This window comes from Calonectris borealis, chromosome Z (genome assembly GCF_964195595.1).
Source record: "Calonectris borealis chromosome Z, bCalBor7.hap1.2, whole genome shotgun sequence".
Classification (NCBI taxonomy): domain Eukaryota; kingdom Metazoa; phylum Chordata; class Aves; order Procellariiformes; family Procellariidae; genus Calonectris; species Calonectris borealis.
This window is the reverse complement of record NC_134352.1, coordinates 72,811,904-73,062,231: the sequence shown is the minus strand read 5'-3', so window position 1 is coordinate 73,062,231 and position 250,328 is coordinate 72,811,904. Positions and strand designations below refer to the sequence as shown.

Genomic DNA, 250,328 nt, shown 5'->3' with positions numbered 1-250,328 from the left:
AAAGCAAGTGCTATGAAAACCAAAGGGAATGCCTACACTGAAATTACCTGCAATCATCTGAAAAATACCAAAGATAACTCTTGATACACTTCGAAATACTCTTACTCTGAAAAACTTGCAATATTGGCAGAGGCTTTTTTATTCTATTAACTGGAAAAAAAAAAAGAAGAGCTGAAACTCAAGTCTTGTGCCTGTTCCCAACTTCTCGGTTGTTTTCCAGATCTGAAAATAGAAATCTACTTACCTAGACTACAGAGTATGGCTCAACAAAACATACTTTTGTGCAAATACCAAAATTCAGAAATAAAAGTGAAATACATCAGGCAAGAACAGAACTGCAATAACAAAACCAAGGTAAATGTACATCACATCCTTGGTGTGAAATATAGCTATCAGCAGAAATTAACTCGTAATATGGAAAAACGCAAATCTTTTTCCCAGGGCATACAGTAATTCCTCTATTTAAATACTTAGTGAGGAAATTTCAACACTGAAAAAAGAGAAAAGTCAGTATTAAGATTTCAGATCTATTTTGATCTAACAAGAGGTAAAAAAGACATGTATTTTAATTTACATTATTACTTCACTGGGTGCATTCTCAGGCTGAAAATCATCAGAATGTACCTGGCAGTTCACAGGGAAAGAAATTTAATGGCTGTACTTTAAACAAAACTTTAGAGCATAGTAATCGGATCTGGTCGTAAAGGGTCTAAGTAGATAATTTGCATGTAGATAAATGTCTTAATCCATACTTCTTTTTTTCTGTTTTTTAAACACCTATGATATGTGTATCAATTACTTATCCTCCTGGAAAAAAATACATTAATCTACTCTGTAGATAGGCATAAAGATATTTGCTTCTTTCTCCCATTAAAAATCTCTCCAAACTTTTTGATTATTTACTTACATGAAGAAGTTGAAAAAGACTAGAGACCAGCATGAACTGGTAATTTCTTGTGCATGTTATATAGAGTTTATGTTGTTGAATATGTACACAATGCATAGCAGTAAATCAGAGACAAAACAAATTTCCTTGTAGGATGAGATTTTAAAATCTTAAGAAGCATGTATACAAGATTATGGTAGGCTTTGCTCCTTTTAAGGAATATACACAATTTGGTACTTGTGTGCATGTAATGAAAGTAGACAGAAGTCACTTCTTGACTTCTTTATTTGATTTTAACAGATACAACATATTTATTAAAATGGAATAGGGAAAATAATTTGATGGGGTTTTAATACTCTTCTTTCACTTGCAATACAAATTAGATTGCTAGTTTCTGCAATTTCATCCCAAACATTCTATTTACAGAGGCAGCCTGTGTTTAAAGTGACAGTTATGAAATAATCATTATCTTTGTTATTGAAACACCTGCCAATAAACTCATGCAGAGAGTTATGATTGCATCACTGTTCCAGTGATCTGGTATGACCAGATTTACAACCTGACTCATCTACATGTGCTTTTATCATCGTCTTGCCTTCTGCAGTTGTCATTTCTTGATTTGATACTTGTAAAACAGCTATCCAGTAGATTTTACGTCCTACTTTTCTCCATTACTTTATGTTAAGTAAAGAAAAAGAAAAATATTTTCCAAATATTTTTAATCCTCCATGGAAAGGTCACACAATGTATTTTATTTCAACAGTATAAAAAAAGTTTTCTATTGTTAAAAAATTTGGTAGTAGTAAAAGAAACTCCATTTGTCACATTTACACTCTACAATTTGTAGATACCTTTAGCATAGCACGAATACAGGCCACACAATTGATAACTGCAGCAGGAGATACAACTTTCTCAGAATTTCTTTCTGAGGATTTGTTCTTCCAGAGATTCAGTGCAGACATCTGAACTTATATTCATAGTTCATTTTATCTGAGCTAATGATTCTGTTATTATATTAGTCAATCAGTGAAGCCGTTCTAATTTAGCCTGTAGTGATTTAAAATTCCCAACAGTAGTCTGCACCATTAGCGTCGGGCTCATAGACTGAAGTTCAACCAGGTAGCAACTAACAGCATCCAAGCAAACATTTGTGAATCGTCGCCTGTAAAGAAAACATAGAATAATGAGGTCCTTTTTGTTTCTGTATATTAGAATTCATTTGAAAGAGAAAGTGAGCATTCTTTGAGTTTTAATGGAGTAACGTATCAGCAAGACATGTCAGCTATTTTTCTAATAACTATTTATTAGAAAAATTGATTTTTTTGAAATCTAATCTTGTGACTGAGGCATAATGGGAAAACAAATGAATCATTATTATTTATCTGATATTAAATATAAACAATAAAACATGATACAGTTAATGGCAATGTGAAATATTTAATATTTAGATATTACTTTAGATATGAATACAATCAATGTATAAGTTATTAATTTAGATAGTAATTTAAATATCTAAAATTAGTATCAAATCACAACAATTCAGGTATTAATATCTAAGTAGGTATTGGAATTAGACAACATTCACTATAGTTCTAATAAGTTAGAGTATTTAAATCAGCTGACCATAGAAGACCAAAAATGTGAGAAAAAATAGATGTAAACTCTGTATGTGAACCGGGGATATTTACATGTATATTTTCAAGAGAATCAGAAAAAATTATGGTTAGAAGAGTTACCAAGACTTTGCCTAGTTCTGCTCATTGTTTCTGAGACAAGATAGTTCTGACTGAAGTTTGTATAGTCTATTCACAAAAGTTGCCAAAGCTAGAGACTCCATAATATGCAGGCAACTTGTTCCAGTATATAGCTATTCTTTTAACTAGAAACTTTTTCTAATATAAAACCTAAATTCTTTCCTGTTGCAGACTAAGCTGAATTTTAGTTTGGGAGAGTGATTCATTGCCAACCTCTTAAAAACAATTTGGGAAGATCTATCCCCGTTTTAGTCTTCTCTTTTCCAGAATACAAAGACTCAGTGCTTCCAGCCCTTCTTCATTAAACAGTTCACCGCTTCATTCACAAAACACCCGATTCTCATTTTTCTCCACTTTTCCCAGATTCCCTCAAATTTGTCTGTACTACTCCTTAAATTATGTTGCCAAAATTTACAAAATAATCCTCTCGGTTCCTCATGAATCTTCAGTGAAGTGGAGAAAATTATCTTTACTGAAGTAGTTTATACGGAGGACCCTACAAGTTTCTACCAACTGGTTTTGAATGAAGAGTCTCAGTAATCACTGCTAGGAAAGAAATACTAAATTCACCCACAAGAGAAGAAAAGCTTTGGGGATTGCTGAAGTGCAGTCCTGTAGGATATTTTACATCTTTTACTATTTATTAGGATACAGTTGCCTTTCTTACCTCAGAAGTACTCTGCTTGGATCATGTACATATCCTGATAATAACACATGAATACACTCTAAAAGGTGTAAAGGCTTTTTCATTCTATTCCAATATGGGTCCTAAAAAAAGATTCCAAAATATTAAGGAGACAAATATTAAGGAGACAAGAAGAAAAAAAAAAGAGAGTGTGTGTGTGTACATGCAGATTGCCAGCTGTGGTAATTATTTATTCATTGTAACAAAAATGTAAGAGAAATGGGAATTCTGTCTTAATCTATATTAAGTCTATATTTAAGTACTACTTTGACTTTTGAGTACTAAAACATACATAACGCCTGATAGGCTGTAAAGTAACTGATTTTAGGAAGTTCTGAATTCCTTACACTGTAAGCAATCTGGGTAAAAATAAGCAAGTCAATTCTCTTTGTTTTAATTCTGTTTAAGCCTGTTGTACAACCCAAAAGTTAAAAATACGAATTCTTATTTTTTATGTTTATCGCATCAACAGATTAGACAAGAAACGGTAATATAGCGAATTTTAATCATTAAAAGGAAATAAATAAAATTAATATATTCAAGATATGCTACTCCTTCTGCAGCATAACAATTCTAATCCTATTTAATCCTGAATCAGCTTTAGGTGAAGTAAAAGGATTAACAATTTTCCTCATTCTTTAGGACTGAAGTGAACAAAATCAACAGGGGAAAAACGAGCAGCATTAAGAGCCTCTGAGTAATAAAAAAGAACAAAAGCTATGAAGTTGATATTTTGATATATCACACCTTACATTATTTTATGTTTCCCGCTAAAGACAGACCTTGATGGTAATTGAAAACAAAATTTTTATTTTGTGGCTATTTTGCTTACCCGTGCTTTAAACAACTGGTCATATACTTCAAGCAGCCTTGGCAATGGCACTCCAATTTCTTGCATGGTATATGTTACAAAACCTACATCCCAGTTCAAAGTGCAGACTTGTTGCTCTAGAAACTGCACTAAAAAATCTGGAGAACAAAAATAATGCAATGTTTAGATTCCAACTTGTTAATGGGAGTCTAGCAAAGAAAGTCATTTGAAAGTGATTTAGTCCAAGTTTAATATTCTGTCTTCCACACAGTTGGTACCTTTCTCCTCTGAAACAATGAAAGTTTCCCCCATTCTGCACTGAGGGAAGGATATAAAATGTAACTACCTCCAAAGATAGTAGTAAGCTATCAGCAATGCATGACAGGGATTACTTATACTGAGCACTTTATTACAGTTCTACCATGGAACTATGCTATTAGAAAAGTTCATTAACTTTTTGTTTCAGCACAAAAGAACATACTATCATTTCATTTGCTAGAACAGCCAGCAACACTACTGCATCTTTTATCATGTTTTAAGTGTCAGTAACAATTAACAATATATTGTTCAGCACTAACTGTTCTTTTTACAATATTTTAGTATTAGGTTTTTATATAATACCAAGTTGTCAAAATGTGAGCATCTCAAAAGCAGAAAGAAGCTCCAAAAAGGATCCAGAAATCTCCTGAATTCTGTTTTTAGAATCTGCCCCTGCAGTAGCAGTAGATACTTCAAAAGACAGCAGATAAATGTGGTTGCCTAAAATCAAATTATATGTATAAATACACATTTTTACTTTGTACTTTGATACAAATAAACTTTATTACTTTCTAAAATGGGATCTGCACAGCCATCCAAAAATAACTGTTGCTGCCTTCTATGCTTCATTTACTTCCCATCCAGGGTGAAAAACTGTAAATTCTGGTTAAATCCCTAGATAAATTCTAGGAAAAACTGCACTGTAAAAACTGTAATTGTTTTGTAAACATACAATTATACTGTGTTTACAAAATTAGAGGCCAACAGGAATTCTATTTCTACTTTTTGTCTAACTTCCCTCTCCTCAATCCCTTGTCAAAGTCACTGTAATAATGAGCAAGTATCACAGTGCTTTTGTTCTTACTTTCCTGGACAAAACTGAAAAGTACTACCCAGCGACTATAAAGATCAACACCATCACTACTGACAATTGAAATAATTTGTTGCTTCAGCTACAGCGAAAAAGTTAACAAATAACTACAGTAATTATGTATCACAAAATTATCAATATTATTTCCTTTTAGATATTAAAAAAAGAGACATTTCTTAGGTTAAAACTTTTTTAAGAGGCTAAAAAGAAAGCTGAGACCCATTCATGTAATGTGTATGTTTATTTACTATGCAGGCTAAACAACTTGCCTAAAGGAAAGTAACGAGGTGTGCCAGCATATATCTTTCCAAGCAATACCATCTTCAGACTAAGTGCTTGCATTCTGTCAGCGGGGCTCAGAGACACACTATCGCTCAACTCTGGAAGTGAAAAGAAATCACTTAGAGAGAACTTCAGAAAAAAAGTTCCACATTTATACACAACTACACTGAGGTACTTAAATTCACTGCTAACACATCGAAATCTTATGCTATTGTCAGTGCAAAATCAGCACGTGGAAGTGAAAATACAACTTCTTCTGATGTGTATGCATATATATTCCCAGATTTTGTTTCCTTGAAGTTCCATGCAAATCTACTTAAAAAAACCCAAACAAACCAAAAAAAGCCCAAAACCCCACCACCAAAGCAACAATAAAAAACCCACAAGAAAAACACTACCACATAGCTTTTCCCTCAAATCACTGTCAATGTTGTTCACATAAAGGCAACCTCAAGCACAAAATCCAACGGAAAAAAAAAAAAACAGGAAGAGAGAGTGAATTACCAACTCATGGTAAAGGGTGAGGCAGATTATCACAGCTGAGTGGCTAGGCGTGCAGAGCTGTGCCCACTACGCTGCTTCTCTATAAATGGACAAAACCCTTACACTTACACTCCTGTCAACATTATAAAAATGCTGAACTCCCTGAAGATTCTTTAATCTTCATCACGATAAATTTTAACATTTTAATTATAATTTCCTAATAGTGAAACCTTCAGACAAAATTTCACATGTATTCTGAAGTCCATATATAATGGCATCTAAGAACAAGAAGGGATGAAATGACTTCTTAAACGTTATCTGGAATGTGATTATTCAAGCCATACGTGCAATATGCTCCAACAGGTATGTAAAAATACTACTTTTCTGTCCTTTAGGCACACAAGCCAAAGATAATAACATTAACGAATTACTAGTTAACTACGCTTACCAACTACATTACAGAATAGTCCAGAAAAGATGCATCTCACTTGAACAGCGTATCAGTAGCAGCACATGGTCTTAAAAGCTTTGATTGTACCATTTTCCTATAGTTCTGGCTTGTACCACTTCTAGTCCATTAAGACCTACCTTTCTCAATGATTTCTTGCCAGAGAGTTTGCACCAAGATAGGATCAGAATGACCCGCACAGTGTATAATTGCAAGCTTGCACTCTGAGAGTTTAAAAGGGTCAGCAAATTCTCCATACAGCTGAAAGAAAAATTACCAGGCTTTACATTTCAAGCAGGATAAAAAGGAAATTCTTTATTTTGTATGGTAGACATCAGACTAGTAAAGGTGCGACTCAAGTAACTGTTGTCAAACACCAAGGATTTTTTTTTTTTTACTACATTTAGTTTCACTTCTTAACTACAATCCCCAATTTTTTATGAAGTTACAATTAATACTGTTAATTTTCTAACAATTTTCCCAGTAAATGAAGAAATGTAAGAGACTTAATAAAGAAGATAAACACATGGAAGAAATTAAGTTACTAAAGACTGAAGGAATATCAAAGTACAGAAGAAGATAGTCAAGGGTAACAGACATTCAGAGACCAAACTGTCTCTCTATTACTTTTCCTAGTCAGCATAGGATCAGTCTTTGCAAAGCATTTCTTCCCCCCAAATGTGATAAACTGACTTTTAATACAGAGAAATTTTTATCACCTTGGTTATATCCATCAGCTCAGCATCAAGCTGGGAGATTGCGTCTTGCACTGAAGAATGATGGGAATATTGCCGTTGTAATGTTTCTTGTATTTGAAGCTGGATCCTCGCAACCTTGTTTAAAAAGAAAAAATAAAATATTTCAAGATTGGAGAAATTTAATCAAAGCTTAAGAGTACACCCAGAATTAACTTTAACCTATTTAAATGTAGAAGTGTTACTGTCTTACATCTCAGAGTCTCCTATCAACTGCATAATTTTGCCATGTTGGGAAGAAAGCACAGAAAACTCTTTCTACAGAATTGGTAATAAAAATGTGCAACGAGACAAAGTGAAATAATGCCTTTACAGTATAGCTTAGATTAGTGTTTTTTCTTACTTCCATTTTCTCTTCTAGTTCATGTAGGAATTCACCATCTGCAGCTATGGAGGATATGGCAGTGGAACTTTTGGCACTCAAAATGGCACGTGCAATGTATTCAAGACGCTGCTGAAGAGAAATTTCTGTGCTGCAAAACAAATATGCAAAATAAAATTGGTACATAATATAATTATTTGAGGGTTAGTTATATTCTCTTTAGACTCTGGGAATTAGCATGTGTCTTCTCCCGATTTCACTAAATCGTGCAGGATGTTATCCAACCATGTAACCCCATCTTTGTTTCAGGCTCAGTTCTAGTGTACTTCTCAATCCACTGCTCCACAGTTATACTATCACATTATAAAATTCTGTGTAAGAAACGACTACTTAATACACAGTACTTACAACAGGAAATACATTGCAAGCTAATGTATGATACATAAAATAAACATATAATTTCTTTCCAATAATGGCCTGGATTAAAAGCTAATATATTCCATTCATTTGAAAATTTTTTAGCAAACATCCTTGGGCATTGGTCTTTTCTTGTCCTTGTCCTTTCCTTAAAATACCTACACAAAAGGTTTTGATTTTAGTTTGTTTGGTTTTTCCCTGATTACCTCAATATGTGCAATAGATCACACACAATCCATACCTATGCAGGTCAGCCAACTTAGCCAAGACTCTGGCTGCATTACTAAAATTTCTGTTCTTTTCAAAGTATCTCCACAGTAAATCCATATAACGGACTTTGTTTTGGTCAATCTTGGTCATCCGCACAAGGTAGGGTTCCAAAAAGGGGGCAGTAACCTGCAAAAGTCATAAAGATAACTTTTATATTCTTGCTCTCTCCCCTTTTTTAAAGCATCAGCTTTATTACAGTTAACTCTTCCAGTTCAGTGGAACCCTCCAACAAATTATTTCGTTGTATAGAGATGAGCTCACCTGTAACAGTTTGTCTGCCAAATCAACTTGTATCAACCAGTTGTAAAGTGCAATACTGAAGAGTTCATCTGTTGAACGCTGAGCCAGCTTTAGCATTTGTTCAAACTAAGGGAAGAAAAGGCCAAAGCTGTTATTCCAGAAGTGGTTACATTACATCAAGCACTGAATACGTATGCGACAATACTTCAGTTCATGTTATTTGCATGTCATCATTTATATGAACACTCTGTACATAAAAAAGCCAATTCATGACAAATCTTGACTTTTATCTATTTTGCTAAACTATTCTGTAATTTTAAAAAAATAATAAATTCTACACCCCTTCATATCACACTACTTTCTGGGCTGCAGTCATGATTTTTTGTGAGTTTCTTACATGGTGCCCTGCTTCTTCATTGCTTAGCATGTTGGGGTCAGATGACAGTACTGGAGGACCTGGCTTTTTGGGTACACTGGGAGACTGAGGAGCAGCTTTACTTTGATTCACTAACTCTTGAAGGGTGTCAGTGATACACTTGTAGCTGTTCAATCTGTAAATAGAGCAAAAGAAAATAAAAGCCTCACAATTTTCATTGCAACTATCTATGAAATACTGTTCTCAAATGTTGTTATTGTATGCCTTTGTAAACACAATTACTAAAATTTAGAAGAGGTCACAGATTATTGTCAGGTAGTTGCCACAATCTAGTTTGTTTTCAATCATCTTTCTAACAAGTACTTCTGTAATGTTCAGATCACAATGTTTTCTGCATCTATCAGTTTACCCTCTGCTCCAGATTAAGCTGGTGCCATATTAATGGTAATCAAGTACAGCATACTGGGCAAAAACATCTAAATTGTGTCTCTTACTACAAAATGCTTGTTTGTCATTACCCTGCATATCGTCCCCGAGAGTTACTTTTCCAGTCACTTGAAATAAAGCACCCCAGGTAATGGTAATAAGGTATTCTGAAAACTTGCCTCTCTTGAAAAGCTTGGAGTCCAACAACATCCTCTTCTGGTTCTCCATTTTTATAGAAATGAAGACCAAGACCTTGGGGATCTTTTTTCTCAGCAGCTGTAAGAGAGAGTTCTACTACTCCCTCATAGAAACGCACTAGGAAAAAACCAAAAGATATCACCGTTCATTATTGTATTAAATCTATGACAAAATGGTAAGTGACATCAAACACTTTCCATTTTAGCAAGCAAGAAAAAATAAACCTTAGTCACTCTGGTGTGTATTGTATAAAGGTTTATGCCCGTACCTAACCTGTGGGATTATAAACAAGTCTGAAGTTACATATTTGTACAAAGGTTGAAATCTTCACTATTACAACAGTTATATCTACATTTAAATTATGTACTAGCTTCTACTGCACGAAACAGGATTCATAACCATCTTTCAGACAGCATATTTGGTACAAAACCTTACCTGCAAAAGTACAGTCATTTACCCTCTGCTTACATACAGCCCAACAATTTTCCTAAAAACATTTTTACCACATAAATGAAACAAGTGGACATTGCAATGTGAAATAAGTGGATGGGAATATTTTTATACAGAAGTGGGTTTTTTGATTGGTTGGTGAAATCTAGAAAGGCTTTAAACAAGAACAGGTTGATGGTTGGTGAAATTTAGAAAGGCTTTCAAAAAGAACAGGTTGACCTATATTAATTGTAAGAGCTATTAAACTGTTTATGGTAAAACGCTGTAAAACGAGTTGAAAGTTAGTAAACAAAACAAACAAAAAAGAAGATGGCACAAAAGGATACCAGAGATATTTACCAGAACATGATCAGTGATTGCCTCTTACCTTGCCTATATTGCGCACAGACATTAGCAAGATCTACTTGATTGCTGATCTTCTGGTACTCTTTCAGTGACTCTCTTAGCATCTTTTCTTTTTCCAGTTTGCTTTGAGCCTGTCGAGACCGCTGAAGCAGTTCATTTGCCTGAAGACAAATGATGGGAAAATGGAAATTATTCACACAAACACATCATGAACAGATCATGGATATTGTTGTAAGTTAATGTGTCATTATTCCAAACTTCAAAGCTGAAACAGTAGAAACATCATCCTCTCAAAAGCACTCTCTCGTCACTTGGTAACACTAAGTTTCTAGCAGAAAGACCGTACAACAGCAATAGAGAGAAGGGCTTAAGACTTAACCAACTGATTCCCTGTTCTCCCCTCACTAGTTACTTTTTTCACATTTATTTGAAGAGCTTCGAAGAGTGAAGTTCTTAAACATAATTACCTTTCCACAAATTCCATGAACGTAGGCAACAGACAGAAAACAAGAAACTATGCTGAGGAAAGACTGGAGTAAGAACACCTTTTATCAACATCAAGAAGACAATTTTATTAGACATCACATTGGAGGTAGAGACCCTATGAACACTACAAATAACTGCAAATGCTTCAAATCAGAGCTCGCATAATTTTCAGCGTTAACCAACTACAAGACACAAATATGCACATGACCTACCTTCATTAGTTGTTGTGCTCCTGAAACTAAATGAGCATAAAGTTGGGCAGCCTGTAAATCATTATCTCATTTGAACACGTTCTAAAGTTGTGCTGTAAAATCTGGAAGCGCGCTTACCTTGGAACACACAGCATCATCAGTGCTATAAAGAAGAGGACAGATATCTTGCAAATGGGCAATGATGCCATCCACAGCAGCATTATCTCTGATATAACAGTTTATGAGAGAAGCAATGAGTGCTCCAGTCAACTCTCTGTCTCTAATTACCAAGTCTTTGAAAGCAGTAATCTTCAGATGTTCTTGAAGTTCCTGAAGATAGACAAAATTTCATTAGTTTACCAAAGTTTTTACTTTATTCTGTTTAGAAACTTTACAATATTACAGCAACAAAATTAACTGTTTCCAGTAAATAAAAACATACAAAACTCCAATGACTGAAGTGCACAGCATAGAAATACATTATTTAAAATATACATTATATAGCAAAATGGAAATAATAAAAGAAGCCCTATCAATGAAGGCACTAGACTCTTGGATGCCAAAGAACAGTGAGAACTCCTCTGAGCAGACTTCCTCTGCCATCTTCACCATGCGTCACTTTTGTTTCACATCTCTGTGAGTACGAATGGAATTAGCAGTTCCCCTTACTTCACACGGCACTGTCAGAATGCACACTCTGTGAGTATGTCACAGTTTTTAATAATGGGCACCATCTGTGTACTGTCATAGATGAAAAAAATGACATGCATAAAAAGGAGGAATTTTAAAAGTTTGAGGTCTATACTCTTTATGCTTTTTTGTATTGAACTACATTGAAGTTATTAATTTTTTTTAATTACTAGGAATATTTGCTCACATAGAGTTGCCAGTAGTGTCAATGTAGTGTCTATGGATGATCACTAACAGCATGAAAATACTATTACAAAAACTTTAAAACTACTGAAGACAGAGCTAAAGGTTCTATTTGTTAATAATTAGATAACTCCTTGTCCAACACAAGAGAAAAGCTGCCTGTTAGAAATTGTGCTAACTCCCCAAAGCAGCTGTGTGAAGAGCTCTAGCTTCTGTGCATTTGTAAGGTTTAAAAATTGTTCCTTTTATCGATAAAGAATACAACTTCCCAAATAATCTGTTTTCCTATCAAGTGCTAGGACAGAATGCCTAGTATTCAAATTAATAGCATCTTCAAGGGCTGCATGCAAATTCAACATTAGCAAAGGGTACACAGCAGCAGCACTCATAGTTCTGTAAGTTTCCTTCTTTACAAACGAGAGGCTGAAAGAACTGGGGTTGCTTAGCCTGGAGAAGAGAAGGCTCAGGGAGCAGTGTGTGGGATCTTACTAAATATTTATGAGAAGGTGTAAAGAAGGCAGAGCCAGACTTTTCTCTGTGGTTCCCAGTGACAGGACACAATGCAATAGCCAAAAGGAAGCAAAGGAAATTACATCTGAACGTAAGAAAAAACTTTTTTACTCTAAAGGTGGTTGAACACTGGAACGGATTTGCCCAGAGAGGCTGTGGAGTCTCCATCTTTGGAAGTATTAAAAACCTTACTGGACACAGTCCTGGGCAACCTGCTCTAGTTGACCCCACTTTGAGCAAAGGGGGCACATAATCTCCAGAGGTCCCTTCCAACCTCAGCTGTTCAGTGATACATTCTGGACCCCTACTGACACAAAAGTGCAAGGGTTTGAGACTCTACAACCCTATTGCTCTCCACTAAGGCAAAGAATGAATTCCTCTCGGCTGGACAACATCGGTCTATTCTTTTCAGCACATTTTGCAGAATATGCTTAAGGTGAAAACACAGTAATTTATATGATTCGGATCATACCTTCTGAAGCTCCCCTACAACAACACTGAATTGGTGCTCACACAGCAACTTCCATAAAGCCAATGCCTGACAGGTTTTGCGAACAAGCTGCTGGATACCTTGAAGCGAGGTCTTCTCAGTTAGTTGTGCCTCAGCTGAAAAGGCAAAGAGATAATTAACTGTTCTACATGTTTCAAATTAGCATGTAAATTTTTGAGGTTTTACATAACAATCCCCTTAAATTTCTATTTTTTTTTCCTCTTCCATTCTTGATTAATGCTGTCTAGCTCTCTGTGGAGGAAAATGCCATGTTAACATTTCCCCAAAACAAATACCATCTGTTAACATTTATTTCAAACTATGCAACACAGGAGTACTTTCTAAAAAAGAAGTATGCCTTCGTGTGAGTGCACTGGATTTAGACATCAGTCTTAATTTTTTGCTTGTTTTTTTCATAAATAGTTATTATAAATATATTTATGATTAACATAAAAGAAATAAAAATAAATACATATTCCCTTTTTGTTTGATTACCCGTATTTGCTTTTAGAAAGAACAATTACAATTACAACTTTGGTCAACGCTGTCTACACTACCTTTAAAGGAACAATACCTACTCTGAAAAATAGTAACATTTAAATCTGGTAAGATGTATTATATTCACTGAAAGAATAATATGGACATGCTTATTACATGCGTGGAACATAATCACAACAATTTATGTCTTTACTTTTGAGTGCTTACAGTTCAGAAATGAAGCAGCAATAATTATATTGTGTCATTTAGCAATCCAAAAGAGTTTATGGGCTTTGGAATGCATAAAAAAGAAAAATAGAATTACTAAATGTCTACCGAATTCTACACAATGACTTTTAAAAAAAAATGTACATTCACACTATTGAAAGTGAGCAGTACAGAAAAGAAGTAGAAATTAAACCCCAGGATTATACCCACGTGGACCACAAGCATCTTCAATTCTGTATACACATCAGCAACACCTCCCAACTTGCCTGCAAGTGCTGAGCAAAAGCTACACCATAGGAGGACATGAGTTCAAATGGGCTGTGACAGGCCTCTTATTTCTAAACAAAGTTTTGTAGACATTTCAGTGACTGTAACTTTGGCAACTTGCATTACAGTATTCCTTTTTAATAGGACAACATAGTCACTTGTCTCACAAACGAATTGCTTAACAATTGCTATCCTGAAAATATAAATGGGTATTGTAATGAGGAGATGAAACAATCTTATGAAATATGGAGAACATTAGGAAGGAAAAAAAAAAGGAGACAGGCGAGTGTGCAAAGAAGCCTCTAGTTTTGTATTTCAAGATTGTCTGAATTGAAATTTAATTCTTTGCATGAGAGAGAGTTTAAAAGTGCTTTAAAGTTCATGCACTTTTATTTTAGCATAATAAATTGAGAGGTACAACTTGTGTTTTGCAGTGGCTCAAGACCACTAGATATTCTCCTTTGTGGACTGCTTTAATTAGTTACAATATTAAAGCTTTCAATATCAAACTGAAAGGTAACATCCGCAGCGTGTGACACACGAATTCTCTTGCCAGTCAGCCTAAAGGCTGGAATGTTTCTCTATCTAGATTTGAGTTGTCATTCTGGGTATATATTTCATCTCTACTACAGTTGTATGTAAATGATTTTCTCACATCAACGTCACTGCAGAAGCACTGCTCCTGATGGAACAATATGATACGGTATGGAAGCAAAAGCAAGGTGCTAGCAAAGTTAGTTTCCAAACTACAGTGCTTTTTCTGAAGAACTTATTACCGAGTATGGCATAATGATTAATGTCAAATTTGTATGGAAAAAAGTCATTTTTATTCAGAGGTTTTAACAAACAAGAAAAGTGAGAAAGATAACATCCAAAAGCACCATTCCCTGATACTTCCTATTCAAAAGTAATTACATACCATGATATTTCCTCTGGAGCTCTTGCTGGACTTGCTGAGAACTTCCACCATCAGGCCGCATGAAACCCAGGAGCCTCTGTTGCAGATTGGCTGGTGTGCTGAAACTGCAATTCCAAAATAAAAAGAAATGCTAATATGATTACAAATACTGAATCTTTTAAAGATGAAATCTAACAACTCATTTTTAGCACCTGAATAGTTGAAGCTGGAGACCATACATACACTTCAACTCAACACAGATACATATAGTATAGTTTTTCAAGTGCTGGACATTAAATATCACTAGTAAGTTTAACACAATGAATACCACCTTGGGTTTCCAAGGGCTCCTACTGTAGCAAACTGTGAATTTCTATCCAGAAATTCTTGTAAACCTTTTAGTTCTTGTAGTACACATTCCAGCACATGGGATGGAACACTGCTTTCTACCTGCAAAAGAAGGGAAGACTTCTTTACAGAAAGCTTAGTTTCCAAACTTTTTTCCAAAAATTTACAATTTTAAGCTAAAGTCACGAAAAAGACAAACACAAAGAAGGTAGCAAATAAAATAAATTAAAAAAACAGCAAATAAATAGCATAATAGTAATGCTATCGCTAGAACACAACATTATTATACCACAGTCGTTGAGGAGGGGGCACGCATGTGAAGAGGCAGTAGTCCTCTGAAGATATACAGTATTCAAGATGCTACTTTGCCCCTCTGATAACCCAATCAGCTGTGTTTTACTATTTCCAACTCTGAACTAAAACAATGATTGAGCATTGCTAAGACAGAGTATAACTGCAAAGGTCTTACAGCATCTCCCAGGTACCTTGTAACTTGAGGAAGAAAGCTCATGTAGCAGTTAATTTGCATTGCTGAAATTACTCAGTTCAGGATTCTATTAACATCCACAGTCAGAAAAGATTTTGTTATTTTGATCATGCACAAAAAGTGAGACACCAAGATGTTAGTCAGAAGGATGCTGGAAATTTTTTTATGTCCTTACATAAATGCAACATTTATCCTAACAGACTAAAGCATTTTATTTTTAGGCTTTGTCTGGAGGGGCTATGCAGAAATGAAGGAAGTGCAATCACTAAACACGGAGAAAACTGGCCATTGCCATTTAACAACAGAGATCAAATTACAGTTAGGTTTCTTAAAAAGTAACACTCAAAATAGTAGCTCAAAAAGATTTAAAACCTATAATTACTCCTCAGTTAAGAGTGCATCACTTAAGAAAACATTCAAATGACAAAGATGGTTTTTTTCCTTATCAGTTTATAATTGGGAACAGAAGTATAACAGGGCTTAAGGTATATACTATAAGAAACTTTTAAAAATACAAAATAATCTTTTACATACTGCAACAACTTCTCGATTGCCGCTTTTGAAAACTCTCTCCACAACTATACTGCCATCCCAAATATTTCTGCAACAAGAGTACCGTGTTAAAAGCCAAGTAATTTAAGCAAGTATTTTTGCAAGTCGTCTATATATAATTTCATAACAAAGAAATGGTAATGCTTTTTACTTCAAGATCCAAAATAAGGATTTAATTTGAATGAAAATTAAACATTCAAAAAAAGTTACCATTATACATTTCTGAATGGTACAGATATAGATAATTAACAAAATTTCAAATTTCAAAACTTTAATCAAATGAAGTTTGACGCTCTCAAATACTTTAAATATAGGCCAATATTATTCTCTGGAAATACAGTGTAAGCAAACAAGTGTCATAACAAAAATTTCTTTCCCAGCCAGCATGCAGAGAGGTGACCAACATATGAAGAGCTCTGTTCTTGCCTAGGGTCTTTAATAATACAGGACTCAACATCCATGTAACAGAATCCTCTTTAGTCTTGCGTCATTGCTCCGATTTGAGCATTCTGTTTAAAGCTCCTTAAGAGAAAAGACTTCAAGCCAGGACTTTGATCCTGTGAGTCCTTCTGCATTTCTGTTTCATCCTTTAGTACGAGTTTGAAACATACAGCTCATAGGTTTGAAAAATAAAACCGCATTTTTCAGAGTTGTGCATATACACTTGATTGCAGGATCAATGTCCAAGCAACTTTCTTGTGCTAGTCATTCACTGAATGTATGTTGTAGTTTAACCTCAGCCAGCAACTAAGCACTACACAGCTGCTCACTCATTCCCCCCCCGGTGGGAGAGACTCGGAAGGGTAAAAGTGAGAAAACTCGTGGGTGGAGATAAAGACAGTTCAATAGGTAAAGCAAAAGCCACACACACAAGCAAAGGAAAACAAGGAATTCATTCCCTACTTCCCATCGGCAGGCAGGTGTTCAGCCATCCCCAGGAAAGCAGGGCTCCATCACGCGTAATGGTTACTTGGGAAGACAAACGCCATCACTCCGAACGTCCCCCCCTTCCTTTTTCTTCCCCCAGCTTTATAAGCTGAGCACGACGTCATATGGTATGGAATATCCCTTTGGTCAGTTGGGGTCACCTGTCCTGGCTATGCTCCCTCCCAGCTTCTTGTGCACCCCCAGCCTACTCGCTGGTGGGGTGGGGTTGAGGAGCAGAAAAGGCCTTGACTCTGTGTAAGCACTGCTCAGCAGTAACGAAAACATCCCTGTGTTATCAACACTGTTTCCAGCACAAATCCAAAACATAGCCCCATGCTGGCTTCTGTGAAGAAAGTTAACTCTATCCCAGCCAAAACCAGCACAATGGATTATTATTAATAGAGCTGTAAAAAGAACGTATTATATCAACGGGTACTTCATAAACACAACATAGAAATGCACTTTACTAATTTCAAATTTAAATGCTATTAAGATGGAATTCACCACCTACAAGCATTAGGGAAAAAAAAACTATGAAACAAATTGAGTGACAGAATCTCTTTTTACACAAACACCTCACCCTATAATCCGAGCAAAGTATATGCAGATGCCATTGTGCCTTCCAGAAAATACTATCTCGGGACCCATCATTCCACTAATGGATGTACCGGGGTGAGAGATGGAATTCCCAGGAGGAAACATGGGCGTTGACATACTAGGAGGTTGTAAACCTAGGTTAAAAGTAGGTAAATATTACTCATTTGAATGCAAATAAAAAAGCCTAGTTGAAAAAAAATTTCTCCGGGAAAAGGAGGCATTACCTTGCCCAGGTGGTGTCAAAAAGCTAAGATTAGGATATGGACTATCAACAGCCAAAGGGGAACCTAAAAGGGAAAAGAAATAAAGGTAAGTTTGTTAAAAACAAACAAAACCCAAACCAAAATATAACCCATAAAATCCCTGTGCAAAAGCAGCAAAGTTGTTAAATGAAGTACTTTAAAGTTAGAACTATTCCAACAGCTTTTATTTCTAGTTGAATACCAAATTGCACTCATTTCTTATCAACTCAACACTCCACAAGTGAATCAAATGGATACGCTTCTTTCAAGAGCAGTTATTAAGCAATTTTTTCCAGCATTCACGTGTTATTTATTGTACACCATCTGTTCCCTGCATTGCATATAATACTGTCCACATACTTTTTCTTGTTCTTTACCTTCTGACTGCTCCCATTTTTATACGGGCACCTATTTTCAAAGCACTCACTTTCAGTCATTTAAATCTTTTCAAAAAACATCAATTTTACCTTCAAAGCATTCAAATCAAAGAAACTGGTATTATTACTATTCATTTTTACATAGGGCAGTTGGGCAAACACTACAGCAACACTGTTAACTTGGAACACTCACTTTGAGACTGTCCATGGCCTCAGATTCAGCTGTGAATATTCAACCCTTCTGCAAATTAAGTCTGAATACCCAAAACATGAGGAACATGTGTGGTCATCTACAAAAACGTCCATGTACCATCAGCATGTAGGATGATATATCACAGAAAGGGCAAGAAAACTGGCACTCTGAAAATTTGGCTTTTAGCAGAGAATCAGTCCTTCTTGCCTTACTCACTACAGTTCTCTCAACTTGGCAACACACAACAGCGCAAAGGATAACAAAGTCCTTCACTAAACAGTGCCAATGCATTCTCAGAGCACATTCTCCTGTACGCCAAGCAAAGCACACACTTGCAGAAGAGCAGCATGTGAATGCATGACTAGACTTTCAACAGTGAGAAGGAGAGGGAACTAAGTCAAAGGTGCCTGGCCTTTTAATGCTAACATTATTGTAATGTAGTTTCACATGCAAAATTTCACGGTGTTTTAATCAACTTCTGTCAGCACTGTCTGACCCACCACATGGGACATCCACAACACCAGAATCTTAATTTCACATGACAGTTCTCTACCCTTTGAGCAAACGGAGTACGTAGTGGCAGAAGAATGGTGCCATATTCCACCTGGATCTGTCACTGAAGCAAAATGGAAAGACATGCTTTGATACAAGGTTTCAAAGAGGCATATATGACAGCAAATGATAAACATAGCCAAACATTTAGACTTTCGAAAAATACATTTACTTCAAAAAGGAGTCACCTTATTGATTACAGAGCTTCCTGTCATTTCGCCCACACCTTACTTTCATTCTCAGTCTGCTGCTAGCACCTGTTCTCCCCATAGCTGCTGTCCTCCCTAACTCAGATTTAATTTTACACTCTTATGCCTTGCCTCAGCTCCTGCCCACATTGCTATTGTTCCACACCATCAGTCTTGGAAAGTGATGCCATCGATGCATTAAAAATAGCCATTCTTCTTAGTGTTTTAATACTAGTTAAGAATGCTGAAAAAGAGGGTCAACTGTTTTTCCAGAACTTCATCCCAGTTCAGCACATCTTTCTCCAATACTTATGAATTTGGATATATGTCAAAACCAGTACTGAAATGGAATTTCTTTGCATTCCAGGCAATCAAGTTTTTTCCCAAGTCTGACATGTAAAATTGAATGCCAAATGTCAGATAAGGGTAAAGGATCTTGGAAATTAACGAGTGCCTGATAAAAAAATAATGAATTTAATTCAGTAATTCAAATCAGAGTTCCAAATTCATCATTATGAATTTCTTTTTTAAAAACCCTTAAGATCTGGAATTGAATAAGACATGTTAAGGGACAACTTCCTGAAACAACTGAAATTTAAGTGAATCTGAGCAATACAGAAAGGCCTCCACTCCAACAAGCATCAAATTCTGAGGAGAAGGAATAGGCACTATTCTCATTTGTAAGTGGCACTGACGACCTAAGCAGAAACCAAACATTGAAGCTAGAGCTTTAACAGGGAGAAATCACTCCAAACGACCAACCCATTTCTTGATCAAAAGTTTTCTTCTCATAAGCAATATCTGCAGAGGTATGAAAATGACACTGTAAGAAGATACTCTGCTATAGCCACACAACAACCAACTAATCTTTGTAAAGTTCAAACTATCGTATTGATAGATTGTTCTCTGGCTGCTGAATTGCCTCTGGCAGCAACAAACGTGTATCTTCTTCATGTAATCTTAATAGATTATATGCAAATCCAGACATAGTTTAAGACCACATCACCCTCTCACTAAATCCAAAAATCACTCAAGAGAAATGGAAAAAACTCTGTAATTAATTAGCCAGTGAATGGAAAATCAAGGACTATTTCAGACAAAAAGAAGACAGGTACTTGTGAGAAGACAAAATACAACCAATTTAAGGAGAAGAAAAAAAAACTGTCCAAAACCATTAAATGCTTGCTACTTACCAGCAGGAACAGGAGAACCCAAAATAGGTCCAACATTGCTTGGAGGAGGCAGAGCTGACGGAAATCTCATTTGTGCTTCTCCACCATACCTAAAGTTCACATGCAAAGACAAAAATTCCTCACACTTCATACACAGTCCATTTAATTTTCACGTCTTTGAGAATTAACAGCAATTTTGGGGTTCTTTTAAAATGGGCAATAAAAAAACCAGCATAACTTTTCAGAAATATTTGTGACTGTATGATACTTTTGGGAGAGAAAAAGAAAACTAACTGAATACATGTTATATGAAAAACATTAACACATGCAATTGTAAAGGTAAGTTAGATGAACAACTAAGTATTTTTTTGTGGATGTTTTAAGTTCTGTGATGATATGATCAGGCTTTAAAGAGAAATTTACCAATTCTCAAAATCAAAGTTTATGCTTTAGTATCTTTTTAAGGTTTGCCTCTACAGGAGTGGAAAGAAGGACACAGTTGAGATGACCCATGCTTATCTTTCTATTGTCCACAAATAATTTCTATCTCTCTCTCCCCTATATTGCTACATGAGCACTTTGTTACTTCTTCCTTTGCTTACACTCATCTCTCCAAAGTTATCATCCACATTTCCTCTCAGATCTTGTAATGTAATTGTGTTTAACAAAGAGCAACTATTCACAGCCTGCTGAGAATAGCTGACTTGATCTAACACTTGCACAAGTTTTCGAAAAGAACAACCAAGCTTTTGGGAACATAACACTCGAACTCTAGCACAAACATACAGTCAAAGCTGCACGTTTTATCATCACTCTCAACAGCTGTATCTTACCAAAACCCTTTTCTCCTCCAGGCTACATGCCCTGTGAGGACAGCCAAGAGACCCACAATATACCAACTTGTTTAAGGCAGCTAATTAAAATATACAAATCTGCACCATACCAAGGATATGCAGTACTTAAGATACATAGATGACAAATTAATCCTCCAGAGTGGAAGCCCATACTTCCTCACTCAAGTTGTAGTGGAGAAAACCAACCCAACCAACCAAAAAAAACCAAAAAACAAACAAAAAAACCCCCAACATCTGTGACCAAGAGCCATCAGGCCCTGAACAGGTTTAAGTCCATTTGAATATAAATTTTCTTGGTGCAGTGGTGAACAGCATAAATAACTAAAATATGTTAAGAATAAAACCTAAAAACAAAACAAAAAACCCAAACCGAAAAACCTCACAAAAATTAAAAAATTTGTCTGTTCTTTTTGCAGCTGTCCGAGTTGGTCTCATTAAAGTTATTACTACACACTGCACTTCAATAAACCGGGATACTGTGAAGTATAGGTAAGTGCATTTCAAGCAGATTAAATTACATTTTCAATAGCCGCCTCTACATGTGGAATGCAAGGGGAGCTAACCAGAAATCACCATTAAGGAAGCTTCCTTTGTTGATGAGCCCTAAATTAGTGCAAAAGCATATTCCACCAGGTTTAATGGTCTATGCTCATTTTAAAAGAATGCTTGCCCAATGCAGCAGGTTAAAGAGCCTGTACAATTATTTAGTGGCTCTAGTGATCCTGAGCATAATATTCTGAATAAGCTACAGAATTGAAACTTACCTGAAAAAAGCTCGAGTAGCCCAGGCAGATACTTCTCTATCACATGCAGCATTAGAACAGGCCAAGATAAGGCAAGTGGCACAGGCCTGATCCTCCTAGGGCATATACTATTAGTGTGGCAGCTTATATCAAGTTGATAAGAAATGTATAGAAATTATATTGCACAATAACTAGACAGTAAATACTTTTTGCATCATTTTATTTAGAACACAGGGAAATCAGCTCTTCCTAATTATAGACAAGAAGTGAACCATAGTGAGGCATCCCACTGTAGCAGGTAAGTTTTTGTTACACACAGTTTTTGCAAACTCAGTACAATTACTGGTAGGAAACAATCTCCATGTCTGTCACCTAATTTTGACTAAGATTCATGCAATTTTTACAGAAACATAAATTAAAATTGTGTTTTAAGAAAAAGATCTATACAAATAATGGTTTGCATATTCTAATGACATGTTAAAATATCACTTAATATGTCATATCAAAGCACAAGAGAATAGATTACAGTGAACATTCACTATAGATACTAGTACTAGTATCAGTACTAGTCAAATTAAAAATGTAATCCATGACAGTTTCCTTCCTGCTTGTTTGTTATTTACCTTAAACAAAAAAATAGACCAATTATACACATTTCTACTGGCCTTCAAAACGTAAAAACCTCTTGTAGTGGTAGGAATTTAACTTTTTTAGAAAATCTTCCTCCCCTGCTCTTAGATGAATTCGTTTCCAAAACTAAGAACTGCATTATACTCCTGCATACAGACATATAAGAATTTCAGGGAAAGTGAACTACATTTACATTTTTAGATATCATAAAACGAGAAGTTATTTCTCATTATACAATTTTATGTAGACAACAGAGGAGGAAAAGCTAATACTTTAATCTATAAATGAAACGTTAACTAGAAGTTTAGAGCAACAACAAAAAGATGCTAAAGAAACTGATTAGATTTACATAAATACTGTAAATCTTCCATTTTTCATAACAGGTTAAAAGATCTTACCTGATGCAACTTGAAAAATCTTTCAATCTCTTCTCCATCTCCACCTATATTGCTAACAAGCAGATGCCGCAGCTGATCAACAGGTCTGAGTTTATGAAACATAAAGCTTCCCTGAAAGTAACCCAAAATAAGTTAGAATAAAGTTGTCTTTACTCTGGCCATTCCCCCTCCCCACAACACTTATCTTTAGCATTCTGAATTTTGCTTTGTTGCACTATTGGATCGAACTATAAAGTGAATGGTGCCTAAAGCCCAGTTCCCGTTCACATGCAGAAAATTCTCTAGTAAGTCTAGGAAAGGCAGGAAAAATACTGCAATGGCTATAAACTCTCCATAAACTGAGTTAATTTTGCTGTTCTTAGCCTAAAATGAAGCATACAATACAAACATATAGCAAGTATATACAGAAAAGAAAGGCTTTACGTATCTTGCAAATCCTCAAAACTGCCTGGAAAAAAAATGCTTGAAGAATTCAGGATCAAGGGCATGGTAAGACTCTACACTCCATCATCTTGCCTGCATCCATACTAACTACTGGAGAGGTCCAATTAGTGCCTTTAACAAAACAGCTGCCATTAAACAAATGCAGGTTGAGTTTACAGGTTGCAAGACATTAATGATTAAACTTCGTTTTTTAAATTGCCTATTGGTTAAGATATGAAGTGCCCTAAAATATTGCTAAATTTAATCAGAAAAGAGAAGTAGCAAAGTTAATTTCTTTTTTCTTTTTGTGGGTTTTGTTTTTTAAAACCCTTTCAAAAAATCCTTTTGGAACTTCTATGACAAAGAAGAAGTTATTTATTCAAATTTCAATTGCCAACAATATTTACTCAAACTATATTTTCTGGGCAGCCAGTGTCTTTGTTTCAATTTCATATAATCATGAGTATAACCAAGGTTAAAAGAACTTCTCCGATGATCTTTACCTACAAAGGTCTCTGGAGACCAACAAAAACTATTAATGCACTGTACAAGAGAATCTGACCCAATAGCTTCGGGTAAATTTAAAATAGGTACAGATGGTTTCAGCAATCTTCTTCCTTATTCCTTTTTATGTTCAGTATATAATCCTTAAAACATATCCAACGTGAAACATTTACAGGTTAGATCAGTCTTCCAACTTTATACTTACTCTTCTGATTTCCTGTATCAAGAAAAGTAATACTCACCTGGGCTGAAAGCAGAACAAACTTCTTAGGTGGCAGCATGTGTTGCTGCACAACAACAGGTGAATCAGTTATTGGAATAATGTCTTTATTTAGCGGTGTTACAATCTTCTGAACTTTAAATTCATCGATAGCAGAAAGAGCCCAGGAATGTCCATCAACACGGGTGGTCATCTGAACAACAGATAGATATTATCCAGAGTTTGGTAGCAGACATGGATTTTGTACGTCCACGGTGATATTTTACTATTTACCATTTAAAATTACACAGAATAGAATCTACTCTTGAAACAAGAAAACAAGCAAGTTCTTGTATTGTCTAACAGAAGGTTACCACCAAATTTATAGCTATATATATCGCTGCTTTTGGGAGACAGGGAATAATATATTGCTTCTTTTGGGGTAAAGGGATAGTGTTTTGTATTTAAATGAAAAAGAACTTGCAAAGTGCGATCCCTTAATGCTGCTACAATATAAATAGCAACAAGCTGCTAACCATATCAGAACTAAGTACCAAAGATATGATGAATTTAAATTATTTCTTAAAGAATCAAAAAATGCTGCAACTGAATCATAAAGGTTACAAGAGCTTCACAGTTCGTAGCACTACTTCAAATATAACTCAAGAAGAGACATATGGTAGTGAAGACATTCCAGAAAACTATGTATGCTAACAAGGAAGAAGTGCTGCTCAAAAACTGCAGTTTTGTTTGGGAAACCTAGCTGTCAGTTACTGTCAAATGCCTTGGAAAAAAGAGAGAGGTCAGCACTTGGGATATTTATGTGTAAGTTTTTGCAGGGAAGGGATCTGGAGTAATTATAAAGATTATAATTCATTAATTCTGCCTTTGTAAGTTATTAAAACAGCAGACAAATCAAAAGCTGGCTTCGAAACTTTTAACTTATACAGTCTCTCTATTCATTCCAACTCTGCCACTGCTCCTCCAATAATACTATTTTTGACATGTCACTCCTCTACTTCAGAAGACTTCAGACTTCCTTTAGAGCTGGAATACATGAAATGTTCTCCCTGAACTGACGCAACTAATGCCCTCCAAACCCCTCTTACAAACCCACTTATGTAACTATTAGGAAAAAGAAAATCAAAAAAAAGGTGAAATAATGAAGAGATTAATCATGTCTGAAATTTAATGAAGACGTTGCATATCAGTTTAAATAAACAAACTCTAGCATCTACATTTTAAACAATCTTAGCCAAATTTTATCCTGATCAACAAACACCACTATGGACCGTGCGTGGACAATGTCTTCCTGTGCTTGTCCACAATACGCAGCATGCTATAGACAACAATATTTTCAAATATGTTAATCAGAATTCAACTCTTAGAAGTCAAGGCAATTGCTTTTGATACAGAGCTTGCATCAAGCTAGAAAGTATGGCTGAACTAGGAATCCCTACTAAGAGATCAGTTCCCATTCACCGACAAAACTGCCTATTTTTTTTTTCTTTGAAGCATTTTGGTAAGTAGCTTTGTAAGTGTTTCCAAACTCCTCGTGGAAGTTTTCTGTGAACTACCCATCTCTTGCAGATAGTATTATTCAAGTATCTGTTACCAGAAAGGAAAAAATAATATCTAGATTCCATCAAAATTGTATAAAAGTTTGCTTTCGTACCTGTGTTTCCATCATTGGCTTTTGAAAAGGGAAAGAATCATGATTGATACACCACAGGATGTCATTATCCTCATTTTCTGAAGCTGCCATCAGCAGGACCCCTAGCAAGAACAGCGATATTAAGTTTGTATTAGAAGCAATAATCATGCATTAGACGCAAATTCATTAATTCGTTCCTTATTTAGCAAAAATCAATATTTAAGCCCTAATCATATAATTTGAACAGCAAATAATATCTCCTGAGTTTCTATGTCATAGGGTTCTTCAGAAGGTCACTTTTAACACTATTTGCCATCTACTCTAAAAGGTACAAACAAAAAATGAGCCTAAAATAGGTAGAACATGCCTCAAAAATTACATGTTTAAACTGATCACGGATGAAAAAACATCCGGAAGTGACTTCAAGGATAAAAATCAGTATGTATCACTAAAAGTGTCAGCAACATAGAGACATTTCCCCCGCCACATTTCTGCAGCACTTTTAAAAATTCAGCCTACAATCAGAAGTGACATAAAGCTGAACCATCTGGCAGTTTTTTGGTATCTTACATGGTATCAGTAGCTAAATGAGTTAAAAAATAAACCACAGTCAGCACACACTAAACTCGGCATAAGAGGCACTAAACAGGTAAGAAGCCTATTCTATCTCCTGCTTCCAAGAACTAATCACATGTGGCTAGAGACATGTAGGCGAATTTGAGCACGTTAAATCTATTTTATGGGGAGATTAGAAGAAAGAAAAGGTTGATCAACACATGAACAGAGTTCTCTACTCAAACACTGCACTCTGCAGAAAGAACTAAATTCTGAAAAATATGACTTCCAAAAACTCTCCCATTAACACACAGAAGCAATGCTTAGTTCTCAGTTATTCCCACTATTCAAACTCCCCAATGATAAAACAGCATGATAGTGACCATCACTTTAAAAAAAAAAAAAAAAAATCAGTCTCATCTGAGCTGTGTTCCACTGCTTACCTTTGCTATAAAGAGCTCTGTGAACCTTTGCAGGCTTCTCCACATTAGAAGAAGCTGAAAATCCAGGCGGCAAACGGACATGAACCAAGGTTAACATGGAGGGACGAGCTGTTGGATGCTTAAATTGTGAAGTACTAAAATACAGTCGGACACCTGAACAAAAGATAAAAAAAGGTCACAATTTTGCTAAACTGTGCAGATGACACTTACCAGTTTAAAATGGGGGAATTAGCATTGCTTTCTTACCTGCATGTGTAATTGCTAGTAGTTGGCAGTCTATGGATTCAGAATTTTCAATCACTGCTATTTGAACAATAGGCTTAAATACAGAACGATCTATTGTTCTAAAAAACAAAACAAAAAACCCCCATACACTCTCAATCCAAAGAAATAACCAAACAACATTCTTCAAAACTACAGCGTGAAACTATTGGCCTTAAAGGAAGCCTCTTACATTATAATTGTCATAAATATATACCTGGCAATGCTCCCAGCAGCAGAAACTATAGCATTTTGTGAAAGAGAAGTAATCCTGGTCATTCCTTGACCATCTTGTCCCAAATCGTAAACCTGCAATTCAATAATACAGCTTAGTGATTTATACAGTTGAATTAATTAATACAGCCTCACCTATCAAGCAGCAACTCAAACTCTATTTTCATCCTCATGTTTCCATATAATTGAGGGGAAGATCAAAAGGCTACTCTTTCCTCAGAAGAAAGTATTTTAGGTCTTCAGAACAAACTCTGTTACAAAAAGATAAACTGGAATAATATCCTGACATACCTAGAGAATTCCCAGATAATGAGGAAAACTTAAAAAGTTATATACACATTAGGAACGTAGGCAACAGTCATTAGAAGTCACATACTTGCAGCACTCCTTTTTCTGAGCGGGTGTGTAAGATGTTTCGAGAGTTGTCAATGGCGATTTGAACTACAGGATCTGGCAAGGGGGGGGGGGAAGGGAGAACCAGCAAATCAACACTGGATTAGGTGCAAACAAGTTTAAGGCATAATATCTATAAAATAATTAATCGTAAGTTAACAAAAACTGCAGGAGTCCCACACAGAACTCCTACCGGAAGTGATTTAAAACAGCGATCAATTTCACACAATTATTAGTAAACTAAAAAAAGAGCAAGAAATTGTACAATAAGTTCAAATTAATTTTCCACTAAACAGTGAAACAGGGTGAAATTATTTACTTAAAGATTTTAGTGTTTGCAGTGATCCCACTAAACACATATTAATTTTGTGCTACACAAGACTAACTTTAGTCATAAATGTCAAACTTTCCAGGCTTTGGTATCTATATCCTGAACTAGACACGCAAACAAGTGACCTGATTTTTATAATCATCAGTCACTGCAAGTTTCATTGACAATACCTAAATGCTCGGAATGAGGAAACTATTCAGTCTGACTTCTTGGTAGTATTATTTAAAAGGCTACATTAAATTATCGGGTTTAACATCAGTACTTACCATCCTCTGAGAATGTGAACTGTAGCAATGAAGGAATAAGGAAAGACAGCGCGCTCTTTGAGTGATTAATTTTTCGACAGCGCTGGCTAAACCAGCCTGCTTCAGCCTACAATTTAAAATAAATACAGCGTCAGAAAAAAAACCCAAACAAAAACCAGAAACTAGCACTTACATTTAAAAAGTCGTTAACAGGACAAGTATGAAAACAAGTAAAAATCTAACTACACACCATTGATTTAATTAAAAAAGTATATACTATTCAATTGAAAGAAATAGGCGATCATTAAAAGGAAAATTTTACATAAAAAAGGGTACAGGATGTCAGAATTTTAATTTTATTTTTGAAGTTGACCAAAGCTGCATTGCTATTCCTCATACAATTACTACTTCTTAGTGCAGCTACACTAAGACATCAGAGCTGTTGCGCAACCAACCCATGCAACATAATTACAGAAGAAAAAAGAATGGCAAACCTGACATGTTTTAGAACTCTTAGTGCCTAGATCCCACAATCATGAAACAATGAAAAATGCCTGCGTGTAAAACCTATAGTCACCTGGTATGCTACTTCATACAGGCAGCCATCTTTTCCAGCCAAAAAGATACGCCCGTTATCAGTGGATGTTATGGCCAGAATGTAAGTATTGTCAGTAGGCAGCGAATAGAGAGGGTCTGGTAGCAGCTGCATTCCACCAGACATACTGTCATTGAGCGATCCAGTACCTTAAATAAACACATAAATCCTCTTTAGTTTTTAAGTTGTTCTAATAAATATTAGAAGTCTGTGATAAGAAGCATTTCGGAAAACAGGAAAAATTACAGCAAGTTTCATAGTTACTAAACACATTCTGGACTAGCTATTCTCCACTCTGCGAACTGCAGAGTAACAAATCTTCTGTTTTTAAAAAAAGGTAAATTAAATTCCTTGTATAAGTTTCCAAGTAAGGAAATGCAATGTTTTCCATTTCTATACATTGTCATCTTCTCTAAACCATGACAAGTCTAAACCACAGATTTATATTTTTTTTCTCTTTCACATCAAGATAGTATAAAAAGAGAACAAAAGATTGTAATCCTCTCACTTTCTCCAAACAATTCTGTATTTTCTCTATTAGTATACATGGCACAAAAAAATGGTATCAGGTTCTCAGTTTCTGTGGCTGGAATACAAATGCCAATGAGGTTAATGAACTGTATTCACCAGTTCCAAGATTCATGCCCATCTCTTCTCTCCCTCTCTAACATGCTGTTTAATTAAAAGGAGCACCTGTTTCAAAAACTCTTTTCGTGTTAAACAGGTGAATAATACCACTTAATGCTCCTGTGGGAGTCCAGGATCCAGCAAGTGCACACCCCATAAAAATTATTTTCCCCTGTCTGTAACATGATTTAAAAATTAGCAACGTGCTTAGCACATGGTCTTGTTTTCCTTTTTTTTTTTTTTTAATTTTTTCAATGGCTACTCATAAAACAGCCATGTATACTTGTTAATGCATAACTGAGAATGAGGGGGGAAGAAATAATTACCTGCTTGTATATTAGCACAACTAAGCCCTAAAATCACAATATCCACGGGGGTAGCCAAAACAAGTAAGTGTCGTACATGAGGCTGGAAGATACCTAAAGATAAGAAAATAAAATTTTAGTTTGCAGCCAACCTGTCAGATCACAATAATGTATCCAATGTATCCATTGGAAAGACACATTGACTGATTAGAGGGAATAGTCATATTTAAGACCTAATGATCTGTGAAAGTTTAGAATTAGAAAGGAGTATCAGTCAGCAGTTCAGCTTCCAGTTCATGAAAGATAGGATCTTTAAAATGACATTTTTCTTATAAACGTGCTTCCTTTAAATTCAATCCTATTGACAATTCAACATTGACTTCAATGTTATCTAAGCAGTAGCTACCAAAAGAACTGGGAGGGCTAGAAACCAGGATCTCATGGAAGTGTAAATTTATAAACAGTACAAATGCTAGAGTACGATGTGGCAAAAAAATGCAAACTTATTAGTGTAAATGATTGTTAAACTATACATTATTTTTGGCTTGTAATTAATTTCATAATGTTTCTAAAAGCAAAACAAACCCATGCATCTTCCGTATACATACATACACGCACAAACCCCACAGATTTTCACATATGCATATATAAAAAAACACGTATAGAAGGTTCAGTAACTGCCTAATTCTAGTCACTGTCATGTATTCCTTACCTCCCTTTGGCTTTACAAGACCCACTGCAAGAATAGTTTCACTAAGACCATCAAAATAAGCCAGATCTCCCCTGTCAACAAATAAGAAAAAAAACCACCGCTGCAGAAAACTTGTCATGTTGTATCACATAATAACCAAGTAAATAAAATCAGACTCTGTATATTTAAAAATTATTAATACTTATTCTAACACTCTGAAGCCACCTACATCTTTTGCTTTGGGTGAAAGCAGGTCGAGCACAATGGAATGACAGAGAAGTTTCACAGCAAAACTATCTAGGCAATCATTTGAGCTGCCTGGAGTCCCTATAGCTGAGTTTCAAACCTAAAACCCAAATGCAGTATTCTATATTTTTGGATTTCATTAATTCATACAGTCTACTCTGAATTACATAATGCAGCATCTGCAATGCTGATTAACATCAAGAGGGAGGAGCTTATATGATTTTTTTGTTCCCCATGAAAACTACCTAAAGCAAGAATTCCCAATCTCCTCCCCAGCACCTTATGCTTAACACCATGCAGTGCTGTTTTATTTGGGGAATGTATTTAATACACTGTGACACAACGTAAATGTATAGATACAAGCTTTGTGAGCCACTATCTGAACTTTAATCTTCTTAGGAAATGCAACAATATATATAAAACAATTCTTACTAAAAGAATTCTTATTATATAGGCAAATAAAGAAGGAAACTTGCAAATTATAAACATATCACTGCCATTTGAAAACATAATGAAATTATCTGCAGTTTTATGCTAGGCAGGAGAGCTTCAATCACAATACTTCAAAGTACTAATGCTGCATTACCTACCCTTGTGGGAATGACTGGCCACTTACATGCATCAGAGTACTTACCAAGTCTACTTAGAAAAGTGAGGCAATTAGTATAATTTTTTTCTACTTTTTTGGCATAAGCAAAGCCTTAGCATAAATACAGCAATAACTTTAGGATATTAACTATGTCTAACCCTAAACAAATGCATTTTCCTTTCTTTCATCTCTACATGATTTGGCAGCAATATTACTAACTCTTAAAAATCCTTAAACACTTATTATTCAAAAGTTTTAGTAAAACCTGAAAGGAATCAAGGTAAGTTAAACTAAATAGCACACCTCTGTGCTACCAGTAAACAATCTCCCACTACTGCAATCGCTTAATTCCCATATAATACCAATAAAATATCATCAGGAACGTGTTCTGTACATACCCGTCTTCATAGTTCCACATAAAAATGTCACTGTCGATGGTGAGCCACGCTCTGCTGATTTCTGGAAATACTCCCATCATACAATTGCACTGCATATCTGAAGCACTGCTGATGTAAGGACTAAATGCATTTTGGCTAGCAAAGGCAAAATCCCCTTTGGGGCATTTAAAAAAAAATAATATTACTTTATATACAGTAGTACACAAACTATGTACCATAAACATTCAAAATTATTCATACAGAAACTAATTCCACCAGCAACTCTACACAAATGGACCTTGTTACCACTTGGAGCCTTATGAAGGGAACGTAAACAATATCAAAGTTCATTACTGGGAGTCTGACAGAAAGATCAAGGAAGAAGATTATGGAAGAAAAAAGTTCGTTTCTATTATGACTTACACAACCTAACACATAATTTTTCATAAGGATACGTCCAAACTGCTCCACTAGCTCTGGGGGAAGTGGGACTCTGCGGACGGAGCTGATCTCTGGAAGATTAGGTATTGACAGCAAACCTGGTCCTTGCAAAGGATAATCCATATCTGACATACCAGAAACAGTAGGGCTACCTGCAATTAAGAACAACAAAAAGATTAGACTTCTTATAAAGGATGAGAAATTTATAAAAAAAGGTTTATATTCTCTTTCTCTATCTTTACCTTGTTTCCTAATCTTTTCCTTTTTTCCTAATCCTTCCTAAAGATTGTTTCCTAATCTGTGAAATCTAAATTAGACTAATCGCATTTCCCATTTTACTTTAGATGAATAACATAGGCCTCCAGGCTATGCAGGAAAAAAATGCCTTGATACTGCAGAGACTTTAAGCATATAAATACCACTACTCACAAGATATGAGTGAACAAAGGTTTCTGGAGGAGCAGGAACATAATAAATCTAAACCTCAAATCATACATGAGCAAACAGATTTGCAAAGAAACTCTTACAATAACTCATTTGGTCCCCAGTCTACTCTTTACCCCATTTTTACTGTGATGCTCTTCAGCCCTTTTTCATCGTATGGCCAGACATTAAATATGGCACATGAACAAGCCAGGAGCGTATTCCTTCACCTAGAAAAGCTCATCTGTACTCCCAGTATCAAGTTAAAATACCCATTATTTTATGTGACGTGTATCCATGATGCTGCTAGGGCAGTTACACTTTGGCCATGCGCATCACATTGTATCGTAACAGAAAACAGATACTCTTTGCTTGTATCCTGACACCTGCTGGATATATATTAATTAGGTCATCTACAGCTCTAGAGTGCCTCTTCACAGCCCACTTTGCCAGACAGCAGGCACCAATGAAGTAGGAAATGCTGTCCTGGTGTTTTAAGGAGGACAAAACAGATGTTTGAGAAGAGGTACATAACTACATGTGACACACAGCTATAGACAAATGAAAGTAATTCAAAGCGGCTTAAGAGAGATTTTCAGGTCGCTTGTAACTTAGGGATGGTGCTGGGCACTTAGTGACTCTAAGACAATTCTGCAAGAGACTTCCCAGTAGACAGAATGGAAAACAAGTGCCATTTTCTTCACCCTCTGGAGCGAGATGGGGCCGAGAAGACAACCCAAGCCCACTCCTCTCTCAGTGCTCCCTCCGTCATGGAGACATCCCACCTCCACAACTTTCACCCACGCACCAAAGCGCCCGCTACACGCCCCCCTGCCCCAAGCCTGAGAAGCCGTCAGACCCAGCCTTGTTGCCGCCCCTGAGAAGGCAGGCCCAGCAGCCGCTGTCCCCGGGGCCTTGCCAGGGCGGTACCCGCCAAGGGGAGGCGGTCGTGCCCGGCTGGCCGCCCGCTGCGGGGCCCCACGCGTGGCCGGGCAGGCGGTGCCGGCCAAGGCCGCCCTGCAGTGGGTCGCGGTGCGCCGGGGGCACCGGGGCGGCTGAGGCGACGAGGGTCGGAGGCAGAGGGCCACCGAGTGCTCCTCACCAGGCGCCGGCACCGCCAGCAGCTCGGACAGGTCCGGGTAGCAGCGATCATCCTGGATCTGCCGGTCGATGATGCGGCCCGCGATCTCCAGCGCCTCCTGCGCGGTGGGCGCCGCGGGGCTCATGGCGGCGGGCATGGCGATGGCGGGGCCGGGGCCCGGGCCGGTAGGCGACTCCGCGCACGGCCAGAAGGCGCGAGCTCGCCACCCGCCTCTCCGCCACCCGCCAAATCCCGGCGGGCCTTGCGCGCGTGACGCAGTTCCGCCGCGCCGATTGCCGCTTCGGCTGGCGGGAAGAGGGGGGAAGGGCAGGGAAGCGGGGGGCGCCTGTGGGGAAGGGGCGCTCCGCGGGGAGGCGATCGGCAACGCCGCTTGGGGCTGGGGGCCCAGCGTTGCTGGAGAGGAGCTGCCGAAGCCGGGCAGGCTGGGACGGCCGCGTGGGGGCCGCGGTGCCTCCCCGAGGGGCCCTGTGGCCCGGCGGGCCGCCGCGCCATCACTGTGGGCCACCCGAGGGCCAGGCCTGGTCTGTTGTGACGGCCCTCGAAGGCACGGGACGGCCGAGGAGAGCAGCAGGAAGCGGTTGCTGTCAGCAGTGCGTGGCCCTGGGCGGTCCCCGCCTGCTTGTCTGCTCGGCGGTCACTGTCGCTCTTGGGGGCCCCCTGGGCAGCCCAACCAAAGATGTTCTGTACTGCGAGCCTGATGTGATACTGTGGCAAGCCTGTATACATCAGAGTTACACAAACATATGCAGGTTTATATGTGGAGTGATGTAAGCCAAAAACAGTGAGGGGACTCTCCTTCAAAGGCATGCACAGCCTCTGCTTGGAGCAAAGGTTTGGAAGCAGAGTAAGTCGCCTTTGCACTGTGCTGACCCGGTGTGGCTGCTGTTCTTCCGGAATTTGGGATGACACATCAACATGACTGTAGCAGATTGTTAACTCTCCAAGGTTGGGCCTCTGTTAAGTGATGTGTGTGCTCTGGACAGCGTAGGCATTCCCAAACTCTCCTAGGAATCATAGAATCATAGAATCATAGAGGTTGGAAAAGACCTCTAAGATCATCGTGTCCAACCGTCAACCCAACACCACCATGCCCACTACACCATGTCCCTAAGGGCCTCATCTACACGTCTTTCAAATACCTCCAGGGATGGTGACTCCACCACTTCCCTGGGCAGCCTGTTCCAAGGCCTGACCACTCTTTCAGGAAAGAAATTTCTCCTAATGTCCAATCTAAACCTCCCTTGGCGCAACTTGAGGCCATTTCCTCTTGTCCTATCGCTAGTTACTTGGGAGAAGAGACCAACACCCACCTCGCTACAACCTCCTTTCAGGTAGTTGTAGAGCGCGATGAGGTCTCCCCTCAGCCTCCTCTTCTCCAGGCTAAACAACCCCAGTTCCCTCAGCCGCTCCTCATAAGACTTGTGCTCCAGGCCCTTCACCAGCTTCGTCGCCCTCCTCTGGACACGCTCCAGCACCTCCACGTCCTTCTTGTAGTGAGGGGCCCAAAACTGAACACAGTATTCGAGGTGCAGCCTCACCAGTGCCGAGTACGGGGGCACGATCACCTCCCTGCTCCTGCTGGCCACACTATTTCTGATACAGGCCAGGATGCCGTTGGCCTTCTTGGCCACCTGAGCACACTGCCTCTTGGGGCAGTCTTGGGGCTGGGTGAAACTTGGATTTCAGGGAATGGGTCTGGTTTGTAAATCATGTTTGCAGCCCTGACTGCACTGACTCTGCTCCTGGATCAGTCCAGCATCCTTTCTGGAAAGCTTTGTGTATGGGAGAGGCACCTGGCACGAGAATGGAAATCTCCCCGGTTCTGCTTTCCAAATGGAGAACCTGAAGTTGAGCCCCAAACCCCAGAGGGTTTACATGGCAAACTGGGAAAATCTCCCTGTATCTTCTCAAGATTGAGAAGCTGGTGGCCAGTCACCAGTGGGGTTCCCCAGGGCTTGATTTTAGGGCCAGTGCTCTTTTTTATAAATGTTTTTATAAATGATCTGGACACAGGAATCGAATGTACATTAAATAGGTTTGCCGATGATACTAAACTAGGAGGAGCTGTGGACTCCCTTGAGGGCAGAGGGGCCACACAGGGAGGTCTGGATAGACTAGAGAGTTGGGCAATCACCAACCGTATGAAATTTAACAAGAGCAAGTGCTGAACTATCGGAGGGTGTCCAGACCAAGATGGTGAAAGGCCTTGAGGGCAAGACTTATGAGGAGCGGCTGAGGTCACTTGGCTTGTTCAGCTTGGAGAAGAGAAGGCGGAGGGGTGCCCTCACGGCAGTCTGCACCTTCCTCACGGGGGGCAGCGGAGGGGGAGCTGCTGATCTCTCTCTGGTGACCAGCGACAGGACACGAGGAAATGGAATGAAGCTGCGTCAGGGGAAGTTCAGGTTGGACGTTAGGAAAAGGTTCTTCACTGAGAGGGCGATCGGTCCCTGGAACAGGCTCCCCAGGAAGCAAGCTGAAGGTGCGTCTGGACGATGCCCTTAGTCATACGGTTTAGTTCTAGGGGTCCTGCGCGGAGCAGGGGCTTGGACTCGATGATCCTGATGGGTCCTTTCCAACTCGAGATGCTCTGTGATTCTATGGGGAGTTAGTCGGGACGCTCCGAGCAGCGACGGGATAACGGCACAAGGCCGGCGGCTGACGCCCGGAGCCGGGAGACGAAAGGTGCCGCGGGCCCGGCCGGGGGGCGGCGCTGACGGACGGGCGTCCCCGGGCGCCTCTGGCCGTGCCCGGCCGCTTCCTGTCGGCGCCTGTTGTGGTTCCGGGGCAGCCGCAGCATGGAGCCGGCGGCGGAGGGCGGTGAGCAGGGGGGCGGTGCGGGCCGCGCCCGGCCGAGCCCACCCCGCGCCCCGGCTGACCCCCGCCGTTTTCTTTCCCCTCTCCTCGCAGACGCTGAGATGCTGGGGGGACCCGACCCGGAGCTGGCGGCCACCATGGGCTTCTCCGGCTTCGGTGCGTTGGGATGCGGACCGGCGGGTGCCGGCCGCCCGGCTGAGGGGTGCCGGGGGCGGTTACTTGGGGCCGGCGGCCCTTGGCGGGGAGTCCCGGGCGAGGCCGGCGGTTGGAAGCGGAAAGGAAGCGGTCCTGCCTGTCGCCCCCCGCGGCCGGGAGCCGCCGGAGCGCCTGTGGCCAGGATGAGTCTGTGTTCCAGTCTTCTTTTTCTTCATTTTCAGGGAAGAAAGCTCGGACTTTCGACCTCGAAGCCATGTTTGAGCAAACGAGGAGAACTGCAGTGGAGAGGAGCAGGAAAGTCTTGGGTAAGAAATGCGAGTGTAGTCAGCTAACGCATTTTAAAACGTGGTTTGTTTTTCTGGCTTGGGATGATGTTTAAAATGTCTGGGACTGGCTGTCTAGAGAACAAAAAACAAATGCAGTTTTGTTCAAGGAAAACAGTCCTAAACAGCTTGGGTTTTGGTAAATGATAAAGTTATTAACTGACATATGTTGTCTGAGTATGTAAGAGCAGTGTGCGTATGCAAGGTTCCTGTTGTGAGGCATAGCTTACAGATACAGGAAAAAGGTGAGTTTGAGCACAAGACTTTTTCCTTTCTTCTTTTACTTAGCTGTGTATTTATTTTGGAAGGGAAGTTCGTACAGACAGCTTTAATCTAGAGAGAACCAAATAACAAAGAAGAAGTACGTGTCTTATACCAAACAGCAGATTATATAGCAGCCCACAAATTTGTCTGTGTCTTCTGCTGTGCTGGGAGTGGATAAGTTTTCAAGGTGGTGGTTTGAGAGTGGGAGATAGAGAAAATTGTATTTTTTGCTGCCCGTGTCTAAGCAAACACCATTCCAAAGAAGATCCTTGGGAGACACTCATGTATGTTCTAGAAATCCCTTCGCCAACCCAAACGTCCATGCTTTCTCCCTCCGCTTGGGCAGTTTGTGCAGAATGTGCAGGTTTTATTTTTGTTTTGTTTTTTCTCATGCGATGCCGTCGTGGTTGAGCAGCTTCTATCCTACTAGGTTACACTTAATCTATTCTCTAAAGTGTTGCAGTTTATGAAGTTAGTAGATTTGAAGCACCTTATCATAACGAAAGCGATTCTGTATGAAAGAATGAGATAATTACGATGTTGGTTGTTTTTATTGTTTTGATTCTATACAGAACCACAAGAACAGACCTGTGTGGAGGCTCACTGACTTTGTAGACTTTAAGACACTGAAATTCAAATGTACAAGGGATTCCAAAACTTGGTTTGGACCATTTTCTTGTGTTGGATGAATCTAAACACAGCGTGTTTCCATGTTGGAAACCTTTTCATGTTTGATACTGGTTCAGGTTGAGCTATCATTCCTTATGACACATAATTTCCTTGCACTGTGTTTTAGTTTAGGAGGGAAATCCAATAAGCGATTACAAAACCAGTGTTTTTAACTAAAGACATCTTGAACTGCATCTTGAATGTGTCTCTTCCCTCGCCGGCCGCCCCTCTCCCCCCCCCGCCCCCAAAACGTTTCTAGGCTCTTACCCTTACAGGAAGCACAACCCATTTTGTTATTTCTAAGATCATGACAAAGCTTTGTATGTAATTCAGCTGTTTAACTTAGAAACAAATTTTGATATTTAGAATATAGTAATCAAAAATGTGTATGTTTTACAGCGTTTCGTCAGATGGGGTAATGCGAGCATTTTATTTTCAGAACACTGTTGACTTTCAGCTTTTTGGAATACCTGTGATAACTTTTGGAAATGTCTCATCTGCTACCCGAACTGTGGATAAAAAGAACTGAGATCAAAATAGGTTTTCTGGTTCTGTATCTTGCAGGTGTTTGTGTTTCCCTTCAGAGGAAAATGTTTCCTAGCTTTGCTGCAAAGCATGTTTTTCTTTTTAGTTTAGTTAACAAATAGTGAGCAAACAAAGAAAGTGATGTTTCTTGTATAGAGAGAAAATAACTTTTCTCTGTTTAATTGAAGTTATTTGAGCACTTCTAGAAATACAGTAGCTATATCTGTTATCCTGTCATAATCCCACAATTCTTATTTATACTTTGAAATGGAAGGTTCTGTTTACTTTGGTTTTGTTGCACTGTTCCACAGGGATTCTTTTTCAGTAAGTGAAGTGGGAATAAACTCTTAATATAAACACCTCTGTATTTATTTTCCATAAATTGTATTTAGAGTTCATTTATTTACACCTGTGTGTACTTATGTACTAATTTAGTTCCCCTCGCTATGAAAACTTCAAGATCTCTCTGAAGTAATCATACTGTTTTAGTATAGTGTTGAAAATATTGAAATATCAGCATCCTTACATGATCAACTTATGTTTGATAGAACAAATGGAAGGTGTTTGCATTTTCCTTGTGACATTTTGTTTTTCAGAGTGATCATTGCAGTAGCAATGGAAATTTAATTTATATGGAAAAATAATCTATTTTCAGGTGAAATCCTTCATTTGCTGTTAACCTTTTCAAATATTTCATATGGGTCTGAAAATGAAGAAAATTGTTTTACTGTCCTCAGCAAGCCTCTAATTTTATTATTTTCTAAAACTCTTTGATTATTTCTCATGTATGTGCTCTCCATATTCAGAGGCTCGTGAAAGAGAGAAGGAAGACCAGGCTGAAAAAGAGTTTAGAAGTCCATGCACTGATTCATCAGCTTCAGCATCCAGTGCAACAGGAGCTGGGTCCACATTAACCCAAAGGTACTTAGATATGGTGGGAGATTCCATGTAACAGCTTTCTTATCTGAACAGGGGTTTTGGTTTGTTTTTTGGTTTGTTTTTTGTTTTTGAGAGCATGAGTGTCATTTAACTTGTGTGAACATGTCTATGTTAGCTGAAGTATTTCAGTGGAAATACTGATTTTTAAATTTTTTTTAATCTATGCTTTCTTAAAGATGTGTCAATATTTGTAAATATTGACATTATGTATATTTAATAGTAAATTTTGCAGTCTCTTCCCGAATCCTGTTTGGTATACTTTTTTAAAAAATAACAACAATGTTGTTACCTGGATTTTTTGAAAATATTAGGGCAGATATAATGACTACATGTGCTGACTTAATGAGCAGCTGTTGTTCCCACTTGTAGATAGAATATACTTGTTCATGCCTGCTGAAGAAGAAAGCAAAGTAGGTGGAGAGCCTTTGTATGCACATTGTATAGTGTAGTGGTGGGGTTGAGAAAGTATTTTGTTTTGACTTCAGTTTGAAGTTTATTCTCAAACTTGCCAATGTTTGTTTGTTATTGACAAACAGTAAGTGCTACTGCTTTGACAGTTTGAATTCTGAAATGCTGGGAGATCAAAAGTATCTGAAGGTGATGGGAGGCACACAACTCCATTGTGTGAAAAAGATTGCGGAGATCAGTGCACTGTAAATTTTTAGGTTTCAGTATCTATGGAAACTTAATAACCCATACAAGACTCTAATAGACCTATATATGTATCTTATGGCTGATAGATACATATGTCTGTATGTAGTAGGTTGTTATAGACAAACTTGTAGTGTTTCAGACTGTGAACAGGTTTCTGTTACAAAATTTACTTTTTGCTTGTTGCTCTATGGAAAACTCAAATAAGCCGTGCACTCTCACTGAAATGACTGGTTGCAGAATATGCTACCCTGTAGATCCTGTGTTATGTCTTGTGCACGAGGGAAAAATATTCTGTGCTCCTGCTTGCCTTTGATAATGTTAGATACCTACCTTAGGTACCTGCTGAAATAATGAAGGATCACGAGAATTTAACTGTAATTACAGTGATTGTGTGCTGTATATGGATGACTTCAATCTAGAGAATCAATTAAAACAAATAGTAAGGTTAGGTTAAATGGTAAGCAGTTAGGTGATACAGAGCCTTTCCCTAATCATTTCATTTTGCTAATGGACTTGGCAGAAGAGAACTCCAGAGACTTTGTGTAAGGAAAGATAACATACCTTTCAGTATTCTGAGTTATTAGGTAGGCTCTGGTAACTCAGCAGTGTTCTGCTAATATTAAATTTTGTTTTTCTTTTTTTGTTTTTACCAAGCATGGTAAAAGGAGGGCATGACATGAAAAGCTCTCCTGGAAATTTTATATTTCCTTGTAAAATATGTTATGTAGCTTAGTACTTAGTGCTAAAACCAGGAAGCTAGTGAAGGAGACATGCCATTGTTATTCAGCCTTGATTCAGAGGAACAATCCTACAACTGACAATTTAAGTCTGAAATGTAGGACTCTCAGTAGTTCTTTTTATAATGCAGATTTTAGTTACTATAAACTGATCTAATATATATAGCTTGTTCTATTCTCTGCAAATGGCAACATTTTCCTGAATATTACTTTTTTAAAAATTCCAAGTACTTTCAGTTATCATAGTAGCCCTCATACTAACTTTTTAATAGTAAAAAGGGGTTGGTCATTCCAAAAAGATGTGAAGAACAGCTACTGATTCTTTTTGTTTTTGAGCTACTTTGCTGCAAAGGAATGTTTACAATAGTTATGGTACTTACGTATTTATGCATAAGTACGATAATAATAATTATGCTTTCTGAAATGAAAGCATCTGCTAGTATATAAAAAGAAAAAAACTGAGAAAACAGTGTGGATGATGTGAGGAGAGTGAACACATGGGGGGGATATGTCCATATACTTGCACAACACTCAGAATGTTTTTTGTTATTTCCCCTGTCTGTGTGCCATCCATGCTCTAATGCAGCTTTCTGTTTTTCCTCTTACAGCTTGTTTCACTTACTGAGGAGGTAATGAGGGAAAGCAAAAAACAATTCCTTACACTCCTCTGAATCCTGGGAAAGGGGCTGGCAAACTGGTTCTTCTTTCTTTACAGCCTCTGGTAGACTAAGACTGTAAGGGTGAAAGTTGCAGGAAACGCCACTTGTTTTGTCCTTTCTGTCAGCACCACTCCGGTCACTGTCAGAAGGGTAGACGGGCTTTTGGTCTGACTGCACTGGGATGTTCTTATGTTTGACTTTCTTCCAGTCAGGACAGAGGATACCAGTAGCTCTAGCTGGAGTACTTGGCTGTCCCTGCCACGCTTGGAGAGTGGTGAAAAATAGCACTGCAATTCTGGCCATTTCAGGTGCAGAGTGATTACACTGTCCCTCAAAATACTGATACGTTTGATTTGATCTATTTGTCCTTCCTAGAAAAAGAGGGAATGATAAGGATAGGTAATTAGGAAGGAAGCTAGGTATTGTTCTTGGATGTCTATAGAAAGATCTGAAAATTTGGGATGCCAGGATTGGAAAGGCCTCCTTGAATCATTATGTTGTATACATTCTTCTCACTGGCAGCTACAGTGTATATTTGGTTCCATTTCAAAACTAACTAAATAGTTCACCTTTTGGGGAAAAGGTATATGGTGTGCTAGTCTGGGAATGCATATTGACTCTTAAAACACAGCTCTTTTGCCCATAGTATTGTAAAGTTGTTAGTTTTGGGCATATCTAACTTGAAGAGCTTTGAAGGTCCCAACCTGTCCCTCACATGCTGGAAAAGCTTCCTTTTGGTAAAAGGATATTGATTGCCCCATTGTTGTAAAGTAAGAGAAGCTCTTTTTATTTGCATTAGATTTATTAGATAATCATATCCTGATCTAGGTCTTTAAATGTCTCTCATCACTATGCAAAACAAAGTTTGTATGTAGAGGTAATATCTTTTATTAGGCTAGTAAATATAGTTGGAAAAATTAGACAAGCTTTCAGGCATGCAAACCCTTCTCATCACTGTAACATCGGAGGACCTAAGTCATGTTGGTTTTAGTTTATTTTGATTTCTTCCTAAAATAGAATTTCAGTGGCTTATCCAAGACAAATATTTGCTGTGTAACTTACTATCTGCTTGGTGCGCAGCTGGTTTGGGGTGCGGAGTGGGGCTGCATTCTCTGTCATAATTACATAGTTTAGAACATGTTTTTCTTGATCCTTTATTATGTTCTTAAACTTGTGTGTTTTTATTATATTTTTAAAGTGATAACTGAAACTTTAAAAAAACTGCAATACCTCTGTAGTTGTCTTTTTAAATTTTCTTTGTTAAACTATCTTTTGCAGTCTACTCGCTTAAAAACTCAAGTACACGCTCTTAAAATATAACCTCCCAAACCAAGTCTTGCAATTTGAGCTTATCTCACTGAATCTGGAATGAACATCTGATTTCCACTGCAAGGTATCGCTGTAATGGTACTCTGTATCTAGCCAAGAGGCAAAGTTTTCTGCTTATCACTTTTAGACCTTCTGCCAGTTAGAATACCACCTACTTGATAACTACCAGCAGAGGGAGCACATTTATTTTGTATAAACCGAATGAACATGGACTAAATAGCCATACTTACTTTTCAGAAATTTTCCAATGCCAAAAATAATGTGTTCACACAACTGATTTGGACAGCAGCAAAATGCTAATTTAATGCAACTTTTAGAATCTAGACTTGTGACAGTATTAAATACTTGGTCGAAAGTGCCTGATCCCGTCTTATTCTTTACCAGCATTGTAAAGTGAGTGCCATGCTTTGTGGTCTCACTCTGGTTGTGAGCCTGGGCGGTTACTGTTTTGAGTTCCACCCAGCCAACAGAGGTGCAGAGCATCTGCACAAGCTGCAACTTGAAGCAGAATCTTGAAAATTATCTGTAACAATATATTCTGTTGGCTTCTAAGCAGTGTTGAAATCTATACTAGTGATGTGATACTGTTTTTACAAGCTGTCTAGCTTTTTCTTCGTTTTATTTTGTCCAGTTTTTTGAACTGTCTGTCACTATAGTATTCCTTTCTTTAAGCTTTGTTTATTCTTTCAAGATGATGGTGGGCCTACACTCTCTTAATAAAAATTAGTTTACATTTTCCTGCTAATTTCAGTGTTTACAATTTTACGACAGTGCTCAACATCTTTTATCTGAAAATTCCTGTGAAAGTGCCGATGTTCTTGAAATAGTAATTTTTTAAATTTTTCCATGCAGAGGGACAGCCTGTAGTGAAAGTGAAGATAGCTCAGATGAAGAGTTAACTGGTCCTTCCATGCAATCCCAGTCTTCTGCTCAAGGTCCAGTTGAGGATACTGATGATGATGATGAAGATGATGAATTCATTGGGCCACCACTTCCGCCTGGGTTCAAGGATAGTGATGACGATAATGACGATGATACAGAGGAGGAAGATAATGTAAGTATTTTGTTCCTCTTTAATGTTTTAAAGCTTTGAGTAGACTCTAATTTGTAAGGGTGCTTTTTCCTTTGTGATTGAATTTGCAGGTGAAGTACGACTGTTGTTTGAAATGCAGTTTTTTTGTGTTTTTTCTGGTGATTATTCAACATGCAAATAATTGTTTTCATTTAAAAATAGCAGGATTTTAAAAAAATATATGCATGTGAATCTCAAGGGAAATTCATCATCAGTTAGTATATATTGTTTACTCTGTTTTCACATTATGAAAGAACTATATAAATAAATACTTTATATAAATATTTTATATAGTTTGTTTGCCAATGCACGTGTAGAATTTTTTACAAGAAAGAGCAGGTAGAGGTGAGCTTGAATTTAGGGAGAGCAATTGTGCCAAAACTGTTCTAAGAAAATGAACTGTGGTAACTGAAGGCTTTTTTTTGTTTGTTTTGTTTGTTTTGATTTGTTTTTTTCTAAATCTAAGTAAGTGCCAGACTGGTTTGTCAGAGTAAATGTAGATTGTCTTTTCTATCTATGTTAAAAGCAAGAAACCCCTTGACAGCATAACTTGGGTATCACAGATACTCAGTTGACAAATCTCGCTCTATTTAGTTAAAAAAAGATTAATGGTTTGATGTTCATTCTCCAAAACTTCCTGTATTGAATATTTTGCGGCAGTGGATTTTGTATGATGGTTTCCATGTTGTTTTGTAGCAACAATGATAAAAGTCCTGTAAAAACAGCCTTACTTACGCGATTTTGAACCATTCGGTAGCAGAAAAAACCTGTATGTCCTGTTACATAAATATAAATCTAATCCTAAAAAAACAAATTCCCAGGTGTCTCAAGGGTTTTTCATCAATTCCTTTTCAGTTTTGACTAGGAGTTTTGTTTGTTTGTTCTTTTCCTATAAAATCTCTTACCTTGCGCCTTGTGAACTTTAAAACGTAAGTTTAGACTACTCACTTAAAATGAGTGAGAGGAACTTCTTAAGCAGTGACATAACTGATTTTTAGAGTGAGCCTAACCTTGTATGATCACAGTTTTTTGGTTTTTTTTTTCTCAGGAGATAAGTGATGGAAAATTCTGATGCCTTATGTTTTTTTATTACTTTTTCTGATCTGCTTGATTCACTGTTCCCTATGGATTTCTTTAATTATCAAACTGTACATTTTAGCGCCGTATCTCCTGTGATCTTATCTGTACCTCACGCATGACTTGTTCTGTCTCAGGGCACCAACTGCGGATAAATCCTAAACTTTCCTTGAAAATGTTGTAAGCCTTAAGTTGACTTATGACTTACTATTGATGTGTATCAGGAATTAACTTTTAGCTGTTATGGCACTGTGGAGTGAGTCCATATTCCTGAGGGCGCCATAGACTTGGCAGATTTCAGTTGCTGCGGATCATGTCATATTGAAGTCACTACTTCTTTTCTGCCAATTTTCATCCTTCTCCTGTCTCAGGTCGGCTTGTTTATATGTTTTCAACTCATAGTAAAATCTTAAAATACAGCACTTTATCAAGCTTTTATCAACCGTGTATCTCTCCAACAGATAATCAGAATAGTAGTTCCTGTCTTGAAAAGTACTTACATTTATTGATGCTGAAGGAAATGTTTGATCTTGTTCAGTTTTGTCTCTAAATACTTTTCAACCTATTTCAGTATCACAGATTGTGGTGAACCCAGATGCTTGTCATTTTGGAAAAAACCCATAATATATTACACAAAGAACAACAACTGCTGAAAGTACCTATTAATATCTGCTAACTTTGTGCATGTATGTACTAGGAAGTGGTAAATTTCAAAAAATGCATGCTTGTTCTGCACAGGTGTTTTGTTCTTTCCTTGGCGTCTCATCAGAATGCCCTTCTAAATCACAGCTCTCCCTCGCTGTCCCCATTTCTCTTCCCAAAAAAAATTAATCTTTTGCTCTGCTGTTAGCTCTTCTGAAGCTTTTAACTGCCTTATAGCACTGAATAATTGAAGCCACACAGAGAGAAACAACCAGGCTTGGGAATCAAGTCCTGCCAGGTATCTTTAATCTCTGTGAGAGTAAAAGTTCTCCAAGATGCTCAAGGGATTTCAGTGTATACGACACTAAAATAAAACAGCGTAAACTTGAAATCATCTGATATCCTGGCAACTAAGCGCAAGGCTAAGCCTCATGTTCGCTAATATTTTGTTGAAGTATTGCACAAAACTTTGCATCAGAAATCTCTTGTAGCTATCCATCCTGAGCTTTTCTACACAGACTTTATTGTTCATTGCTTTGTTTCTATGTTATGTCCTTACTTATTTTCTTAAACAACAGAGATTTGAAAACACCAGAACTACAGGCAGCAATTGTCTGAGGGGGGAAAAAAAAGGAAGTTATATTTCTGTGGAATGCCTTTTTGGAAGGGGCTTAAGGAATTAAGTTGATTTCTAAACTGAATATCTCTGGATTGTTCTTCCTAATGATTAAGAGAATTTTGCATGTGTTGGAAAATCATAGAGAATTTTGCTTGAAAACCACGCTTATCAGATCAGCTAAATAATGGTGGTTCATCTTATACACCTGAATTTTTCTTGTAACTCATGCCAGAAATTACTTGGATTTTCTTTTGCAAATAAGAATTGATACAAGTAGCTTGTGGTTTGACCATAATTTTATTGTAAGACTGGATTAAAATTTGGGCAAACTTTTTCCCTGGTTCCATGGTCTATTAGAGATGTCACTTTCTGCAGTTAACAAAAAGTGTTATGTATTTAGCCTGCTGTAATTCTATTCTGAAGTGACATATATGTGTACACACCTTTCAATTAAATGTGGTGGCAATGGTCTTGCCTACCTATACTGAATTAGCAAAATTATTCAGTTGCGTTGAAGAAAGTTTCACCACATTGGTCAAGTAAGATATAATGGAAATACACTAAATATTCAACATCTGTTTTATTGCATCATCAGTGGAAGGCTGGCATCCTTTGACATCTCTTTTGTTGAGTAATTTTAGTTGAGTAAGTTTACTAGGTTCACATGAATCAAGAGTCCTATACATACTACTGTTCCAGTTTATGGTATAATTATCTCTTTTGTCTCAATAGTGAGTGCTATATGGATTCCTAAATGTAATCATGTTCAAATTATAGATTAGTGCCAGGTTGTAGCAGACTTCTTCATTTATTTGTATTTATGGAATAAATGAGGTCTTGTAGGAGAAAGTAACTGAATGCTGAGCACTCGTTTATGTAGCGTAGCAGTGTGGGAGAACAGTATTATTTAATAATTGAGAAATTGCAGGAAGATGCATAACATCTCTTTAAGTGGTAAAATTGTGTATATTTTTGGAGGCAATACGTATGTTTCACAGAACAGGGTAAGGCTTTTAGTAGCAGAGGTAGTTTATGAAAAGAAGAGGGCATTATCAGCAACATAATAGAAAATACCTATTTCTTTTTAATTCCTCTGCGCTATAGAGTGCTGTGTACCTATTTTCTGTTGTCCTCCATCAAGGATGGCTGCACCTTAGTAGGGATGCACCTTTGTGCATTGAAATCTGTAAAATGTAGTCTATTATACACATAAATAATTTTGGAAAAAACAACTGGATTGTTAATTTAACTTCATGTCTGTCATATGCCGATGACATACAGATTTTTAAAAATTTTTTTATAATTCCTTGCATGCCTGTCAGATTTATGGATTCTGAGCACTGAATATAATTGATTTTCATTATCGCTCTCCAAAGGGCAGGGGGCATCTTGTTTAGCAAAACTCTTGTTTTAGTTCTAAACTTCTCTAGAATGCCAAACGGAAAACAATGTGCGGAAACAGCTGATTTTACTTCAACCTGTCTTTCTCAGTAGTGGCTTTGTTTGCTGGTTGACTGTTTTAATTTCTAGCAAGATTGTGGTATTAATTTTTTATTTATATGTATTTGAATAATGCTACAACTGGCTCGATAAAGTGGAGTTACTGGAAACCAGAGTTAAAAGACCCAAATGAAAAGTTTCAGACAGAAAGGTAACTTGCAGACTGGTGTGATTTAAGTTTGTCTGAACTTAAGACAATAGTTACAAAACAGTCTAGAATAGATTTGGCTGAGAATAAGCAGAGCAGTAGAAATATGAGACTTGTGGGTTTTCAGTCTAAACAGTTAATTTATAACCGGGAAGATTTTATGTCAGCATGGATGCCAGAGGCCTTTGGGGTCTAGAGCCTCCCCTTACTGCTGCTCATGAACTCAGTTATTTTCTTTCCTGTGAAGGGAATCAGGAAGCAGCTGTGCTTTCCTGATTTCCTGTTGATCGATTGGTGATCACAGTATGATCCTGTGAGCCCCGAGGAAGGCAGGTGTTGCTGTTATGAGAACTCGGTGATTCCTTTTTCTTTCTTGTACATCAGGCTGTGGTTGGTATGCATGGGGGCAGAACTGGGAGAGGAGAAATGGAAAGCTCCATTGAATAATTCCTTCATTTTCTTTCCAGATGTGCTGTGAGACTCTCTCTCTTTTGTTATCATATTTTGCTGCTGAAGTAATTTCTTTAAAACACAAATATCTATATTTTTGACCCTGAAGGGAACACATTTTTCTTTAATAGTTATATGAGTTGCAGTTCTGTAATCTGAAGTCATGTGAACTTGCTACAGATAAAATGCATCAAAATACTGGCTTCGCCCTGGTAGCTTGCCGCTGACTCTCAAGCCTGACTTTAGATGTGGTTTTAATTACAGGAACATTGTTTTTCCATAATTGCTTGTTTAGTTGTTTTTGCTTTCTTATGAGAGACTGTCAATAGAAACATTTGTCAAAATTGCTTGCTATGAGGTTAGCATCTTTTGAGTCTATGGTCGGCCCGGGACTACCCATTTCACATTGGATATTTTACTGAATAAGCATCAGGTGGAAGGAGTAGCTGGTGGTTATCATCTTTGATGGGAATTTTTCATACCTTATTGGTGTTTTTATAGGAAAATGAGTAACAGCAGCTTATTGCTGAATGTTTTGAATCAGCCCTGTTAGTTTTTAAGTATTATACATTTCTGTAATTTACGTGTGATACAAACTCAACATAAATTTTTGAGGAGAGCCGAACTGTATTACATATGTGAATTCTGATTTGAGTTACTTTTTCCTCTGAATTTGTGTAAGCTTATTTTATATACGCAAGTCTTTGTGGTAGCTGTTGTAAAGCATTTTTCTGTTTTCGATTAAATTCTGTGTTAATACTGACGGTAGTTACATTTAACAAATACATATTTAGATTTAATGACTTATTCGTTTACTATAATTCACCTCCATTCATTCCAGAAATGATGATTCTTAACAAGGCACAATATGCTTGTAAGTACTCATAGAAATATTTTACAGTGCTTGTTTTGTAGTAGTGTAAGGAATACTGCTGTATCAAGTATATTTTAAGCACAATAGGTACAGTTGGTATCAATTCCCTCTCATATTTTCCTCTCGTTATAGCTTTACTTTTTATATGAAAGACTTGCATTGATTTGGGGAGTGAGGAAAACAAGAAGAAGAGTTGTCTATTTGAATTGTGATCAGTGCTTTTCTGTAGTGCTTTTTCTCCTAATGGTGTAAAAACCTGGTTGGATTGTCAGTGCCAGGTTTTCACATGGTCATAAGCTGAGAGGGGGAGGGAGGAAGCCCAGCATCTCCTGTAGTCTGAAGCTTTTCAGGTTTGGTTTCTATCCCAAAAAGTACACCTTTCTGGAAAACTTTAAGAGAATCTTTTTGTTTCCAAGCAGGGATGTTCTAAAAGAGAAAATGGCTTGTTTTTGCAGAGGGCAGATTCTTAATGAGGGCAATATTTCATGTGGTAAATTTTGAAGTTGGGAGATACAGTAGAGGCTTTGCCAGCTTTGTTGCCCTGGCAAGATGCACTGGGAGTGTATCTGGTGTTTGTGCAATCAAAATAATATCTGGCTGGAGCAGGGACAGGAGACTAGCCAAAGCAGTCATGTCAGGGTTGGTGGGTGGACAGCTTTAAATCTAGGCCATAAGCATTTTTCAAGATAATGGATGACACTTATTAAAAGACATTAGTAAGAGAGTGTGTATTTATTAATGTTCTCTTCTACATGTCATTAGAAAATGTGCTGAGATCTTTAACAGAACTTAATGGAGTGCTAGCATCTTGTGACACCTTTCCTCACTTGAAGCAACAGGTATAGAGGTGGTTGTTGGAAGAATTTGCCAGATGGATTTGCAAGGCTTTATCATCTGTCTGGAGCTTAGTTACAGTTGATTCTTCTTTGGAATAGAGAACTATTTCTCCCTCCAGTACCAAAGGGATACTAATCATGTTGTAATTATGTCCCTGAAACAAGTACAGCCTTGGGCCTCTCCAAGGCTGTACTCTGATTTGGGCGTATTTCCAAAATGATAGCATAGCCGTATTCCAAGTTGTAGAATTGTTTTGAGACACTTTTAAATTTTTGCAGAGGTTTAACAGGACATACCGGTAATACTCATTTGTTCGGAATGGAAGAAAGCCATTTCCTGCTGATTTAGATGGAGAATTTAAGTAGACTGTAATTGCTCCAATTAGAATTTGGCTATGGTACCAGGCTAAAAATCATGGTATTGTAAAAATAAATAAATGTTATGGGAATTTTTAGTCATCCTAAGGAGCTATAACATTTAGGCTGAGGATTGTCTGTCCTGGTAACTGCTGAATCTTATTTACCCAGTCATGTTACATCTTGTCTAAAGAAGAAAAAGCGAAGTAAGCTGAACAAAGCAATTTTTGTGTGTGCAATAGAGACAGAAAAGTGTGGGTTTGAGGATGAGAGACATTATTTTTGAACTACTTCTAGTCATTGATGAAAAATATGTAGCAATTACCATTGCTTTCAATTTCTTCTTGAGTTACCTTCCTATATAATCAGGAGGAAAATACTTTTGTCATATATTTGCATAATATGTTCTTAGGTCTTGACAATATTTCTGCTGTAAAAATCTGGAAAATGTATTTTCTTCAAGTCCTGGAATTTTTGTTAAAGATCATTGATGTGTTTACTGATGTTGCAAAGAATAAGAAAGATTATCTCAAAAATGAGTTTGAAAGGATTTGCAAGCTTCACAAAAATGAAAAGAAAACAAAATCAAACCTCTAAATTTTGTATAACAAAGTTCAGTGTAAGAATGTGAGAGAATCATTTAGAAGCTGGAAGGGAAGGAATGCTTAATGGGAGCATCATATGGACAATATACAAGAGGAAGCTAACAGGGTAATTCCCTTAGGGAATGTTTGTCTTTCATGAAAAGGCAAGGGGTATTTGCTCCTCTCCTCTCCAACCCAATGCCCCAGGGTTTGTGATTACCAGTTGTCCCCAGAGAAAATGAATATACTTACAAGATCTCTGTTTATCAATTCTGCAGAGCATAGTAAGGTCAAGACTTCTCTGCTGTATATCATGCTATGCCTTTTTGGTGGCATGATACTGGTTTTAATGAATTAGTAATATGATTGAATATGAGAAGTTTTAGAATGTTTCCTCTGCAGATCCTCTTCATCTCTGGGCCAGATACACTGTGGCTGTAGAGCTCCCATGCTTGAAACATGGGATCCTCATGCTCATCCTTCCTGGGACGCTTGGTTTCTTTAAAGCCAGGAGATTTTGTGGAAGCTTATATCCTCTACTGTCCTTAGAGGGAGAGTAGAAGTGTGTTTGTTTGGGTTTTTTTCTGCCAGATATATTTGAAGCATGGGTATAACCTTGAGGCTGTACAATTCTGTGACCTACCTCATAAGAAAAAAAATTCTAAGTCTTTCTAAGCACATATTCTACATTCGTATCTCAGTCAGAAGACCATACTTTTGATACAGTGTTATTTAACAAGAATAGGTAGATGGAAATGTTAGGAAATTCCATTCAGGCGATGGTATATGAACATCTTGCCCCCAAGGACGAGGAAAAGGCTGAGGTACTCAACGCCTTCTTTGCCTCAGTCTTTAGTAGTCAGAGTGGTTATCCTCAGGGTACTCAGCCCCCTGAGCTGGAAGACATGGACGACGAGCAGGATAAACCTCCCATAATTCAAGAGGATGAAGTTAATGACCTGCTATGCCACCTGGACGTTCACAAGTCTATGGGGCCGGATGGGATCCACCCGAGGGTACTGAGGGAGCTGGCGGAGGAGCTTGCTGAGCCACTCTCCATCATTTACCAGCAGTCCTGGTTAACTGGGGAGGTCCCGGACGACTGGAGGCTCGCCAATGTGACTCCCATCTACAAGAAGGGCCGGAGGGAGGATCCGGGGAACTACAGACCGGTCAGCCTGACCTCGGTGCTGGGGAAGATCATGGAGCGGTTGGTTTTGAGCGTGCTCACGAGCCATGTCCGGGACAACCAGGGGATCAGGCCCAGCCAGCACGGGTTCATGGAAGGCAGGTCCTGCGTGACCAACCTGATCTCCTTCTATGACCAGGTGACCCGCCTAGTGGATGAGGGAAAGGCAGTGGATGTGGTCTGCCTGGACTTCAGTAAGGCCTTTGACACTGTCTCCCACAGCATTCTCCTAGAGAAGCTGGCGGCTCACGGCTTAGACAGGTGCACTCTTCGCTGGGTAAAAAACTGGCTGGACGGCCGAGCCCAGAGAGTTGTGGTGAACGGAGTTAAATCCAGTTGGCGGCCGGTCACGAGCAGTGTTCCCCAGGGCTCAGTACTGGGGCCGGTCCTGTTCAATATCTTCATCAATGATCTGGATGAGGGGATCGAGTGCTCCCTCAGTCAGTTTGCAGACGACACCAAGTTGGGTGGGAGTGTTGATCTGCTGGAGGGTAGGAAGGCTCTGCAGCGGGACCTGGACAGGCTGGATCGATGGGCCGAGGCCAACTGTATGAGGTTCAACAAGGCCAAGGGCCGGGTCCTGCAACGCTACAGGCTTGGGGAAGAGTGGCTGGAAAGCTGCCCAGAGGAAAAGGACCTGGGGGTGCTGATTGACAGCCAGCTGAACATGAGCCGGCAGTGTGCCCAGGTGGCCAAGAAGGCCAACGGCATCCTGGCCTGTATCAGAAATAGTGTGGCCAGCAGGAGCAGGGAGGTGATCGTGCCCCTGTACTCGGCACTGGTGAGGCCGCACCTTGAATCCTGTGTTCAGTTTTGGGCCCCTCACTACAAGAAGGACACGGAGGTGTTGGAGCGTGTCCAGAGAAGGGCAACGAAGCTGGTGAAGGGCCTGGAGCACAAGTCTTATGAGGAGCGGCTGAGTGAACTGGGGTTGTTTAGCCTGGAGAAGAGGAGGCTGAGGGGAGACCTCATCGCGCTCTACAACTACCTGAAAGGAGGTTGTAGCGAGGTGGGTGTTGGTCTCTTCTCCCAAGTAACTAGCGATAGGACAAGAGGAAATGGTCTCAAGTTGCGCCAAGGGAGGTTTAGATTGAACATTAGGAGAAATTTCTTTACTGAAAGAGTGGTCAGGCCTTGGAACAGGCTGCCCAGGGAAGTGGTGGAGTCACCATCCCTGGAGGTATTTAAAAGACGTGTAGATGAGGCCCTTAGGGACATGGTGTAGTGGGCATGGTGGTGTTGGGTTGATGGTTGGACACGATGATCTTAGAGGTCTTTTCCAACCTGTATGATTCTATGATTCTATGATTCTATGATCTGATCCTAAATATTACTTTCTTTATTTCTAGTAGAAGTTGGAATCTTTGGAGGTGAAAAGACTGAAATGAATTTATTCTTTCAGAACCTGAAATGCTTACACAGTCAAAAGAAAGTGGTAACTACCTTCTTACATGATGCTTTTGTTGGCAATTGCAACAAATTTCCAAACTTTTACAAAGAAGCACAAATAGCATATTGTTTCTATCAATGTTAGAATACATAAAATATTTCTAAATTTGGCAAAGGAGCTAACAGCAATACTAACACTGTATTTGACACTGTTGGTATGACTGTGGAATACATAAACAGAAGATAGCAGGTTTTCTTTGTATCTGGCATGTGAATGTTATGTTTTTGAAAAAGTTATTTATGCTCTAAATAGAATAATGAGAAATACAGGTATAGAGAACTCTTGCTTGAATGAAGAGGAAAATAAAGTGGATGATAAGAAGTATTTGAGATATTTATGGTGGGGATGATTAAATAATTTAGAAAGGCTGTATTTGAAGGAAGAGTGTAAGTGACATGCAGTTACGTTTCCTTTCCAAAACAAGTCTTCACAGGATTTTCGATTAACAAATGATTTATGTTAAACTGTTGGAACTGCAGATCGCTCCAGTGGTATCCTTGGAGAGCAATTTTGTTGACTTTTGGAATGTCTGCTGTTTGTTTAAAAGATGGCTTTGGTTTTTTATGTATTTGAGTCTACCACATGTAATGTTTTACAACTACTTCAATGGCATCTCTTATTTGCAGGTGGGCACTTAGCAGTATACAGGGACTATACATACTTGATGCTAACACTATCCAGATCGCACAACAATCATACTGAACTTCCGTCCTTTATTCTTGCTTATCTTTTTTTGTATTTTAAGACCTAATACAGTTATTTTCAAATTATTAGGATCTTGAATAGTATTTTGCTGAGTTACCTTGTCTACTGTTTATAAATGTTTATTCAATGCATCATTGTAACTGAGGATTGATAAATGTTCATATAACCAAATGTTATGGGATTATGTTACAAAATTTTTCTGATTTCCTTTCATAAACCAAAAGAATTACTTTCTCCAAAGGAACTGAAGAATCATAAAGAATCATTCATATGAATTTTTATTAACCATCCTCGTTCATTGTCCCGTCCTGAGGCTTTTGAAATGTGTTTAAAGCTCTTAGTTGGATTCCAGTGAGTGCACTTGTTGCTTTTTTATAAACTATTTATTCTACTAGAAGTATTTTATTTTAATTTTGAAAATTATCAGTTTTACATGTGTTGTTTTTGTAGAAAAACTTTTTGAAATGTCTCAAAGAATACCTACTTAATGAGAGATAAGGTAGAAGAAAACTGAAAAAGAAGCCTTTAAGATCTTAAATCTATTTATATAAGGACCCTAATATAGTTTAAAAAGTCAGGTGAGTTAGATGTAGCATTTGATTTTCAAGTAAAGCATTACTTTGTAAAGCAAAAGTTATTTTCATATCATAAACATCATGTGCAAGAATAGCAAAAAGGTGTTAAATTCTGTAACCTTTACTTCCCAACATAAAAAAAATAGTTCAGACAGGACCTTTATGCAGTAGGGATAAGGAGCTTTCTGTTCAGTTTTCTAAAATAGGGCTTAATGCAAATAGCTAATAAATAGCTATCTCATGCAGCTCAGGTTCATTATTTAACGTTGGAGGATTAGATCCTTTTCCATGCAAATACTTGTGTTGACTTCAGTGGGACTACAGACAAGGACTTCCAGTTTTGTAAGTGGGACTGAGTATGCATAATCAGTGGAATTACCAGCATTGTACCTTTGCTTTTACGCTATTGATGAGACAGAAGATACAGACAAAACATAGTTTGCTACTAACAGAAAGAAGGTGATTTGTGACTTCCATTTTTATTTCCAGGTTTAATTATTTTACCAGTGTTTAGTAAATAAAAATGTACAGTATTTCGTAGCAAAGTGTGCTCTCAAGGTGCAAATAGGAGCTCATGGAACTGAGCAGTCTTCTGTGTGTCTGTGTGAGAGCAGTGACAGGCTCCCAAAATAACCACTCTGCGTTCTGGGCAGCTTGGGACAGCACTGAGCTCCGCACAAGCTAGCTACAAAGGGAGTACGCTGCAGGAGTGCGGGCAGGTTGTTCATTCTCTGCTGTTGTGTCTGCATTGCAGTTTATACATGAGTTACCTAGCTGATACACAAGTTTGAGTTTGTCTATGTGAGATACAGTCAATGTTTGACTTTAAAAATCTTCCTGTTTCTTTGGTACACCTTAACCCACATATTGCCAGCTAACATCAATATTCTTTTTTTTATTTTTTTCCTTTCCCAAAATTGCACTAGAGGGCAGTGAAAACATCTTAGATGTATACCAGCTTTCCTGGAACTTCTATTTGTCTTGCATAGTTTCTGCAGCCCTCTTTAGCAACTAGCTTGGAACCAGTTTTCAGAGTAAATAATACTATGTAAAAATTTTGATTGGGATAATTTAGATGCATGGAATTCATTGCAGTAAGCACGTGTACATTCTCGTGTGGTGAAACACAAGGTCTTAAATAAGGGTTGGACTCAGTCACGGTGGCCCTTTTACAGTACAGAGGCGTCATAGGTCATCTTTCACATAATAATGAGTATGAATGCAGGAAATAAATCCTGGAAGAGCTATAGAAATTAGGAATAGAACTTACTTTTCTATGTATGACCAAAACTTTTGTCGTGAAAGAAACAGTTTTGAAGAGTTAAAATATTCAATTAATTAATTCAAATCATATCTGGAATGAAAGCAAAAGCTAGAGTTCTCACTAATAGGTGAGTTGTTTGCATGGAAATGCTAGAAAGCTTAGCTTGTTTTTTTAAGTCAAGTATTTCACAAATATCGCAATAGAGGTGATATTTCCCTATTACTTTCTGTATGGTGTGTATTTGTAGATTAATTCAGATGTCAGAAAGAGCTAAGAACCTTTGTTAGAGTTGCAATGTCCCATGAATTAATGACAGTTTTTATATTAATGTCTGCCTCTACTAGCTTACGTGAATTAGCTGTTCTCTTCCTATCATGTAGTACAGGCAAACCATAGGACTTAATCCTTTTTTTTTTTTTTTAAATTTAAAGAGGGAAACAAAAAAATAATTAAAATATTTCTTTATGTTATACATATAGCCTTTTTCTTTTTTTCCTCTTGTTAAAAAGTGGAATTGTCAACTTTGGAAGATTAGTTGGAGGATGGAGAAGCTGCTTAGGATTTATGCAGCAGCTTACATCTTTAAAAGGAGTGGGAAAGTAGAGCTGAGTTTTTAACAGAGACTTCCCATGTCCAATTTCTGTTTCTTTTATTTCAATTTATTAAACAAAGTATGAAAGATCTTTTGATTGAGTTTGACCACATAGCTTTTGCATATTGGAGTACGTCATTCTTTAGACATTTCCTTGCATAGAAGGAAAAATCTGTCCTGTGGCCAGAATGTCGTCAGTCTCTGTGATACCAAGTTTGTATGTGGTGTGTGTAATGTGGTGTGTGTGACTTTGTATTGATCACAGGTAAAGTGGATCAGGCCCACAGGCTGCATCTTATCCACTGCTATATTAGAAAACAAACAGAGGGATGTGGGCCACAACAGGACAGTCTTCTTTTCACCAAGTTTAACCAGGTGACTAGGACCTATTCCCCATGTTCACTGTTTACCTGTTTGGTCTTGTTTCAAAGCAAACAAAATCTTGTGGCAGGACAAATGCAAATACAATAAAAAGGGGTCAGTAAGTAGTGCACTTCTGCTGCTGTGTCCTGTGACCCGACATTTTCTCATTAGTCAAAGTTAGTTAGAGGGACTTAAAGCCTCCTTGACACGTCAGTGTACAACTGTGCTAGTTCATGCCTGTTTTGAAATACCAGAAATGAAAGTAATAAAAGACTTCAGTTTTCTTGGAATGTGCAGAGATTGCCTGCTTATTTTGCTGTTAATCATTATCTCCAAAAGACAACTACCAAAAATGGGTGAGATATTTTCTGCATGTTATTGAGCCTTCATCTCTGGGCCTATTTTGAAGCCGGCCTTTATATTTACTGCAGGTTGAGTAAATGTCTTGCTTGCAAATGCTGCAGTTGTGCTACACGTGTGCAGGCACAAAACAAATTTTGTAAAAATGCTGGTTGACAAGACTGGAAGAGCTGAATTGGGAGTAAAAGATTAGATTTCATTCAAAAAATAAACTAGCCATAAATGTGATGGCTGATACAGGCAGTTCAACTGAAAAGGCAAATCATGTCAGCATTAGATTTCAAGATGAATTTGCAATTTTTTGGAAGAGGTGAACTTTCATTCTTCATATTGGGAATATTCTAAGCAGAAGGGGAAAACAGTGATTAATTCTTAAACTTTTGAACTACATCTGAATGGCAACGATTATGGCACTTGAAACAGTTCTTCAGCCTTTCAGAATTCAGTGCACAATTTTCAAACTATAATCTTTCAATGTTTTGGTTAAGATATAATGTACTTGCTAGGCTTCACTTAAAATATAAATTGGGGTGAGAAGAATCATAGCTCATAGAATAATTACTGCTTCTTTCTCAAATTGGTAATCTTCCAAGATTCATGCATCATCTGGATTTATAGCGATTTATCTGCCTTTTTCTGACCAGCCTGTTACTTAGGGTGTCTTGGAACATGCTGTTCTCTGCAAAGAAAGCAAACTTACGTATCAGGCTATAACCACATCTGTAGGTATCAGCTGGCTTTCAGGGCTACCAGATTTGTAAGCTTTTTCAGTACAAATAGTCAGTGTATGTCTCTTGCAAAGCAAATGTGATGACGTAACTGCTCTTGTTGTCTTAAATATAAGAATAAACATATTTCTCAGTGACATTCCTTCTTTAAGAACATTAATTGTATTACTACCTTTTCTACTGAGTACCAAAAGTATCAGGAATGGAAATTCAAAAGAAAAAATAACTAGCTTAATCATTCTCAGCGTCCACAGATTGCACAGAGCTATTTTAGAAGACCACTGTGACACAGGGTGCTGAATCATTTTAAAGACAACGCCTTCTTGTTCTATGATTTTAAGTCTTGGTCTTTTTGAGCATTCTGTGCCTTAAGACCATCTAAAAAATAAATTGTTTTTTAACTTCTTAATTTTTCCTGTGGAAAATATTAAAATTCTAGAGAAGGTGTAAACTCCCATGTGCTAGTTGCTTTTTTATCTCTCTTGTGTATTCTTTGTATGTTTACTTTTCCTCAGGTTTTCCCTGCCTCATTTAGACAACATATATGGGTGTGCAGGCACACAAGGTGAAATGTTGGGTCACATAGAAGTGTGCGATAATTTTGTGACTTACTTCAGTGGGTAGAAGTATGTGTGTAATCCAAAATTAAATCCTAGAAATAATGATGCCCGAGTAAACCTCACAGTATATCTCGATAGAAAATAGTTTAAAAGTTCTGACATGGGTCTCTCTTCTGCCAGTGATACAGTAACTTGTATTAATGACTTTATTTGTTTTAACTTCAAATTTATTACCTTTCTTTTCACAAACTTCTTCAGAGTTGTTTCTCTGTTCTGTGATTAAATGCTGCCTTATCTAGCAGTTTCTTTGGTGAGGGCAGCCAGTTGTTTTGGGGCTTCTGTTTGTTTTTTCTCTGAGACAGACCTGTACTATGTTGTAATTGATATTTCTTCCTAAGGTGCCTTGTAGGGATCAGGCATCCTGTTAATCCTCTGTGTCCCCTTCCTGCTTGTATCCCTATCTCTGGTGACTCCATGTCATATTTTCCTCCTTTCTGAAAAGGAATCTCTGAAAAATAGGTTTTTAAAATAGCAAATAAATGTTTATCTTTGTATTGTGATAGTGCAAGCCTGTAAGTAATAGAGTAATAAAGGAAGTTTATGCATTTAACAGTTGCAATTTTAAGGGCAGATCCTTTCAATTATCTCTAAATTAATGGTATAAATAGTACCAGGCTTAGTCCAGTTGCTGTCCATAAAATATTTTTCTTGGGGAAGAAAATTACGATACATTGAATAGTATCACTATTCATTGAATAGAAGACAGTGAATTTATGAGAAGGCCCAGTGGTAGTTTTCTGTGATTTCCTGAAGTCTTGTAGGCCAAAAAAGAAACTGCAATCAGTGTTTGAATGCAGAATGAGCAGTAGTCAACTAATTCACTGCATTTTCAGCAAAAATATGAACTCCCCAGAGTAAGATGAATGTCGCTAAATCTAAATTAGTTATAACTACACTATTTATAATGCTATTTTAAATAAGCATCTGCCCAAATCACATGATAGTTATGAAAACTAGTTCTATCCTGTCAAAAAATAATCGTTGTCAGCTGTAGTTTAATTCTATGTAGTTTAATGCAATTTGCATTAGTTTACGTCTTGGGAGTTGTCTCGTAGTGTAGCAACTAATGGAAGCTGCAACCCTGTCTGATACTTTTAGGGAATAACCTTCTGATGGACTCTGCAACCAAGTTTGGGTGGGTGGCACAATATCATAGAAATTACCCAACTTCTCTGGCTGATTAGGAGAAAATTTTGTGTCTAGTTGCATTTTGAAGTACTGAATACAGTCAGATTTATGACAGCAGATCTTTTATAATACCGATCATACACAGCAGTTAAATGATACAGAGGTGAATTAGGCAAATAAGAATCAGTAATATGAGAAAACACTTAACAGTACAGTAAGTCAGTGGGGTAAGAACAGAGTGTGGATCCTCTGCTGTTAGTGAGGGAGGGAAGTGTCGGAAGAAGAGTCAGTATTACTCTTAAGTATTACTCCAAAAAGTATGGAGAAAAAAACCCAATGAAAACATGGGATTGCAAAGATTCATGTTTCCTTCTGGTATGTATCAAACCTACTTGCTTTCTAAGTGTAGTAAGAAGATTTTTTTTTTGGAGCCAACCTTGGCACTTTGTTCACCTCTTTGGAATAGTAGTTAGTGATATAATTGTTCTTTGGAGCATTTTAAGCCTAATTTATGTGTAGGCAAGACAGTATCTTTAAGCTATGTTTTCTCTGATGGTTGCATAACCACTAATGTAATTGGCTCACTTTCAGAACTAAGTTGAGCAGGAGAACTTCCTAATAACTGATTTGGGTTCAAAGCTGTTCGTACATATTGCAGTTTTTGCAGATAAAAAAATTAATTGATTAATCAATCAGGAGTGATTGAGGCACAGATAGTCTAAAAACAAGATTATTAGTGGTTTTAGGATTTCTTTGATAGGAAATAGTCTTGCAGGCCAGGAGCTAATATGAGCATCCACACACTTATATGTGCAGAATGTTTGTATTTGAAGTAAGATGAATAAATAATATTTAATTTATCTTTAATCTGTAACCACTCAGCTGTCATCAAAGAAAACAACCCAACTTTAGATTTCATAGGTTTTTTGAAAACACTGCATGGCAGCCCCTGATAAGACACTGCCTGACTTCGCTGTGTGCCATTGTTTTTGCTGAAAAGGCATGGAGGAGAAGCTCGGAAGCATACTGGCAATAATCTCTCAGCTTGGCAGTTTTACAATGAAAAGGACTTACTGCGTAGATGTTAGGCTTAACATACCATACCTTGTTGTAATTACAAGTTCTAAGGAGGTCATCTCGGGTCTTTTATCCATTGGGGTAGGTAGGTTAAATTGCATGCAGTTCACAATATATCTTATGGGTTATTTGAGTTCTTTAAGTGCAAGTTTGTAAACAAGCCTGTCACTTGAACAGTAATTACCATCTCAGAGCAAATATCTAAGCTTATGAAAAATTCCAGTATCTTAGCCAGAACTCTCCCACTCCCTTTATTGTGCAAAATTTTTACAGTGCAATATGTATCTACCCTGTGCCTGTCAGTATTAATAGATACTTCTAAGCTCTTGATACCCACAACCAACTGCAAAAATCTATTTATACGCATTTGCTCACTCTTGCTAGCTTATTCTCTCACCTATGTTCCACACTACTGGAATTGTTCAGTATCATAGTGACTGTGAGGATTTGAGAATGCATTAATAGCTTATGGTGGGTTTTAATAATTTTTGTACATGATTGTGTCAAACTGATGGTTATGTTTTAAAAGCAGAATTCTTTTGCTTTCTCTGTTCTTTTTATTTCTGTATTACACTGAAATTCCAAGGGCAAGTGGTTCACAGGTAGGAACAGGTTACCATCAGTGTCAGGGTTTTCCCATTTTAATAGATTGCCCTATACAGTGGTTTCTGAAATAATTGGTTTATGAAGGGAGACTTCACCTAAATAAAGTGTCCCAGGAGGAGTTTCTCCCTGTCTGTAGAAGTTTACCAGGATCTTGTGAGAGTAACCTGAAGACAAGAGGATGCCATCATTCTCTACTCAGGGGTCCAGTTTTGCTATCTCAGACTGGATATTACCTGTGATAGCCAGATGAAGTGAGGATCCAGATATCTGAATGTATGATACAGAAGGCAAGGTAAATTTAAAAAGCAAACATGAAAAGAAAAGTGTCTTCAAGTGATCTGTACTTTGCACTTTATCTGTAAACAGAATAATGGCATTGAAAAACTCAAGGCAAAACAATTTGTTTTGTAAGCTTATCTACTGTCCATTTTATATGGCTCCCAAGAGGTGAAATGTAAATTGTTAAAAGGCCTGGGAAACAGTCAAGCCTGGAATGGCAGTAAGTGTTATGTGAGATAGCATTCGTTTCAGAACTAAACCATATCACTCTATGGATCACATGTCCGAGGTGGATGTCAAACACGAGGTTAATGTGAAGAATTCAGGCCTACAGAATGAATTCCAGAAACGGGAGTTAAATTCTGCCCAAGCCCAGCAAACTATGCAAAATTGGGAATCCATGTTTTGGCTTCCTTATTAGCTGTCTGGAAAATGTCCATAGCAGGGAATTTGAACAAATCTGAGCAAAAGCTCTTGGACTGCATTTGATTCAGATTTTATGGGTTATATGTTCCTTCCCACCACTTTAACTTTTCTTGTGGAAAGCCAGTGAGTAAGCTCTCTGCTTCTCTCACGCTCATTTTTGGCTTATTTTATACTTTTGTTTCTCTTTTGATAGAATAGCAAGTTGGACCTATGTTTAATCACTTGCTTGTTATAGGGGAAGAACTGCTGGAGGGTTTTTTAGATTGATATTTATGGAAACAGTAATTATGGAATCGTGCATTCCCTGGTAACTTCACCAATCAGTTAATCAGGAGATATGAAATACCACAGATCTATTTTCTCAACAATTGCAAGATTTCACTTGTAATATGACCATTATACACAGAGCTCTTTTTTTTTTTCCTAATGTGTTTTTTCTGTTCGTTTTTACTTTGTTTTCTAGATGAGCTTGTAAGGGACTTAGGGTACCTCAAAGTATGACAGGCCTGAGGAATGGGATGCCATCCAGAGGGACCTGGACACATTCAAGAAGTGGGCCCGTGTGAACCTCATAAGGTTCAACAAGGCCAAGTGCAGGGTCCTGCACCTGGGTCAGGGCACCCCCGGTATGGGGGTGGAAGGGATTGAGAGCAGCTGGGGCTGCTGGGGGGAGGAAGGGATTGAGAGCAGCGCTGCAGGGAAGGACTTGGGGTTACTGGTGGATGAAAAGCTGGACGTGAGCTGATAATGTGTGCTCGCAGCCCAGAAGGCCAACCGTATCCTGGGCTGCATCAAAAGAAGCGTGGCCAGCAGGTCGAGGGAGGTGATTCTGCCCCTCTACTCTGCTCTGGTGAGACCCCACCTGCAGTGCTGCGTCCAGCTCTGGAGTCCTCAGCACAGGAAAGACATGGACCTGTTGGAGCGGGTCCAGAGGAGGGACACGAAAATGATCAGGGGGATGGAATGCCTCTCCCATGAGGACAGGCTGAGAGAGTTGGGGTTGTTTAGCCTGGAGAAGAGAAAGCTCCGGGGAAACCCTATTGCAGTCTTTCAGCACTTAAAGGGGGCTTATAAGAAAGATGGGGACAGACTTTTTAGCAGTGCCTGTTGCGATAGGACAAGGGGTAATGGTTTTAAACTAAAAGAGAGTAGGTTCAGACTAGATATAAGGAAGACATTTTTTACAAAGAGGGTGGTGAGACACTGGCACAGGTTGCCCAGAGAGGTGGTAGATGCCCCATCCCTGGAAACATTCAAGGTCAGGTTGTACAGGGTAACCTGATCTAGTTGAAGATGTCCCTGCTCATTGCAGGGGGGTTGGACTAGATGACCTGTAAAGGTCCCTTCCAACCCAAACTATTCTGTGATTCTATGAGTCTATATTAATAATAGGCATTAATAATGGCTTCTGGCTTGGTAGAATCTGAGCAGCTCAAATGCATGAACGAACCTACCATAGTTATTGATGTTTCATTGTAGCACACCTGCAAGATGGGACTTTTTATCCCATTTGAGACATGGTACTTAGACAGCAATTGTCTTACTGAAAATCTCACAGCAGATGTGTAGTGGATATGCAGTCTGAAATCTGGAGTTCCTTATATCTATGGACTATGCTTTTCTTTCCTGACTCCAAAAGAAAGTAATTGTCGAGCATCATCGGAACATCCAAAATTGTCATCTTTGTACTATGTAAGTGTGAGTTGAAAATACATTGTTAACTGTCTGTTATGACCAAGTTGAAGATGCATGTTGCCATTAATCCATCTCAGCTAGCTTAACAAGGTTATTACGTACATAATTAATAGTGGCTTAATTTGAATCATATAATCCAAACATTTTAGATTGTAAAAGGAAGAAGACTTTTCTGGTAGCTCAAGTAATCTTTGTGTAGTATGGAGTATCTACAGCAGCTCTTTGTGGAAAGGAACAAGAAGCCTATTGAATAATGTAAGGAAAAATCTCATAAGATGTATCTAATATTCTATATTTTCTAACAGTTATGGAATAAAAAAAATATACTTGGACTTAACATAATGTCAGTAAAAGTCTGTGAAATGAGGCATTTCAGTAAGGTATGATGTTCTTGAATTTTTGCCTTCTTTCTCCATGCACACAGCTCAAATTTCGTGTATTGCCTAGACAATGGATCTTTATCTTAGTCTGGGTTAAAAAGTGGAAGCTTTTTGTGCTTCTGTATGCTTCTGTATGCTTTTATACCTCAGGCTTCTTGAGGAATGACTATAATAAGTGTTGGATTTGATGTGTGGGCATCATTCCACTGGAAAATGTGTTGGGGTCTTCACTCTGTTCCTGTATAATCCACAACTGAGCAATACTGAATAATAGTTGTTTAATTGCTATGTAGAAATCAATGGCTCTCTGTTTAGTTGTGTGTCTTGTCAGGTTTAACTGTAATCATTTGGAATTTTAAGACTACATTATGTGTATAGAAATTCAGTATTCTTGATACAGTGTGCTGGAGGGGTCTCAACATTTACAGGTACTATGGTAAGACATATCATATAAATGCATAGAAGAAGCATGTTTTATAATTCTTGGGCACAACTTTTAAAAATTGTGGGATTTATGATTAAAAATAAAACCAAGATATTCACACTGGCTGATTTTTAACCTAGTGCTTAGCATTTGCCCTGAACATTTTGAAAATTATTTGCAGTGTCGTTGGGTATTACAACAGTTTTAACAATATGAGATACGTCATCTGGCCATAATGTACTACCTTCTTCTGACATAAGCTTTAGTTAAAGGAATATACCCGAGTTAGGCATGGAGAAAGGTGTGTTTCTTCCAAGCATGGACCTCATATGTGTACAATATAAATGTATCTTTTCCTCTTTCCAGATACATAGTTAAAGTCACTTAGGAATTTATTCTCATGTCACATTACATAAAATTGTGCTGCTATAAGACAGCTTAAATGTTAATGTTTTGAAGGTAATTTATGGGTGGCATGGGAGAATTAGTAATCGAAACAGTAATAGAATTTGAACCAGCTGTGGGAGCTAGGTAGGAAATTGTCCTTCCTTCCTGCAGTGACTTAGACATGCTGTAATTTTTAACCCCCATCCCCCTACCTTCACCTTGTGGTTGTAGATCTTCTTTGCATGACACTCCCTCCTCCCCAGTTTTAATTCCGTATACTAATGAATTAGTAAGTTTGTAGATGACTGGAATATTTGTCACTAAGTGGGACAGTGTGTATAAATTTGTGTCTCTCAAGATCCTGGAATGTACATTTGAGTGAACAACTTTTTACAATCACAGTTGGAGAACTGTTGAAAAGTGTAGTCTGCAGACAACTCTCTGCCTAGAGATGTGATTGTTTAGTTTTGCTGACTGTGGTGTGTTTGCTAAGAATAACAGGATCCCTGAGGAATTTTAAGAACTTCACCAATATTGCTGAATAAAACTTTGTAGCAGATTCCATATGATAAATACCATTTATTCAGGTTTTTCAGATGAGGAAACTGGGGTATGCAAGAGTGAAATAATTTGCACAAAGTCAAAGGTCAAGGATTGGTCTACACCAATGGTATATTGTTTTAATTTTGATCATTAAAACATGTATAATCTAAAAGACATGGCTCACTAATGAGGTTGTTATTATACTGGTATAGAGGTTCTTATTCGTATTACCTTGATGCTTATGAAATTTTATGCTAACATGATCACCAGAAGTCTTAAAGTGAACATCAGGCTCTTTTTTGATGAGAGGAAGAATGCATTTTATTTCAATTGTAGTAATTTCCATGTCTGTTTTAGGCAGCAGTGCCAAATATTGAACATCTATTGGTTGCATTGGCTTTTTAAGTTTTGATGAGACCAAAATTAAAATTCAGAGTGTAGTGCTGCTGATGGACTTCTTTCCACTGCTTACAAAACTTGCAAAAGAAACAGTAATATTTATTCTACTGCATATATTATTTTAATGTACTTCTATGGAAGTATGTGTAACTAAAATTGCCTTTTGCTGGATGAATTACAAAGGTAATAGTATCACTGACCTTTAAAATATATTGAAGGGAGGCTTTTTTTTTTTCAAAATATGTTAAATTTTATACATATATGGTTTTTAAATTCTAAAATACTTCATAATTGATTTTATTTTAAGACAGAAGGTAAATCTGGAGAACAGTAAAGCTATTTTAATGACTGAAAAACATCTAAAAGTGTTCTAACTATTAAAAGGCAGGATACTGTTTCTGGAATTCCTAGTGTAGCTTTGGTTTTCATGGTTTCTCTTTGACTCAAGTGAAGGAACTCAGGGGTTTTTTTTCCTAAAGTTTGCCAAAAGGTGATAATGATAAAATGTCTGTATAGTTTAGGTAAAAGATGTTTCAGAGCGAGTTTAATGTAAATAATTAAGTGAACTGGCTAGCAAGCTGAAAAATATTATGCATTAACAAAAATTAGGTTCAGTCTGGTCCTGCATCCCATGTTGTATTCCTGGATTCTTTCATGTGTATCTTTTAGGGCATATTCTTCGTGTTAGAAATCCCACATGGAAACTGTGTGGTACAGAAATTCTTATCAAGCTGGATGTGAAATACATGAATGCGTAAGTGAGGCATCTGAACTAAGCATTTGGCACTTAAACTCCAAAGACTTAAAAGTTCACAATTATTTGTCCTTTCTGATTTCAGAATTAAGCTATTCTTTGGTTATCTGCCAGGCTGAGCAGAGCTTTCAGAGCAAAGATGTTAGTTGCATGTTTGTTTTGTTTCTCCTCGTTGTCAGCTGATCTATGGTTGTGTGCTATTTTACTGTTTCGGCATAAATAGAAGTATTCCTTTATGTCAAAATGAAATACTCTATTTGGCTCTAAAGAATAATCTTAGTAAAGGCTATGTCTGACTGAAAATGCTAGTGATTTTTTTCATTCTTAGTATCATCTTGTAGTAATTTTGTGTATCTTATTGCTGTAGTAAAACTGTGTCAAGACTGAACATGGGTACTTTTTGGTGGTATGTGGCAGTTGTGCATACTGTTTTAGCAAATATGAAATATTTATATTCATACTCATTTGAAACTGAGATGATAAAGATGGAATAGGTAGGTGATTATGTGAGCAGAATGTAACATATCTGAAATATCACCAGAACACTCAGCTTAAGTAAATGGGTCTCCCAGAAACTGCAAATGAATCTTGAGTGAGGAAATTTTAGATTTAAATCAGTTTTATCAATGATTACAACTTTAAGAGAATTTCTCTGGTATACGTTGTGAGAACAATTCACAGGTCATAAATATTAATATAAACTATGACTTCATAACTCAAGGGCTTGTTATAAATCTAGAAATTATCTGATTGAGATTTTATAATCTAGGTGAAAAATAGTAACCTCCTGAAAGCTATCTAAAACTATCTCCTAGGAGACAAATCAGGCAGGCTTTTTACTGTACTTTAGAAGTATGATGTTTAAAAAAGATATTTGCAAACCATGCTGAGACTCTAATTGCAATACCTTTTCTAAATTGCTAAGGCATGGGAATCTTTTCAGAAGGGGAAGTGCCAATAAGTGGCATGAAAGGGAAGAGGAGATCTAATTCATGTTACCTGTTGTGTCTGGGAGCAGTCTCTGAATTACTGTTTGACCTATCATCTAATAAAATATGTTTTATCTGACCTATAATAACATTACAAATGTATTATTTTTAGGCAGTCATGTGTTGGAATGAAGATTTAATCTAAGGTCTTTTCCCTTGCTGGTTAAACCTGACAAAACAGTCTGGTTCAGATCATAAGAAAAAATTTCATGAGGCTGTGAATTAGATGATGTTGAGAGAAGCTAGCCACAGTACTGTTTCCATATTGAATAAATAAATTTACTTCCTGTAGGCATTCGAAAGGAAGTTCTTCTACTTAAGCACCTCCTTAATTCTTGAATGCACCCTGAAGTAATGCATTTTAGCTCACTAAAGAAAAGAATAACCTCTCCTTAGTCTTCCCATACTTAAAATTCAAGACATAAGTTTTTTGCTGTTTTGAGTGTTACCCAAATTAAAGGATAACTGGGAGAGAGAGCATTTTGTAGGGCCCTTCCAATATTTCTGTTAATTTTGAAGGTCTTCTGCATTTGTCATAGAGTTATGAGTTATCTATGTTTTCCCATGAGCAACAGATATTGTGGGTGTTTCATGGGACTATCAGCCCGGATGATTCATACCAGTGTTGGCATGTATCCTCCTGTTTTCCATAATATTTTCCTTTTTCTTTATCTTTTTCGGGCCAAAATTTTAGGTAATACACACGCATAGGCTCTGATTCATCCAACCTAATCAAGGCACCTATGTTAGGAATTTAGTTGCCTTGCACTCCCTGAATAATTCATGAAGAGCAGAGGTCTCCAGATGATTCAGTTTTTTGATACACTGATTCCTCTTCTGGAGTTACCTGTCTCTTTTTGAAGGCTATATAGGAAGTCTGAAGTAAGTGTTTTCCATATTTAGATGCATCACATTCAGAAACTCAGATTATATGAATCTGGGCCAAACTGAGTTTAATAACATGCAAGTTTGCATCAGAATACATCTGTCAACTCTGACACCTAAAAGAGAGGAAATTAAAAGTTGTTGAAATGTCCTTTCAGATCTGGATGGTTCCTTCTGCATGCAAGTTTGCGGATAATGCACTCCTATAAAACCAAAAACGTTTCTATTTTTCTGTTGCTGTAAAACAGCATCTCACATTGCGGTTTTTCATACTCCATCTTTCGCTTCAGTGTACACTTGTGCAACCTTAGTGTATATCTTAGACATTTATTTTCAATTTAAGTTATGGAGGAAAATAATGAAAAATTGTGATTTGGAAAACCTGGCCATTTTACAAGTAATATGGTTTTAATCAGTGCATGGGAAGTGACTTGTGGAATAAAACATGAAGATCAGTGTGTGTTTGTTTGCAAAATGAGTTTAAAAAAGAACAGAAAAAATCAATTTAAACTCTTGTTACAGTCTTCAGCTTTCACTGCTGTCATGGAAAATTCAGATGGGTGCCTAACAGCTTAAAACATTTTTCTAGTCTGAAAAGAGGAATGAGGCATTTTTTCTTCCAGATCTGTGAAATACTCCCCTCCACACCCTTTTATCTTCTAATGGTGTTTCAGACTCAATATTGAAGGATGGAACAAGATTCTATTCTCTCTGTTCATCATCACTAGAATAGTATCTTGATTTCATTCATTTACACAGATGTAGTATCTGTCAAAGTTGGATATGAGGTAGAAAGGAAAAACTGCATGTTTGTGGCTCTGAACTTAACTGCAATACAGGGAGGTTGTGCAAGTGCCCCCCTGTAAAGTTTGATGGACTTCTATAACTTCTTTCCCCTGAAAAGGGAAACATTTGGATTGTATTTTAGGTGATGTTTGAGAGAGAATACTTGGACTTGTAAACCGAACACATTTGATACAGAAATCATCAAGCAACAGCAAGCATGAGCTGCTTTTTTGTTGTAACTTCTAAAATAAAAGTTGTTTAAAGCCTTCTGCTATTCATATTAACATATTGTTGTGCCTAGATACTGTAGCTGTGGACCGGATTTCCGTGATGTTGTTCTGACAGTTTATCTGCACAATTCACTGGTTTTCTGTGGTATTTTATCTGTCTAAACTGAAGAGCTTGTGGTGGTGTATCTCTCTGCTTTGGGAATTACTGTGTCAGAAATCCAGTCCTTTCTGTTGTGATTGTTGATGAATTGTCTGTCCACTTGTTTTATTCTTGAAATCTCTTAAGAACATTTTCTTTCAATATGTTACATAATTTACAGCACAAACATTTTTATTAGGAGACATTACATTTCTCTTTTTAACTACTCCTGTCACTCCTGATTACTCTTTTTTAAACACGCTTATTACTTTGAACTCCTTGCTGGAGAAGAATGGAAGATACAGAAAATTGTTACTGTCTGGTCACAAGGAAGATGATTTCAGCACTGTCGGTTTGTATGCTGGAGTCTAAAATAAAAGCCTTTCAAAGGCTCTCAAACTTTCCTGCTCCCTGCACCTCACCCGCCAGCAGTGTGGCATTTGCTTTTCCATGCAGTACAGTCATTTTGGAGGGGAAGAGAGGAGGCTTTAAAAAAATGTAAAAGAAAACATGAACATGACGTATTTAAACAAAATGCTTGAAAATAGAAAGTTCTTTTTTCTTAATTGACCAAAGGCCTGGGATTTGGATGACTAAAACATGGTTTTCTGCAGGGAGTCCTTCATTTGGGAGTTTGAATTACTGCAGTTTCTTAAGTAGGTGAAGGTAATTCCATCACCATTTGATGATAGGGTTTTTTATCCCCCTCCCACTCCCAAGAGCGATTCCTGCTGTCCATTAGGAACCCAGTTATTCCATCTGTCTTCTAGTGAGGCAGCAATCATCTGTGTCAGACCACTTCTGTTAAATTTATTCTGTGAAACCCGCATTTTCACCAGAAATGGAGAATTCTCTGTAAAGTTGTAGCTTTTGCTTCCTTCTCTTCACTCCTGCCCATGAACAGACAGCATCTTCCATGTGGAGCGTACCAAACCAGAAACCCAAAAGAGCAGGGTGTGAGTGTTTACACTTCCATCAGGAATTTTTTAGTATAGTACTTAAGGTATTTGAAGTAAGTAGTAGCCAAACCAACTTTATTCTCTTCTCCTGCTTAAGACAGTGAAAGTGCTCACCTTTAGTTTAACCAGTTGTAGTTTTGCGTGTTTTTTCTCCATGCTGTACCATAGCTCTGCTCCCACAAATGAGAAGTCTCTTCAAGTCTGCAGCAAGTCAGCTTTTCAGGAAAGCTCTAAGAGCACAGGAGCAATCCAAAAAAGGAAAATCGTATTTTCTTCCAGGGCAATATATGATCTTGAAATTCTCAAGGAAGGCAAGATCCTCTATGCTGGAATCTAAGGACAATTGCAAACACAGAGGAAAAAAATTGTATTGTTTCCTCAGTTAAATTGTAGTCTTGTGGGTGGCCAGAAAAGTTCCCATTTAAGGGCCTGGTGCATGAAAGATTACCTATAGCTTGCAAGTCTCCTTCGCACAGGATATTTTCCATTTAGTGAAATACAGACCTCTGCAAACAGAGCAGTAGGGGTACTTTTAGGCATAAATGCATTATTCTGCCCTTCTCTGGTTGGGCGAGGTGAGTCATTTGAGGACCTATATTCTAACTTGTAGGGGTATTTTTAGGGGGAAGAGAGGTCGGATTCTAGTGGATGAATTTATTTTTCACCAAGTGCAGTTTGCAGTTACTGTGTATGTGAGATCAGCAGAATATATCATTGTGGAATTTACATTTTGTTTTTTATAGTCTTTGCTTTTATCCATTTAAGCCTGGGAACATAATCCAATGGTCATTCTAAAGTCATTCTAAAATGACTTTTGGATGGTCAGTCTATTAGAAAAGCTAAGAGATGGTAAAGGTTGAGGTATTTTTTAATTGTAAATTCCTCTCTCTGATACTGTTTAGTGGATTTTTTATTACTTCTGTAGGACCTTTCTCCCCAAGCCAAATATTTAGTTTATCATAGAGATACCAAGCGATTCTTTTCCCACCTCCTGTATCCCTCTGTCTTCTGCCAAGGCCCAATGATTGTCATTGCCCATATTCACAATCCCGAGGATATTGAAGGGTATTTTGTAGGATGTAGAAATCTGGATTTTAACCAATTTTTCCTTTGTGTCTATTCTCTCACTTGTCTGGTTTGACCTGCATCATTGGTTTATTTGATTTTTTGTTTTTATCTTTCATTTTTCTCAAGAGATCTTGGAGACTCTGACCTAGTTTCAGCCTGTGGTTTCTAGTGGCATATTTTCTGAGTTGCTTGAGGATAAGGAAGCTCCCAAAAGGAATAAGAAAAAAAAATCCACAGTATTTAGGCACAGTGGCGCAGTGAATAGAAGAGTGTTGTCAGGCACAGGAGCTTAACAGTCAGCTAAGGCTGGAATTCCCTGAAAAAATGTAACTGCAAACTGCAGATGTGATGCCTGACTTGCAGTGTCCCTTTGCAGAAATTATTTAAAAGGTAAGACTTTCCATTTTTGAGAAAACCGGTGAACTCCTAGAATACACTGTTTCACAGATTTAATATATATTAATCCTATGTAAGCCAGGGAATTGAGAATTTTTGTAAAAATATTAGCAGATATGTCAACACCAAAACTGTTTTCCTTTGTTTCTGCTGAAAGAGAAATTTAACATACTGTCTTTTCCTGATACGGTTTTAAAAAAAAAAGAAAAAAAGAAAAGAAAACCAACAAATAATCCTGTAAACATTTCATCTCATCTAGTTTTAATTACAATACAAATTTTCCAGAACAGCATTAATGAAATATTAAAATCAATTTGTATAAACTAAACAGCTGAAATCCAAGCAACAACTGGAAGACCTGGAAGTGCAGGTACACTTTGGGCAAACTCTACCTTTTCGTTTTTTCAGACTTAAGTAATATTCCAGTATACATGGGATCCTGATGTTGAAATCCGCATAAAATGTATTAACTATATGTTCCTTTGAGAGTGTGAAAAAAGGATTTGATGGCATTCCTTGTTCTTTGGAATGTAATAACTGGAAAAGTGGTAGTTGCATCCGGTTTTTGTGTGTGTATATAGGCATTTGTTGTAGCAGGTTAGAGATGTTTATAGTATTCTCAGGAATTTAGGAAGTTCATAGTTACTAAAATAGAATAAGCCACCTTGTTTTTTTTTGTAAATGTTTGGCTGATTTGAAGATGTTATGCCAAGATATGTTCCTGGATGTTGTTATCTTAATTTTTTGTTTTGGATAGTCTAAAGAGTTACTTTAACTGTCAGGCATCCCTTGGACACTGCAGAGCGTAGCACCACTAGCACTTGCCAAACATCTGACTTTCAGACTCAGACTGTTTGATTTATCAGGTGGCAGAATGTATTCCTATGTGTTGTTCTCCCTTAAAGATAAGTAGCCAGAACAGTGTTCAACATGAGTGCACTGTAAAGCAAAAATGTTTTTATGTGAGTGGTTAACTCTTCTTATTAAAAGAGGGATTTGATTATTGTCACCTGGAGGAGCTAGCAATTAAAATTAAGTTTGTTCTAGCACATTAATAATTTAATTTTTTTGTTTGAATTATTAAAAAACTCTTAAAGTAGTTAAGATACCCTCTCAAAAAATAATTCAGTGCTGACGTAATATAGACATAAAATACCTACCTTTGTGGTAAGGTATGTGAAATGAGCAACCTTATAATATTTCAGTAAGTGGATTGGAATACAAAATAAGCAACCTTGCAGTGATTAAGATGAGAATGACCAAAATGCTGTTTCTTGTTCCAGTAACGAATGGTTTCTGTGAAAGCCTTTGATTTACAGTAGTATATCTTTTGTTGTGGGTGATGGCAGTGTGAATCTTGGAAGCTGTTTGTTTCTTTTTCACACTTGGTTTTTACGGAATGTGCAGCGACTGTTGAGCAGTTTTTTGCGTCTTGAGAACAGCAAATACCAATTTATACTGCAGGGAATGATGAGGAATGGAAAACTTAACTTGTATTATAATTATACCTTTATCCAGGTGCTTTATAGTGTCAATTGAACAATAAATTCATTTTCATAATCACAGCTTCACTTGGAATTTTGAGTTACGCCTGCTTCTCAACTTGTAAACCACTTAGTGTGTGGAAGTGTCTCTTAATGCCACGTGGGCTATACCTTTCACAATGTTGTCTGTAGCTATTTGTAAACCTTTACTGTTGCCTTTTCAGACTTAGCATGGATCAGAGTCCCATAAATATTTTTTTTCTCAGGTGCATATATGATTTCCATGCTAATACTCAAGTTCCTGTGACTATCGAAGGTGTGCTTATGCTGTGAATGTGAAAACATAGGGCATGAGTCTTCTGCTGGCTTATTTCTGTATATGTGTGAAGAGGGAAAGAAATTATACAGTTGTTTTGGGAATCAGAGCTGTTGTTAGTGGCGAGAAGTAAAGATAGAAGAAGGGTAGGTTTGGCTAAACCAAAGATAATTAAAGTTTCCATTTCATCACAGAAATAAAGCTGATAGAACTGCAGGATAAAAGGAGTATAAAGGAAATCAGCCTGATGCTATAGGGACTTCCGGTGTCGAGCATGAAAAAAGGAAAGGAATTGACAGAGGTGGATAAGGAAAGGGATATAACGTATAATATAAAGCGTGCTTAATAATTATTTTAAAATCAGATTTTGGCAACTGAAAATTGTAACAAAGATGTCGGGCATCAAAATGATAGATTGTATCTGTTTTAGGAAACTTAAGCATTTTGAGAATAATGATTCAAATGACCTTTGTAGAACCTTGCAATCACTTTAATACATTTCTTTCTGTGTAAATTAACTATTTTCATATTTGTGTTACAGATGTTAGTGTGATGTGTTAGATGTTTTAAACTGTAATTGCCTTTGATCTGTATGTTGCTATTAAATGAAATTCCCGGAATTACATTGACTGTGTTATGGCTGCCATCAAAGTGGCTGTTGTGAAGACCCATGAGAGCTGGGGATAATGGCACAAGTGAAAGTGTGAAGCCAGTCCATGATCTTAATAAATCACATAGATAAGTTAGCTCCTGTAATGAATGTTTAGATTTTCTTCATTAATTTTGTTAACTTCATAGAGTCCTTTTATTTGAAAATACATTATGTAATAATGATGGATTGACTAAATCACAATTCAAGATTGTTAGATATTGGTGATAAAGAACCAAAGAGAATTTTTATGTTTTATAAAGAGGATGTTTTTGTTCTTTTTTAAGGTAGTCTTATATTTTTTAACAATTATTCCTCATATTTTTAGGGGTATATCCATGAAAATAAAAATCTGGAATCAGTCTCTTGTTTCTGATTTCTCCCTGCTTTCTCCTCCTCAGGTTATGGTTGGTGTGAGGGAAACCTTTGTTACTTTTACATATATTGTAGTACTGGGTTTTTTGTTTGGTTGGAGTTTTTGTTTGGTTCGGGTTTTTTTTTGTCATAGCACTGTTTTCACAGAGGTGGATTTTCTTTTTTTTCCAGAACCCTGTCAAGAAAATTCCAGATTCTCATGAAATTACACTCCAACATGGGACAAAAACAGTAAGTAATAACGTATCTTCAACACTTCTTGTTTTTGTAGAACTGAGCCAGTCTATGAAATAAGTTAACAAATACTTATTGTCAGCTGAAGTTCAAGAAGCTAATTCTTTTTCTTAATTTGTTATTTTAGTCTAACTCTTTTCTTACTGCAATTGAAAGTGTGTTTTAGGACTGCCTCTTTGTTTTCTTGTAATAACCCAAACGTGGCTCCATTTGACTCCATTGTAGTCTCATTTTCTTCTTCCTTTTTGTCAAATACACTGTCTGCAATTGTTAGAGTTCCTCTTCAAAGCTAGGCCTTCCTCATCTAGACGTAGGTCTAATCTAGACTTTTCTCTGACTGGTCATGCATTTCAAAGAGAATATTACTACTGAAGTTTTTAAGTCGTCTTTGTAGGTGAATACAGGTCTCCTTCATTCTCCTTGAATCTTTAAGTGCCTTTTATACACCATTCTCAATTTCTAGAAACCTTGTTCTTCCTTGTCTTTGACTGCATCTTTTCTAGGTTTCACCTCCAATATTGCTCCTTCACTTTCTTTTAAAGAACTGCTGTCCAACTTAGAACTATCATTTCTTTGTTCTCAATATTTTTATCTCTGGGTAGTCTCATCTTCCAACACAAATTCAACTGCTTTTATGTGCTGATTGATCTGTTTTTATAGAATGGAATTTATTTTCTGGCCATGAATAACCCCGAATCTATTCCCAAATCCTTTCCCCATATTCTTCTTTGGTCATTAAAAAAGATGCTGCTGCTATTGATCCTCTTCAGTTTGGGCCACGACTTAGGCTTCAATGAGAAAATAATACTAGACTTTCTTTTATTGTTATTATATCCTTGTGAAAGCACTGTTAATAGTCAGTTAATAGAATTCTCACTCATGGCAGTCCTGGTAATTTCTTTGGAGAGGGGAAAAAAAAAGGAAAGAAAAATAAAACAAAATTTATTTTAGAAAAGTGCTTTTTCATGAGGTGTTAAACAGTTTAAGGAAATGTATAATTTTCTTTTTTTGGATTTTTCAGAAAACTTATGGATTAATTTTCTCTTTATGTAATTAATATAATAATACACTTAATTTAACGTTCAACAATATTAAATAATTATTTTAAATAATAAACTTATTAAATTAACATGTATAAAATTAAAACATTAAACATCAATAATATATGAGTTTATGGTTTGAATTTTTAATAATTCTTCATATTTATTGGACGTTTTAAAGGAATTTTCTGGGGGTTTAAACTTTAACGGTAAAGATCATAAATGATTTTTTATAAGCTTTCGGAACTAGTTATTTTCCGAAGTGTCTGTTCATTAACGTGGCATCAAACTTTGTGGTCTGTCTTGGAGTGGAGAGGTGACAAGGCTTACCCATTTGTTTTATTATAGTACTAGACATACAGACGTAGAGGGAGGAGAGGAAAGAAGTAAAAAGTGTGTTATAAATGAAAATAGAAAAATATTCTCTTAAGACCTGTAATAGATGCATTGTATTACACTAAACAAAATTAGAGTGGAGTGGATTTTTATGCACGCAGTGCATGTAACTTCTTTGCATACTAATGTCTGTGCATACTAGGATTTGCATCCTAGTGTACTACTGCAAACAGTTTTCCATTTTACATGTGACAGTAATTCCTTCTGCAGTATGTTTCTTGAATGCATATCCTAACAAACTTTATTATGTAAAATTTTTTGAATTATTTTTCTCTATATTAAACCAGTTAATCTTGTGATGACTTCTTAAAGCATAAGCTCATGTTATTTCTAACTAAAAGGCTTTGTAAAGTGGAAGTTACAGTTTTGGAAGACTTCTGAGGTATTTTGCCTGCATGAGAATGCAGCTGTCATCACTTCGAACAGAGGTGAATTATAATATGGGTATATATATTACAGTTGGATTACACTGGATGCAGTGAATGAAATATCTCATTGAAAAAAATCAGCTCTTCTGTAGAAGGACTATCTTTTTGTTTTATTTGTTTGTTTTAGAATAATGATACTACTTATCCATGTCATTACATACATATATGGATGGGAGCAAGTTCATATCTTGGTACCAGTGTTTCACCGCAATGTTTTAAAATACGGTCTTCTCATTATGTTCATACAGTGTACTGTATTTCAGCTAAACTTATGTATCCCATCTGTACCTCTTCAATCTAATGAACGTGGGTTTGATGATGACTCTATTCCTGTGCAGCTGAAAAGTCTCAGAAGAGATTTCCCAAGCTGGAGAGTCTTTCCAGAAACCTGATTAATTTCCCAGTTGCCTTGCTCGTACTGTGTAATAGGAGTTACTGTTCACAATGAAACTTCAGGGATATATATTTTTTTTTTTTCCTGATACTTTTGATACATAGGTGGGTGTGAGAAACAATACATAATCAGAGGTATTCTGAACAGTGCTTTCTAACATCTCATATCACAGCTGCTCCTTCCTATAGTAGTTATTGTAGAATAGAACACTTGAGTCTATTAATTGAATGCATGCTTAATCTGGAGATGCACAGTTTTTCTGCATGTTAGAAATCATGAATGAAATGAATGGGGTTCAAAATTTGCATTTAAATGGTAAAAGCGACATTTTTTTGGAAACACGTAAGAGGTTGCATCTGTTTCATTTGAAAATCAGATATGTCACAGTGACATAATCACTAAGTGGAGTTTAATTCCTTCTTAGGGATAGCACAAAGCGGTATATTTAAACATTTGATTCAGGGAAGTAAAAAGAAAAACGTTGAATCTATTGGTAACTCTGTAAATTAGTTTTTTGGGCGGGGCACTGGATTAAGGACATCTGATGATCCTTTGCATTCTTTATAAGAATGAGGTTTTGGAGCTTCTCTAAAAGATAAGATTTCTGCAAGTGAATGCCTCTAAAATAAAGCAGGACAATTAGATTAAGGAGTCAGTTGCCTGGTGAACATCAGCATCATTTCTGCAACATCTTGGTTTTCTTGAAAGTACTTTTTTCAAACTGTTGGCTATATGATGGCACTGTATGTTTGAAATACAGTGAGGTACCAGCATGAGGAGCAGCGTGAGCCTTAAGGAGGAGATGACTAGAAATGAGTCTTTGATAAAATAAGGAATACCTAAGTGAATCTTTTCTGCATGAAATTGCAAAAAGAAAACTCAAAAGACGCCAATATTCCTTCATATTAGGAAACTTTAATTTTAGCAAAACAAATTGTCCATCTTAAAGAATAAATGCCATTCATAACTGGTGTCTTTATTGAAACATTTATTTTCTGTAGGTTACTTTTTCAGCTGGGCACGGAAAAGGGAGTATCTCATGCTAAATTCCATTTTTTAAACAGTGTTTTGTGTGGGAAATATTCAACAGTTTAAGTTTTAAAAGTCTTCATAATGCAATGTGTATACTAAAGCTTTAAAAAAAGTACAGTAGTAGACTGTTGTATCTTTGAGACAAGGTTTTTTTGGTGGTACTTCGATGTGTCTGCATTAATTCATAGTGACTGTCAGTACTTTTCATGTATACATGTAAAGAAGATAAATAGACATGAGCATCCTTATATGCAAATTATTGTAATTTTTATTCATGAATATCTGGAATTTTTAATACAGGTTTAGACATCTGAAAGTAATTGGCCTGAGTGGTTTTTTTTCCACCTGAAGAAGTTTAGCGTTACTAGCCTATAGCTATTACACTATTCTCAAGTGTTGTCTTTTACTCAGAAATTAAGGCTTTTCCTTCTTTTGTTGTATATACAGTTTTTTTGTTTGGTTGTTTTTTTCCCCCACAATTTTCTATAAGGCTGATTGTTCTTGGTGGAGTATAAGATTTTTTTTTTTCCTTCAGAATCTTCTGGCTCATCTCTTCAAATCCCTTTGCAGGCATTTTCTAGAACTTTTTTTTAATTATTATTATCCCTTTATTGTCTTGTGTTGAAGACTGTCTTCCTTGTTGTAAAAGGGTTTCTGAATCTTTTGATTTTCTATCTTGTGTATGTGGGGTGACCCAGGTTTTTGTCCGATGGTTAAAAGTCATCCTCTGGTTAGACTCTAGGTTTTACCCATGGTCTGCCTAATTTGAAACGCCTAATAGAGGTTAAATGGTATTCTAGGGGTTAAAACTGAGCATGAATTCCATATGAGTTTTATCTTCTCATGAAAACTTCTTCAGTCATTTTAACATTTCAAGTTGGGTGTAATTTTGAGTAATTCTAAAAATACTTTTGTTTTACAGTTTTTGACATCACTTTTCAATACTATCTCACGTAGATGACAATTTTGGAGAGTTAATCTCTTCACTTGACTTAAAAATTAATTGAGCACATTGTCTAGCTAATTTTATATTAATACTTGAAATCATGGTAGTAGATAATATTTTCACAAATAAGACAAGAGAAGAAATAATTTTGAAGGTAAATGAAAGGCTGTTTAATCCATGAGATGCTTTCTGTTACTCTCACTTCTCCATGTGGTGATTTGAACGCTACTATAATAAAGTTCTTCAAATAGAGAATTAAAATAGAATTTTCACTGAAAATCCCATTTTAATCAACCTTTGATTTGAGGATAACAAATGAGAGTAATGAGCATTAAGCATTCTTTCCTCAAAGTTCTGAGTAGCTTTTAAGCAGCTGGTTTTGTATACAAAACAAATGGGTTTTGGTAAGATTTTTTGAGCTTCTTTAGTTAAAATAGTATCTTTTTTAAATTTGTGATTTTTTTTTTTTTAAATCAAGTTTATACTTTTTTTTTCCCCTTCTTTTTTTTGGAAGAGAAATTTAACCAAAAAATGTATGTATGCACATGAATTGTCTTGAATAAACTAGCGCAAAATCTTAAACTGATGGATGTTAAATGCCATTTCTGCATCTTGCTAGAAATGTTATTTGTACTTTTGAGAAAAGTCTACGGTACAATTTTCTTCATAGAAATGAAACATATCCAAATCCTGCAATGAGATAATTAGAAAGCAAACACTGTAAAATAACTTTTCTCAATTGTCTTCAGTGGTTTATTCAGATTATATAATTTCCATTTCCAGTCTCCCTACCCCTTCTAAAATACTCAGACATTATACAAGGTAGTGAAAATTCAAAAGCAAAATATAGCTGATGTATTTTAGGAAGAAACTAGCACACTGAATTTTTTTTTTACTTTAGTAGTATTTTATATTTTGGTGACACCTGAAGAACTGTAGAAGAAAAAATAATAAAAAGCTTGAATAATCTTGATTTTTAATTTGGTTTTTCTTTTGTCTGTATAGGTTTCTGCTTTAGGGTTGGATCCTTCAGGTGCCCGTTTGATAACTGGTGGATATGACTATGATGTTAAATTTTGGGATTTTGCTGGAATGGATGCCTCTCTCCAAGCTTTTCGGTCACTCCAGCCCTGTGAATGGTAGGCATGAAGACTGCCTTTTTTGCCTTAGACTGTGCCTATGTTAAACTCCTAATAGAATGCACAAAAGCCTTGTAAGGTAGCTTGTTTTAAAGGCTTTTGTATCCCATTGTACTTTTTGTGGTAAATGGAATGTGAACCTTAGAACTTGTCTGCTTATGTCTTTTCATGCTTTTTCCAATGACTTGCATATTTTCCCCGTTTAGAAAGCTACAGGTGAATTTGCAGATAGAATTGTTAATAGTGTATCAGCAAATAGATTATGAACCTCTTAAAGAGACAGGTTGACTTTCATAGTTGTAATTGAAATGAATAGAATACACTTCCCATATGTACCCATATGTAGGTCTTTTCCAACCTGTATGATTCTATGATTCTATCTGCAGAGGGACCTGGACAGGCTGGATCGATGGGCCGAGGCCAACTGTATGAGATTCAACAAGGCCAAGTGCCAGGTCCTGCACTTCGGCCACAACAACCCCAGGCAACGCTACAGGCTTGGGGAAGAGTGGCTGGAAAGCTGCCCAGAGGAAAAGGACCTGGGGGTACTGGTTGACAGCCGGCTGAACATGAGCTGGCAGTGTGCTCAGGTGGCCAAGAAGGCCAACGGCATCCTGGCCTGTATCAGAAATAGTGTGGCCAGCAGGAATAGGGAGGTGATTGTGCCCCTGTACTCGGCACTGGTGAGGCCACACCTCGAATACTGTGTTCAGTTTTGGGCCCCTCACTACAAGAAGGACATGGAGGTGCTGGAGCGCGTCCAGAGGAGGGCAACGAAGCTGGTGAAGGGCCTGGAGCACAAGTCTTATGAGGAGCGGCTGAGTGAACTGGGGTTGTTTAGCCTGGAGAAGAGGAGGCTGAGGGGAGACCTCATCGCGCTCTACAACTACCTGAAAGGAGGTTGTAGCGTGGTGGGTGTTGGTCTCTTCTGCCAAGTAACTAGCAGTAGGACGAGAGGAAATGGCCTCAAGTTGCGCCAAGGGAGGTTTAGATTGAACATTAGGAAAAATTTCTTTACTGAAAGAGTGGTCAGGCCTTGGAACAGGCTGCCCAGGGAAGTGGTGGAGTCACCATCCCTGGAGGTATTTAAAAGACGTGTAGATGAGGCCCTTAGGGACATGGTGTAGTGGGCATGGTGGTGTTGGGTTGACGGTTGGACACGATGATCTTAGAGGTCTTTTCCAACCTGTATGATTCTATGATTCTATGATTCTATGATTCTACCCTGCTTATATAAAATTAATGACGAAGAGAAGAAAGTTAAAACAGTTGACCCCTTTGTGGAGAGCCTCTGTAGTTGCTGCCAATATTTCTGAGTGGGGGGGTATCTAATTTACATTAAATCCTCTGTTTCTGGAAGCACTGGTCCTTTGCATTGCACTGATAATTGAAGCTACATAGCATGTATTAAAAAAAGTATAAGTCTATTGTATTTTTTAAGGAACAAAGCTATACATTTATTTACATTTATCTATATATTTTTATATATGTAAATTAAAAAAAAATTACGAAAGCATTTTTTTAGAGAGTGATTTCCATACTATCCATGCTGTTTACTGGTAATTCAGCAAGTAAATGAATTAAGTTCATTTATTTATTCCACAGAATTGGAATATGGAACTCCTTCAAAAGGAGTGCATATCTCATGCATAGCGAACTTTCAGATAAATACATTCATAAATTAGTAACACAGTAGTTGTAGCAAGGTACTTTCTAATGTCTGACTATGTGGTGCACTTTATAAGATACTTCGGTACGCTTAGAAAAGGGATTGAAATTTATTATGTGCAGTAAGTAGTCCTTAGAATGTCTGTTTTTAATCACTATTGTCTTAAAAAGCTACAGTTGAATTTTGTTCAGTTTGGAAGGTTAGAATGTGTATGACTAACTATAGATGTGCCAAGAATCTAGATAACGAAAGATAAGAGAAAGTTGGGGCTGTTAGCCTGAAAAGGAGCAAAACAGAAAGGGGTTCTACTGATGTACTAAACTGTGAAAAATCAGGAAAATAAAAAGTGTCTTTTGACTCGCTATGCAATTCTAATCTCTTTGACAGACCTATCTTGTTATAGTAAACCATGCTGCTTTGAAATTAGTAAATAAATAAATAAAATTCTCCAAACATGAGGTCACATTCAGACTTTTCTGGCATGAGTTTCATTTACATGATTAGTTAGCAGGATACAAATGGTATTTTCCTCTCCTCTGTCATAACTGAGCAGTAAGAAAGAGCTGACAGTCTTTACTCCCACAGTAGATTGTTTTAGCTTGAAGCATTTCCAAATTGAGCAGAAGAGTGCATTCAAATGTAGTAGTACTTGGTAATAATGGTATAACACATAAATATATATAAAAACTACAAGTATAGCGTACGTTAATGTCCCATTTTAAGGAAAACAGCTTGCAAATACATTTGTAACCTCCTTTTGGCAAAAACGGATGGTAAAATATGAGCCTTAAAGTGCTTGTTATCCCTGACACTGCTCGTTTAGTGTGTTGTAAGTATTTTTTTATATGAATATTCTTGGTGAAATGTACATTTTTGTGGTTTGAACATGTTGAAGTATAAATGAAATACATAAAAATATAAATATAAAATAATAGAATTGACTGGTGAAAAGTTTGAGAATTTCACTTATGTTGCAAGTCTCATGTACTAATTTTGGGTTTTTAAAAACAGATTATTTAAGTACCCCTTCTGTATATTTTTGTAAACTTGAAACTGGAACTATAGCTCTGTATGGTAAAAAGATCCAAACTCAAGAAAAAGTTCCTTTTGTGCTGACATTGAGGCATGCTGGTGAGCACTATGTAGAATATTATCTAAATTACGCTCAGGCATATATATATTCTTTTTTTTTTTTTTTTCACTATGGAATTTATTGCAAGGACTATTAGCATTCACAGACCTTAATTTCAAAGAATTCTGAGGAGTTCTGGTATGGAAGCTTTAGGTGTTAGCAGAAATCCAGTTCTGGACCATAAATTTAATTTCATTTTAAGAATAAAATAGTCTGAGAACAATTCTATATTGTCCAGGCTCCATTTTGTAGCATAATATCAGGTTACTCTGTTAATTTCTCCTTGGATTTGGGATGTAAGGGGAAAAAAGAGCCTGACAAAAAACTAGTACCTTCAAACCACACCTCAGTGTTAAAGGCAAAGGCAAGGGTAAGGCAAAGCTGTTAGGTGTGTAGAAATTATTTGTGTGTCACGATTCTACCCATGTATGTAGCTCTGTTCTGCAGGTTCTGGCAGAAAGTACTATGCACATTTGGCAGCTTTAAACCAAAATGACTTGGATTAATGCTGTTAAAGGGAACTGTTTTTGTAAGTTTCCCAAGACTTTTGCTTTAACAATAATAAGAACGAAAAATGTTTTCTTTAAGAACTGCCTCTGCAGAGCCTCACTCTTGGTCATACTCCAATAAACATCTGAAAAGTGGTAACTTCTGGGGCTTTGCAAATATCCTGCTTATAGAACCAATTTTTTGGACTTGATTTTAAAAGTTGTGTTGCACAGTCACAAAGGTGTTTTGATATTTTTTTTTTTGCCTTTAGGTAAAGGTTGTGGAAATCTTTTCTCTCAGACTAATTTTTTCACATGACTGATTTGATGAATTATTAGTTATGTTGCCATTGTGCTAGGCACTGTAAAATCAGGTGCTTTTCCTTGTTAGAAGAAACTTCTAATCTAAGTTAATTGTTCAAACATGCTGATACAGAACTACACAGAAGCAATGAGATGATATTGGTCAAATTACGAACAGTGCCATGTTAGCAGTTTTAATTTCAGTACTTCAGTATCTGAAAAACAGTTTTCTCAGAAGACTCTGTGGGCCTTTACAAATTGTGGATTCTCTCAAATCAGATTTTACTTCTGGGCAAGCTGTCTGATCATAGATAGTGGCCAAATCCTCTTCATGCATGAGGCATGCATCAAGCAGAAATAATCTTTTAGTGTAGTTTTTAAATGCATATTTTTGGTTCTTATGTTTCAACGATAAAAAGTGCAAAACATGAATCTGTGCTTTGGAGATGTGTTGGGTATTTTCTTTTGACAATTTCAGCATTAGAGTATGAGAAATATAACTAGATAAGTGCTTTATTCTACATGCAGTACTCAGGTGGGGCTCAGGAATATTCTGAGCTTTGTACAAATCATGTGATATGACAAGAGCACTCAGAAGTAAAACTGGCGAAAATTTTTTAATTCCTAAGATACACTTGTTGCTCTAAAGCTGAATCTGATGGATTCTTTAGTCTAGGCTTATCAGCTGTCTGCAAAGAATATTCTAGACTTTAGATACTGTTTCTCATGTGGGTTTGTTTTTAATTTTTTCAATGTTTCCACTGAGCTTAATGTGGCTGGCCTTCTTTCCCCTCTTCTGAGGAAGTATCCATTTTTGCTCTTGAGGCTCAGGATGCTTTTTCAGACATCGCCTGTGATCTATTTTGGAAATTCCCAGATTTGAGTGTCTCCTTTCTACTAAAAATCAGAGTTTATAATACTTCGGCCAATTTGGCTGCCAGTTTGTATTACATAATAGGGTGCTTGAAGCAATTTTTGGCTTTTGAATCATAATGTAATCAGTTTTGCCAAACATTTTTTGAATGAGAAACTTATGCTTAGTTTACATTACTATGATCAATGCAGAACTTCTAAAAAACATATTACGATGTTTTATGTGTTTTATGTAGTAACTCACAGTTTGAGGACAGATGTAACAGATAATAGTTATTGCTGAGTCAGTCATGAAGTCACTACCATATAAGACGTGAAACGTTAAATTATTAAGTAACAAGTTGGATAGTCAGTTTTGTTGATCATCTGAGAGTTAATTTTACTGATGTGAAATTGTGTTAAAAAATAGTTTCCTTAAAGTTGCTAGGATTTGAATGCACATGGTTATGTTCTTCACCAAAAGGAAGATACTCCTTTGAGGACAGTTTGGATGCCTTTGGAATCCAAATTTAGCTGGCAAATGCATTCCAGTCCTTAATTTGGGGTTAATTTAGCTGCAGAGCTGAAGCATTTATGTAAAGTAATGTTACTGTGCACATTCTATTAATGTGCCAGGATATAAATTCTGACAGGTGTGGAGTGGATAGGCTGCTTTGCATTCTTTGCCATCCTTGCAATGGAGTATGGCCGGGTGGGGCATCAAAGGGACGTATGCTTCAGATAGAGCAACTGCAGTGAACTTTGTCCATAAAGCAGAACGCTGAGAGAAGATGCTGAAGCTGGAAATGGACTTCTCGCTCATCAGCCATCTTCCCACTTTCAGTTAATAATTTTTGTCATCTTGGTATTAGTCCATGATTTCTGTCCCAGGTTTTCTCAATCAACAGAAGACGTATGTAAGAAAACCTTTACAGCAAATGAGCAATCATCTAAGACACAGTAGACTAGGCAGGTTGTTATCTACTGTCATGTTTCCAGAATTGATGGTATATTTAACTTTATTTAAGATTCTGATGAAACTGTGGCCCTGAACATAGACAAAGATGCAAGAATGCTGACACGTGACTAATTTCCTGGTGTACAATGTACCGTGGAGTTTTATGTAGGACAACAACATCCTTTTATAGTAATTTATAGATTACTGTAAATCCACATGTTGCTTTTGAGAAGATGAAAAAGAATTCTCAGCCCTCAAGAGCTGAATCTGACACATACTATTTTTCACTTGGAGTTTTAAGAGCATTTTTAAAGTTAAATATGTTTGCCAGAAATGACATTTTAGGTGCCAGCTTTGTAAATAATACTGTTTGATGTGCTGTGTGGTTGAAGAAGGAAATGTGACGTGCGTGCGTGCACACACGTACACACACACAGAGGAATAAAAAGCTTTAATCCGTTAATCTCAGATTTTTTTTTCCCCACTCTTTTTGGTATAGGAATGTATATAGGTCTATTTCTGCAATCCGTTTTCTCACCATTGATGCTTTTGTTTTAGTGTAGGCTCACAGGAACTGAAATTAATTGAAACATTTTCTTTCGTTTTCTCTTTTCTATTTAGTCACCAAATCAAATCTTTACAGTATAGCAGCACAGGAGATGTCATTCTCGTTGTCTCTGGTAACTCTCAGGCAAAAGTTCTTGACAGAGATGGCTTCCCAGTAATGGAATGCATAAAAGGAGACCAATACATTGTGGATATGACAAACACAAAGGTAATGTCAGAAATTAATTGAATGCCAGAACACTGACAATATAGTGTATTTTTGCTCTTAACAAGAAACCTCATGAAGTTCAGTAAAGAAGAATGCAAAGCCCTGTCTCTGGGATGCGATAGTCCTGTTGATTGATACGTGCTCGAAGTTGTGGGACCTTCATCCATGGAGGTTTTCAAGACCCAGCTACACAAAGCCATGGCTGTCCTGATCTGGTGTTGGCTATAATTTGGCTTTGAGCAGGAGGTTGACCTAGGTGAACTTAAGAGGTCTCTTCCAACTAATGTTTCTATGATGTTACAACAAATTCATCTATTTAAAAGTGTATCTTGTAAAAATTGTCAGCTGCTCGCATATCCTTCTCCAACCAACCAAAAAAAAAAACCTAGAAACTATTGATCTCATCTAGTCTCTTGCTTTCTTCTACCCTCCATTCTTTAGCTGATACAATTTACCTTTTTCAAGGCAGGGATTGGAGGTTGTTATTATTGTTACTTGCATGCCATGAGTGTAAGACTAATAAGCAACAACATGTACATGTTTAATGGTAGTTAAAAATGCAAATGGAGAAGGGCTGATTGATAGTTTTGAAGTATTTTAACAACAGTTGATTGGGTTTTGACCCCTTTGCCTTTGTATTTCCACAAACTATATGAGACAAGTATTCCGTTTACATAGATGATTTAAATTAAGATCAATTTCTTAAATAGCTTAAGCCTAAAAAGTCATGATAAAATCTACTGCTCAAACTGATTATAAAGTTGATTTATTTATTACTTGTAAAGTATATTGTCAAATAACTAGACTAAACGCTGTTTTGCCTAAAGCTGTTCTTGTCAGACTATTTCTTTTGGCTAGTCATATGTATATAAAACCATCAAATACTAACATCTGCTTTAGTTTTTGTTTACTTAAAAATAATTCAGATTTTCTTTCTCTTGTAAACTTCTAGAATTCTAGTGTATTGTGGTCCAACAGTCAAAATGCTAAAATATTTGTTGTATCACCTCATTAACTTTTCAGTATTTCTCTCCATATTTGTGCTTAAAGCAAACTGAAGTAATTCCAGCATTGCAGGAGTAGTTTCCAAATTTCTCTTTGGATGTAGTCAATGAGCATGTGCCTGTACTTCAAAGGAGTAAAGCCAACTGGACAAAGACATTTTATATTCATAGTCTCCATAATGGCCAATCACTTACTTTGGTTAAAATCCTTACCTTCTGTTTTTTCCATTCTAAAGAAACAGGGCTGACTATTCAATTTGCAACTTCTAATCTTTTATGAAAAACTCACCTGAGGTTAAATCCATCTTGACTTTTGAATTCAGTTTCCTCATTTTTCTCCAACAAGGTCTTTGGATAGTGTAGTTTGGCATTGAGTATATATATTGTGTCACCGTGGTAGTTCTTGTTATTCCTGTTATTTTTGTGTAGTTTGGAACAATTTGCATGACACCATATTGATGCCTATTGTTTCATCCTTTCTCTGCATTACAGTTTGCCCAAGAGAAAACATGAAAGTATGATTCCATGCCATTTTCTGAAAGAAAAAATATAAATAAAAGAATGACAGGGTTTTTATAATTTGAAAATGAAAACAAGCAAGGATGAAATGGATTAGAGTACATAAAATCTGTTAAATCATTGTGATGTGAGTCAGCCATTGCTGTGGTCAAAAGGATCTGATTTGGCCCTCAGCTTTCACGTGATTCCACTTGAAGGATTTGGAGAAAATTTATAAGACATCTTACAAAACTTTGTAAGACCTCTTTGTGTTCACTTCCTTAGGGTCACACAGCAATGCTCAATTCAGGCTGTTGGCATCCAAAAATAAAAGAAGAATTTTTGACATGTTCTAATGATGGGTGAGTACTGAGGTCTGTTTTTGTCAGGGTGTTTTGAAAGGCTTGTTTGACTTTTGTGTTTTAATATTGTGCCCTAATTTGCTTTCAATATCATCCTTTTAAATCTTGAGCAAGTGCTCAGGACAATGTTAGGTGAGATCTGGAAGCAAAAATTTTATTTGTTTCGGCTCTAGATAATTAATATATTTTGTCTGTATTATTTTAGTTTTGTAACTTAAAATTACTTTTAATGATATTTCATGAAAGTTGTTGGTTAAATATGTTTTTACAAAAATTCTTGGACAAAATTTAATTTTACGCAGTATATCTTCAGAGTAGAATAACTCCTATGTCGAGACTCAAATGTAACTGAATTCCCTGGGAAGATAGAGTATTTCAATTGAAAGTTGCAAGTTTTATGTTAAGTGTAATTGAATATTAATAGATGTTGTTTGACAAGTGTCAAAGAGACTGTTAGAAATTTTGTGGCTTCAGTCTTGCCATTTGATTCTAACCACAAAGATCAAAATGTCACTGTGGCAATTGCATTAATTAATAAAGTTACTGCAGCTGTCAGTAGCAAGATCATGAATTATTTTTGAACTGCTGTTTCAAATATGCAATCTCCTTTACTCCAGAGTGACAGTGAGTGGGAAGACTGAATTGCCCCACTAATGTATCTGTAGTGTGGTCCATGGTAAACAGAAGACTCCAATTATCAATTACTTTAAACGACATGGGTTTTTTCCCAAAAGGGACCAACTTACTGGTTTAACACACATGGTACATGAAAAAATGATTTTAATAGGAAAATTCACAATTTCTGATAAGACTGTGGCAGAAGAAAAAAAAATAAATACTACAATGTGCTTTATGGAGCACTTCAATTGTAAAAATACATGCAAGTTAAGCCAGCTATGTATTTTTTCCAGCTTGTGGACACAAAGACTTTACTTCTGTAGTAGAAATATTTATTAAATGGTAGAATAGATACTTTAAAAAGTTTGTTGCTCTTTGAATGTACTTAGACATTAGTACAGCTTCTTAATTAGGTTGAATAGTTTGTAGATAATGAAAAACAAATTAAGATATTATAAATTATGAAGATTGTCTAATTTTGTCCCATCTAAGCAAGTGCCTAACTAATATACCAAATATGGATTCAGTGCATCCCTGGTGCTTGAATTGCTATGAATTGAAATGGTCTGGTCAAGTAAGTAAATCCAGATAAACACTACTATAAATGGCTGCATAATTGCATTTTCAGAGACACTACATGGCTGACATTACAGGAAAAGTATTTTAAACCCATTTCATTTTGTTTCATGCTAGTGACAGGTCTTTCCAGGATTTGGACACGTCATGTGAAAAGAAACAATTTGGATTGCTTAATTTGCAACACAGGACTTAAATGTTAAAGACAGTATTCCATCTGTGAAATTTAATAACAACAGAAACTATAAAGTCTCCAAAGTTTAATCAGTAATCCATCTTACGACTGGAGCTGTAAATTAGAATAGAATAGAATAGTTCCAGTTGGAAGGGACTTAAAACGATCATCTAGTCGAACTGCCTGACCACTTCAGGGCTGACCAGTTAAAATTAAAGAATGTTATTAAGGGCATTGTCCAAATGCCTCTTAAATGCTGACAGGCTTGGGGCATCGGCTGCCTCTCTAGGAAGCCTGTTCCAGTGTTTGACCACCCTCTTGGTAAAGAAATGCTTCCTAATGTCCAGCCTAAACTTCCCCTGATGCAGCTTTGAACCATTCCCAGGCATCCTGCCATTGGATACCAGGGAGAAGAGACCAGCACCTCCCTCTCCACTTCCCCTCCTCAGGCAGCTGTGGAGAGCAATGAGGTCGCCCCTCAGCCTCCTTTTCTCCAAACTAGACAAGCCCAGAGTCCTTAGCCACTCCTCATAGGACATGTCTTCTAGCCCTTTCACCAGCTTTGTTGCCCTCCTCTGGATGCACTCAAGGACCTTCACATCCTTCTTAAATTGTGGGGTCCAGAACTGCACACAGTGCTCAAGGTGATGCCGTACCAACGCTGAATGCAGCAGGATAATCACCTCTTCTGACGGGCTGGTTATGCTGTGTTTGATGCTCCCCAGGATGCGGTTTGCGCTCCTGGCTGCCAGGGCACACTGCTGACTCACATGGAGCCTGCTGAACTAAGAAAGTAGGAGTCTGAGTAGGGAAGGTCACCTGATTATGCCAATGTCTAATGAGCTTGGAAAACTTAATTGAGAGAGATAAATAAAAGTGTTGTTTTCATTAATTATGTTGTATAAAGGTTTGTTAGTGAGTAGCACAGCTTTGGTACATAGAGATTTCAGGTAAGAATATTTCATCTAGTTTTAAAAAAAAAAAAGTCTCCCAGTCCTGAATGAGTCTTTCTACAGGGCAGGAGACCTGCCTGTACCCAATTTTGATATTCCTGACATTATACAAGGATGTGATTCGGCATTCACAGTCCTCAACATGTTCCTCTCTGTCATACATTATCAAGAAGATCTATATCCATAAGAGGAGAAGTGAAAAGCTTTACAGTATTGCACATCAGAGGAAGAGGTGAAATCAAACACCTACTCATCTCAAAGTTTTTTATCCTGACAGTGCACTGCTGCTCTTGTATACAGTGAAGATGAGCTCTGGAAATTTTGCGGTAGATTTCTATTAGTTTTGTTGTAAAAATTGTACTAGGCATTGATGTAAGATCAAATTACTTGAATTATGGTGACTACTCTGGAACTTTTAATAGGGAATGTGTTGCTATCTGTATCTCTAGATGTTGAGATTTAATGCTCACATTGGAAAAGAAACTGCCACAACTGGCATGTGTGGAGAAGGACACGTAACACTGAACACCAAAATGGGACCCTTCGGAGGGTCAGTCCTGAGTGTGTGGACGTAGGAGAGTGAAACCAGTGTTGCTTGTAATAGGCATGAAGGAAGGTTGAATGTCTTCCAGTTTTGCTGGCTTTAGTTTCTGTTGGACATCACACGGAACACTAAAGCAAGGCAGTATTAGCGCTTGAATAGAGACTTCTCCACTCACTTGATCAGTATTTCTGTGTGGAGAGCTTCTGTGTACTCCAAACCTGGTTGCCAGAACCAACATTTGTTTTTAAAGATGCTTGCAAAAAAAGGTGTAAGGGTTTTCAGTTTATCATCTATGAGTTTGAAAGCTGCTGAAATAACAGTTGAAGCATGTGTGTCATAATCCTTGGTATGCTCAATGGTAGTGTCCAAGGTTGAAGGAGGAAAGGACACGGGAGCACCTGGGTGGGTGTTAATGTACTGTTAAATCCTCTATATATTCTGTACTTCTAGATAACGTTTGCACCACCTCTAGAAAAAACAGTCACTCATAAACTGAATTTAGAACTATTTACAAATTGTGGAGTATATTTTATCTGACTGCTGTAGCATTTGCGTTGTCTGTCTCTTTAGTTGAATGGTTGTCACTTGCATACAGTTTAAAAATAAGATAAGGAAAGAAGATTGCAATTTCTGGTTGGTATGTTGAAAGCAGGAGTTTTATGATGCATAAAGAAGTTAAAAAGCAAACTTTGCAAGTAGACTTGTGGATTCAAAGGAAAGTAACACATTTTAAATATGTTTTAAATAAATGCTTTTAAAATATTTTAAATACATATTTCTTTTTATGTTAACCTGCTATAACTGAAATTCTGACTTGGCGGATAGTCTTTATATGCACTTGATAGTTTCTTTTAATTCCAGGTGATTAGGCCTGTAGTAGTATCCTGAACTAAAATGAATTCAAATGAATTAGTATTTCATTACTAATTTCATTTCATTTAGTAATAAAATACTAATAAAATTCTAAAATTGCTGTTGTAAAAGAAACATTTTGAGAGATGGTCTGTTTCTTGTGATTTATTCATGGCATTCAAATTCATTCTATGTTTAAAAAAAAAAAATCCTGTAAGTAGGTTTTGACTATAATGTATTCTAATTTGTGGTTATTAGGCTATTTGTAAATTTTTTACTTCAGACTGCAGATATATGGGTTACCAGCAGGGAGTCTCAGTGTGTTTTGTATGACTGTTCAAGGACACAATGTTGAACTCAGAAAAGGCTACAGAAGAAAAAGACACAGTTCCTTCTGACTCCTACATGAGAGAAGCAGAAGCTGGTCAGCTTACACACTGGAATGAGCCAGACCCTGGACCTGGCAGTTATAGAATAAGTCTGAAAACTAATCTTGTTAACTTGTATAAGTTCATGTCCACCTATGCGATTGTTAGTGAATACATATAACTTACAGTATCTCACTTAATTTTGTTTTCCTTGAAAATATTCCAGATGATGGCTTGCTGAAACATATAATACCATACTGTTTCTTTTTTTCATGTTATAGCAAGTTTTTTTAAAAAATTTATCTTTAAACAAATGGTTTCATTATTGTTGAATTAGAGAGGAATAATAATTTTGTTGGGCTTTTACAGATTGTTCAGAGTTTGTTAGCTTTTAGTTGCAGAAGGAAGTAAGAAATTTGTCAGTTCTGTAAGTACTCTGATGATTAACCTTAAGTGTATGGATGAATAACACTAATTAACCCAGAGATTTAACTAAGGAGTTCTTTATTTGAATGTATTTTTTTAACTAGGTTAAATCTTGTGCATATATTCTCAGAACTGCGTAATGTTGCTTTTAGCTTTCCAACATTTCAAGTGATTAGAATAAAATTGTACCAAAAGAAAAGACAGATGTAGAAAATCAATTGTATTCTCCATGGAACTGCAGTAATTCTGTCTTTTAAAAGTTTGACTTACAGATATGATAATTTCAATTTTCACTAATTTGGCTGTTGATAATTCATACCAACCTTTCACTGTTTTTAAAGCATACATACATTTTCAGTATTGGTAGTAACTTGATTTAAACTTTCTTCTTGCACAGGCTATCTTTTTATTTATGGCTACATGTTGCCTAGAACTTTAAATACCCCACAGCTATTCCTGAAAGATCAGTCCCTTTTAATTGCATGTACTCCTTGCCATTCTAGATAAAGCTAAGATACAGTGTGTGATCAACATCTTTGTCTTTTTCATAATGCCTTTACCACATTATTCAGGCTTATTTAGAACATAAGCTTATTAAGGCAAGGACCTGTCAATTTATCAGCAGTATGTTGAGCACATCTACAGAACTGCAGTAACAGAAATGCCAACATCAATGCATTGCCTAAAAGCGAAAGAAAATTTGGAAAATGAGAAAGACTTCAAAAATTATTCTGCTCTCTGGAAATACACCTGAACAGAGTGACCTAAAAAAATACCCTGTGTTTTAAGGCATAACTAACTCCTTGTTTATATCATTCCAAAATATCAGTTGACTTCTATGTTAAAACAAAGGAGGAAGAGGAAACGGATAGTGTTGTTTTTGTTATTTGGAAGTTTTCTTATCACAAATGTGATAGGTAGTGCTGTATGAATAAGCAATAGAGCTCAGTGATACTAAATGTTCCAGCAACAGGTGTTCTGTGTCCCTACTCTCATCTATTTTTTCCTTTTAGAAGTAGAATCGCAGCCAAACTTGAAATTTAGCAGTCCTGAACTTTGTGATTTGTCATTGCAGCAAGGGCTGTGGTTGCTTAACAGCTGGTTTACTGTAGAAAATTCCTATCTCAAGTCTTCCTTCTCTCACCCTCTAGTAAGTTAAGTTAATGTTCATACTCTTTAAAAGGTATCTTAGAGAATATTAACTGCCATCACCAAGTGACCTCTGTAATAAATTATTTAGGGATAAATTGTGCTTCAATGTAGATCTATCTCCAATTAAATAGATGGAGTTATTTCAGCGAAGTAGCTTCAAATCTTCAGAAATAAGATTTTGCATTTAAGGTACAATTTAATTCTTAGACTTTTGTCAAATGTATGTTTCAAATGTGAAGCTACTCTGCTCCATGAGATACGGTGTTAAATGTTTTTTTTTAATCACATACTGTTGTTTAGTAAATGTTCTCTGTGTCTTAATGAAAAAGAAAGAGAAAGATTTCTGCCACTTGTGTGAATTGGAATAAGTGATGACCATAAAGAGTGTTCAGAAAGGAAAACTGAATACATTGTTAAAATCCTTCTTTTCAGGTTTAAAACTACCGTTTGACAATGTTAGCTTAACTACCTTTTTTAATGGAACAGTTGACAATAAGCTTAATTAAATTTGCAGATATGATTTGCGGTTTCAAGCATGCAAAATATAATTTGTGAAGGATAAGTGGTGTAGATAGTTTTGCATAACTTCCATCTAATGGTTGCAAGCATTGCTGTTTAGAAGAGTTTTCTGTCCTTTAGGGCATCTGTTATGTCCTAGATATTACTTGTGGTGGGTTTTGAAATTTGATACATCTTAGTGAACAGTACTGTTTTGTGATCACTTTTATCTCAGCTATCTGTCACTTTTTATATGTTAACCAATTCCATCCTATTAACCAGGGTCGCATCTAGAATAGCTGCTGTCTCATCTCCCTCCCATTAGCTGCCTTGTTTCTATGGCTGTGTAGGTGGCAGCTATCAGTATATGACTTCTCCTTCATGACTGTTGTTTTCTGGCAAGTGTTCCTTTAGTTAGGCCCAGAACTGTATAAAGGCTTGATAGCTTGGCAGAGAAGAGATTTGAGCAGGGTCCGGAATAGTACTGCTGAAGATGGCCAGCAGTCAGTTTTCCTGTCCTCAGAGCAATCAGCATCTCTTCCTCCCACGATGCCATTCTGCTTGTCTTGAACTGGCAAGCTCCCTTCAGCCCTTCCATTGATGAGGTCTATGCCCCTTAAGCTTTAGAGCAAAGTCACGTACTACAGTTCACATACTTGCTCCTTAGATTTTTTTTTTCCGTGGTAGTATGTTCTTAGGAGAGCGTGAGATTAGGTATCTCCAGCCTGCTTGGCCATGCATTGTGAAGGACAGCTCTGCTGGCTGTGAAACTGGGATTACATGGCATTTCTCCTGGATTTCTAGCATCTAATCTTCAGGTTACATACTGTCTGCTCACTCTAGGTTGATAGCCTTTCAGTCTAAGCTGATTACACTTTAAGTGAATACTACCCTGGAGTTTGTCTGAACTCTGTTAAGGCCTGGAATAGCTTGGTTGACAATTGGAGAACTGAAGTTACAATTTTACTTTTCTTGGATGTTTTAAGTATCAATAATACTGTGCATAAGTATCAATAATACTGTGCATATGAAAGCATAGTTGAGAGCAGAATCTGGACTTGTGCAGTTCAGTGTAAGTGTAGTTATATTGTTTTGCTGTTATGCAGAATTTGTACATTTTGTGAATAATATATTTGAAGAAATAAGTTAGAAGAAATAAAAACTTGTTACATATACCAACCTTTTTTTGTTTAAAAGCACTGAACAAACTACAACACTAAAGAAAGCTTTTGGATAAATATTGTTAGTCTTAACACCTTCAGTGTGTTAAACATTTTATGTGTAATAAATACGGTTAACGCTGACCAGTGTGCAGCTTTGAAAAATGCTGAGAGCATTAAGATAGCAATGCCAAGGCTACTACCAAGATGTTTGTATAAACTTTCGTTAGAACCTAAGCTTCAGCACTGCATCTATCTTCACAAATTTGAAGACTAGTTGGCAAAGCATACTTAAAAATAATTACTAATGTTTCACCTTTATCTAGGGGATCATTTAAAAATCTTTTGTTTAATTGCAAAGTCTTAGGTTTGCACTTTTGTGATTCTTGTGATTCTACTTTCTAGATTTACTTGTTAAAACAAGCTGCATGCTATAGAGTGTAGGACCTGCTCTGGGGTCCAAAGTTGTTACTCCCCCAAAAGGTCACCCTGAGTTATAACTAGTTGCATTGTACTGCTTTATAGGGTAGGGAATGCAAATAATATTGAGATGAAACAACTGAATTTGCCAGTGGTGTAGTATGCCTTGGACTTCCATCGTAGGGGAAAAAAGTGATTCTTGCCAAGTCATTTCAGGCACATAGGTGTATAGGTGTGTATACACATACATACTCATTTCATGTGAAATACTCCATATGAAGATGAAATTCTGAAGTTTGAAAATTTTTCTTCAAATTTTTATGAGATACTTTTTTCCCAGGACAGTATTCCAGTTTAGGCAAATTTTCAGAATTAATTTAGAACATAAAAGAATACAATTCCGTTCAATGATTTATTTTTAGTCATACCAGGATAAAGTTGGTTTTTATTATGGCAAGAAACTTGAAAATCAGATGAGAATACACATTAAAAAAAATTGGTTGGTTTATCTGTCAAGCACAGAATTTAAATATTCACAGTACTTCAGTGCTTTCTAAACAATTTGCTCCTTTCAGAACTGTGGAGTGAGCGGAGCAAGAAGGGACAGCCTTTTCAAAGTTGGCTTTTGCTAGTGAGTCACAATGTTCTTAACTTAGCATGGGAAGGCAGTAGTTTCAGTGCATATATTTGCTTCTCTTGTCCCAGAACACTTAGTATTTCACTTCTCACCTGTATTGCGCACAACTTAGTTTATATGGATGAGCTTTCCCTGGGACTTGTTCCCTAACCCCTTTCTGTCAAAATGAGGCAGATTGGAAAAACTCTTTATTACATCTTTCCTGGCCTTGGCTCACTTTGACTGAGATGGGTTAGATAATACTTTTGAGCAGCCCCATTAGCAGATCTGACGGGTAAGTAACTTCTGGCAGGATAGAAATGATGGGAGACTGGAAGTCCTAGTATTTCCATCAGCTCAGCTTGATATCAGATAAGGAGGAAGACAGGAATTTGCCATTTTTAAAGCTGGTAGGAAACTTACCATTTTTTTGGGTCATATAGAGATTGTTGAGCAAACACTTCCATTGTGATGACTTTGTTCCACAAGTACTTTTCATTCTGTCAATTTCCTTTCCTGTCTTCTCCCATGAAGAATGGGTTCTGTCTTTTATTATATGAAGATGAAATCTTTTCCTCTCAATTATTCACTGGTTATTTTAACCTATAACTCAATTTAAAGGACTATTTTCTTATGAGATATGCATCTTACTTGAATGACCAGAATTCTCTGATTATTCTAGTAATAATGGGAAGTACAATAGACTTACTAAACTAAACTCCAATGTTTTTGTTTGATAATGAGAAAGTAAAGTAGGGTAGACAAGAATTTATTTTGGCACATTTGCTTACAAAGATAAAATACATATTTTGTCTAAGAAAATAAAATTAAATTGCCATGATTAATGTTCAAATCTGATTCTGTATTAAAGTTATGCAGTAATGACTAATGATAGTTAATATCCTATAGATCAAAATTCTGGGAAAAATAATTGCTTTGGATTTTTTGACATTTGGAATTGCAGGTAATTTCATTGTTTGCATAATGAAAATTAAAATTGTTCCTCTTATCAGGGTCCTCATGTTATATAAATATATGTTTTAGTTAAAATCCCACTGATAAGTTACTTGTTTAGCCACCTAAGAGATATAGGTTGGGTGGTTTTTGTTTTTCATGAAATGAATTGGAACAGTCTGAAGTTGTATTTCTGAATTGGTAGTCTTTTCAAAGGTATATGGTTTCACTGGGTGATGATTGGTCTGGAAATGCTTTCAGTTCAGAAAACTCTGTTTAAGGCTGATAAGTCTGATTTCGCAAGTGGGATAGAATATCATGGAAATTCTGTATGGGTTTTTGTGAGAGAAACTTCTCTGTTTATTTAATCAAACATTTTATAAATTTTTGTATAGTAGCCATTAGTAGTTACAAGCAGTAAATTACAATCCAAAATCTGTTGAATTTTTTTCTGTTAATTCCAGTGAGTTTTGTTTGTGACTTTTAAAGGATAATCATGTTAATACATGTGAGACATTTGTCATATATCAGCTGGACTGTCTAGTAGGAAGAGATCTTAAAACTGGTAATCTGAAATAACCAAAACAACATGTTTCTAAAGCAGTTTCATAAGATTGGATTATTGTCTAAAAACTTCTATATTTTTATAAATTATTTTAATTAAAGCATATTTTATCAGAGAAAGTGTGAATCTGTTTCTAGTGGAACCTGAACACCAAGCATTAGTCACTGATAATGAAAACAGATTGGTTAGTAAACTGGGTGAAGACAACAGCATGTGAGGTCATAAGTGGAGAAGAATATTTTCAAAATTAGACCTGTTTCCTGAATGTTATGTAGAGTTAATTGTATATAAGCTCTTAGTATGAAGCTGTGGAAGAGCAGGTACACATCTTTTAAAAATCCATACACACACAGAGAATTAACTTTTACTAATGATGTTGGTAAAGGATATGATGTTAATGTTTTGTTTCAGCAATTACCATTGAAACTGCAGTTGAGTTCTAGTTCCAATGACAGTAGCCTAAAAAGGATGTTGAAAGACAGCGAAAGGAAAAATGTAAGAGGAGAATCCTGAAACTTCGTTTAATAGAGAGTCAAGGAGCTGAATATGCTTCAGTTTATTAAATAGGATATTAAGAGACTTGGCAATAGTAAAGATATATTGAAATGAAGATAAAATGTCTGACAGTTGAAAATTGTTAAAGATGTAACTAGATCCAGTGGTCAGAAGTTAGCAAGATTTGAATAGGAGGGAAAAAGTATTTCTTTGTCAACAGAGAGATTATGTGATGGTGGAACTGATTATTAAGGAAGGAATGCAGTAAATTTCTATGCCTTCACATAGAAATTGGTGGATGAAATTTCTCTTTAATCTTGGTGATAAAAACTCTGATCAGCTCATACATGTGGCTTAGTTACTTATGGATAAGGGTTTGGGGCTTGAGCTGTGAATGTCTGTTAAAGTTATTAAACTTTTTGAAGCTGGGAAGAAGTCCATATGTAGTCTTTCTGAGGATGGCAGAACTGTCCATGTGGAACTTCTGGTGGGAGATGGATCTAACAGTTCTTTCTGTTCATTAAGTACAAGATTTTTTTTTTCTTTTTTAGTTGCATGTTATCTCTTCAAAATCAATCTGCCTTCACAGTGTTATCAGCCAATTCCTCCTTGACTTTTTACCTCATTGTCCCCCCCACCTTACTATCTCTGAATCATTCCCCAGTGGATTGTTTTACAGTCCCTTTATGGCAATAACGTTAATTTTTTAAGCTAATTTTATCATTGCAAATATTTGCTAATAAAGCTTTATACTAAATGCATTTCTCTTGAAATTGAGGGATTAGTTTGGTTTTGGAAACCTTTCATCTCCTTCTTGAAATGTTTCCAGACCTGTGATTTGTGAAATCTTCTGTTTGCGAGGAGAGAAAACATCTGATTGATATTCTTCAGTTTAGCTCATTAATGGTAGTGGAAACTTCTGGTTAGCTAATCTCTACAATTAAGATCTACATTCATTGGTGTCTGTGTGATTTAGAACCTGCTGGCAAACATTTCAGTCTCCTGAGGTTGAACTTTTGGTGAGATAAGATGCAGATCTTCTTTTGTCATCATAAACTTACTAGACCATATACCTTCCTCCCTTCAAAATAAATAATTTACTTACACTCATTTGTAGCTTCCTTCTGTTGTGTGATTCACAGTGAATTAAATGGATAGCAGAATAACAAGTACTGAAGAGTTTCAGAGAAGAAAAAAAGGTGTCTTTCCTTTTTTGGTGGTATACACTTAAGCTTTAGAAATTATTCTATCAGCATGTTTATTGTAAATCCTAGCAAATAATTTAACTTTAAACAGAGTTGGTTTGAGTTAAAATTTGGCTTTAGAACTTTTTCAGGGAGGTTTTTTTTTTAAAAAAAAGGATTTTATTTTTTCATCCAAGTTATAATAATACGGAAAATAGATTTAATTACTTGCCTATAAGTTGATGTTTCATCCCAGCATGTGTCTGTCTGCAATATGAATTGCTTTTCCTTTAGAATTTTTTTGTTAATTTTTTAGGGGCACTGAATGACTATAGTGCTAATACAAAAATACGTTTTTGTAGTAGTCTTTTTGGACCAATAAATCAAAATTGTCATTGAAATACAGTGTGGAATATATGTTTCGTGCTCTTCCAAGCAGAGAGGCTACCTCAGAGGACCAGAGTGGACTCATACAGACCATGGCCAGGACTTGTTTGCTCTAGAAACTTATCCAGGTAGACAAAGGATGTCTAGTATATTTTACTTAGCTCACGTTTATTTACATGACATTTAGCCATCAAGTAACAACACTCTCAGTGACTCTAAAATGGCTGAATTTTAAACTCAGGACCCATTTTTAGAAGGATCTAAATGACATTAATAGTCTCCTCAGCACTGTACATGAAAAATAACAGCATTATGGTTTAGTTTCACAGGTTCTGGTATTTTGGGGAACAGTCCATGCAGTATTAAAGTAGCTGTTCCACATGCAAACTCCCATATTTTTTTTTATTCTTTGCTGAAGGTTAACACCCTTATAACAGAATTGGTGGAGTGAGTGATGTGAACATTACTCATCTGCTTTGGTAGAAAGTTAGTGGCTTGGGTTAAAGAACCTCCTCATCAGGTTACATTCAAGTGAATGATTTAGCAATGGAACAGCCAGATGATAACATCTTAGGCAATGCCAAGTAGATATATAATAACATCCATTTATTCAAAATACAAATAAATGAAGTATTTAACAGGTTGCTTATTTGTTTCCTTGTTCCAAGCCTTTAGTCTGAACTTGCTTAATATTAATATTTCAAGCTCTTTGTGGTTCTTTCAAGTGAAAGCCGAAGTACTTGTGCAGTCTACCAAATTCACGAGTGTAAGGTCTTGGGAAAGTACGAAATATTGCAAGCCTTCCAAAAGCAGTAGAGATGTGGCAGATCTGCCCACTTTGTTTGGAAATGCATATAATATAGGAAGACTTTAAGGTAGTGAGCCTTACCAGCTTTATTTCTTGTAATGACCATTTGTGAATCGGAAGTTAACTTAAATAAGGCACTCTCAAACTGTTGCAGATAATATTATTTAGAATTAAATATCAAATGTATGTGACTAGTGCTACATTCATAAAATTCAAAGCAAGAGGAAAGGTAGAGGTAGATGAAGTCAAAAAATTTTATGGCTTCAAAGAAACCAGATGTTTGTGCGCATGCACGCAAGTAAACACATAGTAAGGAACTGGTACCTGGTCCCAAGATAAAATAATTTTTTTGAATAGTTTTTTTTTATTCCTCTGTCAGTTATGGAGATTTTAGGTCTTCCTCTCAGTTCTTACTTGGGTAAAATACAATACTTTTTGCTTCCACACTAACCTGATTTAACCGGTATTTTATATACTCTTTGTACTATAGAGTTGAAATACCATGCAGATTATCTAAAAACTTGTTCTCAAGAATTGCATGAGGTAAAAATAAAGCAGATTGTCATTTATGAAAATCAAATTATGCAGGAGGATTTATATATCTATTCTCATGTAGTTGATGTTTTTTTTTTTATTTCAGCCATAGCAATTCAGCTGTTTCCAATAATGAAGTTTAAGAATTACATGTGTCAATTATGTTAAGTTCTGGTGACTTTTTTTCTTTCTCCTGTCTCTGGAACAGCATGAGTTCTCATCCTTTGGCACAGGAGCATGGTATTTTGCAGGAGGAGGGAGCATTGTGGTTGTGTAGGGGTAAAGTTCTGTTGCTTTTGTGAAAATCTCCCCTGATCAGTCAAAATTATAAGTTTTTGGAAAAATCACCTCTGGAGACTTGTTCGTAATACAAGAGTGCCTTCATCAATAAATTGTTGCTATCTCGCATGTGTGTAGTAATTTGCACTGCACTGGCATAGTGGTTTGCTTTTTGTCTTGACGTGTGTAAAGGTGTGAAGTCCACTCCAAATATGTGAGGCTGGCTTTTCCTAGACTAACTTATCTATTTATAGAGATATATGCAGTGCAGAGCTGATTAAGAGAGCACAGCAAATGAGCAGGCCTGGTTAAGAGGAGTTTGAATAATGACTCTGCTGGCCCTTGCTGAAAGCTGTATGTTTACAAAAGGGTTAGTAAAGCTATTTTCGTCTTTATAAACTATGTACGTTTCTATTAATATTTTTCTGAAGTTTTTCGTGATTAAAATGTTAGCTGCTGCAATAAAAAAATGCAGTCAGTTGTAAGAGCTTGCATTTGAAAGGTTTTCAACTTACATTTTTGCTGCATAACTTCATGTTTAAAGGGTTCATACAGTTTCAGGTAGGTTATCTTAAGAACTAAAAATTTAAAACAAAACAAAAACTTGCTGCAGTGCAAAGAAGATGGAGGACCAAAACATGCTAAATTGTGCCAATTCTTTTTCCTCATTTATTTAAGCAAGTCTTGCTATTATATTGTCCATGGCTCTGTGGAAGTGATTATGGCTTGTGCTTTGTCCCTAGACCCTATGGAATGGTTTTAAATCCAGATGCGTTTACGCACATAGATAGGAACAAAACTCTACTTTCCACATAGCATGGTTGAAGTGAAATTGATTAATCAAGTGGTTTTTACATTGCAGCTCACGTAAACACAAACTTTTGCTGAAGACTAGGTTTTCAGCTTTGATCTTCCAATTTCGTTTTGAGATTCTGCCCCTACTCTCATATATTGATTCCAAGACTAGATCAGTTTGTTTTTCTGAAATAAGTTCAGAATTTCATGTTATCCACAGCTTCCAAGGTTATCATATATGAAATAGGGGAGGCTTATTCTGTTCATCAATGTAAGATGAGAAACTCACGCAGGAAAAGCTAGGGAATCCATCCGCTGGTGATGGATCATAAATTAAGAATTTGTACTTCCTTCACAGTAGTTTGAAATACACATACGTGTACATATATCCGGTGTATGTATAAATGCAGTGACTTTAGTAAGCACGTGAAGTTGTTTGTGTTGTTGATGTGCAAACAGCAGATGTGACATGAAAATACACTTTCTTTTTCTCCATTTGGAAATGGAACTGGTTTTGTAAACTTACTTTCAGCCTTTGATGAAATCATGTTAAGTTGTAAACTATCTGGTAAACTTACAACTCTGACACTGACTTCTCTGCAGCTACTGTACGTACTTTCAAACAAGACGGTTCAGCTTTTCAGTGGTAGGAACTGAATGGCAGCTTAGGAATGTCTATCCTGGCCTGCGTAAAATCAACAGTAACTTGTGGGTCTAAACAACCCGTCACAGGTATGTGCGAGAGGAGGTTTTGACATCTCACGCACTTCTAAAAGCTGTGTTATCTTTCCACGAAATTGAGGGTGCCAGGAGTGACATGTAAGGGGCCAAATTCAGCCTGGGAACACCAGTCTGGCCTGTTTGCATCTATTATTGATGGCGCTCTTGCTTCAGGAGAAAGCACATTTGGATTTTAAACATAAAAGTATACAAAAATTATTTCAGAAATGGCTTATTTTTTAAGAGCTTCCTTAGCTGCGTTTGCCATAGTAGGAAGAAACTAAATGTACAAAGCATCCAGAACGTGCTTTTCACTGATAGCTTCCGGTCCCTGGAACAGGCTCCCCAGGGAAGTGATCACAGCACGAACCTGTCAGAGTTCAAGGAGCATCTGGATGCTCTTAGTCATATGGTTTTAGTTTTAGATGATCCTGTGAGGAGCAGGGAGTTGGACCTGTTGGGACTTGTTGGATCCTGATGGGACCCTTCCAACTGGAGATATTCTGTGATTCTATTCTCTGATTCTAAGAAAAAAAGAAGTACAAATTCTGCCGATTCCCCAGGTAGAAAGAAAGGGTAGATCTGGGCATTTACACTATTTAAAGAATAGCTTAATTATTGAGGAGGCATCTATGAGCTCTAGCTGGAAAAAAGAAAAGAGGTTGCTACTACTTGATTGACCTGTGTAGGAGTGCTTTCCGCTGTGAGTTAAACCTTGATTGCTGTGGAGTATCCAAGTAGATGTGGGGATAGGTGCTTGTTAACTACTTATGAGTGCAGAAGGGAGTGGAGAAGACAGACACGTTGTTTACAACATGTAGGAGCAATGGACATGAGTCGCCAACTGAAGCGTCTGCAGTTGTCTCAATATCCATCTCCCAGTTGCTCTTAAAGTCAGTGATATTGATGCTATTTGTATCTCTTTGTTCTGATTTTGGGCTTAGTTCTAGTCTTACTAGCTTTTGAACGCATTTATGTTTGTTCATAGAATTTGAGATATAAGAAGTGTGGGTCCCTGCCAAGAATATTCATATGCTCTAAATGCATTGTAAAGCACCCTTTCAAGTTATATGGAGTCACAGAATAATTTATGTTGAAGAGGACATCTGGAGGTCGTCCGTTTCAATCTCCTGCTTAGCGCAAGGCCAACTTAGATCAAGTTGCTCAGGTAGCAGCAGGCTGTGCAGTGAACTAAAAGGTGAATTTCTGAACAGACTGAAATTTCAGGGCTTAAGGCAAGCAGAATACTAGAGCTACAAAGTAATGGGTTCAAACTCTAGGGATACTTGATTTTTTTTATCGCATTGGGCTATGAAACAGGTCATTCCTCTGGTCTTTTTTATTTAAAAGGAAAACTAGATTGGTAAAAATATTCTCTTAGTTGTTTATGTCCTGCCTTTACTATTTAAAAATTCACACATTTTCAACTCCAGCAAAACAATAACATTCCCCCCCACGTGGAGAAAATAACTAATAAGAGAGCATAAGTCCCTTAGTTTTCATCTTCAGAAATAATAAAATTTAATACTACTTTGTCCACTAACCTTTTGATTTAGACTTTTAAACTTACACAAAAGTCAGGAAGGAATATAGGGGCTTCATCAGTAGCAGCAATATTATGATGTGAGCAGACCATGGTGACGAGTATGTGAAAAAATGATGCTCTGCATGGTTATCCAGACAGATACGGGACTGTATCATGACTCTTTGGAGACCTGAAGCTAAGAACTGTATTTCTTCTCTATAAAAGATGCTGTTTTCCTTTCTGAATTTTTGGGAGGAGGAGAGAAGTGTCTTAGACTTTGGTGTGTATTCCAGAAAATATGATAAATACCTAAATTTGTATTTACTTACACTTCATGTGCTGCAGTTTGGCCTGGTCTTTATAAGCCTTTTGTAAGCCTTTATGGAGATTGTACCACAACATACAAAGCTTGTTACTTGATACATAAATACAAAATAAAACTCACTTTTAAAATTTTCTGTAGCCCGAAGTGCATAATTAACCTGTACAGCTGAGTCAAACTTCGCATTGTTTAGAATAGATTCTGTAACTTTAAAAATCAAAATACATTTAAGACTTACAATTTGCTCTCTTTTGTTACTTACCTCTGTTAGATTGCAGTTCATTGCTAATGGAACTGCAGAAAAGTGGCTGTGAGTGAGATCTGAGACAGCAGCAAAACCGGTTAAAACTAATTGTCATGCATGTAGGATCAGCTAACATGTTGCTTCAAGAGCTTTTAATTGCTTGACTGCTTTAATTTAATTTCAGTTGATTTTTCACTGGTTTAATGGAGAGTCCTGCTGAGTGTTAGTTCCAATCTAAGTTATTTATTGGAGTGAAGAAGAATTGAGATCCAAATGAGCCTTAACTATTTTATAGCCATGACTAATCAGCTTTCTAGAAAGCATCCTGTTTTCCTAGTGATTTACTCTTCCTGCTTTTGCAGTATCATGCAAGACTGCTCTTGAGTCATTTCAGTTCATGCAAGTGACAGTAACTTGAACTGTCAGATGTTCTTTACCAGAAGTCTTCCCCTTTGATCTTAATTAGGTCTACCCCATAGGGGGATTGATTACATCCCACTCTTATCTTTACTAAGTGGGAGATGAGATCTCAGTTCGTTGCCTTCTTGCCCCATTTGGAAAATGACCCCAAATTGTACCTCCTTTTACTGTCACAGCTTTCAGAAGTCAATAACATCATATCTGTAATTCATCTAATGTTCTGTATAGAAATAATAATATTGAAGTTAGATGTTGCTGGAATAGTAAATGAAGGACTTCTTTTGTGCAAAGTGCTACATAGTGTCAGGAAAATACCAGTGCTCAGTTTTTTTTAAATAGCACAGCATTAACATAAACTTTGAATTATTATTAATTCAAAAGCATATTGACTTTTTGCGGAGCTCAATATACTTCATTAAAATCACTGAACCTGTTACTCATTGGATGAAAAGATCTTAGGAGGATGGTTCTCTAACCTACTCTGTGGAAGGTTTTCTGAAGACTTGCTTAGATACTTTGCTGATTTGAACTGGAGAAGTGATATGCTTTGATGCAAGCATCCATGATTGCCAACCTAATGGCTGATGCGAAGAAAAGCAGCCTCTTTCTTCAGTCAGATTTGTATTTGAAGACTTCATCAACAAGAAACAGAAAATTAGCTGTCAGTGCCAACAAGAAAGTAATTAAAAACTAAAAAGCTTTTTTTCTCTTAGTGCAGTCTAGTTGTCCAAATGCTCGTCACTAATGCAATCAAATATATCCAGTGTTTTAGGGAAATACGAAAGAAAATACTTTAATATTTAAGGAAATACTAAGGGAGAAAGGCTCATAAGAATTTGGGCACAATGGGCATGTTCAGTTTTTGCCGGTACATTGGCCTATGGAAGGGGTTTTGTCAAATAAACTGAATTCATTGTAACTACCTTGAGTTAAACTTGAGAAAAAATTCTTCAAGGAAGAAACCATCACAACCACACAGTTTAGAACACCTAAATGAGTTATTCTTTTATTAACCTATGAGCCCTACAATCGCTGTTTTCAGTACAGTATATGCTTTTAATTTGAAGACCATTTTCTTAGTCTGAAGAGACCTTTTTCTGTATCACTCTTTCGGGAATCTAAACAGTGTTCTGGAGCATGTTTATGGGTTTTTTTAAATACCTCAGTGATTTGTCTTCCAATTTATCTTCTACAGAATTTGAATGTATTTAAGATAGTGCTCAGTGCAGTGCATTCTCCTCTCAATAATATCTACAGTTTTGCCTAACATAATTTTCCTTTTATGTAATTTATTCTTGTGCATTGGTTCTTGAAGCTGTTTGTTTGGTTTGGTGGAGGGTTTTTGTTTGTTCCCCCCCACTCCTCAGACAGTTATCCTGTCTTCAGAATGTAATCACTGTTTTTAGATTTCTTCTATTTTCCTGGATTCTAAGCAGCACCGAATATAACATGTATGTGGAATCTTAATCCTCCTTCCTTAGAAGTATGGACTCTTACCGGCATAATAATTGCATGCCTGCATACCCTCCACTACTGCTTTCTGTCCAGCAGTTAGCTTAGTTTACCTTTTTTGTTTTTCCACAATTGATCTGTTTTTCACTTCCATATTTCTTCTTAGCTTTTTTTTCCCTACTTGTATGTTCATTCCCATAGTATTTCTTTCATATCTTTTCTTCTGAGGTTGGAAAGTTTCTCCCACCAAGCCTTTTGTTTTACTTATGCTCAGACTATTTGTTGTGATCAGAGGAAAATTCTGCTGAGCATTAGTAACTACATTGGAACTAGCCTAGCTTTCCAATAACTGTTAATGGAAAAGACATACAGTAATATTATTCTTTTGTTTTTAATCAGAATTTTCTATCATTTACTTTCCTCTTGATCTTCTACCTTTCTGTATATGATTTATATTTTAATATGTTATACTGTCTTCCAGGATAGCGATTATATTCTGAGTAGATTGCTGGTATCCTCATCTGTTAGTAAAAATGATGTATTATATGTAATGTGTTTTTTAGCTGGTTTTAATTAAGTAAGAACACTTGATTTACAAATAACTATTTCAAGATCTATACATTTAGCCAAACAAATCAGACATAAGAAAACAAATGTATTCTTTAAATGTGTTAAAAGCAAGTGTAATTTAAAGTTTGAGGGTCTCTTGAAAATCTGTGAAGAAGGTATAGATAAAAATCTTTTTAAAGGGAAAAAATGTCTTGTAAAACTTTTAGGTCCCGGGTGAAACTTACTGGTTTGAATTAAAGCTTTCAGAAGTTAAAGACTGGAGATAGCAAGGTATTTATCTGAGTTTTGCATTGTGCGGTGTAGTTCAGTGGGAATTCACAAGGTGGGGGAAAAAAGTCTATATCAGAATCTTGGAATTTCTCTTATGATCTGTTCTGAAATCTTCCCATTTGTGTGACTGGATGCTCTTTCTTGTGCTTTGAGTTAACAGCTCATTAACTGCTGTTAATAGCTGATAAATGTCAACATTTATAATGTAGGATTATTTTTTTTCTGTGTTGCATTTTGTCATTCCTTCTCTCTGCCAATGTGATGTGCAAAATATGTCTGTTATAATCTTTGACTTTGAGAATGATGGAATTTTGGAGTTGGTAATTTTGATGAGCTGATCTGCAAATACTTCGGGGGAATTTTCAGATTTTGAAAGAAGTAATAACGTACTTGAAAAAATTTTGTGCAAAATTCCACAGAGTATTTTTTCCATCACCTTGGACAGGCCCTTAGAAGGGATAGCTGAAATAGATATGTAATTCATATGCAAATAAAATATAACTTTATGTACAGGATCTGCTGATTCAAAAAATTACTGAGAAAACATAGTCTTTTCACATTGACTTGCTTTGTACATCACTTGTGTCTCCAGCTCTGCTTATATTCTCCATGGGTACTCTTCCTGTAATGCAAAAACTGAAGCAAGGAAGAAGTGCATAGGTGATGTCCCCTTGTTCATCAATGCATGGTGAAGAGCCTAATTAATTGCATGGACTGAAGAGATTCTTTTTGCCTGTTGATAACCTTGAGGAAGGAAGGGATTGGATGGCTGAATGACTTAAGCAAATAATTTCTAAATCTGAGTTCTGCTTGGATGATATGTGTCAATACTAAATTGGTAAGATTTGTAGTGTGTTAATTACTAGCTTATTTGTAGGAAGTTTGTGGCTACTCTTAAATTTTTACCTTTTTGAAGAATGCCTTTTTGTATTGTTAGCCTGACCAGTGGTTTAATCTGGGAAAACACAAAAATTATTCAGTCTGGAAAGCAATAAAAACAGACTTGTTACGCCATAAGTAATAGGTTCTGTTGTTAAGTATTCTACTGTGTCTTTACAACTGAGTGTTCATTATAACCTGAAGGCGGTTATATAGACATATTGGTGGGTAACTGTGTATCTGAACGCATCTGTTGGCCAGTTCCTCAGCCAGAAGTGTGATCGTATGTCGTAACTTGCTAGAGTTTGCTGCTGCTGCTGCTGCTGTTTTCCTGTAGTGAACATGCTGCACAGCTGACTCGAAAGCAGTCATGCCAAATCTGGCATGACATTATAACTGTTATATTCTGTTCCTTGCTTTTATTTTCCTTACCCAGTCTGTCTCTTTCCATCTCTACACTTCTCCCTGACCTCCATTAGGAGTTCTGGTTCCTTAGCCCAGTTAATACTCATTCATAGTGACTTCTTCTCCGTCTCCTTTTCTAATTTAGTTTTCCTCAAATCTTGCATATATTGGCCAGCAGCAGGATTTTTGCTTAGTAATTCAGAACGTCTACTCTCCATGCTCTCTCAGACATCCTTATGTGTCATTTCAATTTTGAGTTGGTTGCTTTTTAATTCATTCAGACTGGACAATAGGAGTAGTTCCCATTCATTGTTACTATATTTTAATCTATTCCCCCCAAAAAAAATAGTAATTTTAATTCAGTTGTAATTACCCACCCAAATGGTGGTAATTTCTCCTATCAAAAAAGGGCTACCAATTTTATTTGGAAATATGGAAAAATACAGTTTCATAGTTGTTTCAGCCCACTTGCTGCGTATCACATAAAAATGAATTTTGATAGTTTTGTTTGTTTCTTACTCTGGTAAAATGTTTTATCTGCTTCTGTTTGTTTTTTACATTTAGGGATCTTTAAGACACAGAGAAGCTGAAGAATTGTTATAAATTACTAAGTTGTGTCAATTTTTTTGGCAGTTCCATCCATAGCTATGATTTTACTTCTGTCGGATGTGATTTTTCTTGTATTGTGGTTTAAATTATTTTAACCCTGTTCAGATTCTGAGAGCAGGTAGCTTATTTAGAAATTTTTCTGCCAAACAAGTATGGAAAGTTTCTCTGGATTTTTTTCAGTATCTGGCAGGTGATTCAACCTTCATTGGGTCCCATGTGCTCAACAGAAGACGACTATAACTTACTTCTGCTGAAAGAGGGCAAAGAGAATACAATAATGAAAGTTTTCTTGCTGACATAGTCTTGTACCACCATATGCACGAAGTGCATCTTAACAGAACTTTTCAGCTATTTCTTATCTATCTGTTCTTTTTCCATATTCTGCTTTAGGTTATTTTTCACTGTATTATATAAGCATCTTAATTTCATTCCTGTGTAGGTAAGGTTGTTTTATGTCATAAAAAAGATGAAAAAAATCTTGCTTTAATATGTTACTTTTTTATAAAGAGGCTTAATTTAACACTTTTAACAATGTGTTTTTTATCACTGATAAGACGACTTGGAATTCTGTGCTCTGCTGATAAATTCCATTGCAGCAGTATTTGTATGATGATTTTAAAGAAGGTTATAGCTTTCTAAGATAGCCTTTTTGGGCAACCATATATTACAAAGGTAGGCATCACAATATATTACAAAGATAAGCATTATAATATAGTTACTAGATGTACAACATTAAGCCTGATCTGTACTTTTAGCAGTAATGTATTCTGTTCCTTTTTTTGTATTTTAAGTGTGATAAGAATAACTTAATTATTAAGAATAGACTTAATATATTTATTCTATGTTAAATGCCAATAACATTCAATATTGTGCAAGAGAGTTTTGCAGTCCAGTAGAAACAGAGGAGATGGGACAGGCAGAGAAGCTTAGTGAAATTTGAGAGGTCAGGCTTTTAATGTTTGAATTGGTTCACTCCCTGAATTTCAGCAGATTGTATTAGAATAGTATTAGAATGGGCAATGGCTTGCTGAATCAGGACTTAGAGAAACTTTCTGTGCTTGCAGACTTGGAAATGCAGCTACGTAAATACCTTTAAGTTGTGTAATACAGCAGCATTGTCAAGAATTAATTTTATTAGAAATCTTGACTTAGGAATAACATCGTAAGAGCATTAGAAAAAAGGGGAGAAAAAGAGAAAAACTATTTGTGGGGGAAAAAAACAAAACAAAACTCCTGAACCTCAGTAACTAAATTAGTTGTTTATTATGGGTCATTTAACTTCTCAGTCATTGGGAAAATATCCACATTACCTTTCCAAAAGAACATTCCCATCCTTTTCTAAGTTGCTTTGAATTGCTCTTGGCACATATAAGAACTTTACAAAATCTGTTTTGCAGATGTGGAATCCACCATTTAAAAAGTTTAAATTTAAACTCGTGTATGTGGAGGCTTTTTCATGGAAGTTTTCTTTGAAAAGAAATTTATGAAAGAGAAATCAAAAATATTTATGTGGCTGTGCGCATCATTTAGTATGTTAAAATTTGATGTGATGAAAGAATGACATTATACATTGGAGGGATAGTTTAAAAAAAAAATCCCTATATGTTGTTTTTACTAAAGAACAAACTTTCATTAAACATAGTTTGTTTTCAGGTGGAAAAGCACCTCATTCAGGAAATGTTTTCCTGTTGTTTTCAGTGGAGTTCAGAAATATCTTGGTTATACCTATCAACAGATAAATATTAGTATTATACTTCTGCTAAATGATGCAACATAAAGTGTAAAACAGTGTTATTCTTTCATCCCACATTTATTTAGGCCTAGGGACATACTCTTAGTAAGTGGCTTTTTTGACCAAAATGAGTCTCCTGGAACTGATCTGATTGATCCAGGGGTAAAATTTTTGACTTGTTTCAACACAAACAACATTAAATTGGACCCAGAGTAGATTAGGAAATGAAAATGGGAATTCTGTAATGCAATCTCAGTTATTTTTTCATTACATCTGAGTAGGAGGAAGAATCATTAAATGGTACAAAATATTCTGTAAAAAAACAGAGGCATAATTCCAAATTGTGCTCTCTGAGTTGACTGTGGTATGGTGTGGTGACTGAGGGTCAGTAGCAGAAGGGGTGAGAAGATACAGAAGCAGCCTTACTTGGCATTTGTTTGCCATATTGCCAGTTTAAAGACATATTCACTGAAAGTAAATTTTGTGTTTCTGTGCTCCCTTTCGTGTTTATCCCCTTTCCTTCTGGCTAGAATGGGAGGAGTTAAATATTAAGAAGTATTAGGTGTTGTGAGGGAGAGGGACTGGAAAAAGGCTTCAAGTAAGTTTCAAGTGTAAACAGTAGACGGGAGAAAGCATCAAAGCGCCTGCTGAAAGAAGAGACAGGATGCACAGATAGTTACTGACGGAGCATGGAGGGTGAAAGGGGAATGTCAGAACAAATTAGTCTATGTCATACTGAGACTGTGTGACATAAGGCCCTTAGAATGGGGTAGTGAAAGTATCTCTTTGAGGTCCATCAGTCATCCCTATGTTTCTAGTCCATCACTGATCTGAAGGAAAATATAAAACCTATATAGTTTATAGATGACTCCTAATGTTTTGGTTGGTGGTGATTCAGTCAGAAACTGTGGGCCAGTTGATTTAGGTGGTAAGCTGAAATATTGTCCGTGGTATTATGAGATGTGTTTGCAGTACATTTTTTAATAAAAATTGGAAATGTTTCCATAAAGAATAAAAATACTTAAAAGATCTGATGTGAGAGAAGAGATTAAAATGCTCAGTCTTAGCTCAAGGGTTAAGGGCTCTCTGGGAATGATTGATCAATTTGTAAGTAATATATAGATAATTTCTATAAAATATTTGTTTTATTTTAGAAGAAAAGTTTTATAGTTAGATCCAATAGCAGCAAGGCAATAGTAAACACACATTCAGTGTGGGTACATTAAGAAAACACTGAGGGGACGTTAAACACGTACTAAGGCTATGTGGGCATTTTTAACAGGGCATGTAACTCCTGTGAGGGAGTGTGGCCAACTGTCTGCAGCAGAAGCAGCAGCTCACGAAACTTGGATTTTTCATCTGACCTGCTGATATTACAGTTGATTTAGGGCTCACTTTTTTTTAATCTGTGTTACAAGAGAGAGAACTCTACAAGTGTAACTTTTTTCTTTGCAGTTGAAAGGTAAAATGAATAAGAAGGTTTGAATATGCTCTATAGTGTTGTGAAGTGATTGAGGTTTTGACAGGACATTGAGCCCTAAAAAGAGGAGATTGAAGGCTTTTAAAAAATCTTTCTCTGCCAGCAGAAATGAAGAAATAGGAGAAGGATTCTCAGAGATTGTTTTTGGAATTGCAGCTGAGATGCTTGTGAAGTATCTTAGATGAAAAGGCAAACAAGGGGAGGCAGGCTTTAAACTTCCCTGCACATAACCATGTAACTAGGTACACCACCTGAGAAGTGGGTATGCCAAGGCAGTCCTGGGAAACTTGCAGTATGAGAAAGGAAGTAGCTTCCCAGCAGGAGATGGTCATCACAAGAGAAGAAAGAGAAGCTGGAGGTACAGGATATTCAAATGAGATTCTGGAAGGATTGAATATTATGAGGGAAAGGGACTGGAAAAAGACTCAAGTTTTGCGTAAATATCGGAATGGGAGAAGGTGCCTGTTGAAAGGAGTCTGAGATGGTTATTGACAACACATGGAGAGGAAAGGGGGAATCTCAGAATCACATAATGGTTGAGGATGGAAGCAACCTGTGAAGATCCTCTAATCCAACCATCCTGTTCAAAGAAGGATCACCTAAGCATCTGGCACATGGCCTTGTCCAGACGGGTTCTGAATAACTCCAAGAAAGGCAACTCCATAACCTTGCTGTGCAACCTGTTCCATATAGCAGCATGGATTTATTTAAGTGACCCTAGAAAATGCATCATAATCTAATGTTTCATTTAGAATGATAAAAACCCCCAAAACCAAACCAACCATCAGGACACTTAGAATCATAGAATCATTAAGGTTGGAAAAGACCTCTAAGGATCATTGAGTCCAACCGTCAACCCAACACTACCATGCCCACTAAACCATGTCCCTAAGCACCACATCTACACGTCTTTTAAATACTTCCAGTGATGGTGACTCAACGACTTCCCTGGGCAGCCTGTTCCAAGGCCTGACCACTCTTTCAGTAAAGAAATTTCTCCTAATGTCCAATCTAAACCTCCCTTGGCGCAACTTGAGGCCATTTCCTCTCGTCCTATCGCTAGTTACTTGGGAGAAGAGACCAACACCCACCTCGCTACAATCTCCTTTCAGGTAGCTGTAGAGCGCGATGAGGTCTTCCCCAAGCCTTCTCTTCTCCAGGCTAAACAACCCCAGTTCCCTCAGCTGCTCTTCATAAGACTTGTGCTCCAGACCCTTCACCAGCTTCGTTGCCCTTCTCTGGACACGCTCCAGCACCTCCATGTCCTTCTTGTAGTGAGAGGCCCAAAACTGAACACAGTATTCAAGGTGTGGCCTCACCAGTGCCGAGTACAGGGGCACGATCACCTCCCTGCTCCTGCTGGCCACACTATTGCTGATACAAGCCAGGATGCCATTGGCCTTCTTGGCCACCTGGGCACACTGCCGGCTCATGTTCAGCCGGCTGTCAATCAGCACCCCCAGGTCCTTTTCCTCTGGGCAGCTTTCCAGCCACTCTTCCCCAAGCCTGTAGCGTTGCCTGGGGTTGTTGTGGCCGAAGTGCAGGACCCGGCACTTGGCCTTGTTGAACCTCATACAGTTGGCCTCAGCCCATCGATCCAGCCTATCCAGGTCCCTCTGCAGAGCCTTCCTACCCTTGAGCAGATCAACACTCCCGCCCAACTGGGTGTCATCTGCAAACTTACTGAGGGAGACTTGAATGTCTTATGCTAGAGCTCCAAATAGAGCAATGAAGTGATGCCTTACAGATAGGAGATTTGAAGGCTTTTAATAATGAGTCTAATCTTGACTTTATTATGGACAACTGGAGATCCATTCTACTTCAGTTACTGATTTCTCATTATTGTCATTAAATGTGCGATTAAATATAACTTCTATAAGCTATTTCTAGCTCATTTTCTTGTCTGTTTTATCCTAGAATTATATATATGTCAGCTCAGTAGCCTGTCTGGTCTTGCAGCTCTGATGGAAGTTCCTAATGTTATGCCGCAGTGTCTTGTCTTGTTCTGGAGAAATGGCAGCCTTTGTTAAAGTGGTATTTGCTTTGCTAGAGACCAGTGAGTTACATGCTGTTGGATCATAGGCAATGTTTGTATAGTATAAACAAATGAAGTTGTCTTGAGAACTTAGTGATTTTTTTCTTTCTAAATAAATGATCTTCCTTTCTTTGCCAAATCCTGAAACTCTTCTCTGCATTAAATGCCAGAAGAGTTTTGAATTTTTATGTGGAAAGAACTCAACATATTAAATGGACAGAAAACATTTGTATCTAAGACAGTTTAAAAAGTCCACCTGTATCTCAGTGTTTCAGTTCTTTCTCATTTGGATGTTTTTGTGTATCTAAGAAACATTGAAGATCCAGGCAGATACTCTTTTTCCATTAAAAAGAAAAAAGTTGTATTTATTTTGCTAATAATGTGGGAAAAACTCAACTTGAAAAAACAGTATTACATAAATGAGTCTGTGTAAAGTATTTGAAGAATACTTTTACAACAGAACTCTAAGACCTTCAGGATTAGTAGAAGAGAACTCAATAATATTGCAATTAATTGTTCAAAATGCCTTTTTAATCTAAAGAAAAATCTGAAGAATAACCAGCCAGTCTGCAATACTGCCGGTTAAAAGCAGGTTTGTCAGTTGTTGCCATGTCAGAATAATTAAGACAATCTGTTTAGTTAATGAATTTGTAAAAGCATTTATGCCTGTTTCCTGAAGTCTCGTTTATGTAAAGGACTGAATACTTTCATCTTCCTGATTTCCAGTGACAGTGGAGACTATGTGGTACCTGCGTATTAACTTTTGGTCATTTGTCCATTTGTAAATAATTTTATGTATGTACACGAGAATTTGGGAAGAACTGATTTTTTTTTTTTAAAACCTTCACATGCTTGTTAGTGAATATGATGTTTCGTACTTGGAAAGTTGTCTCATTAGTTTCATGACTGCCATACCATATCTTAAATGCTATTTTGCCATTACAACTTTATTTGAACAATATTATATGCCATTTATGCTGAAAAAGGTGTTTGATTATATTGTAAGAAGAATTACTTCATATGTGTTAACTTTATCTAAAACAACTCTTTATTTAAACCTTTTCCCAGAACTGTGAGGACGTGGGATGTTAACAATGAAAAAAAGCACAAAAGTGTATTTAAACCACGATCAGTTCAAGGTAAACGGGTGATTCCTACAACCTGCACGTACAGCAGAGATGGTAAACTTATTGCAGCTGGCTGTCAAGATGGCTCCATCCAGATCTGGGATAGAAATATGAGTGTAAGTCAAGTATTTGATAACAAAATATGCTTCTAATATATCAAGTGCTGAATGTTGAAGCTGATAAAATCAATTTTGGTACTTTTTAACTAACTTTTTTTTTTCCCTCCCCTGAAAACTAAATAACTCGTAGGCAAAATTTAATATTTCTTCTGCCTCTCTACAGCTGATCATTCAGTGTGCTGGTATTCAGTTCAAAACACTGAGGAACCTCTGTTTTTTTTTAAAAAAAAAAAAGTTGGCTACATACCTATATTTAGAATATTATTCATTTAAGACGCAATGCTCGTGGAAAAAGCTGTAATTTCTTGTTGGTTCTTTTGTAATTAAAAATATATACTTCCATATTTTATTTGAGATATTGAGTACATTAAGCAGTAACTCATAAAATTTCATACTGAAATCCATTATTCATCCAGATAATAGGCAGAGGAGAATAGCATCCAAGTGGGTGAGGATAAGGGTAATACTGCATATTAAATGCCAAATGTTGTTACATTGTTCAATGTGTAAAAATTAACACTGAGGCAAATTTGAACAATTTATGTAAATGCAGTGTGGTCAGAAAGAGTCAAAACGGGAACGATTTCAAATTCTTTAAAATTATGAAATATACTCTGTATTTTCTTATATACTTTCTTATATATTTTCTTTATACTCTGTATTAAACTTAAAATTGGATTTCCAGTAGTTATGAATCTAGCTGACAAAGAATACATATAATTCTTGCTACTACTTTATAATTCATGCTACTACTTTATAATTCAAAGCTGAGAGCCATCAGTGCTCCCTGTTGCTTTGTGTAGTATAGTTTACAAACCAGTCCAATTCCAAGAATTTAATTTTGCAATGTCGAGTGCAAATTCACCAGGCAAAGCTTTACTGCTTTTAAAATTAATCATCCTAATAATCATCCATATCTCCTTTATGCCCATCTTACCCAAAGAATTGATGCCCAGTCCCTTTCACTTCAATGGGATAAGTACTTACGGCATGCATAGGAGGAAAAAATGAGATTAGGGTCAATTTTTTTGGAAGCCAAAGTAAGATTACAGAGGAAATGGGGCGGGGGCATGCAGGATCCTTTGAATCAAACTGACATCATAAATCCTTGAAAGCTGTACAATAGGATGGCTTTGGGGAAATAATACTGAACTAATACAAGTTACGTTAGTCTGTTCAGTTTCATCTTTCGAAACACTGATTTTAAAAATGAAAACAGGCAATTTAGGGAACTTTTCACGAAGATTGAATAAAATTTGATTGCTGGAGGCAAGAGGAAATGTATAGATGTAAAAGGAAAAGAAAGCCCGTTGATCATATTCAAAGTACAGCCTGTATTTTGGGATTGTCATCTATTTTTATTTCTGTTTTTATTTCCACTATAAACCCAGTAAAACTTCCTAATGGCATGAAGCTTGAGAATTCATCCTAAGTATAAACTTGTTCTAACAGAATAATAAATTTTTCAGAGACTGGCTTTCATCACCTGTGTATGTTGTTTATTTTAACATATACAGTATTGAAATATTAAGCTTTCTGGTGTAGTTTTAACAATAGTGCTCTTCGCAGTCTGCTTTTTCATGTGCTTTTCCGTTTGAATTTTTGTGTGTCTATAAGATGACATATTGCAATGCTGATTGAGTGCAGTTTAAGGTGATTATGAATACTTTAAAGATATATCCTGTGCATCTTGTGCAATTTCCAGCTGGTGACCCCTGTATAACAATGCAAGACTGAAGTGATTTCCTAGCGGAAGTGAAGTTGGTAGTGTTCTTCGATATGTACTTTTAAAGCCTAAAGAATTTTTGTCTTTGCTTTTGTTGGTGTCATTAAGCAATGTGCAAGATTTTTGTGTAAAGGAGCAGTGTAAATTGTTTTTAGTGGCATTCTTACCTAAAACTGGTGGTACTCTCTGGAAATCTCTGTGTATAGTTAAAATCAGGTGTTTCACAAGGCATCTTCATGAACTAATTAAAAAAAGAAAAAGCCATCATCTTACATTTGGGGGTTGGGGGAGTGATAAGAAAAAAAAACTAAAAGGAACGTGTTCAAAGTAGGATTTAGAAAGAGGAGGATGGGATTGACTCCTGCACTGGAATGACGAAAGCACTTAGTGGCCTGACAGGATGCGGAGATGCTTGCAAAGGCGAACAAGAAAATGTTAAGTCATGACAAAGTGGTGGGGGTACGAACTGTAGGTGACACAGGGAAATAGATAAAGCTGTGGAGAATCAAGACGTTAAGCTGCTTGAAGAAATATATAGTAGAAATATTAACTTCTGATTTTTGAGGAAGAAATTTTTTAATTCCCATAAAGCAAATACTATTTGACTTTGTTGAAACAAGTATAGAGCTGTATACACAGATTCTGCTGTTTTAAAGTACAGCTCTGTTTCAAGTCAAAATTAAGACAGCATTTGTGTTTAACTTGAGAAGGCTCTATTGAGTCTGTAACAAAAATCACTAGTTTCTGAAAGCAGAAGATAGTTGCTATAATTTCTTATACTTGATCAGTTAGGAGTGATTCTGGCATCATTATTTTAGACTATGGATTTGGCACATTTGCAGCAGGAAGGAGGATAGGTGTTTAAAGTTAACTGTAATTTAGTTGACTGTACTGTCATGCCAAGGCTGATCCAATAAAGGCCTGATTTGACTGTCTGAATTCATTTTTGCATTTAAGCAAAAATATAAATGACATTTCAACCTTGCTGTTGAATGCCCATACCACTGTTCCTGCATATGATGGTAACAGCACAAACTAAATCCAGGAAGGTGTTCTTACCGGATATTATGGCTCACACTACGTTCTATCCATAGTGCCTGTTATTCTGGTGTCTATGAAGGTTTTTAGACACATTCCCACTTCAGAAAGAGGGAAATTTCTCTTTGCTTCAGTGAAAACGTGAGGCTTCTGCTTTCCCATATGAGCAGGGTCATGAAAACAGCAGTAGCAAGGGCAGAAGTGGATACCCGATAGGAAGGAGGGTCTGATAATGCCCTTTCCTAGAGCAAAAGGGGCACTCATTAGAGGCAGGCACACTGCTGCAGTGCTAGTAGGAAGCCACTCTTGCTCTGGGGGTTCACAAAGACCACACCACTTTACAAGGTGGCAGAGGCTCCCTGACGAAGCTCCCAGAAATCTTCCTTGCCACTGTAGCCATAGTGTCTGACTGCTGGTTATCGGTTTATTATCCTCTGCTCCACAAGTGACTTGATAGCTTTACACCTGACTACTGGAATCCTACTGATGGGTCTATCAAAGGGCAAACAAATTAAGATCAGCCTGCTGTGTGGTGGCGTCCCTGTGGCATCACTTGAGTTTGCTGCTAGGTAGTGTAGAATTTGGTTCAGAATGGTGTGATTAAATAATTTTTTGAATATTTTTTTTTTTATTTAGAAGGAAACAAGATCTTTTCTATCCCATGTTTTATCATCCCTGCTGAAATCAAAGTAGCTATTTCTTGTAAGTTAGGGTCATGAATTAGTTGTTTTTTCTAAGCCACTTAAAGCCACCTCAGTATCTGCTTTTTTTCAGTTATGTTATGCCTAGGGAGTGATTTTGGTGTGTGATCAATTCCCTTTAGTTCTGACTAGTAATGCACGCCATGAGTGTCTCATTCAGTTTTCTGCTTCCACTGTTTTTTTGGTGCAATTCCAAATCTCCCAGCTGTATGTAGTGAGAGTAAAAACACTTTTGGAACTTCTGGAGGAAGACTTTTTTTGTCTTCATGACGCTGACGTTGATAACTTGCTAATGCTGAAGTTAGCCAAATGCATTCCGACTCTGCCTTGCCTTTCTCCAAACTTCCTCAGCATGATCATGATCCATTATAATCACCTGCCTCAGAGGATTTTTTCGTTTTGTCATAACTCTGTGTTATTTTCTCACGTATGTTATTTTGTCAGTGCATGGTTTTTCTTTAAGGTTCATGTACATGTGCATTTACAGTGCACATTAGCAGAACGATCTGTCAGCTTGTTTGAAATATTATGAACACTGTCAACTTGGCTTAAAATAACAGCTTCAAAAGACATAAAAAATAACTTCCTTCAAACTTCCAATGAATAGTGGAAACAATAGTGTGAAATAGTCAATCATAACATAACACATTAGAACTTTCTCAATTTAAATTTTCTGAGTCGTGGAGAAGTGTCAGGCAAATATGGAGAGTTGGAGAGCATTAGTGGTCAAAATAAGACAAGACCTTGAAAATTATTGATTCACAGGGCAGTGCAGTAAAACCCCTAGATTTACCTGCAGTTCAAACAGGTTCAAATTCCTCATGTTGCCTGTGCTTGCCCATTCAGAGCTTTTTGCAAGACCAATAGTAACATATTGCTGAACAAGCTGATCCATGGAGCCAGTCTTTAGTAACAAGAATGAAGTGTGTCTTGCAATCAGTAAACCTTTATGTGCCCAGTTTTCCTGTGTGGAAGTGGCAGTATCTCATTCATAGAGATATGGACAGACTGAAGTCATTTTTGTAAAGACTATTAGTACACTTAATGAGTAGCTTTAAAATGTATTGTGAGTTAAAATTGGTAGAAATCTCTTTAATGAACAAAAAAGCTCCCTTCATTTTCCACACTAAACAGGAAAGGATCAAGGTGTTTTTCATTGATTACAAATAGGATTTGTTAGGATGAGACAGCTAAACTATTTAGTTAGCCTTTCTTAGTCTTTCAAACCACCTCATGAGGCTACTGTTACGTGAATTTTCCCTCCAGCTTTTCCTGGGTGCATTCAGCCCAGGATTGCATAAACAACAACTCTGTGTATGGCAGGCTGAATCGTTTTTCTCAGTTTCACACATCACATATTTTATGGTGTATCATTGCAACTGTGATACAAAAATATTGATAAGGATGTTGGGGAGGCAGAGTTGTAAGGAGTGGTGATGTCTTTAAATGCCTTTAAAAAAACAGCTTGTACACCCAAAATGTTGGGTTTTTTCTAGCTATATTAAATTGGGTCTGTTTAGAAACCTTGAGTAATTTTTACAAGCTTTTAGCTATCTAATGACTGCACTGTGAGTAGTAAAGAATTAGCTTTGACAGACATATCTGTAATAGGTTTATCTTTTTATGTAGTGTAAATCTGAACAGGAAAGATGCAATGTTTTATGATTTTCAACGTAATTTCATTCTCATTAATCACAAATTGATTCAGTGCTCAGGGAAAGATTTTTATAGCTAATGATTAACTTCTTTTTTTTTATTTTCTTGTTTCATAAAAGACCTAATGGTATGTTTAACTCCATTCTTCAGCTATTTCCTGCTCAAAAGTGAGCATCTACTACAGCGTTACTGAACTACTGCTTTGCTAGTGTTTCTTTATTCCTGGTTTTAAAACCTTATTTTGATTTTAAATTGCTAGAATAATTTATGTATTTTAATTAGTTTTAAATTACTTAGCTAAAGCTCAAAATGATTTTACAGAACTTAAAATGCACAATAATAATGAAATCCAAAACTATACTAATATACTGCCCACATGAATATCCCCAAAAATGGTGTGATCAAGTGGTAATCCCAATAAACTGTTTTCCACACGCCCTTAAGACATCCTATCCTCAAAATATAAGGGGAAGAAAAGTGGAATGTCACAGTATGCACTGAAGTTAAGCAGATCTAAGCTCTGTAAATTTTAATTACAAATACTCATGTTAAAAGTATTTTCCAAATAATTGCATGATTTATAGCTGTAAGATAAATACATTTCTATATTTAGTGATTGTTTGCTTTGAAAGGTTTTTTGTAAGCTTTAGTTTTGTGGTGTGCTGTATGAAGTTTTAAGGTAGAGTTTTCGGAGATGAAAAGTTTTACAACTATTGGAGCCATTTTGAAGAAATACTCTACAACTCAGGACACAGATTTAGATAATATGAAAAGTAATATACTTTTTTTTTTTTTGCCTAAATAGGGTGACCCTTTTGTTTTGGAATGGGAATCCAAGCCCAGATGTTATTTGGAAATTTTTTTATAAACTTTATTTTGCTCTTCTTGATGGATTTTACAGCTGATGCTGCCAAGACAGAGTAATGAAAACTAGTAGTAGGATCTGAGACTTGCTGTAAATATTTTCTCCATTAATTGGAAGGTCCTCTGAGGGGACTTACACCCAGGCTTTGGGAAGATGAGATTGTTGGATCTTTGCATAGTAACGGGATGCTTTTTGCATATGCTGACATGCAAAAGACATAGCTCTCAGTAATAAATTCTTGAAATGTATGTCTTATGTCTGTCTGCTAGAAAGCTTTACTAATGTGCATATGCCTTTTTAGATACAGTTTCTAACAGGCAATGATTACAGTGTGTCTTTGGCATCTGGTCTATCAGAGCATTCCAGGATTATGCTCTTTTCACACCAGCTAGATCTTATTCATTATTTTGGACATGGAATATTCACTTGTCTATTTGTATATTTTGTTTTGGTTTTGCTTATATAGAATTTGGGGTTTATATTGATATCTTCACAGCATTAAAATTATTCCAGTGAAATGTCAATATTTAATAGAAACAATTTAAAATTACTATTCTTAAATTTGCTGAATATCACTACTACAGCTAGAGAGCAGGCAAATCTTCCAATTTCCCCCAAGTATGTAACATGCTTTATGCTTTGAAGAGGGCAGTCTGGCTACATCTGGAAATTTCTTGTGTAAATACAAGATGAAAGATATCCAAATATACTATATTCCCCTTTCAAACTTAAGGTAAGTTTTCCATATCCATATGTGCCAGACCTCTCCTCCAGAAACTGGAAATCACACACAAGCTTGCCAGCAGCAAATATTAACAGATTCATATATTATTCCTTTTTGTATATGTCTGGTTTATCTGGTACATCACTATCTATACCCTGAAGCTAGCTGCAGTAAAGAATCTGCCAATCATATGCTAAGATAAAATGTGCCCTGCTGTATTTCTAAGTGCATTTCTCTCTTGTGTAATAAACAGTTTATAGTTAAGAATTATCTAAATGTTTGCACTATCTAATATAGAGATGAAAGGCAATTCTAAATCTTGAAGTCTGTCACACCCCAGTGAAAACAGCATAAAGGATTTTACTTTGGATTCATGTATGGTTAAAGGAAAAAGGCTTATCCCACAAGGATTATATATCTTTCTTTGATTTACTATTTAGAAAAATAACAGTAGAGCTTACAGAAATAATTTAAAAATGACAATTTGAGAAGAAAAGAGTAGGCATTATAGCAACATGATTGGCTTTACTAATATTGTAGTGTTTTTAATATTAATGTTACATTAATAATGTTACAGAAATAGAAGATAAAATAATGAAAAATAATGAAACAGAAGTAGCAGAGCCTTCTTGAGCTAGCTTTGTTATTTTAGAGAAAATCTTCCTTCTATGCAGAAGCAAAAAGTGAAGAGTACAAATGCTACGTTTCGTTCAAATAAGAAATGAGCTCCAGAGTGGTCTGGCTTATCAGAAAAATGACTTTTAGATACTGTAGTATATGCACTGCTCAAGCAAGCTGAACACTTCATTGGTCTAGAGCCTGATAGGGTTTGTAAATTACGAAAAGAATTTTGTGCTTGATGTGTGTATTAGGAAGCTAGTTTTACGTCCAGATGTTTCTCATTGTGGTTCATAGTATGTCACTATTTCTTGAAGCTAGTGAGGAGATGAACAGCAGGTTTATACTGTGAATTTCATGAAAGCAATGAAAAGTATATTTCTGTACAACTCTTGGTCATTAAGTTTGTTTTATTAGAGAAGCCTAAAACTCCCATATTTTAAAATACTTACGAAAGGAAAGCTGTTACAGCTTGATCAAGTGGATTTATTTAAGAACAATAAAGGTAGGAAATAATGACTTCTGATCTGTGGAAAATACTGAGTGAAGATTAGGTACTTTATGTCTGCATATGCTTGCTATATCTCTTGGCTTAATTTATAGGCCCTTTGCCCCCTTCCAGCATCATATTTGGATGTATCTCTTGCAGGCTTCATTTTTCTCATCAATTCATAACTTTTAGAAAGCTTTCTGTTTTGGGGTATTCATAAAGAATAATGTGAAGTGAATTTTAGAAAATAGTGTACTAAGAGCTAGCTGGGATGGGATTTTAGGTTTGGGTTTTTTTTAATGGAAAAGGAAACTAGAATTAGGGTTTTTTTAATGAAATGGTCATTTCAGACAATACCAAATCTCAAAACTAAAATAATGATTGGGAATTCTTAAACTTTTGAAATATATTTCCCTTCTCATTTCTTCTCATTACTGTAGTAGAGTTAACTTTTCTTTTACTTATTTTTTCCTGCTCTCATTTTAAATATTACCAAATCTCTAACTTTTCCAGAGGTCTAATGTAGAAGGTGGGTAACAAATTCTTCCCATTTAAGAGTTGTGGGATTTTCATGTATTCCTGTGTCACTGACCACGATCAGAAGGTGGATACTGGCCTAGGAAACTGATAGTTTAATGTTGTGCGGTGCTTGTGTGTAACTTTTTTCATAACTGTTTAATGTAGAAAAAATAAACTTACCAAAGACAAACAGACAGAAAAGTATTTTGATTTTTTTTTTAGTTCAATTGAATAAGATTGATTTATTTTGAAATGTGCTCAGTTTTATGACATTAAGAAATATATTCATATTTTTAATTAAAAAAAAATTCCTCATTAATGTGTTAGAAATTGAGAAGCTAAAAAAAAGAAGATAAATTATAGTGAAGCATAGCTTTTGTACGTAACAGTAGGTTACATACACTTGACTCAGAGGAAGTCTGATAAAGAACAAACTATTTCTACATAGAGAACGATTATTTCATGGCTGCATCCATTAAAAGGTGCACTTCTGTGAGGATACAGTTTTAAATGTGCTTAAATAGTTGGCCATAATACACTACAGACTGCCCTCAGTTTCTAAACAACATCTCATATGTCTAGTTAACTTTAATTAAAAAAAGATTGCATGGCATTTGTAGAAAATTCGTAATAAGATTATAAATCAAAAAGGTTATTATCAATAAGAAGATAAACTGCACAACTACACCATCTCTTGGCACCAGGAACAGAACTAAACCAATCATGTGAAATGAAAAGTATTTGTAATAATATTGTATTTTTTGTAAGACAGCCTTCAGTGCGCAAGTTTCTTTCAACTCTAGGTGTAAATCTCATAATCAAAACCTAATTGAATATATGTGAGGCTTTCTTTATGAATAAGTAGAACTTCCAGTGCAAAATATTTTAAAATAAAGGGTTTTTTTCCATGATTTCCGTATTTCCTAGAGTTTGTTTTCAACAGATGTTAGTGCTAAACAGTTAGCAGAGGGGCTGGTGAAATTGGTGGAGCATTGTCCAGCTGTGTTTTATTTAATGTATGACTGCAGTGATACTACACAGACTGAAATCAGATACATCCGAGGAACAGCTGCCTTCCTCAAACCAAGTTCTAAATTTCTCATGAGATAGAGAACTAGATTTGGAGTTGGATATGACTACCTATGTATTTAACACATTATCCGTAAATACATACACAGTGTGTCTCTGTGTGTCTAAGTATGCCCACAAACTTACAATGAAATTCTAGTTTAACAGAATTTCTGAATTTGTGTAATCATTCTAAGCTCTACTAGTTTAAACAAAGCACCCTTAGGTAATCCAATGTATGTAACTTTCATTCAGATTAAGCAGCATATAGGGTTTTAAAAAAAATGCCTTTATGGTTACTATTTCACTTTTTACCATATATATGTATGATTTCCAGATTTGGCTTGTGACTGACTTGTGCTCAAAGCAGTCACCTGTAATCAGCGCTAAAACTTAATTTATATTTAATTTTCGGTGTAATACATTTTATTAATGTTGGGATAGGATGGCCAAATTAGAAAGTGTTGTGCTAGCTTTGTATTTCACATACAGAGAGTGAAATATTCTGAAAAAAATCTAATTCATTGCGTAATCATGGGCCATGTTTTTTAGGGACACTAAGAGCTCCTGGTGAATGTAGCTGCTGTGATCAGCACATACCCTGGTAAGAGCATATAAATGGCACTGTGTCCTAGCTCCCTAGCCTGTTTCATTGTCCTCACCAGTATGCAGATCTGTGGTCTCGTTTGGAGAGCAGATTGAGCCTGAGACCTGTAAGCAAACTTCATCTTGTTGATGTGGCCAGAGTACACTGCTGTGATCTTTGTAGAGGCTGTTTCATCAGGGCTTGCAAAAGCACAACTAGTACAGGTAGTGTGTTTCTGCCCTTGTAACGGGAGGACTGGCTTATATTCAAGACCACTTTCAAGAGCCTGAGTGGTTTTTCAGAAGTAGGGACACCTGTTTTAGGCAGCAGAAAGCATTGCATTGCCAGCCATTGGCTTGTCACTTCTCAGAAACGTGCAAATGCCTGGTTGATTTTGATATTTGATGTGGGTGAAAGTGTGGTGCCGAAATGGGTAGGAGTTGACAGGGGTGTAGGAATGTTTTCTGTACCCCAGACCGGTCACTGTTGTTTCTTGGCTATTGCATTGAGGTAGGAGAGCAGGCAGGGCCGTGCTAATGTGTGCTGCTGTGTGTCTGCATGTATAAACCACACTTCAGTTTTGATTGTTCTCCTTCTGAAATAAATGTGTTTATGTCTGAAAATGAATCCTTTGGTGTCAAGTTGGTAAGAAGTTTGTACTGATAAACAAAAGCAAGGCAGTGTGCAAACTCAATTGCTACTTGTCTCCTTTTTTTTCTCATTTTTACTGTATGTCCATATCTGTTATGGAAGAGGGAGTGGTGGTTTTGTTGGTTTTGACTTTTTTTCTTTATGTGAGAAAAACACTGGTGTGCTTGAGGATTAGGTGAATGATCTGTAATTGCTATTACTGGAAGAATATATATTTAAGTCATTGGAAAAATACAGCTGTTAAAGAAGACAAAATGAGGTGACAGTGGACCCTAAAAGTAAAGAACCATTATCAAGGAAACAAAGAGGGAAAAGACATCAAAGTAATAATACTGGCAATGGGGTATTGATTGGATTTATTACAGTGTGATTTACAATATGTGACAGAAAAGAGATGACACATTGTGATGCACGTAACAACATTTTTCTTATGATGAATGGTTAAAAGAGGTTAGATCTTCCAGGGAAATGGAGGAGATATGGTATCCAGGTAAGAAAATCAGGAACAGCTTTCTTCATGTTGCATTTAAGTTGCCAGTTAAACATTCACAAAGTGATGTCAAGATGAACTAAGATGTTCAGCAGACAGAGAATGATGTACCTTTTCTTGGAAGGTAGTTTAATGGCATGAAAATGTTAGTAGTCATGGTTGTGAATAAAGTTTTTAAAAATACATTGTAGAGTGAGAAGTTCAGTGACCAAGGAGATTGAGTAATGGTGAATAGCCAGTGAAACTGAGAGAAAGAGAGAGAATCACGCACCAGAGGGAATAGTGAAATAGAGAGCCAACATGTAGAAGGTGTACAGGAGATACTGGACCTCATAAAACAATGAAGAGAGGAATAGAAAATAGGCACTTTTTTCCAAGGTGTAGCGTTGTTGGATTTGTCAGGGATAAATCTGTTGAGACTCAGGAAGGAATTTAAGAGGGATTGACAAGGAATGAGGATGGAGGAGAAGGCAGTATTGGATGAAAAGGCCAAAATGTGAAAAAGATTAATGGAGAGAGAGAGAAAAAGAAACACGGAGCTATTTGGTGAAAAGTGGATGATGAAAATGAGATTTCTGAGATACGACTTTCACAAACGGCAATTCATGTATCTCCCTGTGCTCGATGCCACTGCTGATGGAGAAGAGATATGAAATTGCCAGACATGAGTGTGCTGAAATGAAACTGGAAGGCGAGGAGAAGAAAATGGAAGGAATCTTTTTGTTGGATGGAGGAAAATTTTAGGAATGCTAGTGGTGAAAGAGAATTGTAGTCAGGAGAGGTGTTAGGAAGTATCATAAAAAAATGGAAATAGGAAAAGAAGAGTAAAGAGGGGTTTGAACATTAGCAGTAGAGGAGAAGGCTAATTGCAGAACGAAAAATTCTGTAATGATTCTGTACTCCTCAGGGACAAATTGTATGGAAATACTGCAGCCTGCTAGAGGGAGTCTTGGGTGTTGATTAGGACATTTTTACATTACCATAGCTTTAATAATCATTATTATTTATATGAAATGAGACAGAAGGGATTAATTGATTTAACGACATTAATTCCAAACAAAGGAATTCTATCCTCTCATATTTAAACAGTAATTTGTTTTTAATATCTATTAAAAAAGAAAACTAATTTTAAAAGTGATCCATGTTTGAAATATATTCAGGAATCTCACTGTCGAACAGCAAGCCACATTTTTCTAAAAATTATTACAAGTTTTTTCACTCTACCTAATGCTTAGGTACTTGATTGCTGCTTTGTAGGCTAGTTTGGAAACTTGATATAACAGAGTGTTGTCCAGTGTAGATGAATAAATAAAGTATCTTTAATCATGAAAGATTTTAAGTGGTTTTTTGGGTTGAAGTTGATGCTACCACAAAACCTGAATTGCCAGAGTTATTTAAGACAGTATGTTGTTTCTGAGCTAACTACTTACAGAAAACAATTTTTGAAAATTTTTTCCACTTTGCCAATTTTTTTGCTTACAAGTGTGTAGGGTTTTTATTTGTTTGCTTATTTAGCTAGTCAATTATATAAAATTATTGTGAGAAAAAAAGCAACGTCAAAGAAGTAATCGTGAAACTGAGATAGGAATATTGCTTGAAAAGACAACAAAGATTGCTTAAGTTAACTTTTTTTTTTCTTTTTCCTTTTTTTTTTCCCAACCAGCTTCTTACTTTTACATTGTACTCATACATAATTCTGGGGCCTAATCCTGAAGTCGCTGAACTCATCAGATAAAATTCTGAGTTAAAGGTAGCTGAAATTGAGGGCATTTAGCAACTCTGTGTCTTGCAGATTAATGGCAACATATCTTTAGTTATTAAAAAAATGTGTATACCTCACCATCCACAAGTGCCTGGCTAACCTGTCACAGAAGAAAAGGAGTTTCCTTTAACTTCTCAAAAACAACTTCTCTCAACAGCTTACTTTGCTTAATGATGATGGCATTTTTTGTTTTCTAGAGGCTTTTAAAAAAAAATTAATATGTGTGGACCTGGAAAATCTGTGTTAAGTATATTGAGCTAATAATCTCAACCACCTTATGCAACATTATTTATAAACCATTGAGACTCTGAGTTAAGAATGCTCATGTTATCTCTGAAATACTTCATGTGGCAAAATATCACTTACCCTTTTAATGAGGCATTCTTTCTTCTTTGCCTTTCCACTTGAACAAATAAAACCAAATCCATGTTTTAAAAAAATTATGTTATTTTAATTAATAAGCAGAGAAAATACAACGTAACGGTTTGCAGTACGTTTTTACTGGAAAAATCAAATAATGTAGAAGAAATAATAGCTCACCATATGCTACAAGAAGTTTAGTGAAAGTGACTGTTCATTTCTTAAAGAAATACACCCATCTTGTTGGAATATACATGTTTTAGCTACTTTTTTTCAACAACTAAGTAAATTTATTATACATCCACCTTTGATAACTCACTGCAAACTACACCTTTTTTGGCTCAGAAATATTAGCTTTATGTGAACTTCTGTATATTTTCAGTTATATTTCACTCTCTTCACGCTGTACCTCTGTAAGATCTCTAAAATGGGTCTTAAGCTTTGGGAGCACTGAAGACTGAAAGAATGTGAGAAATTATACTGAATTATGGTGGGAATAACTTTGTGCTAGTTGGTTTCTAAAGACATCTTTGTAACTTCTTTATATTTTTTTCTGTTTATACTCTTACATGTTTATTGCCAATAGGCAAAAGGCCACTTTTAATTGATATGAAACATCCGGTGTTGGCATAGGTGAGTTTGAAGAAATCGGTGGACTTTGAGTGGGGTTCTAGTATATCTTAATTAAATTTTAATGGAATTTTTACAGAATAACATTGATCAGATTTGAGTCTTTTCTGGAAGGCAAAGGAACCTTCAACAGCTGGGCAAGTCTAAGAGTGACTTAATTTATTTTTGAAAGAGGCAAAAGAAGGGTTTTGTTTGTTTGTTTACAGAAGCCATATTTATGATAGTAAAAAGGAAGAAGATCACAAATTTGCTAGGATAGCATGGGATGGGTTAGGTAAGTTATGAAAAGATAAAAAAGAACATTTCTTTTACATCTTTGTACATTTTTCTCATACAGTGTAAAAAATCCCTGAAGGGAGCAAACTGAATAGTTTCCCAAAGCTATTTTTATTAGTAATATTTATCGTTTTTGTGGCCAAGATAGATTATTTTCTCAAATGCAAAGTTTGACAGTGCAGCCAAACATTCAGCTGGGGTTTCATTTTCAAACCATTAGGCAAATATTTAGCAATGCTGTTAAGAAGCCATCTTTCTAAAATGGTTTCCTAAAATCTTTCTTGATGAATTATCTTAAACAAGAAGAAATTGTTTCTGTGGTCAGCAATATTCTTAGAACTTGAATGCTCTAAGTGCTGAAGGAAGCCTGGATAGATAGGAAGGACTTTCTCATCACTCTACAGAGGTTCAGAGACATCTCTAAGGCAAGACAGCTTGCTTGCTTCCTTGTTTTGCTAAAACCACATATGGTCAAATGTATCGCGTGCCTTGCCTCATTGCCGTCTGTGTAAATGTTTTTCAATAGAAATCAACTTTCTGTTTCAACTGCAATTAACAAAATGCCAAATCATTTTTCACCTTAACTGGCTACACTGCTGTGTGGCTTCTCTTTTAAGAATGCCACTTTCCATAACAGCCCAACATTTTCCAATTAAGCATTTTGCACTTGTGTTTTTATTTTCGTTCATAGTTCCATGATATAATGCATGATTCATTGCAAGGGGTTGAAGATTTTATAAACTTTAAAAATAGTTACAGAGCTGTTACCTTTTCTATTTTTTTCCTAGTTACGTAGGTTTTTCATCGCAATACAGTTGCTCAAGAAAAACTGCAGAATATTAAAAAAAAAAAGCCAAGTCTCTTATCTGCTCAGTAATTGCAAATAACTGGGAGAACTTCTCTGTGAAATACATGTGAAAGATTATTGGAGGGTATTGAACCACTGCTGAGTGTGAGAAAGAAAGAAATCCCAAAGTCCCCTCGAATATCATCCCTCCACCCTTAGTTGCGACAGATGAGAATATAATGGATACCCATGACAGTTAAATACAATTGCCAGTCAGATGTCCTCGTTATGGCAAATAAAGTTAGGTTACTGTATTCATAATTGGTTAATTAGGATTGAGAGGAAGAAAGGAGTGTTTCAGGTCTGCTAATGATACATGTAGATGTCACTGAGTTAGAAAATCAGAAAGAAGAGCAAATCATGTCACAGTGTAATCATGTAAACACTAAAACCTCAAATTTCACAAGTTAATCTTGTTTTGCATCATATGGCAATTACTGAAACAGCATCCATTTCTACACCCCGGGAAGTGGTATTGAAGAGCTGTCACATAAATTGAAAGCCCAGGGATCATGTTTACGGAGACTTAGGGAAAGCATCTGATACAGTCTGCAACTGCTTACTCAGGTAAAAAATTGAGAAATTCCTGAATTTAGCTCTCATATGTAGACCTGATAATTTTTAAGTTATATACTAAACCCAGAAAGCATAGTTACGTTTCTTTTCTGGATTATAATTGAGAGTAAAGCAAGTATGCTTCCTTCAGTAGAGATGACCGAAGGGGGGATGGGGAAATAGCCATTTGGAGAGTGTAACTCGTGCCCTGGGAACCTGTCTGTCTTGTCAGGTGTGATCACAGCTGAGATTGCTGGCTGTCTCTGGTAGGATCACTTTCAACAAAGACCTGGTCAGCTTTGCTCAGTTGTGACTAAAAAGATTTCTGGTTGGTTTGTTTGTTTTCTTCTTGCAGCTTTATAGCTCATGCCTTTGTCACCTTGAGACTGGCCTATGATAATATGTTATCTTGCAAGGCTTTTAAGTTTATTAAAATTATCATTTTTGCAATTGAATATTGTCAGTGTCAGCTAATTTATTTTGCTGAAAGTATCTTAGTTGGGTGAAATCACCCATTTAAGTCTCAAACAGCTATACATGGCTTGGGACTTGCCTGTCTGGAAGCTCTGCCCAGCTAGTCCTGCCCTTCTGCCTCACATTTGAAACCAGTGCAAATCCTGATTTCCAGCTCTCTCAAGGAGCATTGGAAATGTTCCTTGATGTGAAAGAGGGGGAACAGCTGGTAAGCGAGCATGGGGGCCATCTCTAGAGATGAGCTTCCCTGTTCAGAATACACCTTCCTTGTGCTGGAGCAAACTGGAGTAGATTGCACATTGCTAGTGGCACAGTCAGAATTGGACAGAGTTCCTTTTGCTGTAGACACGATTGTGGTTGCATGGTTGACTGTGTTCACACTAATGAACACAGTAATGAGTAAAATTTGTTACACGTCTGTAATACAGGGAAAGATTGATAAAGCAATCTTTGTAGACCTCGCTTTCCCCAAGGCCTTCCTTAATTTACTGCCTCTGTTTTTAAAAAAATCTTGAAGATGTTAGGAACAAGAAGGAAGGAGAATGTCTTGGCTGGAACATTCATTGTTCCCTTAAAAGAAAAAAGGCAGGCAGGGAAACATTATAATCTTGGGAAAGTGTCATCTTACTGTGAAATATTGTATCCTAGAAACAATGTGGAAAGTTCAAAAATTTCATTAGTTAAGTATATTGTTGTTTTTCTCATGGACGTGGCTTGGATTTCTGAGGTGAACAAACTGTCGAGGTCTGTCTTCTGCTTTTCCTAGAACATGTTTTATTTAGGATTCTGGAGGAGAGCAGTTGTGTGACGCTGAACTCTAACCATGTGGTCCGTTGTAGGTCATTCATTTGTGATAAATACTTCATGTGCCCACTGTTTTATTCACTTCCCATATTGGTCCTCTTCAATCCACCCAGATTTTTGTACAAAGGATGTTCATTACTGACGCTCCAGTCATGTACCTTCTCTTCGCCCCCCTCTCCCCCCCCATCTTCCCAATCCTTTCTCTAGCTTCCTTTTATTTTCTGGTATTCATCCTCTCTATGAGGACTGCGGCGATATTGCAAATCCTGACATTTATTTGTTATCCTAGTTTTTCTGATACATGCAACTGCATCCTTTCTCACATGTGCTTCATGTTTTCTGCCTGTCATTTCGTGTTGCGCACAAGTCCAGTCAGCTGTAATTGCTTAACAAAAATATATGTGCTAATACAAAGCTAGAAGGAAAGTGCTTACATTGCTGGAGTTATTTTCTAGAAAGCCTTCAAACAAGTTGCAGAAGACAGAGTGTGTTACTGCAAAATTTGCTGAAATAACTAAACCTTTAAAAAAATTTAAGGACTGGTGAACTTGTCAAATTTTGTATGGCACATGACTAGTATTCCATAATAGCAGGCACCTCTGCAACAAAAGGAGAGGGGTAATGAGAGAGGAATGTAGATACACTTTGCCCTAATTATCTTTACATCTTTATCTAGTGTTTCAATGCTCTCTCCTTCCCTTCCTGAACGAAACTTTTGAATTGTGTACATTAGTTCTGTTGTTTCATGTCTTTCCAGCAAGAAACGTTCTGATAACAATTTTTTTTGCTAATGATTTGTTAGCAAGATTAGACATCTGTTAAAAATGTTAAGAGGCCAGAGGCCAAACACATTATTTTCTTTGAAAACTGCAATGAACATTTGCCAGTATATGTAAAAACTTCTTGTTCAACCTTCTATCATTTTTAGAGCAACCTTCAATCATTTTAGAATATTTGATTTAGTATTACAATTCAGGGTTATATTCCTTTGCAGAATAATATATGGAGGGCAAGCTCGCAGAGCTCAAAGTTAGGAAAACAATCTTTTTACTGGTAAACTGAGCAAATTTATTTTTAAAGAGAAACAGAATTGCTGATGCAATCTTACTGTCCCCTCGTTTTACTTGAAATCCTAAGGCATCTAAGCTGGACAGAGTTGGGCTAAATTTGTTCTGTTGTTTTCATTTTTGTGATTAAGGGGCAAATAATGTTTGAGCCTTGGATATCCGTATGTTGCTATTTTTCTTTTTCTATGGGACAGTTTAAAAAGGGTAGGAACTGGTTGAAGGATAGGTACTTCATTGAGAAGGCTCCATAGTGGGTGACATACTTAAGGTGAGCTGTTTAATTCCTGAAAGATACAGTTTAGGTTTGATTAATGGATTCATAAATTCATGCTAAATAAAATCAGTATCTTTGGCCACAGAAAAATAACAAAACTCCTGAAACATTGTGTGATTATCTATCTATCTATCTACATATATATAGATGTTTGGGTTTTTTACTAGTAAAACGTAAAAGAAAACACATTCGTCGGACCCCAAAACTTTTTCTTTATTTTAATTTGTAACCAAAACAAAACAAAATGAAGGAATTTCAGTTTGATTGAGGATGAAATGAAAGGGAAAAAACCCACCCTTGCATTAAGTTGGGCAGCAAGATGAAAAAACTGTTCTTTTTATACCTTTATATCAGTGTGACATTGCCAGGGAGGGATGGAAGTGTTGAGTACACAAGTGTTGTGGAGCCCAAACGAAGTTTTTCCAATTTATTCGAAATAGCTAAATACTGTCATTTTTTTAAGGTGTGATTATTAACCATTTATGATGTTTTTGTAAGTGTCCATGGTATTTCTTAGACAGAAAATACATCATTTTAATTGCTTGTTAATGTTTAACAAATATTACAGAAAATTTGTTTTCTGATAGCCAATTCACAGTTTATCTTTTATATTTTACCACCTACTTGCAAAATTTTATGTAATTGGATGCAGGAAATATGTTTCTTAGTATTTATAATGACCCCACCAAAGACATATAGTTACAAACTGCAATCTGTTCATAGAGTTTCTCCAGGATATGCACAATTGGCTAGAAGTGACAGTAATTTCAAAGCAAGTACTATGACTAAATGTAGGCTATTATATTTTATGTCCAAATACTGTAAGAACTATTTACTTGGTGTTTGAAGTCCTCCTTTGTTTGTTGAAGAGTCATTTGTGGAGGGAATGACTTACGTGACTCCTCTCAAAACTTGACTAAATCTGCACACCAAACTAAGCTTGCAATCATTATTAATGTCATCACACAAAGATTCTCTAGCTTTTGGATCAAATCTAGAAAAAATATTTGAAAGGGTAAACAACATTAATTACGTTAATAGCTTGGGTCTTTTGCATACAAAATAGCCCATAAAAAGAGCCTTAGTGAGGTGCATAGTCAAAAATTAGAAGATACGGTATCTGAGGATTCCCATGCAAGCTTAATTCAGTCCATGTGTTTGCATTTCGTCATCACATCTTCCTTTTTTATTCTGTAGAACTGTGTCTCTTTTAATATATAGATTGTATAGTAATCACTAAGCAGCTGCTCAGTATTTTGTCCTCTTACTGTTCAGGATGTGATTCTAGATCTGACTTACTGCATATGCTGTTCAAGCCCTCCTCTGAAAATATATGCTTCTATGCGTATTTTTCTGTTCTGCTTATCACTATGGTAAATAAAGGACTTAAAGGTCACTAGTTTGTCTTCTTCCCCTCTGTCTGAGGAAGGGCATGTTTTAATCCTCGTCTTACAGATGGGAAGCTGAGATACAGTTGCACAGGCCACCTTTAATTCTCGAATGCATTATTTTACAACTATATGAATTGGTTTTATGTTAGGAAAAAAGGGCGAGGAAGAAGTGTAATTTCCTAGGTGTTAAAAAAGGAGTCAAATTTCTGTTTCAAATTTCTTCGTCGTCTGTTTCTGTCTTTTCCCTTTTCTTCCATTTTCCCTTCTTGTGTGTGAAAGGCATCTTGGCATCTTAGCTGAGACCTTTTTTTTTGGTTGGAAAGTAGGAAAGCTTGATTTTACGAAAGTGCTAAAATTTAATTTGAGGTTCCTTTTTAATAGCATTTCTGAGGATTTTACTAAATAGTGAATTAAATTTATTAAATAATAAATAAGAAGTCAGCTCTATACAAGAACAAAACGTTAACTTGAAAGTAATTTCTGCCTTTCTCTAGGATTATCGGCAAAACAGAAATAATTAAAAATAAACACACGTCATTCCCAAACTTGAATTTTATTGCAGCTAAATGGAACACAAATCTCAGAATATCTGAGCTTTGTTCTTTTACATAAGCATGAATTTTGTCAGGGATTAAATTTGGTACAAGTAAATTCTTCCAATCCTTCTTGTAAGTCCTTTCCAAAGTACATATATTGTATTTTGGTATTTTGTGTAACTATATGCCTGCTTAGGGGAGTGTTGAGAACTGTTTTAAAATGTATTTTTATCTTAACTAAGCGTAACTACCTTTATTCAGTGCTAATGGGGGTTTTCCAAGAGCGCTGATGCTATGTAAATGTGGACTGTATAATTAAACCTATGAAAAAGTCGAATTTTGCATTCAAGTTCTTATTCTGAAACATATATGACATTTTTAAAAGGCTGTAGAAATATTTAGCTTCTGTACCTGCTAAAAATGCAGGGTTTTCTGTTCAAATTTAGAAATAGCAGCAGAGTACACAAAATGCTATAAAGAAATGTTTGTCCTGTCTTGAAATAAGCAAATTTTCTAATGTTTTATTTGTTTGACAAACAGGTACACACAAAGTTCCACTGCAGGCAAGCCCATGCTCCAGGCACCGACACTTCATGCTTGACATTTTCCTATGACGGTACTGTCCTTGCCAGCCGGGGAGGTAGGTGATGGAAAGAACCCTTTGATGTGTTGAATGTAAGACAATTTAAACTTTACTAAATGAAATGGTTTGGTAAACAAACCATTTAAATTGTATCATTGTTAAATGTAATTTTTTATGATGGAGGTAAGATAGTGAAATCAGATACTAATGATTTAAACCTGAAGTGTTTCACAATTTATGTATTTTACTTTGATACACCATGCAATACTGTGTTCCTGAAAGCGCATTTTACAGCAATTAAGGAATATTTTAAGAGAACTTTGTTGTTTATGTTATACAGTTCCTAATCTGTCCTCTTGTCTAGCATTAATAATACACCAAAAGGAATTTATTAGCTTAATTAAAAATAAAACAAGACCAGTTTCGTTACTTAGTTCTTTCTGGGAAGATTACTGCCTCTCACTAACAGTATCTCTGTTCTGGAGTTATTAATTCCTCAAGCAATGCAATGTCCTTTTCTGTTCTATCTGGAATTTTTATCTAATTTATATTACAAACATCAAGAGGTGATGACTGGAAGTCAGTGGCCGAGATGGACTTGAATGGCAAAAAAATTTGAAATGTCTACAGTACAGGAAAAAAACGCTTGTTTTTTAAACTTCAGATAAAGCTTTTATAAAAGAGTCTTAGAACAAGTCTTGAGGAGGCAAAGGTATATTCGAAGACTCATTCACTCCAGTATTAGATGTATTGGATAGGACGGTGTCTGCCTAAGACAGCTTTTCATACAGAGATTTGTCTACCCTGTATTTTGCAGGCAGGTGCAAGCGTACAATCTGGATGGAAACCAGCTGTAACCAGAAGCTATGTGTATGCATTAGCATGGCCCCAAGGCCAAATAAACAGGCCTAGGGAGAGTCAGTATATGTTAATGTTGGCTAACATTGTGCCTAACATATGTACAGGACATCTGGTCAGTTTGGTACATAGACAGAATGAGATTACATACACAAAATACCAGGATAGAGGTATTCATAGATGGCAAAAGGTCTGAAGCAGGGGATGTGCTTCCAAGCCAAGGGCTGTAGCTTGCAGTTGCCTTGTGTCCTCTCCCTCCCCCTGTGCCTGATGAGTGGAGTGGCGTTGGTGGCTTTTACAGTGATATGCAGCTGCTGTTGGATGCTACCTCTCCGACTTCTTTCTTTGTCTTGCCACATTTCTAAGATTCCAAACGTTATGTTCCCCAGATCACATCTTTCAGAGTAAGATGATGGTAATCTTGTCCTCGCGGGCCCTGGGCTTACTAGGACACGCTAATGGCACTTGGATTGTTTCTTAATTGCTGTTCAGGCTCCTGGATCCAGAATTCTACTGCCACTGTACTCATCGTGAATGAGTCCTAAGTGGTTGAGGTAAAAACTCTAAACCTTGCTGGCCCTTACTGCACCAGACATTTACTATGTGAGAACCTTCTCCTCCTTGGAAAGTAGGTGAACCGTCTGTCTGTTCTGGGCTAAGTGAAATGCTGCGTCTGTCTGCCAGTGGTGTTGCCCCCGAAAGATTCACGGACATACTTCATAAGATTTAAGGAGAAACCACAGTGTGCTTTTAAATACTAACAGCAAACAAGGTTAATACTTACATGAAGAATATTCACTAGTGCTGTCTTGAAACATCCATTTATGTAAATTCTCTTATGTTTCACTTTTATGAATGTAGATCACATAAATGGCCTTTGCTTATTTTTATTGCATCTGGCACTTTTGGTTGCCTGCTCTTCCTCGTCCGTCTCCGGATTTTGTGTCGTGTTAAAGAGAATTTCATGCACTTATGTTTTATCTACCACACTCTGCTCTAAGCTATATAAAATGTTGATTGATTGTTTGCAGAATGTAAGACTGTACAGAAATTTGGCCCCTCAGTGTGGATAAAAGTGCTACCTTTGCCTAGCGTATTAAAAAAGAAAAGCTCTGTGTGCACTATGCTAGAGAATAAGGAGGATTCATACCTTATTTTGCCTTGTTTGGTTAGTACTTTAATATGAGTAGTGCTTTGGATCTGTACCAACAAAAGCAGATGTGGATCCAGCATTCATAGATTAACATACCTGCCAAGTGCTGAGGATCAAAGAGAGGGTAGTTGTTTGGGGAATGGGGACTTTCATTGAAAGCCTGATTGACTCTCCCCCATCTGATGTAGATTCTGTGTGGATATGAGAGAGATGAGGCAGGGCTCAGCTGCAAGCACAAGGGAGAATGAAAAGCTAAGGAGCTGCTTATGAGAGTTCCCAGTCTTACTCTTGTAGGGTATTAGGTAGTAACTTGACAGAAACTTAAGAAAGTGATGTTGTTGCACACTTGTAACCATAAAAGTAATTTTTTCTAAATACAGTGAAGATAGTATTTGGGGAACGTTTTCTTTGTTTAGCAGTGAAGAGGTAAGCATTAGGACTGGACTTGGGGTCCTATTATGAAAATTTAAAAAAACTTTTTTTGACTCCTGGTATGTACAGAATTTATGGAGTTAGTCTTTGTCATAATATGAAGCAATGACTTCATTAATTCCATGAATCTCATGATTAGCTATTAGTTTGATGGTTCATTTATTTTCTGTGGTATGAACAGTGTGCAGACTCAGTGCCATCTTAATCAGTAAACTTATATAGGAAAATAAGCTCACTATAGTTAAACCCAAGAAAAAATATTCACGTCTAAGCCTACCAGATAGCAGATACATGCTTTCTTTTGAGGTCAAAAATTTTTTTTTTATGTTTCCTTTTGATGTTTTGGTTTTTTTTTTTTAGTTGTAGCTGTGTTTATCTTTTCACAATGTTCTTGAGGAAAAAGAAAACGTTTAATTTTGAATTTGGTTTAAAAAGTAGAAACACCTTGAGTACAGTTTCCTATATACTCAAGCATTATGCAGCAGCATGCATAGTGACTTTCTATTTTGTGTAGAGTAATAATATATTGCTCTTTATGGTAAATACAAACATTAGCATTTTAAAAATCAAATGGTTTTATGTCATTTCAAACAACGCCAAAAATACATTCATTAGCTTTAATAGGCATAGTCAACTATTTGTAACACTTGGAGCTGAAATGGCTTTCTCAAAGTCTTCCAGTATCCTTCACTTCTGTATGTTTAGAGAGGAGGATGCACTTAAATATTTGGCCAGGCTGGTATGGATGCAGGTGATGGTGAAAGCTGTTCCAAGTATAAGTGCAGAATCCCCAATTTATGACTTCCCTCCCAAGGCCTTTGGCTGCGAGTGTGGTCCCGATCTGTGGTGCCTCCGAAGGTCGTTCTTTAGCAGCTCCTCCTGCATAACTAGTGCAGAATGCAGAAGCATATACCTTGTTCTGTAAGGTGCCTCTCCTCACATATATAGTATGAGCCTTCACAGAAAGGCTCGGAATTTTAATTTCTTTATAAACATAATAAATTCTGGTGCTCCCTCATGGTAAGGCTTGTTATGCTATGCCTTTCCTATGCTGTATTTTCTTTTTTAAATTCTCATTTCCTCTGTTTCTTTGCTTTCCCCAATGATCTTTGTGAATTTCTGTCCTTGAGTTTTGCTTTCAATACTGGACTCCCTCTTTAAAATAGGAGCTTCCTGAAGGGTGTTGCTGACTTTAGGCTTTTTGAGTTTCTGGCAGCACTTTTGCTTCTTTTGGGCCTATTTGCATGCCTGTTCTTGTCTGCCTGGTCAGTATCTTCTGAAAAGAAAAAAAAAATCAGGTAAAATCTTTGTAGTATCAGTGCATTGGCCTTATTTTGACTAAAAGCCAGTTGCAAAATGCCTGTCCTGGCTCATCAAAGATTGTTTTTCTAGGACCTAGTTGTTACCTCTTGAGAAATCCAATGCTCAATACCATTGGCATAATGGTGCCTGACCTGATTGTATTAGACTAGGGCCTGTTTATTGGTATCCTTCTTATTAAAATGGCAAAGAACAGAGTTTGAAATGCTACTAAAAATGCTGTAAAAGCTTTAAATAATCCTGTCAGGCTTCGGAGAAGTCTGCCATCAAGAAAAATACTGAATGATCTGACTATTTTGAATGCTTCATACTGAACTGCACAACTTCTGTTTATATGTTTTTGTTTAAGGGTAACTATTTTTGTCCATGTATGAAGTAATTAAAAATAGATCAGTAGTGCTACAGCTCTTGTAAAGAAGCCCCGTAAGCATTGATGGAAGGATGCTACTGGAAAAAATCCTTGGTGTTGTGGAAAGTTAATATGTCTCTTTTCTTAGTGACAGTGATTTCAACTCCAAATGCAGACTAAATTCAGGAACCAATATCATATTTGCAACACAGAAAATTTTAATTAGAAAAAGTGAATTTGGGCAAATTCGTAACAACAGTAAGAGTTTCACAGCATTGGCCAAGTCATTTTACTAGCATTTCTCCCTTTCCAAATACTTAATGATCTGTTTCTGCACAGTGTAAGACAGTCTTGATTTGAAATCAGCCATGACTTTTTGAGTTCTCCTGGAGTCTTCTAATTTTTTAAGCCAGCAGATTACATTTTCTTGTTAACAGAAGAGCTATAGTTAAATGACTGCATCTCTCCTGCTAAAGCCTGGCAGAACTACAGCTTGAAGATCATGTCAAGGCTTATTCCACTGGGAACAGAACAGCCTTGGCTGCTAGCCTTAGATCTGTCCCTATCCAGGAGATCTGCAGAGTGGCCAAATGGTATCCTTTGCATACATTTATAAAGTGCTGGTGCTTTAGATACAACATCTTGCTGATAAGTGTTTTTTTTGTTGGGGGTGAGAGGGAAAAGGGAGGGTTCATATTACAAGACCAAATGCTTTGAAATGCTTGGGACGGAGTCTACTGGGAAACAATAAGAAAACAGATATTCCCAAAATAGGGACTCTACATTTTTCTTTCTTGTCATTTTTTAGCTTCCCAATGAACAGAAATATACTCTGCTCTAGACATCATTTATTTAAGTTGTCCACTTCTTAAAAATATTTTGTAGTAAGGAGTTATCCTAGTCTTTAATATAAACATACATGATGTACGAGGCCACACATTACTGCTTTCCCTGTAAAGGGTACTGCTGGCCTTGATTTCTTTTGTTACAGCATGTTACTTTTTTTTTTTTTTAACATTTTATTTCCAAGGCCTCCTTTAAGCTCTTGATCTCAAAGGCTGTGAATCCACAAAATAATTTTGGACAACAGAATTACTTCCCTTCAAGGTTTGTGCTTTGGAAGAAAGCGGGTCTGTGGATTACCAATCACTTGCCTCCTTTTCCTCCTAGGTCAGGAAGATTTTGTAACTTTTTGTCTGAAATTAATCTCTCATTATTTTTAAAGAGAATTGTTGTTTGAAAGTCCTTCTTTTCACCCTTGAAAGCACTGAGGCACTGATGTCAAATGCAAGGAGATGTCTGGGTGCCCAAGTGGGGTGCTTCAAAGCTCAAATTCTGTAGCTCGTCTCATGCTGGAAATATGTATCCCAGAGAGATGATCAGCAGAGATGTAGACCTCTCTGAGAATAACTAACTAATCTCTTTTTTTTTTTTTTTTTTTTTCCCCCCTGTTCTCACTTTGTTAATATGTCATAACTTTTCAAAAAGGAATAAACAGCCTGACTTTTACTGGCCTACAGTCACACCATGTTTATCAAACATAGATGAGAATTGCTATAAATGTCTTGCTGTAACCTCGATTTTGGCTTTTATGGCCAAAGGTGGTGTGGAGGGGTGTGAAAAGGTTATAGTAAGTGTGGGTTCACTTGCTTCCCTTCTTCCCCTTCGCCAAGGATTTCTGACTGATTCCAGGACCTGTTCTCCGTACTGAGATTGCAGTTTGTTGCTGTTTGCCTGCTAAAGAATGGGGAAGACTTCATGTGCCTTCCATTCTTCCTCAGGCATTTTTTCAGGGCAGGTAGAAACCAGACACATAAAACTTGTTCAGTTTTTGATCTAGACCATCCACGGTAACATTTTAATTTCTTCTGATATCTTAAAAGTTAAATTTACTCCTAGTAGCAAAGCACGAATGCTCACAAACACAGAATAAATTAGTGTTTGAGGAATCTGATTCCACTGTGGGTAATGGTTCTTGGTAGGAGGGATTGCCGTGATGGAGGTGAGCCACTGAGGAGAAGTTTCTGATCCACTGGAGTGCAGCAGGTAGAACTTCTCATCCTTGCACTTTCGTAGTCATTTAGGGACAAAAAACTTCCAAACCATCCCAATTTTGAATGCTTCTACTATATCATTCTGTTCTTTTTGTGTCTGAATTAGATGATGAATTTTTCTGCACATCTAAATTCTTGACTTAAATTCTTTATTGCTAACCTTTCTCCCTTTTGTTTCATAGGAGATGATACTTTAAAAATATGGGATATTAGACAATTTAAAAAGCCTCTTAATTCAGCAGAAAGACTGCCCAGCTTCTTTCCAATGTAAGTACTCTCATTTTTCTAGCTAGTAGAAATAGCAGTAGTTGTGCTGAACGGGAGGGAGTCTGACGGAGTTCTCCTCCTCGGTTCTCACTAGGTCCAGAACTGTGCAGAAAGGACTGCACAGAGAGGACTGTGCAATGAGGATTCTTGGCTATTTTAGGACATCATGTTGCTTTAAAAGATCCCGTATTTTGTGTGATAATTCATAGCTAGCTTTGCTTGTTCTACGCCATTTTTCAGTCTCATATGTCTTATGTCTAATTAAATTAGCAACTTTTCGGGAGGAGGCCAGTTCATTGCCTTATGTTTGTGTAATGAGATATATAAGTAACCCTCATTCTTATTTGGTCTATGATTAATAAAAAAAGAGCTGGATTGAAAAGTAGACATAACATAAAGTGTATGGTATGAATTCAGGTTATGGTGTTAGAAGTGCTGATGGCTGCATTCTTTGGTTCTAAAATACTACATTGTACTGCATAATGCTAAGTATTGTATTTAATATTTTTATTGGTATTACCTGCATTTCCATAGCTATAGCACAGCCAAATCCAACTGTAAGGACAATTTATACTTTTGAAATAAGATCTTAGAAAGGCAGGTCATGGACAGCTCAATCTTGACTGCAATTTGTAGCGTAGAGGAAACGTAAACAGACAAACATTTTTGGCCACTGTATAAACACACTGCCTTGCATCATTGAAGAATGTATCATCAGCAAAAATAGATTTCATGATTGATTTATTTTTTTACTTAAGGATGATAACCAGATTTGAAAATACTCTTTTTTGTTTGTTTCTCATGTTGAAAAGTTTACAAGACTTTTGAGCAGAGGAGAACTTTGTTGGGAGGAGGATTTTTATTGGATCTGCCATTTTGTGCACAGCTGTAATTGTATGTGTGAACTGTGTCTGATAACTACAGTAATAGATGACAGCTGCCAAAAGATTTTTTTAAAGCTTTGTCTTGAGGAGTGCAATTTATATATAAGTTCCCTATACATTAATTATTGATTTGCCCAGTATGATCGTTTGTCTTCTTCAACAGGACAGATTGTTGTTTCAGCCCAGATGATAAAATACTCGTCACAGGCACCTCTGTTAAGAAAGGTGGTGGCAGTGGGAAGCTTTTTTTCTTTTATCGGGAGACATTCCAGAAGTTGTATGAGATAGAAGTTACAGATGCGGTATGTATTTTAGTTATATTTTGTCAACTATTCAAAACATGAATGAAATCATATTCATATGCTTTTTGCCCCTTTTACGGGTAATGACCTACTAACACTACTGTAATTTTTCTACTCCGTATTTAAGAGATAGAGGTAAAGTGGCCTGAATAGGTGCTATTCTCCTTTCAATTAAAAAAAAAATAAAAGAAAATCTTGGGACAAGGTGTTTAAGCACTAGGAGATCCCTGCTTTGGTTTCTGCATTGCGTTTCTCAAGGATCTCTATGAACCCTTCTAGATCTGTGAAGTGAGGCGTGAATCCTAAAATTCTTACATGTTTATGCTGTTTACTCCACCAGTTATCATGATAAAACACCATATTGTGACAAAACTCCTACTCGTCCCTGAAACTATTCTTGTGGTTACTATAGAATGTATTTCAAGGGACTGTAGCTATTTCAATTTCAATTTTGTGGCAAAAGCAAAGCACCGTTAGGAATCCCTCCATCAAAAATGCCATTCTCACCAGTAATATAAAAACCTAAAATTGTGAATCTGTAATACAGAAGAGTCTGTGTATGGCTTGAACTGCTTACCCATTCCCTTGTACAGAAGGAAAAAGCTTAGTAACATAGTTGAAAAAAGGTCCTTTTACTCTTGTAGTGTACACAAGTAAGCTTATAGATTGTTACAAACAGGAGTGGGAGAAATTAAAACAGAATTGCCATTGCTTAAGTATGTCAATGTATGTGTAAGTCCCATTAGTTGTTGCAGTCTGTCAGATAGCAACTTCGTAGTTTTGTTTCAAGGTATTGTTTTCTTCTTCTGCACTTTTCTTAACCCAGCACAGTGGACCAAAACTCCTTGTGCTGGACATAATTTGTACAGAATTTACATTTGTAAATGTAAAGTGTCTGGATGTGGTCATGATGGCATCTTCATTTAGTTGTGGTGAAGTCGGTTACAGTGTACAGAAACTTCACTTAAGCTTTAAGACTGCAAGAATGAGAAGCTTGTCAATGGTGGATCTTGTATCTCCAAAAGAAATTAAATAGTGAGAATTACTGCTCACCAGCTACCTGGTGACTACTACCTGGTGACCAGCTACCTGCTAACTTTGTCTCCCAGAAAAATGGTTCTTTCATTCTCTGAAATAGAAGGTCTGTTTACCTGCTGAGGTAGATGATGCTACAGGAGAGTCCAGAAAAGGTTGTTTTGCTCTCAGTTTCTCTCAGAATTGAGAGGTAAATTTCTGTTCTTCTGCTTCAAAATGCAAAATGCAAAAGAGCTGAGAACCAACAGTAGGAAATTGTTGGAAAAACAAAATTAGGGGTCAGTAAGCGACTTCACTGGGGCGACTCGTAGTAAAATTTTAAGTAAGTGTACAAGTCTCAGCTGGTTCATAATTTTATACTACAAATTTATATAGGTGCTGATATTTATATGGTACTTTTTAAGACTGTAGTAAATTACTTTTGTCTATAGAGTTTTAGTGCTGCTGTTTTTCTTCATTTGTAGTTATAAAATTTAAGACTGTCATTCTCCCACTTTGAATATAATGGATCAAATGAAAATACTGGAAATGATAGTTGAAGAATTGAGACTTATAAATGCTGCTCTTATGATGTAATTTTCAGTGAGTCAGCACTAATAATACCTGTACAATCAGTCTGTCTAGCTTCCAGCTTCAACACTACGCATCTAAGAAAAACACAGTTAAGCATATCAACCTGAATCTAAAAGAAAAAAAATTACTGTAAGTGGTGTTATAAAATAAAAGCAGTATATTTTTTCAAGATCTTTCTATGGTTTGTATCTTTTGGCTTTTTCATTAGTGTTCTTTTTTTATTCTTCTCAAATTGCAGTGTTTGATGAAATATAAATGCATAAAGGTGTGCTAAAAACGAATGAACTACATGTAAATTTCATAAAAATGAATTTCCAAGAAGGTGGCTTTTCTATTTTGCAAGCAGTACATGCTGTTTATTGGAAAAATCATTGGCCTCAAAATTGGTAGATTAATATCTTGTGTGTAGTTTATCAAAGCGGTTTTTCAGCAATGCAGTAATTACTTGCTTTCTACGGACTACTATCCTAGTTTCCATTTTTTCCTTATACTCTCTCAAAAATGCAGATAGCAGTTAGTGTAATGAAAGATAATACGTAATGTTGTCTAGGACTTCTGTTTGTCTTCTGTAACTAAATATCATACTTCTTTACCTTTTGTGTGTTATCTAGTGCTTAAATACGTAATTCCAATGTTTCTATTTTTGTTTTTTTTAGGCATTACATAGATGAAGTTACATTAGGCCAGTATATGTAGTAAAAGCACAAATACACCAATATCTGTCTCTGCAAAGAGCTTGTTGTGCTCTCATTCCTCATGAAAGTAATTTCAGTGATTTCCGTTGCATTTAGTCGAAATTGCGAAAGAAAAAGGGCATCATTAGTCATTTATTTCAAATATAAAATGAGAATAATAAGACTTTTTGGCAGTTGTATATCAGTTTAGTGGTAGAACGTATATAATCATAATAACAGAAAATGTACTGTGAAGAGAAAACATAAACTATTAATGTGTTACTTTTTTAATTTTACAAGGATTTTTTAAAGGAAATGCCGGTAAGCTTAGAAAATTGAAAAACACTAAAAAGCAGTAAACATTATCTTTAATCTCCTTGGTAAATAGCCAGTGCAATTGGCCTGTGAATGAACCTAGGGGGTAGTGGGAAAATATTTAATGGGAATGTTTGACCAAAGCTGCGTCTGGCATTCCTTTCCATCATACCACACAAACCTTTTTTCACCTTTTCTTTCAAGTTTTCATGGGAAAACCCATTACTGTTTCAGAGCTGCTGGAGTGAAACCTTGTGGTTTTACAAATGGACTAATAGTCTGATTAGTCTCTGCTGTTGTGGCTGGGTATAGAATATTAATTTGCTTTTCATTTCACGTATTAGTCTTTTTTTGTTTTTTTGTTTTTGTGGGTTTTTTGTCACAATCTGTGGCTAAACTAGTGACTATATTGTTGTGTCCACTATTGAATGCCATTACACCATGTAGGCATTGGGACTTCTGTAGAACTCAAGCTTCTTGGATAAATAGCAATACTTTTTGAAGAAAAACTAAATAAATGTCAGAAATGGTGCAGACCATGGGCTCTGTCTCTGGCCAGTAGCAGAGTGCCGGCAGGAGGAGTTGTGAACAGGGCAAATACACAGTGATGCTTCTCTGACTATTCTGTTCTGCTTCTGGTGGTCTGTGACTTAGCGTTGTCTTGGCAGACATAGGAATTTTACAATTAATAGCACTCAGTGGATTTTTCTTCCATGAGTTTATCAAGGAGTGAAATTATCCACGTTGCAGGTTACTGGCAGGGTCATTTACTTACTGCAGATTAGATCAAAACTCAGGGTTGGGTGCTCCTGCCTCTCCCACTCTCATAAGGAAGCTGATGCTCTGCGTGAGGTACTTCAGCGTGAGACTTACTCTGGCTCAGTGTGTACAGGTGTGATTGGAAATTATGAGGGCTTTGTACTGTGACTATAGTTATGTATGCTAAATTGTAGAGAATTCCTCTCTTTTTAACAAGAACCAAACTTTAAAAACTCCTGTAATGCGTGTGCAGCTTTTTCATGGTTTTTCTGTCTCTGTTTCTTCTATCTTGACAGTGTTATCTGTGAACGATTCTTTTGCTCTCACCTCAAATATCTACAAGGAGTATTTATATTAAACTTTCTCAATTTGAGCATTTGAGGCTTATTTTATGTGAAAGATTTATAATTGCATGCAGAATGTTTCTTTACTTGATTTAGATGGATGAGGAGACTTAAACAGATGTCAGGAAATTTAACTGCCAGAAGAGAGGTACAAAGTGTATGTACAGAAACTCAGAGGCTGTTTCGTTTTCCTTTCCTCAGGTAGTATGAGAGGAAGCAAGACCTGTAGTTGCTTCAGGATGAGGTCTCATCTTTTGGGATGTCTGTAACTGCACTCTTCTTCTGGAATGGAAGGGAGATTTCATTGTCAGATGCAAGTCAGGGAGGGTTCATCCTAATTCTTGGTTTGGTTATGCAAGTAGGAGATCTTCATGGGAACCAGTTACAAATACCTGGTGTATAGGAAACAGAGTTGGGTACACAACATTTCCCCCAATGTCGATTTATTTTAAAATAGCTGTGGATAGCCACTTGAATCACTCTAACATGTCTGTCATTCGTTTGGCTAGTTCAAACAGATCACCTGGTAGTTATCCTTATTACAGACAAGATTGATTTTGGCAGCAGTAGGGCAGTCATTTTCCCCATATGGGGAGGAGAAGTAGTACACCCCATTACTGCCAAGCGAGAGTGGGCACTGAAAAAGAAAAAAAAAAGTTGTACAATTACAGAAATTGCTGGTTTTGAATGAAAATGTAAGTAATAATTTAATTTTAAAACAAGCCAAAATGATGAGATTATGTACAAGATAAAATGAGAGGTGCAAGTTTTTAAAATATCCGGCAGATTTTTGTAGGTAAGCAACAATCCTAAAACACAGGTTTATGGTTGTTTTGGGAAACCTGTTTCTGTTACAAAGATTCTTCAATATTTTCTTAGTTTCTCAAATATAACCAAATATTAAATTATTAAATACTTCTGAAAATACCTCTAAGGGATGTTTAAGGAAGGTCTTCTGAGACAAGCTATAAATGAAGTTTCTTTTTAGATTAAAGAGTGAAAAGGAAAGAAGGAGTAAGGAATATGAAACTTCCAGCATCCTTTATGCACAGTTGATATAGGATTGCAGTATTTCTTTCCTTGACCTCAAATGATATCATTTACTATTTATAAAGTGGAGTAATATAGTAAAGGGCTTTTCCACTGTGGCCCATTTCACTAAGATTTAAAGCTTTTGAATTTAAGAAAAATAAATTCTTTAACTTCTGGAAGAGATCATCGTGCTACTTCTAGGGTTTTTTAAAGCCATTTATTTTATTTGAAAGGAAAAACCGCATTTTCTACAATAAGGAAGGAAATACAATATTTAAGGCCCAGTAAATTTTTGTGCTGATTAAAGTTAAAAAAAAAAAAAATCTAGTATAAAAGGTGAATCACAGGAATGTGTTTTCTTTTATAGTCAGGTAACTTGTAAAATTTTATTCTCTGCTTTCATATATGTAAAGACAATGTGGTCCTTCCCTTCGTATGTCCTGCTGCAGCATGTACTTTGTTTTAGGGGAGCTGTCACTACGGGTTTGAGGTATGCGAGAGAAATAAACTGTGCAGGTTTCCTCACTGTAACAGGGAGTGGGGGGTGTACGTGAAGGTTGTCTGCCTTAGTTTTGCGATATCCTGTGATGAAAGTGTGGCTGTAATTTTAACAGAGCAGGTGCTTGAAAATGCCATTGCAATTACAAGGAAAACAGTTTGCCGCCTTGATTAAGTTGCTTTTTCTATTCATCAAAAAAGAAGTGTTGTTCAGTGGCTCAATTCACTTCTAAGAATATATTTTATAGCTGTATCTTGAAAGGTAAGTGATACATATGCTATCCATATGTTCTATATTGAGATCCTGCTTTAAATTATTGGCTTCTGAAACTGTTTTTAGGATATTTCTGGTTTCTATGTAGAAAATTGTAAATTTTATCCGTTTCTGGTCCCTTTTCTATTGAATGTTTCCACACATTTTCTAAGTCATGTTTCACAAGGGAAAAACGTTAGTGTTGTTTCCTCTACTACTGTATTCTCATGAGTATTTTAAATCTAATGATAGCAGGTCACTGCTTCTAGATATTCCCTAACCTCCCACCTTATTTATTGTAGTTGGCTCTTTTCCTTGGAAGAGCTCCAGGGGAATCTCAGACCTGAAGATTTTTGCAATTGGGGTTTAAAGTAGATTTTTAATATAATATTAGTATATTTTTGTTGTGTGAGCAGCCTTTTTTTTTTATCAGAGCATGCATAGTATCAACATATGAGTGTTAACCATCTTTTTGCTCAAAAGAAGAAACAAGGTGGAAGCAAACTGGTAGCATTTGTTGTTCATCTTTGCAGACATTTGGAAATTGCATAGTTCTAAATCTGTTATTTAATCTTTTTTTAAATTTAAAAATACAGCAGTTTTGTAAGAGTTACTCCGTCTATGTTTTTTCCCTTCCTCTGGTCGGTGGGTGCATCCAGGAGGCAGACCGGCCTTTCCCAGATACAGCAGCATGGCAAGCCAAGTTGTTGGCTTTTGGATCTCCACTGTGCTCTAAGACACCAGCGATAAGAGATTACAGAGTGTGCAGTGGGAATTAATGTCGTCTCTGAGCAGCGTTATCTTTCTATGATTCTTAAGGCAGAACTTCTGTTGTTCTTGGAGGGGAGCAGGCAGTTAATGTAGCTGATGTCTCATGCAAATCTTATGCAGAGAAATCAAGGTGATTGTAGGAAAAGGAAAGACCTATCTATATTTCCTTACTTTGCTAACTTTATCAGTTGATTTTACTTTCCATTCTGCATGTCAATCATCATTATTAATGATCCTTGATTATTATGTAGAAATAGTGGTATTTCTGCAGGTAGGATTGCCTTTTTTTTTGTTTTTAATTTTGCCATTAAATTCCAGTTTCATAGAATTGGAAAGAAAATACCTCTTTGTACATTTGGGGAAAAACGTGCTGAAACATTTGCTTAAAACTCTTTTAGGCCTGCCTCTCTTTAGAACTTTAGAGAGTAGAAGAGCATGAGAGGGAGGAAATAAGTGTTTCCTTTTGACGCTTTGAGATCTTGAAGACAGGCAGGAGTCACTCTCCTGCCTGTAAGTTAGAATGCTTATGGGCCTTTCCTGCAGCCCATCATCATGAGATTTTTAGTATATTCTGAGGCATTTTCCTCTTTTTTAACAAGTAGTGTGTGCATTCTTGCTGGGATGTATTTCATAAGCAGTTGCAGAGAAGTTTTCAGTTCATGGAAGCTGTGAGCCACTTCAAACATGTCCATGAAGATTTGTACGAAGACTAGATTTGTATCCCCAGTACAGCAGTCTAAGTATCTGAAGTTTCTAAATGGTTCCACACCTTCATTATAAAATGGAAAAGCTTGAAAGCCACTGCTTAATATCTTTCCTAATTACAGAAGTTGTTTAAAAGCAGCAGTAGCCAAGCAGGGATGGGGAGCAATCATTGAAATATTCTGTGGTAGTGGGAAGCTGTCTTTAGCTGTTAGCATCCAAATATTTCAGTGTTTCATTTAAAGACATAGAAATGCTTTGAAATAAGTACATTTTTTTCTGAAATAACTTTGTACGTTTCCCTTCTCTTCTGGGAAGACATATCACTAAAGTCAGATGGACTTAATGTTGTGCAAGTTGCAGAACTATAAAAGATTAAGCTGGAAGGCACATAGATTTGATCCCTCACTCCAGAACAAGCTTGAAACTGCTTAGCCCTCTCGAATACAAAGATCATGTAATGTGACTATAGGCTTAGGTAACGGGTAATGTTAATTTGAAACGTAATTACAGTGTCTTAAAAAAAAATAGTAATAAGCAGTTAGGTTTCCTAAGTAGTACTGCTTAGTTATGTTTCAAGCTCCCACTGCATTGCACAAGCAGTTCTTCACCATGGACATGTAGGGATTTTACAGGAGAAAAGACAGAATAGATGTGCTAAATAAACTAGTTACATGCATACTTGCACTGATTTTGACAGACTGTTTTGGGGTTTTTTTCAGCAATGTTGGAATTTGTAAAAATTACAGTTAAGATAAATACTCAGTTCAGTCAAAAAAGCCCCATTTGGCCACTGCTCTGGTGACCTGTCCTTACAGAGTCCACGACCACGGTCAGAATGTCATTTTACACGTTCACTATCTTCCCTGCTGACATGCTGCTTATCTGGCTGTCTGGACAGCCAAGTACAGCAAATCTGAGCAGCGCTGTTCAAACAGAACCCATCACATACCGTCATGGCCACTGAAGCAAAGCTTGCACATAGGAAAAAGAGAAGGTTTGTTTAAGTTTTTCTTTCCCTAACCAAAAATATTTTCTTAGAGCAGCAGCTCTTGCTGTCACTTTTTTATTGTATAGCTTCAGAACAGATTCTGAAGGAATTATTTATTAGATTGTAGGTTAGGAAAGGGGTAAGCAATAAGGGTGAACATAGGCTGTGTTTGTTTCTGTTTTATCCCCATTCAGTTTTTAAGTATCTCCAGAGCTAGACCTGATCTTTCAAGCTAGGATTCTAAAGATTTGTTGGACAGTTTTAAGAGTTTGTATCTGCTGTATTCTTTCTACACTACGAGTATTTAATTTGGCTTCCAAGATCCTTTATCCTTGAACTGTAGAGCTTTATGTAAGTAGCACAACATGCTGTAATATAGATCCCCGTTAGTTTTCTTTTTTTCTTATATAGTTATTTTGGCCATTATAGGCTGCAGGGATTCACCTGACCAAATATAGATGTCTACAGCTGATCCAGTCACCCTAGGCTCCTTTTCTAATCAACAGAGAAAAATAAACACATCCAGACTGTGATTTTATCTCATCCTGAAATAGATATCTAAAATAGGTTAGATGAAGGCCACTATAAAATGCTTATTTCTCTCCGTTAACTATAAAGGGAGATGTAAGTTTGTAGGCATTTAAAGAGTAGACCTCTAAAGATTAGAGGTGCGGGCATCTTAAGTTTGGTGAAGTAAGTCCCACCTAAGATCTTCACTTTCCTCCATTGGTGTTTATTCTTTCCTGCTAAAGCACTGGAACATTTAATCTCTTGTGCTCTGACCTTGCCCATAGCAAAGTAAGGAGACAAAGCGTTATTTTTGCACTGATTTCTATTGATTTAAGGATTTATGACTGTAGGCAATTTCCAGGAGAAGAGTCTGCCACTCTATGGAAGGATTGTGTTAGCTGAGAGTCAAGTCTACACTCTTACTTGCACCTGATTTCCAAACTTAACTGTCAAAACATCAGCAACTTCACCTTAGGATTACAGAACTTTATCTAAATCTTAACAAACTTTTTTTTTAAAATCAGTGGAAATATCACGTGAAGGAAACGTCAAAACCCCGTGAATTCTTGCTTTGACAGTTAAAGATGTGTGAAAGCCTAAGATTAGCATGTTCCCTTTCCATTTTCAGTATTTATCTGGAATTAGCAGTATTTTTTTCTAGTGGTAATTTGCAAGGAAATCACTTTTGCTTTTTCCAGTTTACAAGTGGGATGTTGCCTGCACACTCACCACAGAGATAGTACAAATGTCAGCTGTATGTCAGCATCATTCAGTAGAGATTTCCACCCTCTCAGGTAGTTTTCTGTAGGTGTGGAAGTAGATAAATGCATCTTCTCCATTCACCACATTTGTTTGTCTGTACTTTAAACAGTTTTCGCTAATAGCCATGGGAGCAGACATTAATTTAGTGAACTTAGCTTAAAAGTCCGATAGCTGCAGATAACTGAATAATCAATTCTGGCATTTTGGAGCAAATGTATAAGCATTATCTGAAAATACACTTCACATTAAATGCTCATTTTTGAAGACAAATGCATGGTATTTAACCTTAAAACTTAACTGTCTGTAGGGAGGAGGGATTGTTTCCAAAGAAAACAATGCCTGATTGAGAAGCAGTAAGACCTCCTGAAGGAGGGAAAAGAAATTAAAACGTCATTGTAAAATATGCCCCCTCTAATTTACTTTTTATTCTGCAGTAGCAAGGCAAGAATATGGCCCCATTGATGTAAGTGCTGCAGAAGTGTATGGTGATTCCTATTTATGTCAAAAATATGAAAGCCCTTGGAATTTTTTGGAAAATGGTGAAACTTGATATCATGCCAGTTGTGCAGCAAAATGATGACCTCCATACGCTATTAGATCAGTATATGCATATACACATACGTGTCTGTTTAATAAAATTTTGCTAACAAGAAAAGATTGGCTATTATCTTGGGGTTTGTATACATATAAAGGTGGTTACATTTTGTTGGATATCAGTCAAAGTTTCAACTGAAATGCAAAAAACAAGAAATCAATGTTTTTGAGCTTCAGCTCACAGACATGTAAAATGTTAGTACAGGAATACAAGAAGACAGCAATGGAGGGAAACCTTAATTTTCCCTAGCTCTCTTACAGCAGAGTGAAAGAGGATAGAAATGAATAGTACTTTCAAGAGACATTCTTTATATATGCTCTCCTTATTTTGTTACATAATGGGCAACCTTACATTTTGGTAGATTCAAAAGATATTAGTGAGATTAAGTGACTGCTCAGGCTCTGGAATGTGGCAGGAAAATATTATAAGCATAAGAAGTAACGTTTATGTGAAGCCTACGTTCTCTATAATAATGTAAGAATTAGGAACGCTTGCTGTATTTGCTCAGGTGTTTTTGTAATATGCTTTATTTATATTTTCCATAGTGCATCCCCTCCGAAGCTTCTCACAACTCCCATAATCTCTGCCAGTCCCTCTTACCAATGTGAAACATCTCTAACCCTTCCTAGTCCCTCTTACTAGAATTTATTAACCTTCCTTTGCCCTCCTGCCTCCGACCTGTACTGACCCCCTGAGACTGCTCTTCCCATCCTGGATTTGCTCTATCCATGCTGTAACACTGAATGCTTTTACCTGAAGCATGGGCCAGGGAACTGAATCTTGCCTTTGCTGCTCCAGTCTTGAACCATTTTATAAGCAAAGATCCAGGAGAATTCTTTCAATCCTTGACATCAGTCTGTAGTTTTATGACCTTACCAGCTTCATGGTTCCATCTTAGGGGTAAATTTTCCATTCCTATGCCACAAATCATTTTAATCTTTTCTTGCTGACCTTGTAAAATGCCCTCTCTGCATTGTTTACTCCTGTCGGTGTGTTACCCAAGTGCTCTGGACAGTTTCAGTTGAGGTAATTAGCTTTTGCTTGCTGAGAAATCTGCTTCAGTTATTCTTCACTTTGCCTGTTAAACACAGGGGTATATTTCTGGGCCAGAATAAATGTCCCATTCTGTGTTACTGAAAATTATGTTTCAGGCTTCTCATTTAGAGGCACTGCTGTTAAATCCCGTCAAAGCAGTGTTACGTGCATAGTACCAGCCAAGCCATCTATGTAGTTGCCTAGTGAGCTAACCCAGATGGAGAATAACCAAACCAAAAAATTATTTGCTGTTTACCTGCAGCAATAGCTCTGCTTATATGACACAAAGAGAAACACACAGGTGAGAACAGATTGTTCTTAGAGGGGTGGGACTGTTTATGAACCACCCCGGAATTGCACATGAGCTGGGACTGCACATGTCTTAGAAGAAATGCAGGCGGAATAACACATGAGGGAATAGCGATATCATTTTTGCCTGCCATCTTTCTATGTATTTATGAGTTTTATTATTAAGCTTTTAAGTTATTATACATAAAGTTTTCTAAAACTGAAGTTGATTTTAAAAGAACTGGAAATCTAAAGTGAGTATAGTGCTTAGTTTAAAAATAAAGTAAAAATTATATATTGTTTGGGTAATTAATATTTTCTATTTAAAACAATAGTATAGTGACTTTAGAAAAAGGTATGGCTAGTTTTAATAACAATCAGTAGTATGTCTGTATTTTATTAGGCAGTTGTTTAAGAAGATAAACAGTTTCATCCAGATTGCAAAAAAAGATGTCTTTGAAATTGTGTAGATAATTTCTTAATTGATTTTCAGTTTAAGTCAGTATTACAAGACAATCTGTTACCTGAAAATAATTACAAAGGCCTACTATTAATAACACCCACTGAATCTGTTCTAACCTCTTTCACAGTGACAATGAAGAAGGTAAATTCGGGGTGTTTTTGTTAAAATTTTTAATATTTTTCCTGCCTGACTTCACAAAAATATTTTCACAATCTTTTCCCAGTATTTCCCAATGCAGGCTACTGTGTGTGTATATGCAATAGACATTGCCAAACGCTTTTCAGATTGGTTTCATTTGAAGAACTTAATGCTTTTGCAACAGCAAAAGTACCAAACAACTTTTAAGTCATTACTAGTGATTGTCTTTTGCAAGTGCTGTATTTTCAGATCTTATAGTCACACAGCTGGCCACATCAGTTCCATGGATAAAATTATTTTCCGCATTTTTATTGCAGGATTCCAGGACTTCATGCTCCAAATATATACTGTCCAAAACATCCAGCCATTACAGAAATCTTTTTTCATATGATGAAGATGTTTATGTGATGATACATTCTGCATTTTATTATTCTTATTTGTTATAATAAGACATTATTTTCCATTTGCAAAGCTGAGATATGACCTGGAATTCTTTGGATTTCAGAATCTACATAGATTTGTCTTGTTTCAGCTTTAAATGTTATCAGAAACAGGTTAAGTCTTTCTCTGTTGAATGTTTGAATCTAGAATTAGTTAACTGAAATTTTTTGTTGTTGTTTTTCTGGTGTTCGTATTTTCTGAGTCTTGAAGCTGTCATCCACACGATTTCCTTACAACCAGTACTTACGGTTAGTCAAGTCTTTTGTGCTAGGTTTCCATAAAGCAGTGTTAGGCAACTTAATTCCCTGCTTTTTTACTTCTCTTACCAAGCATGAAAACACCTCGGTAAGTGGAGTGAGAGCTTGCGGTTTGCTCTTAACTGCTGAGGTTATTGCTTCCAGCCTGAGCTCCTGTCACAGGGGCAATTAAAACTGAAGTACCACCTTATCTGTGTTGGGTTCCATTGCAGGGCACAACCTTAAAATGAAACAAGTTATTCTTAAAAAGTGATTGTGGAATGGCAAATGCCCTTTCCATCTCAGAGAAACAGAAAGTGGCAGCAAGAAGCCCATGGGCATTTGCATCGGGCAAAAGAGCGTTGCCAGCAGGTCGAGGGAGGCCATTATTCCCCTCTACACAGCCCTGGTGAGACATCTGTAGTGCTGGGTCCAGTTCTGAGCTCCCAGTACAAGACAGATGAACATACTAGAGTAAGTCCAGTGAAGGGCTGAAAAGGTGATTAAAGGCTTAGAGTATCTGGCAAAGGAGAGGCTGAGAGAGCTAGGATAGCTCAGCCTGGAGAAGAGGAGATGCGGGGATCTTATGTATAAATACTTGAAGGGGGACAGGAGGGTGAAGCAGATAAAGCAAAGCTCAGTGGTGCCCAGTGGTAGGACAAGAGGCAATAGGCACAAAACTAATTAAAGGAAATTCCACTTAAACATAAGAAAAAGGTTTGGGGGTTTTGGTTTGTTTGTTTCTTTCTTTTAATGGTGAGGGTGTTCATACATTGAAACAGCTTGCCCAGAGGGGCTGTAGAATCTCTATCCTTGGAAATACTCAAAAGCAAACTGGACAATGTCCTGAGCCACCTGTAGTAGTTGACCATGCAGGGAGCAGGGAGGTTGAATTAGATGATCTTCAGAGCTCTCTTCCAACCACAACCATTCTGTAATGGTGTAAAATTCAGTATACCTATGTGCATAGGTAGGCTACAACAGGAAAACATTTATTTTCCTGCTATTAACACTCCCAGCCTGGAGAGCTGGGAGGTGGGACCTTCTCTGAGGTGGAATTTGATGTTTAGCATTTCCAGTGATAAAGATGTCTACCTGAGTTATTATAAGTAAACAGTAGGAAAGTTAGAGGCATCAAAGGATAAATGCTCTTTAAGAACTAATTATTTTTGTATGATAAAGATTCTTCTTTCCTCCTCACTCCCACTGTTAAGACCTAGTCTACAATGATCCCTTTGTTGTATAGTTCTTTAGAATTTTTACTTCTTTAGGATTATATGACTGGGAAAAATTATTAGGATTTTAGTTCAGGAATTCAGTATTTTTAAAATATTGCCCATTTCTAAAATAATCTGAAAATTGTGTAGGTAGTTTTTATTAGTTCTTATAAAGTAGGTTTATATGCCAGTGGATTAATGAAATTACTTGCATGTTCAGAGCTTGTATTTGTTTAGTTTTTAACAAATTATATTCTGGAGACGTTTTACAGTTTCGTAAGATTTATAGGGCTGCATTTAATGGCAGTTTCTTTTGCCTGCTCTGGAGCATGTGCCATGGTGGTTTTAAGTGTGCTGTGCATGTTTGACAAGTTAGAAGCTTAGCAATCCCCATCAGTGCTGAGCCACGCTGTCTAGGCTTTGTTTTTGTTGGCTGGTATCCAGTACCATGCTATAAAATACATTTACTTGACAGTAGAAAGTGGAGAACCACATTAACTACAAAGTTTAAAAAGGCTGGCTAAACACATGCAATAAATATTAATAAAAGAAAAGGCCACCCACCTTTGACCTTCAATATTTGTTATTAGCTTTCTATGTTTTAGAGTTACCGTAGCATTTTGAGCATTACATAACAGTATGTAAGAATCTCTTACTTAAATCAAACAACTTACTACTAACCCTGTATTGGTTATGTTGGTCGCTTGTGGCAGGGACCATGGACGTAATGCATTATCAGAATTCTACTTTGTACTTCAGAGTTACCTGTAAAAAGATTGTTGTCCTTTAGTTGTCTCGTAATAAGCAAGCCAGGTTTATTTGTACCTGTTAGTAAATGAGAAGGTATAATGTTTTATGTATATCTACGTAGAAGGAGGATGTTTTACAGAGGAACCTTGTAAAGAATGGTCAGTTGATTCATGTAAACTTGTCTCACTCAATTTTTCTTCTTAAATAAGAACACAAAGCAGAAAAACAGCTCAGAAGAGAGTCATCCATCATCTTGTAGTAAAATGAAGTTCTGATTCATGATGGCTGAATGGGCTTCAGAATCTTTTCAATATTTTTCATGTTCTGTGCCTCATAACATTCAAAAAAAAAGGGATCTGGACCAAACCAGAAATGGTATGGAACATGAAATGGGAAGTGATTCAGGAGTCACTAGAGCTGATACGTAACCATTCTCTTCCAGATTAGATGGTTCTCATCTCCCAAGTTATAGGGCTGTATCACACCCCTAATTTCATTTTAGCTGTGCTGTATTTCTCTTGTTAAGACATTAGTGGTTCCCATTTTGTCAATTTCATGTGCTGTATTACGTAAAAAGAAAAAAAGTGTATCTATAGATACTTTAATGGTAGATGGATGATAGCGGTTGAATATTGAAAAATTGATTCGCTTTGAGAAGAGTCTATTCCTGTTTTTTTGAGAAAGGAGAAGTAGTAAGCTTGGGGGGGAAAAAGGGCTAGAAAAAAGATCATTGTTTAGTGAAATACTAACAGGATGGTGCATCCTGCTAGCTCTGGATGCATTTATTACATAGGTAACACAAACACTGTTAAGGCCTGTCTTCAGACTTGGACACCATCCCTTTAAAGAGTTACTAGCTCTCAAAAATAGATACCTTTTTCCCCCTAGTTAGTCAGATGCACATGCAGGTTTTACATTTGTGTTAAGATGTATTGTGGCAGATTGCGCCCACTTTTGCTCTCTCGAGTCAGAAGCTCGAATATTACAGAGTTTCTGTGCTGGCTGCTAAATCAGACTGAATACAGTAATCACATGGCGATTCAAAGCCACATGGAGAATCATGCTGTGTCTATAAAAGAACAATACCCTTAATGTCTGAAAATGAGTTTCTCTGCTGACCAGAAGGGTGACAGAGCTGTGAGATGTTGGCGTCAAATACCAAGTCCTTATGGCTGTTGTAGGAGGAAAGAACCAAGAGTGAAAATCAGCTACTCTTCCGTTTCTGCAGTCAGTGAGTGAAAGGTCAGCACTGTGTGAGGACAAGGGAAAAACAGATACAGAACAGGGTGGAAGAATTAAGAATTAAAAATAAAAATGCAAAAGTCCTGAAGGCCTGCAGTGCTGTGCCTGAAGCACTTTATTGTTCTCCTTCAAATGCCCCTTTAACTTGCCATTTGCATTATACCCATGAAGACCCTGGAGCAGTTAGCCTGTGGAAACCACTGGTTATCACACTGCCACCAATTTGTACTTCCTTCTCCAACATCCATGTGTTGTCACTCCTTTTACATTGTATTCTGCTCTGGAGAGGAACTTTTATACATTCACATATTCGTTCATGTGCTTAAGCTTGTTCCTGCTACATTGTGACTTTGATCCACTATTTGACAATATGAATATTAATTCTAAGATCTAGATGAATCACCAACTAACTATCAATATGTTGCTTTATTTCAGAGTGTTGTGCGTTGCCTTTGGCATCCCAAGCTGAACCAGATCATGGTTGGTACAGGAAATGGTTTGGCCAAAGTGTACTATGATCCTGTCAAAAGCCAGAGGTACGTAATCATGATTAATGATTAAGAACATTATATTTTCTCAAATTTAGCCTGATTCTGTGGTTCTATGCTTATACTAAGGATAAGAAAAACTGGTTTAGTAGCATTTGTTTTGCAGAGTTTAACTTATTTAGTAACAGTAGAAAGAAAAAAAAAAAACCCAAACCAGTTTGTTTCTGAAGAGTGGCACATTTTCCTCTGGGCTTTTCATGGGGCAGTGTGCTGGCTCTTCTACCTGAATTTACAAACATTTTCATTTTTTAATTGCATGAAATCTGCAGTAAGAATAATCAACTTTTCATCTGATCTCTTGGAGGTTGCTGATGTGCTGTTATTGGAAGGATACTTACTGTATTTAGTCATACTTTTGACGTCTTTTTTTTTTTCTGAAGTAAAATTCTTGTTCAGAATCATTAGCTTAAACTTCAGTGTCTGTGAAGTAACACTGGAAGACCCAATTTGAGAGGGGGCAAACCAAGGAAGCACATTCCCATCTTTCTGCTAGTCTTCTCCCCCATGTGTGGATTTTGCCTGTACATCTAATGAAAAGGTAGTAGTGATTCATCAGAAGGTGACTTGTCAGCCTGGAATGAAAAGAAGAGGACTTAACTAGTCTATAAATACTTCTTTTGCAATTAATTTGCTTTTACCGTCTGGATTGGCTGGAGAACTGGGGCATGCTTCCTGGCAGCAGAGGGGAAAGGCACACTTTATCTGTTCTAAGTGGTATGAATAAGATGTTCTTCCCCTATATGCGCTCATCTTTGTTTCACTGCTATCCAAAACCATACTGTGTTACAGTTTCTGTATACTTACTGTGACCTGGACACTTGGATGTGAAGATAAACTCTGGTTTGCGAGGTTATCAGAAATAAGTTGTGTTTTTCTGGTCTTCGTCAATTTAGAGAACAAGACAGTTGGTCATCATTGTTTGGACCTCTCTCCAGAGGGCAGCCTGAGTCTCCTAGGCACAGAGCACAAGAGCCCTATCTCAGTTTTGTGCCCAGTTTGTTTCCTGGTACTTGTCATGAGGAGGAAAATACCACCAGTTTATTACCAGTCTTGCTGTAGCCAGGCATAATTATACAGTCTTCCCCGCTGCAGCGTTACAGACACCGCTAGTTAGATAACTGCCGCCTCTGCTGCTTAGGAAGAGAACTAGAGCAAATCATTGCCCGTGTTTGGAGAGAGGCACTTTCAGTGTGCACACCACAAGTACTGTGGACAAGTGAAGTGTGAAATGAATCTTCCACCCTTATTTCCGCATGTCATATGAACTGCTCTGTAACAGAAACACTAATCTCTCTACCCTCCTTCACATGTGCATGGACAGGCAAAGATATTTAAAGTGCTATATAATTTTGTTGAGACTATGTCTTGAATGAAAAAAGGTTTCTGTTTGACATAAACAAACCAACTGAACTGCTGTATGTTTCCTCCTAGGGGAGCAAAATTATGCGTGGTCAAAACAAAACGAAAAGAGAGACAAGCAGAGACTCTTACACAGGATTACATTATAACACGTAAGGAATTTAAACATATCTTTCTAGCAGTATCCTCAGCTTTTTCTCAGGTTTGAAATTATTTGCAGATCATTTAGTTTTGTATTTTCCCCTCTAAAAAGTTGCAGTCTTTCATTAAGTATTGATCATTGGTGTGAGATGTTAGTGCTTCATACAAATTTTTTGGTAGCCTTGCACAACCAGAAGGGTGTATATTCTGTATGCTCTGTAAAGGTGTAAATAATGGTTGATTTCTAGATCTGATGCATCTGAAAGCCTGAAAGGACAACTACCTTAAAAAACAACAACAAAAAAACCCCACACCTCCAAAATTTTGCAGCTTTCTTAAATCTTCAGTTTTGCGTAACTACATTGGTGAGTGTAGATGGGTTTAGGAAGTGTTTTGCCACTTGGGAACATTAACAGTACCAGTGGCAGAATCAGAGACATTTGTCTTGAACAAATTCCAAGTAATTTTTCAAAATTTAGAACGTGCCCAGAGTTACATAGGGTTTTAAATAGCTTAAATATCTCTCTAGCCTCAGGATTATACTTGTATAAGACCTTATGTTCATATTAAGGCTTATTGATGCATAAGAAATAGTTATCATTGTTACTAAAAAGTGTTTAGTGATCTGCCTTTTCCCAAGGGCAAATTTTACAAGGGGACTGACTGAGAGATTTTGGGCCTCCCCGTTAGCATTGCCCTATGTAGTGTTTCCTCATGTGAAATGAGAACAGTCACACAGTTGTGCTGTCCTGCTTCTCTTCATTCCCTTCCAGTTCCACAGTGTTTGGATGCAACTCAGTTTTCCAGTAATCTTGGTCTTAGAAATAGCTAAAACCATTTCTGTAGAACAAAGTAGTTGTTTGGCAGCATAATAAAAAAAAAGAAAGTTTAGAAGGTTAAAGTCTGGGCAGTAACCAGGCCCATATCAAGGCACTTTGGTTCTGGGTTCCCATCTCAGGTACTTTGCAGCCACAGCTGTCTCCTACTTACCTCACTGCTGCAGATGTCCAGCTCCAGTTTTTGGGTAGCAGTGGGTAAAGTAGCAGCTGGCAAAGATCAGGGATATTTATCTCCTTTGGGTGCTCTTCTCAATCCATCCTTACTACAGCCTTGACTATATCAGCACATGATCTATTATCTAAATACTTTGTGCGCAGTCGTTAGTGTTTATACTGTAAATAGCTTTTGTGATTTTTAAAAAACTTTCTGCTTGAAATTCAACAGAACTTGTGTATTCAATGACATTTATGAATGCTATTCAAAGAGTTAGGTCCCAATTATGCAAAGTATTGGAATTCTATCACTGAGTTTTAGCTGTTTAACTGTTTCTTCCACATCATTTTGAAACTAGATAAGGATACTTCCATATAAAGCAATACAGAAAAATGTTGTAAGATTTGCTTTGCAAATTTTTAAGTTTGTTGCATATTTTGGAAACTTTTCAGAGGTTAGATATCTGTCTTTTAAGCTTACAGATAGAACTGGAAAGAAATGAAGATCTCAGAAGTCCTTTTGCAAAGTGAACCAACCCCTTTTTCCTTCTCTTTCTCCTCTTCTTTTTTTTTTTCCCCTTCTTCCCCCCCCCCCTTTTTTTTTTTTCCTTTGGACTTCTAGCTGCTCTTGAATCTCAGGATTGCCTGTAATGGCTATTTAAAATGTAGGAATGTTGTTTTAAGGGATTAGATATTACTTTTAAAACACAGGGATATGCAGTTTGGGTTTCCCTTAGGCAGGCTCCACAAATGGCAAAAGCTTGGATCTGTGCATTAGTCACCTCAGATGTTTTATGCAAACCGATCAAGCCTAGTGCTTGCCAGCAAATTGTCCCAGACATTTCATACTTCATGAACTCTGCAAAAATAAACCCAAAACATTTCTTTCCAAAGATCTACTGCTGTGTCAACTGGCTGTGACTCCACTCAGTCTAATAAATTGAGCAGGCTTCCAGAAATAAGCTGAAAAATCAAACTGGTTTCTGGATGTTGCCTTCCATTTCTTCTGCTCGATATAGAGTGGGTGCTCCTAAATTTAAGATTTCGTTGGTTGGTTTTTGTCTTTGTTGGGTCTTTTGACCCCAACACAATTTCCCACATTTTGGGAAACAGCAGCAATCAGCACACCTGAATGTGAGAGCTAAACCTCACCACAAGAAAACAGTGTCCCTTAACATGACATTTCTCTGTTGCTGACAAATGTGTCTCTTCTCTGAGTGGACCAAAACCATTACGGTGATTGAAGATATGGTAGCACGTTTATGAGAAAATAGAAGTTTTAAATCCTGATAACTTAACCAGATTGTCTCAGTTATGGGTATTCTTCCAACCTTGATTAATCTCATAATTTAAGAAAGAACATGATTGTGACTTCATATGCAGAAACATTACATTTTGGGTCATTGAGGGGATTCTGCCCCTCTCTATGGAAGATCCAAGAATGCATCTAGGGTTTTGTCATGCTCTTAGAGTATTAGAAAGCTGTAGAGACACACGAAGTTCAGAAAAGAGCAGTCGGTTGGTCACAATGCTGATGTTGAGAACTGAATATACATGAACTGTGCAAACTGTGTATCAGATTGAAAGGAACCCTGGAAATCTGGCTGCTTTCATGTTTGAAAAATTCATCAGAAAGAAGCCCTCTAAAATACACCTCAGCAAACCACTGCTTGCATATAGAAGAACTGGGAAGGCTGCTTCTGCCACCTTTTCCAATGCAAGGAAGAATCCTAGTTTTTGTCTTTGTAATTAAAACCTTAAAAAAAAACCAGGAATTTCTAACATCTTTTTTTTTTCTCCAAATTGTGACCCTTCAGCCCATGCGCTTCCGATGTTCCGTGAACCACGACAGCGAAGCACCAGGAAACAGCTGGAGAAGGATAGGCTGGACCCCATGAAGTCTCACAAACCTGAACCTCCAGTAGCAGGACCAGGTAATTAGGCATATCTTTTCAGACTGTCGTATGCCAAAGGGACCGTCATGCTTGGGTTCTACACTCTTTCGGATTTGCATTCAAACCTTTTTGGGTGGCAACTCTATTATATATGTATAGGCAGTGTCCAGCACTGTAAGACGTTGGTCTTTGATTGGAATGCTTGCCTGGAATAAATTAATAATCATAATGACTTACTTTAAGTTATATAATCAGTAAAACATTTACATGAATGCAGGTCTAAATTAGGCTCTACCTGTAGTATTAGATAACTTCTTTGTATCAGATCACTGTTACAGACACAGTACAACACCTCTTTGTTTATTTCTTAAGTATTTTTCTCTAAAATACTCTTTTCTTTTCTTTTTTTTTTTTTTTTGCTACAGGTCGCGGTGGACGTGTTGGAACTCACGGAGGTACCTTGTCATCGTATATAGTCAAGAATATTGCACTGGATAAGACAGATGATAGCAACCCTCGAGAGGCTATTTTACGTCACGCAAAGGAAGCGGAGGAGAATCCATACTGGGTTGCTCCAGCATATGCTAAGTAAGGAACCAATTAAAAATACAAGTAATATTTCTGGAGGCCAGTGGGAGTTTGGTAAAAATAGGGGAGACACATTTTTAATGGTATACTTCGCCTTTTCTGGATTGCTGCCATGAATATGTAGACCAAGAATATGCCATACTCTTTTATGAAGTTAAGAGTTTCCAGGAGGTTAAATTGTTGAAATTTGAGATTTCCATTTTTAAAATGTACCTATCAGTGCTAGAAAATTACTTTAAAACTTTCTAAGTCGATTAGAATTTAGAATCTTTTCCAAATCAATGTCTGAAATTGCAATATACCTTTTAATAAGGTACTGTCCCATTGACAGACTGGGGTGATAAGTTTTCCAATATGCCCTCTAGTTCTGATTGATTCTTAGGTTAAACCTTCAAAATATTTACTTGGTGTTATGACAGTGTATTTTAGATGATTTCTCAAATGTCATAAGCTTTTATTTCAATTTTTCCTACATAAGGACCCAAGTACCTGCTTGAATTATCTTGGTATCAAAGGTATAGCAATATTAAAAATTGCACTGATAAAATCTCCTACCAAAAATCCAATGTAAAAAAATAAGTGTTCAGCTGTTGTTACATAAATTAAAGAGCCTCCTCAAGATTATGGTACTAAAAATCTTGGTAATCCCACAGGTGGTAACTTACTTAGTTTAAATTGTATGTGTGAGTATGTGTTACAATGAAAACTGTGCAATATGCTTCTACAATGCTTTCTACCAAAGCATTCTTTTGTAGAATTCTTTTTCTTCTAAAAATAAATACAATTCAAACCATTAAGTAAATACATTCACAATAGTACTAAAATAAATACTAAATAAATGCATTTCATACTAATGAACAGAAACTACCACTTTAGAAATTACTAAAATTTTCACATTTTGTTATTATCATTGATGTTTTTGTTACACAAAATAATTTATGTAGTATAAGTAGTATTTTCCAAATGCATAAGGAAAAGGTTTTGAAGAAATGAAATAGTCTGCACAGAAGTCTGCCAATAACAAGCTCTTTTTTCTTGTTTGCACCCCAGTGTTTTATCTCCTAAGCTGTACGTTCGTTAGTACTTTACTGACCGTTCTTTCTTTATTAGTGAAATAATCACCACCTCTTTCCAGAAACTCAAAATAGAGTAAGAATCATAGCTGTTTCTAGTGGTGACACTTGTTTTCTGACTTGACCCACGTGTTCACAAAGATAACTGAATAGCAGCTGAAGACCCAGCCTGGCTTTGTCTGGGTGATTAATAAGTATGGCATTTGATGTTGTACATCAAATCAATGCATTATAATCACCCTTGGTACCAAAGAAGGAATATTTGAAAGCCTGATTGTGTAACAGTTGTTGCAATGAATATGCTAAACATTGATTTTTAATTGTTTGAGAGTTTGTGTTTGCTAGAGATGAAATTTACTTTGAATGTGTAGGCACCTGGTTTTATTTGAGATACGCAACTATCCATTCTCAAAAGTAAATACAATCACACATTCCATCAGGTAGATGGATACCTCAGTATATTTTTGGCTCAGTACCTTCACTGATTGTACATTAAGTTTCATCCCTGACACCTGCAATGTAGTAGACATGGAAGTTTTAAAACGTAGCTGTATTACAGAAGGCTTACTATGTCAGGTGGGCAGATCTCATTACAGTTTCTTGTTAAAGATGTAGCTGCAGGGGGAAGAAGAGAGCTGGCTGAGAAGTGGGGAGGATGCAAGTCCAGACTGCCATTAACTTACACACCAGACGGTGATACGTATGTGGGGGAATTGGACTGCAGCCAACAGCATGCTGCCTTGATGGTTTTGTCAGCTGATAAATCTCATGTCTGTGAAAATGTCATTATCTTTGCTTTAAAAGCTTGACTTTAAGATGTATTCTATGCAAAGTGCATTTAAAAAATAATAATAATAATTGCTATTATTATTATTATTATGAGCTAAGACAGTGAAATGCAAAAACTTTCTTTATAATTGTGTTATGTTCTTAATTTTCAGAAATGGAGGTCTATATTAACAGCTGCAGACCAATGGCAGTCATAGGTTTCATTAGCTGCTTGCCTGCACACAGAGATAATATAGAAAGCTGTGTTAATTATATCCTGTATCTGACTTTACAGGGCATGTATGTTTACCCTGTATGTAAAGCACCTTTACAGGTGCATTTTTAATAAAATATGCAAATTACAAGTAACTTTTAACAAATGGCAATATAAATTATCGTATAATACTGGATTGTAAGAGTATCCCCGGTGGCCCTGTTAAAATCAGGAGTTCATAATAACGAGCAGTATACAAACCTAGGGAAGCTGGCTGCTTTAGCTATAGCATAAGATATACTATAGAGTTAGGAAAGGTGATGTTCTGATACATACTGTCTTAAGACCTAAAAAAAATACATCCAGTATGTTTCATTTTCTAAAATAGTGGGGTTTTTTTTTTACTGCTTTATTTCTCTGCCATCAGTTTTTCCACATTTCTTGTAGTAAATTTTCACTTAAGTATGGTATAAAACAATCCACTTGATCTATCTCTTTTTTGACAAGGCTTTTGTTTTTGTGTTGTCTAATGGATGGTTATTCACTTACAGCTTTTCATTCTCCTTCTTAAGAAAATGTCTAAGGAAACTATAGTTACTTAATTTTCCTCAGTGACGGTTCTTAAATAATTTTAGACTGAGAAGACTAAGAAACACTCTTTTTCTGGTTGATCAGAGTTTTCATAAGTCTGATTGTGATGACGGTGTTAGAGTTCGTCTGGTCCCGCTTCATACGGACTAGGTCATTCTAAGTCAGATAACTGATTTCACGTTTTTTTAATTGTATTTTCACTTCAATAATTCTTGTAAGAGATACCTGCAAGATTACTTTTGCTGTTAGTTTACACATTACATGTAAAAATATTTCCTTTTTGTTGGATTTAAAGGTGCCTAATTTGTTCTTGAAGTCAAAAAGTAATTTACATTATTTATCACTTGAAAATTTTTTCAAGCTTGTTATCATTAGTCTGACCTTTCTGTTTCTCCTAAAATTTGAGCCAGAAAAGGAGGGAGAAGTACGTAAAAGGCAAAAGAATGGGTGAAAAAACAGATGCTGCTGAAAAGGATACTGGGGATGATAAGAAGTACATGCTGAACCAGGAGATGACATGTCACAGAAGCCCAGTGTGAACAAAGTGTCAAAAAAGATGTGATCAACACAGCAGAAAAGTCATAATGGATGAGGAGAAAGAAAAGATCTTGAGATTTTTCAGGAAAAAGCTTGTTAGAGACCTTGGCAAGAGCCATTCCAGTGGAGAGAAAGGAAAGGACAGATTGAAGATTTCAAGTAAAGAACTACAGGAAAGGAACTTGAGGCATCGGTTGTAAATGTTTGAAAATTACATTCTTTGTGAGCTGTTTGTTTTAACACAGCTGTACAGAGATACTATAATGACTTCAGATGTCCCTCTGAAGGAGCAGCAGGAATTACTAAGCACTGTAGCTGAGGGCCTAATCAGGCCCAGATGTAGCTCTCTTCTGTTCCACAAGGAAGGTGAGGGTGAAATTTCCCTCCCCACCAAGGTAGATCGGAGTTCTTAGAAAATACCTTTCATTTTAGTGATGTTGCCCCTATTCTGCTGTCTTTGTCATTGCTGCTTGTCACAGGCAAAAGGGAATGACTTGAAGCAAGAGCCTGTAGCTGTGCTGTGTTCACTGAACTTCTCGATGGCAGTGCCAGTGTGCGAGGTGTTGGTTACGCAGTGGCTCAGGTATCTTCAGTTGAAGAAGCAGGACTGACCAGGATGTTCTGTAACGGTGATTTTGTTGGCACATGTTGGTATATTTAAATCTTTTTTGGAAATTGGTAATTTTGAGAGGGAAGCCGCTGAGATTCAGAGAAGAGGCAGGCTAGTTGGTGGGGTAAGGAATACAAAGGGGCCTGATGCTGAAAACCTTCATTTTTCAGTCTGGAAGTAGCCTTTATGACATTATTCTGGTTTCCAAGCGTGCTTGAAAGTTGTCTTTTTTTCTTTGTTTCAGTGCAATATAAACACAAATTTCAAAAGTTACTGCGACATGAGTCACATGCTGTGATACGCAATTGTCATCTCCAGCTGGTTTAGATGTAGCAGCATTTTTTTAGCTGCTAGTCTATGAACCTCAGATGTCAATGAGCTGCTTTTATTGGATCCCTGAAAGGTAACTAAGAAAAACAACCCATAACCAGAGGGATTATGGTGACTCTAAAGCAGTCTGCGTGGCCCCTGGAAATTTTTTTAGGGGTGTGGATATCAGAATATGTTGAAAACCACTGAAATAAAGAGAAGCACACAGTATGAATAAATCATCTTCGTTTGTTTTCCCGTTTTTGTTTGCAGCCTGTTAGTGTAATCCACAATAGGAATGCATTTGTTCAGTGTATGAGATACTGGTTTCAGCTGACAGTCATGTGGAAACACAGGATCATAGAATAATTTAGGTAAGAAGGAACCTCCAGAAGTCATATAGTCCAACCTCCTGCTTAAAGCATGTTCACTAATATCAGGCTGCTCAGGTCCAATTAGATTCGGGTTGTTCGGGGACTTGTCCAGCCAAGTTTAAATATCCTCAAGGATGGAGGTTCCACAACACCTCTCTGGGCAGCCTGCTGCAGCAGTCTGGTTGGCAGGCATGATATGCACTTGCTAAATTCATGCTGGCTGTTCCTAATCACCTTGTTGTTCTTCACGTGCCTGGAAATGCCTTCCATGGGGATTTGTTCCATAGCTTTCTCAGGCACTGAGGTTAGGTAGACCATCCTGTAGTTCCCCAAATCCTCCTTTTGCCCTTCATAAAGATGATGATGTTTGCCTTTTCTAGTCATCGAGAACCTCCCCCCATCACCATGACCTCTCAAAGGTGATAGAGTGCCCTTGCAATGACATTGGCCAGCTCCCTTAGTACCTTTGGATCCATCCCATCTGATCTCATGGATTTGTGTATGTCCAGTGAGCTACGTACTCCCTGTCTCTGTCTTCCTCTTCTATCAGTAACATCTCACTCCCTCCCAAAGACTCTGCTGATAGTGTAGGGGTCCTCGGAGGCCTGAGAACAGACCTTCTCAGGGAAAACGGAGGGGAAAAAAAAAGCACCAAGTATCTTGACCTTTTCCATATCTTACGCTAGTGGGTTACCTGCCCCATTGAGCACGTTTTCCTTAGCATTCCTTTGGTTGTTAGTGTAGCTATAGAAGCCCTTAGTGTTGCCTTTCACTTTTCTTTTCAGTTTCAACTGCAGTGAACTTTGGCTTTCCTAACTTCGTTCCTACATGTTCACATAATTCCTCTTGGCTAAGGCTGTTTCTGCTTCCTTTATGTTCTTCCTTTTTGGGGTTTGGGATTTATGTCAGTCAGGAGATTCCTGCGCATCCATACTAGGCTTCTGCCAGACTTCACCTTCTGCACACGGGATGGAATGTGTTTTGAGGAGGTTGTCCTCAAAGATCAACCAGCTCTTCTGGGCCCCTTTGCCCTCCATGGCAGTCTCCCATGGAGGACTAACTGAAAATCCCTAATTAAGGGACTAACTGAAAATCCCTAACTGAAATCAACCCCCAAAGTCAAGGGTAAATAAAATTGAGAAAGTTGCTTAGGAGTAATGAGATAACGTACAGCCTGCACCCAGGGACCATGTGCCAATAGAGTCCTGCAGTAGGACCATATCTGGAACATCTTAGTATACTCCTTACTTGCATGGCAAGTTTGGAGGATGGAGGAGAAGGCAGGCTGATAGAGAGATCCTGTATATAAGGGAAGTTGTCTTTGACTAGTTTTGGTGACTTTAAATCTGTTTTGTGCCACATATTTAACAAGTGGAGAATCCTGCTTTTTAATAGCTGATGGCTTGCTATTACTCTTCGAAGTCAGTGGCAACACTGAATTATGCCTATTGTGTTAAGTAAGGCAGATGCAATTTTGTTAAGGTTTATGCATTTTGTAGAGCCTGCCAAATAACAGTTGTTATAATAATAGTGTTTCATGTCCTTAGACTGCTGTAAAAACATTAGTTAATACATTACTGAGATGGTGACTGCCTTGGCTGTGTTTTATGCTTTGTCGTGTCTGTTGCAATGAGAAGTCGAGCACAGCCATCATCAGAAAACCAGTAGTTTCAGCTCTGCAGTGATTGTGCTGAGAATTAGGTTGGAAAAGGGGACCATGCGGTGATTAAAGTGTAGAACAGGGGAACTGAATGTCCAGACAGTTTATTGAAATGCTGCTTGATACTGTGTTCGTTTAAAAAGTAATCAATAATTATTTTTATAAAGTTTAAGTGTTATTTAAAATACAAGTAAACAGTGGAGGAATAGATACCATCAAGCTTGACTGTAGGATACACTGTGTTCTCATATAAAGATCATTAGTTTTTTTACGTTATGGTGGTGCTGGATAAAGTCTCTGGAGGAGAAGCTTTTTTCATGCATAGGCGAAGCCAGAAACCTGGCTTAGCTGTTCTGTTTCCACTTACTGGCTGCTGTCATGCTACAGTGTATCAAAATGGAGGTTTATTTTTTTAAAATAATGGAATCCCGATCTCACAGTGGGAGAAGACCTGTGGCTCCGTTTTTCTAGTATTATATTAAATAGATTTGTTCCTCTCTTCTGTCTTAATTTTATTTGTGGAATACACAGATAATGATTGCGAGCTGGTGAGGAAATAATACTTGCAAAAGATGTGTGTTTGTTATGCTTGTTCTTTTCCTGAGAGCTGCAAGTTTTTTCAGTTCTTGGAAGGTTACTTGATACGTTTATGTTGAAAATGAAAAATGGGCAAGTCTAGGATGCTCTTTTTTTAAGTATAGAAGGGATGTCATTTGTGTCTAGTGCATGTCTAATACAGTTTCTGATACAGAATTGTAGTCTGACCACTATTTTACTCTTTTTAATGTTTTCTAGAACACAGCCAAAAACAGTTTTTGCAGAAGTGGAACCAGAAGATGATGAAACAGACAAGCCAGAGTGGAAAAAACGTAAAATTTGAAAAATTTGGTTTAACGAATAATTTTAGTGCATTTGAAACAAAGTGCAGCATTTATTTCTTTGTTTTGGGTAGTGGATCAAAATTTGAAAGCAAAAATTACTTCAGTTCATAAAACTTGCTGCAGTGTAAAAAGGGATTGTTGTATTACACTGGATTGTAATCCCACATTGAATTTTGTAGTAAGGATTGAATTACACTGTGCAAAGAACTCCTCTCTATGTCAGTTATTTAGCTTCGTGATTTAAGTGAAAAATATTTCTTTATAAATAGAACTCTAGTGAATTCGTTATATTGCCAAATGTTTTTTTAATTACTGCCAACTTTACAAATGCTGTGTCATGACAGTGTTCAATGACTTTTAAGTATATAAATAAAATAATACAGCTTCTCAGACTCCTTTTTATTTTTTCTAGTTAAGATCTAACAAATTACCCCCTTTGTTACAAGTGTAACAAAGTTTACACGTTTATTTAGATTAATTAATGTGGAATAATCCAGTTTAGTTCATTTGTGTGTACACACAAGTTCACACTTCTCTGTGAATGTTGGAAAACACATTTTCTAATGTCTATCTTTATTTGAATGATGTTCCTTTTAAGTATGTGTAGTAACTCACTAGTATTTTATACAGCTTTTATTTTTCAACAGTGTGAAATTGGAATGGGCAATTATATGTTTTGGTTTAATAAAAATAACATGCTTATTGCCTAGTTGATGCCGAATTTTGTTCAGGCTTCCTATCCCTATTAGTTTGTATTGATAAGTGTTAGGATAGAGCAAAGCTGTGTATTTATTACCACGTGTTTGTATCTATTGACTTTGTTTTATGCCTGAATTATGTATATCCTCTAAAGACTGATACTAAAGTAGTCTCTTAAATACTGAAAGTTTTCATTCTTTAACACAAAATTGCAATTCTGTATGTCATAAAGTGAAGGACAGATTTAAAACTAATGTCCTTTAGAGAAGGAGAAAGGAACCTATGTTAGTTTTAGGCATTTATATTGTGATTGAAATAATACACAATATGCTAAGTATTGTGATTATAATAATATACAATATAGCAAGCACTCTGCATTTCCACGAAGAGTAGAGAGTAATAGACATAATAAACAATCAAGCTTTCTTAATTATTAATAGATTCTGAAGGCATATTTTAAGGCTATATTTAGGAAAGCACTTAATCACCTTCCTAACTGCAAGCATGTGGTCCTGATAGTCAGCAGAGCTTAGATTTTTTTTCTTTTTTTAAGCATTGTTCTGCATCACTATTTCATTGTATGATTTCCTTTTCCAAGCTTATCTTTCTTTTTCAGTTATCATTTTTATATTTTAGGGAAAAGTCAGCCTGACTTCAAAAGGTGTAATGAGCATTGGCATAACATTCCCACAACAAAGTATTTCCACTGCTTTCACTCAGTGTATCTTTTGGTAGGAGTGGAACCTCACTAAATAATCCACAACTTGACTTTGTCCCTTGTAAAAATATTTTAGTACATACTTATGTAGAACAGCAAATCAATGCTTAATTTACAATTGCAGCTGTAATATGTAGAATGAAGGACTTAATACCTAGGTGGACAGTAAATGGAGGAGAAAAAGAAGTACCAGATGAAGAGCAGCGGTTGTTAACGAGACCTGCTGAAGACCTCCCTCTGCAATGTCCCCCTCAGCAAATAAACATTACATGGCATTGTTTCATTTAAGGCTATTTTTTGTCTTTTTTTCATCCAAATAATACACTACAAAATAAAGTATTTTCAAATAAATTTCTATAAAATCTTGAATAAGATTTTTAAAGGATTAATATGTCCTTGGTTTTAGGCTGAATATTAACAGTTTATAATTTCTATTGTTAGTTGTTCACTGGGGCAGTGTGGCTTAGGGAGCAGAGCTGCCGGGAAAGGCAGATGAGGAAAAATGTTGCAGCTGTTCTCTGAGCTTGAGGGGAGCTTCTCCTTTTATGTTATTTATTCATATCAGCTAGATCTTGTTTCCTCATTCTTGAAAGAATGAGTTCTGTAAGTGAAGCCTGCAAAAGTTCTGTTAGAATTTCTTTAAGAGTTCGTCATTGTTAGTTACAGTGATTAATTGTCTTGAATGACTGTTTTAGCAGCCTAGAATTTAAAACAGTGCCTGTGCAGATATGTATTAAAAAGATTTAGAACTAACTTAAATTATACTTAAACTTTAAGTCTTGGCTTGCTTTATTTGCCATAGTCCTTACACTGGATTTTCAGGCATGCTTACCAACAAGACAAATCTTAATGCATTTTTAAAAGCAGTTTTTTAATCTTGAACAGCTCAATGGTAAAGAGTTAACCCAGTCAGGAAGGAGATATGAACAGTCTGCTTAACCATACTTGGGACAACAAACTCTGACTCTATCGTTTGAATTGTCCAGGGAAAAATCTTAACGTTAAAAATATTAACATGATTAAATATTTGGTATGAAAGACGGAACTTTACATGTAAACTGTAATATTAGAAACTATACTTGTATTAATTTTTTATGAACCTAATTGTTTTTTTAAACTTCACGAAGGACCTAGGTTTTAGTAATTGCCAAATTGTAATCTTGGTTCTCCATGTGTCCATATTTAGAGTTAATGTGGCCAGAATCCAGATGGCCTTTTGTTTCCATATTTCTGAAACAAGGTGGGCTTTTTTTTTTTGCTTGCTTCCTTAGAATATTGCTTACAGAGGTGCCACAATCATCATTCTGGCATGCAGAATGGCTTCCATGGTGCTTTCTCCAAAACTGGATTTTTCCCTCCGTGTTCTGTGCAGCTTCTAGATGTTTCATTATAGCAATTTATGGTCTTTTGTCCTTTGTGCTAATGATTACTTAACACCAGCTGTTAAGTACTACATGCCTGTCCACAGGACCAACGCTTTTCCTGCCAGATCATTGTAGCCCACCAGCTAGTGGTCAGCCCGGTTTCCCATTCTTCGTTTGTGTTGCTGCCGCGGGTATAGAGGTCTTAATTTGACTCTGTAGTCCTTTGTCTTGTCCTATCCTCCTTATACCTTTGTCCTATCTTCTTTTTAAAGTCTTCTGCAACAAGTGAGAAGATTGCTAAGGCTGTCTTCGAGTCCTGGCACTTTTCCTCTGGCTGTTTGCAACTACTTTATGATTAAGTTCCTCTCTGGTCTACTTCCTATGACCTGTAATTTACTGAAGATGATACTTTTGCCTCTGGTTTTTGTGATTGATAGCAAGAACTGTGAATTTGAGCCCAGAGGCCTCCAGTCATTGGCTCATTGCTTACGATTACGTGCCTAGTTTGGTGTTCTTTGTCACGCCTGCCTTTTCTCTGTTGGGCTATAGAAAAATATGTATTATGGGAAGAAAAACCATGAATCCTCATCCTATCAGTTCGATCTCATGCTGGACCCTGAGGAGCATTTTGCAATGAGTGGCATTGCTGAGCCAAAGTGCCATCTCTTGGTTAGATCTTTATCCATTAGTTTCTTTGACCTCTGATGCCTTTGGGGGTGTCCAGCTTGAGACATTTGTAGCTCACATCCTCCTTTAATACTGAATCATTTGAATTTTGATGTGGTCTGTTTGTCACAATAGTATTGCAAAATCCCTCTTCTATTTCCTCGTCATATTAAATGCCTGTATGTCCTCCTAGCCTGCCTCTCAGCAATGGGAACTTACTGAAAGTCCTACAGTTACCCTCATTAAAAATAAGCAGGCTTGTTCTGACTTTTTACCACAGGTAGGCTAGGATTTCATGATGTTCTGTCCCCTGTTGTTGATCCCTGAGCTCTTCTCATCTGTCGAACTGTTTCATGCATACATATAAATGAAGAGCTGGATAGTTGGCTAGCAGAGGTGTCCTTATGCTTGCCTAGTGTTGAAGCACAGACACATCTTATTATATCAGTTTTTAAATCTGCTAGGATTTTTGGCTAATCCCATTTAAACACAATTTTGTATATAATATGCACTTCATCCATCCTCTGGGACTCCAGCATCTAATTGCTTCATGCAGTCTGGATAGCTCTGAAACACAAGATATTTTGCAGAGAAATATCTGCAAAGGTATTGGAGCATGCTGACAGTCTCCCACTTTGGCAGCAGTGCCTTATACTCAGATCAGCTTGTTGGAATCTCCACAACCTATGTGTTGCTTGAGTGCCTTTATGATTTTTTTTTTAATGGCTGATGATCAGACAGTATGTTCATCTTGTACTCTGAGAGATGACTCAAAAGGAGGCTGATTCAGAAAGCGTAGCCAATAAGTCTCTCTTTTTTTTTTTTTTTTTTTTTTTTTTAACCTTAGCTATCATGCAGGGGTATTGTATGTCAGGGCTAGTACTTACGATTTTTCTTATTCTTTCAAAAAAGTATTCCTGCAGGCTTTGGACTTTTTCCTTGTTGTATCATGAAATAGTAGATGCAAACAGATGAATACCAGTAGATAAACTGGACTAGATGGGTCCTTGAGAAGTTACGTAGTCCATCCTTGACTCAAGTTACAGCTGTACCTGAACAGTTCTGGCATGTTTATTGAATGAGCTCTTTAAATGCTCCCATGGTAGACACCGCACAATCTCCCTAAACAATTTGTTCCAATGCTTCATTCTTCTTAGTAGTAGAAAATTTTTCATAATCCCTAAGAAAAACATCCTTGCAACAATTTAAGCCCACTATTCCAATCCTAGGATTGAATTCCTACATTCACACCTGCCAAGAGCTGTGGTACCGCAATGACATCTGTGGTTGCCATGCTTGTGGTGACTCTGTTGCCCACACATGGACTTCCTGAAACTGAAGCATGATGGAAGCAGCAATGGAAGTTGGTTTATGATGTTCCCCTTTGCAGCAGCTTTTTATTATGTTTGAATTTTATTATCTTCTCCTGTCTCCTCGTAGGCTTTCAGTTTCCCTGTATGGTTTATGTTTTCTGGCATATCATCATTTATTTGCTTTTCTCTGCCTTGTTCTGATTGTCCACATTTCTAGAAGTGTATTGCCTGCAACGTGTTCAGTGTTTCAGATGAAGCTACCTTTTTAGCATTACCGAGTAAACAGGAAAAATGTTTGCAGGTCTCATTGCAGTCATTTTTTTTCTCTGCAGTTTGGCATTACAGATTTGTGTTTAGGTTCGAATCCCTCTCAAACTCCAGAACCTTCACTGCAAAGCTGCTGCCCAGCCAATGCACTATCTAGTGGTTATGTATTATTCTCAAGTATTGGATTTGGTCCTTTGTACTGAATTTCATCGCATTTCCTCAAAATGTATCACCATTTTGTTCAGATTATTTTGAATTTTCTCTTGGCCCCAAGGTGCCTGCAACTTTTTAGAGCTTCTAGTTGTCAGCAGATTTAACGAATGTATTCTTTGTTCATTCAGCTAAGCCACTATTGAAGTTGGTGGTTAGTGGCAAATCCATAAGGTTTACCATATGTATGGGAGGGAAATGTTTCACACTGTTAATTTTCTGAAGGGCTCATAAGCTTCTAGTTAATGTACTCAGAAATTTTTGGAAAAACAGTTGGCTTTCCTAGAAATGGCTGGTTTCCCTTCATGTCCTTTGGTTTCAAGATTTTTTTAATGGCTCTGTCCCTTTGTGTGCAGCAGGAATCCTTCTGACATTAACAGTTTTAGATGTGGGAGACCCCAAGACCTCCTTGTGTTCAGCATTTCAATACTCCACATTCTGAACATATTTCCAGCCTGTCCCAGTTTAGGTGTTTTGATACTGAATTCTCACTTACTTTAATTCTCCTTCTGTAATAAATAATGTCATCTACTATGATCTTGTATAATCTGTGAATTAGCAGTAGGGCTAACCGCGCACCTATAGGTATACATCTGGTCTGATCTACGCTGGGATTGAATTCCTACATTCACAGCTGCCAAGTACCTGCTGTGGTACTGCAATGAGATCTGTGGTTGCCATGCTTGTGGTGACTCTGTTGCCCACACATGGACTTCCTGAAACTCCAAGCATGATGGAAGCAGCAATGTTTCTTGTTCCACAGCTTTCCTGTTCACCCTCCGCTCTTCCAGTGGCCTCAGGAACATTTCACTGAAAATCGTCATCTTCAGGCATTTTTCTAGCCCGTTACTAATGCTTGTCAAGATCACTGGGACTGCATTGCAGCTGATTTAAGAACATAAGAGCGTACACGACACTTAGCTTGCAGGTGTTAGGTGACACCTAGTGTGCTGCAGGTTTCCATAGTGCTCAAATGCTGAGGAACTTGGAGCTTGTAAGAGATCTCTGGAAGTCTCTGTCTTCAGGCACTGCCTCTACTTCTATTCCTCGCATGCACTGACCGCCCAGTACCTCTGTTTCTCGCGTCCTCAGGGGCACCGTTGTTCCTAGACTGGAAATTGTCTCTTCCTGTTTCTCCTTGATTTCTGCAGAGCGTGCACCTGCGTTTCCCATCCATCCCTGTGTTACTTAGCTTGATTCTGTGGATCTGTTGTGAAGCCTCGGATCCCTTTTAATACGGAGTTGCCATTGCTAGTAACAGGGCAAGGCCCTGTATTACGCTAGGAAGCCTCAGGACTTGCCTGGGTTTGGACCTGTCTCGGGCTGCCTGCGGCTTTGTCTGAGCTTCTTTAGCTGCTGTCTAACAACCAGGTGACCGCTGCTTCGTTTGTTTAAGGTTTTGCTTAGCTTTGTACAGTGGTGGGGAAACGCATGTTATCGTTCGTGGCTTTGTAATTGGTAAGTAGTAATTCCATGTGTGTGTTCTGTGTTGAATGAATTATTAATGACCCTAGAATTAAAATGCAGTATAGAGGACTACAGGCAGGGAGTGATAGCAGAGGCTTTGAAGGTTGGACACAGGTCTATACCAGCAGCCCTGGGGCTAATAGGAACTCGCCAGCAGTAATTACTGGTCATTCCAGAACGCAACTTTGGAAGCTGGATAAGCTGTTTTTAGGGATAGCAAAGAGGAAAAAATCAACTATCTAACAAATATAAAGCAGGCCATATATAGTAAATCTGACCATAACGTGGAACTACAGAGCAGCAAAGAAAGAGCAAGGGGTTTTACTATGTCTTGCAAAATGTATAGAAATAATCCCATGCAGATTCTAGAGTGAGGAGGAAGAAACCCCCGCCATCCACATCCATCTCCTGGCAAAGAGCTAGGGATGCTAACAACTTGTCACAACACCCATCTCCCCCATTGCCCCTCAGACTCGAGCCATCAGCTTAGGACCCAGAGGGATGGCAGATGGGTAAGAAGGGGTACCTGCGAGGGGTTGTGTGTATAACAATTTTAACTGTATTGTTATGCAGACTTTTCTGTAGTAGTAGTAGTAGTAGTAGCATTTTTTTTTTGTGGCATTGTATATAAGCATGCTTGTTCATCCCACATAAACTGCACAAGTTGCAGTGCAGCCATTCTATGCTGCTTGGGACTATCCTTTTTTTGTATTATTCACTTCCCTGGTCACTTGGTGGCACCCCTCTGGTGCAGTGAAACCCAAGTTTGCAATGGTTATGCAAACAAAGGACTCTGAAACTTAGGAGTCTGCATGAGATCTAAGAGAAAATCTGAAGTTTGTTTGCTAACACTATGACTTGTAGCAGCAGCAAAGGGAGCCACTCTGTGATGAAGTTGGTGTGTAGTTTGCAGTTGCTCTTCATTTAAAATTATCTGACTTATTAATTATAAGCAGAGGCAAACATCGGGAATATTCCAAAGAGAGAGGTCAGCATCTTCAAAATAGCCTTTGCAAGCAATGTTACCAACAACGGCTCTTAAGTTTTTATGGGATTTTCCAGTAAGATCTCCTTGATTATTGATAGAATAATTTCAATGTGTCTTGATATATATTTTAATTAAGTGGCTAAGTTAATAGTAAAAGCATACATTTATTATAATATTTTTGGGAGAATATGAAGTTTCCAGTTTGTTATAGAAATGCCACTATAATTTGTAACAATAAAGTGCCTATAGCCATGTCCCCATAGCTTACTAGTGCATAACAGAATTGGGGCAAAACCGTGTTGTATTGTAATGATTCAGAGAAATTTAATTCAATCCTTAAAGGCACAATGTAGTAGTCAAAGGAAAACCAGAAGCAATCCCAAACTAAGAAACTAAGGCCTGCTGACGCAGGAATTTTCACCTGAAAATGGCATGTCATACGAACACAGTGTGAGCTCTTGCAGGAGATGAGGAAACAGGTCGTGATAAATCATAGGGCACAGAGATGAGTGGGAGGTGATCGGTGGGATGCTGCAGGAATAGGGAGTTTATGTCCGGTTTTATGTAACATAATTTTAAACTACCCCCTTCCAGATCATTAAACAGGATGTTAATGAAATTAACAGATGATGCAGATGAATACTGCAAACACCATTGAAAAAAGAGAAGCAGGAAGTAACAAGGAGTCACCCTGACAAATGCAAGATAATACATCTGGAAAGCACTAATTCAAAATGCAGATTATTTTTTCCTCTGTGGTGGGATGACTCTCAGCTACACCAGAGTTGGTGGATGGCAGTTTGTGTTTCTGTGTTTCCTCTGACAAGGCAGACAAAAAAATGCACATGGAGCTTTTGCCAAAAGGATTGCTCCTGGCTGAGCAGCTTGAGTGACACCCGGTCTGGGAAGGAAGCATGTTCTGTCTTGCAGCCACTGAGGAGTACAAAAGTGGTTGGGATGGCTTTCGTCTGAAAATTGGCTCGGTAAATACAGCATAGAGGGGTCTCCTTTTGCTAGCACCAGATGCTGATGCCATGTGGACTACAAGTTAAAAGTGCTCCTTTCTATTTGCAGTCTTGCAAATTTAGCTGGCTCTCTGAGAGGCAAACTCTTGCCTCCTATCAGCTTTAAAAACTTGCTTTCTCTCTCCTGCTTGTAATTGTAGCTCTTTGCATCCTTAAAATCCTAGAGTTTTCAAGGGAAGTTGCAGGAAGATAGGAGACTTTTTATGTCCCTTTAGTTTGGAAATGTTCACATTTCAGAAAGCAATTCTGCTGACCTCTTCCCAGTCATGCTGTTATCCTTACGGATGTGCTTCAGGTGCTCTGTTCTAGAGTTTCTGATGAATGTTGAATTGTTGAGACAGACATTTTTCCCTTGTAAAAACAATCTATAAACATTTTGGTGTTTGATTCCTGCCTTCCCCCCACCATATAAGCAGTACATAGAGATTTCAAGGAAATACTTGTCAAAGAAATATGATAATGCAAAAACAAATCTGATGTTGGACTTGCCAGCCCATTATAAATTGTCCATACGTAGTAAAGTGGAAAATACTTCCTGGATTGTTAATTTACTAAACAGCCTGTGCTTAACTTCCAGATCCATGATCCTTGTAAAATTTGGTGTTTGGACAATGGCAGCACAGCAGGCTCCTGATTCACAGGAGGCTCTTCCTTATCCTGCAGTGGCACCAGTACTGGTGACTACCACAAGGCGGATTATCCTTGAATGCTAAGGATTGCCTAGAAAGTTATTCCGAAAGAATACACTGACAAAAAATATGTGACAAAATCTGATGGTTCACACTATAATCTTCTTGCAGATTAACAGGGCACATGCTAAAGTAACTAAGATCAGCTTTGTCTTTAATGTGACAACCATTTGTATACACATATATGCGTACATATGTTGTGTCTTTTATTGATAGGGACATGCTATGCAGTGAATCATGCCCAGGAAGTAACATGCTATGTATCTATCTCAAGTGGTGCATTAGCTGTGTGGATGAGCAGTTATCTTGGAGGATACTTACCTTAACTAAGCAGTATCTTGGGTGAAATGCAGGGGACCAGAGAAACTGAAGCTGGCCATGTAATCAATGAGAGGCACAGCCAATGAAGGAATAAGTGGAAGAATCTGCAGTAAGTATTTTACTCTGAGACATATGAGTCTCCCTCACCCCAACTGGGGTACGCTTAGGCAAAACACTGGTATTAACCCTTTGCAGAATGGAACAATGCCCAGATTGCCCAGAGAGCCACAAAATGGAAAAAGAAAATTGAATTAAAAAAAGAGGAGAGAGTTAGCCTGACATGGTGCTGAAAATTACCTTCTTGGTGAAATTTCCCTCAATGCTGAGGCAACCGTTTTTAGTTACCCTCAGCTCTGAAGTTCAGGCTTGTGGGATCCTATTGCACCGACGCTTTTTTAGGAAACCTTTCCAGGAGTGGTGTGGCTGGCAGATGGGCACCCCAGGCCAGTTGAAGGATGAAGGTGAGAGATGAAGATGATGCACACCCATGCATCACAGCCCATGGTCACAGAAAAATTAATGAGTCAACTTTCAAAGGTTCCATAATGTTTTCTGAAAACATTGTAAAATCATCCTGTAATGCAAGAAAGAAGAAGGAGGTTTCAATGAAGATGACAGTTCTCATTCCCAAATGCAGTGAGACATTTTGCTGTTCACAAGGTGATAATCTTTCTCGTTGAGGCTCTATAAAATGTCCATTTGTAGGATTCTTTTGTTAATTTTTACTAGCTTTTAACTCATGTTTACACTAAAAAAATAAAAGGGAAGGTTTAGTTCTGGAAATGAGATAAGTATCACAGTGGTATATACACTTTCTGTTTCTTTTACCCACTTGTTTTACTATCCAGCATAGTGTCCTACTCTGGCATACAACAGAGTTTAAACAGTTTTGTAAGAGAAGTTGTTAAAAGTTTTTCTTTTTCATTGGAGGGTGGGGTGGAAATAACTTCATCAAATTCTAGAGAGTATCCCCACTTCCCACCTTTCTTTTTTGCTATGCTACAAGAATTCTTGTTCAAGTTCAGGCTTTTATTCTGTTAGGTGCTTCTCAAACTTACGATCAGAGATGGTATCATCAGCTCTAAGAATCTAAATGGGAAAAACAACTATTACTGCAGGATTGAAGAAACAGAAATACAAGATGAGGAGAGTTAATCAAAGACAGATTAGTGGCAGATCTAGGAATACAGTTCAGCTATTTCAGTGTCCCTTTGGTGCTCTTTACCAGCATCTCTCTTCTGCGGGGAAGTCTGTAAGACATCTTTTCAAACCAGGGAAATACTCATACCCTGTGGTTGTACTCTAACTTGGGTTTACGCCTGTAACCGAGTTAGTTACAAACAGCACTGTGTAACTGCATCAGCAGCCGTTTGGTTGTCACGAGAAACTGAATCCTTCAGGTTGTGGCAATTCAGGTTGAAATGGCTCCTTTGGAAACATACCCCGACTGACGCGTTGCTTAATTCTGCTTTGTGCTTTCTGCCTCCACCCTGCTCCTTACCTCGCTCCCCCTGGCACGCCGTTCTCTGCGCACGGCCGAGGAACACTTCGCTTCCTTCGGGGAGCGAGGGCACTGCGCTGGCTCTCCACAACCTGGGCTTGGCGTTGATGGTGTTTATTACTGAATCACACCGTGCTGCTTGGGAGCCAGGTTTTTTCTAATTAAAAGTGATCGGAATCTCAAACGTAAGGCCCTCTACCTGCAGGAATCAGTCCTGGGCAGAATCAAACCTTGCTATTTCACTTACACTGTTTATAAATGCCTAGACAAACAGACGGGACCCCCCCCAGTGGGACAGCTAGACTGTCTTCCTTGTCCCAAGGCACGATCAGCATTCCTGTTTGCTTTGATCAGCGTTCCTGTGCAGTTGGGCTTTGGTTTAATTTTTAATCTGTTGATTAAATGTGATTTTTTAATAGTAAATTTTACAGTCAGTTTTTACCAGATGGAGAATTTTTATTGTTAATCACCATGCTATCATTAGACATAGAGTAGATGGTTGGGGGGGAAAGCTGTGCACAGCTAGTTGCCCTCTGCAGCACAAACATTCAGCCCCCAACATTAACATGATTTGTTAGACTCCTACTAACACCACAAGCAAAAATATTGTACCAGTAGTGCAGAGCGAACTGGAGTTCAAGAGCCAGCACCTCTGCTAATGGAAACGAGTGCTAAGGCGCTGCCGTCACTTAAGCCAGCAGAGGATGTTGCCTTGGCCTTTAGCATGTTTGTTTTTCCAGAAATTGTCACAAAAAGACACTAGTTTTGTTTTAACTAGACAGAAAGCCGAGCCAGAGTTCTGTCTGCAGATCGTAGCGCTGCAAAGTGGAAGAAGTGAGTCTGCACCAGTGCAATGTGAGCATATCTCCGAGGTGAGCTAGTTGATTACACAAGGGACAGGGACCGGCTGCCAGCTCTCCCGGCTGGAGAACAGCTCTGGGCAGCAGCGAGGGAGAGTGTGCTGAAAGAGAAAGTCAAATGTCCAGTGCAGGGATGGGGGAGATTAGCAGAACTGTGGTTTTTGGGATCATAACATACGAGTCGGCTTTTACATGTAATCTCCTTTTGCATGCTCCATAATGAAGTGCCTTGGTACAAGCACCCTAGAAAGTCTTGTATCTTTTCTTTTCTGTAATTGCAAAGAAATCCATGAAGCTCTTTTCAATAAGTTTCCACAGGCACAGGAACTTCTGAGCAATTAGCAATTAGAACTTCTGAGATTTAGTATGTTAAGTCATTTAGATGAAAAACACTATAGAAATAGGGTGGGTTTTTTTTTTTAAGCTATGATTCCTATTGCTAGAGCACAGTTATGTAAAAATATCAGAAAAAAGCTGAAGAAAGGTAATTTGGATCAAATAGGATCATTGGATTGGTTTTGTATGTGGTGCAATCCGTGGAGCCTGTACATGCAGTATGCATGATATGCAACTTACCGGGAAGGTGTGCACAGCGCCCGGGGGCAAATTGCGCGTGGGATTCCTGCAATGAAAGCCCTGATTTCTTACTTCTTTTTCAAAAGTGGAACACCCATCTGAGGGATTTCCAACACCACCGCTAGCAAATCTAAGCTACCACATTTAATTTTTATCTGTAGTTTGTACGTATAAATGGCATCAAATATGCATGTGTCTGCTGTTAATTGATTGCAGGGATGCTGTTTGCAGATGCTGCTGTTGTAGCACATAGCAAAAAGAAGCCTTTGCCCAAAACTATTTCTGGTTTAAAAAGTATTTTCATAGATATTTTGTAAAACTACAAGAAACAGCTACTTTTAGCAAACCAGGTGCCTTTACTTGAGCATGTGTGTGTCTGGTGCTTGAATTAAGGCTTGTATCACCTTACTTAGGTTTTCTTAGGGCTGTTCTTACTGACCGTCATAAAATCCCAAGGTCCTGTGGCATATATTAGTGCCATGAGCACCATTACAACTGCGGTGACCAGCTAATATTGTGCCAAGGTGATCAGGAGCAGCAGAAGCCTTGAACGTGTTTTGAAGAGAGTGTTTGCATAAGGGAAAATAACACCTTGAGATTTGCATAAGGAAATAATTTTAAACCAGGAAAATAAAATAACCTTGGAAAAAGCATCTGGATATTAGACAGTTATTCAGAGCTCATAATACACTGTGGTACTGTATGTGGCTCACTCAGTAGCTAAAATTAGGTGATTATGTAAGGAGACCACAGCGCACATCTGAATAGCTACTGTATTGGGTTAATGATGTCACTCATCTTTATTGAGTCTTTAGCTATTCTATGGCTTGGCCAGGGGGGCAGCGTGAATTCAGGAGTCATGAAATCATAGCCAAGTTAAACTTCAGTGAAGTAAACACAACAGAGCTTTTACAAGGGAAAGCAAAACAGCACCCAACCAAAGGTCTCCCGTCATGACTCCCAGGTGACGTTGCCGCCAGCTGTTATTCCCTGTAAACCTTCAGAAAGCACGTTTATAGCGTTTCTATTAACATTGGTTTAAAAGCTATGATGAATCTATTGGTTTGCAATTGGTTTGGAGAGATGAGATGAGCTATTGATTTTAATATTTTGATTGTTGGGTATGAAATTGGTTATGTTTGCACTGAGGTCCTATTGCTAAGACAATTTATGAACTCTATACTGTATATACTGTTGATGTGTGTAAATAAATACATGCATGCCAAAGGTAAAGTGAGAATTAAATTTTATCCACACATAGTAATATGCCTTAGCTTTCACATCAGATACAATCCAAATTGAATGTCCTATCATATTTTTCATAAAAGTGGTTTATTTGCTTACCTATGTTGCATGCTGTAGCTTTTTCACACTTGGCAGTGGTATATATGCCATACATTTCTCCACCTAGTTGCTGAGCCTTTTTCTGAATAGTTGCCAATTTTGTATCAGAGAAGACTGAGGAGGACCATCAAGTAAAGGCATCAGTGCAGAGACAGCCAGGATGGTTTCCTCCAATTTTGTGTGGCTGAACAGTTCTGAGCTGTGTCAGCAGTTACTCGCTGTCATGGCTCTGGTGCCTTCATCTGGAACATCCCTGTTTAGATGAGCTTTGGGGTTGCCCTCTAAAGTTTCTCCATGGGTTTTCTCTTCCAGTGGCCTCGAGTGCTGGTATCACAGGTCCTGGCAGACAAAGCCTCCTCAGGGAAGAAACCTGGAAGTAAATGAAAGCCTGTTTATTTCTCAGAAGGTGCCCAGACCTGCAGCGTTACAAGGCTTTGAAATGCCAGAAGTAATTGTTTTGGGGATCACTTGGCGATGAGTGACAAGGGTCCACACTGGGAGCAGGGCATTGATGGTGGCCGTGGTTTGCAGCCCTGGCAGTGGACGTGCGAGCGCCCATGCTGGCCACGGGCAGAGCTCTGCTCTTCCAGAGCAGAACGCAAAGGCTGCATTTGGAAACTTGCTCTTTTCCTAGATATCTACTCCCTTCTTTGAAGTAACCGTTCCCACGCGTTTCCTGTCAGGCATCCCCCGGGCCCCCACACTCTCTTTTCACTCCCTTATTTTTTGATCCAGAAAGCTGCCTGCTTTGGGAAAGTTTGCCTGGGATTGCACTGTACCCATTTGTTTGCAATGAATGAGAAGCATTTTTCATTTTCTCTGAATTATTGTTGCCAGATACCATGTGTACACATGTTACAGGCCATCTTGCAGAAGGAGCTGGCAAATCTGCAAAGCTGATGCGCACGGCTGCAGCAACTGAAATAGGCTCCTCTCAGCCAGACCCCTGCTGAGGTCAGGAAACACACATTTATTGCTCTCTGTGAGATTTCAAAAAGAGGGTTTTCTTCAGCTGGATTGAAATAGTGATACTGTAGCCCTGCCTCCCAACTCCAAGCACCTTTCTGCTTTCTCACTGCACTGTTTCTCCGTCCTGTTTGCTGAGCAGTTTTGGCAATTCTCGGCAGCACAGGCAGCCTACAGCAAGAGTTAGGCTTTTGGGGAATACTTAGAAAGCACAGGGGTGATGAGATTAAAACTGTGTGACTTAACGCAGTATTAGGACTCTCTTTTCAAGTGATTTTGCTCCTCTTAAACTGATAATGTGAAAGTCGTTGTTATCTTCTGTCATCTTCAGCAGGAGGTTCCCTAGAGGTTAGCTAGAAAGGAGTGGCTAAGTTTTTTGTTTCGCCATGTCTCAGAAAGTGTGAATATGTATGCCCTGATTAGCACCCCATCAGTTGGCTGATCACAGGACTTGTCAGGATGGACACAACCTACTTGCAGACTAGTTTTGGAAGTGAAGTGCCAGGAGCTAAGGATTTCTTTCAAAACCTGGTGGGATATTTCATCTCTGCAATGCCAGAGCGCTGTGTTTCAGCTTTGCCATATAGTCTGACATGCTGTGTGAGATCTATGGGAGAGGTGAGCTGAGCTCCCTTTATTGCTTGGCTGAATGGATGAGTTATCAGAAAAGGTTTCTGTTTACTGAGCTGACTTCTTCTGGTGGAGAAACAAACTGCTGAGTTTGAAAAAGCATAGGAAAAACAGTCAATCTTTACTGTTCTTCTTAAAATATTTGTATGTGGAAATGCATAAAAGTCCAAGAAGCAGATTATTTGCCTGGTTCCTCTTGTTAAACATTTTTCTGTGTGAATCGCTGTAGGTCTAAATGAGGCTGGTAACTGCTGAAGCGGCATCTCTCCTCCCCAATCCTTGTATGCTGTTCCTTGGATGAGGCTCAGAGGACTTGCTTTGACTTGGTCAGCCCTGAATTGGCCAGGCAGTTGGACTAGATGATCGTTATAGGTCCCTTCCAACTGAAATAGTCTAGTCTATTCTATCCCGAGGCTTCGTATGGACACAGACAGCCTCACAGCGCCAGTAAATCCTGTGCGCAACGGAGGCCGCTACATATTTGCACACCATCAGTTTGCAGTCTCGTGCCACTGGTAGTAGACTTCTGTTGGATGTGAAAACATATGCCTGTTTCTCCATTGCATTGGCTTTGCTGCCCATGGTCACAGTGTCTGTGCTCAGGGAGGGTGGCGGAGGCCAGGCATGGAGAGCAGCAGCCCGGTGCTGCGGGCCACGGCGCGTGCGGCTTCTGCGTTCGTGTCACTGAGCAGAGCAGGAAAGGGATTTTCCATGGGGCCTCCTGAAGAAAGGCAAAATCAGTACACACAGTGAGTTTTCACTGCTGCTTATGGCTCTTGGATGGGGGTGGATGTAAAGATCAAGACATCAGCTGGGCCATTTCTAGCGTGTGAGAAATTATTAAGCCAAAGCACTAGAAAGTGAAAAAGAGGCCCTGTTTTAAAAATATGCTATTTCTTGGGAAAAAAGAGCCATAAATGTCATCAACAGGCTAGAGAAAAGAAAGGCAATAGTACCACATGATGAGTGTGACTAGGGGGGATGTGTGTTACAGAAAGCAGGTCTCTCTCTCATAAGGAACAATGCTTGACAGTTTGAGAAGAGCTGACAATAAAACACATGATTAAATGAGCATCAGAGAGCAGACTCAGCCATAAAACTATACATTTAGTGGCTGTCCTAGCTGAGCCATAGCAGTATTTATTGAGTTATAATGTTGGAAGAGGTGAATAAACATGACTGAGACCATGCGGGCTCAGAGGGATTACCTTTGTTTTTAAGAGAGGCTTTACCATATTTGCTCAAAAATCTTCACACAGTGTAATTTTAAAGTACTCTTCTGAGTCTGTAGTTAGAAGAAGATAGAGGACATTTATGGTTTATCATGAGATGAGTAAATTAAACCAATATATGAAACTTTTAATGAACTTTGTTGTCCTAAATACAATAATATCGCTGTGGCCTCTGATTCTGGGCACTCCATTTATCCTTCAGACGGTGGGAATGGGGAAACAGTTCTAGGCTGTGCATTATTTCACGGTGTGCAAAAAAGCATGTCGTGTAGGGAAATGTCATGTCGTGTCACCGGTGTCATGTAGGAAAAATCTATGAGAGATTTTTTACATTAAATATGGCCAATATCACATCTATTCTAAAGAAATAGACAAAGATTTAAAGGGATTTAAAACCATCTCCCCAGAGCAGCTAGCCAAAGATATATCATAACACAGAGGTGCTTCATTGGTTCATACTAGCACATAATGTACAGACTCACTCACAGTCAAATATAAACCAGAGTCTACTACTGAGACCTACTTGCATTGTCCTATAGCAGTCGTATATTGCTAACACTAAGAAATCAGCCTAAGGTGTTACCAAGCTTTTCTTAATAGATTAATGGAACAAATTCCAAGGTTTTGAAGAACTTTTTTTAACTATTCCAAATTGTTTCCACCAGTTGTCAGAATCGGAAAGCGAGGTTTCCGTACTCGTTGCAAAAATGCCTTGTTATCATTGACTTGCTCTGGGTTTTTAAATGAGATTCCCACTTGTAGCTGAAATTAAACCAGATATCCTTGATAGGAAAAGATTTGCTGTTAGCAGAATCTGACCTCCTAGATAAACACCAGAAAAAACTGCTGCAGGACTTTCTTCAGCTCCTCCCAAACATTTGCTCCTTAGGTCATCTTCATTCCTTCATTGTGGTAGACACCCCATCCATGTGAGAGCCACAGAAGCTTTCTCTTTTGGATAAATTTTTGCATTTACCCACTTGTTTCCTGGCCTGACAGAAATCCTTTTCCACTGATCATGGCAGCTTGGGGTGGTGGCCTGTGCCACATTTCAGGTTCTCCTTGAACCCCCTTGTTTGCAGCAGCACTTGGTCACCGTTGCTTGTCCTTGGGCTACTTCCTTTAGTAATTACTGTTTCCAAGAAGGGCCAACTCCTTGTCTATGATCCTTTTTGATTTAAGGCATCCCTCTGGATAGCTCCCAGAAGACAAGATCCCTTTAATTGACTTTCTGTGAGCAACAAGACACAAGATTTGTTCCTAAGTCTGATGGGTGCCTCAAACCTGGAGACTTGGGGTCTCCATATATTGACAGCTCTGGGAGGTGGGTATCTGTTGGTACCGCTGGTACAGTGGCCCAGCCCTAGGGCAATGCCTCCTGGCTCCACAATGACTGCACACAATGGTTTCACATCATTAAAACAAAACATTATTTTGGCTACCACATGATATCTTGTATAGACCAAAACCATTGGAGTTAGTTTGGTTCAGACCTGATATTTGGCAACAAGTTTGGTGTTAAATGAAGGGGATCCCCAAAAGGCTACAACATGTTGCCTCTGAAGCCATGTCTCTGCTGAGTTCCCCATCCAGCACCTGAAAGAAATTATCGGAAACAGAATGGAAAACAGAATGGAAAACAGAACAGAAAATAGCAATGTGCCTCTGTGAAACCCAGGGTTTGCTCCCATCCAGCATCTTGATGGGAGGATCCTACCCTCAGGAGGAACATGGTCCGATTCAAAGAGAGAGAGAAGACACAAATGGTGAGAGATATGAGGGCTCCTCAGATTGGACAGACCCACATGAACTATGAAGGTGGAGGAGGACTGGCAACTCATCAGGACACAGGAATGAGTGGGCAATCAATGAAATGGAGGTTTAGTGCCAGCAGAGAAGTGCTTGCTCACATTGCACAGAATTAAATTGCCCCAGAGTGCAGGGGAGTCTGAAAGAATAAATTCACGGAGGAGGATGTTGGGTACCTTCCCAGGGAGACAGACCTGCCAAGGGCTGTTGGACACCAATAAAACGTCTGGCTCAGAAAGTTCCTGAACTGCAAATTGTTGGAGCTGGGGTGGGGTTTCCAGGGAAAATACCACTCCCAATTTGCCTTTTTATTCTACTCTTTCCTTTCCCAGCTGAGGGCCACTATCAAAGATGGGATATTGGGAGATCTTCATCCTTGCCCTGGCCGTGCAGCCACTCTCACCCCCAGAAGACCTGTCTAGTCCTGCAGGAAAGGATCTCTATCTTTCGAAATTCAGTTATGCAAAGTTGATCTCTAAGCTGTGGGGTTTTTTTAAGGAAATTTTTCATCTCCAGATTAAAACTGCTATTAAAAATAATACCTAATACTAACAAGGAGCCCCTGTTTGTATCTCAGAGGGGAATGATTTTAACGTGAAATAAGGGAATATTTGGACACGTTTACAGCATCTGTGATGCCAAAGATTAATATGGGAGTGATGAGGCCGTCAAGGAAGAGAAAGATGTGGGAGAGCAGCAATGGAGGGGGAGAAAAAAAGAGGGAATTAGCAACAAGGTAAGAGCACAGTGAAATGTTGTTGTGGTTTAAGCCCAGCTGGCAACTAAGCCCTGCACAGCCGCTCACTCACTCCCCCCAGTGGGGTGGGGGAGAGAATCAGAAGGGTAAAAGTGAGAAAACTCGTGGGTTGAGATAAAGACAGTTCAATAGGTAAAGCAAAAGCCGTGCACGCAAGCAAAGCAAAACAAGGAATTCATTCACTACTTCCCATCAGCAGGCAGATGTTCAGCCATCTCCAGGAAAGCAGGGCTCCATCACGCGTAATGGTTACTTGGGAAGACAAACACCATCATTCCAAACGTCCCCCTCATTTCTTCTTCTTCCCCCAGCTTTATAAGCTGAGCACGACGTCATATGGTATGGAATATCCCTTGGGTCAGCTGGGGTCAGCTGTCCCGGCTGTGTCCTCTCCCAACTTCTTGCGCACCCCCAGCCTACTCGCTGGTGGGGTGGGATGAGGAGTAGAAAAGGCCTTGACTCTGTGTCAGCACTGCTCAGCAGTAACGAAAACATCCCTGTGTTATCAACACTGTTTCCAGCACAAATCCAAAATATAGCCTCATACCAACTACTATGAAGAAAATTAACTCTATCCCAGCCAAAACCAGCATAAATATCTTGAAGCTCTGGAAATCCCAGGACACGTGAAATAAGTAAGAGAAACTTGAAACAGAAAGACTAGGGGGATTGCACAATGATTCAGTCTTTGTATTTGTACGTGAATATTGCCAAGAAAATCAACATCTTTGATACATTTATTTACATTTTTGTGAAACTGGAATGACTCCACGACAGTCAATGGAGCAGCTCTGGTGAGGACGTCAGTAGCTTTAGATCTGCTAGGACCACTTGGGGATAAGTTGTGCAGCTCTGGACCAGGAGCTGATGTTTGTATCTTCCTTGGGATGACAGAGAAGGAAACATTCCTTATCCAGTGTGCTGGCAGACAGGAAACCAAAGGTTTTGGGGCAGTGGGAGGAAACCTGCACCCAGGGGATTGCTGTCAAAAACCTAGAGAATTTGCCTGCAGATGTTCAGCCCTGTGGGTAATTACAGCAACCCTCCATAGCCTTCAAAAGCCCATCGTGTTCTTTGCCATTTTTTCAGCTGCAAAGCGCAAAGGTTTCCACACTTGTGATGACCGTTTTGGGGAAAAGTGAACAAAATGCTGCAGTTTCGAAATGAAAAAGCCAATGGCGAGTGAAGGCGTCTGGGTGCTGAGTACTGGCGTTCGGTGCCTGCCCAAGGAAACTTCCCGGCATCAGGCTGAGTTGAGCACCGTGTTTCTCTCATTGGCTGCTGCTGTGGCTTGTCTGAAAGACACTGCGATTAATACTGCTAGAATATATGATTTATTTAGCTATTTTTATTGACCCATGAATATACCTACTGTATAATTTATTGTAAGGTTAGTAGTTCAGTCCTGTGATGTTTGCTATAGAAAATCTTCAAGCCAGTGGGAAATTTTGCTAGGGTGAGGAGTGCAGGCCTGGCCTCTGCTTCGCCTTTTTTCTTTTCCATTGCAACACAATTAACCTTTTCATTAGAAGAGCTCTGTTCCAAATAAGCAAACTTCTCAATGTGTATTACTGAGCCATTTCAAGCTGTCTCTTGCTTTGGAACAAAACATCTTTGTTCCAGCCATGCATGACATTTGAAGACCTATTTAAACAATGTGTCAGCTCCATTTGTTTTCTTCATCCTGATATTTTCCTCTGTATTTTTGGTTACCCATCCAGATTGCAAGGAGCGAGACTGCTGCTGGTTTCCTCCTGCGCTGTTCCAGACCGAGGCACTGGCTGCCTTTGGCCTTCCTCCCCTTTTGTGGGCAGAGGTGAAACAACCCAAAATCAAACACACTGTTGCCTACTTCATCCTCTCTGCACTGAGACCAGCACCACCAGACAGCTGTGGGATGGAGTGCACGGAGAGCTTGCAGAAGGACCTGGTATTATTACAATTTCTCTCTTGATGCCCTGCCTGTGGGTGACACTGGCTGTGGGATGTACATGGCTGCAATCCCTTCTGCTGGAGAGGACTCTCTGAGGGCCAGATTTCCAAGTTGCATCACTAAATATGCCCTCCTGTTTTTTCCTTAGACGTTCATAATTTGTCCCAAGTCTCTAATCAGCCCTTCTTGTCTGACAGCACAATGCTAACTGATGCAGCAAAACCTAATGTAAAATTAAAAAAAAAAACCCTGTCAAGATGTCAAGTAATAAAACTTAATGTTCTGCTGATTTTAGTATTGAGTAAGTGTAAATAATTATGGGGTTTGGTCCATCCTCTCCCTTGTAAATAATTTATCTAACTTGGGACACTAAGGGACATGTCTTCTCCTTCCCTACTACTCAAGCAGCGACATAATGTCTGTCCCAGCTCTGGCACTACCTAGTGACAAATGAAAGTTTAAGCTTTCAAGGTTTCAAGCTGCTTTAACATGTGCAGGTTGCCAGGGAAATAATACTGCAAGCCTTACTTTAACCAGAAAATGAGGCTGAACGTGGCAGCCCAGCAGTGGTGAGCCTCGGGTTGCAACCGCAAAACCCCATCTGCTTTCTCCAATATTATCCTCACCAGGAAGGTTGGGGAAGGAGGGTGAAACAGCCCCATGCAGGCAAACCTGCTCCTGCCAGCTATTACGTGGCCCACTCAAAGCCTTTGATAAGGCCAAACAAGACTTCAATGTTGGCCTTGTGCTTCCCCATCCACGTAAGAGGAGGCAGGAGGTTTGGCCTGTAAGATCAGAGATTAGTCTTCAGAGCACCTCACGGTTGTGTTTACGTAGACACTCCCTCCAGCTCTTGGGAAAGTGCGTGATTTCCGCTGAATGTGAAGCTGCAGCTCATTTTCATGCCAAACACTTAATGTGTGCCATATTCAACCAGACTGCAATCAGCAGCCTTTGTGCATGGTGGACGGGCTTCTGCTGCAAGGAGCGGAGGCGGTGGCATGTGAGGAGGAATGCCTTCAATACCGTGTGCTTCAAAAGCAGTGCTTGCGAGCTTTGCTTTGCGTTCCAGCGGCTGGGCTAGAGCTGCGTGCATGGTTTCGCTCGGCACAAATGAAACCAAGGCATCCATATGCTGTACATTAAGAGAAAGAGTGTTTGATCTCCTGCTCACTGACTCACTGCTCAGATGCTCCCTCTTCCTCTCCGTAGCAGTTTCAAGGAGTACAGAGCCCGGTGTCAAAACCTGTAAGTCTGCATGCGTTTATCAGCTCTGTGATGGGAACTGCAGCACTTAACACAAAACAGTTGAGAAAATGTTGCTGGCCACAGCCACAAAACCTGCCCTCATCTTTTCCATGATGGTGGCAGAAAAGAAAATTCCTCAAGTTGTATTTTCCTATTTAAAGACGAAGGGAAAAGAACTGCCAAAGTGGATGGAATTTAGTCCAACTGATGTAACGCCTAGCAAAGCAAAGCAAAACGCAGTCTCCTCCAAGTGCAGGAACTGTGGCCGTGCGTAGCCAAGGCCGCTACAAAGCCACTGCAGCCCCGCATGGGCAAGGGACAGCTTGGGTAACGTCAGGCTTCAAGCCTGCCACTGGGTTGATTACTGTGTCACTGCTTACCATGCATTTTCAAGTAATTTATTGCAGTGGCTCATTAATGTTACGTTCCGCTAAGAAGCTACAGACACCTCTGATCCACATTGAAGACACTGGTGAGATAGGAGAGGAAAGCTCCACTGCGTAGAGGACTTGCTGGCTCTTCAGCATTGCCCCATGCGGGTTGGGAACCAGGCAATACTGTAACTTGGAACTGGTACAATGGAAGAAGCGCAAGCAACAACCAGGTAACAATAGAAATGGGTTTTATTTTGTAAAAAGTTATAAAATGAATATTGTACAAAAATAAAGTCTGTAGAGAACTTTGGTTGATTAACACAAATGACTGAGACATAAATTGCAGGTGAAGTAAAAAACTCCAGAGAAGCACACTCCTGTCTTCAGTAAGGTCTACAAAATAAAAAAAAAATCACGAACTTTACCCTTTTGAATTTTGAACATAGTGATTTGCTTTGGTTGCAGCCTCTTCAAGCTGCACAGAAAATGCTTTGGGGCACGTTTTCAGCAACCGGGGCAAGTGAAAGCACACCTCTGAGTGCTGCGCCTGGTCAACCGCCCAGCAGCGCAGCTGACCTTCAGCTTAGCAGGCTTTTGCTGCCCAAATCATGCCAGTGGTGGTATCAGCTGTACCACTCCTGCCCAGCGTGGAGGGTAAGGTGTCCCTGTGGCAGTGGGAGAACAGACCCCGCGGGTGGGCTCCGGGGCTGCCCTCCGTCCGCCCAGGAAAGCAGCAGAGGTCAGGGCTGAATTACATTTCATACTCATGGTACATCTTTCTATGCCCGTTCTGGACTTTTTTGACCTCTAGACCCTTCTTCTGTGGCACCCTGAGGGGCCCAGGGCAAAATGAGTATGGAGAGCCACTGCATGCATGAGATAAAAGGTCGGACCATTACTTTTTGGTTTTCAGTAGGGATTTTTTTTCTTCCTGTTGTTTTTGTGGGAGTTGATGCTTCACTGGTTGTCAGGTATGTCTAGTGACCTCCATTGCTGCTCCTTCGGGAAAGAAGTCTCCAGAACGAGAGCTTGCATTAGCGGTCAGGTATGAATGCCTTTGCTGTACAACCTCCCTCATCCTAAGGAAACTCAGACTGTTCTGCTGCGTGGGTATGATCCTGTAACATTTCAGCAAATTATACAAAACACTTTGGTTATTTAACACAATTGTTTACCTGCAGGCTACATTAAATCCAGGGCTAACTAGTAAGAGGGATTTAACCTCTTGTATATGGAAATATGGCAGGAAAAGCTTAAATAAATATAACAAGAAATTATAAGGCTAAATGTGATTATTTCCCATTTGTCAATAGTTATATGAGGTCAGCTGGCAAAAAGTGTGAGAAAAAAATGTGGCTACATTTCAAATATGACTAGAATTAGTTTTTCTAAAAAATTGCTAATGTTGAGCCAAGTCCTGCAACCCTCACTCATCCAGAGCCACTGCTGCTCCTGTGCATGTATGACTGCAGTAATTTTCAACAGTATTAGTGAACAGAAGGAAGGGCTGCAGGCTTCGGCACATTTTGTGAACATAATCAGGATTTTGTTTAAAAGAAAAAAGGTAAAGTAAGTGATTTTTTGCATTCAAGTTAACACTTTCAATCAACAGCATGGACCGTTGTTCCCAACTTCATTGTCTCTCTGTATCTTCCAAGCACCTTCTACTTTGGCACCTTTGAAAAGAAACTTTAATAAATAAGGAAAGGAGACTCATTACTGAACTGTAATAAATAACAATAACTTAATCTCAATAAATATCTTCTGTACATTTATGTCTCTGAACGGATGCATTGCATCAAGTAGTCTCTGCTCACTCACAACGACCAAATAGAAATGTAGTTACGCAAGTGACGTTAGTCCTTTGTAAACCAAAAGAAACACGTTTTGTGTAGGCCAGGCTTGTGATTTCTCTTGCTATACTAGGAAGAAGTGCTTAAAAACTCAACTTGTTTCCATAGGTGGCAGAAGAATGAAATCCTACACTCGTTTTGAAGAAATGGGAGATGGAAATAACCAAACTTAACCAGTAAGTGGAACTGTTTTGCTTCGTATCGATACAGAACTTGAGCCTGGGAGTTTTAATATTTGCCTGATATCATCTTACTTATGAGGTTAATCTTACTACAGCTTAGAAGTTGTCCTAAGTGCTTAGGAACTGCCCTTCAATGAGCAGTAGCACAACATGTCTTTCAGTACAGCTGAGGGCACAGGGGTAAGTAAGGTACTCCCAAGCTACTTCTCAGCTAAGCTTCCTGGCACGGATGGTGTAACTACAACACAGTGTGGTATGGCAGGGTTGTGTTTTTAAGCACATTCCTCACGGATCAGAGTCTCGCTGACGGTGGACTGTGTCAAACGGGAAAGGGAGCACGCACGCCATCCAGCCGTCGGCATCTCCACCTGAGCGTTTATTCACTTTCCCGTAGGACGTTAAAAGCCTCCATCCTCCTACGCCGCCCCGCGCCCTCCCCGGGCTCTGCGGCCCCTCGTTCTGCGTTCTTGGTCCTCTTTTCTCCGCTCTGAGCAGACGCTTCCCCGGGAACCTTGGTCCCTCTCTTTGCATCGCAGCAGGAATGCAAAACTGGCGCCGCCTCTGGCGTGCAGCCGTCAGACGCATCCACACCTTTTTGCGGAATGTTTTTTCAGTATGTGGTAAACCAGGTTATCGTCCAAAAAGGACAGGTCATCGTCAAAGGCTGTGGGTCTGCAACAAGCTTGCCTCACTTTGTCAGTGACTAGTTTTTTCTTTCTGGTTAAGTTTTTTAAAATTTTGTCATAGGTGGTCTCGGCTGCATCACAAGATCCACTGCAATACCGGAAAATCAGCTCTTCTTTGGTTTCGTATCCCAAATCCAAGTCAGTCACGTTTAAATGTATTTCTGTTAAGACACATCCTCGATTTTTGCCCTTCTGATTCCTCCTTCCCTTTTTGCTGGAATTCTCTATGTTCGTGCCTGCATTTTGCCGGTTTCTCTCCCGCCTAGAAAAAATCGGAGTCTGTTTATCCGGCGACCTCCTCAGTCTTTTAATGGTGGCTTGAATAAAGTCCACTACCTCATCAAACTGATCTGGATAATCCTCTGGCATATTAGCTGTTTGGGAAAGAGAGAAAAGGCTCTGTCACATGTCATTAAGTTTGTCCATTTGTGGCTCAAAAACATTAGACACATGCAAGCTGCTCTGCCCATCGCTTCACAGCAGGTGCCCAGGACTCTCAGAAATCAGGGAGAATTTGGAAGGTTTAGATCATCATGGAAACTCATTTGGGGGAAAATAAATGAGATATGTATGTATCTCTCTAGGTGTCTGCTGATGCTGTAGCATTCCAGCACGTCTTTCAATATTGAATGAGCCCTGTGAAAATCAAGAGGAGGAGAAGCGTGTCATGATACGGGTATTAGTTAATGGGTGGATGAAGCTATTGTGTAGAGGTTATACAGGCTCTTCCCAGCAAAGCAGCAAAAGGACGAGGTTTCATTAAAACAATTTTGTGATTATAATTGTTAATTGTTGTCTTTTCACACCAGCAGTGGTTAGTATTGCCAAAGCCACCTATCGATAAGGTTTTTGGGCAGGACAGAAAGAGGAATTTCCTGGGGTACCAGGCTGAGCTATTATTCCTGGCTGAATGCCTGCTTTTCTACTGCTTCTAGGGGATAATTATTATCAGAGCTTTTGAAAAATTTCTCATGGAAGTATTTTGTATCACAAGATGATGATTAGACTGAGTAGAAGTAGGTCAGAATAGAAGTATTATGTTAATTTTCAAGGGAAATGTTATTAATGCATTTTCTTTTTATGAAGTTAAAATACCTATTTCATTTTCACTTGATATGTACTCTACCAGTGATAAATTATTCAAGTAAATTAAATGTTGAAGTCAATGAAATGTTTTAATACTAGCAGAATGAACTTCTTCAAGGAGGGTGAAATTGAACGTGTTCTGAAATCTTCTCAGATTTCAGCTTTTCAGCATGATTTGGAAAAAAACTGCATTTTGAAATCTTTAAACTTCCCATGGACTAAATCCCTCAATCCAATCTGCTTTAGTGAATACAGTGATTTAATGGAGGGTCAGGCTGTGGTGCCGTTATGTTGTATTATTAATGATTGTCTCTTAAACACATAAACTACATTGCAGCATTGAGATCTTTTTTCCTCATTCATTATGCCAAAAATCAGGACTTGAGGACTCATTTCCTTCACCAAAAGACCTAAGAAGATGCTTCTTTCTTTACTTAACTCCTACATGCCCACCCCTGTAACCAACCAGTGTCACGCACCCAGCTCTGCATGTATGGGAGCTCCATCTCCAGAAGGACCCCTACAAATATCCCAGGAACTGCAAACATTGGGAAAGGTGATAAACAATGCAGTGCACCTGGGCAGGTGTTGGTACCCCCACTGAGCCATGAAGGCTCTCATCTGGTCAGGTGCTGAGATAGGAACAGGTCCTTAGGCAAAGGCTTAGCGCCACATTTCCCTAATGAGCACTGTAACAGACAGGAGCCCTGACTGGAGACCAGGCAGCACATGTACCCAGCCCACACACGGTGGCATGGACTCTGTTAACAGGAGAGAAGAAGACATGAGGCTGCCTCTCATTGCCTAGCGAAGGTACACCTTCATATCCTCAACAGAAACATCAAATACAGAGGAGATGGGGCAGCAGGATCTTAACTCTTAGTGCAAAAACCTGCTGAAACACAGTGCACCTGCACGTAAGGAGGAACATGGACCCCTCCCTGAAGCAGCCACGTCCTAGAGGCCCCCCTCCATGACAAAACAGGGATGGATCAGAAGTATATGGTTTTTCATAGACAGCTCCAGCAAAATAGTACAGACTGGTAAAAGAGTAATGAAGGCAGACAATCTTGTACCTTCACATAATGAGGGTGGCACATAGGAAGGAGGATCCTATAAATTGTAGAGTCTGGGACTGGGAAAAGTGAATTACACTTTGTTTTACAGATATCCATCCTAAAGGCAACAATCTTGGAGACCAGTGACTGTCAAAAGACATGAAGGAGGGATGGCTGCTATCTATACAGCTATACGGGACCTGAACAAGGCAGGACCCTGCACCAAGCTCCATATTCCTGTGACATCAATGGTAAGTGCACCCTGCTTGCACTCCTCTGTCATTATTTCTGTAGCAGGTACCAAAATACCCACTATGAGCCATACCTACTGGAGGGGGGGTAGCTTGGATAGATGTGTCCGTTGGATGCACCACCCAGCTCTGTTGCAGGACAGGCTGGTCTGCCTACACCATACAAATACTGCCCTACTGAGCAAGGTCCAGGTCAAGGTGATGGGTGGGCAACATTCTTAAAGGCAAGAAGGGGTAGACACCTTGCTAGACTCAAGCAAGACAACCCATGTGGAGCTGGCATAGCTCCCGATGCTGAAGTACAAGCTTGGCCCTGGCACAGACACAGATGGAGAGGGGTTTGGCAGGAGGCACTTGTTGCTGCGGGACTGGGTGGTTTCTAGGTTTCTTAGCTTACAACCCAATAAGGGAAGGATGTGGCCCTGAGGAGATGGCTCTAGCTGTGCCCCTCCATTCTCACCTTCAAATTACCTCTCTCATACTACTGTCACTACCCCAGCCTCCACCTCCGTCACATACTCCTTGTAGCAACAGTATGACACAATGAGACATTGGTTATGGAGAGTGAAATACAACCGTCAGGGAAGCATACTAGGGTTTAACGGAATTCATGCAATTGTCAACCACCAGGAAGGGGACGGGAGATTGTTACAGGGAAACCCAACCTATACATGGAGATTCTTATTCGCAACCTTCAGCCTTGTACTTATCCCAAGTCTGGTACGCTGCCAGTGCAGCGAAGGGAGTAAGTGTCCCCCACCTAAGAAGGGAGAAACAGAACTGTGGATTACCTGAAGAGATAACAACCCAACTAGGCACATCACTTTTAAACTGCTTGCAATTCAGGTGCAAAAATACCATCTACACCTGCGACAGTGCTAAATGCAGGCATCTACTTTGGTTAAATATTAATCAGACAGTTATAGGGTTCAAGCACTGTCCTGCCCAAGTCAATCCAAGTATGCTCTGGAGGGCAGATAAAGAGGAGGAAAGGCCCATGTTGTGAACTGTCCCCCTGCTCAGAGACCACGCTGACATCTATCCTGGCTCATGCGTGATCACTACCCCAACTGCACCAAGGGAGCTGATGTCGCTGAGAGCCTTCTGCACTGTGAGTGGTCTATGATATTTAAGGTGGAGGAAACACACCACAGAGCCCTATGCAACGCTGCTAACGCAGGCATGGGGTGTCAACATTGCAGAAGGTGGAAGCAGCAGAGCAAAAAGTAGATCAAGTAATCAAGTCAACAGCATATCCAACTAGAGAAGCCCCACCTACACACATGGACTTGCTGCAACCAGAAGATGGGGTAATTGGCAGCACAACTGATCCTGCTAATCTTACTGGGGCTCTAACACAAACCATGCAAGAAGTGCTCCAAGCTGTAACCTGGGATGAGGTTTGTGTGGCCGATAGGTCTAGTGGAGCCAGGGATCCCTGCTCAGCTCATCCTCTATTGCAACATCAGGCCACTTGGGAGACTCACTGGGAGGCATGCCAGCACTATAAATAAGATGAATGCCAGATTTTGTCTCCAGGGTGGACTTCCCCTTCAGCCCAGGGGACTGGAAAATATCCCAAGCAGATATCCAAATCTGTTGAGAGGACTCCTGCAGTGACCCCTATTTGGAGATTACGTCACTGGAGGAGACACGAGGCGCGTGGGTGATATTCGGGAACTGGTGGGAACAGTAGGCATAGAGCCCCCCTCAAAAAATGTGCTGGACCTATTGACCCCGGTCAGTGCCTGCCCACCTAGAACCACAGGCGCTGTTAGGCGTCTGTGTGGGTATATACCACATCATTACACGATGGCAGTGTAATGGGCTGGGCTACTCAGTGAGTCCTTGCAAGTTGCTGTAAGCAACAACGCTCTCTGCCTGTGGAGCCCCAAACTAGTCATGATCAATGCAACGATGCTATTTTTGGCAGCTTCCAACTGGACTGCCAATGTACCCCAAGTTTGCTTTCATAATTTAGCACTGTTCGAGGAACACCTCCAGTCCCCACAATCAGCCAGCCTCTGGCTGGTACAACTCTGAATGATGATACAATCCCACAGAGTCAAATTTCAACACTCACTTGGTGGCATGGGCCTGTGCTCTCAGTACTGCATCAGGCACAGCTGGACCCAGCAACCACGGAACCATGGACCCAAGCAATGGGGCTCATACTGATCGGATGCGGCTTGGTGCTAATTTTCTGCTGCTTACTGAAGCATAGTCATCAGTGTGACTACAGTCACTAGGAGTGGCTCGCAGGGGTTTGAAGGAAACCTTGACAGCCAGGAGTGAAGTGAGAATTGACTTAGCAGCCTATCCAATGTGCCAGTCATGACTCAGTAGGGATATTCAGCTGTCCAATAAGTATGGGTGCGAAGACTGAGAATCCGAAACAAAATGCTGTAAAAAACTGCTGAAACAGGACCCTGGGCAACCAAGTGGAAATGCCAGCGTTAACACCAGGCATGACGGGTTGAAACAAGGCACTAGAGGTAAGTGCTAAGGAAGCTACCACCAGACATCATACGTGAATAAGCAATAACCACTGACCAAAGACTAAAGACTATAAAAGGCTAATGGACAGAAGGGAAGGTGGAGAAGACTGACAGCAGGACCACCCCAGCCTGACGGGCGCTTGGTAGATGTGCTCCAGGGATGCCAAGACCTCTCTGCACCTCAGTCACCACGTGCCAAGCACTTGTTTGGTCTCTGCCCTGTGGTAAGTGCTGCTGGGGGCAAAGGGGGTGCTGAGCTGAGCTGCAGGGCCAGGGAACACCAGTGGACTCACAGGGACTGCCTTGGCATTGAGTGCTGGTTTGTGACCTGAATAAAGCCACTCGACTGAGGGGTACTTAGTTACCCCTCTGTCTCCAACACTGTTTAGAAAACATCTATAGTCTCAGAACGAAGGTCAACAGCCCGGCAGCTTTGCTTCTCTAATACTGCATGGATTGTGTTGACTTTACTGCGCAGCAGACAGAGCTTTCCGTGGGGATTTCACACCCCTAGGAGAAGCACATACTATTATCCCTTCCTGCAACATACACAGTTTTCATGTGTGTATATATGTGTTGTATTTACACATACACACAGACAAATATATCTAATTATACACACACACATTTTTTCAAAACAAACTATTTACTGACAACACTTGCCTTCTGGTGGAAAAGCTGAGAGAACAAACACATGACAGATGCCTGTCACACTGTGCAAAGTGCCACCAGAAAACGCTCAGATACTACGGCAATAAAAGCAGTAAAGATCTCTAAGCAGTAGTCCCTAGCCCCAGGCTCCAGGGTGTGAAGGAATTAGAATTTAAAAATCCAAAGCCACCTAGGATAGGACAGGATGGGATGGGAGAGCACAGGATGGGACAGGACAGCATAGGACAGTACGGGATAGCCCACAACAGCATGTGCTCAATATAGGTTAGCGAAGGTTGGGTCACACATGTGATGCACCTCAAAGCTGGTGTTTCCCAAGGGAAAGGACCATATGTCCTGGAAACGTAAAATCCTCCCTCAGGGAACATGGGCCCTCTGTGTATCTTGTTCACAGCATGGGAAAAAGGCTCACAGACCCCACTGGGGCTGAGCCCCACCACTTAAGAGTATGGTGCCGTGAACACTCACAAGACTGGCGCAAAGTCATGAGGTTTCGTTTGGGTTTTATGTCACGTTTCTGAAAGCTGTTTCCTGACTGTCCAACTCCCTGGGGAAATCCCTTGAAGGCAGCCTGCGCGTGGGCGCGTGCACGCGTTTTTGCATCGCCTCTGCCTAGCACCCGCCGGCAGCAGCGCGGGGCAGGCAGCGGTGCCTGCGGGAGCTGCGGCCAGCACGCGTGTCCTGCTCCTGCTCACCTGGCTCTCCTGCAGCTCCCTTCCATGCTCCCTCTTTCAGTGCCGTGCCAAGGACCTCACCACCCGGGCAGGAACAGGCAGAGCCTCTTCCTCTGGTGGCAACCAGTGCGTGAGTCTGCTTTCTAGCGCTGGAGTATCAAGAGTGGGGGGTATGGATGGCAGTCCATGTGCCACTCTGTCTCTGGGCACCTTCTCTGTCTCTCATGTCCAGCTGAACCAGGGCTCTTAATCTGCCAGGAGTTTCTCACATGACCAGAAAATGAATAAAAAAGCAAAGAAGGGAAGAATGAAACATCACAGGACCGGTGCACGTGGGAATCTATAAAAGTGACCAGGCTGAACACCAGCCTGGTGAACACCAAGTGCCCAGAACTGCAGGAGTCAAACAAAAAAAGAAGAAATGAGACTCATTTAAAATACTAATTAAAAAAATAAGGACATTTGTATCTTCTGCTTGCTGTTTGCAAGCTGTTTGCTTGCTTTCTGAATCTCTAGGGCACACTCAAATCATAGTTTTGACCCAACCTCTCGGGTTAGGAACGTCCCTCTTGAATGCAAACTGAAATTCTCGCCTCAGTGCTGCTCGCTGGAACCTGAAGCTTTGACCTGCCTGTCCCCGAGCACAGTCCCTGTCCCCCGGGCACTGCAAGAGCTGGCAGCGTGTACGGGGCAAGATCCTGCAGCCAAACACCCGTGGTGCTCCCCACCGGCCCCTGCAGAAAGCCACCCTGGAGCTCTGCTGTGGGCAAGCAGGGAAACGTGCCTTCCTCCGGGCACCTCCCCCGCTGCAAACCCCCCAGAGCCTGCCTTTGCATTTCCAATTAATTAGAGACACCACGTGCCAGCAGGACCGGGATCTGATGCCTGCGCTTCTTAGGAGAATAAATTATACAGTGTTCAGTCAGACTTCTACATAAAATAGGTCTAAATGAATATCCAAACCAAACTCATCACATTCTCAAGAAAACAGTCTCCGATAAGGAAAAATGGAGATTATTTCTGTCTGTTCAAATGTGATAACAATTACATTTTGTAGAACTATTCCTTTGATTTCACTTGCAACAGATTTATTTTAAAGCCAAATATTCCCCCGCAGTGGCAGTAACCCAGCATGGTACAGCAAGAATGCCTCAGTTTGTACCTGACCACAAATTGATTTCAGTGGGAACAGATGGATCTTCAGTTTTTGAGAAAAAAATCCAGTTACTCATTTTGGTGCCTGGTTATGGATTGTTAAAGGCTAACTACCGTCTCTTCTGACCATGCTGTCTATTATGGTTTACAAAAAAAGCTTAAATTCTATTAATTGCAAAATAATAATTTACATAAGTGGGTTTTCCTTTTTTTTTTTTTTTTTTGTTTTTAATCTCATAAAACTTGACATTTTAAGTTATTTGAAACTATTTGTACTTTATAGAATACTTTTCCGTACTGATCTCAGGAAAATGTAATCACATCACTGCAGTGTCATTTGGCACTTTGCATATACTGAGTTAAAGTAATGTAATAGAAGTCACATAAGGCATACTAAAAACTATAAAATTAGATTTTTGTTTTACATTGTAGCTTTTATGCATGCATTTGTGGCAGTGTATAGCTACTACATCAAAACATCAGGCCAAACATTTAATAAAATTACCAGGATATTTCACTTAAGCACAGCTGTCTTTCAATTAGAGAAGTTCAAACAGCAGCATTCAGACTCTAGTTTAAAGTATGATTTCGAAGTTCAAGGGGGTTAATCCAGCTCATTATAATGGTAAGCAGTATTTAGAAAATTCAGATCCAGATCTGTGTTAGGATCAAATGGCCCTTTTTCAAAAACAGTTCTGGTACTTTAATGTACTTCATAACTAAAATATTTTAGTTTCCTTTCTTTCCTGGTTATTTTTTAAGTTTCCTCCGAAGTTATACTCACAAAGACATTTCTTCTTAGATCATTTGCTAGTGGGAAATAAACAATTAATGTGCCTCTAACAGTGACTGCAACGAATCATCCTCGTTTCTCTGTTGCTTATGAAGATTACTCTGGTATACCATTTATTCATTAATTATATTTGTATTTAGCTTGCTTTGCAGTAGCGTTTTCAGGTTCTTATTACACGTCCTGTCTGAACACAGAACTCCTCCATCTCACACCACAAAGACGTACTTTAGGAGACCCTCAGAGTAACCTGTCTGTGGAAGTGTAACCTTAGCGAGGTTAAAATCACTAATGTGAAAATCATTCTGCTTTGCAAAGTAAAAAAACATCAACTGTGGTGGGGATAAACCATTTATTTTATTGAAAGTGAAGTATTTTTCATGAAAAACAAAGCCTATCATGCAGGCATCAATGCAAAGGCAAGTGTTAAAAATAGTTATGCTGAAAGGTTTTCAGAATTTAAACAATTAAAATGGTTTTCCGGATTTAAACAATTAAAATATCATCTCTCTGAGGCGTGACTTTGCTTTCATGCCTTGCATGAAAATCTGTGGGGCTAAAAGTGAAATGGAAACCTGTCAGTTGTGTCCATTAGGAAATAGAGCATCAAACACACCAGGGTCAGCTTATCTTTAAATGTTTAATACAGTTCTGGTTCACTACCTCGCTCCCTGCCTCGCCAGCTCCCAGGACATGCTGCGTCCTCCCCTCCGGCTCCGAGAGCCCTTAGAAATGGAGCCTCTCACCGGTGTCACTTGTCTCTCGTCAAGGCGAAGTGCTAGGTGACCTGGAGGACAACTCCAGGGCCACTCACACCCGTCAGGTATGATAAGGCGGCACTGGAAAAAGGCACAGGGTTAACCTTCCCGCTGTGCTCCGGGTGGGGCAGCCAAGTTTTGTGTCTGCAGCTCACTAGCTAACCCTGCCTCTTCCCATGCGTTGGTCATAACGGCCAATCTGCAGAGTACTTTGTATTTTCACACCGCCGTGCTTGGCAGTGCCTCCCCGTGCATCCTTCGCCTGCTTTCTCGCAGGCATGAAACGCTGGTTCCCAGCGGGAGAAGAAAGGGGAGCAACAACAGGACCATCATCATTGCTGCCAGCTGGGAGAACTCCCCGAGAGCAGGGGGAAAACATCAAGGTCAGATGAGCTGGGTGAAGTAAAGGAAGATGCCTTGCGAGCTGTCCACAAGAGTTTCTTGTTCTTCATCTGGTCCAGGTTGTTCACAAGACCCTGCCCGACTCTGGGCTGGCACCTGGGTCCGGGCCCCTCCTCTGCCCTCTCTGGGGTGGGCAAAGGAGTGTCTCATCTAGCAGCAAAGGAGCAGCAGGAGGATGTGGTCTTGCCTCTGATTCATGGCTTTGAAAAACCATCTCTGAGGGACTGAGGAGCGGACAGCTTTTCAGCGGTCGCTCTTGAGGTTTTGGGACAGCTCCTGCAGCGACTGCCAGGAGCCCGTCTGCACTAGGGCCCTCTGTACGGGGCTGTGTGCGTACTCCAGCTCCCACAAAGCAGTCTCTGCATCTGAAGAAATTACAGCATAAAGAGTGTAAAAGGGGAAAAAAGGGGAAGTGGCAGCGCCCAGCCTGAAGCCAGGAGCCAAACCTGGACAAGGCACATACCTGCCTGCTGTCTCCTCACTAAGGCCTTACACCCCTCCAGATCCATACCATGCTGAGTAAATATCCAGCTTCCCAGTAAAACCTGGGTTTAGACTTAATATTTCATTCTGTCCCAACCCTGCGAGAGCCTCAAATGACTGGGACACAAAACCTGGGCCTCTACTAGCAAGAACGCATGCAGCCAGCTAACAGGCATGGCCCTGAGACTTTAATGGAGGAAATACTGTCGGGAATAAAAAGAAATTATCTTTAGCATCCTTGGTGCAGAAGGGATGTAGACCAGCCCTCACGTGACACCAGTAAAACCCCACATTGGTCACCCAGCCCCATTTCAGTGCCAGCTCCCTGAACAGGAACAGCATTCCTAAATAAATAACAGCAACTGTTCCCGGGCTGCCTGTGCCCTTACACTGCATCTCCCGTGGGGTTTTAGGGTTGTTCCCAAGGAACAAGCACAGGCAGCAAAGCAGCATGAAGGGACCCTATCCCAGTCTCTTCCCTGGGGACAATAAAGCAGAGCCATCTGGGCAAAACCATGGCTGATGCCCCTCCTGTGGCAATCTCTGCTGCTATCAGATTTTGATCTGACCTATAAACAATACATGTTCTTCCACTGTTGCCTTTCACTAACTGCATTTCAATGTATTTACAGTAGGAACGATATGAAAAATTTTATATCGCAGTTTGGAAAATGTTATTATTACAATAATCGGTCCTTGGCCCTAGGGCAGGTGCTATGTGCTCCACTGCAGAAGGTTTCATGTTAGGACGTGTGGACCGTGGCCTGCCAGACGGCGCTGGCATGTGGTCAGAAAAGCAAGCTCCTGCCCAGCCGCTATGCTGAATCTACACCTCCTTATCAGAAATCTCCTGAGTAATAGCTCATTTTGTCAAATAAATCTTACACGCTTGGGATGGGAGCAGAGGTAGTCCAGAAGTTTGTATGTAGCTTGTTAGTTAAAGGAGAGACAACCAGCTTGCCTCTAAAAACGTGGCCACCTGAGAAGTTGTGGCATACTGCTGTAACACTGCCTGGCCCCAACGCAGGAAAACAAGTATTTTGATTTCAGTGTTTGCTTCTTTTGAAGAATATTCCTATTCAATAATCAGTAAAGCATTTGTACAAGTCCCACTGACTTCGAAGGAATGTACCTGCAGGTTTCAGTTTAAGTGCTGTACAAATACATACAACCTAAATACCTGCTAAGTCATACAATGTGGCTTTATTCCTTAAGAAGAATGCTGATATTTGAAATGCCTCACATCATTAATTTTCTGTCCTTGATCCTAAAACCAGACATATTCTAATGTACATTTTGTGTCTTAATGCTTTGTTTGTACCTGTCTCAAAGAAATCTTTTTGATTCTATTTTCTTTCTTCCCTTTGTAATCAGGACTGGATTTCCAAGAATCATTGTAATCTTTCCTTTGGTTCCCCTTACCAAATACTACTTGATCAGAAACTACAGCTGGTTTTGTCAAAAATGACCATTCTGCAGTGTCAACTACCCTACCAGCACTAATGTTGCAGTGGCCTATTTAGATGTCTGATGATCCTGAACATGGTTCTGCTGCAATATTTAGTATTCCTCATTTATCACTTGTCATTAACTTATTACCTCAGAAGTATGAGAAATACGAGAATTCACAAGTGTAGTTATGTGGGATTTGGCCTATGTACTACAAGTTTTAAGTTGCAGTTGCTTGATAGGGTGTGTGGGGGACGAAGACTGGATACTTGCACTAGATGTCCATCCCTGATCATCTGCAGTTGTGGGGGATGGGACTCGACGACACCAATGGCTTCTCTCAGCCTCTGTAACTTCCAATATTTTAAACCTACTTCATGCAGTCCTAATCAGGAACAGCATAATTTACAAAGACATTACAGCCTATCAATCTGAGGATCATCTTCTGGTGGACAAATAATGCCTCCCCCATCAATTCACCAATAGCCACTACACAGCTGAATTCTTCAGCCTTTCAAGAAGGGTTTTGCAGCTTGTCATCTGCAGACCCTGGACACAGCGATTTCTAAAATATATTGAAGAGGCCTATGAAAGGCGACCAAGAAAAGCATGTTCAGGCATGTTATCTAGCAACCCACACCTGCAAAACATCTAAAATGATCCACACTTCCACTGGGAAATTTTTGAGGTCTGTAAATTGAAAAGCAGCAAAGACATAAAACTTTAAACAAAGGATAACACTTAAAATGAGAATAAAACTCTATTCTCTTGCATTTCAGTCCTTTCCTCCTTAATTCCCAGAATACCCTTCACAGGAGTATATTCAGTATTTATACATGAGACCCGTGCCCAGCCAGCACGGGTTCATGGAAGGCAGGTCCTGCTTGACCAACCTGACCTCCTTCTATGACCAGGTGACCCGCTAAGTGAGTGAGGGAAAGGCTGTGGATGTGGTCTGCCTGGACTTCAGTAAAGCCTTTGACGCTGTCTCCCACAGCATTCTCCTAGAGAAGCTGGCGGCTCACGGCCTAGACAGGTGCACTCTTCGCTGGGTAAAAAACTGGCTGGACGGCCGAGCCCAGAGAGTTGTGGTGAACGGAGTTAAATCCAGTTGGCGGCCGGTCACGAGCGGTGTTCCCCAGGGCTCAGTACTGGGGCCGGTCCTGTTCAATATCTTCATCAATGATCTGGATGAGGGGATCTGGATGGGGGGATCCGGATGAGGGGATCCCTCAGAAAGTTTGCAGATGACACCAAGTTGGGCGGGAGTGTTGATCTGCTGGAGGGTGGGAAGGCTCTGCAGAGGGACCTGGACAGGCTGGGTCGATGGGCTGAGGCCAACTGTATGAGGTTCAACAAGGCCAAGTGCCGGGTCCTGCACTTCGGCCACAACAACCCCAGGCAACGCTACAGGCTTGGGGAAGAGTGGCTGGAAAGCTGCCCAGAGGAAAAGGACCTGGGGGTGCTGGTTGACAGCCGGCTGAACATGAGCCGGCAGTGTGCCCAGGTGGCCAAGAAGGCCAACGGCATCCTGGCCTGTACCAGAAATAGTGTGGCCAGCAGGAGTAGGGAGGTGATCGTGCCCCTGTGCTCGGCACTGGTGAGGCCGCACCTTGAATCCTGTGTTCAGTTTTGGGCCCCTCACTACAAGAAGGACATGGAGGTGCTGGAGCGCGTCCAGAGAAGGGCAACGAAGCTGGTGAAGGGCCTGGAGCACAAGTCTTATGAGGAGCGGCTGAGGGAACTGGGACTGTTTAGTCTGGAGAAGAGGAGGCTGAGAGGAGACCTTATCGCGCTCTACAACTCCCTGAAAGGAGGTTGTAGCGAGGTGGGGGTTGGTCTCTTCTCCCAAGTACCTAGTGATAGGACGAGAGGAAATGGCCTCAAGTTGCGCCAAGGGAGGTTTAGATTGGACATTAGGAGAAATTTCTTTACTGAAAGAGTGGTCAGGCCTTGGAACAGGCTGCCCAGGGAAGTGGTGGAGTCACCATCCCTGGAAGTATTTAAAAGAAGTGGTGCTTAGTGGGCATGGTGTGTTGGGTTGATGGTTGGACTCGATGATCTTAGAGGTCTTTTCCAACCTTAATGATTCTATGATTCTATGATTCTATGACTGCAGAGAAATTGGCTTCTAGGACTACATTCATCTGGATTTACCCAGATGTTCCTGTTCCTTCTTTTTCTAGAATTTTGCCCATGAATGGGCAAACTTGAATGCCCATTCAAGGGCATTCTCTAAATTTTTAGATAATCTGGGCATGCCCATGCAAACAAACTTTACTATTTATATTCCGGCCCATGGACACAGGCACACTTGGTCTGACGCTGGATGCACTGGCTGCAGTAGATACACACAGATCAAATGATGCAGCGTGGCACCTGCTCAGTGTGGCAGATAGATACCTCTCCAATTCATTGGATTTACTGTGCATGGGCAGGTTACCTCTGTAGCTTCTGGGCGTCTTAGACTAAAGTGCATATGCCACACCGTAGATGTGTTGAGCAGGAACATGAGAGTTCTGGTTCGTAACACTGAATGTGCCTATAAATATTATAGGGAAGGAAATGCATTCAGTTGGAAGTACAATTTAATACTGTTTTTGCCTTAAAGAGTCCTTCAATATCACCGTTTATTCTAGATGCTTTCCATATTATTTGATAATGTTGCAACTAAACGCAGTAACTTTAACATTAAATACCCCTTAGCAGGGGTATGAAGAATTTTTAACAGAGGTATGACACACACACGCCACGATGTGTTATAACATAACAAACATACCAAAGGAGCTCCAACAACAAATGACCATCCAGTGGCCGTAGAGTAACTCAGACCTCATAATGCAAAAAACCACCTTTTCCTCCTATTAGGAGGGAAAAGCCCACGGTGACATTTTTCATTTCATTCTACAAGCTTATTACTAGTTCTTACTAAAGATGCTTGCTTGACCATGAGAGTATATCCTCGATCTTAGGATACTCCAGTCCTCACATACGTGTTGATTATAACCGTACAGCAGCAAGCAGTTACAAAATGCATTCGCTGAGAACTGTGTATAAGCCAAACCAAGTGTTTGGCTCCCTCTGCACTGTCATGCTTCTGAAGCTGCTGACTTGGTATTTAGTTTATAATAATTTGGTTTATATTTGTTCTGTTCGCAGTTGCTATTTAAGCTAGTATTTAAGCTAATTGTCCTTCCCCCAGCAGACTGTAGCATGAGGGAAAGATGGGTTTTCTAACCTTACAAACTCTACAGCTACTCTCCTTTATGTGAAATAAGGCATCCCATGAACACTGATGCTTAAAACACCTACGAACACTGGATTAGTCTCAAATACACTGCATTTATGGAGGCTACTCTCACTCCAGCCTCCAGTCCACTAAAAATGCAGAAGACTGCAATTGCCAACACCCTCTGCCATCTCTAATTACTGCCCTGAATAGAAAAGGTCAGCACATTACACCTGATCAGCCCAGGAGGTTAGGACCTTGCCTGTAGGCTGGAACGAAGGAAGGTTTTGAGCCAGTCTGAACGGGGTGGAGTAACATCAGGTGACCTCAGAGCACTTTGCAGAGAAAGCAATCCCGTGAAATGAGAACACAAAAAGGTGTCAAAGGCCTGGGAAAACAGATCTGTGCTCCAGCAAGGTGTTTGGCCTGCCCTTAGGAATGGGACTTGATCTCACAACCCTACTAACCCCTGCTGCAAGTGGTGTATGGGAGACCCGACCTCTCTAGAGTAAGAGCAATGCACCCCTTGGAGCGCAACTGCTACGCCCCACTCAGCCTGCACGGGGATCTCTTCAAGGGGAGAGCAGTGCACCCCTCTCTGAACGCACACAGCACCCAGTCCTGCTCAGCCCACACACTGGCCTACGCAGATGAGCCAACGTGGGCGATGACGGCGCTCCCACCGCTTTGGGCCCTTGGCGAAACAGCTGACCAACAGTATCCACAGAGATATTAATACTTGGCAGACCCACCAGCAGATGAGCCAGCGAGCTGCAAGCACGCCTGCATGCTCGTGGCACACTGCCCTCTGCTTGTAAGAGAAACCTTGAGGAGGAGAGGGAAGTCTACATGGTGTAGACGTGACTCCTCTTGTATACGTCGTTATATGTCTTTCGCGTGCTGAAGGGTGTGTGCCACTAAATGGTAAGCGGACAGAAACAAATAACGTCAAAGACACTGATGGTGGTGACTCGAACAAAATGCTGCTGCAGCAGGAAGGCAGTGATGTGCTCGGATAGGATCAGCCTTGTGGGCTCTGTGCTTGCAGACTGCTTTCCAGACACCACGCATTTTTAAATCAACTAAAAACGGCGTAGTTTTTAGATCAAAGTATTTCACTGCTCTCTTACTGCCTTTCTGCAAGTCTCCCCTGACTCACCTGACTTGGCAATGCAGCAGAGAGAAGAGTTTCTGACTTCTGGGCACAGGTGCTGTGTAAACCGCTGCTGGGCAAAACGGAACTCCCTGGGTTTTCCCCAATTTCTGTTGTGAAGAACAGCATTGCTTACTTTCCCCTTGCAGCCAGGCCCATCTATTTGTGATCCGCAGGGTTAAGAGATTGAGACCAAACTATCAGCCCTTTCTCAAATGACTATCCTGCGCAATAACCTGCGACCCAGCTCTGCTTGGCAAAGCCTATGTCTGTACCCTGGAAACAGATATCTGGAAGGGCCTGTCTTGATACTACCACAGCTCAAGACAACAGAGATTGTCTTTCTTCCCATTTCTTGTTTATCCAATCCACAGGAAAAAAGGAGGCAACAATGAGAAATTTTGGACACTAGGAACAGACAAGACCGCTACTGCTGCCTGAGAAACCAGCTCACCAGGAACGATATTCCCAGAAGTAAGTTTCAAGATAAAAGCAGGCTTCTGCCAGAGCTACAAACTGGTGCCACTTTCCCCCTAATGCTCTTCTTGCCACCGGCGCTGCAGCAAGCCTGTGCAGAGGGGACCAGCACAGTGAGCTGAAAAGCTGATCACTGCCTTTTGTAGGACAGTACCTATCCCGCCACACAGCTCACCGTGGAGAAGAAGATGACCACATGTGACGGCCCCACAGCCCTGGCAGGCTGGAGCCCTGTGAGGAAGTACTTTTGGCCAACCTCCCTGCATAGAGGGACTGAAAAGACGTCAGGGGCTGCTGGTCTGCAAGCAGCAGGAGCCCAGGCTGGGATACACGGAGGCGGCAACCTAGGCAAGGTTCCAGCAGGGAGAAAACACAAGTGAGAAGAGGAAAGAGAGAAGACTAAAAGGGGAAAGACATAGATGTGTATGCGGAAGAGGAGATGGGTGTTCGGGAGGGGATGAAAGCGGAGTCATGGCACACGATTCCCTGCTCGGTGCCTCCACGCTGCATTAGCCTGGCTGCTCCCGGAGAAACCAGAGCAGAGCTGCCTGTGGCTGGAGTTGCGGCAGGCGCAGGGAAAAGACATGCCTCCAGATAAGGAGATAAAAATGAATCCCAATTACTGGATACTGTCTGCATCCTGCAACAAGCTAAACAGAGAGGGCTGAGCAAAGGCAAAGGGAGCAACCTCCGAGCTGCATCTGTGCCTTTGCTAAGTGAACATCTCCACAATTCATGTGAGTATTTTGCCACTTCTTACTGAGTCATATTAACTCTCACTTTAAAAAGCCACCAGAATTAGTGTAACACTCACTGTGAAAATCCTGTATCTGCTATTGTAGGAGACCTATTATTAGCAAGGCATTATTATTATCTGCCATTTGGATTGTAAGCTGTCTTACTGTGAGCCGGTTCATGTGGATTGCTCTGCATCAAGCTCCTAACCCTGCCACCTCTACTCTTCTGTAAATTTCCATGCGGACACACTAATTTTGGAATCAGGATCCAAGGAGGATGTAATGAAACTCAGCAGCGCTCCAGAATGTGTACAGTGCCTCCCACCATGGAGCCCAGTCTCCATCAGGACTTGCGCCCACTACAGACAGAGAATAATTGCACTGGCAGGTCTGAGCAGGGAGAGGAGGTTGAAGTGGTGGGGAAGGCGTTTCAGTGCCCGCACTGCAAGGCGTATGTATATGTACCTGATCCTCCTCTCAGCTCCTCTGCATACAACTAACTTTCCCATCTCTCCAGGTTTTCCAACCAAAGGGATCTTACGACTGCCAGGAAGGTAGAGCTGGAGGTGGTGGTGGGAGGGGGGTGGATTGCCACTGCAATTGCCAACCCCAAGCTTTGGAGGATGACTTGGTTTGGAGCTGCTGGAGCCAGACCAGAGCCAGTGTCCCTGGCTGGGGGAGAAGTGTGGGCAGAAAGTGGAGGGGTTCTTTCCTCACCCTGATGCCTGAGCAAAGGGGAGCAGGTTTAGCAAGACAGATAGCAGTGGCTACAAAGGGGAATGTTTCTTACAGTCACTGTGCACAGCATAGGGAGGCAGCAGGCTGATGGGGGAGAGATCGTCTTCAGGCCCCTCTACCACTGAAGGGGGCCCCTTGGGAGGCGTCTTACCGGTGGGCAGGGGCGAGGTGGAGACCGTGTTGAGCAGCACCACGCAGACAGCCACAACATCCCATAACTTCATCTTAGATCTCCTTCCAACACAGGCCCCTGGGAGACACAAGAGGCAAGGTTAGCCCCCAGATGCTGTGCTCCCCCAGTCCTGCTCCCTCCCTGCCAGCCCTGAGACAAAGCTGGGCAGCCTCGCACCCTGGATCGGCCTGGTCCACCCTGGCCAGGCCCGGGGACAGAGCAGAGGGAAACAACCTGGGCCCAGCTCAGCCTCCCACCCCTATCACCTCCCAGAGCGAGGGAGGTGGGTTCTCCCAGTGAGAGGTGTGGGAGAGGGCGGTGCAGTATGGCCTCCAACCCCTCTAAGCCCAAGTGAGCTGCTTTGGGGGATGCAGGCAGGCAGATCCCAGGAGCCTGCGCCCAGGGACGTGGGCGTGTGACCGTGTCCCTGTGCTGGCAACCAGGTCACCTTGTGCTTGTCCTCCTCCAGCACCCGGGCAGCACCAGGGCACCTGTCCCCAGGCTGGGCCAGGGCGGACCGGGCTGATCTGGGGTGCTGGGCTGCGCAGATTTGTTGTGCTACAGGCAAACCTTCCTCCTCCTTTCCCTCTCGTCTCCTTCCCCTCTCTTCTCCTTTTCCCTTTCCCTTTTTCCTTTTCCCTTTCCTCCTTTTTTTTCCCCTTTCCCCTCTCCCGTCCCCTTCTCAGTCCTCTTTCCTTTTCCTCTTTTTCCTTTCATTTTTCTCTCATTTTCTCTTTCCTCTTCACTTGTCACCTTTCCTTCCCCTATTCTCTTCCTTTTCTCCTTCCTTTCCCCTTTCCCTTTCTTCTTTCCTTTTCCCCTTCTCTTCCCATTTCCCTTTCCCGTTGTTTCAGTATTTCCTTTTTCCTTCCCTTTTTTCTTTCCCCTTTCCTTTCCCCTTTCCTCTTTGTTTCCACCTCCCTTTCATTTTCCTCTCCTTTTTCCTCACCTTTCCTTCTCGTTTCCCTCTTTCTTGTCTCCCCCTCCTTCTCTTCATTTCCCTCTCCTCGTTTCCTTCTCCTCCTCTGCTTTTCCTTTTCTTTCTTTTCCTTGTTCTTTTCCCTTCTCCTTTCCCTTTCCTCCTCTTCTCTCTTCTCTCCTTTCCCTTTCCCGTCTCTTCTCCCTTTCCCTTTCTCTCCTCCTCGCCCCGCGGTCGCCCCGCCCGCAGTCAGCCAGGGGATGACTGCTCCACCGGGGCACGCACGCGATGCCGGCCGCCCGGGGATGACAGCTGCCCCAGCCCGGTTCGGCCCGGCCAGGACGGCCGCACAGGGCAGTGTCCGGCCCGGGGGGCGCAGCCCCGCCGAGGGGACCCGCGGCGGCGCCGGCTCCCGCGGCGGGGCTCGGGGCGCGGTTCCGCCCGGGGCCCGCCGGTGCCCGCCGCCCGGTGCGCGCTTTCCCCGCCGGCCGCTGCCTTCGCACCTCGCCGGGTCCGGGGGGCTGCGGGAGCCGTCCTGTGCCCCCGGGGAGGGTGCCCGCCCCGGCCCGCCCCGGCCCGCCCGCCCCGCCGCGGCCCTCGCCTCGCCCTCACCTCTGAGCTGGTCTCGTCGGACCCGAGATGGACATTAACGCCGGGGAGCCGAGCGGCCGGACGGGCGATGCATGTGGGCCAGGTCGGGGTCCGACCGCCGGGACCCTCTTTGTGCGGAGTGGGGGGGAGACGTATGGAGGAGGGGGGAGCAAGGTCGCAAGTCTGGATGGAGGCAGAGGGGAGCCGCCAGCACAAGCCCCTGCGACCTCCCCCGCCGCCGCCGCCGCCGCAGGTGCTGTGGCCGCGGCAGGAGCGGCGCCGCGGGGGTCTCTGCCCGCTCCGGCCCCGGAGCCGCGCTCAGCAGCGGCGGGAGCGGCCCGAGGCGCGGGGAGCGCCGCCTGGCAGCGGGAGCTGGCTCTGGGTGCTGCTCTTGGGACCCTGCCTGGAAATCTGAGAAAGACACTCCATCAACAACTGCGGGGAGTCAGATGAAGACATCAGGGCTCCTGTAACGCCAGCTGGTCCAGCACCGCGGGGAGTCGCGCACCGCTCGGACACGCACGCAACGGCGGGAAGGAAAAAAAAAAAAAAATGGAAAAAACCACCCCAGCCGAGGAGGGGAGGGAAAAATAAAAATAAAAAAAAAAAATCAAGGCACCCCCCTCAGCCTGCTGGGAGAATCAGAGGCCGGCGCTGGGATTCGTAGAGCCGGTAGCAGCAGCAGCAGCAGCGAGGCTTCCTCCTCCAGATCGGGGGTCCCGTCGCGGCGAAAGCTTAGATCCAAGCGGGGAGCGTGGCGGGAGCGGTGGGAGGCCGGGCCGGTGCCGGGGAGCGCCCGCTCCGGCTGGGCCTGGACGCGCCCGGCTCCCCGGGCGCCGGCGGGGCTGGGCGGGCGGGGGCGCGGGGCTGGGCGAGGCGCGGGGGGCGCCGCACCCGCGGGCGGAGGGGAGCGCGGAGCCGGACGCGCGGACGTGGGGGCTTTGCCAGGGCGACTCGGCGCCGCAGATGGATTTATAGGGCCCTTTGGCAGTGACGCGCCCTCCGCTGATTCGCTTTCAGACCCAAACACACGCTGGCCCCCCGCACCGGACCCCGCGGAGCCTCCAAATATCTCCCGGCTGAAGTCACCGGCCCGACATACCGTGGGCTGCGCGGCCGCCGGCGCAGCCCCGCGGCACCCGCCGGCCCCGCGGCGGGGCCGGGCCGGGCCGGGGTAACCCAACACCGCGTCCCTCCCCAGCGCCGCTCCTCCGCGCTCCCGCCGCCGGCCGCCCGCCGCCGCGGACGGACGGACGGACAGACGGACGGACCGACAGACGGCGGCGGGGAGGCCGCCCCCTCCTTGCCCCTCGCCGGCCGCAGGTGCCGCCGGCGCGGGTCCCCCCGCCGGCAGCCGCGCCGGGCTGCGGGGCCCCTCCGCGCAGCCCGGTCCCCGCGCGGGGGGCGGCGGTTTGACTCGCCGGAGGCCGCTGCAAAGTGGCTGTAAACAGTCTCGGCTTTCAGCCCCGCGCCGTGTATTTATGACTCACCCAGTTGTCCGGAGGTATGAGGTCCTCATGTCGCCGGTGCTGTGAAATTAACGCGGCGCAGCCCGGGCGGGCGGCGGGGGAGCGCGCAGGGCTTGTGCGGCGGCCACGACACCGCTCCGTCCGCCCTGCGCTGCTGCTTTTTTTTTTAATATATTTTTTGCTTTTGGATATTTTGGGGGGCGGGAGGGGGGGAGAAGCGCTGTGGAATGGGATGGAGCAGCGAAATCCCCAGGAGACCAGCTCGCTCCCGGAGCGCGCCGGGCCGGTACAGCGCCGAGCACCGGAGCTGCGGGGACGGAGGGACCCGCGCTGGACACGGCCGGGCCGGGCCGGGCCGGCAGCAGAGCTGCCCCGAAAGTTGTAACCTGGTTGCGGGTTTGTTTCCACACTCCCCGCCCCGGCTGTGTGTATGTGTGTGGTTATGGTTGTGCATTCACACGTGTGCGCCCCGGCTCGTCCGTCTCTCCCGGGAAAGGCGAGCAGCCCCCGGGCAGCCACGCTGGTGACCGCTGCCCGGTCCCGGCCACCCCGCGGGCCTCGGGCGCGGCTACGGCTGCTTCCGAGCGAGGGGTCCGGCAGGGCGGAGAGGGGGCGCCGCGCCGAGCCTCGTCCCGCCCGGGCACCGCCGGCGGCACCGTGGGCTGCTTTTCCCCGACTCTGCCGCTCCTGGGCCACCTCGTCTGCTCTATACCCTTTTCCCTCTCTCCTTTCCCTTTCCTTTTCCCTTTCCCTTTCCCTTTCCCTTTCCCTTTCCTTTTCACTTCTCCTTCCCTCTGCCCCATTCCCCTGTGAATGTCCCAGCCAGCCCAGGCCCCACAGTGAGAGGATGCAGGAGGCAGGTGGGACCAGCTCTCGCTCCCTGCTTTCTGCACAGCCCTTGCTGCACCCGTTGCACCCTCTGTACCCTTTGGCTAGGATGAGGACCTCAGGCGCGGACTCCAGAGCCAGGCGTGTGCACGCCAACAACGCTTGTTTGCTCTTCTTCATCAGTGTAAAACATGTAGAATCCTCCAAGCACCCAGTTCTGGAGGAGATCTCAGACCAGGGGCTGTAGGTCTGTAGAGGGAGTCACGGTCACCTCACTGGGTGTAATGGGAGTGAGGTGCGATCCCTGTGCCCTCCACAATCAGAGTGTGAAGGTTTTTAAGACGTGGTTATTGGAAATTTGGAGGGGTCTGCTAATGTCATCTGGATGGGCTGCCAGGACAAATATTTCTGCAGGAGGCATCTTCTAAATTTCCATCAGATGACAAGACGGAGAGATGAACAGGAAGCTCCTCACGAAGCCCATTGGGCAGCATGGCTTTTCCATCGCCGCAGTCATCCGCCTGCTGAGGGGAAATTTCACAACTATCTTCCACTAAATGGAGCATTTGTGATGAAGGGCACAGCCTTCCTTGGGAACGTGTCTCCCTCACTACAGGAGCAACAGATTTGTGACTCAGAAATAATGTCTGAATTAATTACTTTATTAGATTTTTTTTTTTAAATTTCAGGCTATTTATTTTCGTTACTGTGCCATTTGGGGAAAGACTAATTTGCACAGAAGAGATTTCTCATAAGAACAGCAGAATGAAATACTCCCCCAAAATTATCTCCCGTTACAAATTTGAAACAGTATTATACATCCATAGTCACTTAAAAGTCATCTTAACTTTTTTTCAGTACAGGCAATCCACTGGAATAAAAGTTTCCGAAGTGCAGCCTCTTTACAGACAACAGCAAATGGGTGAAACAATGACAGAACAATCTCTTAAAACGAAACAGGGTATATGGTATCCATACAATAAAGACACAGGCATCTGATAAATACATCTGCTATATATATGTGCACGCCAGAAGGGGACAAGAGAGGCATTACAAGAAGCAGTGGTTGGTTTGGCTCAGCAATACCGTTCAGGTTGTGCTACCTCTGCCTCGAAGTTAGTTACACGTAGTTGTGAGATGGGTGGTGGATGCAAGTGCCGTATGCACAAAGCGCTATATACAGCCAGTGTTATATGCACAAAGTGCTGTATACAGCAAGTGCCGTATGCACAAAAAGCCATTCCTGGCTCCCAGCCTGAACAGAGCAGGTAGAAAGGTCAGAGGAATGGATGCAACGCAGTGCCGCTATTAGAGGTCCGAGACTGAGACACGTTTGAAATGAATGTCTTTGTTACCCTCTTAACATGCAGTGAGTTGGAGTCCTAGTATTTTAACTAAAAGACCATTAACTAAACTTTTACTGTACATATGGATAAAATGAGCTCCATGCATTATTCCTTTGCACAGTTTTGTCAGTGCAAAGCCACTAATTTTCTTTAAGTAACATTAGGTAATGAAGCCAAGACAGAGGTTGTGTATCTGTAATACTGCAGGAGTTTATTTTTTCCTTGCTATTAAAAGCCGCTGAAAGCCCAGTTTTTAAGATATGCGTTATTTAGCTCATGTGAACCATAGTGAAAGGAAATTATATGCAGATGTCTTAGCTGCACTAATAGGATGGTCGAAATAAGAAGAGAATAAACCTGCTAGTTCTTAATCACAAAAATAATGTACCTGCCTCTCCCTGCATTGCCGTTGCGAGTCTCTTGGTAAGGAGGACTACTGAGAGCCCTGCACGCTCCTGCTTTGTGAAAACTAACGTAGCTGCTGGAAAATTTCTGTAGTTCTATTAAAAGCTAATAAAAGCTACAAAAACTTAAGAATTTATTACATTTTTCTATAAAGAGCATAAAGTTTTAAGCACAGTTTAGGAGCTGCTTGAGAGAAAACTTTTTTTGGTGAAGAAAAAAAAGAACTTTTGCTGTCAGGAAAAAAAACAGAAAGAGAAAAATGACCCATTCAGACCTAAATAAAGTGTGTCTTTACATTGTAAAGGTTGCCTCTTTTAAAACAAGCTAAAAAGCTGCTTGACATTATGCAGTATGGTCTCATTTTTTGTTTATATGTGTCAAGATGATGTATAGATCTCTTAAGATGTCAAGCGCTCCATATTGTAATTTCTAAGTTACCTTTGAAATATGAAACATGATTTCCTAGTTGCAGTATGACTGCTCAGGCAATAAGTGGTCGTGTCTTTGGTATTAGTAACAGAGGAGATTGCACTGTTGTTGAAGCGAGTGCCCTTGGAAGTCATCTGAGTACCAGGGAAATGCGCTGAGCAGCTGCACGCCTGGGGAAGCAGTTGTGTTTTGGGTACAGCTGGCCGATCCTGTGTGATGTCGAATGCCCTTGGTCATCCCTGGACCTGCAGGTCCCTGCAGGATTGGGCCATTGCATGGAACTCAGTTTTGAGCATTCATTCCCTTTCTTTGATTTAAAATGGTTAAGGTTTGTATGAATTCATGTGTTTCGGGGACATGAGTGGCCATTCTGCTCTGCACTGGCATCCAACACTGGACCTGCCATTCCTGCATCTCATGGTACGTGTGTTATGGTGACTTAACTGGTGGGCAAGGGGTGAGACCTTAGTTTAGATAAGTACCAGAGTAAAAATTTGGCAGCGTAGATATCCCCCTGAGCAGTGCAGGTCTGTTGGGGCCCATGAGGATTTGCTCAGGTGCCCAGCCTGTGCTGGAGCCCAGACTACCTACATTGCTCAAGCAATCTAGTTAAAGCTGGCCCTAATTGCGGTGTTCATTACAACTACTGTGAGCCAGTGCCAAGGTCTGTTCTTTAGCCTGGGGGCCAATTGCTGCCGTTTGACCGCATCCTTCCTGCTCCCTCCCAGAGAGGGTGGTTGCACGCACGTAGCACTGGGGGTGGCTCCTGGTCCCTGTGGACTGCTGCACCCGTGTTGGGATGGGATTGCCTGGGACGGCATGGGCCCCAGCATGCCAGCGACCATTCTTCCAGTACGATAGTATCAATGGTTGGGCCTGGCAGCATCCCTGGCAGTGTTTATTTTCCTGGGATAGTGCAGCCAGCGTGTCTCCACGTGCTTCAGGCAGACCTCCCTGTGCAATGGAAACAAATCCTAAGCAGGGGCTCCTCTCTTGCTGGAGTGCGAGAAGGAGAGAAGACAGCCTGTTTCTAAAATTGGTCTAAGATGCAGTAAGTGGGGCTTAAAAGCAACCTTAACTTTTCTTCTCTTTGGGTAGGTATTTGCAGGACTTTATGGTAAGATACCTGCTTGTATTGTTTAACTTGTATATTTATAGGTAAAGTTTAACATGTGTTGGGGAACACTGTAGGCAAATTGTGTATAACAGTTCATCTGGGCAATGTCCTGAGCCCAAATTCTACCCATAGCTGAAGTTCCTTTATCCTTTAGGAGGCATTTTTCAGGGAAATACTAGCAAATCATGCAAAGCTTTTCTGCTAAAGCCTTTCATGCAGTAGTTCTCCAGCAGAAAGCTACTCAAAGGACTAAGGAATCATGAACTCAGGACCTATTCTAGTTGCATACTTCAAAGGGGAGCCTGATAACAGAGTGTTTAAAACTTGCTAATTAAAAGTAATTGTAAACAGCTGTCACATGCTGCTACTGTTTTAATTGGCATTCGTCACAGCTGCATCTGTATTATGCTGCCACTGGGATCCTGGTGTATTTATCCTAATCTCAGAATCTGTCACCTTCTGAGAGATTAGGAGATCATAAAAGCATGAGGGCAACATATTTGTCAGGGTTGAAGGTCACTAATCTGTGCCGAAAGCAGCCAAGAGGAGCACGCCATGCCGAGGGACAACTGGAACAAGCAGTGACATTTTGCAAAAGCGGTGAGCTTTTCCGTTTAGATTCTGTCTGCCAAGGGTTTTTGTATGTTTCTGAATTTGTATCCTGCTGTCAGATGTCGGCGTAAAACATAAGGAAGGTCATTCAGGAGTATTCATTAGCTTGTTAAACTTAACTTCTGCCAGGCCAAGTTGGTTTAAAAAAAAAAAAACCACAACCAAAAAACCATCAAATTTTACAAGATATGTAGCAGAACCTTGGTTCATTTGGAAGAACATCCCTCTTAGCCTGTTACTAAGGATAGGAAGAAGCATCTCAGCAGTCTGAATGACTGTGATACATTCAGCAGAGTATTCAGCTGTTCACTTACGGCAGACTTGCAGCTGTAACTGCATTGTCCTTGTAAACCACTGGAATGTCAGATAGCAGTGGTTATCCTAGCTCGGGCGATTAGGCAGATGTTTCTGTTAGGGTGAGCAGAGACACATCATAATTGCGATTGGTTATGAGAACAACTGGGCTATAAATCTTCTGTTCCTTGCTTATGCGTACTTTGTCATGTAGAGACAATTAAATGATACTTTTTCTCTCCTCACGAATGTGGAATTATGGCAGTGTTTGTTTAAATTTTTTTTTACATAAAACAGTTATAATGCGTGCTGACCATCAGCTTGTAATGGTTCAATGTGCTGGCTTACATTGGGAAAACTTCACTATTACTGAAACATTTATTTGGTTTCTGTGTTCAGAAAGAGGCATTCATGAATATAGTTTCACAGAGCAGAAGACTTATGACTTGTTACAAATTCAGAGGAAATAGCTTACATGCAAAATAGGTATAACAATGATTAACAGAGCTGTGAACTTACCCATATGAAAATCTTTAGCAGTTAGGAAAGAAGTTCTGAAAACTTGAGTTTGTAATCTGGGACAAAAATGCAAACTGACACATTTTATTTATACTGGGCTCCTTTTAAAGTCACTCTTAGGAACCAGTCACTTCTGCTTTGATTTTTGTGAAGTCTTTGCGCGGATCATGCATAGACCTCTATCTTCTTTAGCAAGGAAAATTGTGGGATACTGTAGCATGCTCTTGCCTACATCTCTGAGCTCTCCATAGTTAGTAAGACTCTGAAGTGCAATGATGTATGTGATCTTCAGGGAAGTTCCTCTGAAGATTACGTTTAGCATCTCAATTCAGCAATGCAGTGAAACGTTGACTTTGAGCCAGGGATGATTAGCATACTTAGACAGATGCAAGCTTCTTGTTGAATTGATTCATGGATCAGCATGGAGTTATATTTACACTGCTTTGTGCAGGCGAAGTGAAAAAAATAGGCAGTACTAATCAGCAGACTGAAATGGAGTGCAGCCATTTAGGAGTGTAGAGGTGAGTAAGCGAGAGAAGGTGTGAAAGAATCCCAAATTCACAGGAAAGATAAGATCAGTTATTTTTAGGCTGGAAACAAATGTTATAATTTGCAATACAGCTTCTTGAAAAAAAAAAAATCATATTGTATATTTTGGGATGGTAGGATGCTACAAGGCTTCATGGATAACTCGGTAAATTTGCTACAAAGGTTTCCAAGTATCTGCTGACTTAGATCCATGAAAGTCAATACATAATCAATAGTGGGAACTGTGTCTGCTGTTCTTACTCCAGCAATATTTTCATTAGCTTCATTGTGACAATTTCCCGAGGGGCTGGTTGCTTCCAGAGTCAGTGTGGTGCTGCTGGATGAGGGATAGTTCCAGCAGGCTCGGGCAAAGGCTATTTCCCATGGAGAATTTTGTTGCCTTGTGTCAAGTCACCCCCTCATTCCCACTCCCTCTCTTTTCAGATCCTTTCCCAACATCACTCTTTCCATAAAATATCTCACCTGTACTCTCTGAGTCACTGTATCAGGATTTTGAGAACTTCTGGTTTTGTTCTCATTTGAGAGAGAGAAATGAGAAATGGAAAAAAGAAGACATTCCTTATTTTTGTAAGAAGAAATTCACTCTTCTGCAGGAGTTAAGATTGTATCATTATTAGCTAAGATCCCAAGGAATTCACTTTACCCATTTCCAGAAAAAGGGGAGTTTCCCCACAGCCTTCCTTCATTATGTTTCCCTTTGCAGTTTCCTTCTGGGAGATTTAGAAAGGAGCCAGGGAGAAACTGGCAGGTCTCCTCAGGAAGAGCATGTGATATCACGGTGGGAGCTGTTAAAGGTTGTTGGTTCAAGGAATCAATTATTTTTTGCTTGGCGTGTTTAAAGCCAAAGTTGCATTTTTAGCGGGGGGATGAACCTATATTGCAAGACGCTTCCTCTGTCTGTTCAGGAAAAAAACACCAGTCCTTTGCTATGGGATTTAATCAAGGTAGCTTTTAACATGAAGTCAGGTTACCCCAAAACATTAATGGATTTCTTAATTTAGAGACATTCCCAAGATATCAAACTATCTGTTCCTGAAATGAAGGAGTCTTCACTTTCTGACAACCCAGGACACAAGCCCAATTCTGGCCCTGGTCTCAGTCCAAATTTCGGTGATGTTTGGCTCCTTCGATGCTCCTTCACGCTTGTCTGACTGTCTGTCTCAGGATGGCCACAGCAGCTCCCACCTTTCCTTACAGCAACCTTCCCTGTTTCACGCTCTCCAGGTGCTGCAAGCAGCACCTCCTGCCTGCTATTAGTGACCCTTGCATTGCTTCTTACCCCTTCCTTTGTAGGTTCTCTTCTGTGCCTAAAACCTGCTATCTCCTCCTCTGCCACCCAGTCTTTAGTCTTCCATGTGCTCTCATCAGGGCCATGAAGGGCTTGTGCCCGGGTGCTGGCAGCCAGCAGGTGTGCAGCTGGGGGCACCCGCTCCTGGATCGTGGGAGCGCAGGGTGCAGGTACCAGGCACTGGTCCTCTCTCCTCATGGCTCCAGCACTTACCTCTCTGCTGGCAATATAAGAGGAAGCAATCATTTAACACACACATCCCCTCCCCCCCCCCCCAACAACAACAACAAAAAAACCAAACAACAAACCCCCACAAAACCCCTGACCCCCTCCCTCCAAAACAAAACAAAGAAAAAGAAGCCCCAAACCAACAGAACTGTTTGGTACTCAATTCTCTGAACACATAATTTAATCTCTGTTCTCTTTATGGGAATTCCAACAGTCCTTACCACATTCCCCTCTTTGTACCAAGGTGGCTAAAGCTTTTAATGTGTCTTTTCTGTGTTTTTTGGGGGGAGGCAGAGACCAGGGGAATAGAAGTAGAGTAGACACACACAGACCCTTGACATTGATGCTCTTGGACCATCTTCTGCCCCTTTGACGTTGTCTTATGTTGGGAAAAGCCCACTGAAAGAGGTCGAGAGAGAGAGGTACTGTGGGTTAGCCTAACTTTTGGCAGGCAGCTTGAGTGCCCAAGTGAGAAGCCAATTTGCCAATTTTTTCAGTAGTTCATGGAGGGTACAGCCTCTCCAGAGGGCAATTCAGCCCACCTAAGAGACAAACACCAGCTCTGTGTCTCTTCATTGGTGCCAGAGGAAACCAGAGGTGACCAGTCTCATAAAAGAGGCATCTCTGCAAAATAAGCTCAGAAGAGAACAGGTCTATAGGATGGGAGCAGAGGAGAGAGGACCTGTTTTTGGATGCTTGGATATGTGTTGTCAGGAGCACTCAGAAGTGTGTTTTTCACACAGAGCATTTGTTCTGTGTCCTGGGCCAGCTGATATAAACACTTGCATCTGTGTGGAAACACACACATTTGACCCGCAGTACTCTGTGGTCCTGAAAGCCCTTCCCTCCCCTGCCTCCCTCCCCGCAGCCGCTGCTGCTGGGATGGCTTGCCCACCTAATTTCTGAGATATTTCTGGCCTAATTTTTCCCCTTCACTCTCCCTGACAGTGCTCTGGGATGAGTGCTCCTCTTGTGTGCATATACCACACACGCATATGCAACAACATATAGATATTCCTTCCTCCATTGTACCACAGCACAATGGCCAGAGGGGACTTAGTTGTGCTGCTTCTGGCCTCCATTCTGCCAGGTTTTCTTGGCAGAAAGTTTGCAGGAAGCCTCTCACAGAAGATGTAGCCTAAGGAGTAAGATGTATCTTCACTTATTTCCTGGCATGAGGGGAAATGCAGCACAGGTGCCTGGGAAAATGCAAGGGTATAGGCACTGAGCACAGCAGGAAATGTTTAAGAATCACCAAGTTTAATGAATTCTTGCAAAGCTGATGATACCTTAGAAGACAAATGTTAACGGTGGTGTTGTGAGTGTGCAGTGTCTCAGGTGAGATTCCCTGGGATGTCAGCGCCTGTCTGACTGGCAATGGGAAGCGAAGTGCCTTCAGCTTTCAACAGCTGCAGTCCCAATCGCTGGCTGTACGACCATCAAAGCTGAAACAAGCTCTGCGTAATTTCTCTGTCTGCTCTGTGTATCTGCTGCAGCTTATGCTGACTAGGAAATGGGAAACACATGGGAGCAGCCCGCCCCCTTGGCTTCATCACAGCTATATCAGTTTTCCTGCAAGACTTGGAGTTTAAATTGGCACAAGCAATTTTAGCAAACTTCGATACAATCCATGGAAGAGTTTTTGTGTCACTGCCAGTCTGTGAAGAGAGAGAGAGAATGACTGCAAAGGTAATGATCTGTCTGAAATGGCTGATTAGTTTTTGAAAATTATCTGAAAGGTTGGTTAATAGGCAAGTTTTTGCTGTAATCTGTGGTCATTGATGATAATATTAAATTCTACCGTAAAACATGATAAGCAGCTGTATTCCTGGTGTTTTACTCGGGAAGAGACCTAACCCCAAACTTCTGCATGAGGAATAACTCTGTAATGAAGCCTCTGAGATGTGGAAAACTGGAGAGTCTCTAAGGGCTGATTTTTACACTGACAGCCCGAGGAGTCTGGGACAGTGTGTGGAGGAGCTGGCTGCTATTTGCTGTGAGTGTTATATTTATCTCTCTGTGGTCTAGGGCTTCCCATGTGTTGGGAAGGTCGTCTGTTTGCAGCCCTGCCTGTGGGGATCCCCAGAGGCTTGCAGCCTCTTGGCTGATGGTCCTTGCTCACCTGAGCCCCTTCATCCCCCCTGATGGCTCTCAGGGTCTCCTTTGGGGTCACTGCTCAGGCTAGTGTGTCATCTTCTTCGCTTCTGCTCTTAGATCTGTACGTGTTTCACGGATATAGGAAAATATTGTGTTTCGATTTGGTATTAGATGTTATTCAGAAGGCTTTGTGTCATTGCTGTCTTTAAAATTCTTATCCTTTCTCTCTGCTGTTATAGGGACTAGATAATCTAGAAACTTACCCTTGGCTACATCTCCAGCAGTTGCCTGGGGATCTGCACTCCTTTTCCCCCTGTTCTCTCTGTTTAGTGCAGTTTCTTAAGGACCTTTATCAGAGAAGCATAGTTGCAGGAGAAAGATTTAATGTTTGAGTCATTGTTTTTTCCTGGGATGAACTCTGACTTTAACCTTTCTAGAAATATCAGCACTCTGTCTCCTGGACCGGCAGCTCTCCCATTTGAAATACTTAACTGTGTGTTTGTCTCGTCTGGATATGTTGTAATAAATTGAGCTGGCCGAAGCTCCTTCCTTACAATATAATAACTTCTTTGATTAGGTGTCTTTAAATTATATTCAGTATCTGATAATTTTTGAAAGTTAAGTAAGCATTGCATCTCCTAGCTATTGGATTAGGAGATTTAAGTAGTAGTTTGTGCACAAAAGCATCATGATAACACATAAATATCAAAGCAAGAAAAAAAAAATCAAAGCAAAATAAAAGGGTTCTTACAGCTGATGACAAAAAGTATGTTTAGACTTTTTTAATTTTCAGGGGATTTTCCTGAGACTGACACGAATTAATGAAAAACTGTTTATTTTGCCAGGGCACCGTTCTCTGATAACAAGCTGTTTGTTTCTAGTCACTTTTAACTGTGATGCCTCTCATGCTGGTTTCCTGCACACAAAAATTGCCATAATTTGTTTTGCGCGTGCTTCCAGGGCTCCACCAGCCGCTAGTGCTGGTGCTTATGTTCAGTTTCAGTATTTCCTTTTGCTTTCCACTGACTCTATGAAGCCCTTCAGGGTTTGAACCTGAGCTCTTTCTCTCTCTGTGCGATCTGGTCACACCTTTCACCCTCCAAAGGGCAAGCAGATAGCAGCCTGCTTGTCTCACCAGTTCATAAATTTATGCAGACTGGGCAGCTGCTACTTCATCCATGAAAGTCCCTGCCGAAAGATGCCAGAGATGCTGCTGCCCTTTCACTCTTTAAATCAAAACTGAAAGCTTCTTTCCCACAGTGCTCTCATCTGTCAGCTGGCTGCTGCATGCCGAGCTGTTCTATTGTGGATCATTTGGAAAGCATCTCTTAGCCATGATCCTCAGAGGGGCTGAGAGCCCTCCTTGTCCATGAACTCTGGTGGGGGGTGAAATGCTTTTGCAGGGTAAAGCCCTGTGCACGTCGCAGGCTGAGGTGCTCTGCGCTGGAAGCAGTGGCAGGTTTCCCACTGACCTGAAGAGGAGCAGGACTAAACTGTTCTGTTGTGTTCTGCTTAAAAACCAAAGGTCACTTATGATCAGGATGTTTTAAGAAACATATCTATTAAAGGAAAAAAGTGTTCCGTTCCTGGGCATAGGTGATATGATAAAGCAGTACAGCATCTTGATTAAAATAGCTTTTCTATTTTTAAGGACAATTCCTTTAAAAGAATGTTTGACTACTTTTGTGTGGGTGATAAAATCCTGAAAAACTTCCAGGATAGCAGTTGGATTTTGGTTTTCTTGATTATAGGACAGTAACTATCATGCTTATAGGCTTTCAAAGCATCACTACTCTGAAATAAACCTACTGGACTAAGTACATTCATTTGGACGGGGTATATTTTTGAGCACTTAAGTTTTACTCATTAAATACAAAACCTGATGCAAACTGACCGTTAGCTCTCAATTGAATCTAAACTATTAGAAATTCAACAGTTATGTTTCCAGGGACAATATGAATTCCTGAGTGTTCCAAATTTAAGTGTGAGAATAACAGACACACTCACATGTGTGTGCCCCCAGCTCCCCCCCCCCCAAAATACACAGGAGTGCCGATGGGAGCCTGGCTAATGCCATGGGAGATGCAGGATGGATTTTGATAAGAGGAGAGGTATAGGGCTGATCACAATCCAGCAAGTTTGTTTATTCATTCTGCAACAAGATCAAAACAGTCTTAGCAACACTGTCAGCACACCGCTGCTGCTGTTGACAGCATGAATAAACCCCACCTGGAGGGCATGAGGGAGGCTGCCATGCCCCACTGCCGTGGGAGGCAGGATCACCTCCCTTCTCTATGCAGGATGTGCAGAGGAGATCTCATCACGGGCCAGGCTTCTCTTACACTAGGCATTATATGAAGAGAGAGGAAAAAGATGAACTAGACAGTCTAGCTGCTGTTAGGATGTTGTCTACTTGTATGTATTTAGCATAAAAATATTTTTAAGAGAGTACCCATTGGCTTTTAGGAGTTACCAGTCAGACCTTGAATGCTGGCCCTGGAAAGTGTGCTGGAGAAGCTGGGGTTCTTGATATTGGCTATGGTGGTTAACATCAAGTTTTTCTGCCAGAAAAACTCTGTTTTAAAAATGCACAGAGTGGCTTGTGTGCTTGGTTTGCTCCCCATGACAGGGAGAGTTGGTGCCTGAAAATTTGTCTTTTAATTAAATGCAGGTGCAATTTGAATTTTATCTTTTCAAACTATTCCCATGGTGGTGGGGAAAGATATTTTTTCACTTTCATAAGTTAAAATCACCAAAAAATATGAAAGCTAACTGCTGAGTTTTGAAACATGGCCCAAATGCTGTGGATGGACGCAGAGAAAACGGACAAAAAGACGAGCAGGCGGAGAGAACTGCACTGTGGCTGCAAATACCATGTTTGTTCTGCTTCCGTCCCCTTGGGGTGGGGAAAGGCAGGCTGGGAGCGGCTTGGCTGGAAGGGGAGAAGGGAGATGGCTGAGAGGGGGTGTGCGGTGCGGAGGTGTGAAGGAACACATGGGCAGTGCAGCTGGAACTGGTGTGAAGTGGGACTGGAGCACAGGACCAAGCTGCTCCAGGCAGAGGATGTCCAGCCTCGTTACAGAAATGTTACTGAGGCTCATGGATCCTTTCTACTACAGTTTCTGATATTTGTGAGTGGTTTTCCTCCTGTGTCAATGTACTGGGAGGGAAAGGTAAAACTACACTTGATTGCTTCCTACTGGACCCTAGGAGATGTCCCCTCCATCATTGTGGGAGAAGGGGGGTGATGCTCTGATCAGCCACTCGAACTTTTCTTCCTTCTCTGATGTGCCCAACCTTGGTGCTGCTGGGAGCCTGGCTAGAGCAGGAAACAGCCCAGGACAGTTCCTAAAGAGGGAAGCGTCAGGGCAGACTGGTGACGGGCGGGGGGGGAGTGCTCTGGTGAGCAGACAGGGGACAGTGTGGTTTTCACCACCCTGTAGGCTGTGAAATGAAGCTCTGTGAGGTGAGTGAGCCTGGCCAAAGTTGCAACATCTCCGTACCAGAGGATATTAATCTAAACTCTGCTTTGCCTTCGTGTAAACTATTCCCCTCTGGAGCAGCCTGCACTGCTGCAGCTACACATTTGCTTTCACAGACCCCAGACTGTCAAGCAACCTCACACAAGCATGCGTTGACCTCATGTGATTGAGCTACATGTGTTTACTTTGTTATAGGTCAACCACTTCAGCCTACCCTCAAGATGAACTTAATGTTTGCGGAGGAAGGGCAGCAGCTATGTAATACTGGAACAGGCAGAAAACAGAATCATAGCTTTGAACAATAGGAAAAATGCTGGCCATCTTAACTAGGTATATCATTGCATATGTGTATATACACCTATAGAAAAAGTTATCTTGCTCTCCTGCAGTGTTTGACCAGAATATGGAAATCTGGTAGGTGAGGTAGGAATTTCTCAGTGCCAATTTCTCATAAAATTGGAAACAAGATCTCTACAAAGAAGTATGACTCTGGTAAATACTACAGAAAGGGAGCGAAACACAGCCATAAATAAATGTTGAATACGGCTTAGCTTCGCACATGCTTAACTGCTTTACCTGCAGTGGCTGACTGTGATCTTGAGTCAGGGGCAGAAGAGTGAGTTATGTGGTGGCAAACCTTGCTTGACAGTAAGCCTGACTGAAAATACAAATAAAACTTAAAACGGATCTAAATTACAATTACCCTGAATTTAAGACTTTTTTTTCATGCCACAAGAACAGTAGTGAGAGCTTTGGTATGACTTACTAAGTTGTACAGAAAAAACTTAATATAAATTCTTGTCTCAATAACATAAATCCATTTGTTCTAAAATGTTGCCATTTTAACTTGGGGAGAAAGGCTTAGTTAAACAGACAATTTCTGCTCCTTTTCATCTCCTGAGATTTTAAATGGAAGAGCCAAAATGACCCACTACATTGACTAGCTTTCTCATAATTAAAATCACAAAACTTGCTACTGCAAACAGATGTTCAAGCTCTTTCTATAAAAACCAACACAAAGATAAACACTGCTCTCTCTGGTAGCTTTTATTATTTGCATCCCAGCTTTACAAGTAAAGTGAGGATTTGAGAACCAAACATTAAAGTCTAAAGAGAGCTCATTCAAGCAGCCCTAAGAAACCAGTATAAATGAAAAGTTCCCCTCCTGCTAGGCCTTGGGCTGTCTTGGGGTGAAAAAAAATCCAGTGTAAGAGGTTAGGAACAGACTTCTTGGTATTTTCTGTGCAAACTGCTTCACGGACTTTCTACCCTTTGCTAGTCCCTAACCCTTTAAAATAACTTCCTAGGTGATCTGACATGGTATCCTCACATCTCTGTACACTCCTAGTTCCTTTTATCGAGTGGCCGGAGCGGTGTGGTGACCCTCCAGAGCTGCGGTGAGGGGTACCGGGCGCTCCCCGTGCAGCTCCTGCTGGGTTTTGCAGAGGGCAGCTCTTCCCTGCATCCATGTGGGAAAGTGGCCCCGATGTGCTGGTGGGAGCTCCTGCTCTGAAGCACTGCAGGGATAAGGCCGGCATTGTGCCTTTGCTTGCTGGATGGTGGAGTGCAGCCTATGTGTAACTTTTAGTCCGCACAGGCACGCACAGATAATAGATCGTTTCAGCTGCCTCTGGGGAGCTTCTGTTATAATCTTCCAGAAGATTCTTTCTGTGGTTTAAACTTTGGCATATGAGGAACGCCAATACTTTATATATACAAAATGTCAGTTATGTGCCCTCAGGCAGCAGGCTAAAAATGATATTACCCTGTTGATGGATCTGGGTTTAGATAGTTTCAGCTACAGTAAGTTTCTTGATTTAAACTCTGAAGGTGGCTGTGCCAGTCAACTAAAGTAAAAATTGCAGGGTGTCACTGGTTTTCCACTGATTTCAAAGTGCTTTGAGTAAATCACCAGGGAGAAAAATAATTTTCTTACTGGGACTATCAGCCAACGCAACAGTAATGCGCAGCCACGACGCCTGACATAATGCAGTGGGATGAATGAGCTGCTACCCAAACTCTGCTGACCTAAAGCCCGATGGTGTTCCCGCTGGCTTCAGTGGCATTCGATTGTGCAGTGTTACTGAGTCTGCCTCGGACAGTGATCTGTAACACGAAAGCGCTTGATGTCTGCGGTCATCACTGCAGGAGAATTGCTGCTGCCCTGGGGGAAATTGTGTGTGACAATGAACCCAAGGCAAGGCTGGTGGTGCACACCCCCGGTGCTACTGCCAGAGTAGCATGCCCTGAGACAGGCAGAGTCAACAGAGGACAAAAGTCTCAATAGCAGAAGCCAATCAACAGCCATATGCATCTTATCCTCAAGATGAAATCACTGCACTGCAGAGAATTACTGACAATAAGCAGCAAAAGAAATCCTAAATGTAAAGTGCCCAATTCTTATTTACAGCAAAGCCACTTTATAACCCTCTGGAGTGTGTAAGTGGTCCTCAAAGGGGAGGATACTGCAATAATTTACAGCCAGTGTATACTGTGTTAGTTTACAAATGAGAATTCGAGCCCAGGCATGTAGTAGTCTGCTGACTTTGAAATTTCTCATGCATTTAGAACTTGTTAAAAAATTCTGACAACGCTTTAGTAGAAGCTTTAAATTACTAATTGGAATTTAGTCTGGAGATTTAAATTGCTTCAGTCAAAAGAAGTTTCCTGGGACGGACAGCTGATGTGCATAGCTCGAAAAGACAATGGAGTGCCAGCCTCTGTGAAAAAGCCTGTCTTCAGTTTTAGTCAAACTATTAGCATCCAGGGTTGTGCGATGGGTGAAATCTAAAGTGAGTGAAGAAATCCAGGCCAGATTTTTATCTTACTCATACCAATGAAAATCCAGGCAAATTCTCCTCCAATCAGTGGAGTTTTTCCAGGCTTACATAAGCTTAGCCAATATCAGAGTCTGATCTTTTTATTTTGGGCTACTGGAATTCCCTAAGTAAATAATGTGGACAATTGTGCACATTCCCATCGTGGAATGAAAATGTTTTCTAGTAATAACCACATCAGTCAGATCAGGAAGAAAAAGGAGAAGAGACAGATAGTAGATAATGAACAAGGCTAATGAAAGAACTGAGCTGGGAGACAAGACAAGTCCATGAAATCTACAATGACATAAATAAATTCCTTAGGACTGCAGCCAAGTATAACCTGGGAAGCAAAGATATAGATAAGACCTGTGTGAGCTGAGTAAGTCCTTCTCTCATGGTGTCCCCAGTCTGGGCAACCTGTGTTGGCAAGTACGGCACTACTGAAGATTTTATTCCCTCATCTGCTCTAGTTGCTGACTGTTGTGTCATTTCTTAGGACTGGATGTCTACAAAGATCCGCCAGGGCCTGCGTCCACTCCTTCCTTATATCTGGACATAAAGATATGTAAGATCTTCTGCTGGCATAAACAGCGCAGTTGCGCCAGTGACTGGATAGTCAGTGGCGACTGCAGTTCTGCCCCTAAACTCTTAACTATGGGCATGCAGCAAATGTAATTCTTCGATAATTCTTGAAAAAGTCCTGAAAGTCTTGTTGTATTCTACAGACCAATATGAAGTTGTCTGTATGCTTCTCTTTTCAATAAAAATAACATTTCTGAAGTTAGTCACTCATCTGTGAATCAAGAAAATGATATAAATATAAAGAACTGTATGTTCTAATATATGCTGAGTAAATAGCCTAAATTTGTATCTTCAAATAGTAAGTTACATTTTGGTTATATATGTGGTAGTGTAGGAAGTATTTGCATAGCATTTTATTTAATTTATGCAGAAGGCCGTAAGTAAAACGGTGTTTCTAAGAAGGTACTAAGAATGGCTTCATGAAAGAGTCCCTCCTGCATGCGTGAGCAGGTGCCTTTCTCTGGCTTATGGGACAGCTGGGTGTTTCCCCTTCTCCTTCAAAAGATAAAGAGGATAAAATTAAAGCTGGCCAGAGTAAATGGCTTCACACTGTGGGATCACTACTACAGCCCTCCTGTGAAGTCCTACACCAGGAACTCCTCCAGAGCGCAGTGCTTTGCCTCTGCCTGCATCTGCTTTGGGGAGGTTGTAAGTGAGCATTGATTGATGTGGTAGTAATTTTGTTGGTGCTTCTCCAGCACCAGTACACAGAAAATGACTCTTTTCTGAATCACTTCCCTCGGTACGCAAAACTCAACTGAATGGAGTAAGAGTTGGAGAAGAGGGAGGCTAGCAGGATGTACGACCTTTTAAGAGTGATTTCACTTTTCTGAAATAGTCTGCATACAGTAATGAAATTCTAGGCCTACTCAAAAATCCCCCTAAAAATCATAGTGGCCTGTTGAAATGTGTGTGTGGAGAGCGGTTCATTTAAAATGAATAAAGCTTGTTGAATCTTCACAACTTGTAACTTTTCAACAAGCTGGAGAAAGAGGTCTCAGTCCCCAGTGGATTTGCTGCATGACTAATTCAGGATACTGCCTGTTTGCCTTGAGAATGATAAATTTGCTCTCTGATTTGACAAGTGATAGAAAATTCTGGTGCAGCTGGCTACGTGGGACTGATACAGAAACCCAGTGTTACAAGGCAGGCGGCTGACCATAACAGTTGTGCGCACCTTTTAATGGAGCCATAGATGGTTGAGGACTGACCAACCAATTTTAGCATCTGTTTTCCACTTGGTGCTTATTTTTGCCAAACTATTTTTCCTATGAAGCAGCCCTAATGAAATGAATGTCATTCAGCCTTTAAAGCTCTTCCACAATTGCTATTGTTTCTGACAGTCAGGCAGAGATATGAAAACACGGAGTAGCAGAACCTTTTTTCGTGGCCTGAAGACAAACAGCCTTCCCACAGCAAGCATGGCCAGGAATTTTTAAAGGAGCCCCTGGGAAAGGATATGAATCACAGATTGGATGGCTTTTGGGGTGGGACAGGACATATGTTGTCATATCTATGCAGGAGAGGAGTTGTAGCTAGGAGGGGAATAATAATTTCGTCAATATAATCTAAGAGCTGTATAGGCAGGGGCAAAACTGGAGTGGCTGAGTACCTCTTCAGCCAGCACAGGGCGCTGATAAGAAAGATAGAGACTTTCTACCAGGGCCTGTAGTGACATGACAAGGGCTGACAATTTTAAACTGAAAGAGGGCAGATTTAGATTGGACATAAGGAAGAATTTTTTTTTTACAATGAGGCTGGTGAGACACTGGAACAGGTTGCCCAGAGAGGCTGTAAATGCCCCATCACTGGAAGGATTCAAGGTCAGACCAGATAGGGCTTTGAACAACCTGATCTAATGACAGATGTCCCTGCACACGGCAGGGGGGTTGGACTAGGTGATCTTCAAAGATCCCTTCCAAGCCAAAACATTCTATGATTCTATACAGCTCCACTAAGGTATCACTGAAAACTCCCTCAGCTCCTTTCTCATCTTCCTTCCTGGGTATTAACTATTTTCTGGGACATATTTTTCAGATGGATTAGGAAGTAAACAAAAGAATGAAATGTGAGGTTGGATATGAAGATGTTTTGTACACTTTCACATACATAATCATAGAATAGTTTGGATGTTTGTCCCCCATATGCCTCCTGATGATTGTACAGCTAGTTTTCCAGATCCCGTCCATGGAAGAGAAACAGTGAAATGCTGAGGGTGAGAACTTATCTTTTAAACCCTTCTGAGGATCTTGGGAGCAGGGAATGGGAGCAATTTTTTGTTCCCGGTTGCCCTGTGCTAGGGAGGTAGAGGGCCCAGGTGGGCAGTACCAGATTGCAAGGACCCAGACTTGTTCTGATCCATTCTTGCTGCTGTACCTCTGTGCTCTGCTCAGCTTCAGAGGTCTTTTTGGCTCTTTATGGCTTTTTAGAAACTCTACCAGATGTTGGTAATACCAAAGGTATGGTCTGATTGCCTGTTCCAGAGAGGAGGGTTCAGAAATAGACTCACATGTTCTTTTCTACCACTATGATTATTTTTATTGTAATCATAGGTACTATTTTAAGGAAACTTCTGGCTCAGCAGCATATAACTGAACTGCCTGGATTGTACACTTCTTGTCCGAATCCAAGGCATGCTTCACACGGCCTGGAGCTTCCAGCGGAGACGCTGTGGGGAGGCCAGCTGAGGGCCAAAGGGTGGGGAGAAGGCCTGATCTTTCGGGACTGCAAATTGTCTTTGTTGATGAAGCTAATTGGCTTGATGCTGCCCTGTGCCTATGAATTCCTGCAAAAACCTTACCTGGGGACCAAGGTTAATCTCTTAAATTTCTATAGCCTAAATCTCAGACTGAAATCTTTGTGTCCCGTTTTGTGAAGGGTTCCAGAGAAATTAAGTTGCCAGCTATATATATATAGATAGATAGATAGATCTCTCTATACATACACATACATCTGGGAGAGCAAGCTGCTAGACGTTTCCCTCCAAGATTGCCTGTTGAAGTCTGTAATTTCTTTGGGGAGGTAGAAGGAAACAGATTAGCCTTCATACAACACAAATGTAGGGAGGAAGCCTTCTCTGGCCTTGAGATTGTGATCTAGACATAAACAGCAATTTTGTTCCAGCACTAAAATGTAGACCCAGCTGAAATTTGATTTTACTGCTGCAGGCAAAAATTTGCTCATATGATTTGTAACTACCTAAATGACTACCTCTTTTAACTTCCTGTTTAAGGATTTATGAAGATTTATTCCCTGCCATCTCAGTTTGACAATCTAACCAAAATGACCATTTAATTTCAATGTTCCTGCTAATTTGTCTATTTGATGTGGTTTTAACCTCAGTTTGACTGGTTTTTAGGGCTCATTTAGATTAATAATAGTAATAACTATTTAGTCTTAGTGGCACTGTAACTCAGAGCTCACTGAAAATTACCTCTACTTCAAGCCTAATGAATAGGATAATAAGCCTGATTAAAATAATTAAGGCTAGTGGAAATAACACTGGTAGGAAACATGGTTAAAAAGACTGCTAGGCAGAACCAAAAGTTGATAAAAAAATGTAACTCAGTTCCAACCCCTTTCTGCATGTGAAATAGAAGGAAAAACCCTAAACCCTCTAAATTCTCTATATAAAGCCATATATGAAATTGGGAATTGCATCCCTTTTGTGATATTGAGAAGCATATTGCGTAGATCTCTTTTGGAAGGACACATCTCTTCCTTGGTAGGTAAGGCTGCATGTACATGAGGAGCCATCGTATATGTTGTGGTTTAACTTCAGTCGGCAACTAAGCACCGCACAGCCAATCGCTCACTCCCCCCCGGTGGGATGGGGGAGAGACTTGGAAGGGTAAAAGTGAGAAAACTCGTGGGTGGAGATCAAGACAGTTTAATAAGTAAAGCAAAAGCCGCGCAAAAGCCAAGCAAAGGAAAACAAGGAATTCATTCACTACTTCCCGTCGGCAGGCAGGTGTTCAGCCATCCCCAGGAAGCAGGGCTCCATCACGCATAACGGTTACTTGGGAAGACAAACACCATCACTCTGAACGTCCCCCCCTTCCTTTTTCTTCCCCCAGCTTTATATACTGAGAATGATGTCATAGAGTATGGAATACCCCTTTGGTCAGTTGGGGTCAGCTGTCCCAGCTGTGTCCCCTCCCAGCTTCTTGTGCACCCCCAGCCTTCTCGCTGGTGGGGTGGGGAGAGGAGCAGAAAAGGCCTTGACTCCGTGTAAGCACTGCTCAGCAGTAACGAAAACATCCCTGTGTTATCAACACTGTTTCCAGCACAAATCCAAAACATAGCCCCATACTAGCTACTGTGAAGAAAATTAACCCTATCCCAGCCAAAACCAGCATGTCTCCACCAGTTATTCCATACCATTTACGTCATGCTCAGGTCCCATACTATCCAATACTTTCTCATTAACCAACACGCCCCTTCCCATTCTTTGATATCATACACAGATATCATTCCCTAGTCTACGGACCACCCCTGTGACATGCCTGTAAAATGTCCACAAAATGTCCACTGAGTTCATTTAGTGTTCATAACCATCTGTTATAGTGGTCACTCAGGTCAGGAGAGGTGGTGTGTTGCGTGGAGTTATTGGGCACCAAAGCCAGCTCAGGTCGGGTCACTGCTGCACTTGCACTGCTTCTTGTAAGGCTTCTCCTCCATTGGTTCAGGTGGTTCCTGCTATAGTAATTCCTATAACATGCAACTCAAATCATGGGTTACAACAATTTAAAGGTATTTCCATTACAATCTCCACCCCTGGTCCCTTTGGACCAGACCATAGGTTTTAACATTGCAATAAACTCCTCCCCTTGCCTCTGCTCCGGCTTGGACTTACCCACAGACTGCAGTCCCTTAGGGGTGTACCTGCTCCAAGTGGAGCCTTACCTATGAGCCACAGCTCTCCAGGGGTATACCTGCTGCGGCATAGACTTAGCCACAGCCACAGTCGCTTTGAGGTGCAGCTGTTCCAGCGTGGCCTTCTCCATGGGCCACAATGGCTTCAGAGATATATCTGCTCCAGCGTGGCCTTACCCACAGCCACAGTCCCTTCAGAAGTAAACCCGCTCCAACATGGCCTTACCCATGGCTGCAATCCCTCCGGGGGTGTACCTGCTCTGTTGTGGGCTTATCCATGGCGACATGCTTTCAGGTGCTCCTGCATGACCTCATGCACAGCTGCTGATGCTTCAAGGTGTACCTGCTGCAGCACGTGGACTTATCCACAGCCACAGATGCTTCAAGGTGTACCTTCTCCTTATTGTGGACTTATCCTTTGGCCACAATCCCTTCAGAGGTATATCTGCTGCAGCACAGACATAAACACGGCCACAGACGTTTTGAGATGTACCTGCTCTGGTGTGGGCTTATTCACAGCCACAAACGTGTCAGAGTGTCCTGCTCCTGCGTGGACTCATCCACAGGTCACAGTCCCTTCGACTCGAGTTCACACTGGAGTTCCAGCCCGTCCAGCACAGCAGCAGCAGCGATGCCCTGGCCATCTGCCAGCCCAGGCGCATCCCCACTGCTGTTGTCAGAACGTCCCCAGGCACAGCACAGTGAGGTGATCAGCAGCACAGCAGTGCAGCGAGCAGCGAGAGCAAAGAGCAGCTACCAACGAGCACTAGGTTCTAATATGCAGTAAGACAAGCAAGCCCCATGGCAAGCACAGAAGCCTGCTGATTAATAGCTAAACAGCAATAACAGCTATAAATTCGATCATTCCAATCAAATCTGTTGTTATCTCGAACCCTTCGAGCCCCACATTGGGCGCCAAAAAGAATTGTTGTGGTTTAACCCCAGCCGGCCACTAAGCCCCACACAGCTGCCTGCTCACTTTCCCCCCCCGGTGGGATGGGGGAGAGACTCGGAAGGGTAAAAGCGAGAAAACTCGTGGGTTGAGATAAAGACAGTTCAATAGGTAAAGAAAAAGCCGCACACACAAGCAAAGGAAAACAAGGAATTCATTCACTACTTCCCGTCGGCAGGCAGGTGTTCAGCCATCCCCAGGAAAGCAGGGCTCCATCACGCGTAATGGTTACTTGGGAAGACAAACGCCATCACTCCAAACGTCCCCCATTTCCTTTTTCTTCCCCCAGCTTTATATGCTGAGCATGACGTTGTACGGTATAGAATACCCCTTTGGTCAGTTGGGGTCAGCTGTCCCAGCTGTGTCCCCTCCCAGCTTCTTGTGCACCCCCAGCCTTCTCGCTGGTGGGGTGGGGAGAGGAGCAGAAAAGGCCTTGACTCTGTGTCAGCACTGCTCAGCAGTAACTAAAACATCTCTGTGTTATCAACACTGTTTCCAGAACAAATCCAAAACGTAGCCTCATACCAACAACTATGAAGAAAATTAACTCTATCACAGCCAAAACCAGCACAGTATATAATCCAGGATGAAAATTAAGTGTAATTCCTTGCTAGCTGCTACATGAGCACTGGTGCTTGTTGGAAGGTTGGCTTAACCCACTTCAAGGCAGGCTGAACCAGTGGGATGATGCACCTCCTCTGTCTGCTCCCAGAGGCCACTGCATCCTTCAGCTACCCCAGCTACTGACAGTCCAGCTGTGTCTTGTCCATCTCCTTGCCTTCTCCACAGCCTGGGAGAAGCCTTTGCCTCCTGCAGCTCTAGGACAGCTTATTGTAAGGCGAAGTCTGTTCCACCTTGTGGTACCCAATGAATCTTATAATGTGTCTGAACTCTTAGGTTCTGTTATGGTTTCTTTATTCTTCTCTTGATGAGAAACGATTTCTATAAAATATCTTATTTTAGCAAGGTTTGTTTTCTTTTGAAAACCTTCAAGCATTGTTACTGGGTTATAACCGTTCTTCACTTTTAAGACAGTATTGTCCAAGCACTAGACAGCTGTGGTGGCAGCAAGTGATATTTGGTGCTGATTGTTACCCAGCGTTAAGTCCAGCTCCTGCATCGAATTTATTATTCAATGCAGTATGATACAAAGACGTAGGAAAAAACAGAGAAAATACTGATCCGAGGGAGGTGTTATGAGGACATGTTCTTTGCCATTATTATTTAATTCAGTGAATTTCTCCTATTGGGGAAGACTGAAACTATCTTAGCATAGTTCTCAGGACTTTCACCACTTGTGTGATGGAAGTATGGTGCAAAAACTTACTGTGAAAAACACAATAACATGTCAGCTGCTGCAGGGAAGTAGCAAAGAAGAGCAGTAGGGTGAGGAGGATGGATATTTTTCCCTCTCCATCATGGTTGTAAAGTTGACTTTAGCTCTGTGTCCTGCCTTAAGCCAAGGTTGAGAAAGCCTAGAATGTTTTTTCTCTAGGCTTTCTGCAGAACGGGAGATTTCATGCTGGGAGTATAGCTGGGTAGGACCAGTGCATCTGGGATGGGTGTCTGGTCTTTAAAGGAAGAAGAGCTGGGTCCTCTGAATGATGCATTGGCTATTTCGGTCTGAAATTTCACCAGTTGCTCATGACCCTTCTCACAAGCCAGGAAGGGCATGGGTTATATTCACAAGTCTTGGTTTAAGACTCATGGATACGCAGTAGATCTGACATAAGCTGCTCTGCCATGCCTCAGATTTCATAATCACAGGACAGTTGGATTCCTGACCGGCTGCACTAGGCAGGAATTTTGGGTTCCAGTTTACGCCGGACGTGTCACAGACGTGCTGGCACTTTCAGCCGCTGATTTTATGACTGTCTCACATAAGGATTTCTGGTTCAGTTATTGTGTTTTGTAAGTGATCTATACAGCACAGGATTAACTTTAATACCCACTAGAGTAATTATCAAAGCATGTGGTATCCTGATGACACACTTACAGCTTCACATGAACTGGTAGATGCTCTGCTGACTATAGGCCAGAAAGTTAAAATCCTCGGTCAGTCAGCTGGAACGAAACTCCCTGCGTCTCCTCTCTTTGGGCATTTGCATAATTTTCAAGTTTGGAGAATGAATTGTTAGGGGAAGCTTGGAAGCATCAAAATTTGAGGTTTCAGTGATGCAAAGACATAATGCAAGCCCTCCCTCTTTCCACCAGCCTAGCCAGGAGGGTTCGAGTCCCTCGAGCAGGCAGCATGCTTCAGTGTTGCTTTCACAGAATTCAAACACAAAACCCCAGACTTCAGTCACAGCAGGGTCTGGCCCAGGCGTTTGGAGGGGACCAGGAGGCTCATGGTCACTGAATCAAATGAATCAGGGGCCTTGTTTTTCAGCTCCTTGGAGCTGCGGGCACTGCCACGTGCGGGAAAAGAGCAGCCCTGCAAGGGAGAGGGTGCAGGAGTGGGAGGCAGCCTCACAGAGCTAGTCAGGGCCAGCGCTGTGATAGGAATGATGCTTCATCAAGGTGGCAGGGTGTCCAGAGAAACCAGCATCTTCAGAAGCTTCCTGCTGAGTAACACAAGTACGCATGCTGCATGAGTTCCTCTGCGTGCATGCGGGGAGATACGAGGAAGGTATATAAACATGTACCCTTCATATGTCTTCCATGCACCTCAACCCTTGTATTGCTTGAGTCTTGGTGGACTCCTCCTACCAGATGCTTTCCAATATTTTGTACCATGCTCTGCAGAAACAAAAGCATTTTGTCATTACTGTTTCAGCATGCAGAGAAAAAGAGGATCACTGAGCTTATCTGAACACTGGGCTGTCATTTATGCCTGGCCTTCATACGGGACTTACAGGAAGACAGAAATTCTCTTGCGTCTCAGATCTCCCTCCTATGGGGTGAGGAGAGACTTTGTTCTGACTGTACTGTTTCTTAGCAGGAGAGTGTCCCACATGACGGCCTGCGAGGGCATGGCATACAGCTGGCACACACAGCCACGCTTTCCTAGGAGTTCGGCTAAATGTTTGACAGTAATGGTGATTGATGGCGTGTAAGTAATGCTGAGAGTTGACAATGGGGCAAGGTCCAAAACAGTTTGGAAACCATCGCCTTGGAATGTGTACTGAAAAATGAGGCCTGTGATTTATCATTTCCTTCAGAGAAAACATTTTAGGCAATTCTGACATGAAACAGTTAGCTGTATCAGATACTGGTGAAGATAATCTGGCGTTTGCTGTCGTATCTCTCTTCAGCAGATGGTAAAGGCCAGGTACTAATTAAGAAGCAGTAGAAAAAAAGAAAATAAAAAAGCTTTAGGTTGATAAAATGCTGCATCGTGTAATGAATAGCATCTTATTTATTATTTCTGCTAACAATTATGGACTGGAATGAGACCTCTCATAAGAAGTAGATCATGTCTCCATCTGTCTACTGTTGGGTTATTCCTCTTGCATTTGCAGCAACTAGTTCTGGACTTGTTAAAGGCAGATAACGGAACAGTTGGATGACGACAAGCTAGTCATCCATTGCAGCTTTTCTAGGACCTCTTTAGAAAGAGTGCTGTCTTTTTCCTGGGTAAACCTCTGCAGACCTGAACCAGGTTTGAAATATGAAGGCTAAAATGAACTTTATGAATCAACAGATCAGAGATATTGAGTCTTTGCCACAGAATATCTAAAAAATGAACACATGAAGGAAGAATGTAAGTTGGTAATGAATAAACAGAAATATTTTTCAGCTGAGGGTTTGTTTTAAAGTCCTCTGAAGTTTCTCAATACAAAGACTTAAAACCAGATTTGACTAGCCTTTCACTACCCTCCCTCTTTGCAGAGGGCAGACTAAAATGAGGGCATGGGTACAGACCTGGGGCTGCTTTGAGGTGTGGAGATACAGTGGTTCTGAGGTGCTGTGAAGCTGTTGGGTAGCCCTTTGAGTCAAGCTCCCAGAACTGGGGCAGTGCAAAATTAGATTTGAATACTCTGGGCTGCATTATCAAGTTGCACCAATAAAGAACATACTGCTGAATCTGGAAAAATACTGCTAAGCTGCAAGTACAAAACAACCTCAGTTTCTGTAAGCCTGAAAAATGCAGAGATGCTAAAACCAGAGCAGGAAGGGAAAGATCAGGCAATCCTGTATCAGCTAATAGTGTAAAATGAGACAGTTAAAGTGAGGGAAATTCTCTGGCCTTGTGCAACAATTTAAAACCATTGAAATCAATCAATGAGGGCATTGCTACAGTCAAAGCTGCAAAGTTTTATCTGATAAGGGCTGAACAGAGCAATTTAATTCCTGATGTATACTGACTGGTGTTACACCAGAGAAGGATTTGGCCCTTTCAGTTAAAAAAAGAGAAAAACAAAACAAGAAGAAAAGAAACAAAGGAAAAAAAAAAAGAACTTGGCTCAGAAGAGAAACAGAAATGAAATAATCTGCTGAAAGTTTCTCAGAATCTGCACTGAAAGGACATTTTTTTCCATGGGAACAATTAAGAAGTGCTCTAAAAATAGATTAAAAAAATGGAGCACTTTTCAGTGTTTCTAGTGATCTACCTAACAGACGTTCCTCTTTTGGAAGGTATAGAAGCAAATTTTGTTTTATCTCAATAAAATGCAAGCAGATTTGCCTCGTCATTAAATATATTTTCACTTACTTGTATGTTGAGCCATGCTGTAAACAGGTTACTCTTCTCTTTAGAAAGGACTGCCTCTTTTTTTTCTTTCCCTTCTGCTCCTGGCTTCCAGAAACAAATCTGATTTTTTTGGTATTTATGTGCATTATTAACGTTGCACATAAATGTTTGACTCATTTGGGAAAAACTTGGTGTACCAAGAAATATTTATCAGATGTGATGCAAATCTTGATCAAATAAATATTTTTCCCTTGTATAGTAAGTTGGTTTTGTTAGTATAAAATATGCACCTTTATTGCATGCAGCTGGCCCTCCTCTGGTTGCCCATATCTGTGGGCAGTCTTGGTAGCCTTTTCCATGGGTTTCTAGTAGTTTCAGCATGGAACATTTGGATTTTTTAAATATCGCAATTATTGGATTATTTTGTGTGGCTTAACTAAGTCATTGAAAATACTATGCGGTCTGTATTTATTAACAAAACACACCATCCCTTAGCTTCCAGTATATTTGTCTCAAAATACTGGCAAAACACATGAGTTTTAATTGTAATTTCCACTGAGTAGCAGTTAGCTTAGACACAGAAATCTAGGGTCAGAGTAGCTAGCAAAACTAGCTCTGCAAGGAATTCCTAGCTGGCTATGGTCCTCATGCCCAGCCAGTCTCCTCATAGGCTTTAAAGGTATAAATAGAGAGACACTGGCATATCTCCCTCCCTGCCCTTCCAAGCTTCCAGAAGGGATGACTCCTACTGTGCTTTGTTGCTATAGAAAGGTCTGGCTCAAGGTTTAGCAGCTCAAAAGACTGTATGGGAAAACATGCCTTTGGTGGGGATTAAAAATTACTATCGGTTTCTCTTTCCAAAAGAGAATGGAGAAACCTAATGGCATTGATGGACAAGCCTTCAGTGTCACAAATGACTTTGGCTGGAGGTCCTACAGAAACCCCAAACACTGGATGATTTGAGAAAAGACACGTCCTTTCTTCAGTGTTGTTACTGGCAATCTCTTCCTTCCTGCCCTGTTACTGAGTACGGGATAAAATGCCACATTTCTGAAGTGTTAGTAATGCCACAGGATGATAAAAATTTAAACCTATCAGACTGCAGATTCAGAGGAAAACCACTTCTATTTAGACTCCTACTTGAAATTCTGAGTTTTCTTCAGTACAATTTTTCTGTCTTATAATTCTCCATCATCTTTCCATACTGTACTGCAGGGTTGGAATCTGTTTCTAGCCAGTAAGGACTTTAATAAAGAGGAAGATGTTTACAGGAAAGAAATCCTTAGTTCTACAGTGTGTAAGGATCCTTTTGAACACTCTCTTTACCACTCCCTTTGCATTATTTTTAGACTTTTCTCTGGCTTATCTTCGTAATTTCTCATTCTCCTCCCAGCAAAGGTCCTCTTCTTCAACTTCAGGGGGTGAGTAATTCCTGGTGAAACCACTGAATTTTTCTTATTTTTTTGATGAGAAGGAATAGTAGACTAGTATTAAATCCAATGAACTTTTTGTTATATGAAGCTCTGGGGATTTCGTATGTCAACTTTTTGGTACTCTGTTTTGCATATCTGAAACCTGTGGGTTTTTGGTCTTATTCCCTTCATCCCTGTATGAGAAGTGTCCTCCCTAACATGGAGTTTGGAAGGGCTCTTGTACTCAGGGAGGTTTCTGAGATTGTAGAAGCCATTCGCAGGCTATAAAGTGTTTTAATTAAACCGTTCAATATTGTGTGAAGGGGAATGGATATCGTGAAAGGAAGAGCTATCTTCATTTCTCAGTTCTACTGACCATCGGGGTAAGCCCTCATGTCTTAAGGAGCTTAGCGTAAAAGTACAGGAGAGAAAATGAGGCTGCAGCTGGACGGGGAAGAGGGGGCTAAGCCACAGTCTCAGCACTTTACCATTGTCAGGTCTTGGTGGTCTTCTTACCAAAAAAGTAAATTTTAAGGAGGAATCTGATGGAGGATAGTGAGGCAGCTTTGTGATTGTTTGCAGGGACCTGCTCCCAAGTGTGAGGACCAACGTGGTGAAAAAAAGAAGGTCCTTGTTTGAAAATTTAGCAATAGATTATGGCAGTTTGAAATGGGGCCATCAGAAAGGGCCCATCTCTTGTGTTTCATTTGGCCTCTCAAAATTGGGTGGGAGCTGCAAGGCAAGCTGAGGTAGGCAGTGTCTGGCCTTGCAATTGCAGATAGGGAGTTATAGCTGATCATATATAGAACAATGTGCAGGTGATGTAATCTATAAAGATTACAGGAAGGAAGCAGCAGAAACTTTGCCAACAATCACGGCTGTCTACCTTTACTTCTGCCTCTATCTTTTCTTCTTTTCTATGTGTCTGAAATTACTAAAGGTGATTCCAGGAAACAGTGGGGATGATGGTGGTTTTTCTTTAAAAATAGTGATGCACTCACTATAATTGCATTAGTGTTTTTGATAGGTACAGGTGTCAACGACTCAGTGCTTTCTCATTTTGGCAGCATGTTTAGCACATATGTTATCCTGTAGATGTCATTTTCCGTGTCAGGGTTTTCTTCCCCTTATGTGAAAGTGACAGAGTGGCTGTGGTTTCCTAAGGTTTCTTTTCCGCCTTTAGGATTACAGCTAGTTCAGATCAGCACCCAGCCACTCTGCTGGCAGTCTTTTTTCTATCACACTAGCATGGACAATATGAAAATAATCTGTAATTTATAAAAGCCACTTTGTAATCTTACTTGCTTCTTAGTCGTTCAGCATGGATAGCCCTGAACAGAACAATACAAATAAAAACTAACAGAGAAAGCAGAAAATATCACCACTTGTAAAACTGAAAAAGGGGGAAAAAAAACCTTTTATAACATGTTTAAAACACTATCAATGAAGCAGTTTCAGTTTCACTAGTTTAAGTTTCTTTTGACCAAATCTGAGCTCTTCTGGGAGTACATAGGTGCCCAAACAGAGTTCCTTACTGGGTCAGTGAAGTGCTTCTAGATAATACGATAAAAGTAGTTGCAGATTCCCAACACTTTGGTGACCCCAGCAAGTGACCTCTCTGTGTTGCCAACAGTAAACTGCTGACTGGAAACGTGCCAGCTTACTACTGTGCATGTGAACAACTTTTTTCTATTTAATGTTGTTTGATAAATATATATTCTGTTGTTGCCATAATAAAATGCTGTAGAAGTCCCAGTTGTAGGATCTGCTTAATGCAGTCTGTCCTGTGCCACCTGCTGTGCTTGCCTGATGGATGCCATGCTTCCATTCAGGACTTCTCCCTCGTAACTACAAATGTGTGAACAGAAAAGCTTTTCCAAGTGCTCTTATTTACAGTCCTGGAAAATTGACTGAGATCAACACACAAGGTCATGAAGTGCCTAGGGAAAACAGTAGTGCTTATTTCCAGAGACATCATAGTGGCATA

At 39.3% G+C, this 250,328-nt stretch overlaps 3 protein-coding genes and 1 long non-coding RNA gene across 6 annotated transcripts; 2 read left to right on the top strand and 2 right to left on the bottom strand.

The window, feature by feature from the left end:
* Window positions 1-1,599: 1,599 nt before the first annotated feature.
* NUP155 (nucleoporin 155) lies at window positions 1,600-33,838 on the bottom strand. 2 transcript variants are annotated; one of them, XM_075136562.1, is made up of 35 exons: window positions 33,596-33,837; window positions 32,085-32,222; window positions 31,651-31,747; window positions 30,439-30,509; window positions 29,748-29,840; window positions 28,777-28,943; window positions 28,221-28,326; window positions 27,607-27,680; window positions 27,214-27,305; window positions 26,982-27,079; window positions 26,736-26,888; window positions 25,759-25,859; window positions 24,127-24,297; window positions 22,958-23,068; window positions 21,951-22,045; window positions 20,354-20,442; window positions 17,833-17,895; window positions 17,592-17,742; window positions 16,067-16,133; window positions 15,029-15,147; window positions 14,719-14,822; window positions 12,810-12,943; window positions 11,093-11,284; window positions 10,300-10,438; window positions 9,464-9,599; window positions 8,880-9,033; window positions 8,504-8,608; window positions 8,214-8,368; window positions 7,577-7,706; window positions 7,198-7,311; window positions 6,619-6,739; window positions 5,535-5,645; window positions 4,158-4,294; window positions 3,308-3,408; window positions 1,600-2,048 (listed from the first exon to the last, which is right to left on the bottom strand). In XM_075136562.1, exons 1-35 carry the CDS (start codon window positions 33,729-33,731, stop codon window positions 1,910-1,912), a joined length of 4,164 nt encoding a protein of 1,387 aa, XP_074992663.1. In that variant the 5' UTR covers window positions 33,732-33,837; the 3' UTR covers window positions 1,600-1,909. The 2 variants fall into 2 exon arrangements, with proteins under 2 accessions (XP_074992663.1, XP_074992664.1); XM_075136563.1 differs by lacking the exons at window positions 1,600-2,048; window positions 3,308-3,408 and adding an exon at window positions 4,758-4,895 and having other exon boundaries at window positions 4,224-4,294; window positions 33,596-33,838.
* A 2,477-nt stretch (window positions 33,839-36,315) lies between these two features.
* WDR70 (WD repeat domain 70) lies at window positions 36,316-175,135 on the top strand. The gene is made up of 18 exons (XM_075136564.1): window positions 36,316-36,412; window positions 36,503-36,565; window positions 36,787-36,870; window positions 39,153-39,267; window positions 43,517-43,718; window positions 75,215-75,274; window positions 80,519-80,652; window positions 86,676-86,829; window positions 88,617-88,693; window positions 116,784-116,958; window positions 137,610-137,709; window positions 144,001-144,085; window positions 145,133-145,271; window positions 161,331-161,431; window positions 162,875-162,954; window positions 165,753-165,869; window positions 166,256-166,418; window positions 173,350-175,135. Exons 1-18 carry the CDS (start codon window positions 36,391-36,393, stop codon window positions 173,432-173,434), a joined length of 1,956 nt encoding a protein of 651 aa, XP_074992665.1. The 5' UTR covers window positions 36,316-36,390; the 3' UTR covers window positions 173,435-175,135.
* Window positions 175,136-196,443: 21,308 nt separating this feature from the next.
* On the top strand, window positions 196,444-201,713 carry LOC142075354 (uncharacterized). Its single transcript, XR_012670856.1, has 3 exons — window positions 196,444-196,622; window positions 198,354-198,421; window positions 201,367-201,713. It is a non-coding gene; the product is annotated as an uncharacterized LOC142075354 (long non-coding RNA).
* GDNF (glial cell derived neurotrophic factor) lies at window positions 198,909-217,060 on the bottom strand. 2 transcript variants are annotated; one of them, XM_075136567.1, is made up of 2 exons: window positions 216,776-217,060; window positions 198,909-199,487 (listed from the first exon to the last, which is right to left on the bottom strand). In XM_075136567.1, the coding sequence occupies exons 1-2, from the start codon at window positions 216,945-216,947 to the stop codon at window positions 199,003-199,005; spliced, it is 657 nt and encodes a 218-aa protein (XP_074992668.1). In that variant the 5' UTR covers window positions 216,948-217,060; the 3' UTR covers window positions 198,909-199,002. The 2 variants fall into 2 exon arrangements, with proteins under 2 accessions (XP_074992668.1, XP_074992669.1); XM_075136568.1 differs by having other exon boundaries at window positions 216,875-217,060.
* Window positions 217,061-250,328: the final 33,268 nt, after the last annotated feature.

Bases quoted from the DNA above. Each gene is read 5' to 3' on its own strand.
- WDR70 (XM_075136564.1), top strand. From the start codon at position 36,391: ATGGAGCCGGCGGCGGAGGGCG. The intron at 43,719-75,214 runs GTAAGTATTTTG...TTTTTTTTCCAG, and splicing joins ATACAGAGGAGGAAGATAAT to AACCCTGTCAAGAAAATTCC. The intron at 161,432-162,874 runs GTACGTAATCAT...GTTTCCTCCTAG, and splicing joins GATCCTGTCAAAAGCCAGAG to GGGAGCAAAATTATGCGTGG.
- NUP155 (XM_075136562.1), bottom strand. From the start codon at position 33,731: ATGCCCGCCGCCATGAGCCCCGCGGCGCCCACCGCGCAGGAGGCGCTG. The intron at 26,889-26,981 runs GTAAGAAAGCAA...TCTTTTGTTCAG, and splicing joins ACTAGCAATTACACATGCAG to GTGTCCGACTGTATTTTAGT. The intron at 10,439-11,092 runs GTAAGCGCGCTT...ATTTGTCTTCAG, and splicing joins ATGATGCTGTGTGTTCCAAG to GCAAATGAACTGCTTCAGCG.
- GDNF (XM_075136567.1), bottom strand. From the start codon at position 216,947: ATGAAGTTATGGGATGTTGTGGCTGTCTGCGTGGTGCTGCTCAACACG. The intron at 199,488-216,775 runs GTAAGAAACATT...TTTCCCAAACAG, and splicing joins CTATGCTGTGCACAGTGACT to CTAATATGCCAGAGGATTAT.